Below are 279,989 nucleotides of genomic sequence, written 5' to 3'. Positions count from 1 at the left end.
AGGGGAAGAGGAATTCCAGACCCTCGTCGGCCTCCTTCGGTCCAGCTGCCGAGGGGCTCCCTTGCTCCTCCCCCACGGGCCCACCTTGGGGCTCAGCCTCTGCCTCTTCAGCGAGGGACCAGCTGTTGGGGAGGGAGGGGGAGGGCCCGCCCAGCCCGCCCAGACCCCTCTACTTCCCTGCCCCAGACCCCTCCAGTCCCTCGACCCAGAACCCCCCTCCTCCCGCCCCCAGCCCCTGCAGTTTCCCTAGCCCGGTCCCCAGTAGCCAGTGGCCAGAAAAGAAGCAGAATCGCGGATGAGGGCAGGCCCTCGAACCCCCAGGCTGGGCCTAGCTCTGTTCTTGCTCAAGTTCAGATATGCCAACCGAGGAGTCTCACAGACCGAGACCCCAGGCCCGACAAGGGACCACTCCGCAGCAAGAGACACCCAGTCTCTCCTACGGGGCTCACAGCGTTTTTCTTGTTTTCACGTGGCCTTTTTGGGGATGCTGAGACTTGGCCTCCAAAGAGTTTGTGGGGTGAAGACCTTTTTCTGGGCTGGGCACCGTGGCTCATGCCTGTAATCCATGGCTTTGGGAGTCTGAGGCGGGAGGACGGCTTGAAGCCAGGAGTTGTAGACCAGCCTGGGCAACAAAGGAAGACTCTGTCTCTAAAAAATTCAAAAAATTAGCCAGGTGCAGTAGCTCATGCCTGTAGTCCCAGCTACTCAGGAGGCTGGGGTGGAGGATTGCTTGAGTGCAGGAGTTTGAGGCAGCAGTGAGGGTGATTGCACCTGTGCACTCCAGCTTGGGTGATAGAGAGAGAGAGACCCTGTCATAAATAAATGAATGAATAGATGAATGAATGAATGAATGACTTTCTGCTGGGTCCCTTGTGGAGCTTTCAAAGGCAGCTGACTTGTTATGCCTGTTCCCCTTCCCCTCTGCCCCATGTGTCCCCACAGAAGTTCCAGATGCTTCTCAGTCTACCACCTCCCTTTGTGCAGGGGAGGCTGCCCGTCAGACAAGAGCCCCACAGCCCCATCAAATGAAGCCCAGTTCTTGGGGCATCCCTTTTGCTCTTTCACTCCAGACCTTTGCAGGGGCCATTTTCCCTCCCTGAAATGCTCTCCCTCCTCCTCTCTGTGCAGCCCAAATGCTCCCCAGCTTCAGCGTCACCTCCCTAGGCTTGGTGCCTTTCTTCTCAGGGCCACTGCCCCAGAGGGCCTCCTTAATGAGGTAGGCAGGAGGGGTGCACTGTACCAACAATTCTGGATCCCAAGCCTGCATGGTATCCAATCAGCAATCTCCATAGCCTGCCTCCCAGTGTGCGCCTATGTGTATCCGTCTGTGCATCTGTTGATGTGTCTGTGTCTGTGCTTGAGTGTGTCTTCGTATGTGTAAGACTGTATGCTTGTATGTGTTCATGTGTATTTCCTGAAAAGTCTGTGTCTGTGTGTATCTATGTGTGTCTGTGTGTGTGCTAGTGTGTGACTGTTTGTGTTTTTTGTGTGCTTTTTTTTTTTTTTTTTTTTGACAGAGTCTTGTTCTGTTGCCCAGACTGGAATGCAGTGGCACAATTTTTTGCATTTTTAGTAGAGACAGGGTTTCACCATGTTAGCCAGGATAGTCTCAATTTCCTGACCTCATGATCCACCTGCCTTGGCCTCCCAAAATGCTGGGATTAGAGGCATGAGCCACCATGGCTGGCCAACTGTTTGTGCATTATGTGTTTGTGTGTTGCTGTGTCTTGTGTCTTTGTGTCTGTGTGTGAGAGTGTGTCTGCATTTGTCTGTGTGTAACAGGAGTCCCTGGTCAGGGCCTGCAAGCCTATATCTCGTTTGAGGCTGAGCAGAGCCAGGAGGATGTGAAGTGTGAGAGTCTGCTGTGCATGTCTGGGGCTACAGGGTCTGGCCCTCACACACATGCCCGCCTTGTTTTTCTTTTTCCCTTCACCTGGTTTCCCTCCATCCCCACCTCCAGCTCCAGTGATGGGCTCATCTCTGAGGGCCACAGCAGCAGGTTCTGAGAAGGGGTGAAGACTCATGGAGGGGGGATCCCCAGTCCTCAGTGCCAGCACCCTCCATGCCCTCCTGCTTGGAAGCTCCCTCCTTCCCTCACACCCACATTTCAGACCTCCTTAGTCTGATGAGGGAGTGACAGATCCCACCCTTTGGCTGCATCCGATCTGAATTAAGAGAAGGATAGCAAATAGCCTGAATGAGCCCACATTCCACACTAGAGGAAGCTCAATTCAATCGCCCAGGTGGGCGTGGATGAGGGTCCTCAGAGCCCCTGCCCTCCACCTCTCTGTGCCTGCCCATCTCCCTCCTGCTGCGCTTCAGGACTGTTGCCGGCCCACCCACTGACCTCATTGGCTTCCTGTGTCTCCCTGGGTGGGGGTAGCATGAAGAAGAATCAGCCTCTAAGTATGTCCTCCCCAGGAGTGGCCTCTCCCCAGGCCAGCCGCTTTCCTCTGGACCGTGGCCAGGGTCTTTGCCTCCCATGAGATGCCCTCCCTGTCAGCCATGTCCCCCAGTCCATCTCTATCTGCGACTAGAGGTGATTTTCTTTATTTTCTTTCTTTCTTTATTTTTGAGACAGAGTCTTGCTCTGTCGCCCAGGCTGGAATGCAGTGGTGCTATCTTGGCTCACTGCAACCTCTGCCTCCCAGGCTCAAGCAATTCTTCTGCCTCAGCTTCCCGAGTAGCTGGGATTACAGGCCTGAGCCAACATGCCTGGCTAATTTTTTGTATTTTTAGTTGAGACGGGGTTTTGCCACGTTGGCAGGCTCATCTTGAACTCCTGACCTCAGGTGATCCACCTGCCTCGGCCTCCCAAAGTGCTGGGATTACAGGCATGAGTCACCACGCCCAGCCCAGAAATGACTTTCAAAGGTGCAAATCTGGTGCCATCCTGTCACCACTTCAACACCCTTCATGGCTCCCAAGATCAAGAGAAGAGCCAAGGTGTGGATTACCCTTAGCTGATCTCCCTAACTCTCCTTCCCAACCTTAGCCTCCAACCCCAACTCCTGCCCCTCGGGCACATCCTGCCTTCTGTGCTTCTGAACGTTCCACCTAGGCCAGCTCCAGCCCTGAGCTGCTCATCCACATCCATCCCTACCTCAGGTGGTCAGGGAGAAAGTGGTCCCTTAGACCCTTGTGTGGGTGCTGTGTCTGCTTGGGTAGTCCCCTGGCCCCAGGCCCCCTCTATGGCATTGTCAAGAAGACTTTCTGGGTTTGGAAGGCAGGAGCAGGGCCCTCTTTGCAAGTGCCCACTGCCTGGCCCTATCATCAGAGCAGCAGGCAGTTTTAGGGCAGAGGGTGAAGTTTGTTTCTAAGACATGTCATCCCCGACCTAAGCCTGTTAGCACTGAGGGACTATGGAGAGAATTTTGCATGTCCCCCCTTCCCTCGGGGCTCCTGCCCAAGCCTGGCTGCTTGTTCTCCAGGGCTTGGGGCACATGTGTTGCACATGCACACACACGAACCCATGCACATGTGCACATACACACATGCATGCACACACACACACACACACACACAATGGGGAGGGCAGGTGCCTCTACCACCTGCCTCAGGAGGGAAGGGAGAGTGGGGAGGCTTTCTCCACTAGTGGGCCTTATTGACTGAACCTTAGGTGTGCTGGTGCCCCACTGGGTCCCCTACCCTGATCCCTGATGCTTCAGTTCCCCTCACCACAACCACGGGGGGAAGTACTCTTCACCCTCTTTCTACAAGTGAGAAAGCTGAAGCTTAGAGAGAACAGGTCACTGCCCCACACAGACTCCACGGGCTGCACTGGTGCTCATGCTCTTGTCTGTGTACAGCTCAGGAGGCTGGGGCAGGAGCATGGTACCTGAGCACCCAAGGGTGGCACCCAGCTGGTCACCCAGGCCCACCTGCTTATTCATGGGGATGGGAAGTGGGCAGCTCTTGGACTGCTCTTGTCTCCAGTGCCCTTCTACCCCAGTGCTGAGGGGTGAGCTTCCTTCCAGGAATTCCTCTGCCTGCCCCACCTAGCTGAACTTCCTCCCTGTGGCCAATTGACTCGGGCCACATCATCTTCCACCCTGGAAGCAGGAGTGTTAGAGGCGGAGCTGCTGGCAGGAGCCTGGTGCCCCAGGGTTCAAGGCTCAGCCTTGGTGGCTCCCTCCTGTCGCTCCTCTGTCAACAGCTGGTGCCTTCTCCTTCATAAAAAGAAAGCCTTGGGGTCCCACCTTCCTGCTGAGCCTTCCCAATAGCAAACTCCAAATGACACCCAAAGTCAGGTTAAGCCAGGATTGGACCCACCTCCCAGACCTCTGTATTGACCCACCCCCCCCCCCCCACTTTTGGCCTCTTCTCCCAGTGCGATGTGAGTTTTCCCAGGAGACAGGTGAGACTTCTTGAAGGAGGTGCCTCCGGATCTGAGCCTGAGGTGAGACTGAGAGTTCACCAGGTGGAGGAGCGTGAAGGGCATGCCAGGTGGAGGACATGGTACAGGCAAAGGTGCACAGGGTGGCATGGGCAGGAGGCAGAGTGGAGCTGACGTGCTTGGTGGCCAGTGGGATGGAGGGCTGGGTGACTTTGCCCCTGGTGCTTTCAGTAGAGACCTGCCCTTGTGTCTTGCTCTGCAGGCACTCTGCCTCCTTGGACAAGAACGTTCAGGCCCACCTGCTCCACCTGTACATCTTCTGTTTGGGGTTTTCAGTATTTCCTCCAGACCCCTGGAAAGTCAGCTTCCTTCCACAATTCTCTCTGCTTACCCTCCACTGAGCTTGGGTGAGACCTCCCCTTGCCAATGAGGGCGCCCCACGGAATTGTCCCTCTGCTGGGGTATGGGGTGTGGAAAAGGAGCAAGACTAAGGGAAAGGAAATGTTGATGGGAGGTGCTCTTTCTATTTCAGCCACATCAAGCATAAGGAGGTTGTGGGGCTGCACTGTAGCCAGTGCTAGTTGTCCTCCCCCAACCTAGTCTATTCTCATTTTCCTGAGAACAGAGCACTCTCTTTTTAGTCATGCATACGGCAACCCAGCCTTTTCTAAAATCCCAGCCTTCCATGCTGGGAAACAGTATATTTCCCAGCCTTTCTTGCTTCTAGATGTTGCCACGTGACTAAGTCTGGCTAATGAGATATAAACAAAATCATTATGTAGCATCTTTCAGGAACCTTCCTTGAAAGAGCTGGAGGGCACCCATGGTTCCGCCTTCCTCAGCCTGCTCTTCTCCATTCTGCTGCCTGGAATGTCAGTGGGAGAACTGGTCCTTCAGTCACCACTTTTGAATCGTATGGGTGAGGGACACACCCTGGTGACAGCAGAGGAGCGGCCTGCAAGGAGATGGAGCCCCCAGCAGTATCCTCATTCCAGCCCAGGGCTGCGGACTTGCAGACTTCTCAGCCCAAGAGAAATAAACTTTTGTTTATGACTCTGCATTTTCAGTCTCTGTTAGTCACAGCAGAATATAATCCTATCTGATTCCACCCCACGGGGAAAATGTTGACTAGGCAATTAGTAGATGGGTCTGGAGCTCAGAGTGGAGTCTGGGGTTTCTGGTAGAAATTTGGCAGTCGTCCTCATGGAGGTGGAAATTGAAGACACGAGGACGATGAGCTCACCCAGGCGGAGCATGTGGTGTGAAAGAGAAGGGAAGGAAGAGAGGGGAAGAGAGGAGTCTGCTCTCCTCTGCCACTGCCCCCATCTGCCCACAAAAGAGGATTCTGGCTTTCATTTCATCCACCCCCTTCCAGTATCATATGAGGGGGCTTCTGCCTCCCCAGAACTCTGCTTGGCTTTTATGATGCAGAATCAGGATGGAGCAGGGCTGAGGGAATGACAAGAAGTGGATAGGTAGGTTGGGGGAAGCTTTTTTTTGAGTTAAAAACTCAAGAGAAAATGGTAAGAACAGCTATGGTGTGTGGCAAAGTGGATAGGAGAAGAAAAGGAAGGGGCTTGAGAACATGTTGCTGTTTAGTATAAGTATCCTTTTGACAGTAAGTAAACACAAGCCAGGTGTGGTGGCACACACCTGCAATCCCAGCTAGGAAGGAGGCTGAGATGGACCCAGGAGGTCAAGGCTACAGTGAGCCGTGATTGTGCCACTGGACTCCAGCCTGGGTGACATAGGGAGACTCTGATTCTAAAACAAATTAAACCGGGAAAAAAAAGAAAAGAAAACACACAGAACTTGAAATTTGTTGCAGCTGTCTTTTTTTTTTTTTTTTTTAACTTTCTTTTATTTATTTATTTTTTTGAGATGGAATTTTGCTCTTTCTTCTAGGCTAAAGTGAAATGGCATGATCTCGGCTCACTGCAACCTCCGTTCCCTGGATTCAAGCAATTCTCCTGCCTCAGCCTCCCGAGTAGCTGGGATTATAGGTGCCTGCCACCCCTCTGGTTAGTTTTTGTATTTTTAGTAGAAAAGGGGTTTCGCTATGTTGGCTAGGCTGCTCTCAAACTCCTGACCTCAGGTGATCTGCCCGCCTTAGCCTCCCAAAGCGCTGGGATTACAGGCTGAGCCACTGCGCCTGGCCATTTGTCTTTTGGTTGCTCTCTTCTCATAACACCACTGCGAGACAGGTCCACTTGCTTAATGACTTTAGTTAAAGGTTACACAAGTAACAAAATCTCATTAGAGCACATAAAGGAAAGAAGCTGAGGTCAAGGATCCAGGTTTATTCCAGCCCTCTCCTGAAAAAAAGAAAAATAATTAAAAAAAAAAAAGAGAGAAAGAGAAAAGAAAAGGATCCAAGGTTTGTATGTAGAGGTGGGTGGGGACATCTGGGCTTCCTGGTGGCTGGGAACAGGGAATTGAACATATGCCAGGAGCCCGGGAGCTGCCACCACGGCCACTTTCCTTCCCTATTGTTCACGGACTCTCCTCTGTCCTGCTGTCTATATACCTGCTAACTTCATCTTCTCTTACTGCAGATTGCCTTTTTAAATTTTAAATTTTATTTTATTTTTATTTATTTGTTTTAGAGACAGGATCTCACTCTGTCACCCAGGCTGGAGTGAAGTGGTGCCATCATAACACACTGCAGCCTTGAACTCCTGGGCTCAAGAGATCCTCCCCTGACAGCCTTCTCCCATGGTGCTGGGATTACAGGTGTGAGTCACTGCCTCAGCCAAACTGCCTTTTAAAAATTGACCTTTTAGGCCAGGCATGGTGGCTCACGCCCGTCATCCCAGCACTTTGGGAGGCCAAGGCAGGCAGATCACCTGAGATCAAGAGTTCAAGACCAGCCTGGCCAACATGGTGAAACTCTGTGTCTACTAAAAATACAAAAATTAGCCAGGTGTGGTGGTGCAAGCCTGTAGATCCAGCTACTTGAGAGGCTGAGGTGGGAGAAATACTTGAACCCAGAAGGCTGAGGTAGGAAAATCACTTGAACCCAGAGGCGGAGGTTGCAGTAAGCAGAGATCGTGCCACTGCACTCCAGCCTGGACAACAGAGTGAGACTCACCCTGAAAAAATAATTGACTTTTTATTTTATTGTATTATTTTTATTGTTTTCTAAGCGATAACTTTATTTTTTAAAAAGTTTTAGATTTACAAAATTACTGAGCTGTAGTAGACTTCCCATGTATCTCCTCCCTGGCAGGCACTTTCCCCATTATTAACATATTGGATTAGTGCGGTGCATTGTTATGACAGTTAATGAACTAATATCGATACACTGTTGTCTAAAACACATAGTTTACATTAAGAATCACTCTTTGTGTTGTACTTGTATGGGTTTTGACAAATGCATATCATAGAATAGTGTCACTGACCTAAAATTCCCCTGTGCTCCACCTATTTACCCTTCCCTGTCCCCAGGGCCCCTGGCAACCGTTGATCTTTTTACCATTTGTAATTTTGCCTTTATCCAGAAAGTCAAATAGTTGAAATCATACAGCATGTAGCCTTTTCAGACTGGCTTCTTTCCTTTAGTAATATGCATATTACCTTTTGTGGCTTGACAAGTCTTTTTTGTTGCTTAATGCATATTAATATTATTAAATGCATATTTAGTATGCACATGACTTTTTGTGGTTTGCTAAGTCTTTATTACTTAATGATATTCCATTGCATAGATATACCAAGTTTGTGTATCTGTTTACCCATTGGAGAACATCTTGGTTGCTTCCAGTTTTTTGCAATTATGAGTAAAGCAGCTATAAACATTCACATGCAGGGTTTTGTAAGGTCTTTCTTTCGCTTTTTCTTCCCTTCTCCCTCTCTCCCTCTCCCTCTATTTCTACTTCTACCTCTCTCTCTTTCCTCTCTTTTTCTTTCTGATACGATCTTGCTCTGTTGCCCAAGCTGGAGTACAGTGGCCCAATCGTGGCTCATTGAACCCTCAAACTTCTGGGCTCAAGTGATCCTCAGCCTCAGCCTCCCAAGTAGCTGATTCTACAAGTGTGTATCACCACACGTGACTAATTTAAAAAAATTTTTTAATAGAGACAGTCTCACTGTATTTCCAGGACTGGTCTAGAACTCCTGGCCTTGGCGGGCACCGTGACTCATGCCTGTAATCCCAGCACTTTGGGAGGCCAAGGCAAGTGGATCACTTGAGGTCAGGAGTTCAAGACCAGCCTAGCCAACATGTTAAAATCCCATCTCTACTAAAAATATAAAAATTAGCTAGGCATGATGGCAGGCGCCTGTGATCCCAGCAGCTACTTGGAGGTCAAGACAGGAGAATCGCTTGAACCCAGGAGGCAGAGGTTGCAGTGAGATGACATCACACCACTATACTCCAGTCTGGGGGACAGAGCGAAATTCTGTCTCAAAATAAATAAATAAAGAACTCCTGGCTTCAAGCAATCCGCCCAAAGTGATGTGATTACAGGCATGAGCCACTGCGCCTGGCCCTGGATGTAAGTTTTCAACTCATTTGGGTAACTAGGAGTGTAATTGTTAGATTGTGTGGTAAGACTATGTTTAGTTTTGTAAGAAACTGCCAGACTCTTAAAAGTGGTTTTATATTTCCACCAACAATGAATGAGAGTCCTGTTATTCCATATCCTCACCAGCATTTGGTGTTTTCAGCATTCTGAATTTTGGCCACCATAATAGGGGATTACTGGTATCTTGTTGCTTCAATTTGTAATTCCTTAATGACATCAGGTTAAGCATGGTTTCATATGCTTATCTTCCAGCAGTCTATCTTCTTTGATGAGGTGTCTGTTCACATCTTTTGCATACATTTGTTTTTTTGAGACAAAGTCTATTGCCCAGGCTGGAGTGCAGAGGTACAATCTCAGCTCCTTGCAACCTCCACCTCCCCCGTTCAAGTGATTTTCCTGCCTCAGCCACCCTAGTAGCTAGAACCACAGATGTGCATCACCACGCCGGGCTAAGTTTTGTATTTTTAGTAGAGATGGGGTTTCACTATGTTGGCCAGGCTGGTTTCAAACTCCTGACCTAAGATGATCTGTACTCCTTGGCCTCCCAAAGTGTTGGTATTACAGGTGTGAGCCACTGCCACCATGCCTGGCCCTTTTGCCCATTTTTAAATGGGGTTGTTTGATTTTTTAGTGTTGGGTTTTAAGGGTTCTTTGTGTATTTTGGGTAATCAAATATGTGTTTTGCAAATATATTCTCCCAGTCTGTGGCTTGTCTTTCCATTCTCTTAACGATTGCTTTTCTTGTTGTTGTTGCTCTTTTGCCCAGGCTGGAGTGCAGTGGTGTGATCTTGGCTCATTGCAGCCTCTGTCTCCCAGATTCAAACAATTCTTATGCTTCAGCCTTCTAAGCAACTGGGATTACAGGCGTGCACCACCACACCCGGCTAATTTTTAGTAGAGATGGTGTTTCACCATGTTGGCCAGGTTGGTCTTGAACTCCTGACCTCAGACTTCAAGTCATCTTCCTGCCTTGGCCTCCCAAAGTGCTGGGATTATAGGCATGAGCCAATGCGCTGGACCATCAACTGCTTGCTTATTTATTTATTTATTTCTTCTCCATGCATACAACCATTCCACATGTCCTGAATTTAGTTGCCTAATTCCAGCTACCAGCAGATTTCAACTATAGTTGACCGTTGAACAACTTGGGGGTTGGGGGTGGTGGCTAATCCTCATCATCGAAAATCCGTGTATAACTTTTGACTCAAAAACTTGATTACTAATAGCCTTCTGTTGACTAGAAGCCTTACTGATAATCTAGTCAATTAACATATATATTTATGCACTCATGACATACCTAACTTTGTTTCAATTTTCTTGATATTTCTAGGCTATGTGGTTTGCGAGTTTTTTCAAATGTCACAACTCTCCACAATTTTTTTCAATATGTTATTTTTTAAAAATCTGTGTATGGTGGACTAGCACAGTTCAAATCCACGTTGTTTAAGGGTCTGCTGTAGTGTCTCTTAGTCCCAGTTGCAACGTTTTTAGAAGAGACTATTTATTGAGCAGTTTGGTGAAGTGGAGAATCAACAATGGCTGAATGGGGTGGTGTATTAAGGCAGCTGGCAGGGAATCTGTGTGATATTAATTAGTTTTCTAGCCTCTTTAGTACAGGAAGACGAACTGGAAGGAGGCAGGAATGGGTGCTCAACCCTCCATATAAACACAGCGGGTGAAGCCTGGTGGATGGGTGTGGGCTGTGGATATGATGCACTATATGTAGCTAAAAAAAAAAAAAAAAGGATCAGCTGGGTGAGGTGGTTCACGTCTGTAATCCCAGCACTTTGGTGAAGCTGAGGCAGGTGGATCACAAGGTCAGGAGATCCAGACCATCCTGGCCAACATGGTGAAAACTGTCTCTACTAAAAATACAAAAATTAGCTGGACGTGGTGGTGCATGCCTGTAATCCCAGCTACTCAGGAGGCTGAAGTAGGAGAATTGCTTGAACCCAGGAGGAGGAGGTTGCAGTGAGCCAAGATTGTACCACTGGTCTGGCAATAGAGCAAGACTCCGTCTCAAAAAAAAAAAAAGGAAGAAAGAAAGAAAGAGAAAAGAAGAAAGAAGAAAGAAAGAAAAAGAAAGAAAGAAAGAAAGAAAGAAGAAAGAAAGAAGAAAGAAAGAAAAAGAAAGAAAGAAAGAAAGAAAGAAAGAAAGAAAGAAAGAAAGAAAGAAAGAAGGAAGGAAGGAAGGAAAGATCAACGTATACAGAGGGATGAAACAAAAAGCAACATTTCCTACCCCTCAGCTCCACTCTTCCAGACCTTTTTTGTTTTTACATACTCTGGGGTTTTCTTCTTCTTTGCATTTTTTTCGGGACAGGGTCTCACTCCCGTTACCCAGGCTGTAGTATAGTGGAGAGATACTGAGTAGCTGGGACTACCGGTGTGCACCATCATGCTTTGCTAATTTTTTGTGTTTTTTTAAGTAGAGATGGAGTTTCATCATGTTGCCTAGGCTGGTCTCAAACTCCTGGGCTTAAGTGATCTGCCCCCTCGGCCTCCCAGAGTGTTGGGATTACAGGCATGAGCCACTGCACCCGGCCTTTTCTGGAGTTTGAACATCACACTTCTTTTTTCTTTTTGGAGACAGAGTTTTGCTCTAGTTACCCAGGCTGGAGTGCAATGGCGCGATCTTGGCTCACCGCAACCTCCGCCTCCTGGGTTCAGGCAATTCTCCTGCCTCAGCCTCCTGAGTAGCTGGGATCACAGGCACGCGCCACCATGCCCAGCTAAGTTTTTGTATTTTTAGTAGAGACGGGGTTTCACCATGTTGACCAGGATGGTCTCAATCTGTTGACCTGGTGATCCACCCCCCTCGGCCTCCCAAAGTGCTGGGATTACAGGCTTGAGCCACCGCGCCCGGCCCTGAACATCACATTTCTAAACAATATACTTTATCTTTGTTTCTCAATTTATTAACTTAAGAGAGCATCTACTGTAACCTCAGCGTTAAAGCAGGGAACTTAAATCACCCTCTCTCATCTCCCCCCATGTCTGTTTTCTCAGTTTTGTTTGCTGTGTTATTATTGGAGTCCTATGTTGGTGTTACTTGTAGTTCTCAACAATCTATATTTAAAATTTCATTCCTCATACACCAATTTTAGACAGAATTTCTTGAGCCCTATCACTATGCAAGAAAAATTGCACCCCCCACCCCCGAATCCCCTTGCTACCTACCATCTCCCTGTAATTTCTGCTGTTTTCTTTTTTACATTTTCATGGTCAAAGTTTGTAACATTTACATGCTGTTCTGTATTATAATGAAATCTTCCATGCTTTATCTTCAGGTTGATTCTGAATATTGAAAGAAAACCAACGAATGTTATAATTGTACAAACATTATTTACTACAGAACCAAGTAACGAGATAGCTCCTTTGAGAAGGAAATATAGTATCATTTCCTCTACCCTAAAGCGGCTAGATGGAGAATATTTGCTGTTTCAGATGTCAAGGTCAGATGGATTCGCTTTTCTCACACTCCACTAATTGCTCCAAATCGTGCCTCAGATGTGTTTTCTTTCTATTTCATCCTGGAATAGATTTTGTTGTTTCTGGTTCTTCAATTGTCTTTCTTATTTCTTTCTGAAAAGAAACAGATGTCTCCATTATGTCAACCTGAAAGGCTACTTGCTGTGCCCACCTTCCCGTGCCTGGAATCTTTGCAGGTGCACTGAGATGAAGTACTTGTGTTTATCCAGCATTCCTTCTCTCCTTTCATTCTTTTAGGGAACTGCAGCTCTTCCAGTCCAATGATGTGACTTGGGTTTTCTTCCCCGTTTTCAGTGGGTGGGCTTGTCACCAAGGTCTGGCAATTTCCCTTGATGGTAGCTCATCTGAGGGCTGGACACACAACTGTGACAAGGGTAATGGAGTCCTTCTATGGGATTTGATCCGTGGCTATTAACAGTGAGAAGCACTCATCCTTTTAGCTTTAGGTAAGGCTTGATGAAGGGACTCAATGATGTCCACAAGGACCCAGGGTCAGTATATATCTTGCCTCTGCCCTCAGTGTTGTCTTCACCCCCTGGCTCCTCATAATGGACTGTGAGCAGCAACATGCTTCTCTTGTGCAGTAAATGGAAGAGGTGTCAATTCCACCAACCCACAGGGCTGGAGTATACAGGAGGGAAATCCGTATTTTTACCAAAAGAAGAGTGAACTAATTTTGGAAACCAAAACCACAGATGTTCACACCCCTTTCTATTTAATTTCTTTTTATTTCAGCAATTCTATTTTAAATTTCCAAGAATTATTTTTTGCTTTCTTTTCATAGCTTTTTTTTGTTTTATGAATATAATGGCATTAAAATCTTTCTTTTTATAAGTTCTCCTGTATTCCTTGAATTATCTGTTCCCTCCGGGATTGGTTTGTTCACTTTCTGTTTAGTTTATTAAAAAGGCAGTATTGGCCAGGTGTGATGGCTTACACCTGTAATTCTAATACTTTGGGAAGCCGAGGTGGGTGGGTTGCTTGAGCCCAGGAGTTAGAGACCAGTCTAGGCAACGTAGTGAGCCCCTCATCTCTAAAAAAAGATTTTTTTAAAGTTAGCTGAACATGATAGTGCGTGCCTGTGGTTCCAGCTACTTGGGAGGCTGATGTGGGAGGATCACTTGAGCCTGGGAGGTCGAGGCTGCAGTAAGCCATGATTGCACCATTGCACGCCAGCCTGAGCTACAGAGCCCTGTCTCAGTAAGTAAGTAAATAATTAAATAGGTGATATGGCTGAGTAGTTCAGAGACCAACTCAGGGAATCGGTTGCCTGGATTCAAATTTCATTTCTCTGCCCCTTACCAGCCATGTAAACCTTGGTCAAGGTAATTTTACCATTCTGTGACTCAGTTTCCTGTGAGTGAGATGACAACAGCATCTAGCTCAGAAGGTTGCTAAGTGACTTAATAAGTACAAAATTGTCAGAACACTGGCTGGGTGTGATGGCTCACTCATGTAATCCCAGCACTTTGAGAGGCCAAAGTGGGTGGATCACCTGAGGTCAGGAGTTCAATACCAGCCTAGCCAACATGATGAAACCCCGTCTCTACTAAAAATATCAAAATTAGCTGGGCATAGTGGCATGTGCCTGTAATCCCAGGTACTCAGGAGTCTGAGGCAGGATAATCGCTTTAACCCAAGAGGTGGAGATTGCGGTGAGCCGAGATTGAGGCACTGCACTCCAGTTTCCAGTCTGTCACTCAGGCTGGAGTGCAGTGTCACGATCTCGGCTCACCACACCCTCCACCTCCTGGGTTTAGTCGATTCTCCTGCCTCAGCCTCCCAAGTAGCTAAGATTACAACCATGCATCGCCATACCCAGCTAATTTTTGTATTTTTAGTAGAGATGGGGTTTCACCATGTTGGCCAGGCTGGTCTTGAACTCCTGACCTCAGGTGATCCACCCACCTCGGCCTCCTAGAGGCTGGGATTACAAGCATGAGCCAATGTGCCTGGCCTGTTTGTATTTTGATCCTCTTCTTTTTGCTGGTCTTCCTCACCTACCTGGTAATACCTGGTAACCAATTCATCTTTATGAGCAAAGGGCAGGTTAGTTGATTTTGGCACTCATGTAAGGTGTCTCCCCTGCCCTGCAGTGTTACCTGTCGGGGCGGGGGGAGAGGTACATGTGCCAGCTGCCAACCCTGTGGGGTGTGTTGAGTACCTATAGAGCGTCAACTCCTGCTCCAGCCTCTGGGGCAGCTTCCTCTCAGCATGCTTTGGCTCTGGTTTCCTTTACACCGACCTATTCCTGAGCGTGATCCTCCTCCCTCTTTCTATGTTCTAGAAGCAAATCAAGATCCCTGTGCAGTGGATACTCACCATCTCCCAGCCATTCTGTTCCCAGCCCTTCTATTTCCTTTACCCTTCGCTTACTGTGGTCTCAGTGGTATTGGTTGGGCCAGAGGTGGCAGAGACAAGTTCTCAGTCCACCATCTTGAACCAGATGTTGGTGTAGTGGTTTAAATGTGTATGTGTGTGTGTGTGTGTGTGTGTGTGTGTGTGTCTATGTGTGTGTGTTTTAGATGGAGTCTCTCTGTGTCACCCAGGCTGGAGTGCAATGGTGCAATCTTGGCTCACTGAAACCTCCGCTTCCCGAGTTCAAGTGACTCTCCTGCTTCAGCCTTCCAAGTAGCTGGGACTATAGGCGCCTGCCACCACACCTAGCTAATTTTTGTATTTTTAGTAGAGATGAGGTTTCACCGTGTTGGCCAGTCTGCTCTCAAATTCTGACCTCAGGTGATCCGCCCACCTCAGCCTCCCAAAGCGCCGGGATTACAAATGTGAGCCAGTGCGCCTGGACCAAATGTTCTTAACTCTACCCAGCTCTGCACAGATGGTGTCCCTTGGGACCTGCATATGTTCACACTGGATGCCCAGACCCTGCACAAGGAGGAAAAAGGGAGGACATGTACTTGGCTCTTTTAACTCTCTTATAACAGGCATCCTTGGGCTTGTTGTCTTTCTCTGGGAGTCTCTGGCCTCAGAGCTGGTCCCTTAGTGGGTCATTCCACCTAAATTACTGAAGAGAGGGAAGTCTCTTCAGTGTCCCTCACAACCCCCGAGCCTTCAAACATTCAGGGACGGAAGTGGGTGAGTACAGGATTCGTAAATAAGAGAGGAGAGCTGGAGGGACAGGTGACAGGCGAGGTGAGGTGACTGAATGCGTGAGGGTCCAGGGCATGGCTATGAGAGTAGGGATCATCTCCGGTGGAGGAGAGGGGGCGTATGGCCTTCAGCCACTCATTCAGAGAAGCAACAACAGAGCCAACATTCTCAGAGCTCTTTTGATGTTCCAGGCCCTGGGAACTCTTTGTATAAGCTTTCCAGAGGACCCCAGCCTCGGAATCATTGAGTGACTCCCAGGATCACACAGCAGGTGAAGGTTATGTCTGGAACTGAACCCAGCTCTATGCCGGGCGGAGGCTTTTAGCCACTGGGCTACATGACTCCCATCCGCCCCAAGCTGTCTACAGCATGGGTCTCAAAGATCTTCCTTGGGCCTCTGTAGACTGAGCTGTCCCCACGTGAGACACAAGTGGGTCTGAAGGCTGAGGAAGCAGAAGGCTCCAGCACCCTCTGGGGGAGGCAGGAGGCTCTGCAGAGATACCAGCAAGGAAGTGGGCAGGGGCCTGGGCCTGGAATCTGGGTAGGTCCAAGGGATGAATGACTGAATTAAAGTCCTGGAGGACAGGGCTTCATCTCCCCCTCCTTCTTAGCACTGGGTCCCCAGGATTTACAGGGACACATATCTGTTAGAATAAAGACATGAGACCATGTGACTAACTTCTAGCTAGTAGAATATAAGCAGAAATGAAGTGTGCAATTTAAGGAATTACCTTATTTTTATTTTTATTTGAGGCAGAGTTTTGCTCTTGTTGTCCAGGCTGGAGTGCAGTGGCGTGACCTCATCTCACTGCAACCTCTGCCTCCCTGGTTCAAGTGATTCTCCTGCCTCAGCCTCCCAAGTAGCTGGGACTACAGGCACGTGCCACCACACCTGACTAATTTTTAAATTTTTAGTAGAGACAGGATTTCACCATGTTGGCCAGGCTGGCTCAAACTCCTAATCTGCCCGCCTCGCCTCCTAAAGTGCTGGGATTACAGGCGTGAGCCACCGCGCCCGGCCCTGTCTCATTCTCTTAAACCTTCTCTAGACTCCACTTCCTGTTTAGTGACCTTCCTTTGTTAAAGTCACAGTAAAAATCAGGTCCTCGTCCTGATGAGTAAGGGCCTGTGTGGTCTTACTGCTTGCTCTGCTGCTGCTTTTGGGAACCTGCCTATTTTTGAGGGACTCTATATGAAATGTTTTGTGATGTCCCCTTTTGCATCATGTCTGAAATGTGTGAGACACATGGGGATGGTGTTTGGTTCAGAAATCCCAGAAGTCCCGTAAACAGATGTTGTATGTTTTCTGCTTTATGATTTTGTATCCTACAGAGATTTCAAATGGGAGTCTACAGAAATTTATACTCAGTAATTTTCTCTGAACACGAAGCATCTGCCAAAATGTAAGATAATCCAGTTATTTTACTTCAAATTTGTATTTTTTAAGTGTGAACTGAGGTTGGTCATTTAAACTCTATATTCCCCAACTCCCAACTGTAGTAGTTACGATATTATCATTTCCTCTTTTTTAGTATGAAGCTTACCAGGAATGTGTCATTCATTTGTATGTATATATGTGCATGTGTATATCATATATCATAGGAACATATACATGTGTGTATCATATATCAACATGTCCTGTGGAAATCACAGGATTTCTTTTCTTTTTTTTTCTTTCTTTCTTTCTTTTTTGAGACAGTCTCACTCTGTTTCCAGGCTGGAGTGCAGTGGGACCATCTCAGCTCACTGCAACCTCTACCTCCCGGGTTAAGCGATTCTCCTGCCTCAGCCTCCTCAGTAGCTGGAATTACAGGCACATGCCACCACGCCTGGCTAATTTTTGTATTTTTAGTAGAGACAGGGTTTCACCACGTTGGCCAGGCTGACCTCAGATGACCTGCCCACCTTTGCTTTCCAAAGTGCTGGAATTACAGGCGTGAGCCACCACACACCCAATTTCATTCTTTTGTATGGCTGAGTAATATTCTATCGTCTACTTTTATACCATATTTTCTTTATTCATTCAGCAGCCACAAGCATTTAGCTTGTCTTTATATCTTGACAATTGTGAATATTGTTGCAGCGAACCTGAGGGAGCAGATGATTCTTCAAGATGCTGCTTTTATTTCCTTCAGTTATATTCACAGAAATGTGATTGCTGCATCATAGGGTAGGTTTTTAAAAAAAAATTTAAATAACCTCCCTCCTGGTTTTCATAATGACTCTACAAGTTAGAACTCTCTGAGTGCTCAGAATTGCTTTTTCTTCACATCCTTGTGAACATTGTTATATTACTTTTTCTTTTTTTTTTTTAAGATGGAGTTTTTCACTCTTGTTACCCAGGCTGGAGTGCAATGGCGGGATCTCGGCTCCCCACAACCTCCGCCTCCTGGGTTCAGGCAATTCTCCTGCCTCAGCCTCCTGAGTAGCTGGGATTACAGGCACGCGCCACCATGCCCAGCTAATATTTTGTACTTTTAGTAGAGACGGGGTTTCACCATGTTGACCAGGATGGTCTCGATCTCTTGACCTCGTGATCCACCGGCGTCGGCCTCCCAAAGTGCTGGGATTACAGGCTTGAGCCACTGCACCTGGCCTACATATTTTTTATATTAGCCATTCTAATATCCAAAAGTTTGATTGGAATCGTCTTTGGTGTGCAGAAGCTTTTTAGCTTAATGCACTCCAGCTTGTTTGTATTTACTTTTGCTGCTGTACTTTTGGTGTCATATCTAAAAAATGATTGCCAAGACCAATATCAAAGAGATTTTCTCTTAGAGTTTTTAAGGATGCATGTTTTACATTTAAGGCTTTATTTCAAGTTCATTTTTGAGTATGGTGTAAGAAAATTGTCTGTTTCATTATTTTGATTGCGGGTATCCTGTTTCCCCACAACCAATCGTTGAAGAGACTATACTGCCTGCATTGTATGTTCTGGACGCTCTTGTGAAAGACGAGTTAAGTTGACGTGCGGGAGTTTCATTGTAGGCTCCCCATTCTGTTCCACAGGTGTCTGTGTTTGTTTCTTCTCTGTTCATGTGCCATCTTGTTCTACTACTGTAAGAACAGTTTGCGACAGTCTTCAACTGTGGTTTGAAATCAGAAAGTATTATGCCTCTTGCCTCGTTCTTTTTCCTACAGATTGCTTTGGCTATACCAAATCTATTGTAATTCCATATACATTTTAGAATTGTATTTCCTATTACTGTGAAAAAGACCACTGGAAATTCGATAATTTTTAATGGATCTATAGTCTTGATCTTTAGCAGAATTTTACCTCCCTGGATTGCAAAAGTCTCTGAGAGGCATTTTTTTTTTTTTTTTTTTAATGAGGTCTCTCTCATTTCACCCAGTCTGGTTCTGAACTTCTGGCCTGAAGTGAGCCTCTCACCCCAAGGTCCTGAGTAGTTGGGATTATAGGCATGAGCTGTGGTGCCTGGTTCTCTCGGAAAGGCATTTCTGTACGTGGAAGGCTGACACATTTTTGTGGCCGTGGGGATATAGAAGCTTAGGTTCACCTATTTCACCATCTTTCTATGTCATTCTCCTATACATTTTCTATTTTGTTCAATTTCAAGTATATCTGTAATTTTAAATTCTAGTTGTCAGCACAATATGCTAGAATTAACATGTTCTGTCTAAATTAAATTATTTAGTAAGTACTCCATATTTATTAAATTACTGCAGGCAAAAAGAAATCATAGGATTTCATCCAGCTTCTTCAATCCGTATATAAATGGTAATATGATTTATTCAGAAATGTTTATTTTATGTATCAGTGACCCTCACCGTATCTTACATCATTTATATTCTTCTCTTGATTTAGAAATGTAAGGCTATGCCGGGCTTCTGGAAGTTGGATGGCAGCATTCTTATTTTGTATAAGAATAGCATCAGTATAGTAAACACACAATAAAAATTATCTTTTGTGTCTCCTTCTTAGTCATTAAAATGTTTTCAGTAGAGTCCTTTATTAATGATGGCAGTGTGTTTTTTCTGAAATTTTACTACTGTACACTGCATGCCAATGATTCAAAATACCTGCTTTTTATGATTGCACAGTCACAGTTGAATATTGTAGTTACTTAAGCAAACTCTTTTTTAATGGTACATCAATGTTTCCCAGCAGATTTTCTGACTGACACATCTCTTAGGGTTTTGTAGCTCCATATTACTTTTTTTTAGTGTGTTTTATTTGTCTGATTGTTTTGTTTTTAAGTTTTTAATTATAATTTTAGGTAACAGTTTGCAACTTCGTATGTACACTTGAAATCAAAGTGGGGCTTAATTAAAATAGGAACCAGTTGAGTATCTATCACAATTAAATTATATATGTGTGCATTTGTTTCTACAGATGTGACCCCGACTAGTTATGGCTAATCTGGTGTATCTTTTTCTCGGCTGATTTTCAGTGGTTGTTTTATTCTGTCCAGGTTAGTAGTCATGGAAATAGTCTATTTTCATCATGTGTTTAATTATGAATCTATATTTTCTTTGTCTGAGAGAAACAATTTTCTGATTTGAAGGTGATTTTTGAAAAGTTTTATAATTATGTATCTCTTTTAACTATCTTTTCTAAAAAATTCAATTGTGTTTAAAAACAAATATAACAGGTATAAACTTAAATCTTTTAGGTGCACAATTCAGTAGTGTTAAGCATATTCGCATTGTTGTGCAAAAGGCCTCTTGAATTTTTAGGTCTTGCAAAAGTAAAGCTCAATACCCATTACAACAACTCAATACCACTTATAACAACCGTCCATTGTACCCTCTCTCCAGCCTTGATAAATACCGTTCTCCTTTCTGTTTCTATGAGTTGGACTACTTAAGATATCTCATATAAATGGTGTTTATCATACACTATCTGTCACTTTCCTACTGGCTTATTTCCGTTAACATAATACTCTCAAAGTTTATCCTAAAATATGACAAGATTTTCTTTTTTATGGGTGAATAATATCCCTTGTATGTTTATCCCACGTTTTTTTGTGTGTATTCATCACTTGAGGCTTCCCCCATTTGACTTTTCCGAGTAGTAATAAACATGGGTGTGGAAATATCTCCTCCACATCCAGAGTTGCATTGTATACTTTTGATATAGATCCGGAAGTGGGATTGTTGAATCATATAATTCCATTTATTATTTCAGGAACATTTATGCTATTTTTTTTTTGGTTTGTTTTTTGAGACAGAGTCTCACTCTATCACAGAGGCTGGAGTGCAGTGGCACCATCTCAGCTCACTGCAGCCTCTGCTTCCTGAGCGCACGTGATCCTTCCACTTCAGCCTCCCGAGTACCTGGGACTACAGGTGCACACTACCACACCCAGATAACATTTGTATTTTTAACAGAGACATTTTATCATGTTGCCCAAGGTGGTCTCAAATTCCTGGGCTCAAGTGATCCACCGCCTCAGTCTCCCAAAGTGCTGGGATTCCAGGTGTGAGCCCACACGCCCGGCCTATGCTGCCTTTCATCGTGGCTGCATCCTCCGTTTCCTACCAGCAGTTCACGTGGTTTTCAATGTCTTCACATCCTTGACAGATTTGGATTTTTTTAAATAGTGGCCACTCTAACATGTGTGAGGAAATATCTTCATTGGGATTCTTTTTACATTTCTCTACAAATTAGTCATTTGGGCATTCATTCAAGTGCTTGTTGGCTGTTTGTATATCATTTTTGCAGAGATTTTCAGTGAGTCCATCTATTTTTAAGACAAATTATTTGATTTTTGTTGTTGAGTTGTAAGAGTCACTTATATACTCTGAAGATTAACTCCTAGCAAGTTTGCAATTTGTGAGTATTTTTACCCATTTCTTAGGTGGCATTTTCACTTTGCTCATGGTTTTCTTTGATTTGCAGAAAGTTTAAAATTCGATGTAGTTCAGTTTTTCTGTTCTTTTTTTTGTTGCTTATGCATTTCATCTCCTGTATTTTTTTCCTGCATTTTCTTTTAAGAGTTTGATTCTATTTGTATGTTTAAGTATTTCATTTAAAATGTTTTTGTATATAGTGCAAGGAAAGGATATTGCTTCATTTTTCCATGTAGATGTCTAGTTTTTAACGTCACTTGTTGAAAGGACTCTTTTCTCCATCGTGTGGTCATGGAAACCTTGCGGAAGGTGATTTGATTTTATCCAGAAGGACTGATTTCTGGCTCTGTTCTGTTTCATCATTTGCTGGTCTGTCTTTGTGTCAGTACCACACAGCTTTTGTTTTTGTAGCTTTTTATGTGTTTTGAAATCAGAAAGTTTTAATCTCACAACTTCATGGAATACAAAAGCTGTAACTCTTCACACGCTATTAATGTAACAAATAATTATATATTTTGCTTCTGGTAGCAAAGATTTATTCAGATTTATTTTTGGTCAGATATAATAACCACAGTAAGTTTTTTACACCATGACTATGATGGTAAATAATTATATAGCCACTTACGGATTTTTCTTTAACAGAGACTTTTCTATTTTCACGTGGTTTTAAATGCGTCTAGCCTCATTGTTTTTCAACATAATGGATTATTTTAAGTATTGTTTCTGTATTATGTAGGGATGGGGTCTGGCTATATTGCCTAGGCTAATTCCTAACTCCTGACCTCAAGCAATCCTCTTGCCTTGGCTAACCAAAGCTGGTATTATGGGCATGTGCCGCCATGCCTACGCAAACTTTACCACTTCCTGTAGGACGGTACTAGTGATGGTGACCATCCTCATGCATTTATTCATTTTGGAAAGTCTTTATTTTTCCTTTTTTTTTTTGAAGTAAAATTATTCAAGGTCAAGTGTTCTTGGTTAGTAGTGTTTTTATCACACTAAAAATTGGGGAGTTTTCAGCCTTTTAAATTATTTTGACTATAGAGGGTTTTTTTTGTGGGAACAGAATGAATTGGGATAGTCCTTTTGAATGTGGAGAATGTCACTGGTGGTTTGGTATGGATGCATTAAATATGTAGATCACTTTATGTAAGATAGACATTTTTACAATATTAATTCTACCAATTTGTGAATAAATAATTTCTTTTTATTTGTTCTTACTTAATTTCTTTTCTTTAAAGCAGGGTCTTGCTTTGTGAGGCTGACACAATCCTCCCACCTCAGCCTTTTGAGTAGCTGGGAGCAGGGCTGCGGGCCACCATGCCTGGCTAACTTGTGAAATTGTGTAAAGATGAGGCCCCCATGTTGCCCCGCCCAGGTAGGGGAGGGGCGTTGGCAGAATATGGGCACCGTGGAATGTCCATTGTGAGGCACCAGCCACCGGGGCCAGGGATTGGTGGAGGGGGAGTACAAAGCCCCAGGGTTGCTAAGGCAGTGCCCAGACAGGAGCAGCTTTAGTGGACACCAGAGCCCTGCTCCTGAGCCTCCCGCTGCCTCAACCCACGCGTCCTGCTGCTTCGCTGCTCTTTCACACTGACCTGTAGCTGAACCTCCCACCTACCCTTGAGGACTTCGTTTGAACCCCATCCTTTCCCAGACCCCTTTCCCCTCCTCCTCCTGCTCCAGGTGCCCAACAGCCCCCCTTCCCACCCCTTACCCCACCTCCTCCCCTCTCTTCCTCCGCTCCCCTTTACCTTGCCCTCTCCCCTCCCTCCCTCTCCCGCATCCCCATCCTTTTCCCCTTCTCTCCCCTATCCCCATCCTTTTCCCCTTCCCTCCCACAGCCCTAAGCCACCCCCACCTCTGTCCTGGCAGCCTCATGGTGACCTGAGAGGACCAAGACATGCGACTGCGGTGGCTGCTCTTTTGGCTCCTCGTATTGGGGTTTCCCAGCCATCAGTCCACCCAGGTGAGTAGACACTGCACCCGCGGGGTTCCTTCCTTTTCGTTGGGATGTGTCACGGGCTGAAATGACACAGCTCGCACCTATCATCCAGCACTTTCGGGGGCCGAGGTGGGCAGATCACTTGAGTCCAGGAATTCTAGACCAGCCTGGGACAGAGTGAAATCCTATCTCTACAGAAAAATAAAAATAAAAAAAAATGAGTGAGATCTGGCAGCGTGGGCCTGTAGTCCCAGCTACCGGAGAGGCTGAGGTGGGAGGATCGTTGGGGCCCAGGAGGTGGAGGTGGCAGTCAGCCGAGATTGCCCCACTGCACTCCAGCCTCAGCGACAGAGTGAGACCCTGACTCGAACAAAACAAAGTGAAATGCCTTTTGGGTTCTGTGTCATCTGGTTTGATGACTTTCTAGGAACTTCTGAGCCATCCGTGTCTTCTGCGCTTGGGACCTGCCTCCAGGGAGTCTGCGTCCAATCAGAGTGATGGGAGCCCCAGAAGCCCGTCAGATGGGACAGAAAAGGGTTTCGACCTGCTGGGGTGTTTGCAAGGCGGGAGTCACCAGGAGTGACATGACCAGGGTGTGAGCAAGGACTGTATTGTCCTTTGTTCTGTCAAATGTGTCTTGTGAAGATCATTGATTTACCCAAAGCCCTTTTGATTGTCCAAATGTAAAGAAATCCAGGTTTCTATTTGGAATGGTTTTACCCTCACATTATAATACCTCTCCACTACACTCAGGAGAGGGCACCTTCTAGAGACGAGAGTATTTGTTCTAAGTGGCATGCACAGATTCTCAGAGAGGGATCTGGACAGTCTAGTGATGGGGAGCAACCACTGCATGGAGGCAGAATTGCCCCACAGGAATGCCTCCAATCAAAGAAGAGCCTCTTGATTCTTTTGAGTCTATGAAGGAGGAAATGTCTTGATCGTCTTTGTTGGAATTTATTTCCCTTTACCTGGCTGCATTTTTATAGATCAATTAAACTCTCATTCCCTACCTGACCTTTTAAGACTTGGATACATTTTTCTCATTGCATTTTCCACCTCCACCCTTGCTCATGGCCATCAATTATCAGAACCTAAGCTTTCCCTGGCCCCATGGGACCTAATCTGGGTAGGAGCCCACTGCTGATAACCTGCATCCAGACAATTGTCAGATGTGACAACAGTGCCCAGGACGGGGATGTTTTCCTGGTCAGTGACAAGGTGGCCTTTGTGCTTTTGTGCGTTTGATCCACATCTTTCACCACTGTGCCCAGAGCTCCTGCTTCCTGTCAGAGGGAGGCGCCTTAGGGACAGCGAGTCCCTCACAGGATCCCAGGCTGCAGTCACCTCCACTGTGAGGCTGAAGACAAAAGTGCCACAGAGCTCAGAGGCTGCTTTCTAGAGAGATTTCATTTGCACAAAACTGTCTTGGTATGTGGATTGGTCTGAATTGCATTTTGAGTTTATTTTGTCCTCCAATACTTGTAAATCCAGTGTTTGTAAGTACTATGTGTGCCTAGTGTAATGGTGGCCTACATTCCAGAAAGTTCATATTGCTTTCCATATGGATTTCCAAGCTTGCTCCTGAGTGCTTTATGCACAATGCTCCAAAATACGAAGGTGAACTCTTGCTAGTGGTTACTTAGTTTTGTGTTTTTAACTGACCTCAATTCTTACAGTTTTAATCATAATTCCAGGAAGACTATGTCATGCAAATCTTTCTGGACTTTGAAAATCTGACATGAAGTGCCCCATTTCAGCAGTAGTGAACATTGATTTTCAAAAGTTATTTCTAGAAACGGACTAAATAACAATCTGTGATTATTTTTGTTGGAATATAACCTAGGTGTTCTTATTGTAGCAGCTGTCCACTCTCAGTTTTGTGTATAGATAAACATATATTCAGGTAGTATTTTCATCTATAACTTTAAGACTTTTTTCTTATATTTTTCTCATTTTTCCACACAGTGTTGGCATATTTTTGGATCTATTTCAAAGAATGTAACAAAAATTTCTAATATTTAAAAGAAGGCCTTGGCTTCCCAACCAGTGTAAGTTTGTATTTTCTTATCTGCATTTTAAATTGAATTATAATTTCTAACAGTTCTTATCTGCATTTTAAATTGAATTATAATTTCTAACAGTTCGAGTCTCAAATTTCCTTGCTGCTGTTTAAGTGGTGTGAAGTCCTGTGTAAACAGCCTCTTTGTAAAGAATCCAATTTGCTGACTTTTACATATGGATACAGCAGTCAAAGCATCGCCACATTCCAGATTCGAGATACTAAACACATTCTTCCCCTTCAAAGTTTCCTCCTCCTCCTTTTGAATCCACCTGTCCTTCTCCCTCCATCCTACTGTCCTCCCCCTGCACTGCCATTTCCTGTCATGGTGTCACACAGGAGAGGTATTCTTGCTGTTCTGAATTCTGCGAAGTCAGCAGAATCATGTTCACATGGATTCACATTGTTTTAAATGTTAAGACTTTGCTCTCTGTTTTACTGCTGAGTGACATTCCTTTGTATGGACATATATATGGCAGTGTGTCTATCCTCTCCCTTGGAAAGAGCTAGAAGGCTTGTTTTTCCCATTTGGTCTTTGTCCTGAGAATGAAAACCCAGAAAGCAGCACCTCTGCAAGCTTTCCCTGTGTGTACTTGCATTTTGCAACACCGAGACCAAATGGCAGAAAAAACGTCTGATTGATATTGTGTTGAAATTGCTCAAACATATAGAACATAAATAAGGGAGAAAACCGCTGACATGACACAAGTGATTTTGGCAATGACCATCAACTTCAATTGTCAATATGTTTATAGATGCAGCACTGATTTGTTCACATTTTCATGAACATGACAACACGTATCTACCCATCTTTCCATCCCTCTGTCCATTCCTCAGCCCCTATTATTTTACATGTATTACCATCAGCATACTTCCTGCTGAATAGTTTAGCAAAGCTAACATTAACTGGAATTCAATATTTCTTTATAAAAATTTCTTCTCAAGACTATACTTTCAGGGATCATTTCTATAGTGTGTTACTAGAGAAGTTTCTCTGAATGTGTAGAGCACCAATTTTCGCAGTCTACCCATCTGACAAAGGGCTGATATCCAGAATTTACAAAGAACTCAAACAGATTTACAGGAAAAAAACAAACAAGCCCATTCAAAAGTGGGCAAAGGATATGAACAGATACTTTACGAAAGAAGACATATATGAGGCCAACAATCATATGAAAAAATGCTCATCGTCACTGGTCATCAGAGAGATGCAAATCAAAACCACATTGAGATACCATCTCACGCCAGTTAGAATGGCGATCATTAAAAAATCTGGAGACAACAGATGCTGGAGAGGATGTGGAGAAAAAGGAACACTTTTACACTGTTGGTGGGAGTGTAAATTAGTTCAACCATTGTGGAAGACGGTGTGGCGATTCCTCAAGGCCTTAGAAATAGAAATTCCATTTGACCCAGCAATCCCATTACTGGGTATATATCCAAAAGACTATAAATCGTTCTACTATAAGGACACATGTACACGAATGTTCATTGCAGCACTGTTTACAATAGCAAAGACCTGGAATCAACCCAAATGCCCATTGATAATAGACTGGATTGGAAAAATGTGGCACATATACACCATGGAATATTATGCAGCAATCAGAAATGATGAGTTTGTGTCGTTTGTAGGGACATGGATGAATCTGGAGAACGTCATCCTCAGCAAACTGACACAAGAACAGAAAATGAAACACCGCATATTCTCACTCATAGGCGGGTGATGAAAAATGAGAACACATGGACACAGAAAGGGGAGTACTAAACACTGGGGTCTATTGGGGGGAAAAGGGGAGGGCCAGTGGGAGGGGGAGGTGGGGAGGGATAGCCTGGGGAGAAATGCCAAATGTGGGTGAAGGGGAGAAGAAAAGAAAGCACACTGCCATGTGTGTACCTACGCAACTGTCTTGCATGCTCTGCTCATGTACCCCAAAACCTATAATCCAATAAAAAATTTAAAAAAAAAAAAAATTTCTTCTCAGGAAGAATTACACAGAACAAACTATACAATTCTTTTTTTTTTTTTTTTTTTTTTGAGACCGAGTTTCGCTCTTGTTGCCCAGGCTGGAGTGCAATGGCGCGATCTCGGCTCAAGGCAACCTCCGCCTCCTGGGTTCGGGCAATTCTCCTGCCTCAGCCTCCTGAGTAGCTGGGATTACAGGCACGCGCCACCATGCCCAGCTAATTTTTTGTATTTTTAGTAGAGATGGGGTTTCACCATGTTGACCAGGATGGTCTTGATTTCTTGACCTCGTGATCCACCTGCGTCGGTCTCCCGAAGTGCTGGGATTACAGGCGTGAGCCACCGCGCCCTGCCCAAAACTATACAATTCTTAAACGTAACATTGCTAACTTGGAGAAGTACACACACCGGCATATCGGAACTCCCTTTCAAAATCTGCAATATTACGTCACCCCAGAAAGTGAACTCTCCCTCTTCCCAACCAATCCCTTTCTCATCAGAGGTTGATTTTGCTTCTTCTGGAATTTGACGTCTATAGATGCATGCCATGCCCTAGGTACTCTTTGGTGTCTTTCTGATTCTGCTTAACAACGTTTCTGAAATCATTCCCATTGTTGCACGGATCACTAACTCAGTCCTTTCCACTTTGGACTCTGTATATGCTCAGTCCACCCTGTTGAATACCTATCTCTGTTTAATTACCATCTTGAAAGAAACACTTAAAATTAAGATTTTTTTTTCTTTTTTTTGAGACGGAGTTTCGCTCTTGTTACCCAGGCTGGAGTGCAATGGCACGATCTCGGCTCACTGCAACCTCCGCCTCCTGGGTTCAGGCAATTCTCCTGCCTCAGCCTCCTGAGTAGCTGGGATTACAGGCATGCGCCACCATGCCTTGCTAAGTTTTTGTATTTTTAGTAGAGACGGGGTTTCACCATGTTGACCAGGATGGTCTCCATCTCTTGACCTCGTGATCCACCCGCCTCGGCCTCCCAAAGTGCTGGGATTACAGGCGTGAGCCACCACGCCCAGCCACATAAGAAATTTTCAAGAAAATACAGTTCAATCCTGAGGAATCTATGTAGCAATGTTCTCAGAAGCCATCTGAACTTACTCAGGGGAAGTCTTTGTCTTCATTCACATGAGTTTAATGGAATTAATATCAAGAATCTTAGCTATTCATGCCATGTTCATGATCCCACTTGGGTATTTCTGAATGAAGTCATCTTTTTATTATAGTTTTTTGACTAATGCTGTTTTTTTGTTTGTTTGGTTTTTTTGAGATGGAGTCTTGCTCTGTCACCAGGCTGGAGTGCAGTGGTGCCATCTCAGCTCACTGCAACCTCCGATTCTCTGGTTCCGGTGATTCTCCCGCCTCAGCCGCCTGAGTAGATGAGGCTACAGGCATGTGTTACCACACCCAGCTAATTTGTGTATTTTAAGTAGAAACCAGGGTTTCACCATGTTGGCCAGGATGGTCTTGATCTCCTGACCTTGTTATTCACCCACCTTGGCTTCCCAAAGTGCTAGGATTACAGGCATGAGCCACCACACCTGGCAACTTATGCTGATCTTTAAATGGCAGAGATTCCTGTAATCCAAGAAAGAAATGTGAGTGATTCACAGGGATTCTTTTTATCATGGGTCACGTAACAAATACTTCCAATGTTATATGTCAATTTAAAAAGTAGTAACCTTAAAAAAACGATAATTACTTTACACCTAGCTTGTCCAACCCAGGACAGCTTAGAATGTGGCCCAACATAAATTTGTAAACTTTCTCAAAACATTATGATTTTGTTTTGTAATTTTTTTAAGCTCATCAGCTATTTTTAGTGTTAATGTATTTTATGTGTGGTTCAAGATAATTCTCCTTCTTTTAAGATAGCCTAGGGAAGCCAAAAGATTGGACATATTTGCATTAGAGAAAAGACACCCCACATTCACAATGCCGGGTGTAGTGGCTCACGCCTGTAATCCAAGCACTTTGGAGGCCAAGGTGGGCGGATCATCTGAGGTCGGGAGTTCAAGAGCAGCCTGACCAACATGGTGAAACCCCATCTTTATTTATAAAATTTAAAAAATGTAAAATAAATAAATAATAATTTAAAAAAAACAAACCACTACCAGCCATGCAAGAACCATGAGACTGTTAACTTCCAATCCTTCTTGAAGCAGTGGGATCCCTGGTGATAGATGAGGGGTGTGGTTACCTCTTGGAGGAGGTTGAGGGTTTCTAAGGATGATTCCTTGTGACCGAAACATGGTAAATGTCATTGAGCTTCTCATTATTCCATCTGTTATTATTTCAGGTCATCCATGTCCTGCCTGAAAGTTTGCATCCAGGGCCTGGCTTTTCTGAAATTCCCTGGATGCTTATTATAATTGCTGTTTCCCTGGGAATTCGTTCCCTTGCCATTTTGTTGTGGATAACTAGCCTCGGTGTGAATACATAACTTCTTACAGAGGTCCACTTGTAACCATAAATAAGAAGAAATTATTTAGAACAATTCATGGTTCTGAACTTTATTATGAATATTGAATTTTACAAAAAAAAAATCAGGGAAATGATTTATTACCCTAACAATAATGAAAATATCTACCATTTACAGAATGAAAATTAAGTAGGTTCACGTTTGTTTAATAGGATGTCAACAGCGCTTTTGGTCAAAAATATGTTTTTTACCTTTGTGCTGTTTTATCAGAAATGAAATAAAGGTAAATGCTGGAGTCCTTTTCACTCTGCCTATTACAGGACACTTTAGTCTTTTCCCACAGCGCCCTCTCCTGGCTTGGCCTCTGCTCTTCAGGTTCTGGGTGCCTTTTCTGTCTGGCATTTTTCAAAGCAAAATCTTCCCCATGAGCTTCCAGGCTTCTCCATTCCCAGCTGGTCATCTTTGTTGGCACCGCCAGAAGCCGTGAATGCTTAGGGGCCGAGGACTGAAGGGCTTCCACTGGTCTGTTTGCAGAAATAACACGAGGCGATGCCACTGAGCTCCACTGCTGGAGGTCTCATGGCCCAGGGAATCCTGACTGATCCATTCAACTGATCCATCCCCAAATATTGTGAGGTCCTGTTTCCAAAATATGTAGGGTTTTGTTTTGAGCTGTGATTTTATTTCTCTTCTTTTTAAAAATGTATTTTATTTCTCTTCTTCTATAAGGTAGGCGATTAGCATTCAGAATATCTGCTGTAATCCTGGAAGTGAAAAAAAAGTCAAAACTCCTTAATCCAACATTAATTAGTATGTGCTGTGTGCCACTTTGAATACGCCTGGACAAAGTCAGTGCCATAATTCATCATAGTCCCATCTGTGTTGTGCAGAGTTGCTCCCACTCCCACCCAGTGGCACCCTAGATCTCACATTCTAGGTATAAGAGGTTCCGCATTTGTAATAGAAAATGTGCCCTGGCTGTGAGGTAGTGAAGAGTGAACGTCACTCATTACCTACAAGGACAATTCCCAATGACGACCCTCAATGATGCTCAGTGAAGCTGGTTCTCCTTGGCCTCTACGGTTTTGAAAGCTGCTGAGTCCTCTGATCGCACATGATGGGACTGGTACACCTACAATCAAACACATTTTTAAAACGTCTGTTGTTTAGAATTCCCACCTCATTTTTCGATGGAATTTGGTGGAAAAAATTATTATCTTTTATGTCATAGTGCACTTAAATGTTGGAAGTTAAAATGATCGCTGTGCCAAACTAACATCTGTATGTAGGATTGTTCTGTCAGAAAACCCTCTCCCAATTCCCCTGCAGGTCTTCAGGAATCCAGATCTCCCCAGAGATCTTTGTGCCCACAGGTGGCACCTCCAGAGTGGAGAAGAGCCTTTGTCAAGAAGGGAAGCAGATGGGGGGATGAGAGCGTCCTGCAGGCACAGCTGGAATCGACTTCCACTCCGCCTCTTGCAAGCTGTGTGACCCTGGGTGAACATTCTCCTTCCTTTGGGAGCCTCCATTTTCTTAGATTTGGAGCAGGGTGGTCACATTGACCTTGCAGAGTTCTGAGAATCAGAGATAGAACATGAAAAGCCTGGAGAAGATTCTCATAAGAATAGCTGTGACCTAGCTTTGTGTAGCGGTAGCATTGTAGCCAATGAGGTTTATCCGAGGTACGGTTATGGCTAATTTAAAACTTTTCCAATACTCCGCCATGACAACTTGCAATATAATCGGCATTGGCAATTTTCGACAGTCTCTACGGAGACTGAGTTTTAAATATATACTCAGTCTATTTAAAACTCAGTCTCCGTAGAGACTGTCGAAAATTGCCAATGCCGATTACGTAAGAATGTGGATCCACATAGTCACCCCTGTGTCAGAAACATGCTTCTCTATTACTGCATAGTGACTCTGTCTTCCCTGGGACGTGCCCCCAGCCTGCCTACATTTGCAGACAGACACAGTGGCAGGGGGACAACAGTTTGTCCCCATGGCTTGTTTTCACTCCCCTGCTGTCAGAAGGACTCCATGGAGCAGATGCTATACGGCACTGATGCTGTCATTTAGAAACCCGAAGAAGGGGAAGGGGCAAGGGACTGTCATCTGAAGCATCAGGGGCAGCTTGGGTGCATGTTGGTGTTTTTTCTTTCATGTTAAGAGATTTCCAAACATTTCCTCCTCTGCCTTGTAGGTCAACATGGCTGAACGGGAGCCTCATCCTCTGTCAGAATGGCCCAACCTATCCTACCTCATGGCTGGCCCTTCCAGACCATTGATGGGCTGCCGGGCACCTCCTCCACCTCCCGGTCCTCTGGGACCTCAATCACTCTCTGCAACTGAACCTTCTCTAGAACCTCTGATACCTCCTCCACTGGAACAACCTCTGGAGCCTGAAACACCTTCTCCAGCTGAAGGTTTCCTGAGACGTCAGACACCTCAGCCACGTGAGTTTCCTAAGGGACCTCAGCAACATACTCCAGTCGAGTGTCCCCTGGACCCGCAATCACCTCCTGACCTTGAGTGTTCCCCTGGAAGTTCAACAACCTCCAATACTACAGTGTCCACTGGGAGTCAACCACCTCCTCAACGTGAGTGTCCCCTGGAAGTTCAACAACCTCCTATACTACAGTGTCCACTGGGACCTCAACCACCTTCTGAATGTGAGTGTCCCCTGGAAATTCAACAACCTCCTGAAGCTGTCTCTTTTCTGGGACCTCATCCTCCTCCTGCAGGTGTCTGTCCTGCAGCACTTCCTCAGCCTACTGCCGCTGTCTGTCCCCAGGACCTCATGTTCCACCTGCAGGTGTCTCTCCTCCCAGACCTCATCCACCTCCTGCCGGCATTTGTGTGCCGGGACCTCATGCACCTCCTGCGGGTTTCCGTCCTCTGGGACCTCATTTCCCTCCTGCAGGTGTCTGTCCTGCAACGCCTCATCAACCTACTGCAGCTTCTTGTCCCCAGGGACCTCATCTACCTGCTACAGGTGTCTCTCCTCTGGGACCTCATCTACCTGCTACAGGTGTCTGTCCCCTGGGACCTCATCTACCTGCTACAGGTGTCTGTCCCCTGGGACCTCATCTACCTGCTACAGGTGTCTCTCCTCTGGGATCTCAGTGACTTTTCTCCTGCTCTGTGGCCTGTGGGACCTCAGCCTGCTCCTCCACTCAGCAGTCTGTTTGGCCTCAGCCACCTCCTCTACTGGGTGGCCACTGGCCCCTCAACTACCACCTCTACATGAGTCACCTCGGTTACTTCAATAGTCTCCACTCACGGCCTCCGGGACTTCAGCCAACTTCTCCCCGGGCTCCTCTAGTATATCAGCCATCTCCTCTACTTGGCTGGCCTCTGCGATCTCAACCAAGTCCGTCACCTCAGTGTCCTCTGGGACCTCGGCCACCTCCTATACCCATGTGTCCTCCGGGACCTCGGCCACCACCTCCTATACCCATGTGTCCTCCGGGACCTCGGCCACCTCCTATACCCATGTGTCCTCCGGGACCTCGGCCACCACCTCCTATACCCATGTGTCCTCCGGGACCTCGGCCACCACCTCCTATACCCATGTGTCCTCCGGGACCTCGGCCACCACCTCCTATACCCATGTGTCCTCCGGGACCTCGGCCACCACCTCCTATACCCATGTGTCCTCCGGGACCTCAGCCACCACCTCCTATACCCATGTGTCCTCCGGGACCTCGGCCACCACCTCCTATACCCATGTGTCCTCCGGGACCTCGGCCACCTCCTCCGCATGCACCACTTTTCTTCTGAACAGTATACATTGACTTGTGAAATGAATTTATCTTTCTTTTATTTTTTTGAGTTAATTGAAATATCACAGATGTTACCGCAGGCCTTGCAGTACAATGGTAACACTGGCTGAGGACGTGGTCACTTTTGTCAAGTTTCTGAGGGTGCACAGCTGGTCACATTATTTCTTCATCATGACCTTGGCAGGAGGTATCTCCTGTAGATGAGGAAATAGTGTGTTTTATTTTTGGGGAGGATGGAGTCCCGCTCTGTCACCTAGGCTGGAGTGCAGTGGCGCAATGCTGACTCACTGCAACCCCGCCTCCAGTGCTCGGGTGATCCTTCCATCTAAGCCTCTGGAGTAGCTGGGACTACAGGCATGAACCACCATGCTTGGCTATTTTCTTAACATTTTTTTAAAGACCGTATTTCATTATGTTGCTCAGGCTGGTCTCAAACTCCTGGTATCATGGCATTTGCTCACTTTGCCCCCCGCTTAAAGTGCTGAGATCAGAGGCATGAGCCACTGTGCCCAGCCAGAAATTGTGTATAGAAGCCAGAAATAGCACTTTTGCAGGCGTGTATGGCACCTGGGCCATGTGGCCTGCTCTGTGAGGGATGAGCCCCGTCCCTGACTCGCAGTGTCCTGGGTCCTGCAGCAAAGAGATTCCCACTGAGAGGCCTTGAGCTTCTGACCACCCCTAATAGAAGCGCAGGGCGAAGGGCCCCACATGCAGACAGAGGAGACGGCATCTCCTGGGAATAAACAGGAGGCTGTGGAAGAGAAGGATGAGGCAGGGAGGTGTCACATGGGGGTTTGTTGAACTCAGGTGGAGCTGGAGGACTGCTCTTGGCCAGGCAAGCAGCATGAGCAGGAGTGTGGGGTCTGCATGAGTGCCACACAGAGCCACCGTGGAGAGCTCACACGGCACAGTGTGCACAGGGAATGATGCCCCCAGCACTTCCTAGTTTCCCTACAGCCTTTAGTCCACTATGTGTAGAAAGATGACTCTCCCCGGATGTGTGAAGGCTCTGGATCAGGGTGAATGAATGCTTAGAGGTCTGGGAACTTGAACTTGGTTCTGTCAGGGGACCCTGTCTCCCCGAGTTTTTAGGGGCTGAGGAAACTAACAATGAAAATGGGTCGGGTTCAGTGGAGCTGTGGCCTTGGCCTTCAGAATGAGGCCCATCCTGAGCTGCTCCGGCATCATCTCACCCCAGTGCCCTCTCCTTCCCACTGGGACTCCCAGCTTTGTATCTCCTGAGCTGGGCATGCAGACTCTCCCCTTTCCCTGTGTCCCTGCTGCCTAAGCCCAGACACTGTCTCTCAGTGGGACTCAGAGCCCCAGCTTCCTAATAAATGAGGCGAGAATGATGTGCTTATGGGGTCATTTTGAGGACTAAGAGACGAAGCCTATAAAGAAAGCATCTTGCAAAATAGCTGGCAGGTGTTAGACCTGCCAGAAATATTCCCGTTCAGAAGATCAGCAGAAGATATTCCCCAAAGTTCATTCAATAAACATTAGGGTGTAACAGCTCAGGCCTGGGATTTCCAATCTCTGTTGCAAAAGATAAGGGAAAGTACTTGTCTCCAAGATTAAAATTCAGGTTCTTACGAGATGAAGGAATTAGAGGAATGCATACACAGGTAACCTCTGAGATCTGTATCTGTGATCTGTAGGTAATTATTCTCCACAACATACAGACACACATGCAGCCACTCACAGAAGTATTCAGCAGGGGCATAGTTATTTCATAGCAGAGAAAATGTATTTTCGGGGGGGGGGAAGGATCACATTCATCTATTTTTTTTTGAAATGGAGTTTCACTCTTGTTGCCCAGGCTGGAGTACAATGGCATGATCTCAGCTCATTGCAACCTCTGCCTCCCAGGTTCAAGCAATTCTCCTCCCTCAGCTTCCTGAATAATTGGGATACAGGCGTCCACCATTATGCTCAGCTAATTTTTGTATTTTTAGTATAGATGGGGTTTCACTATGTTGGCCAGGCTTGTCTTGAACTCAAGTGATCTGCCTGCCTCGGCCTCCCAAAGTGTTGGGATTATATGTGTGAGCCACCGTGCCCGGTTATCCACCTGCTTCTAAGATTACTCATTTTTTCCTGCTGTCTACTGCTACTGGGCTCTGGCAGTGGCTTTCTCAGCTGCACTCAATGAAGCCTCTTTCTGGGTTCACCAAGAAGAAGGTGGGTGCTCCCCGCCGCCAGTCCCAATACCCAGTCAGGAGCCAGATCTATGACTGCCTTCTGCTGATCTCGAAAATGTGGTGTCAGCTTTTCTTGATTTAGACCCCAGCGCCAATTTTTTGTTCCTGGAACTCTGGGTTTTAAAAACAACATAGTTTTGGTTTGATGGCACTTTTTAATCAAACAGAGAGAAGACAGACAAATAAATCACAGCCTGTTTCCTGAGAGATTTCATCAGCCCTATGGTTATTCTTCCTCTTCTACCCCGTGGTCTATCAGGGCACACACAAATGCAGGCTTCTACATTACACACTCACGCAAACACCTGCCTTAAACACAAGCACGCACTGCCTTACTCAAATGCACCTACCTCTCACACACACACCTACCTTACACACACACCTGCCTCGCACACACACACACACAGGCACCTACTCTCACACATACATTCACCTGTCCTTACACACATTCACATCCACTCCCTTACACACACAACACCCTGATACACACACCTGGACACACACAGTTCCTCTCTCATAATTCAGAGGAAGATGTCTTTACAACTAAGCTCTTACATTCAAATAAGATTAGTCGTCTTGCCCCTTCATTCCTGTGGAGCTTAACTATATCATGAGAGGGAGAGTCTTTATTAAAATAAGCATATAACACTACAAATGAAAATAAGGAGTGAGCATTTATATTTGCTTAGAATGAACACAAACACATTGCAGGGTGCTCCTCAGGACCTTAGGGCGGGCCCCCAAAGCTCAAGCCTCAGTAACTTTGTGGTACATCTGTCCTTGATGGAAATGTTTTTAGCTAAATTAGAGCAAACACTCCAGTAGATGATTGTTTGTGTTCCCAACCTCAGTGAAATGTGACCATCCACAATGATTTGAAGCGAGATCTCAGGTAGTTAGGCTTTTCTTTGATATCCTTGAATCTGAGTGAAGCACTTTGATCTTCATTGTCAAATCCATGTAGTGACCCCCTCGCATCCCCCTCCTGCTTGGTGAATGCAAGCTCTCTGCGTGAAACTCCCACAGGGACGCTGAGGGGGGGGTTGGTGGAGGCCAGGACAGCTGGCAGAGAGAGCTGGGTGTGTGGTGTGGCATTTTGGAAGCAGAGCATGCTCAGTGTCACTTTGTGGATAATTTCTGCAACAAAGGAGGAAACTTCTGCTGTTCCCACTGAAGTGGAGTCTCCATGGAACCTGCAGCAGCCGGGGCTCCAGCGGGAAAAGTGCACCCACAATAGCACACCCCAGGAAAGGCTGGCAAAAAGCTTCTGCCTTCGAAAAATAGAAATAAATTGCAAGGCAGTTCACAGACTGGAAGAAAATTCTGCAGAACATATATTCAGCAAAGGGTTTGCATTCAGAATATAAAAGGAAGTGTGTAAACACACACACACACAGACATCTTAATGAGGATAAAAAGAACCCAAAGCTCAAAAGTGTTCAAAGATTTGTACACACTTTACCAAAAAAATATATGAATGGCCAAGAGATAGATGAAAAATGCTCTACATCAGGAGTCTCCAGCCCTGTTAGGAACTGGGCAGCACAAAAGGAGGTGAGCAGACCACAAGCAAGCATCGCCACCTGACCCCTGCCTCCCGTCAGATAAGCAGCGGCATTCGATTCTCAGAGGAGCTCAAACCCTATTGTAAACTGCACAGTCGAGGGATCTTGGTTGTGTGCTCCTTATGAAAATCAAATCCCTGATCCTGAAAGCATCCCTCAGCCTTCATCACCAATTCTCTGTGGGAAAATTATCTTCCAGGAAGCCAGTCTCTGATGCCAAAAAAGCTTGGGGCTTACTGCTCTAAATCACTAGCCATCAGACAATGCAAATGAAAACCACAATGGGATAGCATTGTGCCTACTAAAATGGCTAAATGTAAAAAGACTGGCAATACTAAGTGTTGGTGAAGATGTGAGTGTCACTTTCATTCACTGCTGGTGGAAATGAAAAATGCAGCTGCTCTGGAACTAGGAAGCCAGAATGTTGTAAGATTTAACATACACTTACTATTTGACCCAACAAATTCACCCCTAAGTATTTCTCCAAGAGAAATAAAAACACATGTCTGTACAAATATGTACAAAAAATTTATAGCAGCATTATTTGTTATTTTATTTTATTTTATTTTATTTTTAGGGACAAGGTCTTGCTATGTAGCCCAAACTGGTCTCAAACTCCTGGCCTCAAATGATCATCCCATTTTAGCCTCCCAAAGTTCTGGGATTACAGGCATGAGCCACCACACCCGGCAGCGGCATGATTCTCAAAAACCAAATACTGGAAGAAACCCAAACGTGTCTGAGCTTTGATGAGTGGATAAACAGCACAGAATATAGAAGACTACTCAGCAATAGAAAGGCATTCAATTGTAACATGCCACATGATTCCTGGAGGCAGCCGTGCGTGAGTGCTGGTCGGGCTGCAGCTCTATGGCTCGCCCTGCCTCCCCAGCCTGCCTGGGCTCTTGTGTGCTCTTCCCCTAGTCAGGGAAAATCCTTGAACCACCCACTTCTGAGAAACGGTGAAAGAGAGAAGGAAGGAGTAAGAAACAAAAGAAAGAAAGGGGCCAGGCACAGTGGCTCACCCCCATAATCTCAGCACTTTGGGAGGCCAATGTGGGAGGATTGCTCGAGTTTAGGACTTCAGGACCAGCAAGTGGGGATCCCCACCAACACTAGGGCCTGCCTATCTGGATTAAGAGCCACAATTTTGCCCTCTTCCCTGGCTGGTAGGGAGGAGGCTGCACGATGCCTGAAGTTACTGTGACAGATGTGAACCAGCAGGAGTTCGTCAGAGCTTTGGCAGCCTTTCTTGAAAAGTCCAGGAAGCTGAAAGTCCCTGAATGGGTGGACACTGTCAAGCTGGCCAAGCACAAAGAGCTTGCTTCCTACGATGAAAACTGGTTCTACACGTGAGCTGCTTCCATGGTGCGGCACCTGTACCTCCGGGGTGGCACTGGGGTTGGCTCCATGACCAAGATCTACGGGGGACGTCAGAGAAACGGCGTCATGCCCAGCCCCTTCAGCCGAGGCTCTAAGAGTGTGGCCTGCCTGGTACTCCCAGCCCTGGAGGTGCTGAAAATGGCAGAAAAGGACCAAGATGGGGCTGGCAAACTGACACCTCAGGAACAGAGAGATCTGGACAGAATCGCTGGACAAGTGGCAGCTGCCAACAAGAAGCATTTAAACAAACCATGCTGGGTTAATAAATTGCCTCATTCAGAAAAAAAAAAAGCCACAATTCCGGCCGGGCACAATGGCTTACACCTATAATCCTAGCACTTTGAGACGCCAAGGCAGGCAGATCACAAAGTCACGAGTTCGAGACCAGCCTGACCAACATGGTGAAACCATCTCTACTAAAAATATAAAAATTAGCTGGGCGTGATGGTGCACCTGTAATCCCAGCTACTGGGGAGGCTGAGGCAGGAGAATCACTTGAACCTGGGAGGTGGAAGTTGTGGTGAACAGAGATCACACCACTGCACTCCAGCCTGGGAGAGAGAGCAAGAGACTCCATCTCAAAAAAAAAAAAAAAGCCACTCTCCCAAAATGCCTTGCCACTCCCTATGTGATAGATAATAATGTTTTGTGATTCTAAACATATCAAAATAGAGTCACTTATGACAAGTGACTCAGCCTACAGTGAAGCTGCTCACCCCTCAGAGTGTACAGTGGACAGAGGTGATGTCATAACACCTGCTGTGGTCAGACACCCCCAAGACCTGACAAGAAAGAGAAGCCAAAAGGCAGCTGAGATAATGGCCCTGGAGACGCCTGCAGAGGGCTATGAACACCACGGTAAACTGACCATCAGGGGGTGCCATGGCTCATGCCTATAACCCCAACATTTTGGAAGGATGAAGTAAGATTTCTTGAACCCAGCAGTTCAAGATCAGCCTGGCAACTAGGGAGACCTCATCTCTACTAAAAATTTAAAAAGTTGGCTGGTTGCAGTGGCTCACGCCTGTAATCCCAACACTTTGGGAGGCCAAGGCAGGCAGATCACAAGGTCAGGAGTTTGAGACTATCCTGGCCAACACGGTGAAAACCTGTCTCTACTTTAAAAAAAAAAAAAATTATCCAGGCATGGTGGCACGCACCTGTAGTCCCAGCTACCTGGAGACTCAGGCAGGGAATTGCTTGAACCTGGTTTGAGCCGAGATTGAGCTACTGCACTCCAGCCTGGGTGACAGAGAAAGACTCCATCTCAAAAAATATATAAGAATAAATAAATAATTACAATAATAAAATAAGATAAAATTAAAAAATAAAAAGAAGACAGCCTTACCTGCCACTTTCAGTAAACAGAACAGAAGAAAGACACACATGTTCAGAATCAGGAAGCCCAACAAATTCCAAATTCCTGTAGTTCCAGCACTTTGAGAAGCCAAAGCAGGCAGATCACCTGAGGTCAGGAGTTCGAGACAGCCTGGCCAACATGGCAAAACCCGTCTCTATTAGAAATATAAAATTAACTGGGTATGGTGGTGGATGCCTATGATCCCAGCTTCTCAGGAGGCTGAGGCAGGAAAATCACCTGAACCCAGGAGGCAGAGGTTGCAGTGAGCAGAGATCATGCCACTGTACTCCAGCCTGGGCGACAGAGTGAGACTCCATCTCAAAAAAAATAATAATAATAAAATAAATAAATGTGACAGTGCATGCACCAGCAAACGCTTTGCATCACGCCTAGCACATAGTAAGTGCTCAGTAAATTAAAAAATAAAACAGTGTTAGCCTCCCTGGAAGTTCCTTCCCTGGCAGTCCTCACTGCTCATTCCCGTCACCAACCACCCTCTTCAGATCACCAAAGCAGCCTGGTGTCCGAGAAGAGGCGAAAACCCAGCATCTGAAGACTGAAACTGCATCCCAGCTCCACCAGCTGCCAGCTGTATGTCCTTGGCCATTAGCCTCTCTGTTCCTCAGTTTCCTATGTGAAGAATTGGGATCAGCATCGTAGCTGCCTTTTAGGCTTGTTGTGAGGATGAAACAAGAGCACAGAAAGTGCACAATACACGTTCAAGTATTATTACTGTAACTGTTACTACAACTGCTGGGGACATACTGTCTTCCACACCCGCCCTGGTACCAATTCCTACAGATTCAACCTCCTAAAAGCCTCTCAAAGCTGCCTTCAGCCTCCATTTCCCAGGCCTGGACTTTCCTATCATTTCATGCCTCTATTAGGGGCTCCTGAAAACAGATTCTCAGGTTGGATGTAGTGGCCTGAGCCTGTCATCCCAGCTACTCAGGAGGCTGAGGCAGGAGAGTGGCTTGAACCTGGTAGGCAGAGGTTGCAGTGAGCAGAGATCACGCCATTGCACTCCAGCCTGGACAATGGTGTGAGACTGTCTCAAAAACAACGATGATGACAGCAGATCTCCAGTCCTCCCCCCAGAGTTACTGATTCAGTGGCTCTGCAGCAGCCTGAGAATGTGCATTGTTAGCAAGTTCCCAGGCGATGATTGTTACACATAAATTTTCAGAGCTGCAAAAGAAGTAGCTCTTGAATATAAATTTCCTCAGCAAGGCAATTTACTTCTATAGAAGGATACAGCTCACAGATGGAACAATGGCAAGCACACAGTTGGACAAGGAAGGGGAAAGGGTTCTGATTCCTGATGGAGGTCGCCTCTACTGCTGTGTCGGTCCCCTGTCGGCTACGCTTAGACTGCACAGTCTAGGCTAATTCTGACTGGCTATTTTAAAGAGAGCAGGGGTACAAGCCTGAGTGGCAGGGTGTGTAGTTTGGCAGGAAGGATGGTTACAGGACAGGTCAGAGAAGGTAAGCAGGGGTGACTCAGGTCAAAGCAGGTGACCGGGATGAGTTAGGACGGAGCAGGGGACCAGGGGAACAGATGTGATTAGAACTGGTGGAAATGGTTGCTTACTCAAACTACAAGGAAGTCAAACTTTCAAATGAAGGACAAAGAACTGAACATACTGACATCCTGATTCCTTGAAGAGAAATTCAGAACTCATTGTATCCAACATGACCACGCTGCCAGTCCGAGAGTCACACCTTGACAACCTCTGCTTCTGAGCTCTTCCCAGTTTCCCTCACACAGAGAGGTCTTTCCTCATCTAACTCTTCTCGAGGCTGGTGGCCTCAGGGCTGGGAGGATTCTGTGGGTGGAGATCAGTCAAGGACAGTCAGAGGCTGGGATTGTGCAGCGGGGCTGGCCTCTGGCTCCAGGGTGTGTCTTCAGCCTGGAATCTGCTGTTTTGCACCAGCCAAAGTCAAGGTGCTCCTAGGTCCTGAAAATCCTGCCCCCTGGTTACACACACATGCACACACACACCCCACACATGCCCCTCCCCAATTATTCACTCCAAAAGTCCCATGCACACACATGACACTGTCATGGTCCCCTCCAAGCACCCACACTCTGCCCCAGGCAGGCCAGAGCTCACCCACCCTGAGGATTCATCCCTGACAGCCCTGCATCCCTTTCCTCACAGATGCTTCACTTACCCTCTTATCTGCTCTGAAATTCCCTCAAAAGCCGTCACTAGTAATTTTTCTAAATCATAGTAATTACCTCATTACTTTGATATTAATAGACTTCGCTCAGCAGCAAGGAGCCAGCGGAAAGGTGCCCAGGCCCTGTGTGTGGGGAGGGTTCCTGGAGGCAGCCCTGTGTGAGTGCTGGCCGGCTGCAGCCCTGTGGCTGGTCCTGGCCTGCCTGCCTCCCCAGCCAGCCTGGGCTCTCGCGCATTCTTCCCAAGTCAGGGAAAATCCTCGAAACACCCACTTCTGAGAAATGGTGAAAGAGAAGGAAGGAAGGAATCGAGGATGATGAGGTTCAGGACGCACGGGCTGAGTCCTTACTAAGTACCAGCTGCCTTCGCTGCATTATCCTTCCTCATCCTCACAACTGTTCTCTATGATGAGGCCTCAGGGGCTGCATTTCAGCCGGGGAAACCGAGAGCTTAGGTGATCTGCCCAAGGACTCACTCTCAGTAGCAGATCTGCATTAACACAGGCAGGCCTGACTCCCAAGCCTAACCTCCTGACCACGAGGCTTTTCTGCAAACACCGCCCCCTCTAGGCCTCAGTTTCCCCATTCATTGCAGTCACAGAGACTGTTAATAAGGGCTCACTGAGAGCCAGGCACCAGTTTGCCACCTGGCCCATTTCACATAATCCTATTACTGAATTTGAATCTGTGACCTGTTATAACCACAGGGCCACGCTTGCCTTCTCAATCTGATGGTAAGTGATTTTCCAAGTCCAAGGGAACACTGCAGACTTCCTCCACAAACAGGATGGGGAAGAGAAGTTCTCCGCAGAAAGGCACCCCGGGGCAGGACAGACCAGGGCTGAGAGCGACTGGGCAGCCAGAGACCAGACTAGCCAGACTGGTCAGGGTCAGGGTGGGGGTGCAGAATAGAGGGTCCTTTGTCAGGGCAGAAGCTGCAAGCTCCCCCATCCCCACCATCTGGCTCCAGCTCCAGCCTAATGATGCATGATGGGGAGAATGTTGGTGGGGGGGTTGCTGAGGGCTGCCCACCTTCTCTGCCTCCTACGATAAGCCAACCCGAGACCTCCCAGGGCCATCTGGCTAACACATCCCCAGGCCGTAACCACCCTGGGACTCCTCAACAGGCTCAAATTGGGAGTGTGGCCAGCCCCAGTAGCTGGGGTAACAGGCATCTGCCACCACACCTGGCTAATTTTGTATTTTTAATAGAGATGGGATTTCACCATGTTGGTCAGGCTGGTCTTGAACTCCTGACCTCAGGTGATCTGCCCACCTTGGCCTCCTGAAGTGCTGGGATTACAGGCGTGAGCCACGGCGCCTGGCCAGAATTACCTTTTTTTTTCTGTTGTTGTTAAGAGACAAGATCTCACTCTGTAACCCAGGCTGGAATGCAGTGACACAATTATAGTTTACTGCAGCCTTCACGCTCCTGGGTTCAAGTGATCCTTCTGCCTCAGCTTCCTGAGTGGCTGAGATTGCAGGAGTGAGCCACCACACCAGCAATTTAAGGATTTATCTTAAAGTAGAGGGCATGGCCTCCTTTGTCCCTTCCTCCACCCTGCTTTTCGGAGTGCAGATACAGTGGCTGGAGTGCAAGCAGCCACTATGGACCAAGACTGGAAACAGCCCATGGACAATGATGGAGCTAAAAGTAAAAGTGTTTCATGGTGACTGTGGAGCTGCCACATCATCTTGGATGCCAACGCTTCCTTGAGGGAAACAGCGATACACTTCTATTTTATTTAAAACACCGTTACTTGGTGTCTTCTGTACTCATAGCAAAACTTATTTGGATTTTTTTTCAACCAAAAAAATTTGCCTTCTGCAAATTCTCTAACCTCCCTATGCCTTGGTTCTCCTGTCTGGAATGAGAATAATTGTCTGGGTACCATGGCTCATGACTGTAATCCCAGCACTTTGGGAGGCTGAGGTGGGTGGATCACTTGACCAGAACTCTCAGGAGTTTGAGACCAACCTGGGCAACATGATGAAGCCCATCTCTATAAAAAAATACAAAAATTAGCTGGGACTCACCTGTAGTCCCAGCTACTTGAGAGGCTGAGGCAGGAGGATATCTTGAATCTGGGAAGTCGAGGTTGCAGTGAGCAGAGATTGTGCCACTACACTCCAGCCTGGGTGACAGGGCGAGACCCTGTCTCAAAAAAATGAGAGAGAGAGAGAGAGAGAGAGAGAATAATTAGTATTAGATGAATGTATAGCAGCGTGACCTATTAAGAAATTACCTTTTTTTTTGGCAGAGTCTCGCTCTGTCATCCAGGCTGGAGTACAGTGGCACAATCTCTGCTCACTGCAACCTCCATCTCCTGGGTTCAATCGATTCTCATGCCTCAACCTCCTGAGTAGCAGGTACCCACTACCACACCCAGATAATTTTTGTATTTTTGGTAGAGACGGGGTTTTGCCATGTTGGCCAGGCTGATCTTGAACTCCTGGTCTCAAGCGATTCACCCACCTCTGGGAACATAGGGAGACTATGTCTCTACAGAATAATCTAAAAAATTAGCCAGGCATAGTGGCAAGCACCTGTAGCCCCAGCTTCTCAGGAGGCTGAGGCAGGAGGACTGCTTAAGCCTAGAAATTTGAGGCTGCAGTGAGCCAAGATTGCACTGGGACACCCCAGCCAGAGCAAGACACTGCCTCAAAAAAAAAAAAATAATAAAAGTCTTGTTGCTTGTATCTGGGATTGTTTGGAGCAATTAACATCTGCCCCACATGTCAAGTGCCTACACAAAGTAGGCCCTCAATAAGATGGGCTGTAGTATTCTAACATTAACTAGCAGTGGCGGGGTCTTTCCTTTCCTATCCCAGTGTGGGGGTGAAGGCATAGGATAGTGCCCGGGGGCAGTGGCTCATCTCTGTAATCCCAACACTTTGGGAGGCTGAGATAGGTAGATTACTTGAGGTCGGGAGTTCAAGACCAACCTTGCCAACATGATGAAACCCTGTCTCTACCAAAAATACAAAAATTAGCCGGGAGTGGTGGTACCTGCCTATAATTCCAGCTACTTGGGAGGCTGAGGCATGAGGATTGCTTGAACCCGGGAGGCGGAGGTTGCAATGAGCTGAGATTGTGCCACTGCACTCTAGCCTTTGCGACAGAGTGAGACTCCCATCTCAAAAACAAAAAAACCAAAACCAAAAAATGTACAGGAGAGTGATAGGGGGAAGAGAAAGCCTGAGGAGTGTCCTGACTTTGGGGCCCTTGGTCCCCCCAGTAAGGGCCTGCCTCTTGGGAGACTCTTAGAGTGCCCAGTGGTACAGGGAGGCTCCTGACGGCTTGGAGAATAACTGCTTTGGTCTGGGCACTGTGTGTCCCCACCGCAGGCTGGGCTCGCCTCCCTCCTAGGTGTCAGGGAGGAGATGTGTACGGGAAGCAACTTTCCACCCCCCTCAGCCTCCCTAAGGGCGCAGAGAGAGAGGGGTGTGGACTTGGCTGGTGAATGGGAGCCCCCACCCCATTTCTCACTTTGCCCGAGGAAACTCCAGCGTCACCTCGGTCCCACTTCTGCTTGCTTGAGTCCCTAAGTCCCTGGCCTTGCTGAGGGCCTTCCCCTATGGAGGTCTTTCCTGTCTTGGCATTGCGCAAGGCCTGCAGCTGCCTCCCTGACCAGCCTCTGGGCTGGTCAGTAGAGCTGAGGCTTTGGGAAAGAGGAAGCAGCCCCTGAGACGTGATCCTTCTCTCTGGAGCCGGCAGAGCCCTGGGGAGCCAGCTGCACCAGGACCTCCTGGCTGTCCTTCCTGTTCTCTTTTCGCAGGTCCAGCACCCCCGCAACCACTTCCTCCTGTGGAGCAGGTACTCCCCGTCCCTAGTCCCTCAGCCCCGAGGGTGAGTGGAGCATTAGGAGTGGGGCTGGGCTGAAGCTGGCTGAGCGGGGTGCAGGCGGGGGTGGAGGGAGTGCATCTAGGTGTGAGTGCTGGACCCCAAACCAGTCCAAGGCCAAGGCACTAATCAAAGCTGGACTCAACCCTTCCACCACCCCACATCCTTCCAACCTGCATTCCAATCCCAGTCCTGAGCACCGTCCTGCTCTGACCCTGCCTCAGCCCCAGCTCCAACCCCTCTTCCACCCTTACCTCACCCTCACCTCACTTGCTCCCCAACCCTCACCTCATCCAATCCCAACCATCCAAACTGCAGCTCCAACTCTATTACCTTTATCTCAACCCGGCCTTGACGGTATCTTAACCATCACCTGCACTGGCTCCTACCTTCACCCTTACCCTCACCCGTCACTCAACCTCAATGTCCACCCCAATCCCAGCCTTAATTTGCTTCCAGAATTCCGACTTGACCATTGCCCTGACCCCAGCCCCAGCCCAGCCCAGCGATATCTCTCCTTCCTCTAACCTCAGCCCCATTCCACTTCATCCATCGCCACTTGGTCCATTCACAGGAGGGCTCCCAGTGTTGTCCAGCACAGTTCAGGGAGTGGCCAGTCCAGCCAGGAACTTTTAGAGCCAGATTAAGGAATGAAGTGTGAAATTTCTACTGCCCATGGCAAAGCCAATAGACAGTAGTTATGGATTCTATGGCTCTGAGAATTAAAAATTTGGCCTGTGATTGGGGATTTCCACTATTTTGACTGTAATCTGCTCCAGGAATTGCCCGTCTGTACCCTGACTCCCTATCTGTGGGCCAGTGCGCTTCAGCTGGCCATGTCACCTTGTGTCCTTCCTTCTCCAGCACAATGGGGAAGTTGGGGAGAAGCCTTGGTGTCAGGAAACAGAAACTAAATCCTGTGCCTGTGGCTTTCTGTGTACAGGGAAACTGCCTCTGCCCGTTCTCCCCCAGTTCAACTTGGCCTCTGAGATCAGAGGTCAGGGACTTGGGGCCCCAGCTCACCCTCCAAGCCTTCCTAAGGCACTTGGTCTCAAATAGGCAGCAAATGTGAGTGCCCACCATATACCAGGCCAGCCCAAGCCACCCTGATGCAACACATACCAATTCTAGGAGTGGGGATTTAAAATCCTGTCTTCAGAGCACCTAGGACTTGGAAACCCAAGGATGAACCTCAGGAAATTCCTCTCTGAGGGACAATGATGTCCAAAAGAGTCACTGCCCAATGGAGGGATGGTTCAGGGCTACAGAGCTGCTCCCTATTCCTGGTACGCCGCTCCCTTCCCTGGGACCTGCAATCCCTCCTCCACCACCAGGGGGAGCTGGGAGCACCAGGCCACAGCTCCAACCCAAGCTCAGGGGGCACTGTCCCTAACACCAGGCTTTCTTTTTCTTTTCTTTTTTTTTTTTTTGGAGTGCAGTGGTACACTTTCAGCTCATTGCAACCTCCGCCTCCCAGGTTCAAGTGATTCTCCTGCCTCAGTGTCATGAGTAGCTGAGATTACAGGTGTGCGCCACCATGCCTGGCTAATTTTTGTATTTTTCTTAGAGATGGGGTTTCACCATGTTGGTCATGCTGGTCACGAACTCCTGACCTCAGTGATCCTCCCACTTCGGCCTCCCAAAATGCTGGTATTACAGGATTGAGCCACCGTGCCCAGCCTAACACCAGGCTTTCAAACGGGGACAGGTCTTCTTTCTGGAGCTATCCCTGCTCTTTCTCTTTTTATCTGGGCAGACACTGGTTTTTGTGGTAGAACAGGCTGAGCCAATGGGGGGACCGTGGTGGGGCTGACCCCTTAGGGGTTAGGGATGGGCTAAACCTAGGTGGCCTCTGCATGATGTGATTAGTGTGGTCCTGGAAAGGGTCCCCTCCCACCCCCTGTTCTGGGATCAGTGTATCCAGAACCCCACCATTCTTCCATCAGGTTCACAATTGCCCTTTTTAGGACCCCAAATGGAAAGAACAGGAGATCTGGGACAGGATAGCTGCCCTGGCCATAGCGGAGCTGACCCTGACATCCCCCATGGCCAGGGACACATCTGACCCCCAGTGTGCCCAGCAGGCTGCTTTTCTTCATGGTGAGGTGTCCGGGTCCCAGGGCCCCACCTATACCATTTTCCGGTGGCCAAGAACCTGGTATGAGGTTGTGGGTGCATCTTCCTGGAAGAGGAGGAAGCTTAAGACTTCCCAGAGAACTGGAGGCGAGCCCTTGGGCATCCACAAATGGCCAGACTGGCTCACTGCAGCAGCCCTGCAAGAGGGTAGGTCCCCTGGGGAGCAGTGTCCTTCCTGTCCCCATCCAGCCCTGTGCTGTGCTCCCTGCCGGGGCGCCCCTTCTGCATTCTGCATTGGGCTAAGTCCCACCTGGTCAGCCTGGCTGGCCCTGGGCCTCGGCTCAGCCCCTTCCCAGGTGTGGTCCCTGGTAGTCATCGGAATCTGCTGAGCCCAGCCCCTGAGGCAGATGGGCTGGGGGCTGGGAGGTCATGAGTTTCCTGTCCCCACTTCCAGCCTCCTGTTCACTTGGCCAAGTCAGCATTTAGGACCGGGAGGACTGCAAAGTTGGCGACATGGGTGTGTACGTGGTGAAATATATATAATATAAAGTTTACTGTTTTAACTTCTTTACGTGTACAATCCATGGCTATTTGCAGAACTTTTTCACGATCTGAAACAGAGACTCAGCAACCATTAAACATGAACTTCCCCTCCCCCAGCCCCTGGTTATCTCTATTCTACTTTCTGTCTCTACGGATGTGCCTAGTCTAGATATTTCACGTAATTGGAATCCTACGATATTCGCCCTCTTGTGTCTGGCTGATTTCACTGAGCGTCATGTTTTCAAGGTTCACGTGTGTTAGAATCCACTCCTTCTATGGCCGATTGTGTGTACATACCACATTTTGTTTATCCACGCCCATTCATTGATGGACACTTGACCTGTTTCCACCTTGTAGTGCAATAGTGCTGCTGTGAACATTGGTGTACTCTGTTGGAGTACTTTCTTAGAGTTCTCAGTACTCTTGGGCATATACCTAGGATTGGAATTGCTGGATCATATGGTAATTCTGTGTTGCTTTTTGAGGAATGGCCAGATTATTTTCCACAGTGACTGAACCATTTTACATTCCGACCAGCAATACACAAGAATTTCAATTCCTCCACATCCTCACCAACATGTATTATTTTCTGTGTTGATTTTCTTTGTGAGTAGCCATTTAATGAATGTGAAGTGGTATCTCGCCGCGGTTTTGATATGCATTTCCTAAAGCCTGGTGATGCTGAGCATCTTTTCAGGTCCTTATTAGCCAGTTGTATATCTTCTTTGGAGAAATGCTTATTCAAGTGTTTTGCCTATTTTTGGAGTTGGGTTTCTTGTTTTTATTGTTGTTGTCAATTCGAATTCTTTATATATTCTGGATATTACTCCCTTATCAGCTACATGATTTACAAATATTTTCTCCCATTCTGTGGGTTGTCCTTTTATTCACTCTCTAGATAGAGCCCTTTGATGCGTATACATTGTTGTTTGTTTTTTTTGGGACAGGGTCTCACTCTGTCGCCCAGGCTGGAGTGCAGTTGTGTGATCATGGCTCACTGCAGCCTTGACTCTCTGAGCGCAAGCCATCTTTCCACTTAGACCACAGGTCTGTGCCACCATGCCCGGCTAATTTTTAAATTTTTCATAGAGACAGAGTCTTGCAGTGTTGCCCAGTCTGGTCTCAAACTCCTGGGCTAAAGGGATCCTCCTGCCTCAGCCTCTCAAACTGTTGAGTTCACAGGCGTGAGCCACTGTGTCTGGCCAAGTTTTAAATTTTGATGAAGTCCAACTTACCTATTTTTTCCTGCACTTTTAATTTCATACTTAAGAAAGCATTACCTAGTCCAAGGTCATAAAGACTTTCACCTATGTTGTCTTCTAAGAGTTTGATAATTTTAGTTATATGTGTTTCTGGCATCTCTTCCTTTTGGACGCAGGTCTGTGGTACCCCTTAGACACTCCCTGACTGGGGCACTCCATGGTTGAGGGCTGGCCTATTTGGATATGGTACACACGGGCATGGAACTCATGTTTGTGGGGTATGTGTTCCACAGGACTCTCATGCCACCTGTCAAAATTAGACTTGCCCAGCCACCTCCCCACCCCAACTCTGAACCTCAACTCTGAACCCCTAAAGACCTCAGCCCTCTCTTAGTCACTAAGGGGTTTGCTGAATGCCTGATGGGCTCTGCACTGCTATGGGGCATGTATCTTCAGTTCTGGGGCCTGAGAAATGGGCTCTCACAAGCTGTAAAAAACAAGGCAAGGACAGAGATAGCTCTGGGGTGGCTACGGGAACCTCAAAGGGGAAATTCCAGCTGGAAGCCAAATTCATGCTGCACCTTGAAGGTTGAATAACTTTTCAATAGGCAAACATTATTTGAGGCAGAAATAGAGCTGGGCAGCTAGGGAGCCTGTGAGCAGACAGAACTGGCCCCAGAGTGGGTTTGTGGGGAGCAGGAAATGGGAACGGAACTGGGGCAAGAAATGAGGACCTTTCACATCTCACGGGCAATGGGGAGCCACAGAAGGTTTGTGAGCAGAGGAGTGACTGTTAAAGGCAGCACTAGCCAGGCACGATGGCTCATGCCTGTAATTCCAACACTATGGGAGGCTGAGGTGGGTGGATCATGAAGTCAGGAGCTCGAGACCAGCCTGGCCAACATGTTGAAACCCCATCTCTACTAAAGATACAAAATTTAGCCAGGTATGTTGGCACGAGCCTGTAATCCCAGCTACTTAGGAGGCCAAGGCAGGAGAATCGCTTGAACCTGGGAGGCAGAAGTTGCAGCGAGCCAAGATCACACCACTGTACTCCAGCCTGGGCAACAGAGTGAGACTCCATTTCAAAACAAACAAACAAATAAATAAAAGAAAGGCCTATAGCCGGTAAGGCAGGGGGTGAGAGACAAGCTTCAGGAAGGAACCATCATTCTAGCTGAGTGTCTTGGAGTGAGTCACTAGGTGTCTCTGGGCTCCAGTTCTTGTGGGTTTGGGTGGTGGGGAGGGGTGGGCAGGGAAGTAGGGAAGAGGAAGAAACAGCTGTTCATCTGCCCTAGGGTGGTATCCTTGAGGGGTTGGGAAAGCAGAACTTGGGATAGGGCCAAGGGACACACAGGCTTTTCTGGGGCAGGCCACCAAGTGAGGGCACTCCTAGGCACAGCCAAAGCTGGGAACAGGGCCTCCTGCTGGCTGACCCAGAGGTCCTTAAGGGCCCTGCCCTCTTGTTTGGTTGGCCAGCAGAGGAGGTGGGGACACAGGCTTGGACTCCCAGCAGGTGCTGGGGCTAAAGTGCCCAGAGGCCCCTGTGTGCCCAGCAGTGTGGTATGTGCCACCCTCTTAGGCAACAGGAGAAGCACAAGAACCTGCTATGGACTTCCTGCCGGAGCTTCTCCTCCTGGCCTCGTTCTTCTCCGCAGGTGAGCTTTGCAGGCCTACTGCCTATCTTCCAGGCCCCAGCCTGCAAAAGTCCAGCCCTTGGCAGGTTGGACAATGCCTGGGTCACAGATTTGGTTGCTGAGGTCAGGGGAGGGCCCGGGGGGCAGTGGCCAGGAGCTGAGCAGGGAGCTGCCATCTGTCTTGGGGCCACCTTCCCAAACCTCTGAGTGGCCTCAGGCAGCGGACTGTCCCCAGGGCACTGAGAAGGGTGGCTCTAAGCATGCATTTCTTGGGGCAGGGCAGAGTCTGGGAGCCCATCTGAGCACCTTCCCTGGGGGGATTGCAGGGCTCTGCAGCACCCTGAGGCCAGTATCACCCCCGTCTCTGTCCCCTGCCATTATTCCGCCAGGCCAGGCCTCATGGGGCGTTTCCAGCCCCCAAAATGTGCAGGGCGTGAAGGGGTCTTGCCTGCTCATCCCCTGCATCTTCAGCTTCCCTGCCGATGTGGAGGTGCATGACGGCATCACGACCATCTGGTACTATGACTACTCAGGCCGGCAGTGGGTGGTGAGCCACTCGGCAGACCTCACGCGGGTGGAGGCCCACTTCCGCGGCCGCGCCGAGTTCGTGGGGCACCCCGAGCACAGGGTGTGCAGCCTGCTGCTGAAGGACCTCCGGCCCGAGGACTCCGGCTCTTACAACTTCCGCTTCGAAATCAGCGAGGGCAACCGCTGGTCAGATATGAAAGGCACCTTGGTCACAGTGACAGGTGATAAGGGGGGTGGCCTGGCTACGCCCGGGAGGGATTCCCAAGCTGCTTCTGGACGCTTGGGCTCTCAGCCCCAACCCTTGTCCTGACTCGAACCCCAGCCAGTCTCAGCCTCGATTCCAGCCCCAGCCTAGGCCCAGGCCTGGTTCTCTCTGGTATTCACTCGAGTGGGGCTGGGAGTAGAAAGAAGCCTTTCCTTCCCCTAAACGCCCCCTCCCCAGGGCTCTCCTCAGCTGGGGTTTCCAGGGCAAGGGGTCTCAGGGGTGGTGAAAAGGGTCCTGAACACTGCCGTCTCTGCCTGCAGAGGAACCCAGGGCACCCACCATCACCTCCCCGGCCGAGCTTCTTGAGGGCACAGAGGTGGACTTCAACTGCTCCACCCCCTACATGTGCCTGCAGGAGAAGGTCAGCCTGCAGTGGCAAGGCCAGGACCCTGCTCGCTCTGTCACCTCCAGCAGCTATAAGTCTGAGCCCACCGGTGTCAGCCACCTGGAGACCCTCCACATGGCTGTGTCCTGGCAGGATCATGGCCGGGTCCTGCACTGCCAGCTCTCAATGGCCAGTCACAGCGCTCAGGCCAAGATTCACCTCCAAGTGAAGTGTGAGTTGACTGGGGCCACAGCCTTGTGACTGAGCACATCTATGGCTCCCTGATGGAAACCAGCCCCTCTCCAGCCCACAGAAACAGAGCCCTTGCTCCTGAAGCAGAGCGAGGCTGCCCCTGGGCCTCCAGGGGTCCTGAGTCCCAAGAGCTTCATTCAGTGCTTCCCTTCCATCTCCTACTGCTTCAAAGGGACTTGTCCTTGAGGCCAGGCTGGGCAGAGAAAGGGAGACACAAGGGTTGGGGAACAGGCACTCCCATGCAGCCTCAGGGTTGGCAGCAGGTGTCCTGGTATTTCTCCCTCGATGAAGGCTGCTGGGGAGGTGGGGTTTAACTCTTTCCCACCTTAGGACTGCCCATGACCATAGTGATCAGGCTGTCACCCAGGCATAGCTATGAGTCAGTGGGGAGAAAGCCGGGTTTCCATTGGTTATGCACTTTCCATCTCAAACAGGGCAGCCTGTTCTAGAACAAACGCTGCTCACAGGCATCTGGTTGCTGGCTCCACCACCCACCAGATGTGAAAACTTCGGGCAAGTTCCTTGTCTCCCAGAGCCTCTGTTTTTTTCATGTCTATGGTGAAGATAACAACAGATTGTTCTTGTCTCATCGATTTCTGATGAAAATGAAAGGAGATGGGCCAGGCATGGTGGCTCATGCCTGTAATCCCATCATTTTGGGAGGCTGAGGCAGGTGGATCACTGAGGCCAGGGGTTTGAAACCAGCTTGGCCAACATGGTAAAACCCATCTCTACTAAAAATACAAAAATTGCCTGGGTGTGGTGGCACAGGCCTGTAATCCCAGTTACTGGGGAAGCTGAGGCACAAGTATTGCTTGAACCCAGGAGACGAAGTTGCAGTGAGCTGTGATTGTTCCGCTGCACTCCAGCCTGGGTGACGGAGTGAGACTACATCTCAAAAAAAGCAAACAAACAAACAAACAAAAACAAATAAAGTAGAGGTAAGGTATTTAGAAGAGTGCCTGGCACATATTAAACACCTGAGGCTGGATGCAGTGGCTCATGCCTGTAACCCCAGTGCTTTGGGAGGCCAAGGCAGGAGAATTGCTTGAGGCCAGGAGTTCGAGACCAGCCTGGGCAACATAGTGAGACCCTGTCTCTACAAAAAAATTAAAAAACAAAAATTAGCTGGATGTGGTGGCTTACACCTGTAGTCCCAGCTCTTTGGGAGGCTGAGGCAGGAGGATGGCTTGAGCCCAGGAGTTTCAGGCTGTAGTGAGCTATGATCGTGCCTCTGCACTGTAGCCTGGGTGACTGAGCCAGACGCTGTTTCTAAAAAAATAAGAATAAAACACTTGAATACACAGAGAGAGGCTTTGGAACAAGATTTAAGGAAATGCCTTGCATTGTTGGCCTCTTCCTTACAAACCGGTAACTATTTTCAGAACTGGTTTGACACTGCCTTTGGCCCCTCCCACTAGGTGGTTGGTCCCTTACTAACAGCTTCCAGCAGGCCACTAAAGCTAGCAGTGGGGTACCCATGGCCCAGTGTGTGGAGCTCACCCCAAATACAGCAGGGGCAATGGACAGCATTGGGAAGCAGAAAACCACAGCTGGTGGAGTAGGCTGGACACCGGATCAAGCGTCCCATGATCGGCTCTCAGTGGACAAGGGATGCATCAGGCGCAGGGGGTGGTGGGAAAGGGACAGACATGGGCAGTCCAGGTCAAGAAGTATGCCATCCCCTGCCCTCCCTGACACCTTACCCAATGACCCCCACTGTGCCTTGCAGATGCCCCCAAGGGTGTGAAGATCCTCCTCAGCCCCTCAGGGAGGAATATCCTTCCAGGTGAGCTGGTCACACTCACCTGCCAGGTGAACAGCAGCTACCCTGCAGTCAGCTCCATTACCTGGCTCAAGGATGGGGTGCTCCTCCGGGGCAAGACTGGTATGCTGCAGCTGTTCCAGGCAACCTGGAGCGACGCTGGTGTCTACACCTGCCAAGCTTGGAATGGCGTGGGTTCCTCGGTCTCACCCCCCATCAACCTCCACATTTTCAGTGAGTCCTTGGGAAGATTTCCAATTGGCCAGAGGGTAAGGAAGGGCTCAGGCCTCAGGGGCAATGGGGAGACAGGGAAGGGCAGAGCCAGCAGCTGGCATAACTCAGTGCTTCCTGGATGCAGGTGTGGAGTTCCAGCCCTGTCTTACCATGAGACAGGTAATGATACCCCCACAAAGGGCGGGGTGTCAGGGGAATCCTGGTGAGCAGGACGGAGAGAGGCAGGGCACTCCCAGAGGCTCCACTGCAGCAGCGGGTGGTGGAGGATGTGCAGAGATTGAGGCTGATTGACTGAGACCCAGGGACTGTGAGAGGCTGGGGCTGGGAGTCAGCTGGGACCCCCCAGCACCTCTTATGCTGCCCTTTCAGTGGCTGAGGTCCAGGTGAGCCCAGCAGGTGCCATCCTAGAGAACCAGACAGTGACACTAGGCTGCAGTACACCCAACCAGGCACCCAGCGATCTCCGCTACAGCTGGTACAAGAACCACGCCCCACTGGAGGATGCCCACTCCCATACCCTCCAGCTGCACTCGGCCACCAGGGCTGACACTGGCTACTACTTCTGCGAGGTGCAGAATGCCCAAGGCAGCGAGCGTTCAGGTGCTGTCAGCGTGGTAGTCAACCGTAAGTGGCCAGGGTGGGGTGGCACTGGACATGGTCAGAGCAGGGCCACTTACCTGGAGGTGGCCTTGAGCTCAGGTCCCAGCTCTGCACACCTGGGCAAGGCTTTGTCCTCCCTAGTTCCCTCCTATTTTATAAAAACTTTTTATTTTGGAAGTTTAAACTTATGAGCAAGAGGAAGACAAAGAATGATTATATACCTTTAACCTAGGTTTCCCGTGTGTTAACATTTTGGCACATTTGCTTTATCTTTCTTGCTTTCTACACAGACACACACACATGCACATATACACATACACATACATCCATGTACATACATACATATAAATGTAAGGATATAGACTTCCATATATACATATGCACATATATGGCTCTTGTGTGTAAGCACATCTGCTCTATGTGAACATATGCGCATATATATGCACACTCTCTGTTTATACATATGAATATGTTATCTATCTGTGTATCTATTTGTATATTTATATTCCTGAAGCTACAAACCATGAGGCCTCTTTACCCCTAAATTCCTTTTTTTTTTTTTTTTTTTTGGTAGAGACGGGGTTTCACCATGTTGGCCAGGCTGGTCTCAAACTCCTGACCTTGTGATTCACCTGCCTTGGCCTCCCAAAGTGCTGGGATTACAGGCATGAGCCACCATGCCCAGCCTGCTTTACCCCTAAATTCCTAATATCATTCTTTTATGTAACCACAATGCAATGATCATGAGCAGGAAATTTAGCATTAATAGAAGACTGTTTTTGTTTTTTTTTTTTGAGACAGTCTTGTTCTGTCACCCAGGAGGGAGTGCAATGGCATGATCTCAGCTCACTGCAACCTCTGCCTCCTGGGCTCAAGATATTCTCCTGCCTCAGCCACTCGAGTAGCTGGGATTACAGGAACCTGCCGTCATGCCTGGCTAATATTTGTGTTTTTGTAGAAACAGGGTTTCACTGTTTTGGCCAGTCTCGTCTCAAACTCCTGACTTCAGGTGATGTGCCTGGCTCGGCCTCCCAAAGTGCTGGGATTACATTGGTAAAAATGTGAATTATAGATTATAGCTTAGATAATAGTCTTCTATAATGTACCTAATACTGTCTTTTGCAGCCATCCTTTTTCTGGTCAGAATCCAATCCCAGATCACACTTGCATTGGGTCGTCGCACCTCTTCATTCTGTTAGTCTGGGACCGTTCCTCAGTCTTTCCTTGTCGTTCTTGACATTGAAACTTGGAGCGTTCAGGCCTGCTGTTCTGTGGAGGTCCCTCAATCAGCATTTGCCTGACTCCAGTGGTCCGGGACCATGCCCTCTGGGCGGGAAGGTGGAGGACGTGCTGCTATGCCCTGTCAGGAGGCACTCGGTATCAGTCTGTCCCACCGCTGATGATGCTCAGTTTGGTCACCTGGCTAAGGCGCTGTCCCATCAGTTTTCTCATCTTCGAAGTGGGGCTCCTATCCCCATTTGCAGGGTGGCCTTGAGCACTGACTGGGACAACAGAGTGATGTGCCCAGCCCAAGGACAAAAGCGTATTCAGCAGGCACTCAGGTGCTTTGGGATCACCCCCTTCTCCCAGGGCATGGTGGATCAAAGAGGTGCAGAGGTCACGGGCTGTATCAGGGTATCCAGGGAGTGCCCCTGTCAGAGGGTGACAGGCCTGCCTCTCGTCTCCACACAGACCCACCTCTCATCCCGGTCCTAACAGCCTTCCTGGAGACCCAGGCGGGGCTTGTGGGCATCCTTCACTGCTCCGTGGTCAGTGAGCCCCTGGCCACACTGGTGCTGTCACATGGGGGTCATATTTTGGCCTCCACCTCTGGGGATGGAGATCACAGCCCACGCTTCAGCAGCACCTCTGGTCCCAACTCCCTGCACCTGGAGATTCGAGACCTGGAAGAAGCTGACAGTGGGGAATACAAGTGCTCAGCCACCAACTCCCTTGGAAATGCAACCTCCACCCTGGACTTCCATGCCAATGGTAAGACGGGCACCGGCAGCCAGGGAGAGTGGAGGGAGCCTGAGGAGGAGCCTGCTCCAGCCCCTTCCTTCTAGAAGTCTAGTGGACTCGAAGGCAGGGCTGAACTAGCTGCCTAGGTAACATAAAAGACTGGGGATATGCAGTCACCCAACCTCAGAGCTTCCTGAAAGTCAAGGCGGAAAGGGAAACACGGCAGGTCACATCATTCCTTTTGCAGATACCCTGATTCTAAACTTGGAGAGTCCCTCAGAAGTGTTCATTATTTTTTATTTATGAAACTTTGGAGGCAGGTTCTGTGCTAGCAGTCAGATGTGGGAAGACAAATAGTTAAGTGGGGTCTTCTGGCTGGGTGCTGTGGTTCATGCCTATAATCCCAGCACTTTGGGAGGCCAAGGCAGGTGGATCACCAGAGGTGGGGAGTTCGAGATCAGATTGGCTAACACGATAAAACCCCATCTTTACTAAATATACAAAATTAGCTGGGCGTGGTGGCACATGCCCGTAATCCCAACTACTCAGGAGTCTGAGGCAGGAGAATCGCTTGAACTTGGGAGGCAGAGGTTGCAGTGAGCCGGGATCGTGCCACTGCACTCCAGCCTGAGTAAGAGAGTGAGACTTGGTCTCAAAAAAAAAAAAAAATTTTTTTTGAGATGGAGTCTCACTGTGTTGCCCAGGCTGGTCTGGAACTCCTGGCCTCGAATGATGCTTCTGACTCAGTCTCCCAAAGTGCTAAGATTACAGGCTTGAGCTACCACACCCCCACAAGCCAGGTGCTGGACATAAGCCTGGGCTCTGGCTCTGGATCCTTTTTTTCTTTTTTGAAACCATTACATCTGAGACCTCTGAATCCTTAACCAGGCTGCAGCCAGCTCCCACCTATAGATCTGACTTGGCATTCAAAGGCAAACCCTCCTGACCCACCACAAAGCCTGGAGCTACCTACAGTAGTGCAGGGAGAGGAGAACCCTGAGGGCTTTCTGCATAGGGCAGCATGGAGGGTCGGGAGGTGGGACCCCTCCCAGCCTCTCCCTCTCCCTGCAGCCGCCCGCCTCCTCATCAGCCCGGCAGCAGAGGTGGTGGAAGGACAGGCAGTGACACTGAGCTGCAGAAGCGGCCTGCGCCCCACGCCTGATGCCCGCTTCTCCTGGTACCTGAATGGAGCCCTGCTTCACGAAGGCCCCAGCAGCAGCCTCCTGCTCCCCGCGGCCTCCAGCACTGACGCCGGCTCATACCACTGCCGGGCCCAGGACAGCCACAGTACCAGCGGCCCCTCCTCGCCAGCCATCCTCACTGTGCTCTGTGAGCAGCCACAGCCAGCTGCAGCCTCATGCCAGGACCCACCAGCCACCCCACCTCCTCCAGGCCCCCTAACCCTGCCCTGCCCTGCCCTGCCCTGCCCCAGGGTCTGTATCAGGAGGGCTGGGTCACAGGCCTGGCCATGATGGGCCTCTCCCCCTGGGACTGAAGTTTAGGGAATGAGGCTGGGGCCTTCTCTACCTTCCCACATCTTTACCCTCCAATCCCAGCCCTGTGGGCTCCTCTATCCCAGCCTCAAACCCAGCATGGGCACCACGTCCGTGCTTTGTCCTCATGGGTGAGCCCCGGATGTCACACTCTTCTGTTTGCGCACCTGCCCCACAGGTTGTGCTGGGCTCCCTTAGACACCAAGGCAGAGCCCCGCAGCACAGGGACAGATGGCCCTTCTGCATCCACCAAGTGGGGCAGCTCCTATGAGATCAAGGGCCTGATTCCAGAGGCTTCCTCTGATACATGTGTGTTGGAGCCATGTCCTGGGACTGGCAGAGGGCAGCCGCCTCTGCAAGCTTTTCTGGTGTCTGCGTGAAATCACATGGGGGCCTGCCTGGTGCCTCTCTTTTGGCCACCTGTCTCCGGAAGCCTTTAGGAAGAGGCCATTCTATGCATTAGCTAGTATCAAGGGAGCTGGCTTGGAGATCAGAGATAAGATGCAGGGCAGAACTTGAGGAGAGGCTCCATGGTCAGGGATTGGGTACAGGGTGGGAAGAGAGCATGACCCCAGGGGATTGCTAGGTGGACACCCTGCTCAGCAGCAGATGGGACACATGCAAGGTGGCAGCCAGCCCATATAGCACCTCTGTCTGAGCTAGAAAATGGTGCTCCTTCCTCTGGGAAGACTCAGCATCAGGGCACAGCCTAGCTTGAGAAGCATGAGCTGAGTTCCACCTGCCCTGGTCTGGCTGCTCTTGTGCAATGCACAATCTGCACAGCTGTTTGGGGCAGCCCTAGGGACCCATCTTTGTCCAGTGTATTCTGGGAGCCTAGCCAGGCTTGTGGGGCCTGGCAGCAACCAAGGGATGAGTATCCCTGTTCTTCCTCCCTGCAGACCCCCCTCGCCAACCAATATTCACCACCAGGCTGGACTTCGATGCCGCTGGGGCCGGGGCTGGACGGCGAGGCCTCCTTTTGTGCCGTGTGGACAGTGACCCCCCAGCCCGGCTGCAGCTGCTCCACAAGGACCACGTGGTGGCCACTTCTCTGCCATCAGGGGGTGGCTGCAGCACCTGTGGGGGCTGTTCCCCACGAATGAAGGTCACCAAAGCCCCCAACTTGCTGCGCATAGAGATTCACAACCCTTTGCTGGAGGAGGAGGGCTTGTATCTCTGTGAAGCCAGCAATGCCCTGGGCAACACCTCTGCCTCTGCCACCTTCAATGGCCAGGGTGAGTCAGGCAGGGAATGGGTGGCTTGTGGGCAGGGCTGGAGCCCTGGGCTGTCCTGCTCTGAGGAGGATCTAATCAGGTAAAAGCACTCTGTGCAGCAGTGGAGCCCCTCGCTGCCCTCTCTGCATTCAGGAAGGGCAGAGCTGCTCCTTCCTGTGCTCGCTGTTCAGGCCGGGGACAGGCGACACAGCTGGTCTCTGAGGACGGGCTTCCCAGCTGGGACAGTTGGACTGCCTTATCCTCCTTCCCCGTGCTGCATCCCTCTCTGCTCAGGGCCCCCACAGTCCCCAGGACCCACTTCTCCTAGGCTCCCTGTGAGCTGGCTTGCTTGTCTCCCTCAGCCTGTGGGCACCCCAGGGGGCTTCCTTCCTGTTCCTTCCAGGCTGGGTGGTTGGACCTCCGACTCCTCCGGGCCGGGGGTGGTCAGTGAGCTTGTGCTGCCTGCTCTCCAGCCACTGTCCTGGTCATTGCACCATCACACACACTGCAGGAGGGCACAGAGGCCAACTTGACTTGCAATGTGAGCCGGGAAGCCGCCGGCAGCCCTGCCAACTTCTCCTGGTTTCGAAATGGGGTGCTGTGGGCCCAGGGTCCCCTGGAGACCGTGACGCTGCTGCCCGTGGCCAGGACTGATGCTGCCCTTTACACCTGCTGCATCCTCACCGAGGCTGACACCCAACTCTCCACTCCCGTGCACCTGAATGTACTCTGTGGGTGACTGGCAAGGACAACCTGGGGACTTGGAGGATGGAGGGGTGGTCTGGGGAGAAGCAGGGCCTGAGCTGGGATTTGGGAGGAAAGAACATGGCTTGGGCTATGTGTGTGGCAGGGGGTGGGGGACATAGCATGGCAGTGGTAATGTGGTGAGCTGGGCTGGAGTGGCCTCAGCTCCCTCTGTTCCTACAGATCCCCCAGACCCTCCGAAGCTGTCGGCCCTCCTAGACGTGGGCCAGGGCCACATGGCTGTGTTTGTCTGCACTGTGGACAGCCACCCCCTGGCCCTGCTGGCCCTTTTCCACGGGGAGCACCTCCTGACCACCAGCCTGGGTCCTCAGCTCCCATCCCAAGGCCGGCTCCGGGCTAAGGCTGAGGCCAACTCCCTGAAGTTAGAGGTCCGAGAATTGGGCCTTGGGGACTCTGGCAGCTACCGCTGTGAGGCCACAAATGTTCTTGGATCAGCCAACACTTCAGTCTTCTTCCAGGTCCGAGGTAAGTGTCAGTCTTCTGAAGATATGGTAGACTCTGATGCCCTGGGGGTTACTCTGGTCAGACTTTGGGCTGGATACTGTGAATTTTGTGCAGAAATGTGCCTTTTTTTTTTTAGCTCTGGTAAGGGCAGTTTCCAGCCTGCATAGCAGAAGGCCTCCCTTGCCTCCAGCTAGATATTTTCACCTGTAATAACTGCAGCAGCCACTAGGAGGCAATAGCAATTCACAAGGTGGCTTGGTGGGAGCACTTTCTGACTAAACTTATTTTGTGATCATATAATTTTGTTACACAGTAAACATTCTCATACGAAACCTAATACATATGTATATTATGCATATATGTTTATGTGTGAGCATACACACATACAAATATACATTATATATATGCTTACGTATAATATACTCATAGTCTTCATGTATATACGTGTGTGTGTGTGTGTGTGTGTAGTTGCTATAAAAACCCTCCCTCAGGCCGGGCACGTGGCTGACACCTGTAATCTCAGCACTTTGGGAGGCCAAAGCAGGCAGATCACCTGAGGTCAGGAGTTCAAGACCAACCTGGCCAACACTCTACTAAAAATACGAGCATTAGCCAGGTGTAGTGGTGGGCACCTATAATCCCAGCTACTAGGGAGGCTGAGGGAGGAGAATCATTTGGGAGGCAGAGGTTTCCGTGAGCTGAGAGTGCACCACTTCACTCTAGCCTGGATGACAGAGCGAGACTCCGTCTCAAAAAAAAAAAAAAAAAAAAAAATCTCCCTAAACAAACCAGGAAAAAGGAAAGATAATACCCATAATGCAAAAGTGAAAGAAAAAGTGTGCTGCTTCTCCCACAGTGACCAACAGCACCAATTTTGGGACATTTACTGTGAGCCTCAGTTCTGTGTATCTTTTCTTACCACCTCCATTTCACAGGGAGAAATTGAAGGTTAGAGTTTTAGGAGCTTTTCCCCAGCCACATGACCCTGCTAGCTGTGGTCTCAGGCATGGTCTATGCTCTTGCTGGGCATTTCAGCTGCCCCTCCATCTCTCCCAGCACCCTGAGGTTCTCCTGCTTCAGACCCAGGGGCCACTGAGGAGCTGCCCTTTGCCTGATCCCTGGTTCCTGTGCTCTTGCGGCCTGGAGTCGGATGCAGGGCCAGTCGGGCAAGGGTGCTCAAGATCACATAGCTGCTAACATTCCCTTCCGAGCCCTCCATCACCCATGCTGAGTCCAGCTCCTGGTCAGGATGGTGGCCCTGGGGTTATCTAAATCCCTCCCTTTTCAGTGCTTTATGGGTTGAATCAACATTTGTCAGGAGCTAACACATGCAGGCGCAGCGCCTGGAACTGGGGTCACAGGTCATACAAGTACACAAGTCCAGTGCCCATGAGGTTTATGCACTGGTAGGCAACATATGACTGATACAATAAAACCATCCCACCAGGTCGGGGAAGGCAAATGCCAGGATGGAGCCTGTGCAGGAGAGTGGGGAGCAGGAGGGGCCAAGGCATGGGGTTGAGTGGGCCCTGAGGTGGTCTGGAAGGGGGCTGTGGCTACAATACATGGGGCTGGGTGTGTAGTCCTGGGTGGGCATGCAGGTGGTTCTGGAATGTGGGAGGTGTGGTGGAGAGCCCTCACCTGCTCTTGGTTTTCCCCTGCAGGAGCCTGGGTCCAGGTGTCACCATCACCTGAGCTCCAAGAGGGCCAGGCTGTGGTCCTGAGCTGTCAGGTACCCACAGGAGTCCCAGAGGGAACCTCATATCGCTGGTATCGGGATGGCCAGCCCCTCCAGGAGCCGACCTCAGCCATGCTCCGATTTGCAGCCATAACTTTGACACAAGCTGGGGCCTATCATTGCCAAGCCCAGGGCCCAGGCTCAGCCATCACGAGCCTCGCCGCACCCGTCAGCCTCCACGTGTCTTGTAAGGACTTTTATCCCATCCAGGTGTGGGGGAAGGAATGCTATCCCTGGTCCTGGGCTTTGCCACATGACAGAGCCCTGGATGAGGGACCTCTGGCTGGGTGCTGACACTCCCCACCCTGTGTAGACGCCCCACGCCAGGTCACACTCACTACCCTGATGGACACAGGCCCTGGGCGGCTGGGCCTCATCCTGTGCCGTGTGAACAGCGACCCTCCAGCCCAGCTGCGGCTGCTCCATGGGGACCGCCTCGTGGCCTCCACCCTACAAGGCATGGGGGGACCTGCAGGTGGTTCTCCCAGGCTGCAGGTGGCTGCAGCCCCCAACACACTGCGCCTGGAGATCCACGAGGCAATGCTGGAGGATGAGGGTGTCTACACCTGTGAGGCCTCCAACACCCTAGGCCAGGTCTCGGCCTCTGCTGACTTTAATGCTCAGGGTCAGTGTGTGTGTGCGTGTGTGTGCGCGCGCGCGTGCGTGCACATGTGTATGTGTGTGTCTCCTTTAAAAAAGGAGAGTAGGTGGGAGAGGGTTCTAGAAGCCTGGGAGAGTAGGAATAGTCCCCATTCCCACCCTTCCTAAGGGTGGTTGACTCCAGACTTAAGTTTCACACAAGAACCTTTTTTAAACACCAGATTTTACATGCGTGCCCAGTGGATAAAACTAAACAGGGAATTTCAGGGGAAAGTGCAGCAAGGGAGGGGAGATCTGTGGTCTCTCCATTTGCCCCACACCAGGGTCAGGGAGGGGCTTGGGGCTCTCCAGGGATCTGTGGAACTCTACTTGGGACCACTCAGGAGCCAGTGGGCTGTTCCAAGTGCGACTTCTGAGCCTCATTTATAGGTGGGCCACCTGAGGCTCCCAGAGGCCAAGGGGTCCCCAGCAGTAGGGGCAGCTCGCTCACACGGAGACAGGTGGCTTGCTGTATACAGCCTCAAGACCCTGGCTGGTGTCCTGTGCCCTCCCTCTCCCCAGCTGTGAATGTGCAGGTGTGGCCTGGGGCAGCCGTGCAGGAGGGGCAGCTGGTGAACCTGACCTGCCTTGTGTGGACCACTCGCCCGGCCCAGCTCACCTACACGTGGTACCAGGATGGGAAGCAGCGCCTGGGTGCCCGGTCCATCCTCCTGCCCAACGTCACGGTCAGGGATGCTGCCTCCTACCACTGCAGTGTAGATCCCCCTGGTCAGGCACCCCGCCTTTCCAGACCAATCACCTTGGACGTCCTCTGTGAGTCTGGCTGGATGCATGGTAGGGCTGGCAGGAATGGCAGCAACCCAAGGGATCTGAGCAGGGCGGGGACCCTACAAGTGTCCGGTGGGGAACTAGGTACCAGCTAGCTGGTGCAGCACGGGAAAAGGGGCATTAGAGTAGGGGGCACCGGGGTGCCCAGTCCTGTCTGGGCAGAGGAGCAGTACCCCAGACTGGGTGGTCAGGAGCCATTGGGGTGGGGAGCCAGGGACCTTCTGAGTTTGAATGCAACCTGCAAACTGGCCTTCTGCAGGCTGTGACTCTGTGTAAGCCTCTTGTGCCCTGCAGACGCGCCTCGCAATCTGCGCCTGACCTACCTCCTGGAGAGCCGTGGTGGGCAGCTGGCCCTGGTACTGTGCACTGTGGATAGCCGCCCACCTGCCCAGCTGGCCCTCAGCCACGCCGGCCACCTCCTGGCCTCCTCGACAGCAGCCTCTATCCCCAACACCCTGCGCCTGGAGCTGCGGGAGCCACAACCCAGTGACGAGGGTTTCTACAGCTGCTCTGCCCGCAGCCCTTTGGGCCAGGCCAACACATCCCTGGAACTGCGGCTAGAGGGTGAGGCAGGGCCCAGGCCAAGCCCACTGAGATGGAAACCCACTGTGGTGTCTGGTTGGGCCCAGCTGATCATGGCCTCCTTTGTACAGGTGTGCAGGTGATCCTGGCTCCAGAGGCTACTGTGCCCGAGGGTACCCCCATCACAGTGACTTGTGAAGACCCTGCTGCCCTCCCACCCACCCTCTATGCGTGGCACCACAATGGTCGTTGGCTGCAGGAGGGTCCAGATGCTTCGATTTCATTCCCGGTGGCCACGCGGGCTCATGCAGGCGCCTACTCCTGCCAGGCCCAGGATGCCCAGGGCACCCGCAGCTCCCGTCCTGCTGCCCTGCAAGTCCTCTGTGAGCAAGGAGTCCTCGGTCAGGGCTGCCCAGGAGGAGGGTGGTGGAGGGTGCTTCTAGGCTCTTGTGAGAGTGGGCACAGAACTGCAGTGGGCCCAGGAATGGGCAGTTGGGGAAAGGATGTAGGTGCTAGAGAAAGAGACTCAGCTCTACAAACCCTGCCTGGCACTCTGCCCACAGGCCTCCTGGGAAGGTGTCACTTCTAGGAAGTGACCACTGGTTCAGAGGCTTCAGCCTGGCCAACCCCAGGCAGCTGGGCAATAGGCAGTAGCAGGTGCCTAAGCAAGGCCCCTATCTGTGCCCTGCCTGCCCGCAGATGCCCCTCAGGACATCGTGCTGTCTTCCTTCCGGGACTCCAGGACCAGATCCATGGCTGTGATACAGTGCACCGTGGACAGTGAGCCACCTGCTGAGCTGGCCCTATCTCATGATGGCAAGGTGCTGGCCACGAGTGGCAGGGTCCACAGCTTGGCATCGGGGACAGGCCATGTCCAGGTGGCCCGAAACTCCCTACGGCTACAGGTGCAAGATGTGCCCGCAGGTGATGATGACACCTATGTTTGCACAGCTCGAAACTTGCTGGGCTCAGTAAGCACCACCAGGCGGCTGCAGGTGGAAGGTGAGCCGGAGAGAGGGGAGGAAGAGGGGCTCCAATGCTGTAGGGGCCAAGTCCATGGGAGGGGCTGGAGCTCCCATTAGAAGGGGCTGTCTGGCCTGAGAAAGCCCTGCCTTGAGAGGCCTAATATGATGGAGGAGGAACAGCTCCTACTGGTGGGGGCACAGATCCACCTTGGAGACTCCAGATCTCAAGTCAGACTGAGACCTTCCCGCAATGTGCAGAGGCCCCTCAGAGGTCCCATGCAGAGGCTCCACCCTCACAGACCTACAGATCCCAACCATCTCTTTATCCTTCCCCAACAGGGCCAAGCGTGGTGGCAGAGCCTGGCCTGGATGTGCCTGAGGGCACTGCCCTGAACCTCAGCTGCCACCTCCCAGGTGGCCCTGGGCCTGTGGGCAACTCCACCTTTGCATGGTTCTGGAATGGCCGGCGGCTGCACACGGAGCCTGTGCCCACTCTCACCTTCACCCATGTGGCTCGTGCTCAAGCTGGGATGTACCACTGCCTGGCTGAGCTCCCTGCTGGGGCTGCCATCTCCGCTCCGGTCATGCTTCGAGTGCTTTGTGAGTGTGAGCCCCCTCCCCTGCCTTAGTCTCCCTACATCTCACACACTCACCTCAGTTCTTCCTCCTCTTCTGTCTGCAAAGAGTGAGGATTTCACAGATATTGAGTCCTGGGTTAAAATCCTGGCTCTCCCGCTGACTGGTTGTGTGATCTTGTACATCTGTGACAGGATTTCTTTCATCTGTAAAATGGGGAATATGTCATTCACCTCATCTTGCAAGTAGTATAAGAAATAAATGGCTGAGCATGGTGGCTCATGCCTGTAATCCCAGCACTTTGAGAGGTTGAGGTGGGCAGATCACTTGAGGCCAGGAGTTTGAGACTAGCCTGGCCAATGTGGTGAAACCCCATTTCTACTAAAAATACAAAAATTAGCACAGCATGATGGCACATGGCATGATGGCACAGGATTACACATGTAATCCCAGCTATTCAGGAGGCTGAGCCAGGAGATTTGCTTGAATGTGGGAGGTGGAGGTTGCAGTGAGCCAAGATCATGATCACTGCACTCTAGCCAGGGCAACTGACTGAGTGAGACTCCTTCTTTAAAAAAAAGAAAAGAAGTAAAGCATGGTGAGTATCTGGCACACAATAGGCCCTCATCAGTGTTGGTCTCCCACTCCAGTTTTCACCAATGCTTACATTGTATTAGTCAGCTGTTGCTACATAACAAGCCACCCCAAAACTGCTTCAAACAAAAGTCATGTTATTTGCTCAATTCTGTGGGCTGGGCTCAGCTGGGCAGTTCTTCTGTTGTTCACAGCTCATGTGGCTGCAGTTGTCCAGTGGCCTCAGATGACTGCATGCTCATAGCTGGTGGTTGGGCCACATGTGCCCAGCAGGCTGGCCTAGGCTTCCCACATTGTTGTGTTCCAAGGATAGCGAAAGCTACAAGGCCTCTTAAGGTCTGGCTCTGAAGTTATACAACATCACTTCTTTCTTCAGTTGGTCAAATGGATTCACAGATTCAAGGAGTGAGGAAATAGGTTCTACCTCTTAATGGAAGGAGCAGCAAAGTCATTGTGCGTGGATACAGGGAAGGAGAAATTTGTGGTTGTTTTCTGTAATCACCACACTCCTTTCCTCCCCACAGACCCTCCCAAGACGCCCACCATGACAGTCTTCATGGAGCCTGAGGATGGCCTCCAGGGCATCCTGGATTGCCGAGTGGAGAGTGAGCCCCTCGCCAGCCTGACTCTCCACCTTGGCAGTCGACTGGTGGCCTCCAGTCAGCCCCGGGGTATTCCTGCAGAGCCACACATCCATGTCCTGGCCTCCCCCAATGCCCTGAGGGTAGACATCGAGGCTCTGAGGCCCAGCGACCAAGGGGAATATGTGTGTTCTGCTTCAAATGCCCTGGGCTCTGCCTCTACCTCCACCTACTTTGGGGCCAGAGGTGAGGGAAGGGGGCTCCATCTCCCAGGCCACTCCACACAAATGCCCAGTTCTTAGACCCAAGGATTCCTTCTTTGTGTCCCCTCAGTGCAGCACGGCTTGCCTGTCTACTTGAAACTTATTGCTAGGGGCTCCCTTGCATGGATTGAGCTTCAGAGATAAAGAAAAAATTAGAAGGTTTCATCTCGGGTGGGTCCCCTTAGAAGGGAGCATTGGGGGCCTGCAGCTGTGACTGCCCTGAGCCCCACTCTGTGTTCCAGCCCTGCACCACCTGCGTCAGTTCCAGCAGCTGCTCTGGGCCCTGGGAGTACTGGTGGTCCTCCTGCTCCTGCTGTTGGGCCTGTGGGCCTACCACACCTGGAGGTGGGTCTGGAGTTGGGGGTGGGCCAGAAGATCGGGGTGGGGAAGGCCACCTCATCCTGCCCCCAGATTCCCCCAGGTCCTTTAGGAGAACCTCTCTCCTCTCAAGTTCAGCCTGGGAAGGCTGTCTACTTCCCAGCCTGCCCCTCCAAATTGGGAATCTCTTCTAGAATTGCCCCTAAATCCTCCTAGCTGTAGTTTTCTTCTTTTCTCCTCTCTGCCCTGGCTGTGCTGAAGCAAGGGCTGGGGAGGAAGAGAGAGGAAGCACTCACTCTCCATGAGGCTCCCACGTGCTGTGCTGTGGGTGGTCTGGAGCCAGCCTATGGGGAACGGGAGAGGAATGGGGGCAGGCGGTAGGGAGGGGAGAGGCTCTCTGAGTCCACTCTGGGCCTTGCAGAAAGAGGCGTGTTTATAAGCCGAACATGGGTGAGAATTCGGTGGAGATGGCTTCTCAGAAAGAGACCACGCAGGTATCCATTCAACACACATGGATAGTGTAATACCCAGCTAACCCACAGTGCTGGCTGGCATCTGGAGGCTGATGCCATTTATGGGATGGTGCCTGGGACCAAGGGGAGGTTGGGAAGACTGTACAGGGAACCAGGAGCCCTTCAGAAGATAAGAGAGCCCTGCTTGGAGCAGAGAGAACCCCTGTGTCTGCTGGTGGCTGGCATAGAGGACTAGGGGAGACTTTCTGGACTTAGCAGCATCCCCTCCATTTCCAAGACACGTTTTCTGACTCCCCCACCTTTGTTCTGAGACCCCTCTTCCCCACTGCTGAGCCTGCCCATCACCTGGGCAGAAGTGAAAGTCAGTTTCTCCTCCCCTGTGTTGTGTCCTTCTGCAGCTGATTCATCTGGTGGGCCAGGGTTCCAAGTCACACTTCCAGCCACGCACACTCCCACCAATCCTCTTGGGACCCTACCTAAGGGTGGAGGTGTGGGGCCTGCCCTGGCTCCCAGAGGCCTCCTGTGACCAGGGTTTTCTCTGTGGGAAGCTCATTGATCCTGATGCAGCCACATGGGAGACCTCATCCTGTGACCCGCCCCTGGGCTGACTGGTGGTGTCGCCTGCCCTCTGGAGGAGAAGGTTGCCAGTGCCTGTGATGACTCCAGCCCGTGAATGTGAATGAGGCAGCGTTGGGTCCTGCCTGCTTCTGTGAAAACAGAAGCTCTGTGACATCGGACTTTTTATGACCTGGCTCCAAGCCTCTTGCCGCCCTCCCCAGAAATGGGTGCTGAGAGGTGGGGATAAACCTCAGTCTACCCAGGAGGTTGTTGACCCTGGATGATGCTGAGGAGCCCCAAGTCGATCACGTTGACCGCTTCTCTTGCTCTCTCTTCTCTGGATGTCCTCCCTTCTCTCCATTTCTCCCTCAAAGGAAGCCCTGCCCTTTCACATCTTTCTCCTCGAAAGCCACCCTGGACTTTGGTTGGATTAGAGCATCCTGCATCCTCAGAGGTTCGCCAAGGCACTCTGTATTCAGCAGAATATAAGTTAGGCTGCTGTAACGAGAGACCAAATACAGTGACTTCAACATGATCAAATTTCATTTTTCTCTCCGGTGATAGTCTGGCTGTTATGATGGTTTAAGGTGTTGGGGCTCAGGATCCTTCTATCTTCCTTTTCTCTATCCCTAAAATGCTGCCTTTGATTGTGAGGCTCACCATGGCCCCGCTCTGTCCACATGCCCTCCAGCCAGAAGAGGGAAGAATGAAGGCAGAAACACACCCCTGCCCATGGTGGATGCAACCCAGAAGTTGCACATGACTTTTCCACTCACTTCCCATTGGCTGGAGTATCACATGGCCACTCCGAGCTACAAGGGAGGCTGGGAAATGCAGTTTTTCTTTTGAGTCCAGAGGACTCAAAAGACATTTGGAACTGGGTTTCCAAAGGACTCCCAACTGTGGGCTCATCTCTGAGACTTTTGACATTGATGGGAATGCCACCAGCAGGCCATGTTTTGTCTCAGTGACCATCTACTGAGGGCCAAGGTGTGCCCCTGACCATTCTGGTCATGGACTTCCTGGAAGAGGTGATCACTCTCACACTTAAGACTGAGGAAATAAAAAAGGTTTGGTGTTTTCCTAGGGAGAGAGCATGCCAGGCAGTAGAGTTGCCTCAGCAGACATCCTTATGCCAGATTTGGCCTCTGGAAGAAGAGATGCCCTCGTTCCCACCACCACCCCTACCCCCAGGGATGGGTACTGCCTTACTGGCACTTACAAGAGTAAGGACAAACACAGATATCATCAGCATCCTTGTTCCTGCTCCAGATACATCCCTGTCCATGACTGAGTGAGCTCCTGTCCTTTTCACGGAGGACCCTATGTCAGGGGCTGTTAAAGAGGATGAGTTACCAAGAAGGAACGACGTGCCCCTGGGAATCAGGGACCGACAGGAGAGAGCTCTCGAGTGGGCTAGTGACTCCCCTTGCAGCCTGGTGCAGATGGTGGGAGGAGCTAGGAGCCCTCTGCTCTGGGATTTGGGCTGAAAACCAGAGAGAAGTGGGGAGTTGGCACCTAACAGGCTGGGAGGCAGTTGGAGGCCAGGTGAACTTTGTGTAGCAGAGGCTGCATCCTCCCTCATTCCAGCCCCATTCCTTTTCATGCTCCATTGCCAGACTCTTTCTGGGAGCCCGTCCAGAATGTCCTTCCAATAAACCTCTACCCTATGACGCAACTGGAGTGAGTCACTTTCTTGCAACCCAAACAGCTGGGCTAGAGCATAGAGGACTCACATGTTAGTGGGGTTTATTCTCAGACATCGCCTGTAGGATGGAGCTGGGGGTGCAAGTTACATGGCATTTATCACAAATTACCTTGTGCTGAAGTGATTTGTGTCCCTTTCTGTTCCTCGAGGCTCCGTGTGTTGCTCACATCTGCCACCCACAGTGACCAGCACCGTGCATGGCATGCAGTAGGTGGGCACAAACTCAGCACTTGTCTTGTCTACATTACTGACAATGGGGAGGGCAGAGGACGTGGACTACATCCAGAGGTGGGACAGGGAGAGAGCAAGCCAAGTGCAGCCAGATGTTTGGGGGCTGTCTGGGGAAGAGAGGGTGAGGGGAGGACCAAAAGCAGCCGCTGACGGGTGGCTAACAGGGGAATCTGGGAACTTGGGAGTCTTCATCTGCTTCCATGTACTTCCAAGGGGACCTATGTCCATCTTGGAGTGGAGGGTCCTCAGAGGGGTTAGCTGTGTTCACTTCCAGTGGCCTGAGGCCTCTCAAGACTTTTTGTACTTTTAATTGAAGTGTAACATACAGAAAAGTTTGCACATGATAAAAGCAACTCAAGGACTCTGTCTCAAAATAAAATAAGTGCATTTTGTTGTGTGTAAATTACACCTTAAAAAAGTTAATTTGAAAATCCAAAGTAGCAGTAATAAGTAATAATCTCATAAGAACAGGCTTGCCAGGTGTGGTGGCTCACTGCTGTAATTCCATTGATTTGAGAAGCTGAGGCAGGAGGATCACTTAAGACCAGGAGTTCTTTTTTATTTTTATTTTTTGTGATGGAGTCTCGCTCTGTTCAGACTGGAGTACAGTGGTGTGATCTCTGCTTACTGCAACCTCTGCCTCCCAGGTTCAAGCCATTCTCTTTCCTTAGCCTCCTCAGTAGCTGGAACTACAGGCATGCACCATCATGCCTGGCTAATTTTTGTAGTTTTACAAAATCACCTCCTTTACAAAATTGCCTTAGGAGACTGAGGCAGGAGAATCGCTTGACCCGGGAGATGGAGGTTGCAGTGAGCCGAGATTGCACCATTGCACTCCAGCCTGGGTGACGAGAGCGAAACTCTGTCTCAAAAAAAAAAAAGGCGGGGTGGGGGGGGCGCTTAAAAGTTAACATCTCTTGCCATCCAAATTTGTACCAAGTAAGACTATACTTCAGGGATCATTTCTATAGTTTGTTACTAGAGAAGTTTCTCTGAACGTGCAGAGCATTGAACTCTCAATAAACTAGGCATCGATGGATCATATCTCAAAATAATAAGAGCTATTTATGACAAACCTGCAACCAACATCATACTGAATGGGCAAAAACTGGAAGCATTTCCTTTGAAAACTGGCACAAGACAAGGATGCCCTCTCTCACCACTCCTATTCAACAAAGTATTGGAAGTTCTGGTTAGGGCTATCAGGCAAGAGAAAGAAATAAAGGACATTTGAATAGGAAGAGAGGGCATCAAATTGTCCTGTTTGCAGATGACATGACTGTATATTTAGAACACTCCATTGTCTCCGCCCAAAATCTCCTTAAGCTGATAAGCAGCTCCGGCAAAGTCTCTGGATACAAAATCAACGTGCAAAAATCACGAGCATTCCTATATACCAATAGACAAAGAGAGAGCCAAATCGTGAGTGAACTCCCATTCACAGTTGCTACAAAGAGATTAAATACCTGGGAATACAACTAACAAAGAACATAAAGGATCTCTTCAAGGAGAACTACAAACCACTGCTCAAGGAAATAAGAGAGGATATAAACAGATGGAAAAACATTCCATGCCCATGGTTAGGAAGAATCAATATCATGAAAATGGCCATACTGCCCAAAGTAATTTATAGATTCAATGCTATCCCCATCAAGCTACCAATGACTTTCTTCACAGAACTGGGAAAAAACCACCTTAAACCAAAAAAGAGCTCGCATAGCCAAGACAATCCTAAGCAAAAAACAAACAAACAAACAAAAAAACAAGCTGGAGCATCACACTGATGCTCAAACTATTACAAGGCAACTGTATTCAAAACAGCATGGTACTGGTACCAAAACAGAGACATAGACCAATGAAACAGAACAGAGGCCTCAGAAAGGACACCACGCAACTACAACCATCTGACCTTTGACAAATCAGACAAAAACAAGAAATGGGGAAAGGATTCCCTATTTAATAAGTAGTGTTGGGAAAACTGGCTAGCCATATGCAAAAAGCTGAAACTGGATCCCTTCCTTACTCCTTCTACAAAAATTAACTCTAAATGGATTAAAGATCTAAACATGAGGCCTAATACCATAAACACTCTAGAAGAAAACCTAGGCAATATCATTCAGGACATGGGCATGGACAAGGACTTCATGACTGAAACACCAAAAGCATTGTCAACAAAAGCCAAAATTGACAAATGGGATCTAATTAAACTTAAAAGCTTCCACACAGCAAAAGAAACTATCAGTAGAGTGAACCAGCAACCAACAGAATGGGAAAAAAATTTTGCAATCTACCCAACTGACAAAGGGCTAATATCCAGAATCTACAGAAAACTTAAAACAAATTTACAGGAAAAAAGCAACCCCATCACAAAGTGGGCAAAGAATATGAACAGACACGTCTCAAAAGAAGACATTTATGCAGCCAACAAACATGAAAAAATGCTCATTGGCCGGGCGCGGTGGCTCAAGCCTGTAATCCCAGCACTTTGGGAGGCCGAGGCGGGTGGATCACGAGGTCAAGAGATCGAGACCATCCAGGTCAACATGGTGAAACCCCGTCTCTACTAAAAATACAAAAAAAAAAAAAAAATTAGCTGGGCATGGTGGCGCGTGCCTGTAATCCCAGCTACTCAGGAGGCTGAGGCAGGAGAATTGCCTGAACCCAGGAGGAGGAGGTTGCGGTGAGCTGAGATGGCGCCATTGCACTCCAGCCTGGGTAACAAGAGCGAAACTCCGTCTCAAACAAAAAAAAGGAAAAAGAAAAAATGCTCATTATCATTGGTCATTAGAGAAATGCAAATCAAAACCACAATGAGATACCACCTCACACCAGTTAGAATGGCGATCATTAAACAGTCAGGAGACAACAGATGCTGGAGAGGATGTGGAGAAACAGAAACACTTTTACACTATTGGTGGGAGTGTAAATTAGTTCAATCATTTTAGAAGACAGTGTGGCGATTTCTCAAGGATCTAGAAATAAAAACACCATTTGACCCAGCAATTCCATTACTGAGTATATACCCATAGGATTATAAATCATTCTATTAGAAAGACACATGCACACGTATGTTTATTGCACACTGTTCACAATAGCAAAGACTTGGAACCAACCCAAATGCCCATCAATGACAGACTGGATAAAGAAAATGTGGCACATATACACCATGGAATACTATGCTGCCATAAAAAACAATGAGTTCATGTCCTTTGCAGGGACATGGATAAAACTGGAAACCATAATTCTCAGCAAAGTGACACAAGAACAGAAAACCAAACACCGCATGTTCTCACTCATAAGTGGGTGTTGAACGATGAGAACACACCACAGAGAGGGGAACATCTTGCACCAGGGCCTCGGGAGTGGGGGCTAGGGGAGGAATAGCAGGGGATGCAGGGATTGGGGAGGGATAGCATTAGGAGAAATACTTAATGTAGGTGACGGGGCTATGGATGCAGCAAACCACCACCATGGCACCTGTATAGCTATGTAACAAACCTGCACGATCTGCACATGTACCCCAGAACTTAAAGTATAATAAAAAACAACAAATTTGCACCGAGTAGGAAAACAAACCTTTAAAACATGAAACAGTTATTACTGAGGCCAAAAGGGTCTCCCAGGTCTGGCAGTCTATAGCTTTATACAGTTTTGCCCTCTGGCCATCGCCAGGGACAAAGGGTTGTCTCTGTCAGCTGCATCCCCTTTGCCCAGCAATGAAGCCCTCAAGACCTCCGTCTTCACTGGCTCCCTCCTCTTCGCGGGCCTGGGGCCAGCGGCTGGCGGCCGCAGTGGCTCAGAGACAGCAACCCTGACAGCAGCAGCCGGTGATGGCCTGGACCTTCCTACCCCTAGGGGTACCCAGCGCAGGTGCATGACCCGACTCAACCTCCGCCAGGTTCTCAGGGAGCCTCTGGGCAGGACGTGGTTGGTTGGCCCCAGGAGACCACGGAAGAGCGCGCTCCCCGCGCAGACTTCAGCAGCACCTGGCGGCCTTTGCCCTCCGCCTCACCCCAGCACGCCGCGGTCCTCAAGGAACCTTCCCAGCGGTTCCGCTCCGTCTCCACTCTGCCTCCAGGAGTAGAGGCCCTCTGAGACCGACGGGCGGGACGCCTGGGGCGGGTCACCCGAGGGGCCCCGCGGATTCCCCTCTCCGCCCAGCTCCACCCCTCGACGGGAGGCGGCCGGGGAGAGGCGTCCGGGCTCCCCAGGGCGCACTCCGTCGGGGCCCTAGGGCAGGCTACCCGCGGGGTTGGCTGGGAGGAGTGGTAGGGAGCGGGCGCGGGAGGCGGGAAGGTCCGAAGGCCGCGGTCCGGGGCTGCACTGGGCGTGGGTCGGCCGCGATCCAGCCCAGGCGGAGCCGGCAGCTGCGAGCGGCAGCCTAGAGGCCGAGGCGCTCACAGCTCTGGGCTGGAGGCTCCGGAGAGCTCGGGGGTTCCCGATGCTGCTGCTGCTGCTGCTCCTCTGGCCGGTGCCGGGCACCGGGGTGCTTCCAGGTGAGGACGCGGGCGGGGTGCGCCCTGAGGGGCAAGAGAGGCAAGATGGTGAGGGCGGTGGTGGGGACGGAGGTGGGTTCTGCTCAGAGCTGGGGTCAGCGCCTGGACAGTCTCACAGCCCCGGGACCGTACGGACAGGAGGTCAGGGCGTGGGGATGGTTTGGGGGTTGGCTCCTTGGGACCTGCCCAGGGACGCCCAACTGTGCTTGGGGTGGTCTGGGGCCCGGATTTGCCCACACTGCCCGGCTGCCACTTTGCCGGCAAAGCAGAGGGCATGGCCCCCTCCCCCTCGGGGGCAGCCCAGCTTCCGGCCCGCAGGCCCCTCTGCCTTGATCCTCGCTCTCACAACCTCCCATCCCCCACCTTGTGACCCGCTCCTGCACCTCCACCTCTTAGGACTCAGCGGGGCTCCATCCTCCAGGAAGCCCCCATGCCCAAGAGGCCCCCAGAGTCCCTGCTTTGCTCTCAGGCTGCAGAACTAGCTGTGGCCTGCGCCCTGCTCAACCCTGTCCCTCCTCGCAGGGCGGCAGGGCTGCGTGTGTGTTGTTTATAGTGTTGCCTTGTTTGGTGAGATAGAGAAGGGCCTCTGCAGACCGGAGGTCCCTGTTTAGCCTTCCCTGGGAGGACTGCGGCGCTGTCTCCTAGGGGCAACCCCTCCAAACAGAGATGTTAAGATGGGGCTGGTAACAGCCTCTGCAAATAGGTGGGAGGATTAGCCAGTCCTGCACAGCAAGTGCCCGGCCGGGGACAGGGAGGGCAAGCGTGGAGGAGGCGCGCAGGGCAGGGCCTGGCGGTGCAACCTGGGCGGTGGCTTCCACAGCGCTGTGCGCAGACCAAACAAGTACAGGGGCCTGCTCTATTCTGGCCCTAGGAGAAGGTCCTAGGCTGTCCACTGCTCCCTCCCCTCTGAGCCCTAGCCTTGGGCCAGGGGAGGCCAGGGGACCCCTGGGAGAGGGGGCTCTGTGTGCCCAATACCATCTGGCTCTCTCGGCCTCCACCCCCATCCACCTGGTCACCGGATCTCCAGCTCTGCCTCCCTCTCCCTCATAGGGGTCAGGTGCCCATGGCCACCATGTGCGTGCAAGATTATGGGGACAGCACCCGCACCACACCTGTGCCTCGGCCCACCCTACCTCCTTCCCAAACCCTTGGAGGCCTAGGACTAGCAAAGCTTGGTTCTCTACTCTCAGTCAAGTGCTCTCTGGGCTGAGGGACCTCCTCTCCTTCCCCTCCCCCAGGTCCACTCAGAACCCTCACCACACTGTCCCCCCTAAACTTCCTTTCCAAGGTGGTGGGCTCTTGACCCCCATCTGCCTGATGGTAACTCACTCATCCAATCAAAGAGGGCTTCTTGGAGGGTCTTTGATGCTTGGAGTATGGGAGAGAAGATGGAGGAGAAAAAAGGAGTTGGGTTGGCCTAGCAGGAACTGAGTCACTTCCACAGCCCGGCAGGACTGATGCCAGGGCTTCGTGGGGGTGGGGGCTGTCTGTGCCAGGAGCTGGGACTGGGTACCAGGGGGAAGGAGGGCCGCTGCAGGCTCTGGGTGCCTGGGGCCTGGCTCCTGCAGGGCGGTCCTGTGAGAGTGGTTGGGGCTAGTGGGGGGCTGGGAGCATTCCAGGGGAGCATTCCAGGCGCCCTCTGAGTAATGTTTGACTCTGGGATTCCTCCTAGACCCCCCTTACACACACCAGGCCTGGGAGCAGTGAGGCTGTGTCTGGAAGCCTCCCCTCAACTTGAAGAGATGAGGAGGGGCCTTCTGGGCCAGAGTACCAAACCCCTGCCACCAGGTCGGAGTCCCTGAGGGAGCTCTGGGCAAGGTGGACCTCCCAAGGCAACATCTGGTTGTTTTTCTCGGATGGTGGGAGACACAGGCGTCCTCCCTTCATAGAGCTCTCACCCTAAAAGCATCTGCTGCCCATCTAAAAATACCCGCGGCTGCCTCCCTCTTCCCTTCGCCTCTGCACTGGCAGCCTTGGCCTCTTCCTTGTGATCCACAACTCCAAGCCTGACCCTCCCAACAGTCAGGGAACTCCCGTGTCCCCAGCTGAGCTGTTGCTTCCCCAGCCTTCTCTTTTCCTCCTCCTTGGTAGCTCCTCAGATACAAGGATGCCCACGGGTGTCCCTCCTTCTCCAGGCCGAGCCCACGAGTGTTGAAGATGGAGTGTGCTACGAAAGGCCTCCCGTGCCTCCCTGGGGATGTTCTCTAATCCCCTTCCTCTGCTGTGTCCTGTTGAGTCCCCCTCACCCTGTGCTCTGTCTTCACTCCAGGACCTACCCCTGGGAAGCCAGTCACCGCCCGCTGGGTCCTGGATGGACGACCCTGGCACAGCGCCAGCCTGGAGGAGCCGGTCAGTGCTATGTCACCCCATCCTCTGCAGAGGCCCTGAGCCTCCCAGCCCTTTTATCCCTCCCCACATTACAGCTTGGCAGTTTTGCTGGGGTTCCCAGAACCACCGCGTCCCTACTCCTTTAGGCCCCTACCCCCTAAAGGAGTGGGCAGAAGAGGGCATCAGGGTTTGGTATTTAGATCTCATGAGCCCACACAAATGGAAGTCATTTCAGCTTCTTTGGCCCCACCTCCCCTTCCCCGCCTTCCCTGGATGATCCGGCTCACCCCACCCCCGCCAGGCAGAAATGGGTCCAGGGTTTGTGGGGCCTGAAGCTTTTTCCGGAGCCAAAAAAAAACACCAAAAAGAAAACCTTTTGCAAAGTTGACCAGAACATATGACCCTGTGGACACACTGCTGTCCCTCTCAGGGACCTGCCACTGAAGGCCTGAACCTCCAGCCCCACTGGCTGCTGGGGGATCCACTTCTGGCAGGGGGCAGTGGTCACTCTCCTGGTACCCCCAGATGTAAGACCACCACATGTGCTTCTGCAGGACACTCTGCCCCAGCCTCCTCCCAATCCCGGCCTTCACATGCTTTCAGAATAATCACGCCCCATGTCTGTGCTGCACACTAAGAGGCCAGTAGCCTTGATGTGCCCATTTTACAGAGGGGCCAGCAGAAGCCGAGAGGTTGGGGAAATTGCCCATGGTCACACGGCTCTGTAGGCTGGGAGCCTGAGACCCACTAAGCTCTGAAAGATTTTAAACCACTGGCTAAACCCCTGCCCATCCTAGAGAACCCTCTTTGTTTGGAGTTTCCAGCCCTACTGTCCAAACCCAGCAAGAGGAAGAGGGAAGGCAGGGGAGCATTGCCACGAAGGCTAGGAGGCCCCCAGAGACCCAGCAGCTCCCACCCTAGGGCCCTCACTGGGATCGCCTAGGCCCACAGGCCCCCATTCCACGGGCCAAGCAAGACACTGGCCGGAGTTTTGAGACTATCTTCCCCACCCCCGGGAGGGGAAGGCTGGGCACACTGGGTCATTCTGCCTCTGGGCCTCCTTCCCTGTCTGGCCTGGGCTGTGACCAAGAGGGGAACCCCAAAGGGGCCCTGCCTTCCCCCAACTGTGGGCCCTTTCCCCCAGAAAGCCTGCCAAGATGGGACAGGAGACAGAGTAGAGGCTGGGTATCTCCTCCCACAGCCAGAATACACTCACACTTCAAGATAGGGGTTATATATCGAGGCGCAGGGTACCAGGGGGGCAAAGGTAAAGACAGCAGGGGCTGCAGAGGGACAGGACCTCGAGTATGTCCTTCCATCTGGGCCACCGCCCTTCTCCTAGTGCAATGTTTCCCTAGTAAAGCAAGTGGCATTCCAGCCACATGAGCTCATGTTGGAGGCCTTGTGGGGCCTGTGGCCAGTGGGGCAAGGGCCCTCTGCTCCCCACCTGCAAAGGAAGAACTCCCCGAAAAGACTCGGAGACCCTGGACAGTGCCCCAGCCCAGTGCATTTTTTGAGAAAAGGAGTCAGGGGTCAAACATTCCAAAGCACAGCAGCCTCCAAGGAAGCTCCTGGGCCCCCAACCAGGCTAAGTGGACAAGGGGGAAGTGGGGTGTTCCCACAGGGTGGGAGAGGCCAAGAGGGTGCGGGAAGGAGAGAGAGTTGGCAGGCCACGCCAGCCTCCTGACACCTAGCTGAGAGTCTTTGTGCTCTTTGGCTGCAATGGGGTCCATATTTACTTCATGGGTCTGGTGAAGCAGGTGTCAGGGTGGGAGGGATAGGGGCTGCTGGAGGCCCAGGAAAACTTTGGAAGAGGGGCAGTTTGCCAACATTGGAAGCAGAGGAGTAAAGTTTGAATTCTATAGGGAATGAGAGGCAGCATGATCCGGAAGCAAGCCTCGGGTGTCAGAGACTGTGAGGAGGCCCTGCCATGCTGCCCGATGCCCCGACGATGTCCTCAGCACCCCTCTGTCTTTCCCTGCTTTTGATGCCCCTTCTGAGTATGAAAGAAGAGGGTTGGCCAGGGGAAGGGCACCTTTCTGGGGTCTCTGATCTCTAGGGAGGATGTCAGTGAGCCTGGCAGGCTGTGCTCATGCCCTTCCAAGGGGCTGTGTCAGGACAGAAAACATCCTGAGCATGGGAACATCTTTGTATGTTCTCACCTCCTCCCAGCCTTCTATAGTATGTAGGGGGTCCTGCTCCCCCGACAGCCCACATTCTCCCCATGACCTTCCTCCCTAGCCAGTTCCACAGGCCACCTGCTCCCTGGCAGGCAGAAGGCCTGGAGGCCACCATCTCAGCCCTGCACGCCTTCTCGCCCAGGTCTGGAGGCCAGATGTGGGACTGGTGACCCTGGAGGCTGAAGGCCAGGAGCTCCTGCTTGAGCTGGAGAAGAACAAGTGAGTGCCAGGCTGGGGCAGGGCTGGGAGCTGAGAACAGACCCACTGGAAGGGATCAGTGCAGGGAGCAGGGACTGATGTGGATCTGTGTGGGCGGCTGGATGGGCACCCTCAGAGACGGTGCAGGTGACAGGGAGAGTCACTCAGGCCTGTGGCTGGCCCTCTGGAGGCTGGAGAGGACTGTGGAGGCTGTCAGCCTCTCTGTGGGGCACATCGGTCCTCTCAACCCCAGGGGCGGCTTGTCAGCTCCCTGCTGGAGATGAGTGAGCACCATCTGGTGGACATTTGCAAGATGTGCTGAATCAAAAGAAAATCGTAGTTGGATCTCAAAGAGGAGTGGGCACTCCAGGCCAAGGGAACAGCAGGGACAAAGATGCAGTGGCTTTAGGAGGGTGAGGTGGGTGGACCACCTGAGGTCAGGTGTTTGAAACCATCCTGATCCACATGGTGAAAACCCATCTCCACTAAAACTACGAAAAATTAGCCCGGCATGGTGGCGCGCACCTGTAATCCCAGCTACTCAGGGCTGAGACAGGAGAATCACTTGAATCCAGGAGGCGGAGTGGTGAGTTGAGATCCCACCATTGCACCACTCCGGCCTGGGCTGCAGTGGCTACACTCAGGGGCAGCAGTTTGTCTGACCTGCCTGGAAGGTCTCTACCTGCAGGGAGGGGAGCAGGGGGATGAATTTGGGGAGCCCCAGGAAGGACAGATCACAGAAGGCCATTTTAGTGCTCAGTGTCCAGAGCCAAAGATTTTGAGCCGGGAAGGAGCAGTCAGGGCTGTGCTCAGGATGGTGCCTCAGCTGGGTGGAGTCGGTGTCGGAGATGGAGCACAGGCTCTTGAAACCATCCAGACTGTGTTATCAATAGGTATCACCTACTGAGTGTTTGTTTGACCTCAGGGGCTATTCTGAGCACTCAACATGTATTTTATTCTCCCTCGTGGAGTCGGATGGACCGGGAACAAACTCTAGTTCCACTGTGCCCAACCATATTTTCCCTGGAGCCAACGTCCCTGCCCTTTCAATGGGGGAGTCACATCACCTACCTCCTAGGGTGGTGAGTGTGTGACGGGGAGGGGTGGGGAGCAGAGCTGGGGCAGGTGGGAGAATTCCTAGAAGGTGGAAGCAACCATCATTTGGGGGTGGTCTGGAGGTAATGAGGCCAAGGTGAGGTTGGGGTAAAGGATTTTCTTTAAAGAAGAGAGACTGACTTATGATTGATCCATCCACGTAGGAGGGATACTGTTGAGATGAAGCCTGAAAATGGAATCATGACCTGAGTGGGGTCTGGAGAAGGTGGGGAGGGCAGGAGCAGGCATGGGCAGTTGGAGCTTCTGTTTTCTCTGGAGGCAGGGGGTACACATCAATCACTGAAGGACAGGTGGGAGGCATGTGGGGTCTAGAAGTCTGAGGAAAATATTTCAAGGATCTAGAGCAAGTTAGGGCAAGAGGGTCGACAAAGGAGGGCAGCAGGCAGGGGGACCTGGGGAGTTCGCGGTGTTTTCCTGACTCCAAGTCCCATTCCTTGGCAGTCTCCTGACTCCTCCCCTCCCAACCTGTGGATCCAGCAGTTTGCTGCAGGTCCCCTGGGAACCACAAACTCTTCCCCTATTCCAGCTCCTCCCGGTGTCCTCCCTGACACTTCCCATACTCACAGCTCCCACAGCTAAGCCATCACCAAGTCTTCTGCCTCTGGCCTCGAGTGTTTCTGACCTGAGCAAGCCACCATTGCTCCTGTGCCTTCCCTAAGACACACTGAGTGCCTCACTCATAAAGCTGCTCCATTAGCATTTAGGGAGGAAGGCTGGGAGACATCCTGGAGGAGGCAGGCGGAAGCAGAATTCAATGCTCCCTGTAATACCCCTCCCAGCAGGCTGCTGGCCCCAGGATACACAGAAACTCACTACCGCCCAGATGGGCAGCCAGTGGTACTGGCCCCCAACCACACGGTGAGATGCTTCCATGGACTCTGGGATGTACCCCAGAGGCACCCCCCACCATTCCTGCCCTGCTCCTCTTTGCACTCCTAAGGGGAGGTTGGAGCCAGCCCCCACCCTGCCCTCCCTCTTCCCCTCTTGCTCCAGCCCTGGCTGAGATTTGGGGCTGGTTCCTTTCTCCCTAGGATCATTGCCACTACCAAGGGCGAGTGAGGGGCTTCCCCAACTCCTGGGTAGTCCTCTGCACATGCTCTGGGATGAGGTGAGTTCCGGAGAGGGAGCTGGGCCTGGGATGGGGAAAGAGCTCCCTCACACCTGCTCCTACCCCTTTGCACCCTAGAGGCCTGATCACCCTCAGCAGCAATGCCAGCTATTACTTGCATCCCTGGCCGCCTCAGAGCTCCAAGGACTTCTCAACCCACAGGATCTTCTGGATGGAGCAGCTACTGACCTGGAAAGGAGCCTGTGGCCACAGGGATCCCACGGACAAAGCGGGCATGGCCAGCCTTCCTGGTGCTCCCCAGAGCAGGGTCAGGGCGTGGAGGGGATGGGAATGGGAATTCGATTTGGAGGACTGTGGATACAGCCATAGCCCTCCAAATCAAAAGAGACAGGAATTCACAGGCCTCAAGCCAGGGCCTCCTGTCCCAGTTTTTTGTTTTTGAGACAGTTTTACTTTTGTTGCCCAGGCTGGAGTGCAATGGCCCGATCTCAGCTCACCATAACCTCTGCCTGCCCAGTTCAAGCGATTCTCCTGACAGAGTAGCTGGGATTACAGGCATGCACCACCATGCCTGGCTAATTTTTTGTATTTTTAGTAGAAGGGTTTCTTCATCTTGGTCAGGCTGGTCTTGAACTCCCGACCGCCTCAGCCTCCCAAAGTATTGGGATTACTGGTGTGAGCCTCCGTGTCCAGCATGTCCCAATATTTTTATTGGAGTCTGAGGAAACATCTTCTAGGACACATGTTAAACTGTTCTTTCTGGGAGCTGGGGTTGGTGGTCAGGGCTCAAGCCCAGCAGCTTCCATTCAGGGTTCCCATTCGCCTCTCTGCAGGACAGGCGAGAAGCACGCAAGACCCCGAGATACCTGGAACTGTACATAGTGGCAGACCACACCCTGGTGAGGGGAGACCCCAGGGGTTGATGGAGTCTGGGATGGGGTCAGCTCAGCCCCTCAAGCCACTGGGATTTCTGCCTTCCCAGTTCGTGACCCAGCACCGGAACTTGAACCACACCAAACAGCGTCTCCTAGAAGTCGCCAACTACGTGGACCAGGTTGGGGGCGGCAGGGAGAGAGCAGTGATGGGGATGGCGGCGGCAGGACCGGCAGGTGCTAGTGGGGTGCGGGGACGAGGAGGGGTGCCCCCACGGAGGAGCAGCGGCGAGGTGGGACACCTGGTCCCGGCTTCAGCCCGCCCTATCCCGCCCCGCCCTCAGCTTCTCAGGACTCTGGACATTCAGGTGGTGCTGACTGGCCTGGAAGTGTGGACCGAGCGGGACCGCAGCCGCGTCACGCAGGACGCCAACGCCACGCTCTGGGCTTTTCTGCAGTGGCGCCGGGGCCTGTGGGCGCAGCGGCCCCACGACTCCGCACAGCTGCTCACGTGGGTGCCTCTGAGCCCGACGCGGGTCCCGGGCGGGGCGGCCTCACCTCCCGGCCCCGCCCGGTCACGCCGCACTCCATCCCCAGGGGCCGCGCCTTCCAGGGCTCCACAGTGGGCCTGGCACCCGTCGAGGGCATGTGCCGCGCAGAGAGCTCGGGAGGCGTGAGCATGGTGAGCCCCGCAGAGCGGGGCGAGGGGAGGGAAGGGAGGCCCCGCGGCCCGCACTGACCGCCCCACTGCACGGAACCCTAGGACCACTCGGAGCTCCCCATAGGCACCGCAGCCACCATGGCCCATGAGATCGGCCACAGTCTGGGCCTTAGCCACGACACCGACGGCTGCTGCGTGGAGGCCTCGGCCGAGCCCGGAGGCTGCGTCATGGCCGCGGCCACCGGGTACGTGCGTGGGGGGTCGGGGCTGCGGAGAGGCGGCTAGTCCTGGGGACTCCCTCCGCCGCGTTTCTTTGGTCGTCCCTCAGTTTCCTCTTCTGTAAAATGGGATGATGATCATAGCGTCCGCTTCAGGGTGGTTTATGAGGCTTAAAGGGAAGAAACGCAGGCAACGTGGATTCTCAACGGTTTGAAGATTGTTTTCCAAGTAACCTGGCGAGGTTACTCCCACACCGGGAGGAGCACCGCCGGGTAGCGATTCCACCTTGGGTCCCGGGCTGCCCACTCTTGGGGCCACACCGTCCCCCGTCCCGCTCGCTGTGTGACTTTGCGGGGGGTCAATTCCCTCTCTGGGTTCTGCCTCTAGAGGATTTGAGCCTCCCATCGCTCAGGCTTGTCTGCGCATCTGGCGCCTGTAGCCAAGCCCAGGGGTGGGGATCAGAGAAGCGCGGGGGTTGTGGGGCTGTCCCTCCACGCCCAACGCCCTTCCCACGCCGGTAGGCACCCGTTCCCACGCGTGTTCAGCGCCTGCAGCCGCCGCCAGCTGCGCGCCTTCTTCCGCAAGGGGGGTGGCGCGTGCCTCTCCAATGCCCCGGACTCCGGGATCCCGGTGCCACCAGCGCGCTGCGGGAACGGTTTCGTGGAGGCGGGCGAGGAGTGTGACTGCGGCTCTGGCCAGGTTAAGTCGGCTCGCCCGTCCCCCAACTCGGCTTCTCTGCCCAGGTCTGGGGCGCTGCTCCCTCACTTGGTCCCCCCTTGCTTTTCTGGTCCCAGGAATGCCGCGACCTCTGCTGCTTCGCTCACAACTGCTCGCTGCGTGCGGGGGCCCAGTGTGCCCACGGGGACTGCTGCACGCACTGCCTGGTGAGGGCACGGAAGGTTCAGGGTGAGGGTTTTGGGACGCTTAGGAGCCTGCCTGTTGCCCTTAGCTAATTGGAGCCCTCAGGTTCCCCCGTTGGGTGCTGGCGTGGGTCCGCCTGGCCCTCTGGACCAGCTCCTCCAGCTCCAAGCAGGCTCTGGGCGTGGACCTCTCATTGCCCGTGGCCTCTCTCTGCCCTCCCACCACCTGTCACCTGCGCAGCTGAAGCCGGCTGGAGCACTGTGCCGCCAGGCCATGGGCGACTGTGACCTCCCTGAGTTCTGCACGGGTACCTCCCCCTACTGTCCCCCAGACATTTACCTACTGGACGGCTCGCCCTGCGCCAGGGGCAGCGGCTACTGCTGGGATGGCACATGTCCCACACTGGAGCAGCAGTGCCAGCGGCTCTGGGGGCCTGGTGAGAGGACACTAGCACCCTTACACCCTGCCCCTCATCCTCTGGTCGGCCCAGTTTTCCACTGAGGGGAAGATAGGCAGGGGAAACGGAGGCCCACTGAGTGTGGCACCTATCCCAGCTGCACCCAGCCTAGCTCATACTTCCTCAGGCTCCCATCCAGCCCCCGAGGCCTGTTTCCAGGTTGTGAACTCTGTGGGAGATACCCATGGGAACTGCGGCCAGGACAGCGAGGGCCACTTCCTGCCCTGTGCTGAGAGGTAGGGAGCGGAGCTGAGTGGAGGGAACAGAAGCTATGGAGTAGGCTTGGGAAAGGGGGTACTGCTGCTGTTGACCCCCCTCTTGCTTCCTCCCCAGGGATGCCCTGTGTGGGAAGCTGCAGTGCCAGGGCGGAAAGCCCAGCCCACTCGCACCACACATGGTGCCAGTGAACTCCACCGTTCACCTAGATGGCCACGAAGTAACCTGTCGGGGAGCCTTGGCACTCCCTGGTGCCAGGTTGGACCTGCTTGGCCTGGGCCTGGTAGAGTCAGGCACCCAGTGTGGACCTAGAATGGTGAGCTTTGTCCACCGACCCCTCCTTGCCAGTGACTCTCACAGGCAGTGTCCCCCTCACTGCCTGATGCACTGCCCATAGGTGTGCCAGAGCGGGCGCTGCGAGAACACTGCCTTCCAGGAGCTGCAGCGTTGCCTGACTGCCTGTCACAGACATGGGGTGAGAGCCCAAGGGGCGGGGATGACCTTGGGGTTCCTAATCTCATGTGACCCTCTTTCCGTCCTCTCCCCTTTCTGCAGGTTTGCAATAGCAACCATAACTGCCACTGTGCTCCAGGCTGGGCTCCACCCTTCTGTGACAAGCCAGGCTTCGGTGGCAGCATGGATAGTGGCCCTGTGCAGCCTGAAAGTATGCCAGTGGGGGGCAGGTGGGCAGGAGCAGGGGGGCTGCGCCCACTCAGGACTCAGCCTCCCCACTACTCTGTCCTTGCAGGCCGTGACACCTTCCTGTTGGCCATGCTCCTCAGCGCCCTGCTGCCTCTGCTCCCAGGGGCCGGCCTGGCCTGGTGTTACTACCGGCTCCCAAGAGCCCATCTGCAGCGATGCAGCCGGTGCTGCAGGAGAGACTCTGCGTGCAGTGGGTAGGCTCCAAGCGTCTGCTTCCTGAGCCCACTCCGGGGTTCCCCTCCTCAGATCTCTGCTGGGGCTGCGCGAGCTGGGACAGCCCTCAGCCTTACCCACAGGTGCAGAGAGCAGCCCCAGAGGCCTTGGAAAGAAGCAGCTTTGAACAGGAAGTTCCAGTGGCCTCCCAGTCAAGGCAGGGGGTGGATCCCAGCCCCCCACCAGCACCGCCAGGCTTGGCCCCCTACCTCCCATTACAGCCTTTTTCGTCCTCTGTCCTGCTTCTCCCACCAGGTGGCTGCCTCACCCTTGACTTCGCCCTGATTTCCCCGCTCAGACTGCAGCCCCTGCACCATGCTGCCCCTAGAGGCCTCTCCAGCCTCTGTCTCAGGAGTTTTCAGCCCTTTGCCACTTCCTCTGTCCAAATCACCTCTGTCACCCGCTTCAAGTTCCCAAATGCTGAGCCCAGCAGATCTTTTCACTCCATACCACTGGCCAGCTATGGCACTGGCTGTCTCCTATGCCAGGGCCCTGCCCTAACCCAGTTCTCTGTGACCTGCGGGGGGAGAGTCACATAATACTAAGCACGGCTGTCCAGGCACTCTGTGGCCATGTCTGTCATAGCCAGGTCTTGGGAGGGCTCTGGGTAAGCCTAGGGAGATGGCAGTGTTTGGGCTGGAGATGGGGCAGAGGGCATAACAGACAGGGGCAGAGTGCCACCTGGGCCCCGGGTGGCAGCTAAGAGGATCCTGACACAGTGAGTAGTGATTGAGGGTCTGTGGGCAGAGGAGGAGGTAGCCAGAGCCTGGCATGTCAGCATGAAGGGGACTCTGCAGAGGGCAGAGGCTGCTTCTCATCCCCAGGCAGGAGTTTTAGGGTAGGAGAGAATGCTTTGAATGAACATCACAGGAATTGGCAAGGCCCTGGGAGATGGGATGGGGACAGTCAAAGATGGCTTGTAATCATCAAGGGCAGTAGGGTACCCAGTGGCAAGGTGAGCAGACACAGCTGTTGCAGCAGGGGACGTCCAGGTTTCTTTGGAAGCTGAGTGATGCCAGCATCTGGAAAGTGCCAGGCTGCTAGGTGGTGCCAGAGCCTGGAGGAAATGTTAGGACTGGAGAGAGGAGGTGCCAGCCGTCCTGCGAGGCATGAGGCTCAAATGGAGCCTGGGTCCCAGGGATCCCCTGAAGAGGGAGCTGGAAGGGAGCTGAGAGGGTGACTTGGAGCAGATGGGTGCCCCAAGAAACTCAGTAAATGCAGAACTCCCCAGGCTGGACACCATGCTTCGGGGAGGCAGTAACCTACTCAGGCAATGTGCCAACCTCCTGGACTCTTACCCACTGCTCAGGCCCAAGGATGGCCCACACAGGGACCACCCCCTGTGCAGCATTCACCCCATGGAGTTGGGCCCCACAGCCACTGGAGAGCTCTGGCCCCTAGGTGAGTGAGGCACTAGGGAGAGACAGAGAGGGAAGGGGAGGAAAGGAAGGGCAGGGGAGGGGAGGAGAAGGGAAGGGCTCAGTGCCTCCTGCCTCCTTCCAGATGGGCAGCACCCAGTCACCTGGAATCCTCTGTGCCCCACCCCAGCCCCCAGGATTCCTACTGACCATATTCACAGCACTCACCCTCCACCATTGCTCCCAGGCCCTGAGAACCCTCCTGAGCCCAGCAGCCACCCCAGAAGCCTGTGGCCCACAGCCCCGCCTGATGCAAAGGTAGGCGGGGACCCGGATTCAAAGCCTCCCCTCCCATTGCCCACTCTCCCACCTCTCCCATCCCTCAGCTCGATGCCCCCAATCGGGTTTCTGGGCAAGAGTTATTATGGAAATGAGTTTATGACCTCTTGAAGAAGCTGTTATCATGGAGACCAGAATGCTGGAAGCCCCTGGGCTGGGGAGGGAGAAGCTGTGAAAAGCCTGAGGATGGACTCCCTGCCACACAACTTGTAGGCTGGAGCCCCCATCCTTAAGGGACAACATATCCTCCTCATTCTCAGTAGATCGAGTCCAGATGCCAAGATCCTGCCTCTGGTGAGAGGTAGCTCCTGAAATGAACAGATTTAAAGATAGCTGGCCACTGACAGCCACTCCAGGAACTTGAACTCCAGGGGCAGAGCCAGTGAATCACCGGACCTCTGGCGCCTTCAGGCAGCTTGGAAGTTTCTTCCCGACTGGAGCTCCAACCCACCCACTCCAGGACCCCAGAGCCGCCTTAGAAGCTGCCCAGTGGAGACCCCGCTCCTGAGGGGTTGGGCACACCCTCCAGCTCAATAATCCATCAGTCCCAGAGGCAAAGGTCACACAGCCCCTGACCTTCCTCACCAGTGGAGGCTGGGTAGTGCTGGCCACCCGAAAAGGCCTCTGTCCAGCGAGGCTGGTGTGTCTCCTACATGCAATTTCCACAGACCCAGCTCTGTGGAGGGCATGACTGCTAGCCAGAAGCTGGGACTCCAGGGGCCCTATGGTTCCACTGAGTACACACTCCCTTGGAGCCTGGCCCCTGCAAAAAAACCCAATTTGGGGGACTTTCCTTCCTGTTTCTTCCCACCCTGTCTTCTCCCCTAGATGGTTCCTCAGCCCCCACCCCCAGTCCCAGTGCTGCACCTGAAGTTCTGGGGGAAACTGGAGTCCGACAGCCTCTCCCCCATTCTGTGTGTGGGAGGGGACAGAGGGAACCATTTAACAAAAGATACCAACATAGAAGTCAGAAGAAACACACGTTGGGTACGTGTGGTGGCTCATGCCTTAATTCCAGCATTTTGGGAGGCAGGGCTGGGAGGATCACTAGAGGCCAGGAGGTCAACACCAGTCTAGACAACATAGCAAGACCCCGTATCTATAAAAAAAATTTAAAACTTAGCTGGGCATGGCGGTGTGTGCCTGTAGGCCTAGCTGCTCAGGAGGCTGAAGCAGGAGGATCACTTGAGTGCAAGAGTTCAACACTGCAGTGAGCTCTGATGGCACCACTGAACTCGGGCCTGGGTGACAGAGGGAAAAGAAAAATTAGGCCAGGCGAGGTGGCTCACACCTGTAATCCCAGCACTTTGGAAGGCTGACGAGGGCAGATCATGAGGTCAGGAGTTTGAGGTCACGATGATCAACAAACAGCCTGGCCAACATGATGAAACACCATTTCTACCGAAAATATAAAACATTAGTGGGTGTGGTGGCACGCGCCTGTAATCTCAGCTGCTTGGAAGGTTGAGGCAGGAGAATTGCTTGAACCCAGGAGGCAGAGGGTGCAGGGAGCTGAGATCGGGCCATTGCACTCCAGCCTGGGCCACAGAGCAAGACCGTCTCAAAGAAAAAAAAAAAAAGAAAATTTAAAAAGACATGTTGCACTTGGACCTCAGTTTTTTTTCTGTATGTAAATTCAACCCTACCAGGTGCCCTGAGGACTACAAGGGGTGGTGGCTGGTAGGCCGAGCCTAGATGGCAGCCAGGGCCCCAGCTGTGTGTTTGGGCACAGGACAGTGCTGCCTACCTTGAACACCCTCTTTGCCCTGTCACTCCAGCCTCCGTTGGGTGTTCACATTCTCCCTTTGCTTCATGCAAGAGCTGCCAAGTGGCCTGTATCAGCCAGCTGTTGCCACATAACAAAACCATCCCCAAACTGATTTCGCAGAGGCAGCCTCAGTGCAGGCTCCACTCCACAAGCCCAAGGGCCCAGGTGAGAGTGCTCTCTAAAGCTCCCCCCCCCACCTCAGTTGTAGCTGCAACATTTTAATGTATGAAGGCGACTGAATGATGACACAGAGGGTCCAATGCCACCGAAAGATGTTATTACAGTTTCCCACCATGCGGGGCCACAGTGGGGCAGGAGGCACCAGGTTTGGTCCAGGGACAGAATCAGGAGCGAGGGGAAGGCACAGGCACAGCCGTCAGTGATGTCTCCACTGGAAAGGCAAGTCAGGCCGGGGAACAGGGTAGGACTGGTGGGCTCTGGGTGTGGGGTTGGGCTCTAGCTGTCTGGGTCAGTGCCCGGCCCTGGGCTGGTTTAGGGCAGGGAAACACTGGCTTGGGACCTGAGAGTTCCTTAAAGGGGTGGTTGGTGTATGGAGTTAAGACTGGTTGGTTTGCATATGAAAGGCGTGAGTTGTTTCTGATCTCCAGGAATCAGCAGTTTCTCCGCAGCCAACAAGCCCCTACCCTGAGATGTTAAACCATCATAAAATAGAGAATCTAAGGCCAGGCGGTGGGAGGATCACCTGAGGTCAGGAGTTCAAGACCAGCCTGGCCAACATCGTGAAACCCTGTCTTTACTAAAAATACAAAAATCAGCTGGGCATGGTGGTGAGCACCTGTAATCCCAGCTACTCAGGAGGGTGAGGCAGGAGAATTACTTGAACCCAGGATGTGGAGGTTGCAGTGAGCTGAGATTGCGACATTGCAGTCCAGCCTGGGTGACAAGAGCAAGACTTTGTCTTAAAAAAAAAAAAAAAGAATCTAAAGAAACATTTAATATACCTCCCCCTCTCTTACCCTTCAGGAGGGGGTGTCTGGACCTTGCGGGACTCCAGCTACAAGGGACCCTTGGGAAGGCCAACTCTGCCCTACTGGCTATTCCCTAAGACTGCCCAGCACCTGCTCCACCCCTTCCCCATTCAGTGTGGAGCCCCGAGAAGGCCACATGGGAAGGAAAGATGGTGTGGGGGGGGAGCCCCAGTCTTGGGGAGAGGCTTCTCTGGAGCCGGGGATCACCTGGCTGTGCTGGAGAACTGAAGAGAAGCTCAGCAGAACAGAGCTGGCAAGGGGCCAACAGCAGAAGCAGGAGGGAGACAGAAGTGACTGGAATGCAGGAGGACAGTCATGGACCCTGAGGCTAAGCAGGGGATGCTGAGGGGCAGAGTGGACATCCGGCTGGGAGCAGTGAGCAAGCCTAGCTCAGCTGTGATGCCCTCTCTTTGACCATCCAACAACAGCTGCTTGGGCTGCCCTGACACTCTGCGACCCAGGGCCATCTGTCATGCCTTCTCCTCTCCCTCCCCCTCCCTTGAGCTGTGGCACCCACAGACAGGTGCGAGAGTGTTCCTGCCCTGCATGGTCAGAGTTGGTTTTGAGTTTCCTTCCCTCATCCCTCTTTCCTCCCACATGCCAGAACTCAGGAGGATGTGTCAGAGGCATGTGAACCAGAGCAACTCCATCTTGCAGAGGGGCTGGGTAAAATAAGGTTGAGACCTACTGGGCTGTGTTTGCAGACAGTTAAGGCATTCTAAGTCACAGGATGAGACAGGAGGTCAGCACAAGACACAGGTCACAAACACCTTGCTGATAAAACAGGTTGCAATAGGCTGAGTGAGGTCGCTCACACTTGTAATCCCAGCACTTTGGGAGGCCAGGATGGGTAGATCACCTGATCATCAGGAGTTTGACATGAGTCTGGCCGACAAGGTGAAACCTCATCTCTACTAAAAATACAAACACTGGCCAGGCATGGTGGCCTGTGCCTGTAATCCCAGCTACTCCGGAGGCTGAGGCAGGATAATCCCTTGAATCTGGGAGATGGAGGTTGCATTGAGCTTTAGCCTGGGTGACAGAGCAAGACTCTGTCTCAGAAAAAAAAAAAAGAAAAAAAGAAAGTCAAGACAAATCATGGTAGGGCTTTTTTGGTCACTTTTTAACTCTAAGTGTTGAGACTTTATTTGAGACAGGGTCTTACTCTGTTGCCCAGGTTGGATGAGATTTTTAGCCTTAATATTTACTTACAGAGTCACTTTTTGGTTAGTCAAAACAAGGCTGTATCTCATTCTGATCAGAAGAAACATCAGCTAACTCAAGAGAAACAAACATTTCACAAAATAACTAGCCAGAATTATTCAAAAGTGTCAAAGATAAAGATAAGGAACTACCCAGACTGAGGAGACGAAGGAGTCGGCTGTGCTGTGGGGTTCTAGAATGGATCTTGGAAATGAAAAAGGAAATTAGTGAAAAAAACAGGAAATGCAAAATGGTCTACAGTTTCATTAATAGGATTGTACCAAGGTTCGTTTCCTAGCTGTAATGACTGGGCCACGATTAATAAGACGTACCATTAGGGAAAGCTGGGTGAAGGGTATAAGGAAAATGCTTACATTTTCCAACTTTTTTGCTAGTCTAAAATTAGTCAACAATAAAATGTTTAAAATAGGCCGGGCATGGTGGCTCACACCTGTCATCCTAGCACTTTGAGAGACTGAGGTGGGAGGATCGTTTGAGCCCAGGAGTTCAAGACCAGCCTGGGCAACAGAGCGAGACCTCATCTCTATTCAAAAAAAATGTTTTTAAGTTTAAAATAAAATTCTATATAAAAGGAAAAGAGCAATGCTGTTTCATAGCGTTCCTAGTTTAGCATGGCAGAGACCAGGTCTCCCAGGGGGCTGTGTGTTGCTGGGTGTGCATGGCGGGGCTAGGGCATTGGGTCCATCTAGGCACATGCAGGTGCCGAATCCCACAGCTCCCAGGCTTACCTGAAGGTGCAGTGTGGGGTGGAGACTTAATGAGGGTGGGGAGTTGTCGAAACAAAGGCTCCTCCCAGGGGCGTCAGCACAGACCTCCGTGTTTTCACCGTGCTCCTGCTCCAGAGGCGCTAGGAAGGTGGCGCCTATCAGACCAGGGCTCTGCCAGCCATCCTTCTCTGTTCAGGGTCCACCATGGTCCGCTGCCTGGGGCCTGTGCTGCTGCTCCTGCTGCTGCTACTGGGTGAGCACCCCTCTCCTCCCCCGGACTCCGAACTCTGGCTTCTCTGTCCCTGCTCCTCAGTGACAAGGTGAGAGGGCAACAGATTTCCAGGAAAAGCTGAACCACAGGAAGGGTTGGCATGAGAGGCCTGTGCGCAGGGCTCGGGGACACCTGGCAATCGACCCCACTATGTGCTGAGCAGCTCGTCTCCCAGCCCAGCCAAGCCACCACCCCCTCCTGAGTCCAGTCTCAGTACCCCTACCCCAGGAACTTTTGCCTGTTATCCATCTCCCAACTCTCTCACCCTCCCCTCGGCCCCAGCCCTCCAACCCTTCGCACAGATTCTTGCTGCGAATCTTCAGTGTCTTGTATCTGTTGTTCCACCTTCTTGGACTGTTCCTTCCCTGCACGGCCGTCTCGGAGGGAGGGGTCACTTTACCGGGTGTGGTGTGGAAAGTGGAATCTGGTAAAGGTTTAAGGCGGAGGAGATGAGCTGCTGTGAGAGTGGAGATGGGGTAAGGGTGTTCTGGGCAAGGGTGGCAGGTAAGCAACAGGCAGAGGTGGGTTCAAGCCCTTAGATGACACCAGGTGCTGCTGTGTGCGGCTGAGGCCTGGGGATGTGACTGGCAAGGCTGTGAGAGGACAGCCAAGTGTGCCCTTTGGGGAGGGGGGGGAGGACTCGCCCTGCTGCCATCTAGCCCCTCTACTCAGGGACCATTCTAAGCCCTCGACCTATGTTCATCCTCCCTGCAGAGGCCGGTGCTGAAGTCACAGCAGGAATCACTCTCCCCACGCGGTCCAATCCACAGCCTGAAAGACACGGCCATTGTCAGAGAGGCACCCTGTTCTCAGCCTGGGGCAGGAGGCTACCCCCTGTGCACACACACAGGGAGAGGCATGAGAGGCCAGGCTGCGCACCGTCACTCAGGCTGGACACCAGAAAGGCTTCTAGTCTCAAGGAGGTGCTCCAGACTGGAGGACTTGTGGGGCTGGGGGGATTCGGTCAGCCTGGTTTTGGTGACTCAGGTCCTAGAAAGGGGCTACCAAGCCCCAACTTCGAGTTGCCCTGGCTCGATTTAGACATAGCCTGTGGGGCATCTGAGCAGAGCTCACCCTTTGTCTACCCAACTCCTGGTGTGTGACTCTGTGGTGCCAGACACCTTATCTGTCCCCAGCAGGGTGCCACTTATCATGGGGCCCAGTCACTAAAACCACTGATGAACCCTTGGGTCCTGTGGCTCAGGATAAAGCTCTGCGATGTGTCATCAGGGACCTCTCTGAATCCTCACCCTGGCAGCCAGGACTCAGCTCTTCAGTGAATCCTCTCTCTCGCTGCCGGTGGAGGGTGGAGGGGCTGGAGGAAGCCAGTCCAGATGGGTCAGGATGACCTCGACTCAAGGGAGCATCGGGAAGGGCTAGGGAGGGAGGACACCGATGCAGGAGGACGAGCAGGAGGTCAGGAAAGAGGGAGAAACAGAAACCGATAGACCCACCCAAAGGGTCACCGTGGTGGGGGATAAGGGGCAAGGGGAGTCAGTAGAGGAGAAAAGGTATGGCGTCCCAGCCTGTCATTAAGAGACTAGGAGCAGCCACTGTCTTCAATGCCATCTGTTTTTGCTGTTGTTTTTTGGACATGGACTTTTGCTCTGTCACCCAGGCTGAAGTACAGTGGCCTGATCTTGGCTCACTGCAACCTCTGCCTCCCGAGTTCAAGCAATTCTGCTGCCTCAGCCTCCTGAGCAGCTGGGATTACAGGCGCCTGTCGCCACACTTGGCTAATTTTTGTATTTTTAGTAGAGAGGGGTTTCACCATATTGGCCATGCTGGTCTCGAACTCCTGACCTCAGGTGATCCACCTCGGCCTCCCAAAGTGCTGGGATTACAGGCCTGAGCCACCACGCCCGGCTCATCTCTGGTTTTCAAGTCTCCATTGGCCAGATCCCCAGAAAGCCTCATTGTTCCCCTGTCAGACAGGGCCGGTAAGGCTGGGAGGAGCCCCTGGACCTGTCTTTGGACTTGTGTGGCCGTTCTAGGAATGGTAGTGATGCCTAGGAAGGAGGGGCCTCAGCTCCTGGGGAAGGCCTGGCTCAGCCTCAAAGCGCCCTCTCCGTCCCTGACGTATTGCAAGGCCCTCCAGAGCCCGCCGCTGCCCATCCCCACGACAGAGCGCCGGTCTGTGCCAGTCGGCCCCGTCTTTGGGCTACACTCTGTGTTTCCTCGGGTTTTCAGTGTTCCCCACCTTCCGGGGGCATGGACGGGCTGGGTGAAGTTTGCAGGCAGGGCGCCGCAACGAGACCTGCAACTGGCCCTTCCCTTTCCCAGGGTCCGTGAGCTCGGCCGGAGGAAACCGATGTGTGGACGCGGCCGAAGCCTGCACGGCGAACGCGCTGTGCCAGCGGCTGCGCTCCGAGTACGTGGCGCAGTGCCTGGGCCGGGCCGCGCAGAGGAGCTGTCCCCGCGCCCGCTGCCGCCGCGCCCTGCGCCGCTTCTTCGCCCGCGGGCCACCCGCGCTCACCTACGCGCTGCTCTTCTGCCCGTGCGGGGGCTCCGCGTGCGCCGAGCGCCGGCGCCAGACCTTCGTGCCCTCCTGCGCCTTCTCCGGGCCCGGCCCCGCGCCTCCCTCCTGCCTAGAGCCCTTAGAGGTTTGCGAGCGCAGCCCGGTCTGCAGGTGCGCGTGGGCGGGGGCGGGGCAGGGAGCGGGGAGCAAGGACCTGGCCGCGGCTTGGGTAGAGCGGAGGCGAGGAGCGGGGGCGCGGCCGCGGCGAAGGTGGGGTGAGGGTGGAGTGGGGGCGGGGCCTCTCGGCTCACCGCCCTCCCTCCGCGCAGGCCCCGCCTCCTGGCCTTTCAGGCCTCCTGCGCGCCGGCGCCCAGCGCCCCCGACGGTTGCCTGTGGGACCAGCGCACCCACTGCGTGCGCGCCTACGCGGGCCTCGTGGGTAAGCGCGGCTGGGATCTGGGGGCGAGCGGGGTCTCTCCAGGGGATGCCTCCGCCTGGGTGGGCCGATGACCTGGCCCTCGGTGTCCCCGTAGGCACTGCTGTCACTCCCAACTACGTGGACAATGCGAGCGCGCGCGTAGCGCCTTGGTGCCACTGCGGAGCCAGCGGGAACCGGCGTGAGGACTGCGAAGCCTTCCGGGGTCTCTTTACCAGGAACCCCTGCTTGGGTGAGGGGCCCGGGCGGAGGTGAAGGCGGAAGGTTGGGTCGGCTTACTGCCCCCTTCCAAGCCACCTTGGCCAGAAGCCATTTAAGAGGGGAGAGTGGAGACTGTACCGTTGAGTCACTCTGTCGCGGCTATCCTTATGCTTTGATTATTCCTCACCACGCACCTTCCCTCCCAAGGAGCCAGTCTTTGCAGCAGGGGATCTCTCACTTTGTCCCCACGGAGCTGGGCCCTGGGTGAGCATTTCCCAGCCAAGCGCACCCTGAACCCCTCCCTCCATAGATGGTGCCATTCAGGCCTTTGCCAGCGGGTGGCCCCCAGTCTTGCTGGACCAGCCGAACCCCCAAGGGCACCCTGAGCACAGCCTCCTGCAGGTAGGTGCAGGGAGGGGAGGGTAAGCTGGCACCTCCCTCACCATCCCCTTCACACCCTTCCGTGCCGGGTGGGCCTGGGTGGAGGCATGAGGGGACTGGGGTGGGGGTGTAGGCAGAGGGCAGAACCAGTCTTCTGCCTCAAGTGTGCACTTGGCTCCCACCCCCAAGGTGTCTTCCACAGGCGGGACCCTGGAAGGGTGCTCCCTGCTCTCCATACTCCCAGTCCTGGCTCTCCCGGCCCTGCTCTGACTAGGACAGCGATCTCGGACAGCACAGCCAGCTACCCCACCCTGCCTACCTGGGCCACCTCTGTGGCCTGCTGGCCCCTTGAAAAGGGACTGGCTTACCTCCCACACCAGCCCTGGTGCTCTCACCCCGCTGCCCTTTATAGGTCTGGACATCCTGTGTGCCATCCCCTGGAGCGAGGAATGTAGGCTGGACCTGACTGCAAAGCCCCCGCTCTCCGTGTCAGGAGGCATCTTAGTTATAGGTCCCTTTATCCATAGACCTTGAGACAATTGGGGTCTCTCAGAAGGTGAATCAGGAGAGGGTCACTTTTGTAGCTGAAGCCTCGCTGGAGCCCCAGATCACCTAGGGAAGGTCAGAGACCTTCCAGACTCCCAGAATTCTAGGAAATGGTATCAGCCTGCCAAGTGGATAATTCTCTAGGAATGCATTGGGCAGACTTAACAGGCAAGACCCCTTCTAACACTGCATCCTCCTGCTGGGCATTACCCACCATTGCCACCTGTGCACCATGAGCATGCTGGCAGTCCTTCCTGTTCTCCATATGCTGCTGCATGGGCCCCAAGCTGTGCTCTGCCTGGCACTGGCCTTATGGCCATCTTCACCCTGGTTTTCCACAGCCATAGGAATGGCATACAGTGCTTATTAAACCCATGTGCACTGAGACTGACCTTGCTTTTATGTGATCTGTGTCCTGGGAGCCTGGAGACCAAGGTCTGCTGTGATGTGTGCCCCTGCTGGCCTGCGTAACCTCAGATGGCCTCAGAACCTGTCTGGGCCCCATCACCTTACCTAAGGAAGCTGAGATCAATCAGCTGTCAGCTCCTCATGCCAGGGATTGCCATTGCTTTCATCTCCTTTCCTTCTCTACTAGTACTCAGATAATGAAACTGCATTTCCTAGCCTCCCTTGCAGCTAGGGGTGGTCATGTCACACACACTGCCCGATGTGGACTCGGCAGATGCCAAGGACCTTGGGTTGTCTGTGTTTTCAAGATAGGTCCTCACTCTGTCACCAGGTGGGGGTGCAGTGGCATGATCATAGTCCACTGCAGCCTTGAACACCTGGGGTGAAGCTATCTTCCTGCCTCCTGCCTGCCTCCTTCTTCCTCCAAAACTTGAAAACTCCTGATAAGAAAAGGGTTCCTGTGTCTCTGGCTGCTCCTTCTCAGTCTGCTTGAGGTGTGGCAGGAGGTTGAAGTGGAGGTTGTCAGGGCCTTGCTCAGGGACCTCTCTGGGCCAGTACAGCGCATCCCCCAGCCACTGGGAATGGTGACTGGTAACAGCTCAGAGCTGTCCCTTCTCTAGGGAACTGCACTCCCAGAAATGCCTGTTGGGTTTTACTCTGCTCCCAGAGGCAACTGCAGCTGATGACTGACCCTCACGGAACATGGCATTGTTGTGTGCTGTTCCTGGTCCAGAACCCCTTTGGGGTCAAGCTGAGGCTAGGCTCCAGCTGGGACCCCTGCCTGGCTCAGCTTCTGCCCTGCCTGCCTCCTCCTGCTCTCCTCACTGGCAGGCTCCCCTGAAGGCATTCCCTCCATAAATCATGGCATTTGAGAATTCCTGTCTTGGGCTTGGCTTCTAGAAATCCTGACCTAAGTCACAGGGGTTAGGTACAGACCACATGAAAACTCAGGCCTGGAACTGTCCTGTTGGGGAAAAGAGCCACCAGCTCTGAGATCCAAGTGTGGACTTAGCAGGTCACACCAAACCTGCAAACACTGCTTGCTAGCAGCTGTCCACCAGCCTCTCAGCTTCAGTCAGGGCTCTTTTTTTTTTGAGACAGAGCCTTGCTCTGTCACCCAGCCTGGAGTGCAGTCGGCTCACTGCAACCTCCACTTCCCAGGTTCAAGCAATTCTCCCACCTCAGCTTCACAATAGCTGGGATTATAGGCAAACGCCACCATGCCTGGCTAATTTTTGTATTTTTAGTAGAAACGGGGTTTCACCATGTTAGCCAGACTGGTCTTGAACTCCTAACCTCAGGTGATCCACCCGCTTCAGCCTCCTAAAGTGCTGGGATTACAAGTGTGAGCCACTGTGCCCAGCCAAGGACTCTCTTGAGTATAACAAACAAATCAGAGTGGCTTGAGCATGTGCCTGAGCCATGCAGGCTTCAGGCACAGCTGTCTCCAGTGGTTCAAATGATGTTGCCTGTGCTGATCTGTGTGTTGGCTTCCCCTGCAGCCAGGCAGGCTCTCACCAAGAGGGTAAGACTTCCACCAGCAGCCCAGCTTTACAGTGTCTCCTTTTAGCAGCCTCAGTAGGGAAAGGTACCTCTCTCTTCCAGCATTCGTGGACTGTCCCAGGCAGAACTCTGATAGGCCCAGCATGGGTAATGGGCCTCCTCTGTAGAACGCTGAGTGATCTCAGCCCACCATGGTGACATGGAACGGGAAGGACAGTTTCCCAAAGGAAAAAGAGTTGCTGGGCAGTGAAGCTGAGTCTAGCCCATTCTCACTTTACAAAGAAGAGGGAATACTGTCAGGCACCCACACCTGCGTGAGAATGGACATCTGTAGGTGGGTTGGGGAGAGGCGGGGTATGTGCATTGAGTGAGGGCTCATCACCTTGTCCCGATCACCACAATGGCATCGTAGCCCAAATGCAGAATTAAATAGCTGCTAAATGATTTGCCCTACATCAAAGTGTGTTCAACTCTTCTCCATTTTTGACTCAGTTAATTATTGTAAAATATATGCATAAAAAAAAAACTGGAGGAAGCTGGGTGCAGTGGCTCATGCACTTTGGGAGGCCGAATTGGGTGGATCACTTGAGGCTGGGAGCTTGAGTACAGCCTGGCCAACACGGTGAAACCCCATCTCTACTAAAAATACAAAAATTTCATCAGGTGTGGTGGTGCATGCCTGTAATCCCAGCTACTCAGGAGGCTGAGGCAGGAGAATTGCTTGAACCCAAGAGGTGGAGGTTGCGATAAGCCAAGATCATGCCACTGCACTGCAGCCTGGGAGACAGAGGACTAATCTGTCTCAAAAACAAACTAGAGGCTGGACAAGGTGGCTTACTCCTGTAATCCCAGCACGCTGGGAGGCTGAGGCTGGAGGTTTGCTTGGGGCCAGGAGTTTGAGACCAGCCTGGGCAACATAGAGCCTGCCTCTAGAAAAAGTTAAAAAATAAATTAGCCTGGCATGGTGATATGTGTCTGTAGTTCCAGCTACTCAGGAGGCTGAGGCTGAAGGATCACTTGAGCCCAGGAGTTGCCTGCAGTGAGCCATGATTGTGCTAGTGTATTCCAGCCTGAGTGACAGAGTGAGACCCTGTCTCAATAAAAAATAAATAAAAACCAGAAATGAAATGACTTCAAATAAAAATAGAATTGTGGATTAAAAATATAGGCATATGCTTCCAAAAGATTGGAAAAATAAAAAGGACAGAACCTATTTGAAAATTACAAGATTGCTTCATGGCTGCCGGTGGTCCCAAAGATACATCCATGTCTTGATCCCTGGAACCCGGAAATATTACCTTATATGTAGGCAAGAGAATTGCCTTCTGTGGCAAAAGATGCGATTAAGTTGTGGTTTGTTTTTTTTTTGAGACAGTCTCACTGTCACCCAAGCTGGAGTTCAGTGGTGCACGCATAGCCCACTGAAGCCTCAAAGTCACAGGCTCAAGCAGTTCTCCCACCTCAGCCTCCTGAGTAGCTGGGACCACAGGTGTGTGCCACCACACCTGGCTATTTCTAGTAGAGACAGGGTCTCACCATGTTGCCCAGGCTGGTCTCCAACTCCTCACCCAAGTGAATCTCCGACCTTGACCTCCAAAAGTGCTGGGATTACAGGCATGAGCCACTGCACCCAGCCAAGTTACAGATCTTGAGAGGAGCTTATCCTGGATTATCCAAGTGGGCTGTCAACACCTGTATGTTTCACCTCTGCATCTTATAAGAGTGAGGTAGAGGTGTCTAGAGGGAAATTAAACACAGACACATTGAGCAAAAGGCCACGGGAAGACAGAGATAGGGATTGGGGTGATGCAGCCACAAGCCACCAGAAGCTGGAGGAGGCAGGCGCAGATTCCCCTGGAGCCTCCAGAGAGACTACAGCCCTGCCAACACCTGCATTTCAGACTTCTGGTCTCCAGAACTGTGAGAATCAGTTTCTCTTGTTTCCAGATACTGAAGCTGTGGTTATTCTGGCAGCCCCAGGTGACTAACAGCACTAAGATCGTTAGAGTTTGGCTTCTGTTACCTCTACCTAAAAAGGTCCTGGTTTATACAGTGTTAAGTCTGCCCACTCCTCAAGGCTGAGTCCAGCTGTGGCCCCCACAACCAGGAATGAGTCATGCCTTGTTCCTCCACATCTGAATGTCAGCCTCCTTGTCCTGCCAGGGAGCTGTCACTTGCGTGCAGGGGCTTTGGGAGACTGCAGCCAGACTACCCTCCTGTGACTGGCTGGCTGTTACCTGTTGCCTGGCAGGTGGCTGGGAGTGGGGGGTGATGCAAAAAGGCAGGTGCTGGAAACATCCATTAATTTATTGCTGGAAACTTCACGGCTCATGAATGCCCATCCTGGTGTGGAGCCCAGTGATTAGGTGCAGGGTTGAAGTGGAAACCACTCACCGCCCACCAAGTGAGTCAGGCCGGCCCAGGCTCACAGAACCAGCGCATTTTGTTTGAAATGTGGACACAGGTCGGTGAAATTTCCAGAGAGCCAGAAGGACAGGGGCTGTGCAGAGCTTTAGAAGCAGTCCTTCGACTGGACAGCAGCTTGCCTTTGAGTCTGGCATGCTTATGAGCTGAAGCAGAAGTGCACAGCCCTGCCTCGCCAGGCTGCAGGCCTGGGAAGGCCTAGGTTGGAGGATGTTTGGGGAAGCTGCTCTGCTGGGGGCGAGTGTCCCCATACCCAAGTGAACCTTCAGTTCAAGGCAGAAGAGAAAGAGAGAAATTAAGAAGATGAGGACACACACTAACACACACTAGAAAATAAAACACACACAAACTCAGAAATAGAGTCTTCAAGGGACAGAAACCAAATGTGGAAGGAAAGGCTTACAGGGCATGCCATGGGCCCTGACAACTCCGTCCAGCACATTCGGGACAGCCATTGGGATCTTCCGGGCTCACCACTTTCTTGTTTCAGGGACACAGGATGGAAAGGAATTCTTGCTGGGGGGCTGCCGGGCATGTCTGTTCAAACGCGACCCATATGGATGCCAGGCATGACACTGCTGTTGTTGACAGAATTTGCCAAAATGATGACCAGCTGGTGATAAGTGTTAAGGAAAACTAAGTTCAGTTTTCCCTTGATTACACAGTAGTTGCATTGCTGGAAAACTGGCTGTATATTAAACAAGCTCTCAAATCCTGTGTTTATAACTAGGTTAGGTTCTGCAGGCAAACAACTGGGAACAGACTTTTTCATGCTCACAAATATCCAGCAGGCCCAGCAGGCATGCTGCCCACTCAGGGCCTCTGCACTGGCCACCCCTTTGGAATGCTCTTCTCCCAGACCTCCACATTTCTTCCTGCTCCCTCCACCCATCCTTCTTCTAAGCTGTCAGCAGAACAGCTTTCCCAGCCACACCACATTAAGCAGCAATCCCTCCAGGACTTTACCCCCAGCCCTACTTTTACCTTCCTTCATAGCGCTCATCTGACATTTTATTATCATCTCCCCTGCTAGGTTGTGAACTCCTGGAGGACATAGCTTTTTGTCTGTTTTGTTCACTGCAGAATCTCTGGTCCTGATGCAGTGCCTGGCCCTGATGTGCTCAATAAAATTTTGTTGAAGAACTAGGTGAATAAATCTAGAGAATAATTAATTCACTTAAGCAGGGTAAGAAAAGATACCTAATTCTACTACCTTTGGCCTATCGTGCTCTGTTTCACAAGTAATTCAGGGACCCAGGATCCTTCAGTCCTGTTGTGTTACCACCTTCAACATAAGCCTTCAAGGTTGATGGAGAGTGGAAGAGATACTCACGCTGAATGGCCTTGAAATGACACATCATTGGTAAGGGCTGGTCCCACGGCTCTCCCCAGACGCCAGTCGCCCAGGCCATGCAGTTGAAGCTGTGGACTCAGGAAGAGGAAATTGAATGGTAAGCATCTAGCCAGTCTCTGGCCCAGCTTGCTATTCTGATCACCAAAACCAGTTTTGTGCTTCCTCTCTCTCCTACAAGGGTCACAGGCACCCTCTCCTAGGGGGACAATACAAGGTCACATCCCCACCCAGACCTCTAGGTGATGCAGTCTCCCACAGGTGGCTCTTTGAAGTCCCACGAGCCTGAATTAACAAGACAACTTAATCCACCTCACACCCAGCAGGTAGTGATGAGAATGGGTAGAACACCCTCCTAAGCCCTCCTGCCCAGGAAGGAGCGAGTGCAGATGCAGCAATCGCTGCTCTGTGGCGTTTTTTGCAGTCCTGCTGGGCCCTGCCCTGGGCTGGGGGGGAGTCCTCGCTCAGGCCCAGTTCTGCTCTTGGGCCACATCTGAGCTTGTCAGCCCTCAGTGGACGCAGCTTTCACAACCGTCTTCCTGCCTGAGGGTGGATTTAAGACTTCCTCAATTGCTGCTGGTTTTTTTTTAAGGCCTTGCTAATGGTTTCTTAAATTTAACTACATCCTTATTTATTTCCAGGCATGTCCAGGATCAGTGACTACACTCATGGTTTGTTCCTGGAAACAGTTCTCACATCAGCTTTTTCTTTGCTTCCTTAACCAGGTGCCCCTCCCTCAAGCTGGTGGCTTTGCAGTTTCCAGGCACCAGTGGGAAGACCACACCCTTCACTGGATGGTCACCACGAGGCCCAGTCACTGTGTTCAGCTGAGTCTCACGGGGCCTTTTTTGCTCACCTGCACCTCTTACTGCTTGGAGGCTAGAAGCAGTTGGCTTTTCCAGAATTGCAAGGCCCTGACTGACGTCTTTCCACCCCTTTTCCCTTCTGCATGTAAACTGGCTAATTCTTTCTTGAAGTGAACTTTTTCTCGTGATGCGTCGCCAAAAGCAGCCAAAAACAATGAACACATAGGACAATGTTTTTTCATTTCTTCCCCTCAAGCCAAAAAGTCAGCAGGCATGGAGTTTGCTTTCTGAATTACCAAGTAAAACAGCCTTACCAGATGTTTTGCTCCGCCTGGCAGAGACCTCAGTTGTCCGGCCAGCTGCATCTGTCTCCTCACTGCTCGCCACCTGGCCACACGCTGGGCCAGTGCCACATACTTTAGGTTTTGGTTACAGGTGCACTGCACTTCAAAGTGCCAATTTGTTTATTAGCGAGAATAAGAAAAGCTAACTGGTGTAACAAAGCCCCAGATCTCAGTGGATCAGGAGAGTGCAAGTTTGCTTTCCAGTGACGCAAGGGCCAACGCAGCTCTGACTGATCAGGCAGCCTGCCTCTAAGGGGTGACTCAGGAACCCATAGTCCCTCCAGTGTCTTTGACATGTGGCCCCCAGGAGAGTCCGCCGTGGGAGCATTTGTGTGCCAAGTTTGGGATTGGTGCTCATCACTTCTTCCAACCTTTTCTTGGCCATGGCTTAGCTTGGTCCCAACCTGACTACAGGGAGGCTAGGAAATGATGAGCTGTGGGCCCAGTAGGTTTGGTAAATACAGCGTTATCTCTGACACAGTACCACCAAATCACAGGTTTCCATCCTGTTAGAAACTGTTGCTGGCTTCCACAGCCCTCCCTGGAAGTTTCAAGGTCCTTCTCAACTTGTTTGCAGCTACTAGTCCGGCCATTTCCCTCCCTAAGTCAGACCCGAGCTCTGGTGGGCAGGCCTCCTCCAGGCTTCTGCCCTAACTTCAGGTCCTGGCCCTAGGACCCTGCCACCCTCACTATAGGAGTGACTGTCTTCTGTGTGTTTCCTCCATCTGTAAATGACCTCATTCATCTGGAAGGAAGCCCTTGCACTGGGAATCTGCTCTCTGCTCTGAGGCCCTGAAATGCATGACTCTGACCCATTCTGAGGCAGGAGCCAAATAAAGTGGGGGCAGGACGCACAGGAGCCCCCTAAACAAGGCCTTGCCAATGGGAGTATCTTCATGAAAAAGTCAAGGCCAAGGACAGCTCTGTGACCATGGTTGAGACCTGTCAGCACATCTGAGATTTAGCAGTTTGGAGAGAACCTAGAGGCACATTCAAGGACCCATGAGGAGAGCACGAAGCAGGATAATGGCACCACTGGAGATGGTGGCGTGGTTAGTGGAGGAGTGAGACAGCTGTCCACACCCCACTGCTCAGAGCTGTCCCTGCCCCCACAGGCAGGGTCCCCACAGCAGGGCACAGCTGCCCTGCAGGCACACAAAGGCTGTCATGGAAAGTCTGTGGCTCACAAGCTGCTTGGAGGGGTGTCTGAGGTGCCTGCCCTGCTTTTAGCTTTCACCTCCATAACTGTCAAGTGCTCCCTCAGAGGCAGTCTGAAAACGGGTAAAAGCTTTTTTTTCCCTTAAGGGTCTAATGACCAAAATGTAAATATAGGCAAAACAAAGCAAAATCAAAATGAACACTCAGAACAAAAGCCACATTTTTACCAGATCTACTTTTATTTCAGAAGGAAGTTTGTATTGTACTATTTACTTTTGTTTATATACAAGTTCTTCACATTTGTGTTTAAAATGCACAGACCTCCCTTGGTTCTCTTGTTCCTGCTTAAATTAGCTGTTATTTTACAATACAAAAAATACCAAAAAATCGCAGTCCTAAATGTATGTATAACACCCACAATCCCCAGCAATGAAATAGTTTACAAACTTACTCCATATTTACATGTGTAATAGATGCTAAATTATACATATTAACAAACTAAGCTTGAATCCAAACAAAACTGTAAATAACTAAACAAAAACATTTCCAGAGCCAGAATTAGTTCAACGAAACAGGCTTCACTAGTGTTTAGAACGTTTTGTGCACAAATTCAGTTACTGAAAGTTGATTCCATTATTGCCTTTAAAAGAGAAGGCGCCAATTTTCCTTTCCACTCCAAAGCACCTCCCTGTAGGCAGGGTGTCTGACTTCCCTCAAGGGGCAATGTCTCTTGGTGGGCTGGCTATCTAGAAGCCACTGTAGTGGCTGCAGCCAAGTTTGGTCATGGGGTAAACATTTCAGAAGGTAGGCAGGGCACTCCCTGAGGACAGGAGGCCTCTGCCACCCCGGCTCTGTCCTCATGATGGCCAATTCTCAAAAAAACCACCATAAGGAAAGATCTCCAGGGATGACAGGGGTGTGAGTGTGAGGAGTTGGATTTTGTTTTAATTCTAAAATCTATTTTTATATCTCAGTCACTACCCTAGCATTAGCTTAGGTTAGTGTTTTGCAAATACTTATTGAATGGATGGGTGAATAAATGAAATGGAAGGATCAAAGACATTCATGAAACCACCACCAGCTCCCAAGGAAGCAAATCAGCCCCTGGCCCCAATACCCACAATTAAAGGAGCAAGATTTACACCGGAAGGTAAAATGCCTCTTCCTGCCGGCAGTGCCCCGCCTTGTCTTTTTATTTCCTGGTGTGTCTCCAGTCTTGAATGGCCGGCCTTACCCACAGGTATTCCAGTACTTTCCTTCTTCTGACAGGCTTCTCTCCATGGCTGCCTTTCCTCCGGGTTACCTCAGGGGATCTGAGGTTGCCTTCTCTCCACACAGGGAGGTGCAGGCTCCTCCCCAGGCTGTGTGCAGGGGTGGCAGGGGGCACACAGGAGTCCAGGGTGTGTCGAATTCTCCATGAGGAAATGGGAGCTATTTATTAACAAACTAGCTCCCTACTGCCACCCCCAGTTTTCAGTATAATAAACTGATTCCAGGAAATGGTCATTAAAAATTTAGACAAAACTACAAAAAATGGAGAACCCCCTTTTAGAAAGTCTGATTGCCACAGGTTATAGTCTTTGATCTTAAAGACTAAGAGAAACATTTCTCAGGACAAGACTGGTCATCCCTCACTACCCAGAGTACCAAGGGGCTGCCAGAAAGGGTCATGATGTGCTTGCAGGGCCAATGGCAGCGGCAGAGATGCCTCTGTTTCCTGAGTCCCCTCAAGGCTGCCATTTGGATTCCTTGCCTGGTTTTTCTTTCTTTGAGACGTAGTTTGGCTCGTTTCTCAGGCTGGAGTGCAATAGTGCAATCTTGGCTCACCACAACCTCCACCTCTCAGGTTCAAGCGATTCTCCTGCCTCAGCCTCCCAAGTAGCTGAGATTACAGGCATGCATCACCACGCCCAGATGGGGTTTCACCATGCTGGTCAGGCTAGTCTCGAACTCCTGACCTCAGGTGATCCGCCCACCTCAGCCTCCCAAAGTGCTGGGATTATAGGCATGAGGCACTGTGCCCAGCCCCCTGCCTGATTTTTCATATACACTCTAACAGATGAGTCCTCTTTTAAGAATTACCTAATTGGTGCCAGATGCATGCGAACACATCAACATGATGGGGATGCATTTCTTGGCTTTGTTATTCACGTATCAGGGCCTGGCGAGAGGAACTCTCAGAACCTGGATATCCAGCATATGGCACAAAAACAACTTAGGTGAAACTCAGACATTGTTATATTTAATAAAAATACATTAAGATTTTTTTCTTTTTTATGTACACTCCAAATGTCTGAACATTCTGGACACTACTGTATAGTTATGTACAAGTGCAAGGTCAGTGTTTTCTTGACTATTTTAATTTATATACAGGCTCTCTTGTGACACGCAACATTGCCAGATGACAACCCATTCCCTCTTGGTAACAGGCTCTCAGCCCAGAGCCTCTTACTCCCTGCCATTCCCTTTTTCTGCCCTGAGGCTGGAGGAAGTTATTTGCTGTTGGTTGCAAAGGAGAAGCAGGTGGATTTAGCAGTTTCCCCACTGCTGGAGCAGAATGAAACTTCACTTGCTCCTTCCTTCCTTTTTAAAAATAAACATTATCTTTTAGGAAAAAATTAAGACACAACCAGATGGCTGCAGGTCATGGTGCATGATATTTCAAGGCATAGGACTAACACAGGGAAAGAGACTTCTTTGGCCAAGGAAAACTGGTCCTCTGAACAAATGAAGAGGATCTTCCTTGCAGGAAGACAATGCCCAGGGCCTCCCTTTTGCCTCACCCAGGGGACTGTGGGAATCGAGGGCCAGTCCACAGCAGGCTCCATGGGTGCTGTGTTCTGTAGTAGGGATAGGGAGCTTGTGAGAGGAGGGGTCTTTTTTAGAACATCTGCTCTTTAACAATAATGTGAAAAAGAAGCTTTATGAGAGGTGAGTCTTGAAGTAGAGGTGTTTTGTGCATCAGATAGTGTTTTATGGTTCAACTTCCTTGAAAACATCTTTCCAGGCAAATCTTCATGGGAGTGGGGTTAGTGTTGGGGAAGAGATAATACTGTCTCTCTAGGCACTGCATTTAAAGGTGAAATGTCGCAGTTTTAGCTCTTTTGAGTATTTCTCCAAATTCACAAACTTGAGTATTGCTGTCCAGAGGTCCATCCCAATAGGGTAATGCCAGCAATCCCAGGTTTTGAAGCAGAAGAGAGCTTTCTGGGATGCTGCTGCATAATGCCAGAATACAGAGCACCATAAATGGGGAAAACACAATTTCCAGGCAGTGCCCTCTGGGGAGAGGAGCAGGGGACTGTCCCACCCTCTTAAATCTGGTCATTTTCCATTTGGCATAGAGTTTTCCCTCCTTGTCCATTTTTTCCATGTGCTTTTCATCCTTGTCACCATTTACTGCCCCCCTCACAGCCACCTCCTCTGTCTGAGAGGGAGGGTAGGTGGGTTGAGCCCTTCCTAAGGAAAAAAGGGCAAACAGGTCGTTCTCCAGGTTTTGGGCAGCTTCTGCCTGACAGTGGGAGGCTGTCCCTCTCCTGGCATCTGAGTTCACCCAGCCTGAGAATGAACCGCAAGTTCAGAACAGGCTGCAGGACACACAGCTGCTCTCCGATCCAGGGGTCCCAAGTGTTCTCAGTGTTCTTTTCTGCTCAAGGAAACGTGACATGAATGAGTCCTTTCCTCTGTGCCCTGGCAGGAGGTGGCCAGAGGGCTGATAACTTATCAGGCGTAGGGTGACACTAGGGTGGGGGCAGGGGGCACCTTCTTGACAGTGTCCTTTTTGACAGTAAAAACAGGAGCTTTCACAGTTCATTCATTTCTGCTTTCCTCTCATCCCTGCTGCTAGGTCAAACGTCCCTTGGGGTGAGAAAATTCTTTCCTGGCTGCAAATCAGATTTTAGAAAAAAAGCAGATTGCCAATGGTAGCTATTTAAATTTTACAAGAATGTAGGAATGCAATTATGTAAAAACTTAGGCTTACTAACTTTCCAATTGCTAGATCTATTTAAAGTCTAGGCACTTAGTGTTGTGTGTATGTGAGTGTGTATGTGAGAGAGGGAGGGTGAGATGGAGACGGAAAAGGAGAGGGACAGGCAGAGAGAAAGGAAAGAGTTTCAAATGGATTAAGACTAAATTAATCAAGTTGCTATAGAAAACTGCCTATTACACCAGTTTACATTCAAAGTAACACTGCTGACCTTGACATTTAAAATAGCCCCCTTCTATCCTAGCTTGATATGATCAAAAGAGATGGACCATTATTAATTCTCAACTAGAAAAAAAGGTACTCCCTGGAGGAGAGAGAACTGCCTAAATCGTGCAAGAATAAATAGCACATCTTTTAAAAAAAAGATAGCAGGCTTCAGATGAAAACAAGTTAATTCATCTGACTAGTTTTTAAAAGATCATGTTCAAGGACAACTGATGACAAAGTCTACTTGTAAACACTCCATCTTTTGTTTTTTGCACAGTTGAGACAGTCCCAAGAACAGTTTTCCACAGTGAACCTGAGTGTCTTTCCTAGTTCTCTCACTGGCTCTCCACTGGCCTCCTGCAGCAACAATCAGCTCATCCCTGGACCTGTAATTAAATCAAGTATTTCCTATGCAAAAGTAAAAGGTTAGATGCCGGAACACGGATGGGAGAAACCGTCAAAGAAAGCTTGTGATCATGCAGGTGAGTCAGATGCTTCGAGAGTTTCCAGTCTTCTGCCCCGCACCGCACAGCCATTTCCCTGCTGCGCCCTTCCCTGCAGATGGCTCTGGTGTGCCACTCACTTGCTTGTGCGCGGGAGATCCCTGGCCCCAGCATCAGATGCAGGTCCCAGGCTGTGCAGGCGGCTGCTGCTTCCGGTTTCTCACGGCGCCCGACTTTTCTTTGTATACTATCGGCATCTGCTGAGAAATGTCCACCAGGGCACTGGCCACAGCAAGACCTTGGGAGAACCCACAGAGAGAACTTATGTTGGGAGCAGCTGTTTTATTTTGTTTTAAAAAATAACTTAAACATTTATTTTTCAATCCCATGATGCAAAAAAAGAAACACAACAAAAAACCCCCCAAAAGGTCCACATACACAGGAAAAGTATTCCTTCCACCCTGTCCCTCCCTCTACCTGCTCCTCCATCTGCGTAAATGCTTTCACTAGTTTTTATGTTTTCTTTCAGGGTTTACTTATGCAAATACACATACGTATTCTTCTCCCTCACCCATTTTTTACACAAAAGGCGTAGTTTGCTTTTCAGCACATCAACCAAGTGCAGTGCTCTGCCTGGTGGTGGGAACACATAAATGAGACTACAGACATGTGCTAAGTGCCCAGTTTCTCCCGCCTGCCTCCAGAAGAAGCCAAGAAAAAGCAGCATGCTTTATTATAAGATTCAGATTCATCCCACATCACTCAGTCAGCATTAGTTGCTTCCATTCTATACCATGATACAGAGCAGGGCAGGCTCTGGGGCAAGGCTTTTGAATAAGCAAGGTCCTTTAACCTCCCCGTGCCTCAGTTTCCTCATTTGTAAAATGGGGATAATAGCACAGGGCTAGTGTGAAGAGTTAATGAGTGAACTGACATAAAGTCTTCGCACCTGGCAGGCAGCAACGATCAGCAGCAATTCCCCTTTATGCTCATCACTGCCCCCCACCCCCTTTGCTTTGGGGACTTGCAATCCCATTTTCCTTCCTGTATTGGTAACAGATTAATCTGGCATCCATTAGGGAAGGCACAGTTCTTGGGGAGCTGGATTCTTAACACATGTGGGAAATGGCTACCGCAGGCTTGGAGCCCTGCTTAGACCGCCAGGAGCTGTGTTAGCAGAGCGTGTTACTCACTTTGTTGAGCCTGTGAAGGGGAGCAGGGGTGGGGGAAGACAGCTGTAAGTGCTTGGCACACACTGGGAAAACCATTCCAGTGATCTGTTATGGCAAAGTCAGAGCTGAATGCTCTGGGAGTCCAGAAAAGTGTGGCTCTCAAGCAGTGAGCAGATCTTTATCAGGTGTTCTGGATGGCTGGGGCACATCAAGCAAAGGCTGGAGCGGAAAGGCTACAGGGCTACACAACTGTCACCTCGCCACCCCAGCCAGCACTCTGCTCTCAGGAGCACCAGCCAATGTTAGCTGTGCTGGGCAGTGGCAGGAGACACACACTGTACTTGAGTGACAGATCACAGAGTTGCCCTGTCCTCAACACCAGCCAAAGGCGAGTTAGGGGCTCAACTGAATGAATCCTGGCCGAGCCATGTCGAAAGACCTCCCTTGTGAAAATACCACAGATCCCAAAGGTTCTAAAGCTGGGCTGGAGGCTCTTCCGGGTCTGAGGGTGCACCAAAGGGACAGTGGAGCTCAGGGCCTGGACCCATATACTGGGGCAACCTTTCAATCAGACACAAGGTTCTCTGTGGCTAAGGTAACCCTGACCCCAGAATCATCTCAACTGAAAGTTGTCTAAAATGGTCACATTGAGGCACCCTCCAAAGCACTCTGTGATTAAGCAAGATACTTTCAAAACTGTATTCTACATTTTGTCTTCAAAGTAAGCGTTTACATACATTATGATTCATATATTTGAGAAGTCACACGCTTTGCTAAAATATTACGTAGTAGGCTGTAAAAATATTTAAGTTAGTTATATGAAAAAAGCAGAATAAAAATTAGATCTATATAATTATTTCAACTAAATTGCTGGCCAGGGAGGGAAAGAAAACAGAACAATAAAAACTGGTGGGTTATGGCATAGCAAACTGTGTGTGGATTTTCAGATGTTTCCTTTATGTTATCATTGTGTTTGTGCCTTATATTAAAACAGTAAAAAAGCAAAAGAAATGCACGAAGGCTAGAAATACAAGAAATGCCAGTCGCGGGGAGATGGCTGGAAGCTGTAGAGTGGAGAAGGTGGCTGAGGGAGAGCATGCAGAGTGAAGGGGAGCACACCCAGATTCGGGGCAGAATGAGAAAAAAGGGACAGGAAAAGAGAGCAGAGGCAAAGGGGGACCAGAAACTTTAGCAACAAAGGAAGGTGTGATCGGAGGCATCTGCGAGCACTGAGAGGCTGGGGAGGCAGGAATGGTGAGGAGGTCCTGGGACATCCCCTCAGGAAAGGACAGTGACCTCGGGAAAACAGTTTTGGGAATATAAGTGACAATGGGATTATCTCACTGAATCCTTGCCATGGCATGGGTGGCATTGTTGGTTAGCACCTTTATAAAGTGTTCTCTAGGAAAGGGAAGTATCCCATGCGTAGCTCCCTCTCATGCTTAGCAAGTGTCTGTTGCTGGCCCCCATCTACTCACCTGACTGCCCGGGAGGAGGGATGCCACCTAGGCCTCGAGGGAGCCTCACAAACACAGAGAGGACAGCGGCTTTGTTGCCAAAACATGGCTCCAGTGCAATGGGTTTGGGAACAGTCTGGTGGAATAAAAGAAAATTACCTAAAGTGATACTCAAGCTTTAACATACACAGACAACTTAACAGTCATTGGTGCTTATAAGAACCATCAATTTCAGTATATAGAAAAAGGTACACTGCAGTTTTTAAGATAACAAGAAAGGACAGGTGAGAGCTAACAGCACTCTCTGAGCACCAATGACAGGGGTGGTACTGCTTCCTGCCTTCCACTGAGGTCTTACAACCCCCTTCCAAAGGGTGGCTTGAACCGCAGGGAAGGGGCCACATCAAGTGAGTTTCTTCCGGATGCTGTTCTTTCGCTCGATTTGAAACTCTAACTCATAATTGTAGGTCACAGGAATAGCAGTGGTGAGTGCTTAGTAGATTTGTCAGATAGTTCTGCATACCTGGCTCAAACACAGATGCAGATATTATGGAGACTTAAAAAAATTCTAACTATTTTGTCTGTCCTTCAGATACTAAGTAGACAAGCCTGCTGGATGTAAACGCTTGTAAAAGCTGTTGGCTGACCGAGTGGATTCTTTGTCTACTCTCTGGATGCATTTGGCTCTGGAAAATATGTCTTCATTTTCTGTTGCAGCCTTTAGATTGGATTTGTCTCCTATATTAGTTTCTTCTCTTTTTCTTTTTTTTTTTTTTTTTTTTTGAGACGGAGTTTCGCTCTTGTTACCCAGGCTGGAGTGCAATGGCGCAATCTCAGCTCACCGCAACCTCCGCCCCCTGGGTTCAGGCAATTCTCCTGCCTCAGCCTCCTGAGTAGCTGGGATTACAGGCACGCACCACCGTGCCCAGCTAATTTTTTTTGTAATTTTTAGTAGAGACGGGGTTTCACCATGTTGACCAGGATGGTCTCGATCTGTTGACCTCGTGATCCACCCGCCTCGGCCTCCCAAAGTGCTGGGATTACAGGCTTGAGCCACCGCGCCCGGCCCCTCTTTTTCTTTTTTTAAGAATAGAAATGGTGTCTCACTATGTTGTCTAGGCAGGTCTTGAACTCCTGGTCTCAAGCAATCCTCCCACCTCAGCTTCCCAAAGCATTGGGGTTAAAGGTGTGGCCCACTGCACCCAGCCTACATTAGTATGACAAACTCCTGCAAACTTAGTTGCTTAAAAGAACATCCTCTTATTTCATAGCTTTATAGGTTAGAAGTCCCAGCAAGCTCTGTAGGGTTCTCTGCTGAGAGAGACAGGTCTGTTCATGTGTTCCGTAAGTTCTGGGGAATTATCAGCTATCTCATGAGGTCTCCCAGGCTAAAATCAAGTTGTCAGCTTGATGGGGCACTTATCTGGAGACTCTGGGGAAGACTCTGCTCTGAAACATATTCAGGGCTTACGCAGTGGCTCACACCTGTAATTCCAGCACTTTGGGAGACCCAGGAGGGAGGATCCCTTGAGCCCAAGAGTTTGAGGCTGCAGTGAGCCATGATCACACCACTGCACTCCAGTGTGGGTGACACAGCCACTCTGTCTCACAAAAACAAAAAACCACAATTCCTTCTACGGCCTCCTCCATCTCCAAACCAGGGATGGTGTGTCAAGTCCTGCTCATGCTTCCAATCTCTCTGGCTTCTTCTGCTACCAGCCAGAGAAACTCTCTCTGTATCTTAAAGTCAACTGCCTTGTTTCATTACATCTGCAAAATCCCTCTAGCAGTACCCTGAGTAGTGTGTGACTGAATAAACATGGGATGGAAATCTTGGGGGCCACCTTTAGAATTCTGCGTACTATACCCAAAAATATGTCATCAATTTCTTCAATTTGGTTGAAGAAGGTAATTTCCAGTACCACCCTGCTGTGACACAAGGAAATGACTAGACGGGTGAATGGCAGAGGCAGGGAGGTCAGTTATGAAGTAACTGCAAGAATCCAGGTGAGAGACAGAGGTGGCCTAGATCAAGTGGCAACGGTGGCAGACATGGTACACAGTGGCTGGGAAACGTTTTTGAAGACGGGGTCAAGATTTGCTGATAGACTGCATGTCCAATGAGAACATGACATCAAGAACGAATCAAGGACAACTCCATGATTTTGGTCTGAGCAACTAGGGTGACGGAGGTATGCTGAGTGGCGGAAGATATGTCAGAGGAGCAGGGCTGAGAAATAAACATCCAGAGCTGTTTAGCCATGGCCAAGTTAAATTTGAGACTCCCGTTAAGATATCCAATTGGGAACACTGAGTAGGCAACTGGATGTTTGGGTTGGAGGCTCATGGAAGCAGTCTGGGTGAGAGGATTATTGTGCTTAAACCTGTGATAGTGAAGATCGCTGAAAGAGTGGGTGTAAAAGACACAAGAAGGGGACAAAGACAGTGCCTGATGCACACCACTGTCAAAAGATGAAGAGGGCTGAGCAAAGACCACTGAGCAAGAACAGACAGAAGGCAAGTGTGTGGTGTCCTGGAATAAAATCAAGTAAGTGTTCTAAGGAGCAACTAACTATGTCATATGCTGCTGACATACCATGTTGTTCAGTACTTTACACTTGCCTATTTTTCAATCCTACAAATATTATCTTACCAGGACAATGTTTGTTAAGATTTACACACATGATTATACTTTTATTTACTCACAACTCTTTCTTACCCCTTAGTCTATCCTCCTGTGGGTAATTTTCCTTCATTTTAGCACATCCTTTAGACACTTCTTTTGTGCAGGTCTGTTGGTGGCAAATTATCAATTTTTCTTCTAATTTGAAGATAGCTTTATTTCATCTTTGTTCTTGGAAGGTACTTACTGGACACACTATTCTAGGTTGATGGCTCTCTTTTCAGTACTTTGAAGACATTCTCCCACTCCCTTCTGACTTCTGAGAAGTCAGCGGTCAGCCTGTCATTCCTTTGTAGGTGATCTTTTCTCTCTTTTTTTTGAGATAGAGTCTTGCTCTGTCACCCAGGTTGGAGTCAGTCGTGCAATCTCAGCTCACTGCGACCACTGCCTTCCAGGTTCAAATGATTCTCATGCCTCAGCCTCCCTAGTAGCTGGAATTACAAGCGCATGCTACCACACCCAGCTAATTTTTGTATTTTTAGTAGAGATGGGGTTTCGCCATGTTGACCAGGCTGATCTTGAACTCCTGATCTCAGGTGATCTGCCCAGCTCGGCCTCCCAAAGTGCTGGGATTACAGGCATGAGCCACCACACCTGGCCTCTTCTCCCATTTTTAACAAAAATTATGGTAAAATACACATAAAATTTACCATCTTGACCATTTAAATATTTTTAAATGTACAGTTCAATGGTATTAAGCACATTCATAGTGTTGTGCAACCATCACTACCATCCATCTCCAGAACTCTTTTCATCTTGCAAAACTCAAACTTTGTACCCATTAAACAAACTCCCCATTTCCGCACTTTCCCAGCTCCTGGCAACCACTCTTCTACTTTCTGTCTTTATGAATTTGACTACAAGTGTATCTCTTAAAAGTGTAATCATACATATATTTATTTTTTGTCATTGGCTTACTTCACTTAGCACGTCTTCAAGGTTCATCCGTATTGTAGCGTGGGTCAGAATTTGCTTCATTTGGAAGGCTGGATAACATTCCATTGGATGTATAGACCATGCTTTGCTTATCTATTCATCCATTCACGGACACTTGGGCTGGTGCTACTTTTTGGCTACTGGGAATAATGCTGCTAAGAACACTGATGTTCAAATATGTCTTTGAGACTCTGCTTTCAGTTCTTTTAGGTATAAACCCAGAAGTGGAATTGCCAGATCCACCAGTTCTGGAAAGCTATCATCTCTGAATATTGTCTCTCCTTCATTCATTTGTTCTGGGATTCTGGAAATACATGAGTTGAATCTTCTCATTCTATCCTCCATATTCTTAATATCTATTGCATTTTCTATCTCCTTGTCTCTCTGAGCTGCATTCTGTATACTTTTTTCAGATTCATCTTCCACTTTGTAAATTCTCTCTTATGTCTGATAATGCTGTTTAACATGTAAATTAAGTTTATTATTTATTTAAAAAATTTCAGTGAGTATATTTTTCATTTCTAGAAGTTCCATTTGGTTCTTCAGATCTGCTTGGTCATATTTGACTCTCATCTTTATGATTTCATCTTTTATTTCTTTAAACATTTCATACACAGTTATATTATATTCTTTAGATTTCAATTCTAACATCTGGAGTCCTGTCCACATCAATCATCTGTTGTTTCTGCTACTCTTATTTATGGTGGCTTGCCTCTTCTTGTCCCTGGTGATCCTTAATTACTTCATCTTGTTCTGTGGGACTCCAACAGCGCTGAATTGGAGACGCTTTTCTACAGAGAGAATTTCCATCTATTCAGGTGAGCCTCGTGGTATTTACCATCTGGAACCACTGAGGACAAATCATGTTCTGGTTTTGGTTTGTATTTTTTAGGGTAGGGAAGGAGAGTATTCCCTGGAGATTTTACCTACTTCCTGTGAACTCAGTAACATTTTAAGTAAGTATGTTTTATTCAAGATACATAGCTATTTCTCTAGTGTATCTCAAGTATTCCATCATTTTGCCCAAGGAGAAAGTCCTACCATTTTCTTCATCATTTTGGGGTGGGGTTGATAAATATTTTCCATAGAGTATTAGTACATAGTGAATTATCATTTTGCTGCTTAAAAAATTCCCCAAAATATAAAGAACAACATGACAGATGCAGTGGCTCACACCTGTAATCCCAGCACTTTGAGAGGCCGAGGCGAGCGGATTGCTTGAAGTCAGGAGTTCGAGACCAGCCTGGCCAACATGGTTAAACCCTGTCTCTACTAAAAATACAAAAATCAGCCAGGCATGGTTGTGCACGAAACTGGTAGGTGGAGGTTGCAGTGAGCCAAGATCATGCCACCGTACTCCAGCCTGGGTGACGGAGCAGAGCGAGACTCTGTCTCAAAAAATATTCAGTGTAGCTATTTTCAATGTTCAAAGTAGCTATTTTCAAATAAAAGTTTTGAAGTATTATGCCACAGAATACTTAAAAGAAAATCAGACAAATCATTTATATCTTGAAATCTCCTGAACATAAGACTGGTCAGCAATATGAAACAAACAATGAAAAACCAAAGCAAAAGAATACCCAACAACTTCAGTGTTTTAGCTTATTGTTAAAAAGAAAGAGAGGAAAAAAAGGAGGTAATGGAATAAGGCTTTTGCTCTCTCTGGTTTCCCAAACATGGGAGCCTAAGTTTTTAAAAGTCAAGTTATAGGGACTTCTGAGTCACATTCTCACCTTTATACTCCCCCCAATAAGATCAGGAGGCTCCTCATCTGTTTCCAAGGCGACGTTTACGGAGGCAAAGGGACGGCTGGCCATCTGTTGCATCTCTCGAAGAAGTTGCTGATAAATAATATGGCAAAGCCATTAATGCAATGAGTACTGAGGGGTTTTTACTAGTGAATGCTACATGTTAAAAACACTTCATCCTCCCTGATTCAAACAAATCAAGTCCAAAACAATACTTTTTAGACTGGATATTAGGTAACATTAGGGATTATTAAATTTTTTTGGATGTGATAACACTATTGTCCTTATATTTTTAAAAAGCCCCTATTAGAGATATATAAGTACTGTGCTATGTTTATTGCAGCACTATTTACAATAGCAAAGACTTAGAACCAACCCAAATGCCCATCAATCATAGACTGGATAAAGAAAGTGGCATATACACACCAAGGAATACTATGCAGCCATAAAAAAGAATGAGTTCATGTCCTTTGCAGGAACATGGATGAAACTGGAAGCCATCATTCTCAGCAAACTAACATGGGAACAGAAAACCAAACACTTCATGTTCTCACTCTTAAGTGGGAGTTGAACAATGAAAACACGTGGACACAGGTAGGGGAACATCACACATTGGGGCCTGTCAGGAGGTGGGGGGCAGGGGAGGGAGGGCATTAGGACAAATACCAAATGCATGCAGGGCTTAAAACCTAGAAGGTTGATAGGCGTAGCAAACCACCATGACACATGTCTACCTATGTAACAAACCTGCATGTTCTGTACATGTACCCCAGAACTTAAAGAAAAATTAAAAAATAAAGTACTGTGGATGTAATGCTATGATGTTGACTTGTCAAATACATAAAGTGATGTGGCCCTATCTCTTCATATTTCTATTACTAGATTCAGGCTTGCTTTCTTCCTACTGAAACTTGCACCCAGGATTCACACAGCAACAAAAACCTATGCCTCATTAGATGGCAGATGACAGATGACAACTGAGAGAACCCTTCCTCCAGAGAGCTGGTATAAGCTAAAAACAAACACGTGAAATTTTGCAGAGTAGAGGGACAAACAGGGGCTCTGGATTTAGGGAGGCTTGATGTCAACTCCTGCTCTAATACTCTCCGGCTGTGTGACCTTAAGAAAGGTGTTTAAAGTCTTTGGGCTTCCATTACCTCCCTCTGAAATGTGTTCCTATCCCATAAGGTTGTCACTGGGATCAAATGAGATACTACAGCACAGCACCTAGCACATGGTGAATGGCCGTTCACATATCATTAAGGATACTAGAGATCTTTTGGGCTTGCTGCTGAAGCTTTGAGATTATGCCATGGGAGACAAGTAGGCCTTAAGCCTCCTTGGAACTACTGTAGGAGACAAAGTCTTGGCCTGGAAAGATATGGCTCTGTTCTAGAAGGGCATTTTTATGTTAAACATTTTTGTGAAATACCAATAATAACATTCCTATATTTTCTAAAACTATAGGTCCATTTACACAACTAATGTATGCAGCAATGCTCCTCTGGAGTCTGCTATTCTAAGTTTTGGGGTCGCAATAAGAGAGTTCAGGAGACAACATGCGTCAAAGCACTTAAAACTGTGCCTGGTAAGTACCAAGGACTAAACAGTGTTAACTGCTACCATTATTGTTGTTAAAAATAACATCAAATCATTGCTTCTACAATTCTGAGAGGGAATAAATAATGACTGACATTTTAGAAATGATGAAATATATTCTGGTCAGTCTCACAGTTAAAAAGAAATTCCAAATCACATGCATAAAAGTATAGTTTATTAGATGACCAACTGCATACTAAACATATATATTTTTTAACCTTTTTCCTATAGGCTGTGCATCTTATTTTCTCTCACATATGTTGCAAACAATTTCCAGTTGATTATTTAGCTTCTGTGTTATTCATTTATTTTTTATATACTTAAGCCTACATTCTTATGCTGGCAAATCTCTAATATACTGTTTCAATAACTTTATACGAAAATAATAATTTTGTTTCCTTTCCAAAAGTAGCAACACTTCTTAGTGCCCTTTCACTTAGTGCACATCCAGCACAAAGCTGAGTGACTATGGGGATTACATGAAGATTAGAAACTTGGGCTGTGAAGACAGAAGTCCCTAGTAAAAGCCTAGTTCTGCCTCTTAGTTAACTATGTGGTGTAAGTTACTACACCTTTCTGAGCCTCAGTTCCCCCATCTATAAAACATAGCTAGTGGTAATACCTATTTCATAGGGTTGGGATGAAGATTAATCTATGTAAAACCACTTAGAACAGTGCCTGGTATTTTAATATGCTCCAATGTCAGCTCTTGATAAAACTAACTTGGCTGGATACAGCCTGTGGTGTTTGTTTTATCATGAGTGATGCTGGTTTTGATGATATTCTTCATAGTGTTAAAAAGGTATTTTTGATTTTACTGTTAGTTTTGTTTTCAAATTAGGAATGGGTATTGTGTTTCAATAAATGACGAAATAATTACTTGGCCTCAAGGAGAATTCAGGTGTTTTTTTCCCCATTGACATGATATATTCTAGTAGTTTTCTGACATTAAGTGACTCTTTTATTACACTGCTGCATATACATTCACTATGCAGCTGGCCTTTATATTTTGGTTCTACTTTTGTCAGATTTTGGTACCAAGGTTTCTGTATATAAAATCAATTCGGACTCTTTCAAGCTTTCCATTTGTTCCTTTGCTTTACAGATTTTAGAAATAATTAGAATAATTAATTAATTAGAATAATTAGAAATAATTAATTCTCTTAAGTGCGCAGGGAGGAACAGGCTACCATTATCTCCATAAGCTCATCTCAATTCTCAAACTCCCTGGTCTAATGTCCTTGGAGACAGCAGCACTTAGACAATTTTCAACTCCCTTCCTGTTTACTGGTTTACTGTGGCTTCTTAAGTCTTTCTTACTCCGTTGTGAATGAATACACATTTAAATTAAATTGAAAAATGACTTTTTCAGAACATCACATAATTCATTAGGATTTTAAAATATATGAGAAATACAGCTATCTAAAGAATCATTTGAATATGTTATCCCTGAATTTAAAAACTAATAATAAAGAGTATGCAACATTCCCTCTAGGATAACATTATCTTTATGTGGGTCAGAAAAGGTGGTACTGTGGCCCATAAGAAGAGGCCCATATCCTGGAGCCTGTCTTAACCCTATTCAGTTACGAATGTCCTGTCAACAGTGCTAAATGTTTGTGAATTGTGATTTTAGATACTTCTCTTCTAAATCTTATCTGTAAATTTTTATATAGAAAAAGGCATGAGTAGATACAAAAAAACCCCAGAGAGCTTCCTTGTCTAGATCTTACATACACATGAGCACTTCCATTAGCAACAATGCAATGGGCATGACTACATGAAAGGCAAAGTAGTGATGCAAGTGAAAGTTGCAATAAACAACATTTTTATGTTGTAATTGTTTTAATGGTGATTGTTCTTTTTAAAGAACATTTATTTATTCATTTATTTACTATTTCAATAGGTTTTTGGGGAACAGGTGGTATTTGTTTACATGAATAAGTTCCTTAGTGGTAATTTCTGAGATTCTGATGCACCTATCATCCCAGCAGTGTACACTGTACCCAATGTGTAGTCTTTTACCCCGCATCCCCCTCCCATTCTTTCCCCCCAAATCCCCAAAGTCCACTGTATCATTCTTATGCCTTTGCGACCTCAGGGCTTACTTCCCATTTAGAAATGAGAATATATGATGTTTGGTTTTCCATTCCTGAATTGCTTCACTTAGAATAATGGTCTCCAATTCCGTTCAGGTTGCTGTGAATGCCACTATTTCATTCCTTTTCATGATTGAGTAGTATTGTATGGTGCATGTGTGTATGTATATATATACACATACACACACATTTTCTTTATCCACTCACTGAATGATGGGCATGTGATATGTTATAATTTTCAACCATGTTTATTTAAATTTGTCAACTGTAAATATTTGCTTGACATTATTTTTGGAATGAAGCTCTGGAAACAAATCAAGACATTAAAAAATAAAACTCAAGTTAAAAACTTAATTAGACAGACATTTATCTTTCCTTGAATAATAGGAAAATGTTTGAGATGCTTAAATGTCTGATTTCCCTCTCCCAAGAAAGGTTCTTGTAAAGGTCATGCCTAATCACACAGTGGCTGGGCCACTCTAACAAGCCCTTGGAACTCAGGCCTCAGTCAGGACTCGGGTTCTGGTCAGAAGGATAAAACTGGCATTTCTAAGTCAATACCAGAGTTTTCTTTTAGTAAGGTAAGACCCTGGGGTGCAGAACGAATTCCCCTTTATGTAGCACTCTCTAAGTCTACTGACCATACGCTGCCGAACTACAGACTGCAGAAAGGACCACATTATTCCTACTGTGGAGATGTCTGTCTACCCATTATCACTAAATCACTGGCTTGAGAGAAAAAGAAAGGCAAAGGCTCTTCCAGGGACTCTTCAGTCTCACCACGGAGGCTTACCTCTCTACGCCTGGAGGCCCAACAACTTTGTTTGATCTTCCAAACCACAGCAGCCACCAGGAGCAAAGAGAGGAAACAACTGTGAGAAAGGAAAGTACTGAGTTATTATCCCAGCCCCCAGAATCAGCACCCACCGTCGCCCACACCTCAGGCCAGGCAGTGAAAACGGCTCCCAAATGCCACCTCCGGGCTCCCTTCTGATGCGCTTCATCACAACCATGTGCCAGCTCAGGAAGCAATGAGTGAGACGAGATTGGTAAGCCAGGCTTCTCAACCAGGTCTCTAGACTGTACTGTTCCTACATGGTACTCAGAGTCCTGACCTTCCATCAGCCTTTATCAGAATGGCCCCTAGTGGCTTATCCCAAATAAGAAAAATAATTCTAGGATAATTATAAGAAGTATTAGGCACGCTGTTGATCCAAGTTAGCAAACAGTTACAGGTAAAACTACAAAAGTGAAAATGTTAATTATTAAAGTAACAATCAACTTTTCATAAGGAAGAGGTAAACAGAAGAAATTTGTGTGTAACTATTAGTGTATATTCAATATTTTTACAAATAAATATTTTTTAAAAACACATTTAAAATGATCAAACCCAAGCCAACACCTTTCTTAAAAATACTAAGAGAAAATAACTCCCAGTGGCCTTAATAGCTGTGGAGGATTTCGAGGTTTTCTCATGTATAAACCAGGTGTGGAATGGTTTGAAAAGCTACAGTGATGGCAAAGAGAACAGTTGACTTGAGGTTAAGAGGAAGAACAAGCTTAACACTAAAAAAAAAAAAAACAAAAAGATAACTGCTATAACTGCATTTTTACTCATTAACTTGTAAAAGGGATTAGCTACAGGGTATTTTTCCAGTGGGCTACATGCAGACCTAAGGCTCTCTGCCAATGTCATTAAGGTCAGGATGGGGTCAGCTTCATGAATGGCACCTCAGTGCACCCAAGTGCTGACACCAACACAGTCCTCCCAGGCTGGCTGGAGAAAGGCACTCTAAGATGGTAGGATGACTGAACTGCCCTGAACTCAAGCCTCCCTCCTCAAGGCTCACTGCCTCCTAAGGTGTACAAGGGTGCAGACCCCTCCCATGGCTGCCCTGACAAAAGGCAATTCTATACAATTGCCTTCCAGTCCCCCTAGCATGGTCACTTGGTGGAAAGCCTTCAGCTCTGGGTCTCTCTACTATAGGACACTGCCAACTTTTCTCCTCTCTGACAGTCTACATTGTCTTTTTTTTTTTTTTTTTTTTGAGATGGAGTCTCACTTTGTCGCCTAGGCTGGGGTGCAGTGTGCGGCGCAATCTCAGCTCACTGTAACCTCTGCCTCCCAGGTTCAAGCGATTCTATCCTCCTGCTTTAGCCTTCTGAGTAGCTTGGACTACAGGTGTGCACCATCACGTCCAGCTAATTTTTGTATTTTTAGTGGAGACAGGGTTTCACCACATTGGCCAGTCTGGTCTCAAACTCCTGACCTCAAGTGATCCGCCTGCCTTGGCAAAGACTACAGGCCTCATGCGACTGACCTCCATTGTCTTTTTAATCAGTATTTTAATTGGGACAGGTCCTGTTCTAGGCTCATGGAATACACCAATAAACAGAGCAAAGATCACTGTCCCATGGGGTTTACATTCCAGCAGGTGGAGATAAACAGTAAGTAAAGTAAATAAGCAAATTACTGAGCACACCAAAGGTAGGTAAGTGCTACAGAAATAAAAAGATGGCACGAGCAAGGGGTTCAGGCGTACCACTCCAGAGCAGGATGGTCAGAGTGGGTGGGCCTTTCTTTCTCAGAAGGTGACATTTGAGCAAAGACCTGGAGAAGGTATGGGAGGTGGCTCATGGATGCCTGCAAAGTGCATCTGGAAAATGGGGCAGTCAGTGCAAAGCGTGCCTGGGATGGCGTGGGGAACCTCAGGAGGCCAGGATGTTTGGAGTGGGGTGTGTAAGGCCAGAGATACAGGGAGAGAAGGATGAGGGTGAAGGGCAGATCCTGTGGGTCACTGTAGGCATTATGAGGGCAATGGTAGAGAGAGAGACCCAGTGCAGGTTTTTAAACAGAAGTGTTGTGATTTAACATTTGCTGAGAAGATCATTAGGGGTACAATGGCATTATCAGGGAGACCAGCAGTCTAGGTGAGATGATGAAGGGTGTGAAAAGGACTTTGGAATTTGAATATATCAGGAGATCCATTTTAGATATGCAGAACCCTGAGATACCTACCAAACAGCCCAGGGGAGATGTCCTGGGCAGATATTCTAACCTGGAGGCTGGCTGCCAGGTCTGGGCTGGGTATGGCATTTGGAAGGCATCAGGATACACATAGTATTTCAAGCAATAAACCTGGCCATGGTCACTAAGAGAGTGAATACAGATAGAGGAGAATGTCCTGGGGCCACCCTAACAATGAGAAGTTGGGGAGAACAGGAAGAACCAGTAAAGAGGTCTGAGAATAACCTTCTCAGTCTTTCTCATCTTCCATGCATAATCCTGCTTTTTGTTATTTTTATTCTAATAGATAAACGTAGGAAGCAGCAAATCCACAAGGAAGAACATGAAGCCAACAGGAATAGCTTCTAAGTTTGTCTGCTGCTGAGAGGTTGAGGACCCTGGTGTCACTCAGAAGTCTCTCTTGGGTCCACCCGTAATACATGTGCCCGCTTCCTTCAAGGCCTCGGGGAGGGTGAGAGGGCCCTTCTGTCTTCAAGGGAGATCTGTTGAGAACACCAATTACCCAGTTCCTTCTACTTGCTTCAGCTACAAGAAGTGACAGAAGCAAGCCGGAGAGAGTCTCATTATTTCCCTCTTTATAGAGGCTCCTTTGTGAGGCTGGAAAAGCAACTCATTAGGACACAAAGAGGTCTCCACAGACTGTGTCAGGACCTAGAGTTTACTTTTCTGTGCCCTGAGTCTGAAAATACTTTTTCTAAGTCATCTTACATTGATTTTTCTCATTTGAATCATTGAATTTTCCCCCAACTTTTCTTCTGTTTTCCATATATTATATGAGCTGGTCTTCAGAGTGCTTAGGATTATCTGGATACCTCTGCCCTTTTCCTTATATGCTCCATTTTAAGTTCTTTTGGACCAGACTGGGAACAGTGGCTCATGCTGGTAATCCCAGCACCTTGGGAGGCTGAGATTGAGAGGACTGCTTGAAGCCAGAAGTTTAAGACCAGCCTGGGCAATACAGTGAGAACCCATCTCTACAAAAAAGAAAAAATTAGCTGGGCATGATGGTGCATGCCTGCACTCCCAGCTTTACTTGGGAGACTGAGGTGGGGAGGATTGCTTGAGACCAGCCCAGGAGTTTGAGGCTGCAGTGAGCTATGACAGCACCACTGTTTTCCAGCCTGGGCAACAGAGACCCTGTTTCCAAAACAAACAAACAAACAAACAAACAAACAAAAAAGCTAAATAAATTCTTTTAGACATGGTTAACTTGCTCTGGGAAAATATTTTTCTTCCCTATGCTCATGAAAATAACTCTATTCTTAGCTAAAAGTTTATCACTACTAGATAGTAAACATCATCAAGAAAAACCAAAGTTCCAGATTCTTTCCCAAAAGCTCAACCCCCACAAGGGAGAAGTTAAGAAAACGTCATCTATCCTTGTTTACTACACAAGAGGCCATGGACCTGAAAGATACTTCCCCTATCTATTCTGATAGTGTCATTCAGTTGTCCAGGGACTGAATGTCTATTAGAAGTGGCCAGTCCTCACTGGGCTGGTACTTGGCAGGAGGGCCATCTTATTTCATACACATGCTCCAAGAATTTAGGATGTCTACTAAGTGGAGCTAGAATCAGCCACTATATCCCTTTAAAGCAAGCCATCAACGCAAGCTTTTTTCCCTGAGAGGTTGGTGCCTATGGTTGCTCCTTACTCTGCACTCTTCCTGAAGAGTCTAAGTTTACTTCTCACAAATATCTGAGCAGATTATGTACTAGATGCTGAAGATGTATTTGTATAGGAGTGAACGAGAGACAGTGACCCTGCTCTCCTGAAGCTTGGTCTACCGACTCAGATATTAAGCAAGTAAACATATGAATACCACGATGAAAAATACAGTTCTACCAGAGAGGAACAAGGAGAGACAAATTTGCTTAGCCTTTAGAATTTTCAGAGACAGGAGTGTCTTTGCGTGCTAATGAATGACATGCGGAGAGCGGCCTAAAGAGCCTCCGAGGGGCTAGTCACCGGAAAACCCAACTAGGTGGTTAGAGGATTAGAACTTGCAGCCCCAACCTCCAGAAAAGGGAAAGGGGCTGGAGAAGAATTCAGTCACAATAGAAAGTGATTTCATCTATCATGCCTATGTAATGAAACCTCAATAAAAAACTCAGAATGATGAGGCTTGGGGAGCTTCTGGGATGGTGAACACAGCCATGTGCAGGGAAGAGCCTTGTCCAGAGAGGGCATGAAAGAGCTGTGCTCACCTACCCCAGGCCTTGTCCTACCCATGGCTTCCATTCGGCGGTTCCTGAGTTGCACCCTGTATAATAAAACTGTAATTCTACATGTAGTGCTCTCCTGAGTTCTGTGAGCTATTCTAACAAATTGTCAGATCTTGGAGTGAGCAGTCATTGGAAGCGCTAAATTTGTAGTTGGCCCAGCAGCAGTGAGGTAGCCTGGGAACCCATTTGTGCTTGGTGTCTGAAGTGGGAACAGTCTTGTGGGACTGAGCCCCTAACCTGTAGGATTTGCTCCAACTATGGGTAGTGCTGGAATGGAACTGAATTGTGGGACACTGAGTTGGTGTCGGAGAATTGGAGATTTTGTTGTCTGGAAAAATCAAGTAAGGCGTGAAAGTATACAGAATGAGGGGTAGTGAGAAGAGTGTTCCAGAAAATGGGATAAGCATGTACAAATGCTCAGTGTAGGGAAAGAGCTTGTGCTTTTGAGGACACAGGAAATGGCCCTGGTAGCAGAAATGTGGAAGAGAAGAGTGCAAGCTTAATGTGAAGAAATACGAAGAGGCCAGTTCACCCAGGACGCTTAATTTTATTTTAGATATAATAGGAAGCCAGAGGACATGAGGTGAAGGGCTAGACACATGATCTTAAAGGTGTTCTCTGGACTTTCTGTGGATTCTGGAGGGGCCAAAGTCAACTGAAAAGGTCCAGGTGAGACTGTGATGCCAGGGTTGGTGGGCTAGGGAGTGGAGGTGGAGCGTGCACTAATGGCTGTAGCTCTAGGGCACGGTAAGGGAGTTCTGCTGAGTGAAAGCGAGAGAAGTGGTTTAGAACCGGCAGTGCCATGTTGCCACTTAGTGAGGTGGGGAACACTGGTAAGGAAGGATGGAACTGTTCACTTCTGGGCATGTCATGCTGCAGATGGGGAAGGCAGAGACCAACCAGAGAATACAAAGTGAGAAGATGGCCATGGTCAAGCTCTGGGAAAAAAATCAACAGTGACAGGCTGAATAGATAAGGTTGCTCAGTAGGGAGGCTGCTTAGCAGTAGGGCAGCATGGGTCACAGACAGCTGAAAGAGTCTTATTCATGAGGTGGCCAGTTGGTTGATACCACTGAGAAGTCAAGGGGAGAACCAAAAAGTATCCTTTGGATTTGGCAATACAGTGTCCTGCTTAATCTGTGGAGTTACATTCCCAGCCCCCCAGTGGATGCCTGAAATCATGGATAGTACTGAACCCTACGTATACTATGATTTTTAGATTTGATAACCAAGACACTAGTGGGCGGGTAGCATACGGGTGTGGATACACTGGACCAAGGGATGATTCCTATTCCAGGTGGGATGAAGTGGGATGGCACAACATTTCATCACACTACTCAGAATGCAGTGCAATCAGAATAACTTATCAATTATTTCTGGAATTTTCCGCTTAATGTTTTCGGACTGTCATTGATCCCGAGTAACTGAAACTGTGGAAAGTGAAACCATAGATAAGGGAGTTACATATGCTAGTCACTCTCAACAAAAAAACTTAGATGGGGTATAGAGATGGCAGTCTGACTAGAGAGGGTTGAAAAGGAAAAGAGATGTTCCAAGGGGAGAAAGGGAGAGGGTGGGTTCTGGAAACTGCCAGAGTGTTCACAGGGAGCTGCATTCTGAGTGGTCATGCCAGACAGTGTCTTCCCCTCCTCTGCCTGAGCAGAGTGGTGGAGGCCAGGAGCTAAGTCAGTGAGCGCTGGCCCTGGGCCGAGGAGGCCAAGCAGGATCAGGGCTCTCATTCAGCACACCCCACCTGGCAGCACACACTGCCCCTGCTCCACACTCACTGCAGGTTGAGGCAAACAGAAACAGTACACACGAGCAAACATGGAATCCTCAACACAACCAAACATCAGACATTTTGACATTTTGAGAAAAACCAACATCATGCAAGAGAGGCGCCAAGCAACAACAAATATGAAAAACAGTTACTCATAGCAAAAAATAAGACTCCAAAAGCAAATAAAATTACTAATCTTACAAAGGAACATGAAAGGAAATTTCAATCATAAAAACAAAACAGGTTGTTAGAAAAAAGATATTAGAACTAAAATGTAACATAAAACGACTCATTGCATGGGCTTCAAGAAATGGATCTAACTTTGGAGTAAATTAATGAGCCTGAAAGTATTGCTGAGGAGCTCACCTAGAGGGCAGAGCAAAAGGAAAATGAGAAAGTAAGTGAAAGTCCAGTTAAGAAATACGGAGGATAGATGCAGAATCTCCCTCATTCATCTAACAGGAAATTCTAGAACAAGCAAATAGAATTAAAGGAGAGGAAACAATCAAAAGAAATACAAGGTAATGAGGTTGCAAAACTGCCCAAAGACTCCAGTCTTCACACTGAAGGGCTCTCCACGAGTATTAAATTCTTTCTAAGAACTTCTCTAAGAGAATTACTCCAGGACATAGTTCTGCACAACAAAAACACCAAAAGAGGAAGACATGAAACACATAAAAGTTGTGCAAAAATAAAAACAAAATGGTAAAACTTATAAAAACTCTCCCTGCATGATGTAAAATACTGTAATTATAATGCAGGATTTAAATGCCAGGTAACTCCTATTTAGGTGGTCACAGGTGATTGTGGGGGAATAAAGATGGAGATCTCTCAGAGCCCTAAAGCAGCCAGCCCTAGTAGGAACTGGGATCATGGAGCTGCCAAGAGCGGGGGCCAGGCTCGCATCCCCTCAGCAGCCTCAGGATATCTGTCTTCCTTCTCACCTGGCCACCTATGCTCTAGTCAGAACATAGATGGATATGCTACTATCCCAGTCCCTGACTCCATATAACTTTCAACTGACTCAGGGTTTCTCAATGCCAGCTGAACATAAGAACCACTGGAAAGCCTGTAAAATATCAGATTAACCAGGGCCTATACCAGAACAATTAGACCAGAATCTCTGAGGGATAAGGCCCAGGCTGCTGTTCCTTTTAAGCTTCTCCAGTGGTTCCAATGTGTAGCCAGGGCTGAGTCATGAGTAATTGCTCCAAGCTCTCAGAATCCAGTTTAAATTTCTAGGAGACCTCTAATTGGTCCTGTTCATCTCTACATGTCATACCGTAGGTTAGTCTATGCATCAACTGCCCTTAAGATGTAGACTGTTAAATAATTGCATTACACGGCAATTTGTGCTATAATACAAACATGAGTAGAGTTAAAGAGGGATGGTCTCTGGGGTAAATGTGCCAGAAGACTTCACAGAGTAGACAATTGCGTTGGGCTGTGAAGGACTAATATGACAGGCCAGTGGGTCAGGAGGTGCCTATATCCACTTTTCCTCTCCATTTGCCTCAAAGGCCTTGCCGTTCACATAGCCAAAAAGGGAGGAAATCACAACTTCAAAGGAACTCATACTTTGGTGGAAGCCCCAGTACATAGCTTCATAAAATACTGAATTTGCAAGAATGTAAAATGATTCTTTGGCCCTGGAAGAACCATAGGAGATGGCTGGTGTCAGTGAGTCTGTGCTGCTTAGCACTAAGCAGAAGAAAAACGTGGTGGGGGGAGATTTTAATATTTTAATTTTTCTATGATAACATGATAGATAGACAACAGTTTCCTTTTGGAATCTACATTTCTGTGGAAAGAACAGTCTTCCTTGTGAACAGGAGGAGTTTCACCAAGTTTCCAGCATTCCACATTACTGGCACTGTGTCAGCCGGGGTAGGTTCTGTAGTACCCTCAAAGTGCCAATGAACTGAGCTGGACATACTCTGAAAAAGGTTACAACAGAGGGTGAGTTCCTGGCTCAGTGGATGGTGCGAGCTTGGAGCTGGGGGAGTGATACCCTGCCTTGACACACCACAAGTTTCTGGAAGACTATCCATTTCGAAAATGGAGAGACTCCCTTTGCCTCAAATGGAAAGGCAAATAGACTGAATTTGCCTCAAATGTATAAAACAGTTAAACTATACCCAGATAAATTAAAGATGGATAAAAGAGGAGCTAAACATTAAAAAAAAAAAAAGTAGCAGATAAAAGACCTGTGAAGAAAATATAGGGAAAGACTGAGAGATATGCCTGGTAAAAAATACCATAAATGGGATTAAAAGACAAACAACTGATTAGAAGAACAAGCAGACACACAAACACATGCCCACGCATGCACACACAGCCATGCACAAAATAAAGAGTTCCACAATTTCAGTAAGAAAAAAGGCAAACATCCCAACAGAAATACAAGCAAAGGATATGAACAAGAACTATACCAGTAAATATCACTAATAATTAAATAAATAAAATTAAAACAAGGTATCATTGATACCTTCCAGATTGGCAAAATTAAAAACTATGACAACTTCCAGTGTTGCTAAGAGTAAGAGAAACAGGCAGGCTTATTCTTGCCATTGGAATGAAAATTCATGCAACTGTTATGAGGGGCGATTTGGCAGTGCTTAAGTATGTTGATACACCTGTTATAGGATAAAAAAGTATCCCAGAAAGATATTCACGGAACAATGCAAAGACATATGCAATTAAAAAAAAAAACCTGAGGACAACGTAAGAGTCAGATGAAAGAGGAATGGTTAAATAAATATGGTACATTATACTATCGAAAAGTTGCTTTAAAAAAAAAACAAGATGAATCTCCACATGGGAAAAGTAAAACGTGTAACATGAGTTAAAAAGGCAAGTTACAGAACTACATGTAAGGAGGTAGCCCACTTTATAAATCAAAGAGTGAGAAAAAACACAATTTATGTGCAGTGTATACACATAGAAAAAAAATTTTGAAATAGAAACACCAAAATATTAACAGTGGTAATTTCTAGAGAGTGGCTTGGGAAAAGTTTGAATTTTTACTTTATGTTTATATTACTTGAAGTTGTACAATGAACATTAATTACTCTTGGTAGTATGTAATATCAGAATTCTTGTCTTCATGATGGTTTTCTACTTCAAAAAGTCTTTTTTTTTTTGAAAAGAGAAAACAAAGAAAGAGAAAGAAAAGAATTTAAAAAAAAAGAATGAAAGAGAGAAAGAAAGAAAGAGAAAGAGGGAGAGAGAACGGAGTCTTGCTTTATTGCCCAGGCTAGAATGCAGTCTAAAAACGGGTATTGAAAACCTCTTTTATGCCAATAATTGTGCTTAACAATAGAGACAGGAAGGAATAAGGGAGGAAAATAATAAACAAGCAGCCAACCAATATTTCATTTAAACCTGTGAAATGCTATGCAATTACTGAGGAGTGATTTACTTCCAATTATGTAGTCACTTTTAGAGTAGGTGTGATGTGGTACTGATAAGAATGTATGTTTTGTGTATTTGGGGTGGAGAGTTCTATAAACGTTTATTAGGTTTACTTGCTCCGGGTCTGAGTTCAAGTCCTGGATATCCTTGTTAATTTTCTGTCTCGTTGATCTGCCTAATATTGACAATATGATGTTAAAGTCTCCCACTATTATTGTGTGGGAGTCTAAGTCTCTTTATAAGTCACTGAGAACTTGTCTTATGTATCTGGGAGCTCCTGTATTAGGTGCGTAATATTTAGGATCGTTAGCTCTTCTTGTTGCATTGATCCTTTTACCATTATGTAATGTCCTTCTTTGTCTCTTTTGATCTTTGCTGTTTTAAAGTCTATTTTATCAGAGGCGAGAATTGCAACTCCTGCTTTTTATTTATTTATTTATTTTTGCTCTCCATTTGGTTGGTAAATCTTCCTCCGTCCCTTTGTTTTGAGTCTTTTTGTGTATCCTTGCATGTGAGATGGGTCTGGATGCAGCATACCGATGGGTTTTGGCTTTTTTTTTTTTTTTTTTTTTTTTGAGACAGAGCTTCGCTCTTGTTACCCAGGCTGGACTGCAATGGCGCAATCTCGGCTCAAGGCAACCTCCACCTCCTGGGTTCAGGCAATTCTCCTGCCTCAGCCTCCTGAGTAGCTGGGATTACAGGCTTTTTATCCAATTTGCCTGCCTGTGTCTTTTGATTGGGGGATTTAGTCGATTTAAATTTAGGATTAATAATAATATATGTGAGTTTAATACTGCCATTTGATGCTAGCTGGCTGTTTTGCCCATTAGTTGATATAGATTTTTCATTATGTTGATGCTCTTAACTTTTTGGTATATTTTTGGAAAGGCTGATACTGGTTGTTCCTTTCTATGTGTAGTGCTTCTTTCAGAAGCTCTTGTAAAGCAGGCCTGGTGGTGATGAAATCTCTAAGTACTTGCTTGTTCACATAATATTTTATTTTTCCTTCACTTGTGAAGCTTAGTTTGGCTGGATATGAAATTCTGGGTTGAAAGGTCTTTTCTTTAAGGATGTTGAATATTGGCCCCCACTCTCTTCTGGCTTGTAGGGTTTCTACTGAGAGATCTGCTGTGACTCTGATAGGCTTCCCTTTGTGGGTAACCTGACCCTTCTCTCTGGCTGCCATTAGCATTTTCTCCTTCATTTCAACCCTGGTGAATCTGACGATTATGTGCCTTGGGGTTGCTCTCCTTGGGGAATATCTTTGTGGTGTTCTCTGTATTACCTGGAGTTGAATGTTGTCCTGCCTTGCTAGGTTGGGAAAGTTTTCCTGAGAATCCTGAAGAGTATTTTCCAGCTTCGATTCATTTTTTTTGTCACATTCAGGTACACCTATCAAACGTAGATTAGGTCTTTTCACAAAGTCCCATATTTCTTGGAGACTTTGCGCATTCCTTTTTATCCTTTTTTCTCTAATCTTGTCTTCTTGTTTTATTTCATTGAGTTGGTCTTTGACCTCTAATATCCTTTCTTCTACTTGATCAATTTGACTATTAAAACTTGTGCATACTTTGTGAAGTTCTCGTGTTGTGTTTTCAACTCCATTAATTCACTTATATTCCTCTCTAAATTGTCTATTCTCATTAGCATTTTGTCAAACCTTTTTCCAAGGTTCTTAGTTTCTTTGCATTGGGTTAGAACATGTTCTTTTAGCTCACAGAAGTTTCTTATTATCTACCTTCTCAAGCCTGATTCTGACAATTCATCACACTCATTTTCCATCAGGCCTTGTTCCCTTGCTGATGAGGAGCTATGATCCCCTAAAGGAGGAGAGGCATTCTGATTTTGGATGTTTTCAGCCTTTTTGTGCTGGTTTCTTCCCATCTTTGTGGATTTATCCACCTGTCATCTTCGTAATTGCTGACTTTCAGATTGGGTCTCTGAGTGGACATCCAGTTTGTTGGTGATTATGTTATTTCTGTTTCTTTGTTTTCCTTCGGCAGACACCCCTCGCCCACAGAGCTGGACCTTCCCGGGTTCAGTTGCGCTTGCTGTGAAACTCTCAACCATCAGCGTTTCCAATTGCTGTTTTTTTGTAGGGGTGGGACCAGCCAAGCTGAATCACCTGGCTCCCCACCTCGGAGCCCTCTTTATTTCTTTTCCTAATTGGACGGTCAATTCTCTCCCAGGTGCCCCAGTTGCCCACTGAAAAGGCGATGGGATATATGCAATTTCCTGTGTGGCAACCGCACCGGCTGAAACAGTGGCACTGAGATCCGTGGCGCTTTTCTGCCCGGGAATCTCCTGGTCTGGCTCCTGGCTTCACTCCCCCTCCCAATCAGCTGAATGGGTGACTCTGCCTTCTCGGAGCTCCAAACGCCAACTAAAAGGGCAACCAGTCCCGCATACTCCGCACTGAGAACCACCACACCGGGATGCCAGCAAAACAGCTGCACCGGCCAAAAGAGTCGCGCTGGCGACCCGTGGGGCTCCTCCGCTGGGAATCTCCTGGTCCGTAAGCAACAAAAATTAATCTGGAAGTCTGGCGTCCACTCACTCCCTGCACCTTCACTGGGAGCTGCAACCCTGAGCTGCTGCTAGATGGACATCTTGGATCTCTCTCCCTAAAAAGTCTTAAGATTTAATCTTTTTGCTTTAAAATATTTGGATTAGTGTAGCATATTTATTATACCTTTTTATGTTGTCCTTATAAATTCTTTCCCTGTGTATTCTCTACATAATTGCTATCCAATATAAATTTAATGTGAGCCACATATGTAATTTTATTTTATTTTGAGAAACAGCTTTTTCTGAACATGACATTAAAACATTATGAAATTAATTTTAATGATATATCTTTATTTAACCCAAGACAGGTAAAACATCATTTCAACATGTGACCAATTTTATAAATTATTGAGTCATTTCATACTCTTATTTTCTACTAAGTCTTCAAAATCTAGTATTTTATATTTCTAAGCCATCTTAGTTTGAACACTAAATTTTCATCAAAAATATTTGCTGTTTTTCAATTTTATAAAACATTTGAAGTAGATTCATATATCCAAGTTGTGTTGATCATACTTACAAGTGTTTCAATGAACTGAATGTCAGTTTAATTGTATTTAAATTAATTAAAATTAAGTAGGATTAAAATTCAGTTGCTTAGTCAAGAGTCACAAGCCACATGTGACTACTGACTTTCAAGTCTGTTCTGACCTTGTAGCTTCTTGTTTATTACTATATACTTTGTATTTTCATTTAATTTTTCCTCACTTAAGGCACATTTGAGTCTTTTAAACTTTGATCCTTAGTTATGTATTATATTCTACTGGTCAATCTCATTTTGTGCCAGTGACACAGTGATCACTGTAACTTGACAAAATGTTCACTATCTGGGAGGGATAGTGAGCTGTCTCACTCTGGGACCCAAATTTTTCTTGGTCATTCTTTTTTGATATGATTATACTATAAGTTTGAACAATTTTTTTGATCGAATGAATACAAATGTGAATTTCTTTTTTGGGGGGTGAAATACAGAAACAGATTTCATTTTTTTTCCTTAGACATCCTTATCTTTATTTAAATTTTAAAAATTTTTGATTAATTTATAATACTTGTACATATTTTGTGTGTATAGGTGATATTTGATTCCTGTATACAATGTGTAATGATCCAGTCAGGGTAACTGGGATATCTATCACCTCAAAAATTTATCTTTTTTTTTTTATTAAGTTATTTTATCTCCCTCCAAGATTGGATGAACACAACTAGTTGCCTCTTAGTGGAGAGGTCATCACCCAGAAAATAATTAAAGACAATATAGGAAGGGATCTCTCATGCTCTGGAGAACAAAATGCATAAGCAACTGAAATTTTAAAAAAAATTATAAGTGAACTTCATATTGAAAACAGCAAGTTAAGAACTTGTCAATAACTCTCTTCAACCCACAGGAGGCAAACATGCACCCATCAGAATGTCGATGGAGGCCATGTGCTTCCAGCATAACTCGGGAAAGAATTTCTTCTTTCACGAAATTCTTTTCCGGTAAAGAGGGGAGACCAGGCCACCTAATGGCTTCCTATAGGAAATACAATCCCATGATTTTCATGCCGGCATCTGCCTTTACTAATGAGAGCTGCAAGAATGTCTCTGAACTACATAGTTAATTTTTTATATTTCTCTTGAGTCGAACAACTTGGTATTTATTATTTCTAATACTTTATCTTTAGATACTTTTGAATTTCTATAAATACAATTATGTCACAAGTAATAATTGTTTTTTCCTTTCCAATTCTCATATATTTCATTTTTCTTGTGTTACTGTACTGGTTAGAGCTTTGAGCACAATGCAGAGTAGAAGTGATAGTGCGTATCTCTGTCTTGTTCCCAAACTTAAACTTATAACATTCTACCATTAAGAAAGTGGTTTGCTGTTGACATTAATGTTGTTCCATTATCAATGTTCAGGAAGTTTCTCTTTCTAGTTTTCTAAGAAGTTGTTTTTTAAATGAATGGATATTAAATTTTATCAAATGCTTTATCCCCTCCATTGATTAAGATGATCACGGTATTTTCTTTAATGCAATTAAAGTGAATTATACTGATTGCTTTTCTGACAGTATATCAATCTTGCAATTTCTAAAATAAATCCAACTGGGTCATGACACAGCAGCCTTTTAATATTATTGACAGATAATATTGGTTATTGATTGCTTCCCCATTAATGAGTGATACTGGCTTATAAATTCTTTTCTCATAATGTTCTTGTCAGGTTGTGCTAGGTTAAAAAAAAGGAACAAGGAGTATTCCTTCTTTATCTGTTCTCCACATTTGGTTAAGATTGGTATTATTTCTCTCTTAAAAAGGTTATGTTACCAATTAAGCTACCTGGGCCCTAGAGTTTTCACTATGACAAAACTTAAATTAGTATTGTTTTAAAAATGGATATAGAACTATTCAGGCTTCTTACTACTTCTGTGTTGGTTTTGGCAAGTTGTATGTGGTTTTCTTCTAATGGTCTCATTCCATCTGTTTCATTTTCAAATTCATTCACATAAAGTTGTTCATAAAATACCCTTCTGGAGGAAAAAAACATCTGTGAGATTTGAAAGAATGCCCTCCTTTTCATACCTTCTCTTTTTTCCTTGGTTAATCTTGCCAGGAGTTTGTCAATATTATTCGTACTCTTTTCAAAGATCCAATTCACAATTTTTAAGATATTTTCTGGCCGGGCATCGTGGCTCATGCCTGTAATCGCAGCACTTTGCGAGGCTGAGACGGATGGATCACAAGGTTAGGAGTTTGAGACCAGCCTGACCAACATGGTGAATCCCGGTCTCTACTAAAAATACGAAAATTAGCCAGGCATGGTGGCAAGTGCCTGTAATCCCAGCTACTTGGGAGGATGAGGCAGGAGAATTGCTTGAACCCGGGAGGCAATCCAGTAATCCAAGATCACATTACTGCACTTCAGCCTGGGCCACCGACAGAGACTCAGTCTCAAAATAATAATAATAATAATAATTTATATGCATTTCAAAAATAGCAAATGCAATGTATGCTTTGAGAAGTCAGGTAAATGGTATGTTTGGAGAAGAGGCAGGGTTGTGAGTGAGGGAAAACACAAGACTAAAGAGTACTGGTAATATTAACTCTTGTTCTAAGTGAACTAGAGAATGGAACAGATGGAAAAGGACTATTAGAAGAAAACTATACACACCTTGCCAAAACTGATACAAAAGAAATAAGAAACCTGAGATGCTCTGGGTGAACAAGAGATAATATTACCAATACTCTAGAAGTGTTCAATTTGTGATAATTCACTGGGCTACACACTTAGGATTTGCAAACGTTTCCGTAACTTTATATTACATTTAAATATACTTTTCTTTTTAAGAGAGAAAACAGATCTGATATTAAGAGTGGAAACTGTGACAGTACTAGTCTTCTCAATATTATAGTAGCTGTCAGAAGAAATAGTACAATGCCTTTTCAATTCTAATGGAAAATGATTTGGAACCTAGAATTCTCTAGTCAGATTTTTTTTTTTTTTTTGAGACAGGGTCTCACTCTGCCACCCAGGATGGAGTGCAGTGATGCAATCTCTGCTCACTGCAACCTCCGCCTCCCAGGCTCAAGGCATTCTCCTGCCTCAGCCTGCTGATTAGCTGGGACTACAGGCATGCGCCACCACATCGAGCTACTTTGTTTTTTTTTGTTGTTGAGACAAGATTTTGCCATGTTACCCAGGCTGGCTCAAACTCCTGAGCTCAAGTGATCCACCCACTTCGGCCTCCCAAAGTGCTAGAAACATAGGTGTGAGCCACAGCACCTGGCCCCAGACATTCAATCAAATTATAAAGATAAACATATTTTCAGTCAGGAGAGCTCATAGAAAAGTTACCTCCCAGGTACCTTTTCTCATAAATCTGGAGAACGTGCTCCAGTAAAAAGAGGGAATAGATAGGAAGATGAAGACATGGAATCTGGAAACAGAGACTTCAACATAGGAGGAAGACAAAGGCCTCAGAACAACAAGTGTGCCTGGGTGGCAGGAGGCGGGAGGGTTCTAGGGTGGACAACTCCAAGAGAAACTCAACAAGAGAGCACCTGCTTGTGTGTGACCATAGTGAGATTTCTCAGTTCGGTCACAGTACAGTGGTATTTTATTTTATTTTATTTTTTACTGTTCTAAAGGTACATCAGCAAGAGTATAGGGATAAATCAAACAATTAAATTTTTCAGGATAGAAAAATCAAACAATTAAAAAACCAAACATGGCAAATACTATATATACGATAAGCAAATAATGATCCTTCTACCCAAAAAATCTGGTAGTGTAGTCACTGTTCAACGCAGCTGTGAATAAGAATTTTATGGCCGGCCAGTCGTGGTGGCTCTCACCTGTAATCCCAGCACTTTGGGAGGCTGAGGCAGACAGATCATGAGGTCAGAAGTTTGAGACCAGCCTGGCCAATATGGTGAAACCCCATCTCTACTAAAAATACAAAAACTAGCTGGACATGGTGGTGGGCACCTGTAATCCCAGCTACTTGGGAGGCTGAGGCAGAAGAATTGCTTGAAACTGGAAGGCAGAGGTTGCAGTGAGCCAAGATCATGCCACTGCACTCCAGCCTGGGTGAAAGACTAAAACTCCATCTCAAAAAACAAAGAGAAACAGAAAGTTTTATAGTTATAACATAAATAGTAAATAGGGATCACTGATTTAGCCCTATATTGTGATATAACGGTATTAAATGAAAGAGAAGAAGGGGCTTTTGTATGTTTTTGTGGTGTGAGGGCAGATGCTAGGGGAGGCCATGTAACACGGTATATCCTCATCTTCTACAGTAGGACTTCAAAAGAGAACTCGAGAACAAAAGAAAAACCAAGTGTAAACACAGAGAAGTAAAAAACTAAAACAATTTAAACTGGGGGGGTTGTGGGGGTGGGAAGGTGCAAGGCAGGCTATTGCTGGCTTTAAAAACTGCAGCACTTTTTTGTCTTTTTCAATTATTTGTATATAGTATTTTCATAAAGATAAAAAATTAAACTAAGAAAACAACTATGGAAATAAAAGAGAAAATCCCAGGGAACTAACAAATCAATTTCAGCTTTAAAACTCAGGATAATCACCAGGCTCATCTCTTGAACAAGAATAAGCATATATGTAGCTCACATCAGTAAGCATTATTAACTAAATGTTGTTTTAGTCCCCAATTCTCCCCATATGAAGAGCCAAATTATCTATAGGATACATGCAAAAACTAATACAGGATACATGCAAAGCCCCAACCACCCCCTACAAGCCAGAACATACAAACCAGATGTTTTCACTTTATCATGCTAGAGTGAGTTTATATTATTGTAACTGAGTTTATATTATTGTTCCTAACTTTTGAGGAATACATATAAAATAAATTTGATCTGTGGTGGAAAAACAGGATTATTCTTTATCTTTTAGGAGCTGATACTGTATTAATGGATCTAGCTCCTAAATCAAAAGAACAGAAGAGTCTGTATAAGCAAAATTACCTGAAGAAAGTCACGAAGAACTGCACCAGGTCCATAAAATTGCTGTGCTGGGAGAAAGCAATCTGTGACAGAAAAACAGGTAGTGTGATTATGCAGGTTATGAAACCACCACAGATTAAGGCTTCTCATTTCAAGACTTAAGCTGAAAACAGAGTTTCCATTTTAAAGAAGTTAATGAAACCCCTTCAGTTTTCTTGTTTAGTTGCCAGCCCCATGGCAATACTCTGAGGTTTAGCACAGTGTCCTGCAGCCCACTCTGAACTTCACATTAGCTCTGAGGTTCTCTCCATCTGACCCCGGAGACCCTCGCAGGCCTCCATGAAGCCTGGCGCTCCCTCCCTGCACCTCCACCCACACACAAAGCTCTTCTTGTCTGCCTCAGTACTGATTCATGGCTCTGCCTCCAGGTGGGCAGCCCCATTTTGTGCTCTTCATTCTGTCAACATTTATGCACTCAGTGCGTACTGACTGCAAGATACTGTCCTTTTAACAAAAAATTGTGCCTCATGTTTTGCCACATTGACCATCATCAGTTAGAACTTAAATAATTTTATTATCAATTAATAGTTTTCATACCAAGAATATAAAAACACAACATATTTCATCAACTCTACATTAACATTGAGTGAAAGAGGCATTATTCTGTGTATTATTTAGGAAAAACACTTTAACTACAACAAAATGCTTTTTAAGTCACTAACCATAAGATGCATCATGATTTCAGGGATATTAGCACATGAAAAAACACATACCTCCGAATTGATGAAATATGATAACTGTGTCCTTACACCACCTACAATATACGTGGTACTAGCCAGATGCTGTGGTGCATTGCCTGCTATTTTTTTTTCTTGAGACAGAGTCTCGCTCTGTCACCAGGCGCCAGGCTGAAGTGCAGTGGCGCAATTACGGCTCACGGCAGCCTCCACCTCCCAGGTTCAAGCAATTCTCCTGCCACAGCCTCCCGAGTAGCTGGGACTACAGGTGTGCGCCACCACACCCAGCTAATTTTTGTATTTTAGTAGAGACATGGTTTCATTATGTTGGCCAGGATGGTCTCGATCTCTTGACCTTGTGATCAGCCTGCCTTGGCCTCCCAAAGTGCTGAGATTAGCCACCATGCCTGGCCATTGCCTACTTTTTTAAGGGAACTCATTCCTCTTTGGAGAGACAATCGTATTATAAATGAAACAATTACTGACCAAGTGACAATGCCAGTATAGACAATTCACATGACAAGCACAGAAGGTAAATGACCAGCATCTGCTTTATTAGTCCCACTCAACCCCAACCCCTTGCACTGCTTTTTAGAGCCAGACTCACAGGGGCCAGAAAAGAGACTTCTACTGTTTGCTTTTTGTTGGCCCTATTTTCTTTTTGACATTCCATAAATAAATAAAGTTCCAACACTATTCAGGTCATAAAATATTATGGGGCTTAGAATCTGAATTTTTTGTGTCCTCCCTCTGGCCACCATTTATAATCAGAAATACAAAGTCACATTGATTTCATATAGTAAACAGAAACCCACTTTCTTTTCTTTTCCTTCTTTTATCACAATAACCAGTCCCACCTCCTTGAGAGAAGGAAAGCTGCAGAATATGACCCACGGTCCTCACATAAAAGTTTAAAGTAAGATTGGAGGACAATTATATAAACAAAGTCATCTTGGGGAATGAAGAATCCAAGTTATAACACATAAAGAGAGAGAAGGAAACAGATCAGAGTCCACTCCAACCCTGTCTGGATTTCAATTTTTTAAAACATAAGTGTGCCCTCAGTGTTTACACTTAAAGAATCTATAAGATACTTTTATTCACTGCTAGATGCCAAAAATCATTGGATGCTAAGGGCACTGTCTGAGGACCTATCTGGTGTTCATGTGCTCTGTGCCACACAGCACTCCTCAGGGCAGCCCCCGCCTTCCCCCACACTGGATGCCAACCATTAGCCTGACCTCTTGCTGAAGCAGGATCACTCTATGTTCATGTCCAAATTATAATCATAAAGAACCTCATATAAAACAGCTGCCAGTATGGCTGGTACCCAAGTCTCTAAAGAGGTCCTCTTATGTTGAATCTTTATCATCTAATTTTCCATAGTTACAAGACTGTCTAAGGAAGCCAAAGTCCTAACATGAAAATGTTTATGAATGCACTGACCACTTAGAAATATCTAACCCTGCTGAACACCCCATGCACTGTTGTCAGTCTTTGTTGGTCAATCTTTGACTGATAAGGTGCCAAACTTACTGTTCAAACTGAACACTTCTGAAAATGAAGGGGAGTACTGTTAAAAATTACCCAGTAATTTTAATTACTGGGTAATTAAAAGTTACTCAATGTAAAAAGCATAACCTTGATAAGAAGCATAAATTGAGCTGTCCCTACTCCCAGACAATGCAAACCAACTGTAAAATTAGTCTTGCAAAAGATAAGATTTTAGTGGAAGTGCTGTTAGAGAACTGCTCATACAAAACCACTGACAAAGGAAGACTTGGCAGATTTAGCCCTTCAGTTATCTACTGAAGAAGGGATTAAGGATGAAGGCATAGGAAGTGCTTCGTAATACTCTGAATGGGATTAAGACAGGACCTGGGGGATACTGAGGCATTTCCTGAGACTGTTAATTTTTAAATTCTGCTGTGAAGTCAAGTCTCAAGTGACGGACTCTAAGATGGAGTCCATGATGGAGCTATCAGGCCTCTGGGCACCATGTGCATGAGGGAAGCCATACCCCCATCTCTTTATCTTGCTCTATTTAATTCATAGCCCGTATCTGTACACCTTCCGGAAATAAGATCTGTGAGTACTGAGGACAGAGATTTCTCCTATTCCCACTGACTATACATCTCCAGTGCCTAAAGGAGCGACTAATATATTAATAGGCACTTAATAAAGATCTGCTGAATAAATGAATATGTTAATACAAAAAATAATGATCTTTTTCACAGAACTCAGTAAGATCTGATTGACTTTCTTTTTTCTTTTATGAACTTGGCTCATGAAGCAGGACCATACCTGCTTCATGATTGTAACTATAATTTAAATTTTGTTAACTCTGAAAGTATTTTCCCATCCTTTCTGGTTTCATTTTTAAAGATAATATCCCAATCAAATCTTTCTTCCATGATTTATTCTGAAAATGGTGAAATGGATTTGGGGGACTTTCTGATACTGAAGATAAGGAAGATTTCCTATATAAAAACATATGTTAATACAAAGAAGAAATTCTAATTATATTTTATAAATAAAACTCATAATACCATTCTTCTCTATTTCCAAACAGTAGACACCATACTCTACTCCAAGAAACCTAGAATTCAGATTCTGCTACTTCCACAACCTAATCCAACTCCACTTTCATCAGTATGTCTAAGGTGTATCTACCCCATGGGCCCTCTGGATCTGTTCATAAATTCTGAAAAACTCTAACTCAGAAGCTCAGTGAGGCCCAGGGTCTGGTAAGATATTACGGACCTGCACTTCCCCAACCACTAATGTTGCGCTTCAGCCAAAAGTGCTTCTGCTCACTATACTACTGTACCACTGTACCCGACAGGAGATGGTCACCAGAGAGCCTCCCTGCCTGTGTGCATAGGGGTCCTCCCTGTCCTTCCTAGCTTAGCACAGCACTGTCTCCCTTTTTCAGCACCCCCAACCCCACTGGAAACTGGCAGGCTCTCCTCTACGCTCTCTCAGCACTGATCTGCTTCCCTCTCAGGGTGTGTGATAATCACAGTCTACATAGGGGTGGCCAATCTTTTGGCTTCCCTAGGCCACATGGAAGAATTGTCTTCGGCCACACATAGAATACGCTAACACAAACAGTAGTGCTGATGAACTGGAAAAAAATGCAAAAAAAAAATCTCATGTTTTAAGAAACTTTATGAATTGTCCTGGGCTGTATTCAAAGCTGTCCCGGGCTGCATGTGGCCCATGGGCTGTGGGTTGGACAAACCTGGTCTACCATATACCATGGCTATCTACAAACAGACATCCTGGAGAAGAGGATTCTTCATTCCTCTATGAAGATACCAATTCCTAACTTAAATTACTGTTGTACCTCCCATACAAGAGCAGATATACTTTTGTATTCTAAGAACTAGGCCATGGCTCTCAAACTCACAGCTTACAACAAAGTCAGAATCCCAGGCCCTATCCTTATCTCTGTATCTTTAAGCTCCTCAAGTGATTCGATGCTAGTCTCTACAAGCCAAACTTCAGGAAACTCTGAAGTAAGAAATTATTTAAAATTCAGGCTGGACACAGTGGCTTACACCTGTAATCCCACAACTTTGGGAGGCTGAGGTGGGTAGATCACTTGAGGCCAGGAGTTTGAGACCATCCTGGCCAACATGGCAAACCCCGTTTTTACTAAAAATACAAAAATTAGTTGGGTGTGGTGGTATGCGCCTGTAATCCCAGCTACCTGGGAGGCTGAGGCACAAAAATTGCTCAAACCCAGGAGGCGGAGAGGTTGCAGTAAGCCAAGATCGCACCACTGGACTCCAGCCTTGGCGACAGAGCAAGACTGTCGCAAAACAACAACAACAACAACAAAAACTCCTCCTCTGTTCCTTTCCCTAGATAATTTCTTTAGCATTTCAGGTACTGCATTGAAAAAAAAAATCCTCACCTTTACTTGAAAGGTTAAAGCCCCATAATTAGTTTGGCTCTTCTGGGGGAGTGAGAGGGAGATGGGGAAGGATAAGGGTAGAGGAAGAGAGGACAGTGCTTTGAAACAAAAGGAGAGGCAGGCAAAGGGACGGAATGGAGGGGAAGTTTCACATTCTGAAAGTGCCTGGGAATGTGGGGTGTCCTGGTGGCAGGTTAGGGAGGCTTTGGAGCTTCATGTCCAAGCCTGTGCCACATGAAAGTGAGGATGCTGCCCTCAAGAGTGAGGAGCCAGGGAATCGGACGCAGCAGTCAGCGACTAAAGATCAGACCAGGGGGTCTTCCCCAATCTCTGAGCTCAGTTCAGCCCTAAGGTTTCTATACGTCCCTGAGAGAAGGGACTGGGACCCTGCGAAAACAGAGGCTGAGAATAAATTTCTAATCAAGTACGGTGGGTAGAACCTGAGTCCAAGATTACTATAAAAATAAAGAAGTATTGCATTTCTTATATTCCACTACCACAGAACAAATACTGTTCTGTTTTTAAAATAATTGTATTTTTGCATCTATGTGCCATCCACAAAGCAGGTACTGAAAAGCTTGAATAAATGGATGGATGAATATTGGATGACTAGGAAAAGACCACTGTTTGATAAAGAAGACTTGAAAAGAGAGAAGAATAGACTGGATTGGAAAAATGTGGCACATATACACCATGGAATATTATGCAGCAATCAGAAATGATGAGTTCGTGTCGTTTGTAGGGACATGGATGAATCTGGAAAACATCATCCTCAGCAAACTGACACAAGAACAGAAAATGAAACACCGCATATTCTCACTCATAGGTGAGTGATGAAAAATGAGAACACATGGACACAGAAAGGGGAGTACTAAACACTGGGGTCTATTGGGGGGAAAAGGGGAGGGCCAGTGGGAGGGGGAGGTGGGGAGGGATAGCCTGGGGAGAAATGCCAAATGTGGGTGAAGGGGAGAAGAAAAGCAAAGCACACTGCCATGTATGTACCTACGCAACTGTCTTGCATGCTCTGCTCATGTACCCCAAAACCTATAATCCAATAAAAAATTAAAAAAAAAAAAAAAAAAAAAAAGAAAAGAGAGAAGAAAGGACCTCTCATTTGCCTTTTATCTTCTGCACCAAGAACTTCATTGTTATGAGCATGCAAGACAGAGAGAAGAAGAGAAAAGACGGCTGGCCACCCTGTGAGGGGAAGTCTTATAGGCTCTGAGAAAACCCAAGGTATGTATGTACTGGGTAGAATCTCTGCAGGTTCCCATGGCTCCCTGGGACCAGTGACTCCATCAAGGCTGGGAGCCCAGCCCAGAACGGGCTCATTTGCTCCTCCACTCTCCCTGAGGCCAGGGTCTGCAGACACTACCTCCAGGTTTAAGCCTTGCCTCTCCTTTTGTTTCAAAGCACTGTCCTCTCTTCCTCTACCCTTATCCTTCCCCATCTCCTTCTCACTCCCCCAGAAGAGCCAAACTAATTATGGGGCTTTAACCTTTTGTTAAACCAGAGAGAACCAGAGACAGCCTAGGTGCCCGTGGCTGCCACTGGGCTCCTAGTCTGACTATGCCAATCTTTCCTTTCTGGACACTGCAAGGCCGGAAGCCAGAAGAGGACTGATTCCTCCCATAAGAGCTTAGGCCTATAAGCCAACAGCCCTTCCACTCAGGCCTTGGCTTTGCTGAGGACAGAAGATTCTGTGAGCCCTGGCTGAGTATATTCTATCCTGGGTCTTGTGCTGTCACCTCCTTGAGTTTTGCTGTGACATAAAACAATTCTTTTTTCTTTAAAAAAAAAAAAAACACACCAAAGTTCATATATGGAACTCAATGTCAAGACCATAGCTCTGGACCAGATCCCGTGACCATTACCTGGCCTCACACACCACCCACCTAATGGTTTGTACTGGCACAGAAACTGTATAGCCAAGCTCTGGTCAGACCCCCATGGCCAGTTAATACCATCAAGCCACTCATTCCTGCCATGCAAATGAACACTCACCATCTGTCTGCTCCCAACCTCCCACCTCAATACGGCTCTGTGCTTTCTTTCCCTAATTTTCTCCTAGTAATTCCTTTTTGCCATTCTCCAGAATTCCTATTCTATTATATCACACTCATTAACAATTTTGAATTCATTAGAGAACTACATACTTAGCTCAAATATCAAAAGGTACCAAAAGGCTAGTTATGAAAAGCAATGTTCCCTGCTCCTCCTCTGCTCTTCTGAAGGCTTCTCTCCAGGGCCCCCACCTTTAACTAGGTTACTTTTCAGTTCTTCTGGGAGCTGCCTTTTTATCATTAACGTTTTTATTGTAATTTCCTGATCTATCCATTTCAGACATCACTTTAACCAACTTCTTACTGAAACAGAAGGTGATTTTCGTCATCAGACCCACCCCTCCGTCCAGTAAATGTATCACCGGTCTTAGTGCCTCTGTTAGTTCCTCTGCCATCATACTGAGGATGACAGTGATGGAAAGATAACACCACAGACAGGAAATGGACATAACTCTCTGGGATATGGGGACACGAGGTGCCTATGACCCACACATAGCTGCAGGATCAGGAGGCAGTGCAGCCATAGCCCACTCAAGAGCAGCTTCCCAGGCCCCACAGGGAGGAGCCTTCAGACCCTGATGCGCCTGTGCATTGGAGTGAAGGCAGGAGGCTGCTGGGAAGCTCTGTTTTCCATTTTCACCAAGTAGGTGGGTGGGTGAGCTGAGCTGAGGGAGAGGCAGTTTTGCCACTGACCCCTGAGTGTTTTAGAGACTGCCCACCAGTAACTCGTAAAACCCCTGTACAATGCTTCCCGTAAAGGCAAACAGAACTTCAGCTCCAGGGTGCACTATGCTGCAGGCCTGCCCAGCAGAGGCATGCTCTTGTAGCTGTCTTTAGGAGGCCTAATCATGTACTCATACCTTTATTTCTTCTTCTACCACCTGTATTATTTTTTTCATAGTGTAATTTTTTCTTTTTTAGTAGAGATGGAGTCTCACTATATTGCCCAGGCTGATCTCTGGGTTCAAGTGATCCTTGTGTCACAGGCTCTCAAAGTGCTGGGATTGCAGGCATGAGCTACCACGTCTGGCCTCTTTTTCATTTTGGAAAATCTTAAATTTTTTAAAAAAGTAGAAACAGCACTATAATGAACCTCATGTACTCATCATCCTGCTTTAGTAAATTGACAAGCTCATAGTCAACCTTGTTTCATCTGCACTCCACTTACTTTTCCCATGACCATATTATTGTGAAGCAAATCCCAGATCTCTAATCATTTCCCTCTTCACTATTTCAAGATAGACAGGTGCTCTGAACTTTCTTCTTTGTAAAATTTGGATGTTATGTCCTCAGCCCTCTCTTTTTTTCTACCTACTGGACAAAATTCCAACCGAGAACAATCCACTCTTCTAACCCCACACTGTGTAGACTGAGATAACAAATTCTTGATTGCCAACCTCAGCCAGCCCACGGCACCGGTCAGCAATTGTTCTGACAATATCAGAAAAAGGTGTCGGCTCCTTTTTCTGTTGAAAGTTGCTATGGGATGTGTGTCTTCAGATGGTCCCCTTCCCTGGGTTTCTACACAATTAATTCCACCTGGACTCCCCAACAGGCCTGGCTCCTTCCAATCCAGACTCCCAACTGCTGCCAGCGGGGTCTTTCTAAACATTGATCTTTGGTTACTTCTCAGCTTAAAAAACCTCAACGACTCCCAGTCACATCAGGACTCCAGGCCCTCCCAGCTCTCCAGCTCCTTGCTCACAGCACTGTCACCAGCTCTACTAAACTCCTGGAAGTTCCTGGAAGGGCTGCTCATTCCCTTTCCCCACCACAAACATCCCTTTCCCCCTCTCTATGCTCCGTTGGACTCAGCTCTGGTGTGGTCTCTCCTCACTTGGACTCAAGTGACACAGGGCACTCCCCTCCCCTCTCGTGGCTCCCAAGAATTCATGGGCACACTTCCGACACCAAGCTTCTGACGAAGGCGCCTGCTGACCACTCACAGCTGCTGCTCTGGGCCAGAAAGTCTGCTGGCTGAGTGAGTTTTAAGGAAGTCTAGTGGGTTCCTGGCTCTGGAGATCCAGGAGAGAGGTCTGCTAAAAACGAAGATTTATCCATCCCGCCACAGGCAGTGTTCCCAGATGGTGTGGATGAGATTACCCAGGGAAGAAAAGTCCAGATGAAACCCAAGGGTACAATAGCATGAAAGTGCTGAGACGAGACAACCAAAGCCAAAGCTGAAAAGCAGGAATAATACATTTTTCTTTATGATGAAACCTACAAGGCTATACAAAAACTATAGTTTGAAATGAAGAAAGACACGTACAGTGCTTTAAGTACAGTTTAATTCTCTCTCCCTCTTTTTTTTTTTTTTTTTGAAGACAGAGTTTTGCTCTGTTGCCCAGGCTGGAGTACAGTGGTGCAATCCTGGCTCACTGCAACATCTGCCACCTGGGTTCAAGTAATTCTCATGTCTCAGCCTTGTGAGTAGCTGGGACTACAGGAACACACTACGACACCCAACTAATTTTTTGTATTTTAGTGGAGACAGGGTTTTATCACGTTGCCCAGGCTGGTCTCAAACTCCTGAGCTAAAGCGATCTGCCTGCCTCGGCCTCCCTAAGTCCTAGAATTACAGCATGACTTCATAATTCTTAAAACTCTTAAGATACAGATAACTAACACCAGCAGCTATGGATATACACTGTAATTATACAATAAATATAAACATTAAAAGTATATCTGACACTATTCATAACAGCCAAAGAGTGAAAACCATCCAAGTATCCATCAATAGAAAAATGGATAAATAAAATGGGGTATACACATCTAAGGAATATTATTCACTATAACAGGGAATAAGTACTGAAACATACTAAACTTGGGTGAACCTTGAAAACACTATGCTAAGTGATAGCATAGCATGTGACTCAATTTATATAAAATATCCAGAATACACAAATCCATAGAGACAGGAAATACAGACTGTGGGTTGCCAGAAGAGGGAGGAATGGGGAGTGACTGCTAAAGGGCTTCTTCTGGAAGTGATGAAAATATTCCAAAATTGACTGTGGTGATGATGGGTGGCTGCACAATCCTGTGAATATACTGAAAACTAATGAACTGTGTACTTTAAATGCATGAACTGTATGGTGTGTAAATTATGTCTCAATAAAGCTGTTATAAGAAAAATAGCATATCCAAGTGAACAAAAGTTTCACACATCCTTCGCTCAGTACAGCAATCCTGTTAGCACCCATAAACAGAACTCTAAAATCTAAATGAATGCCCAGTTCTCCATACCAATTCTGTGTTGCCTCTACTTGTGAACACTGGCCTCTTATGTAGAACAGTAGATGAAACACTTAGCATGCAGACAACTTCTATATTAGTTCCACATTACAGTAACAACCTCTGTTGCAGAGTCAGGAACAAGCCAGAGCCTCACCACCCCACCTGCCCACCTCACAATACACACCATCTGCTCATCCATCTTCTATCTTGAACACCTACCCCCGCTAAACTAAACTATGGACACAGCTGAAGCTGGCTGAGCCCCCGCTTACTGGGGAGAACAATTAGGACAGCGTTCAGAAAGCAGGGGCAGAGGGAAGGGTGCTCACCCACAGGAACAACCGACCAGAAAAGAGGCACAACCAGCCCCAACACACCCGCCACCCTCCTAGAAACAGGACTTTTCAGTCTGTGGGTTTTGTTTGTTTGTTCTCTCTTTTTTAAGTTAACATTCTTGGAGCATATTATTTGTTTTTTAACTGCCTCTACAAAGGTTTTTATAGTCAGTTTCAAATTCCCTCAGCAGTTATAGGTTGTGATCTGTTCCTAATTATGGAAAAGAATCCTGGGATTGGGTCGGAGTGAAGAAACTTGAGTTTAGTATTACCATGTTTAAAGCCCCAATGCTTACACAAATGTCCGAGCAGAGAATTAGATTTCCTCAGTTATTTTGCTTTAAAAAATGAGAATCAAAGGCAAAACGGCTTTGCCTGCACTGAACGCCATACTGAAATTTAACTGAATGGCCTACACTGCACTATTTGGACACTTCCCTACTCTAAATAAGTCTCTCCATTTTTACTGAATTTGCACAGTTGCTAAATGTGTGTATTTAAGAGCCATGCTACACACCTAGAAAAGCTAAGGCTCTGGGGCAAAAAGAGCCAAGAAAGAAACATGCAGCCCTTGTTGAGAACACCATGAATCTATGCAGAAAGACACCAGCTCAGCCCTCCACATAGCGCACAGCCAGAAACAGTTCCCAGCTCAGAGAGAACCAGTGTCAACCAGGCTCTCATGGGAGGACAATGAGAACACATGATGACATAGGTTTAGTCACAGTGAATAGTGCAGTCATTTGCACCAAACAGCAATAAGACATGTTTGCAACAGAACTTACCTGTGTTTTCAAGGAGAGCTTGGCAAATTAAATTGTGAGCATGCCATCATTTATTTTCACAAGTGCTCCTAAATGCAGTGTTCATAAGTGGATCTTAATTTAAGTTAGTGATCCAGCTCAGATAAGGAGCACCAAAAAAACAGGAAGAAAAATCAACATCTCCTTGATTCTAAAACTTAAAATTATTACTTCTTAGAAGTAAGTGTGGGGAAGTGCTCCCTCTAGAAGGAAAGCTCTAAAACCATTTCAGTGACTGATTTCAGAGGGTGGAGCAATAGAGAACTAGGAAGAAAAAAACTAGCTCTGGCAACAAGCACAGCTATCTCCAGCACAAAAGCCTGCTTATATGCACAGATTGGGAAGTGTCCGCAGTGTAAGTCAAGATTTTCACTACGAATCTTAAAAGTACTAATCATTTGTCAGCTATAAGCAACGAAGCATGATGTTCAGTAGATTCAGAATATGGAGAGGTATGGCAGTACAAAAACAATCTCAACCTAAAATGAGTCAATAAATTTAATTTAGTAAAACCCTAATCGAGTGTTTTACATGAAGATAACCTAACAAATATATATCACCTACATCTTAATAGTGTCAGGAGATGTTGCCAAACTGAAATTATACTGACTAGAGCCTAGAGTTCAACCTCTTTCGGATTGGAGAAACAACAGAAACCCCTGCAAGCCCCACTCCAAATGCAGCCTATGGCAGGGAGAATTCTAAACCCCCCAAGATTTCCTCCTCCTGTATCTTCCCTCCTCCTGTGTGTGGGTGGGCCTGGCCTAATCAGATCAACTCCTTTAAAAGAGGGTCTAGAGATCAGAGTCCTAACAAGTCAGAGAAATTTGAAGCTTCAGAATACATATTCAGTATGTGTATAGGTATACAAGATCTAAAATTTTCAAGTGCTATATAAATGCAATCATGCAGCATATAAATTTCTAAGATTTTCTTTTTCAATCAGCAAAATTTGCTTGAGATTTATCAAAACTGTTGTGTTTCTATATGTTTCTTTTTGTTGCTGGGTGTTATGCCATGGTGTGTATGTAGCATCATTTATTTAACCATTCATTTGTTGAGGAATATTTGGCTTATTTCCAGTTTGGGGCTATTAAAAATAAAGCTGTTAAATATTACTGTTAAGGGCCATAAACACGGTTGTACAGATATTTGTGACAAAACACTGGTTTTCCTATCTCTAGGATAAATGGCCAGGAATGCAATTGCTGGGTTATACCGTAAGTATAACATTAGTTTTTTAAGAATCAAACAATTTTCCAGAGTGCCTATACCATCTTGTATTCCCACCAACAATGTATGAGTGATCCAATCTTTCCCCATTCTCTCCAACATTTGGTGTTATTACTATTTTTAATTTTAGTCATTTTGATAGGTGTGCAGTGATATCTTATTGTGCTTTCAATGTGCATTTCTCTAATGGTTATTTTATTTTTTTTTGAGATGGAATCTTGTTCTGTTGCCCAGGCTGGAGTGCAATGATACAACCTCGGCTCACTGCAACCTCTGCCTCCTAGGTTCAAGCAGTTCTCCTGCCTCAGCCTCCTGAGTAGCTGGGACTACAGGCATGTGCCACCATGCCTGGCTAATTTTTGTATTTTTAGTAGAGATGGAGTTTTGCCACGTTGGCCAGGCTGGTCTCGAACTCCTGACCTCAAGTGGTGATCCACCTGCCTTGGCCTTCCAAAGTGCTGTGATTATAGGCATGAGCCACTGTGCCTGACCTCTCTAATAGTTGTGGATGCCGACCATCTTTTATGTCATTATTTGCCATATGCATATCCTCTTTGGTTAAATGTCTCTTCATGTCTTTTGCCCATTTTCTAATTGAATTGTTTATTTTCTATTGAGTTTTGAGAGTAGTTATATTCTAGATTCAAGTGCTTTCCCAGAAATATGGTTTGCAAATATTTTCTCCCAGTCCATAGCTTGCCTTTTCATCTTTATAACAAGGTTTTTCACAGAGCAAAAACTTCTGGTTTTTAAGTGGTCTAACTTATCAATTTTTCCTTTCATGAATCATGTTTTTAGTATCAAGTCTAAAAATCTTTTTCTTAGTTCTGGGATTCCAATATTTTCTCCTATATTTTTTTCTAAAAGTTTTGTAGTTTTACATTTTACATTTAAATCTATGATCAATATTGAGTTAGTTTTTGTATAAGATGTGAGGTTTAGAGATTCCTTTGTTTGCCTATAGCTGTCCAACTTATCTAGCACTATTTGTTAAAAGGCTGTCCTTTCCTCACTGAATTGTCTTTGCAGTGCCTTTGTCAAAAATCAGCTGGAGGCTGGGCACAATGGCTCATGTCTGTAATCTTAGCACTCTGGGAAGCAAAGGTGGGAGGATCACTTGAGCCCGGGAGTTTGAGACCAGTCTAGGCAACATAGGGAGACTCCATCTCTAACAAATAAAATAAAATGAAAGAATTAGCCAGGTATGGTGACATGTGCCTATTGTCGCAGCTACTTGGGAGGCTGAGGCAGGAGGATCACTTGAGCCAGAAAGATTGAGGCTGCAGTGTACTGTGATCACAGCACTGCACTCTGGCCTGGGCGACAAAGTGAGACCCTGTCTCCAGAATTAAAAAAAAAAAAAAAAGAATCAGCTGGAACTGGTGTGGTGGTGTAAGTCTAGCTACTCAGGAGGCTAAGGTGAGAGGGTTACTTGAGCCCAGGAGTTCAAGACCAGCCAGGACATCATAGTGAGACCTTGTCTCGAAAAAAAAAAAAAAAAAAAAAAACACCAAAACAAAATCAAATCCTAATCAGTTGGACATATTTATGTAGTTCTATTTCTGATATCTATAGATCAACCTATCCCATTGATCTATATGCCTACCCCTCTACCTAAATAGTAAGCCTTAAAATTGGGTAGAGTGATTCTTCCCATTTTATTCTTCTTCTTCTAAATTGTTATAGCTATTCTATAACATTTGCATTTTCATATAAGTTTTAGAGTAAGCTTGTTTATATCTACAAAAACATCTTGCTATGATTTTAAAATACTTATAGTAAGATATAACATAAAATTTATTACTTTAACCATTTTTAAGTGTACAAATCAGTGGCAATAATTACATTCACAATTTTGTGCAACAAGTATCACTACCTACTTCCAAAGCTTTTTCATCACCCCAAAGGGAAACTCTGTAAGAACCACGAAGCAGTAATTCTCCATTTCCTGCTCCCCTTAGCTGCTGGTAACCTCCAATCCACTTTCTGTGTCTAAGAATTTGTGTACTCTAGATATTGCATGTAAGTGCAATCATTCAATTTGTCCTTTTGCAGCTAGCTCATTTCACTTAGCATGTTTTCAAGGTTCACTTGTGTTGTGGCATGTATCAGAATTTCATTTATTTTTAAGGCTGAATAAAATTTTATTTTAGACACACACACACACACACACACACACACACACACACACACACACACCATATTTTGTTTAACTATTCATCCACTAATAGGTATTTGGGTTTCCACATTTTGGCTTTGTGAATAATGCTGTTATCAATACTGGAATACAAAAAAGGGTTGCATAAGCACAGACGCTGCGAAGATTAGTGGACAGCATCAACAAGTTATCAACACATCTGACCAGGACAACTAGGCAAAAGAAAGAAATAAAGGGCATCCAAATTGAAAAAAGAGGAAGTCAAATTGTCCCTATTTGCAGATGATATAATCTTATACATAGAAAACCCTAAAAGCTCCACCAAAAAATTTAGAACTGATAAACTCAGTAAATAAAAAAAATTTGCGGAATACAAAATCAACACACAAAAATCAGAAGCATTTCTATACAACAACAACGAACTAGCAGAAGAAATCAAGAAAGCAATCCCATTCATGATAGATTTTTTTAAAAAAACCTCTAAAAACAACCCTAGGAATAAATTTAACCAAGGAAGTGAAAGCCCTCTCTACAAGGAAAACCATAAAACACTGATGTAAGAAATTGAAGCAGTCACAAAAAAAATAGGAAGAGACACCATGTTTGTGGACTGAAAGAATTAATCTTGTGAAAACAATATACTACCAAAAGCTATCTACAGATTCAATGTAATCTCTACACCAATGACATCTTCACAGAAATAGAAAAAACAATCCTAAAATTTGTATGGAACTATAGAAGACCCCAAATAGCCAAAGCATTTTTTTTTCCTTTTTTGAGACAGAGTCTCGCTGTTTGCCCAGGGTGGAGTGCAGTGGTGCAATCTTAGCTCATTGCAACCTCTGCCTCCCAGGTTCAAGAGATTCTCCTGCCTCAGCCTCCCAAGTAGCTGGGATTATAGGAACCCACCACTCCACCCAGCTAATTTTTGTATTTTTATTAGAGACGGGGTTTCGTCATGTTGGCCAGGCTGGTCTCGAACTCCTGACCTCAGGTGATCCACCTGCCTTGGCCTCCCAAAGTACTGAGATTATAGGTGTGAGCCAATATGCTTGGCCCACCAAAGCATTTCAGAGCAAAAAGAACAAAACTGGAGGCATCATATCACCTTACTTCAAAATATACTATAAAGCTATAGTACCCACAACAACATGATACTGGCATAAATACAGATACACAGACCAGTGGAACAAAATTAAGAACCCAGAAATAAACCCACATATTCATAGCCAACTGGTTTTTAATAATGGAGTCAAGAATGTTCAGTGGGGGAAAGGATAGGTTCTTCAATAAATGGTGCTGGGAAAACTGGATATCCATGTGCAGAAAAATAAAACTAGACCCCTCCCTCTCACCATAATAAAAAAATCAAATTTATTTATTTTTATTTTATTTTATTATTTTTGAGATGGAGTATCACTCTTGTTACCCAGGCTGGAGTGCAATGGCATGATCTCAGCTCACCGCAACCTCCGCCTCCTGGGTTCAGGCAATTCTCCTGCCTCAGCCTCCTGAGTAGCTGGGATTACAGGCACGCGCCACCATGCCCAGCTAATTTCTTGTATTTTTAGTAGAGACGGGGTTTCACCATGTTGACCAGGATGGTCTCAATCTCTTGACCTCGTGATCCACCCGCCTCGGCCTCCCAAAGTGCTGGGATTACAGGCATGAGCCACCGCACCCGGCCCCAAAAATCAAATTTAAATGGATTAAAGACTTACACATGTAAGATCTAAAACCATAAAACTACTAGAAGAAAACACCAGAAAAATCCTTCATGACATTGGTCTGAGCAAAGATTTTTTTGTGTAAGCTTTCAAAAGCATAGGCAACAAAAGCAAAAATAGACAAATGGGATTGTATCAAGCCAAAAAGCTCTATGAAGCAAAGGAAACAAGAAAGTGAAGAGACAGTTTATAGAATGGGAGGAAATATTTGGAAACTATTCATCCAACAAGGGATTAATAACCAGAATACATCAGGAATTCAAACAACTCAACAGAAAAAAATCAGATTTAAAAATGGGCAAATGATCTGAATAGACATTTCTCAAAAGAAGACATACAAATGGCCAACAGGCATATGAAAAAAATCTCAACTTCAGTAATCATCAGGCACATGCAAATCAGAACCATAATGAGAAATCATCTCATCCCAGTTAAAATGACTATTATTAAACAGACACAATAACACATGCTGGTGAGGACATGGAGAAAGAAGATGCTAGTTCACTGCTAGTGGGAATGTAAATTAGCATGGCCACTATGGAAGACAGTATGAAGGTTCCTCAAAATAGATCCACCACGGTGATCCAGCAATCCCACTGCTGCGTATATATTCAAAAGAATAAAAATCAGTACACTGAAGATGCATGCTCTGAATGTTTATTGCAGCACTATTCACAACAGTGAAGACACGTAATCAACCTACGTGTCCATCAACAAATGAATGGACAAATGAAATGTGGTATACATTATATAATGAAATATTATTCAGCCATAAAAATAATAAAATCCTGTCATTTGCAGCAATATGAATGGAACTGGAGGTCATTATGTTAAGTGAAACAAGCCAGGCACAGAAAGACATATATGTTTTCTTACTCATATGTGAGAGCTAAAAAAACTGATCTCATAGGGGAAGAGCATATAAGGTGGTTACCAGCAGCTGGGGAGTAGGGGAGATAGAGAGAGATTAATTAATGGGTATAAAACTATAGTTAGAAGGAATATGTTCTAGTGTTCAATGGCACAATAGTCATCATAACTATAGTTAGCAATAATTTATTCACTATTGCAAAATAGTAGAAGATGTGAAATGTATTCAACACAAAGAAATGGTAAATGTTTGATGTGATGGATATCCTAATTATCCTTATTTGATCATTATACCTTTTATACATGTATCAAAATATCTCATGTACCTCATAAACATGCACAATTATGTATCAATTTTAAAAATAAAATTAATATATTAAAAACATGATATAAATACCTAGAAAAATATTAAAAAGTGACTCAAACAGAGGAAATTCAAAATATTTTATAACTATTAAAGAAGCTGAATTAGCAGGTAAAAATATCTCCACAAATAAGACACTAGGATCAAATGATTTTACAGAAGAGAACTACCAAGTACTTGAGGTTCGGTTAACTATAATCTTACATCTTCTCCAGAGATGAGAAAGATAAAAAGCTCTTTAAACTATAATTATTAAAGGTTAGTTTAACATGACATCGAAACCATAACAAGGAAAGGGAAAATTATCAGACATTCTTACTCATTAAACAGATACAAAATTCTAACCAAAATATTAGCAAACTGAATCCAACAATGTGTAAAGTAAGGAAATAATATGTCATGCCCAAGTTGGGTTTATCCCAGGAATGCAAATGATCTTCAGGTCCCGGATTGTGTGACAGGGTGAATGGTGGTGGTGTTCACAGAAAGAGGAAGCATGGAAGTCTGGGGCTAAGGTCACAAAAAGAAATATGCACCGAGTGCAGGGAGCTTTGACTATCCAGGTGTAGGGCTGTCCAGGCAGCAACTGCCAGTGCTGGTCTGGAGGCAACACTGAGAATCAATAGAATAGACGTGGTACCACAAGTCCCACATGCAGAAAACTGTGGAGTGAAGAGAGAAAAGGACCAGGTCTAAATCCTAGACAAGTCCAGTGTTTAAGGAAGAGGATTCCCTAAAAAGACTGGCCAGAGAACAAGGGAAAGAAAAATCCAGAAGACAAGAAAGATGATAACTCAAAGCCATGCAATGAGAGAAGGGGACTGAAGAATTCCATCTCTGGGGCCCACTATGACAGGATGGTGTCAGGATGTGGTGAGGGAAGAGGCCAGAACATTGTGAGGAGATGTGTAATAGACAAGAGGAAACAGGAATAGGAAGTGTGGCTAATGCTTACAAGACTGACTGAGGAGGGATGCAGGAATTATGGAAGGGCAAAGGGAGATGCTGATAAGAGGATTAACAAATTTTAGACCATGGAGACAGGAAAAGAAGAGGGGATATTGAGAAAAAGTACAACATATTTTTTGTCCTCCATATTTCCAGAATGGAAAGATAAACTCTTCCAAGTGCTCACTGAAGAAGTGACTATGTTTATAATGACCAAAGCTGTTACACGGTAACCTGCTTTCAAAAGTGCTTTTGTAAATGTCCTTCATGACTTGATACAGTCCATCCTCACTCCAATCTTCTGTGCAGCATGCATGCGCTCAGCACTCCTCTGCCATAGACATTACAAAGGCAAAGCCACATTGCACACCTCATTTACCACAAGCTCTAAATTAGCAAATTTAGTCTTTAGAGATTTCAGCATCTTTGCAGGTATGAAACCGAAAGGCTCTTCTTACCTGAATTTTGATGGGCCAGGTGAAATTACTGACATAAACAAAGAAAGTGATATTTGGGTGGTTGCGAAAATCAAACTTCTCATTAGAGAAACTATCTTTGTACTCCTTAATGTTGGTTTTTGAAACAACAGGCATCTCTTCTCCAGCCTGGGTTCCAGCTGTTAGAAGAAAATAAATGAAACAGAAGAGACATTTTTTGGGAGTGTTTTCAGGGAGAACAGAATCTGGCCTCATTAACAATAAGGATAATAGCATTTACCACGCACTTCCTGTGTTCCAGTAATGGCCTGTAAGAGCTCAATCTCATTTAATCCTCACACCTGCCCTACTATTATCTTCACTTACAGATTAGAAATTGAGATTCAGAGAAATTAAGTTACTTCCCTCAAGTCACACAGCCAGCAAGAAATGGAGACAAGATTTAGAGCTGGTCAGGCTAATAATACATAAGCCTATGTCCCTAACCAAAATGGTTTTACCAGAAACCCATGTAACTCCCTTCTACGCTTGCCCCACCCCCAAAGAGGCAACACACACAGTCATGGAAATACAGATACCACTAGAATCCTATTAACAGGCACTGGCATTTACTTTGCCCACAGCACTCAATTCCTTTGCATTTCCCCTTTACACCTCTTGGGCAATGAGCCAGGTACTCATGCCAGGAATGCTGATGTGCCGCTCACTGCCTAACCTGCAGCAGCAGGGAGGAGGGGCTCAAGGGGTCACTCAGTCCTTCTACTGCCAGCTACCACGGTATTTAAGTTCCTCTAATCTGGTGTAACTCTATCCTATTCCCAGTACTTCAACATTCCATAGTCTCCCACAGCCAGGGATTCAAGTACTGATAAAGATTAATAAAACGAACTTTTTTCCATGTCTGACATTAGACCCTGTGACTAGAGCCCAGATTATCATGTCTTCATTGAGATACTCATTGCAATTTTTTTTTTTTTTTTTTTTTTGAGACGGAGTTTCGTGCTTGTCACCCAGGCTGGAGTGCAATGGCACAATCTCGGCTCACCTCAACCTCCGCCTCCTAGGTTCAGGCAATTCTCCTGCCTCAGCCTCCTGAGTAGCTGGGATTACAGACACGTGCCACCATGCCCAGCTAATTTTTTGTATTTTTAGTAGAGACGGGGTTTCACCATGTTGACCAGGATGGTCTCGATCTCTTGACCTCGTGATCCACCTTCCTCGGCCTCCCAAAGTGCTGGGATTACAGGCGTGAGCCACCGCACCTGGCCCACAATTTTTTTTTTTTAAAGATAGAGTTTCATTCTTGTTGCCCAGGCTAGAGTACAATGGTGCAATCTCAGTTTGCTGCAACCTCTGTCTCCCAGGTTCAAGTAATCCTCCTGCCTCTGCCTCCCAGGTACCTGGGATTACAGGCATGAGCCACCACACCCAACTAATTTTGTATTTTTAGTAGAGACGGGGTTTCACCATATTGGTTAGGCTGGTCTTGAACTTCTAACCTCAGGTAATCCACCCGCCTCAGCCTTCCAAAGTGCTGGGATTATAGGCATAAGCCACTGTCCAGCTCATTGCAAATCTTTCACATGCTCGGAGATGTCACCTTTCTCTAGAAAAATACTCTGCTAATTCAGACTTTTTCTTTTTCTTTCATTTTTTTTAAAGACAGGGTTTCACCATGTCGGTCAGGCTGGTCTTGAATTCCTAACCTCAGGTGATCCGCCCACCTCGGCCTCCCAAAGTACTGAGATTACAGGCATGAGCCACAGCATTGGCCCTCTCATCCTTTATTTTGTTAGTAGATTTCCTGTACAGCAGATCTTCAGTGAATCATAGTAAGACAGACAGCAAAAGCTGTGCTTTTAGAGTTTGATTTAATTCTCAAAGTACATTTCTCTGCAGCTACTAAAATCTCATTTTATTTAAAATGTTTTCATTTATTGAAACTATGAGTCATTTGAATTTTTCAGTTCCGAAGCATGGATGTAGACAATGATGGTAGTGCCAGCAGCCACAGCAAGAACAGAAATGGTGGTGGTGGCCTAGGGTAGTAACCACACATGGAGCCTGACACCACAGCAAGCTCTGGCAGGTACAACCTAATTTAATCTATACAACAATTCTAAGAGGTAAGTATCATTATCCTCACTTTACAGTGAATAAAATAATCCTAAGGTTATTTAGACACTTGCTCAAGGTCTCATAGCTAGTAAGTAGCAAGGGTAGGTTTCAAACCAATCTGTCTCCTGAGCTCTCTTTCTCAGTTCCAATTTTACATTTCTTAATCTATCACACCTCCATTTGGGGAGGGGGGTCTTGTCTAGGTGTGTCTTTACCTGAGAAGCTGGCAGCCCAGGTGATGTTGAGGTTGAAATTTTTGGAGGCATTGATGAACATGTCCAAATCCCTGTTTTGCTGATGGGAGGTACAAATTATTAGAAAATTAATCATAAACAGTTTATAGATTTTAAAATAAAGCAATAATTAAATTTTACTACTCTAAAAGTTCTTAATCATAAATATTTTATGTCTTTAGAGAAACTCACAGCAAAATTTTTAACCAATTTTCCTTAATACAAGCAATATATCCCAATAAAACTTCATCCACTCCCATAAAAGTATATGTAACTTAATGCTTTCTCAAATACCTAACTGCATGAGAAAGTGCCTTTTTAAAAGGCCCTTATCAGAACACAGTGATATGCATCTTCTGACCTGTGTTGGGGAATCAGCCTCCTAAGAATTCTCTGGGTAGCTGTTTTCAAATGTCTGAAGTTCACGCCTATCAGTAAAACACTTGATCAAGTGCCCTAAATTATATTCATTTACAACCAAAACCCCTGTAATTCTGAACTCATAGATTAGATACAGTGCAAAACCTCTCAAAAACTGGAAACAGCCTTTAAAAAAGCATATAAAGCTGAAATTTACTAAATTAAAAAAATAATTTTATTATATTCATGATTCTTTGGTAAGAGAAGAAAAATATTCTTCTCTTACTAAAAATGTTATTTCAAGAGAAATATGATTGAATATGGTTTCTTAGTTTTGAAAACCTTGTCTACCACTTAGAGATACAGCAGTTCACAGGGCTAATCTAACTTAATTTATTTTGATTCTTGTTTTTTTTTTTTTTTTGAGACGGAGTCTTGCTCTATCGCCAGGCTAGAGTACAGTGGCGCAATCTTGGCTCACTGCAACCTCTGCTTCCTGAGTTCAAGAGATACTTTCACCTCAGTCTCCTGAGTAGCTGTGATTATAAGCACATGCCACCACATCCAGCTAAGTTTTATATTTTTAGTAGAAACGGGGTTTCACCATGTTGGTTAGGATGGTCTCCATCTCCTGACTCGTGATCTACCTGCCTTGGCCTCCCAAAGTGCTGGGATTACAGGTGTTAGCCACCATGCCCGGGCTGATTCTTGGTTTTAATGCTTAATAAAGATATCGCTGAGGAATCTGTTAAGCCAATGGAGGAAGTGAACTGTTGGTGATGTTAGGTAAACTATAACATTAATTTTTAGTTTTCACTGAAATTTCACTAGTAAATCTCTTAACTAGAGTCTATTATTTTTGCAAACTAATTGATGTTATGTTTTTATCTCTGACAGATGAATCCAATTGTGCTGAAATTATTCTTGTTTGTTTGTTTGTTTTGAGACGAAGTCTCGCTTTTGCCCCCAGGCTGGTTGCAACGGCGCAATCTTAGCTCCCTGCAACCACCGCCTCCTGGGTTCAAGTGATTCTCCTGCCTCAGCCTGCTGGGATTACAGGCGCCTGCAACCATGCCTGACTAAGTTTTGTATTTTTAGTAGAGAAGGGGTTTCACTATGTTTGCCAGGCTGGTCTCAAACTCCTGACTCAGGTGATCCGCTCACCTTGGCTTCCCAAAGTGCTGGGATTACAGGTATGAGCCACTGCCCCAGCCCCGAAATTTTTAAAAGATCTTAAGAGAGGTTAGAATAAGATTTTTAAGAGTGTTGTTTTGATCATTTTAATAGCCACAAAATCACAATAATGGAAACATTTCCAAAGAGCTATTTTTAAAATGTGATCATTAAACTAGAAGTTTCTCTCACAAAGCATTTACCTTCTCATTTACTGATAAGACCTCACCTTCATCTTGAAAGGACAGCTCAAATGTTTACTTATTTGTATTTAGTATTTGCTGGTAGCACGTAAGTAACAATTACAGTCATCCCTCGGTATACGTGGGTCATTGGTTCCAGGACCCCCAAGCATGCCCAAGTCCACACATACTCCAGTCTGCAGTCTGCCCATAGAACCCTTGCATATGAAAAGTCCACCCTCCATATACTCAGGTTTCACATCTCGCAAATACTTTATTTTCGTTCCACGTTTGGTTGAAAAAGTCTGCGTATAAGTGGATCCTCACAGTTTTAACCTGTGTTGCTCAGGGAGGGGTCAACTATATACATCTTTCCACAGAAAGAATCAACAAACTTGAAATCCTTGTGCTTTCATAAAAGAACATATGCATGTGGCTAACTACTAAGTATTCTGTCATAAAATAAACAGCAAAATCCAGAACGGTCCAAATATTTTCCTGGTTGCTTCCCGCCTGGTTAAGAAGTATTACAAAGATTCTACTATATTTATTTATTTTTTAATCAAATTAATAGCATCAATTACATCATGAAAGATTTTGAGCACTTCAAACACTTGCTTATGAGGCAGTGGTACTTCTGTTATAATCTTATTCTAAAATCTTTAAGAAAAAAATTCCAGTCAATACAGCCACTCAAATGATATATTAATACCTACAGTTTTTTCATAAAATATTTTCACTTAATTTATTATTTTTACTTAAAAGGAATTTACTCTTGAGAATTTATCTTTTCTAGTATACTTTTTCTTAATTTTACCATTGAAATAGAATATTAAAAACAAATCCTACTTTCATTTAATTGTACAGTAAACATGCCACACTATAGACTTTGTTCCACTTTTAAAATTAAATTTAGCAATGTTTACAGATAACACTTGTTAACAAAGCAATACACTTTGGCTTACTGCCCTGTAGTTTTCCATGTATTATTTGCCACATTTATTGTTAATAGAATTTTGTAATAGTAAATGGCTTTGCGTATGTTCATGAGAAGTAAGAAATCTCCAAGAAGTTCCTAAATAATTTACCATCAAGTTTAGCAAAATTTCTTTAAGTACCGAAGTGGGTATTGCATGGCTTTATATTTCATTGAAGAAGCTGTACTGATGCATCTTCGTGCTCCGTATGCTTCAGTTTTAAATGTCACATGGTATAGGCTTCCTTCTACCCCTAGGTAATACCTTAAGGCATGTTGGGCGTCATCGTTAATGACAGCAGATAAAAATCCACATTAAACATACATATTTTAATAATTTAAATTATTCCTCGCTAAATTCTTGCTGGACGCAACTAAGCCTTTGCTGTTTTGCCACCTAATGAAGCTAAGAACTCACTCTAGGAGGAGTGTCCTCTCCTTTGCTGTCTGCTTGGGCCTGCATCACTGCCATTTCAATCAGCGGTGTCTTTAAGCCTCTCATCACTCTTGAGAGAGTAAATCCAGGCTCTGGTGTCTGTCCTCTGATGGTGGAGTCCCCTTTCTGTATGAGGCCATGATGGGCTGACAGGCAGAGTAAGTATGTGTGGATTCAACATCAGTCTGTGTCTAAGATCCTGGTAAATCTTATTAACACCACTCTTCCCTTTTACATGGAAAAGAAATAATGAAGATTCTAATATTTCTTTGCTATACCTCTAGAGATATTCTCATGTACTCCAGTCTAGAGAGCACTGCTAACGCAGTACTTCTAACCATAATGACCAAGAAAAAGACCCAAACAAATTCAAAATAAAATAGGAAGACTTAAAAAAAATCTTACTTCATCAGGAGTAGCCACAAAATTAATAGCTGTGTAATAGCGGTCATCTTCCTGGGATAGACTAAAGGTGAACTGATAGTCAATAAGAAGAGTATCTATGGAAAGAAAAAAATGCACATTTAAAAACTAAAAACATACACACACAAAACAGAACAGGTCTTTAGAGATACAGACTGCTGTCCTTATAAATTAAGCAACAAGGAAAGCACTTTAACTCACCTATACCCAGGTTCCTCAAAGAAAATCAAGTCTGTGGGCAGTATCATTTTATTTGGGTTAACCCATCAAACCGTTTTAAAGAAATGATCAGTTGTCCAGCTTCAGCATAATATCAAATAACATCCATAATTATCTGCAAAGGCTATTAAAAGGGTATTCCTATACTCTTTTCCAACTGCAGGTCTGGTAAGGCCAGGTTTTTTCACGTGTTTAACCAGAAAGATGTATTGCAACAGACTGAATGCAGAAGCAGACACGAGATGATTGTCTTCTATGAAACATTGGATTCTCATCATTCTAGGGCTGTATCTGACTGTAGTTTTAATATCTCCATTCCAAATAACTGATAATGTAGTTTTTAATGTGCTTGTTGGCCATTGTAATATCTTCTTTCATGAAATGTCTTTTCAAATTTTGCCTGTTTTTAATTGGAATTGTCTTCTTATTCAGTTGTAAGAGTTCTTTCTGTATTCTGGATACAAGCTCTTTAACAAATATATGATGATTTGTCAATATTTTCTCTAGTATCGGCTTTTTGTTTTTTGGATGGTTTTTTTCTATAAGTTTTAAATTTTTATAAAGTTTCATTAATCTACTTTTTTGTTTATGAATTATGCTTTTAGAATCATATCTAACAACTTTTCCTTACCCAAGGTCAAGATGTTTTTCTCTTGTTTTCCTTTAGAAGTTTTATATATATAATATATATATATTTATTATTTATTAAAGTCACCTGTAAATGTGACTTTATATATACATTTACATATTTATATATAAATAATATATTTAAAATAAATATATATAAAAACATACACACACACACACACACACACACACACACACACACACACACATATATATATATATATATAAAAAGTCACATTCACAGGTTCCAAGTGGACATGAATTTTGAAGGGATGTTATTCAACCAGTACAGCAGGTATATAATTACAATGGATATGCCATAACATTAACTCCTTTTTTCTGGTCTCATACTCTGGTCTACCATGTGGATTCTCCCACAAGAGAAAACACATTTACTCATAAAAACCTGGTCACCTTGCCAGGCTCACCTTTCACTCCAAGGTGGTTAACGCAAATCGGTTCCAGATAGAAGGATGAAAACTTCAACTATATTGTAAGAATTCAATTTTTTATCCATATCCTAAAATATGAATATGATGACACATAAACATGGAAAGGCAGAGATGCATGCCTCTCTGCTCTCTTCTGCTATCTGCTATGAACACATTAACATGAACCCCAACCACAATCAAAACAGCTTAAAACAGTTCTCCTATATGTAGTCAACTTAACAGAATGTAAACATATCAAATCAGGGAACACTTCATGGTCGTTACTAGTCTTATAGCACTTACCATTCTCAAGGTGGTTTTACCATGTTAAAGTCAACAATGAAGTTTTACTGAACTACTTTGCTTCCAGAAATAAGAATTGCAAAACCACTTACAATAACATGTTCCTTTGAGAGGGTTTCCCTGATACCGATTTTCTACTTCACATCTGGGGGAAAAAAACAAAGACTATTTTTTACTGCTATGTAAAACAGAAACTGAACTCATTTTAAAACCAAGCAGATCCTTTTAAAGTACAGATAGTCTGGAGTCATTATAATTGCATCCTTACCATAACTCAGCTCAAGTAGTCTCGGAAGAGCATGCATGAATTTTCAATACTGACTGCTCAGCATTTCACATGCCAACTATATGAAGACAATTGACAAGCATTTGCCAAAGCAATGAGAGAAATCTGAATGTAATAAACCTATTTATTATAATGAAAAACTCATTTTCAATTTTGTGTGAACTACGTATTCTTCTAAAAGTGCAGTCAAAACATTCTTCAAGAACTCATTTCTCAGTTCTTTCCTATGTTCCATGGATAAACTAATTCTGTTCTTTAACACAAGTGAGAGCAGACTCAATACCAAGAATCACTGTTTTTTTAAACCCTGGAACAAGTGTTCACTAGTCTGTAGAAAAAAATATTTTCTACTCAGTAAACAGTTTCCCCATAGATATCATCTATAAACATCAGCAAAACCCAGTCTCCCACTTCATGAAGCCATTTAGGTAAACACAACAGCTATGCACCAAGAGGAAAGTGGGGAAGCTGGTGATGGCCTTTCCCAGGCAGGCTAAGACAGGCATGCTGTGTCCCTTCAGCCAGGGTGATGATAAGCACTTGCCTACATCTGTGATCTTGAAGGAACTTGAAAGTCTTACTTGATGTCCCCTCATGTCTTTGTTGTATCAGCTAACTGAGGGAAAGAGTGATTAATTTTTCTCTAACACATATTTCTGTTTAAAGGAATGTGGACCTAAGGGTTAAATTTAATCTTGGATTAGACTTTTCCTCACATATTGGCTTTAGGGCAACATGAAACTAGTAAACATATATGTAAACTGTAAAGGTAGACAGACCAATCCCTGCTGAATAGCACTATCTGTGATGTCTCAATCACTGGTAGCATTATGACTATTGTTCTTTAAGAAATAATGATGTTTGCAATGATTAACCAGCTCAGTGTTTTGATGCTAAACACTTTCAATCTTTTCTTGAGAATGAGTAAATGTGGATGCAAGCGTTTTATTAGGTTTCCCAGTGAGACAGCCAGGTTTCGCGTGAGTCAGCCAGGTTTCCCAGTGAGACATTGATTGAGGAACTATCCTTCCTGTTTCAACTTGCGAGGACACCAAAAACAGTTATTGCTCATCCCACTACTGACAGATGGGGAGAACAGTGATTTGCCTTAAGAGCACCTTGCTCAGTGGAGGCAGCAGCCGGTCTGAAACCTCAAACATGCCTGATGCTGCTACACCTGCATTCTAACGGATGGGGACTCCAAACTCTCTCCAGGAAGATGCCTGACACGTCACCAAGGAAAATGCTAGAGTAATGGGAGATGTTAAAGGCAAGAGGATCGTTTCCACAACCAGACAACCAAATGCCAAATAAATGCCATCACCGAAACACTAGCTCTTCCAACTCTTTGGGAAAGGGTATAATGTCTTGACATGACAAAAATCAAGTAGTTGCTGAAGTTAAAATGACTAATCCAAATGAACAACCCAGGAAATGTCAGTATCGCTCAAACAAAAATGTGAATTTAAAAGCTATTAAGGAATTGCTGCTAACCCAATGACCTCCTCAGTATGGGGGTTGACCTGTCTGAAGTAGAATGGGTAGGATTTCAAACTAATCAACCCAGGGATCCCTCAGAAACCACAGCAACAAGATACATGGAAGTGGTGGCTCTCAGGCAGCTGCACAGCCTTTTGGTCCTCCCTGGTGGTATAGGGAGTGTGGTACTCACAGCTGGCACTCGTCCCCCTTGACGCCCTTGGTGGTGCAGAAGCACTTGCCCGTGTTGGTGTTGCACAGCGATGCGTGACCATTGCATTTGCATGCTGCAGAGAAGGAAAAGGAATGGAGGTCACAACTGCCTTAAAGGATTCCGACTATTGGAGACTGTTTCCAAAACAAGCAATGTTTTCTGAAGTGAGTTCAGCAGGAAGGACGGGTTGAAGTATGAGCATTCAATGGGTAAGATTCATGACTTTTAGTTAATGATAATAAAGTACAGGTAACATTAAAGGAACCAAAGTCAAAGGACAGGAGGAAAGTGAATGCTGGTTCCCACTGCCTTCTGAAGCAATCACTATTTTGATCTCTTCAATAGACTTTTTCACAGCTATGATTCTTTCATTTATTCAATAATATTCGTGAAGCATCTCTAGAGTGCCAGGTGCTGGGTGTGGGGACACAGATAGAGCCACTGCCCCCAGGAAGGTGCTCTGGAGGTGACTGTCCTCTGAGGGAGGGCTGGTCTTGGCTGAGGTGCCTTCTCCACAATGTTCCCATTTGGAATCACCGCAGGGCTCAGAACCAGGATCTAATGCCAAGGTTGGCGCTTTAGGGGCCCTCAGGATGTGCCACCTTTGCTTCACCTTCTCCTTTGCCTTTACAGAAAACAGCTCTTACCATCTCCCTCCTCCAGCCATCTCACTATCTCTCCTTTCATCATCCAACATAATAGAAGCTGTGATAAATATTATACTCCAGTTGAAAACAGTGAAAGCCTTTTTGCTCAACACTTTTCACTTTATACCCTATTTGGCTGGTGAATAAATTAAAGGCATTCAGCTGGAGAGAAGTACACTTTAAAAATAAATCCTTTGGGGGCAAAATCACCCAAATAAAACTCTGAAACAGAATAGTGTAGAGATTAACAGAATGGATGCTGAAGGCAGAATCATGAGTGTTTGACTCTTGGCTCTGTTGAGTCTGGGGGAAGGTGTGTAGTGTATTAGTGAAAAGCAAAGACCTTAAGTCCAACTGCCTGGGTTTGAATCCAGTACCCTCTACTTGGCTCTTCTGTCAATCTGGGCATGCTACTTAACCTTTCTGAGTTTCAGCTTCCTTGTTTATATGATAAGGATAACAACAGTACCTATCTCATAGGGGTTTTGTGATGATATGTGTATGATGCCTCAAACACAGTAAGCATTTAAGTAATCATGGCTACTAACTTACCTAAAGACTAGAGAATTTTAAGAAGAAAACATCAAAGACTTGGTGCCATTTACAGTATTCTAAATACCACACTTTCTATTGTAGATTAGGACTCTGAAAAATAAGGCAGACTTTAAGTTCTATACAATTGTACTCAGGCCCTGTAGATCTCACAGAGGAAAACGTGATGCTTCCAGTTGGCAGCTGCAGATGTGGAGATAATGGCATCTGGAAGTACAAGTAGCCCAGTAGCTGAGGTCAGCATGGACTGGACATGGTACTCAGCTTGTCCATATCTCACTGGGCAGTTTACTTAATCTTGGGGATAATAAAAGCACCTGTATCTTTAGAAGGCCCCTAAAGCACTGACCTTGGCACTGGATCCTGGTTCTGAGCCCTGCAGTGATTCCAAATGTGGCCATCGTGGACAAGGCACCTCAGCCAAGACCAGCCCTCCCTCAGAGGACAGTCACTTCCAGAGTGCCTCTCTGGGGGCAGCAGCTCTGTCTGTGTCCCCACACCCAGCACTTGGCACTCTAGAGATGCTTCACAAATATTTCATGATACAACTGTACAATGTCTTGTACACTCTTACCACTCTGTTAGGTACTCTGTTTACTAATGGATAAAGTCTATTCACAAAGAGTGGGGAGAGTATTTTTACAGAGTACCTTTTAATTTGAGCAAGAACTTTTACTTAGGAGTAGTGGGAATGGCATTAGCAGGGTAACAAGAATTGCCCACATCTACCGAGTATTGACTAGTGTCCTGCAGAACATGTGTCAGGTACTGCTCTGACTGCTTTCATCTCAACAACCACCCCATTATTATGAGGAAGCTGAACCGCAGGGAGAGTAAGAGACATCAGCTAGAATACTGCCTCTTTCCTGGCTGGTCCTGGATCAGATTCTGAAGGACCATACCAAAGAGTCTGGAGTTGGGATCTGGGGAGTAGGTAGAGAGTTCCCTATGTTATTTATTTTTCTTGCTCAGAACTCTGAACAGTCTTTTGACTACAGGACTCATTATACTTTTTAGTTGGAAACTATAATAAAAAAAAAAGCAGTTCATTGGTATCACCTGTCAAAATTTTTGTTCTCATAATAAAATGTTCTATTGCTTACAGGCTTCTATGTGACATAATTAGGGAAACACATGACTATTTTTTTTTGAGACTGAGTCTCAGTCTGTTGCCCAAACTGGAGTGCAGTGGTGTGATCTAGGCTCACTGCAACCTCCACCTCCCAGGTTCAAGCAATTCTCGTGTCTCAGCCTCCTGAGTATCTGGGATTATAGGCACCTGCCACCATGTCTAGCTACCTTTTGTATTTTTAATAGAGATGGAGTTTCACCATATAGGCTGGTCTCAAACTCCTGACCTGAAGTGATCCACCCACTTTGGCCTCCCAAAGTGCTGGGATTACAGGCGTGAGTCCCTATGCCCAACCAACAAGGGACTATTTTCTTTTTTTGAGACAGAGTCTCACCATGTTACCCAGGCTGGAGTGCAATGGCGCTATCTCGGCTCACTGCAACCTCCTCCTTGAACATGGGACTACTTAAATCTTTAAAATACACCAGAAGTATTGAGGAGTCTGGCTCCTGGTTAAAAATCCTGTGTGTGGTTTTTTAGGCCTGACCATAGGCAATGACACAGGCTTTACCTGGCTGCCCTCCCCATAGCATACCTGGGGTAGGGCCTGAGTGTGGGGCTCTAACAGAGTTGCAGTCAAGGACTCAGGCCCACATCATGGGTCACGCTTCTTCACGTATTTATATTCCTAGCCCTGGAGCCTTTATTTCTAGGCTTCTTAGCTGAGGCCTTGGGCTGAGGTCTTCTTCAGGCCCCAAGGCCTCTTTATGGAGGGAGGAGGGGGAATTCAGAAGACACTTTCCCAACTCTGACTCTACTCCAGGACTTTCCCACTCCTAGCCCTTATGCCTTGCCCTCCCCACAACCTTAGGCTCCATATACTGCTGGAACCTTTTGTCCGGGCTCTCTCCTCAGTGAGATGAGCTCCAAGACCCCCATGTCTGAGCTGATCCCCAATTATTGACCTGTCCCTGTCCGAAAAGAGAACAGGGGAAGTTGGCACTTTCTCTGGCTTTGGCCCCTTACTTATACCACTGCAGAATTATATAATACCACTGCTTAACTCTAATATTTTTGGCTTGTTGCTTTAACCAGCTACTCTGAAACCTTGGTTCTTTCTTCCAGCTCAGCTGAGCTTCTGACCAGTATGACTTAATAAGAAATGTGGTATCCAAAACAAAGTGGCTTTTCCCTCGTAGCCATTCAAGTCAAATAGAAGTTTCGCGTTCTACACCAATTTGCCATGAGTAAACCTTTTTGACTTACGCTGACATTTCCCTCCGTTGGTAGGATCACCATAGAAGCCAGATATGCAGGTCTCACAGTGCTTGCCTGTGGTCAGGTTCTCACACTTCTCACAGATGCTCTGATTGATGCATTTACTGTGGCCATTGCATTGGCAAGCTGGAAGAAAAAGAGTTTCCAGGGGTCTGTCCCACAGAACTGCACGGAGTAAGTTCACTAAGATTTATCTGCAACTATCTCTGTAGTTATCTTTGATAAATCACCAAAACTGGCCCATTAAAAACTAATGTGAGAAATAAGATACAAATATCAAAAATGAGCTAGTCCAGGAAAACTGAAATGTATCACAGCAAGGTGAAAGCCCATAGTGATATTAAAAAATGTTTGTTGTTATTTATTGTAAAAAATAATGTATGCTCATGATAATATATTTAAAAAACAGAAGAATGGGGAAAGGTCGTATACAATCCAACCACCTAGAGACCACCGTTCACATTTGATATCTTTTCTTCTGGTATTTTTCTATACAGTATTACACAATTATATGCATATTAATATTCACTTTTCTCTTTTAACTTAGATGACAATTATTTTACATTAATTATAAACAAAACTTTAAATGGCAGAATGATTTTGATGAATCTTAACAGTTATTTGACCATTCCCTTATATTATAACGTTTAGTTTGCTTTACATTTTTCATTATTAGAAAAATAACCATCTTTACAGTAAACATTTCCACAAGTGGGATTACTAAGACTCCTAATGGACATAGGACTTTACAACTAGAAAGGTATGTGAAGCTCGGACCTCTGAGGACTGCTCAGGACAGCTGCACAGGCTGTGCACTATAGAACTCTAGAGGGGAATGGGATGGGGGAGACATTTACATAGTGCACAACCTGTACCACTGTAAGCAAAATCTGATTCTTCAGATATGCCTTGCTTGATCAATGTGATGTAGTTTTTCACCATCTTGGAAACCTTCCATAGCCTTGTACTTGTTCTGTTTATACACCTGTTAGTATTTAAGTGTTTGAAAGAAGAAAACTTGGCTGGGTGCAGTGGCTCACGCCTGTAATCCCAGCACTTTGGGAGGTCAAGGTGGATGAATCACCTGAGGTCAGGAGTCCAAGAGCAACCTGACCAACATGGTGAAACCCCATCATTACTAAAAACACAAAAAATTAGCCAGGGGTGGTGGCAGGTGCCTGTAATCCCAGCAGCTCGGGAGGCTGAGACAGGAGAACCCCCTGAACCCAGGAGGCAGAGGTTGCAGTGAGCCGAGAAAGCGCCATGCACTCTAGCCTGGGCAACAAGAATGAAACTCCATCTCAAAAAAAGAAAAAGGAAGAAAGAAAAAAAGAAAAGAGAAATAAAGAAAACTCAAGGCAATGTGCCAGCTATCTTTAGGTGGCCCTACCACCTAAGGCTGGGAGGCACTTAGCACACCCAGGAACATGTAAATGCACCCAGGCACCCGGGTCCATTGCTCCATCCTTCTTCCAATAAGGGAGGAGCACAAACCAGTCAACAACAGTCCGAGTGGACCAGAGCTCGAGTGTCCTGAGGTGGCATGCTAGTCTTCCAGGACATCATACCATACTTTCACAACAGCTCAGCACACCCAACCACTGGCCAATATTGACAGATCTACGCATTTAGTTATTAATACAAATTAATCTTGAGGATTAATCAGTACAAGAAAATTCTCAATCTCCAAATACCACCAGGATAAATACACACAGCAACAAATCCTGAAGGAAGGGTTAATGCAAGAAATATGAGAATGAAAAATATGAATTTTTTTCTTTTTTTTTTTTTTTTGAGATGGAGTTTCACTCGTTACCCAGGCTGGAGTGCAATGGCACGATCTCGGCTCACCGCAACCTCCGCCTCCTGGGTTCAGGCAATCTCCTGCGTCAGCCTCCTGAGTAGCTGGGATTACAGGCATGCGCCACCATGCCCAGCTAAATTTTTTGTATTTTTAGTAGAGACGGGGTTTCACCATGTTGACCAGGATGGTCTCGGTCTCTTGACCTTGTGATCCACCCGCCTCGGCCTCCCAAAAGTGCTGGGATTACAGGCAAAAAATATGAGTTTTAGTACATTCAACAAGGCTTAAATTATTGCATACACAATATAAGAGAGCAAGCAAAAAAAAAAAAAAAACTCACAATATTTAGAGCCCTTGCAAAATGTAAAAGAATAAATAAAACCAAATAAGACAGAAAAAAAATCTTTAGCAGGTTAAATAGGAGACTACATATTGCTTAAGAGCGACCTGCAAGAAAATACTATGAACTGTATGTTAACAAATTTGACTGCCGAGATGAAATAGACAAATTCTAGAAAAACACAGATTAATAAAACTGACTCACTCCGAAAAAGAAAATCTAAATACATCTATAATGACTTATTAATCATTAAAAAATTTCCCACAAAAAAAAAGCCCAGGCCCATTTGATTTCACTGGTGAATTCCATCAACATCTAAAGAAGAATTAATGATAATCCTCGACAAACTCCCAGTAAACAGAGGAGGAGGAATATTTTCCAACTTACTCTAGCAGGCCAGTACTACCCTGCTATGAAAGTCAGATAGTAATTACAAAAGAAGAAAACCACAAACTTATATCCCCCTCATGAATATAGACACAAAATCCCCAACTAGCAAATGGAATCCAACAGCAGCTTAAAAAGGAGTACACATCATGACCAAATGGGCTTTATCTGAGGAATGCAAAACTGGTTTAACATTCTTAATTAATGCAATACATAGTATTAATAGAATAAAGAAAAAAAATTGCATGATCCTCTAAATAGACACAGAAAAAGTGTTTGACAAAATCCAGTATTCATTCATTATACAAACCCTCAAAAAACTACAATAGAAGGAAACCTTCTCAACCCAATAAAGGGCATGTATTAAAACAAATCTAAACCAGTATCATATTTAATAAAGACTGAATTATTTTCCCCTAAAAGAGGAACAAAACAATGATGTACACTGAAAACTATAAAATAATGCTAAAAGAAAGTAAAGAGGTAAATAGAAATCCCAGGTTCATAGGCTGGAAGATTTAACTTGTTAAGATGGCAAGGGCCAGGCATGGTGGCTCACACCTATAATCCCAGAACTTTGGGAGGTGGAGGTGGGAGGATTGCTTTGAGCTCAGGAGTTCAAGAGTAGCCTGGGCAACATGATGAAACCCTGTCTCTAAAAAAATACAAAAATTAGCTGTGTTGGCTACGTCTATATTCCCAGCTACTAGAGAGGCCAAGGCTGGGGAATCATTTGAACCTGGGAAAGTGGAGTTGCAGTGAGCCAAGACAGCACCACTGCATTCCAGCCTGGGTGACAGAATGAGACCCTGTCTCAATAAACAAACAAACAAACAAACAGGCAATACATCCCAAATTGGTCAACTGACTCAATGCAAACCTTTTCAAACCAGTTGACTTTTTGTTGTTACGGAAAATGGCAAGCTCAACCTAAAATTAATATGGACATGCAAGAAACCCAGAATAGCTATTACAGTCTTGTAAAATAAGAAGAAAGGTGAAGGACTTAGACTTCACAATTTCAAAACTTACATGAAACCACAGTTATCAAAACAGTGTAATACAGGCAAAAGGAGAAACAGAGGACAACAGTACAGAAATGAAAACTTGGAAATAAGTTCTCAGATTCACAGTCAACTGATTTGCAACAAATGTTCCAAGAAAATTCAATAATTAAAAAGAAGTATTTTCAACAAATGGTGCAGGGACCACATCCACAAGCAAAAAGAGAGTTTGGATCCCTACCTCACATCATACAGAAAAATTAACTCAAAATGGATCTATGAAACTTTTCAAAGAAAACTTAGAAGCAAATCTATGTGATCTTGATTTACTTGGGCACTTATTTTCTAGATACAATACTGAAAAGCACATGGGATAAAATAAAACACTGATACATGAAACTTAATCAAAACCAAAAACTTTTGATTTCAAAAGGTGTATTAAGAAAGTGAAAAGAAACCCATATAACAAGAGAAAACATTTGCAAATAAGATATCCAATAAGGGACTTCAGAATTCATAAGGAATTCTTACAACTCAATAACAAAAAGACAATACAACTGAAAAATGGGCAAAGAATTTGAATAAATATTTCTCCAAAGAAGATATACAAAAGGCTAACGAATGAAGTTGATATTCGGTTTCATTAGTTATCAGGAAAATACAAATCAAAACAATGAGATGTCATTTCTTATCCACTAGAACAGTTTTAATTAAAAAGATGGTCAATAACAAGTGTTGCCAAGAACATGGAAAAATCTGAACCTTCATACGATGTTGGTGAGAATATAAAATGGTGCAGCTACTCTGGAAAACGTTTTATTCTTCATTTCCACAGGCAGCCCTAGGAAACCACTAAACATCCACCTTCTGTCTTTGGAAATTTCATATAAATGGCATCATGCAATGCATAATCTTTTGCACCTGGCTTCTTTTACATAGCATGTTTTTCTAGGGTAATCTATGTCAGAAAATATGTCAGTACTTCATTCCTTTTTTTGCCAAATAATACTACGTTGTATGAACGGACAACATTTTGTTCATCCACTAGCCAGCTAATAGGTATTTGGGTTGTTTTCGCTTTTGCTTATTATGAATAATGCTGCTTTCAGCATGATGCCATGAGAATGATGCTATGAGCATGAGCATTTATATACAAGTTTTTGGGTGACATATGTTTTCAATTTTCTTGGGTATGTACCTAGAAGTAAAATTGCTAGGCATATGATAACTCTATATTTAACTTTTTGAGGACCTGCCAACTTGCAGCAATGCATGAGAGTTCCAATTTCTACATATCCTTGCCAATAATTGTTATGACCTGTTTTTTTTTATTATAGCCATCTCAGTGGGTGTAAAATGGTAACTCATTGTGGCTTTGGCTTGCATTTCTCTAATGATGAATGACAGTGAATATCTTTTCATGTGCTTATTGGCCATTTGTATTTCTTCTCTGGACATATGTCTATTTAAATCCTTTATCCATTTCTTAATTGGGTTGTCTTTTTATTGTTGAGTTTTAAGAGTTATGTGTTCTGGACATTAGATTCTGACTAGAGATATAATTTGTAAATATTTGTTCCCATTGTCTATGCTGTTATTTTACAAGATATATTCTTGATATTAACGGAAAAGCACAGATTTAAATATTTCATTAAAAGTTAACTCTTAGTAGATTAAAAACAGAATTGTAGATCCCCTAAATCTTAGTATGGAAAAAAGGGAACATGGAAAATTTGATCCAGTTTAGTAGACAAAAAAACTGGTTTCTGGTGTTATTTTACATTTTCCTGTTCTATTTCCTTTTCTGAGAAAGGCTTCGTTATCCCCAGTAACCACTTTTTCTGTTGGGTAGACATTTAGCTTTTTATTTTTTCCCTGGACAGTGGGAATTTATATATTTTGGATGATCATCAGTTGTTACATACACTGCAGGTATTTTCTCCCAGTCTGTCTCTTGCCTTTTACCTTTGTTTACAGTGGCCTTTCCCTTACAAAGTCCTCAAGAGCCCTGTTGTCAATGGCTCTGTCTGACAGGCTCTTAGAGAAGTTCTTGCCCACTTATCTCTGAGGAGTCTTCGCACCTTCCCAGCCTCTCCCAATTGTTCTAGACGTCCACAAATACATTGCTGAGTGGTCACTTAAGTCCAAATCAAAGGTAATTTCTCAGAATTGGTTTCTTAGGAACCCACCACCACGCCCAGCAGGTCCAGGTCAGGCCTTGGACCAGCTTCTGGTCAATTCCTTCCTATACCAACCGTTAAGAGGAAGAGGAAGGGCAAAGGGGAGGGAGCCACATATACACAACACAGCTTTCAAGGTTTTATTCTTCATAAATAAGTAGCGAAACACTTGAATTTGGATATGCAAGGCATCTTACCTGGACAGTGAATGAAAGACCAGTTGTATCTGCTGTCCTCCAGACACATGCTGGAATTGAGCAGGGGCTGTGGATAGAAATTTCCTGTAGGAGCTTGCGAAGGCATCTTCACTGGTCCTTTATAGGAACCTTCTATGCATTTTCCTTTGCCAGTATTGCTAGGATCAGTACACCAGCCACAGCCTGGTTGCTCCAAGCAATGACTACAGGTACAGTAGCCTGAACAATTTTCAGCTATTAAAAAAAAAGTTGCAATTGACTATCACAGGTAGATCTGAATTCACTGTATTTAAATTACATTTTTCTTTAACAGACTATTCAACTGGCATGAGTCAAAAAACCTATTCTGTCTTGATCACTTAAAAGAGATAATGAATGAATTTAAAGAGCCCAGTACTTTGCCCAGTACATAACAGAGACTACCCCTCCTCTTCCCTCAATCCCAGGAAGCTGAAGGCAAAAGAAACCTTAGAGGTTATCTACTGGAAAACATTTACTTTACAATAATTAGGAAACTCAGATATGGAGATATTACATGGACTGAGCAATATGGCACTGAAGTTAGGCAAGTTATTTCTGTACTTTGTGATCTACCCTACATTTATTTACTGTGTCAATGTACCCGATTCTGTATGAAGGGTCTTGTCAGGCAGCAATGTCTTGATGGCAATCTCTGGACAGGTTTGAGCAGAGGTCATGTCCAGTTTTATTTTTAAAACATTCAGAGGCTGAGAGCATTGCCCCATGGCAGAGTTGTTGCCTACAAAGAGGGCATGTATGAGTGCCGAGGGCTCCCTTTTTCACTTACGGGGGCAGCTGCTCATCGTATACCACTCCATACACTGGCCGAAAGGGAAGGAGGCCACGTAGGCATTGGAGTCCACACACTGCTTCATGTTGCTGCACCACATGCACTCAGAGCTGCCACTGGTGCACTCTCCACACGCTGTCCTCAAGGCACACGGAGTCCGGCACTGCTTGGCACTGTGGTTTGCTGGGAATGAAACCCAAGAGAGACACTTAGAGCTCCCAACATGTCTGCTAAGGTCAAAGACTTTTCTTTTTTTGAGACAGAGTGTTGCTCTGTCACCCAGGCTAGAGTGCAGTGGTGTGATCTCAGCTCACTGTAACCTCCACCTCCCAGGTTCAAGTGATTCTCCTGCCTCAGCCTCTTGAGTAGCTGAGACTACAGGCACATGCTACCATGCCTGGCTACTTTTTTGTATTTTTAGTAGAGACAGGGTTTCACCGTGTTAGCCAGGACAGTCTCGATCTCCTGACCCTGTGATCTGCCCGCCTTAGCCTCCCAAAGCGCTAGGATTACAGGTGTGAGCCAATGCACCCAGCCAAGACTTTTCAAATGTGGGTGACGATCCATTAGTATGCCATGAAATCAATTAAGTGAAAGAAAATAGAAAACAGTAAAAGTCATCCGGTGCTGTTTAGTCAAGTGCATTTATACACTTGCAGAAAAAATGAATTTTCTTAAAGCATTAAAGACAAAGATGAGGAAACAGTGAATCTTTCCATAAAAGTAGGGTTGTAAGCCCCTTAGAATTTGGGGACACAGGATGAACTTTAGGGGTTTTACAATCCACTTGAATATGTAAAATATTACATTTGCAATTTTGGAGGGAAGAAGGATCCCAGCATTCATTAAATTCACCACAGTATTCAGAATTCTGATAGCCTGCTGGGCAGCTCCCCTAGAGAAGTTTAGAAATCATATTTTAAGGTGACTTCTATGATGGTATGAATTCTCTTCTACAGGTCTGTATTCCTCAGACAAATAAGAGTACTTCCCCAAAACTGGACACAATGCAAATGGAGTCGAGCCTCTCAAAATAACCCACAATTCCACCAACTGCTTGTGAGTCCCTCTGCAGGAGGAGGAGGCTCATTTTGGGTTGTTTACATGCTGCAGTGGTTACCCGGCCTGCCTCTAGTTAGCTGAAATGCAGCCCAGAGACTGAATGCTGTGAAACTATTCCAAGTGTCTGTCTGCTCAGTACTCTCCCACAGCTCCCACACAGTTCTGGGTTGCTTCCACCCTCGGTCACAGAACTGCTCTCATCATTTTTCTCCCTGTTGACACTATCTTTCTAAACACTGTCCCTGTAGTGAATTGCTTGCTTTACTAATCTTTTCTTTTTATTTTCCTTTTTTTTGTTTTTTCTTCCACAGCATTTTTCTGCCAACACCAATAAATTTGCCTTTCAGAGCAATTCTCAATACTTTTTCTGGTCAATAAACCTATCAATCTCATTGTTAATTAGAATATTAGTTTCTTTGAGTAGTGTTAGTTATTTTTGGTTTTGCTTATAATTAAAACTATTCAGAGTCCCAGATTATTTCTTTCTGCTTCTGAAATCTGGGTTATACTCTGTTTTGCATGACTGAAACGAATACTTCATCTGTTATCTGACTACTTTCACACATCTCATCAATGACCTATGCCTCCTATGGTTTCTCTCACGATAAACTCTGAATAGCACCTAATTCACCCATGAACTTACCAGGCCTTTCACAGACGCTACCATTGAGTGGGTTGATGCAGGTTGCAGCCTTCAATCCCCGAATACTGGGTTCTGATAAAATTCCACAGAATCCAGCATCACTGGGCTCAGATGGCATCCACTGTAGTAAACTATTTGTAAATGGAGACATATCTTCCCAGCACCAGTAGGACACATTGATCTTCCGAAGGCCAACCCATGGGGTTAAGGTAAGCTTGGACTAAAGGCAAAAGAGACACAACCATGAATACAACTGACATCTTATTTATTTATTTATTTTAAATCTGGAGATGGAGTCTTGCCATGTTTCCCTGGCTGGTCTCAAACTCCTGAGTTCAAGCAATCCTCCCACCTCGGCCTCCCAAAGTGTTGAGAATATAGGCATGAGTCACCATGCATGGCCTGAATACCAACATCTTGACCAAAACAAGCTTCTAATAATCACCAAGTATACCCCACAGACACAGGAAAACCTCTCTAACCCTTGACTCAGCCGTGGTAGATTAGGATAGATCATCACTTCAATATGGCCATACTATAAAGGATAAAAATGTAGCTCAGAGAAGATAATACATCAAAAAATTCCCAGAAATTATAGCAGAGCAATGATCAAGTTCCAAAATGTCGATATCCTATGACAAATGCTATGAGGCTATCCCCAAACACAGGCTGAGGATCCCTAATCCAAAATCCGAAACCCTCCAAAATCTAAAACTTTTTGAGTGCCAACGATGCTGAAGGACAATGTTCATCAGAACACTTTGGATTTCCAGATAAGGGATGCTGAACTGGTTAGTATAATGAAAATATTTGAAAATTCAAACCACTCCTTGTCCCAAGCATTTTAGATAAGGGATATTCAACTTATACCACATTTGCTTTATCCATTCAACCGCACTGGATTTTACAGGGAATAATAAGACAGTGACACCTGGGATAGTCTGCCTTCTGCTTTTCTGAAATTTCCTTCTCATTGCAATTTTTAAAAAGTTTTAAAAATCAAAATATAAAGTTTAGCCCAGAAATGGTAAGTATTCCTAATTTTGGTAGTTATAAAACAAAAGATATACTGTATCTCCCCCACTCTTTGTTTTCTTTTGAGACAGGGTCTTGCTCTGTTGCCTATGCTGGAGTTCAATGACATGATCATGGCTCACTGCAGCCTCAAACCCCTGGACTCAAGCAACCCTCTTGCCTCAGCCTCCCAAGTAGCTGGAACTACAGGCAAGTGCCACCATGCCCGGCTAATTTTTTTAAAAAGCTTTTTGTAGAGATGGGGTCTCCCTATGTTGCCCAGGCTAGTCTTGAACTCCTGGGCTCAAACAATCCTCCTGCCTTGGCCTCCCAAAGTGCTGGCATTATAGGCATAAGCCACCACACCTGGCCTATTTCCATTTTTGAGAGGAAAACATATACATGCCTAATTGAAGACCTAAAATAAAAAAATAGTTCCAAAAGAAAGAAAGAAAATTAAAAATACTTTTTAAAGGCCCTTCAATAATTTTTTTGCCTTCATGATAAAATCCAATTCCATTTCTTTTGTAGCCACAGCCTCTCAGGGTCTGGCCTTGGTCCCTTCTTGAGGCCCACCTATAACAATCCCATCCCATCCAGCCTGCAGCCAGCCATGCAAACTTACCTGCAGCTCATTCAAAGAGCCATTCCCTTAATCATCTCCCTCTACATCTCACACATTGGGGCAAAAATTAATGCACAGGAAGTCGTTCCCTCTTTGACATCCTAATTCACTCCTTCTTACCTTCAGGGGTCACCTTCTTACAGCTTCCTACCAGCCAGTAACTGTACTAAAGGCTAGGCTGGGTACCCTTGCTTTTCCATAAAAATCTGGGCTGTACTGACTGGGTACATCTAGTGGTATAGCTGTGGAAGGACATTACACTTCAGTTCTCTCTCGTCTGTCAGTCTTGTCATTAAGACTGTGAATTTCTGTTTCACAAATGTGGCCACCGCAGATTAGAATACCCGGAAACATTTAGAGTTAGAAAAACCTAAGGAAGAGAGAAAAAGGTACTAGAAGTATATCTGTGGCCACCTGGTTGAACCTTTCTAGCTTCTGTGGACTCAAGAGTCATTGTTAGAGATGCCAGGGTAATGAGCAAAGCTGGACGCCAAACATTTTTTGTGAGAGTGAATGACTATAGGAAAGGTCAGCTGCCAGACAAGGATGGAATGCTGAAAGAGACCCACATTTGGAGGTGGGAAGATAAACAACAGCAACAGTCTCCAATGGAGATTCTGAAATCTGAAAAAGCTATCAAAATATTATGAAATATCAAGTGTGTTCACGGTAGCCTGAGGTAAACACACTAAGAATCCATCATCAATGTTTAAATGTCCATACCCTATCAAAGTCACACTGAAAAAAGGGACTAATTGGAGAAAAGTAAATCCAGGGCACCTCCTACCAGTCTCAGAATGGCCCTATAGGCAGCACACAGAGGCTAACACAGCGAAGACCCAGGCCACATTTCCAAACCTTCACATGAAGAAGGCTGTACCCAAGGAAGTGTGTCCTCAACTCCTCCCTGCTTGACAAGAACATTTACACTAAACATTTCTGTACCACAGCTGACACTGCTAAAGGAGCTTTGTTCTATGAGTCTACTTAACTGAGGGCAGAATCACAGTTTATGACTCCAGACAAAAAATGACAAAATGTGATCATGCAATAATGACTGTAAGCCGCCTGAGAGCACCAGGTGGACAGGAAGAGAACCTGAGCCTTTCTGAGCTCAGAAACTCTTGACATGAAGGTGCTCTCTTGTTCTGAGATGGCTGAGCTATTAAAAACCCAAGGAGATGCACATTTATTAGTGGTAATTATACAGTATTATGCACTATTACAATACCTTAACTCCAAGGAACTCAGGTGGCTTAATCCAACCTAGCTAATTAGCAGTGACCTCTCCCTACTCCCCTAGCAGAATCGAGGTAAAACAGGTATGAAGTCATCTACTGACGTTACCAGAGTATGTGCACATATACATGTTAGAATTCATCCCCCATATAATTATTCACAGATCTTATATATACAAAGTATTAAAAACTTCCAGATAAACAAGGCATTAGAGGAAGAGACTCTGACAGCGCAGCCCCACAGTCCCTCAGGCTGCATTTGCCAACATTCTTCCTCTTGCCGAGCACATCACACATGTCCACAGCCTTCCACATGCAAGCTGCAGTCATGCCCTTGGTAGAAAGGTGAATATTGGAAACTTCAATTTGAGAATTTTAACTCACCATGCTCTGAGATGACTGCATTATTCGCAGCTGTTTCAGAACAAATTCTACCTTCTTCTGGGTTGTAAGAGAAGCCAAAAAGGCATTGTGGTTCCTACAGAACAATTTAGCATTGTCATAATTCTCCTTGGCAGTAGTAATTTTCAAACACGAGTTTCCAACCAAATGCCAGCCAATGCCACAGATATTTTCTTTCATTAAGGGGAGAAGAGAAAAAAAGAAAGTTTTAGAAATCAGACAAAACTACTAAGTTCAAATTACTGAATACCAAAATGGCCTTTCTAATTTAAATTTCAGGTACTTCATTAGGATGTGGGAGCCTCTGACACATTATTAAGGACCAAATGCAGAATAAAAGAATTTAAAATGTTTACTAGTCATATCTCCTGGATTCTAAAAAGCACTGAGGTCACTTCTCCGGTATCTTAGAGGAAAACACCAATTTGGTGCCAGTATTAGACTGGTATACCTCCTTCTGAAGAAAAATTAGAAAACTAAAATCCTAAGTGAAGAGCAGACAAATGAATATGCATACTGAAAGGCTCAGGTAAAAACTGCAAGAATGGAAATGAATTGAGGAATTAATAAATCTTAGTCTCCAAAAGCTGCACTGTTTTCATCTGATCAGGTGGAAGGTACAATCAAGTGTACAAAGCATCCCAAAAGCAAGGTAACATGGCCCTTTTTGGGACACAACCTAAGTAATATGGCTATAGCATACAAGGCAGGCTTGTAATCTGCCACCTGTGATCATCCTGAACCCACACAAGGTACTGCACAGAAGTTATGAATGCTTCCTGGAAGACAGTGAAAGAACAAAGCAACTTCACCAGAACCAAAGTACCTTGGAGACATCAACAACGCTCATTAATAGAAACAGGCACTGAGATAAATGAAAGGTGGCATGGGAAAGAGATTATTATTTTTTTCTTTTTTTAAATGTTTTTCTTTACTTTTTTTTTTAATTAAATCATTCTTCTTTTATTAGAAAAAAATTTTTTTTTCTAAAGACAGGGTTTCACCATGTTGGTCAGGCTGGTCTTGAACTCCTGACCTCAGGTGATCTGCCCACCTTGGCCTCCAAAGTGCTTGGATTACAGGCGTGAGCCACTATGCCTGGCCGGGAAAGAGATTATTTAGGAACAGACAAAGACTTGCTCCTTACAGTGTAGCACTGTCGACTAGATAAAATGCACACTCTGGGCCCCACCCCACGCTTGCACCAGAATATGCCTTTTAGCAAGATTCCCAGGTGTTTTCCTACACATTAAAGTTTAAGACACACTGAGATAAAGAAAAAGTCCCACTCTACAAGCTGAATCAAAAACTTCCAAGGGACATTAAAAAAGGGCATAGTCCAAGCCAACTTCCCTGAACATGCTCAGATGTTGTGCAGAGTCAAGGGAATGCCCCTTCCTGGATCATCCCGGTTGAACAAATATATCACAGTGGTTTGGTCACGGCTGGCTGGTCTCAGGCCCTGAACTCATTATCCTGAACCTCAGAAGTAGCATGTGTTGAGGTTTTCAGGGCTGGAGATACCCCAAGAAGGTGCTGCTGATGGAAGTATCTATTCTGTCCTTCTGAGAGGAGGCCCATGAGCAGGTGCCAACAACCAAATCCAAGTGGTTAATAAGAAGTACTCTCCATAAAGTGCTCAGCAGACTGGCTGCTGAGACATTGTGTTCTAGTCCCAGGTTATCAAAGGTGGATGAGGAAGAGGAAAGGAGCCAGCTCAGTGATACAAAACCAAGCTGTCACTCAATTCTCCAGAGCAGTGAAGGATGTTTCACTTTATTTCAAAGGACAATAGGAGCAAATACTTAAGAAGTGCATTTTAGTTAAAAACAAAAAACCTCATCGTACTGGTGTGGGGGATGAATGCACAGAACTAGCTTTTCCCCTTTGCTAGGTTCAACCTAGGCTGCATAGTGTTGGGGGAAGTGGGGTGAAGTCTTGGACCCACACACACCAAGATGACCCTGCAAGGCCTACCAGGCAGGGCAATGCACTCCTGATTCCGGGGCTCCCACTGGCAGTTCTGGTCCAGGGCACAGCTCCTGCAGCTGGTCTTCTTGTTACAGTAGTACATGGGGTTATCCTTGGGGCAATTCTCATACCTGGAAATGGAGATCTAAAACACAGTGGACAAAAGCTTTTCTCTTGTATCCACGGAGAGAACTTACAGTGAGGACCAACAGGATACTATAGACAACAAAATCTAATTGAGGAAGCAAACCGCAAATAAATAGAGAGATAGATAAATAAATAAGTAAGCAAATAAGATGCAGCAGCTCTGCAGTAGGAATAGTGCAATGGAATGTTCTGCTCAAGGACATGTTTTTAACTGGCAAGGACGCAGCTCACTCTTTTAAATACCATACCTCAACCTGGTCATCTGTAAAATGGGAATGTTGAACTTGCTATTTTCAAATGCTCCCTTCAAAAGTCTGAAAGTTTTCTATTTTAAGAACTGCAGGAGATTGACAGAAAAAGTCTTGAAAGCTGTCAAAAACTATAAAAGCCTGGGTCATCTTATAACTTCAATTAAAAAATCTATATAGGATAGGCAGTGAAGTTATGCCAAACCAAGATATGACAAGGAGATTCTGCAGTCTGTCATTTCCACAGTTCAATATGGGCCGCTATATCTCTGACTCACTCTCAGTCTCAAGCCCACACTTGCTACCAAAACCTAGCACTGATAAAGTGAGGTCACTATTAGATGCCTCGAATCAAGGATCCAGTACTTAATCACGGCCATGCCCAGGGACAACAGTCTTACCTTCTTCTAAAACACACAAATCCCCAGGGCTAGTAGGACCCTTGGAATTAAGATGTATAGAGCATCTCTTCCTAAAGGAAAAACTCAGGGATAATAAAATCCAAATCTAAACCTGTTTGAAAAATAACTCTGAGCCATTATTTATATCACATACACTATAAAAGCTGAACCTATGACACATTAGGATTTCTCTGAAATCTTTAAGAAACAGTCTCTGACCTGGCCTTCTGTGCAGCTGTGGTTCCTTGGGACACAATGGTCATTGCACCAGTGGCAGTCATTGGTGTTGGCTGTGCAGCTGTAACAATCTGTGTGCTGGTCACATCTGTCATGGTCAAGAGCTATAAAGAAAAGAAAACCTCATCAACGTGGACAGCTTCAGTTGAGCACAACCAGAGACTGGAAGTTAAAAAAAATTGTAACAATCATTAAGAAGTAAAATGAAGAGTGAAATTAGCAGAAAAATATATTTGGTATGTTCTGGTTAAAAATAATATTTAGAAATAGACGATCTAAAGAAATAGTTTTGACCCAAAAAAAAAGAAGTACACAGAAAGTAAAAACAAGAATAGGTTGATTTAACAACTATAAGATATAATAAAAGTAAATTCTGGTTCTTTGAATACTTTTCGTTCCAAAAAAAAAAAAAAAAAATCAACTAGTAATATAATGAACATCAAAACCGCCCAGGAGCCAAAATATTGTAGGAGACCTAGTTATAAATGCAAGGCTAATTTGGGCACAGGAATGAAAGCTGCTTCTACGCATCATAACTCTCAAGTTAACTGCAACACCAATTCTACTAATAAGAAATTCAGCCAACATATTTTAAATTAATTGGTGTAAATAAATATCTTACAGAGAAAACATTCTTACTTTTAAAGAATTTTCTGGCCATGCACAATAGCTCACACCTGTAATCTCAACACTTTGGGAGGCCGAGGTGGGCGGATCACCTGAGGTCATGAGTTCAAGACCAGCCTGGCCAACATGGTGAAACTCCCGTCTCTATTAAAAATACAAAAATTAGCTGGGTTTGGTGGCAGGTGACTGTAATCTCAGCTATTCAGGGATTACAGGCTGAGGCATGAGAATCACTTGAATCTGGGAGGCAGAGGTTGTAGTGAGCTGAGATTGTACTGCTGTACTCCAGCCTGAGCGACAGAGTGAGATTCTGTCTCAAAATAAAATAAAATAGAACTTTTTTATACATCACTTCACTGTATTGTATTGTTCTCTATGTGTCAGCAATATAGGACAGGAAACAAAGCAGGCAGAAGGAAGAAACCAGCTTGGAAACCATGAGGGGAGGTTCTAGAAGAGAGATCACTGCCCATCCTCAGTAACTGTCTGTCTTGATATGTATCCAACTAGAGAAGCTAGACAAAAATACTCTGCAAGGACAGCAGCTCTCCTTCTCTCTACCAAAACAATTTACTTCAACATGGCTTTTCTGGGCTGACTCTCCTGATTTCATCCTTAATGATAGATCTGTATCCAAGATAGTAGCCAGTAGTCACAAATGTTTTTTAAATTAAAATTAAATTAAAAATTCAGTTATTCAGTCACACTAGCTACATTTCGAGTATTTGATACCCCATGTGGATAGCGGCTACAATATTGGGATAGTCCAGACACAGAACATTTCCATCATCAAAAACAAAGTTCTGCCAGATGGCACTGCCTCAGAGCAACTGCAGCCAGGATCTGGAGTCAGTAGGCAAAGCCTATGCAATGCCAAGAAGGTTATGTCTTCATCATTCACAGACCTTCTAGGAGCCATATGGCATGTTCCCATCCGAGATGTTTACAAACCAATTTTCAAATATCCAGCAATGCTTTGTACAAGTTATCACTGAATAATTTTGGATAATAAGGAGAACACAAAAAGTGTACAAATGCTAAGTTCCTTCATAATTCAGATAAAATGAGGTCTCAAATTAATTAAAATCTAAATAGAGGAAAAAAACATACTTCTTTTGTTAAAACATTCTGATTTTAACTTTTCCTCTTGTTCATCAGTTGCCAGCTCCCATGAGATACACTGAGACGACCCTGTGTCCCACACACACCGGATACCAGGTCCTGCTGCTAAACAAGCGGCTTCACTCCGGTGTGCATCACACTGTTCCAAGGTGAATACCAGGATGTCACTGAGGAGGAGACTATTGAAACCACCAAACACAAACATGGTGCTAAGAGGAAAAAGGGAGAGAAGAAATTTACCAGAGACTTAGATAACAATTGCAAGCTATACTTTTTTGTTTTTTTAAGAGACAGGGTCTTACTCTGTTGCCCAGGCTGGTCTCAAACTCTAGGGCTCAAGAGATCCTCTCGCCTCAGCCTCCCAAGTAGCTGGAACTACAGGAACACGCCACCACATCCAGCTACCGTAATCCACTTTTTACAGACAATTTTCAAACAAATCTTACATAAATTATCTTTCAAGGTCTTAAAAACCATTCTTATTCCCTTCCTTTCTAAATTCCATCTTTTCATCCTGGCCTATAATCACCCAGAATAGTTCCAATAAGCTGCCTACTCTTCACAGTTACTGTATTAAAAAGTTCTCATGATAGCCTGGTGACTTTTAACCATGAGTTCCTGGAAAATTTTAGTTGTCAGAATATGCTAACATCTTTTAATGCTAAACAGCAATTCTGTATCTTCATTTAATATTAAAAATAAAAATGTACCAAATACTGGTTCATGAATGAGCCCAATCATTAACAGATAAAAGCACACACAATGTACATTTGGGTACACAGTAAAAGCGGCATCTTAAATGACTGGGAAAAGACGGTCTTTTCACTATACAGTATCAAGATTATTAAACATATGGAAAAAGATAAAACTGAATCTATTCCTCTATATGCCAAGATAAAGTCCCCATGGATCAGAGCACCTTCTGAAAAAAAGAAACCACACGAGCACTAGAAGAATGGGTGAATTTCTCTATAACCTGAGGGTGGAAAAAAAAAATGACTTAAAATCCAAAAGGTAGAGAAAAAAAGATTGAACAATCTGGTTATATGAACTAAAAAGACTTTTTACATGAAAATAATGCTATATGTAAAGTAAAAAAAAAAATGATATGCTCTCAACAAAAGATTTACCAACTTATATCACAGGAAAAGAACTATCCCTAACATAAAGGGGGGCTTTAGCCAGTTTGCAGGGAAAAAATGCAAATGACTTTAAACATATAAGATGTTCTAATTTCAGTGTAAGAAAAATGCAAATTAAAAATATACTAAAGTAGCATTTCTCACCTATAAGACTAGCAAATTTAAAAAAAAAGCACAAAAATTTTACAATGTCGAGAGAACGATCCAAGATGGCTGATCGCTAATATCTCAGGATTGCAGCTCCCAGTGAAAAGCGCAGAGAATGAGAGGACGCCACACTTTCAGACAAATTTTTGTCACTCACGGAGCAGAAGATTCCCAGTGGAGGAGCCCCACGAGTCGCCAGCGCGACTCTTGTGGCTGGCACAGCGGTTGTGCCGGCACCTCGGCGCGACAGCTCTTGGTGCAGAGTAAACGGGACTGGTTCCCCTTCTGACCAAGGTTTGGAGCTCCGGGAAGGCAGAGTCGTCTATTAGGACTCAAGAAGGAAGCCAGACTGGAGATTCCTGGGCAGAAAAGTCAGCCCATCAGTCTTAACGCCGCTGTTTTGGCCAGCGCAGTGGGTTGCTCATATTTCGGCCCTGGGAATTAACAACTTGGACGTCCACTCAGAGACCTAATTTGAAAGTCAGTAATTACAAAGACGACAGCTGGATAAATTTACAATGATGAGAAGAAACCAGCGTAAAAAGGCTGAGAATACTCAAAATCAGAATGCCTCTCCCTCTAAAGAGGATCACAGTTCCTCATCAACAAGGGAACAAGGCTTGATGGAGAACGAGTGCATCCCATTAACAGAATCAGGCTTCAGAAGATGGATAATAAGAAACTTCTGTGAGTTAAAAGAACATGTTGCAGCCCAATGTAAAGAAACTAAGAGCTTTGAAAAAAGGTTTGACGAAATCCTAATGAGAATAGACAATTTAGAGAGGAATATAAGTGAATTAATGGAACTGAAGAATACAGTATGGGAACTCCGAGAAGTATGCACAGGTTTAAACACTCAAATTGATCAAGCAGAAGAAAGGATATCAGAGGTTGAAGACCAACTTAATGAAATAAAACGAGAAGACAAGATTAGAGAAAAAAGGATAAAAAGGAATGAGCAAAGTCTCCAAGAAATGTGGGACTATGTGAAAAGACCTAATTTACGTTTGATAGGTGTACCTGAATGCGACGGAGAGAATGAATCCAAGCTGGAAAATATTCTTCAGGATATTATTCAGGAAAATTTTCCTAAACTAGCAAAGCAGGTCAGTAGTCAACCCCAAGTAATACAGAGAACACCACAAAGATATTCCTCAAGAAGAGCAACCCCAAGGCACATAATCATTAGATTCACCAGGGTTGAAATGAAGGAGAAAATACTAAGGGCAGCCAGAGAGAAAGGTCAGGTTACAAAGGCAAGCCTATCAGACTTAAAGCAGATCTTTCAGCAGAAACTCTACTAGCCAGAAGAGAGTGGGGGCCAATATTCAACATCCTTAAAGAACAGAACTTTCAGCCCAGAATTTCATATCCAGCCAAATTAAGCTTCACAACTGAAGGAAAAATAAAATCTTTTATGAACAAGCAAGTACTCAGAGATTTTATTACCACCAGGCCTACTTTACAAGAGCTTCTGAAAGAAGCATTACACATAGAAAGAAACAACCAATATTAGCCTTTCTAAAAATATACCAAAAAGTAAAGAGCATCAACATAAAGAAGAATTTACATCAACGAATGGATAAAACAGCCAGTTAACATCAAATGGCAGTAATCCTAAATTTAAATCGACTAAATCCCTCAATCAAAAGATACAGCCAAAACCCAACTGTATGCTACATCCAGACCCATTTCACATGCAAGGATATACAAAGACTCAAAACAAAGGGATGGAGAAATATTTACCAATCAAATGGAGAGCAAAAATAAATAAATAAATAAAAAGCAGGAGTTGCAATTCTCACGTCTGATAAAATAGATTTTAAAGCAACAAAGATATAGTGGTAAAAGGATCAGTGCAACAATAGGAGCTAACAATTCTAACACCCAGATACATAGAGACTTAGACTCCATGAGACAGAAAATTAATAAGGATATCCAGGACTTGAACTCAGATCCGGAACAAGTAAACTTAATAACTATTTATAGAGCTCTCCACTTTAAATACACAAAATATACATTCTTGTCAATACCACATCACACCTACTCATAGGTTTAAATGAAATATTGATTGGCCATTATTAATACCCATTTTTTAGAATAAAGCAACATTTCCATTCTCTCTCCCTCTTTTTCTTCCTCTTTCTTCCTCTCCTTCACTCCTTTTTTTCTTTCCTTCTCTAAAAAACAAACAAACAAAAAAAAGAATCGTCTACAGTTGTGCAACAAAAAAAAAAGAGCAAAAATCTGGCAATATATGGATTGGTGGGGAACAGGTACTCTCAGATACTATGGCTGGGCATGTCAAATGGTGCAGCCTACGGCGGGACTTGGCAAGCTCTAACAAAACTATGCACTTGCTTTTTGAACCTGAAATCACATTTCTAGAGGTCTACTATCACAAAGAATACCAAAACTATAAAAAGAAGTACACATGAGGCTATTCACTACAGCATTAACCCATTTATGCTGGAGGGTAAATTTTTTTGTGAAAACTCAGATCTTGGTGGTGACCTTGAGCAGTAAAATATAAATAACTCCCACAAGCTTAGTGTTCCAATAATGGAACACTAGTCATAAATGGGTTAATGACAATAGCGAAAGACTCAAACAGCCCCAAATGTCCATCAATTGGGGATATGATAAACTACAGTACATCCACATAATGAAATATTAGGCAGATGTTAAAAGGAATGAGGAAAATTTCTACATACTTCTATGAAGTGATCTTCAGTATATACTGTTACATGTGGGGAAAAATGGAATGCAGAGAAAAGTATTCAAAGACTGTAGCTGCTTATCTATTGAGGGAACAAGAACGTCAAACACACAAATGTGCATATATAATTCATTTTCCTTTTTAAAAACAAGAACGCTACAGTTTCTCTTTAACCTGTCTTCTTAAAAGACCTAGAAACAAATGGCCCACCCAGTAGCAATGAATACAACTAGTGCTTAGAGTGTGGGTATCTAAATACCATTCTTTCCCCCTCCTTTCACCCCTTAAAAACTAGAACTTTTTAGAGAAAAAACAAATTTCATGTCTGGATGAAGAAATGTTCACAATGAGTCTAGCAGATCTTGTTATAGTGAAAAGAAAGGAAGACTGCGGTAGCAGCAGATCAACTCAAAAGCTAACTAACATAAAGATGCCCTCACTGGCTAAAGATGGAAAATGTTTGAAATGTAATAAAAAGACAAACTATAATAGATCGAAACACATGAAATATTTTTAAATCCATGAGTTCATAATGATATATGTCTCCCACCCCCTGAAAAGACACCTAATTTGTCACCTTTGGACAATGCTAAGAAATCAGTCCATTATTTTTGAAAATTGGTAAATAAAGGAAAAGAAACAACCCTATGAAGTGATCTTGCCAAAACAGTGAAGTGAATCTGATCAAGCTAATTTGTAGGAAGTTTAGGAGAGAGACCAGTATGTTATATGAAAGCCCAGGATACAATAATCAAAATCTGGGTCGGGCACAGTGGCTCACACCTGTAATCCCAGCACTCTGGGAGGCCGAGGCAGGCGGATCACCTGAGGTCAGGGGTTTGAGACAAGACTTGCCAATGTGGTGAAACCCCATCTCTACTAAAAACACAAAAATTAGCTGGGTATAGTGGTGGGTGCCTGTAATCCCAGCTACTCGGGAGGCTGAGGCAGAAGAATCACTTGAACTCAGGAAGGGGAGGTTGCAGTGAGCTGAGATTGAGCTACTGCACTCCCGCCTGGGTGACAGAACGAGACTCCGTTTCACAAAAAAAGAAAAAAGGAAAAAAAAGGCAAAATCTGGACTACAGTGAGCTCTACAGGACAAACAACCCAGTTTCTTTAACAAATAAGAGGGAAAATGATTGATGGGGACCCTACAGATCAAGAGAAACTTCAGAGACATTTTAATCAGTTGTAACACATGGATCCTATTTGGATTCTGAGTTGAACAAATTAAAATTGTTTTAAAAAAATGAGACAATTAGGAGATGTAAACACTGAATGGACACTGAGAGATACTAAAGAATAACTTTTTTTTTTTTTTTTTTTTTGAGATGGAGTCTTGCTCTGTCACCCAGGCTGGAGTGCAACAACACCATCATAGTTCACTGCAACCTCAAATTCCTGGGCTCAAGCAATTCTCCCACCTCAACCTCCTGAGTAGTTGGGACAACAGGCACGCAGGCACGCGCTGCCATGCTAATTTTTGTATTTCTAGTAGAGACGAGGTCTTGCTGTGTGGCCCAGGCTGGTGTTGAACTCCTGCAATCAGCAGGGCTCAAGCAATCCTCCTGCCTTGGCCCTCGCAAAGTGCTGGGATTACAGGCATGAGCCACCACCCCTTGGTTTAAAGAATTATTAACTTTAAACGTGTGATAACTGCATAGGGGTTGTGTTTTAAAAATTAAGTCTTAATCTTTAAAAGACAGCCAATCCTCAATCTATTTATGTGGTGCCACTAACAATGTTTCTGTCAATGATGAACGGCACACATGATGGTTGTCATCTAGTAAGCTAAGGTTAATTTATTACTGAAGCAAAGTTTTAAATAAATTTAGTGTAGCTTAAGTGAATAGTGTAGCTTAAGTGTTCAGACTTTACAAAGTCTACAGCAGTGTATAGTAATATCCTAGGCCTTCACATGCACTTACCACTTCCTCACTGACCTCCCCAGAACAACTTCCAGTCCTGCATACTCCCTCCCTTCATGGTAAGTGGCCTGTACAGGTGTATAATTTTTTTATCTTTCATACTGTATTTTTACTGTACCTTCTCTACATTTAGATATGTTTGGACACACAAATACTTACCATTGCATCATCATGACCTACAGTATTCAGTACAGTAACATGCTGCACAGGCTTGCAGCTAGGAGCAACAAGCCATACCATATTGCCTAGATGCGTAGCCTAGGTTTGTGTAAGTACACTCTGTGATGTTTGTACAATGATGAAATTACCTAAGGATGCATTTCTCAGAACATATACTTATCATTCAGTGACACATGACCATATTTATAGATTCCATATTTGCAAATTCACCTACTTATAAAATCCATTTCTAACTCCAAAATCAATACTTGCAGTAGTTTCATGGTCATTTACTAGCATGTGTGCACAAAACAGCAAAAAATTTGAGCTGACAAACATGCATATTCCCAGCTAAGGTCAAAGAAGGAGAAGCTCTCCCTTCTTGTTTCAACTGTCATACTACAAACATGTCCCTTCCATGACGTATCTAGTGCCATGTTGTTTGCATTTTGTGCCTTATGTTAGTGCTTTTACTGTTGAAAATGGCCCCCCCATGCAGTGGTGAAGTGCTGTCTAGTGTAAGAAGTGTATAAAGAAGTGCCTAGTGTAAGAAGGCTGTGAAGAGCCTTACTGAGAAAATACATGTGTTACATAAGCTTTGTTCAGGCATGAGTTAAAGTGCTGTTGGCTGTGAGCTCAATGTTAATAAATCAAGAATATATATTAAATAAAATGTTTTTAAATAGAAACACACATCAAAGAAAGTTATATATACTGACTGGTTGATGAAAATGTTGTCATCAGAGGTTTACAGAAACATAACCCTGTATTTCCCCTAGGAGCAATAATTCAATATTCACAAATTCAGTGTTTATAGTTACTTTATAGAGTTGTGAATAATGAAAATAAATTATAATCTGAAATATATATTTTTTTGAGTTAGGGTCTCACTCTGTCACCCAGGCTGGAGTGCAATGGTTCCATCATAGCTCACTGCAGCCTCAAACTCCTGGGCTCAAGCAATCCTCCTGCCTTGGACTCCTAAAGTGCTGGGATAACATGCATAAGCCACCATGCCTGGCCTAATCTGAAATATCTACTGTAGATTTCAAAAACTAAAAAATTAATATCAGTTTTCATTTTTAACCTTGCTATCAGCTTACTCACTACCACATTAAGCAGGCTGGATTCAACTAGTTAATTTGTTGCTTAAACCAAATAAGTAACCTCCTCTTCCCAGTACAGTTGGTGTTCTCAGAAATTTTAAATACATCTGGTTGCACAGGGGCTCTGAAAAGCTGGGGAGAGTCCCTCAGAGACCCATGCAGCAGGCAACGGAGAGGCACAGCTGCATCTCCTGCCATACTGCCAGCCATCTCTCCACCTTCTTCCTGCCTCCCTCAAAACCTGAGACAACCAAGGAAGGCACAACTTACCCAATGCTGTTGATTGACTTAAAACATGAAGAAACAATGTGAATTAAAGTTTATTTTCAGTAAATTATTTCATAACATTAAACCGAAACTATGGCCTTTTAGTACATGGCCTCCCTCAGGGTCCCCTGCTGCCTACCCAATCCTGCCTCACACATACAGATACTCACATATCAGGGTTCAAACACACCATTGGAATCACATAAAAATAAAAACATTACAACTCGGGCAAGGCATTCCCAATTTTGACTCGCGGATAAACTACATTTCATGGTAAAGTCTCAATTTCTCTCTTCTCTGAGTTCGAATAAAACTTGAGAATGTCTTATAAAAGATTCATTGGTTTGCTAGTTATTACTGCACTAATAATACCTCCCATTTAGCAAATGTTTATTATGTGCCAAATCCTGTGCTAGGAGAACACTAGGAACACAAAAATGAAGACAGCTGATGCCAGGCTCCAACAGGCAAGACAATGACAAAATGGTCCCACTGCATTTCAGATGAAAATCTCAAGAGGCACTTGCTAGAAAGCTTTAAGAGACTTCCGTATTGAGGAAATTCCAGATTATGATTTACAATAATACTTCAAAAGATCAAGGTGGCCAAATATCCCTCTATTTTAGTCTCTGTCAAATGTTCTCATAGTAAAACCATATACATTGCTAAAAAACTAAATAATTACCTTATAAAGATAGCACTTTTTCCTAGTAGCTAGTTCCTAAATTATGTCAACTCTTCCTTCACAACATCTCCAAAATATGTCACTTTCTCACCTTTGCTTTTTTTTTTTGAAATGGAGTCTTGCTCTGTCACCCAGGCTGGGATGCAGTGGCACAATCTCGGCTCACTGCAATCTCTGCCTCCTGAGTTCAAGTGATTCTTCTGCTTCAGCCTCCTGAGTAGCTGGGACTACAGGCGCCTGCCACCATGCCCAGCTAATTTTTTTGTATTTTTAGTAGACATGGGGGTTTTGCCATGTTGGCCAGGCTGGTCTCCAACTCCTGGGCTCAAGTGATTTGCCAGCCTGGGCCTCCCAAAATGCTAGGATTACAGGCGTGAGCCACCATGCCCAGGCTTTCATCTTTCCTAATGTAAGTTAAATTACCTCATCTGTCCTTCATCATTACAACAGAAATCTCAAAAGCCGAAAGAATTCTAACATGATACAGGCATTATAACACTTAAACATCCTTAGGATTTATATGGCTTAGAATTTTAAAAAGGAAAGTAGACAGCAGTAATAATAACAGAAACTGAATGAGAAAAATTAATAACGTGATTACACTGCTTAACTTCTTAAAAATCTTTAAAGCACACTGTAAGGAACAAATAGAGTGGCCACTCTGATACTCCCTTATTTAACTGAGACTTCTCCAAGCACCGATTTTTTGATGAGCTCTGGTAGTTTGGGCCAGGGCATTTTCCAGCAATACAATGCAATGAACTGCAGACTTCTGATTATCCAGACACTAAGGGCTTGATTTATAGTAAGCTTCACAATCTCTCCACCTCTGTTCTCCCACCTTATTCCCCATCTGAAGTGCCCTCTCTCCTTTTTTCCAAACTTCTTATGATTCAGATACAACTATTAGAAACTTGACAACCTAAGTACCACAAACAATAACAGAGGGCATAAGACAATGACATGCACGTAAATTTTGTTGCCCCAGGCACTCAGACCACATCAAACAGCACACTCACACTCTTGTGTGCTAACAAAACCGGATCAATAAACATGCCATTCAAGGTCATTCATATCCATATCAAATATTTTAAACATAAATCAGAAAATTTATACCCACATAATCTTGTAAAAAATCTACTGGGATGAAGGAATCTTGGGAATAATATGTAACTCCAATTCACTTTACTTCATTTTCATTTTAAACACAAAAGAAAAGGAGCAAGCACTTCTCCAATTACCTGTTGTGTAAGACTGCTGAATGGCCAAATCTGTTGACATCATGGTGAAGATCAGGTCTGGGAAGCACTGACCAGCGATCACAGGCTAGGAGAAAGAAAAACATATTTCAGAAGGGACTACCATTTCTAATCAACAGGACCTGACATTTTCTTTGGGAAGAAGATTACAATAAAGGGAACTTCATAAAACATGCCTCTCAATTTTCTCAGTTACAGCAATATTTCTGGGTTAAAATGCTGCAGCAGCAGAGCAACAGGGCATGGAAGACAGGTGGGATCATACTGCAATTCTAACTACCAAACACACCCAAAATCCATGACATCTGGATCACTCACCCGACTGCCTATCCCCAGTTTGATCCACCAAACAGTTTGATCCACCAAAATGTTTTTTAAAGCAAGCAAATTTTACATTCTACAAAGCTTATGTCAACAAAACATATGGGTTTCATAATTATTTTCCACTTTTTTCTATATTGATTTGCTCAAATGTAGTAGCTAAAATGGAAAAATACAGGTAGAAAATAGAACAGCAAAAAATTTAAATGTTATCTAATTTTTAAAAAGTCTTCCTAGATCCCCTAGATTGATTAATTTTCCTTTGTCATGACTCATACTAGCAATTTCTCTTCTGGATCTAATACCAACTGGGTGCTGCTATACTATGCCAACCTCACACTCAGTGTCTCACTCTCTGAGCCCTAAATATGTGCCAGACTCTTCCACCTATATGTCTCTGCAAAATGGGTTTCCTCTGCCTGGAGAGTCCTGCCTAAGTTCACCTACCTGACACCTAGTGTCCCCAGGGATCCAGAGGGGATGGCTCCTCCTCAAGAAGGTGTACCCTCCATGACTTAACGGGTACTCAGAGGTACTCTCATACATTCTTTGCAGCAAGAAACACCCTGAAATACAATTCTATTGTCTGCTCATTTCTCTACCTCTTCCACTTTGAGGCAAAGGGCTTTAAGTTATTCCTCTGATCTTCTCAGTGTACAAACTCAGTGGCTGGCACACAAATGTCTGTTAAAAACGAATGTCTGACTTGGAATAGTCAAAATCATAGAGACAGACAATAGAATAGTGGTTGCCAGGCATTGTGAGAAGGAAGAAATAGGATTACTGTTCAGTGGGTATAGAGTTTCAGTCTTAAAAGATGAAGCTCAAGTTCTGAAGATGGATGGTGGTAATAGATGTATAACATTATGAATGTGTTTAATTTCACCAAACTAGACATATAAATATAGTTAGGATGGTAAAGTTTATGTGTATTTTACCAAGACCAAAAAAATAATAATTTGTTTAAAATGAACATCTGATGATTTTTATGAAAGAGACCATCTGGTATGCATCGGCTTTGCATGAACAAATATTGCCCTCTCCTGGTCTGGTGTATTACCACACCAAGACCATGTCTGAAACCAATTTTCTAGGGAATGAGATAAAGCTAATACATGAACCAATTTAACACAGTGCTGATGGTTACAACTGTGTAACACTACCAGGTAGGCATAACATTACAAAAGAGAAACTAGACACCTCAACTCAGCCTCAAAAATTCGCATTCAAGCAATTAACAGGAGTGATTTCAAAAAGAATTTAATGTAGAAATAATTTTTATCAGATGTGTAACATTAGTCAAATGAATATAAAAAATATCATTTGGACCTCTTTCAAATGGCCTGACCATTTTGAACTGGCAATATTTTCAGTCTCCTTTTAAACGCTGCTTATATACAAAATGATGCCTGAAGCTAAAATGGCTTTGGGAAACTTACCAATGTCATAGGCCATGAAATCTGAAGAGAAGCATTTGGCGCCATGGCTCATAGATGTGTCATTGTGTGTGTTTCCTCCAAACACCAGCATGGTTCCACTCACTATCACAGCTGTGTGCAAGTAACGGAAAAATCGGCTGTCCTTAAGAATGGTCCTTTTGAGTTTATTTAGAAATAATAAATACAAGGTTAGTTTTTAAAGACTATTTATCTATCTGCTAATGCAAGTACAACCATTTTATTAACCTCAGACCCAAATGTACAAATCCTTCCAGATGTTTCCCTACATATAAGTAATTTTTTCAACAATAAATTTTAAAGACCATTAAGAATTTTGGCAAAATATATTAAGAACCTTAAATTCTTCATATCCTGTGGCTATATAATACCCAGTTTCTGGGCAGAAATCATGTGAAATATAAACAAAAGCTTAATGCATAATGCTTTCTTAATAAGATAAAAACTAGAAAGAAACCAAAACTTTCACCTGTATAATCTCAGCATACCCACAAAATGGAGTACTGCATAGCTACTAAAAATGATTATTTTTATGACAGAATGTAAAACCGTATCCATGGCAGGGTATCAAATATGTGAGGAAAAAGAAGAAAAACTATTGCTTTATAATTACATTATTTCATAACTCATCTTAGCTTTACATTTGTTAAAAAACTCCAAGCATTTTCTAAACAACCTACTACACATTACAGAATAATGCAACAAAATAAATACTAGCTACTTAGCTACTTTATTATCCTCTATTTATTTCCCAATTTCTCTATATACAATGCTGAACAGAATTATCTGCCAGGCATGAAAACAAAAAGCACAATATTTTCTCGACAATTGCCACTACAGAATTTATACCTTAAAGTGAAAGCTGAAGAAAAGGTACCCACCACATCTGGGTATCCACATCATATCTGTAGAGATCATCTGCAAGCCGGTACTTATTGGCACTGAAAGCCTTGTAGCCACCATGAACGTATAGGGCCCTGGTCCTGTGGTCATAAATACTGCTGTGGCCATAGCCCCCCTGCACAAGGGCACCCTGGGTGTGTAATATACTCCATGTATTCTTATCTGAAAAAAGAAAAACAGTTAAGGGCAAGCATGGCAGGCTCCTCCTCTCTACTACTGAAAATGCCCAAAGAGCTTAGGGCATGAAAAGGGATTCCAGGAGACCTGATACATACAACTTTTTTATCTCTATATTTAAAAGAAAGCCACCTAAAACTTGTAACAAAGCCATGTGGCCTAATTCCAGTCTGTTCTATGTTCTGATGTTCTAATATGCCATGTAGGAAAAGAATTAACTAAATTTAAAGACTTATAGGGCCAGGTGAGATGGCTCACATGTGTAATCCCAGCACTCTGGGAGGCTGAGGTAGGAGGATCACTTGAAGCCTGCTATGTTGGCCAGGCTGGGCAACATAGCAAGATCTAGTCTCTACTAAAACTAAAAATTAGCCAGGAGTGGTGGCACGTGCCTGTAGTCCCAGCTACTAGGGAGGCTAAGGTGACAGCATCACTTAAGGGCATCAAGGCTGTAGTGAGCTATGACTGTGCTACTGTACTCCAACCTGGGTGACAGAGCAAGATCCTGTCTCAATAGATAAAGTAAAGACTCAGATTCCACTCAAATGAACACTGAATTTCCTATAACCTTTGGTGACCAATATATAGATATACTTTATAGGCCTACTTTCACAAAATGTTAATTATAGCTGGTATTCTTACTGCATGCCAACAGATACAATGAAATTTAACCAAAGAAAAGATTATATATTAAAGGGTAAATCATATTCCACTAAACCAATCTCTGAAGGGCTAGGCAAATATTTCTTTTCTTCGATATTTGTTGTTTTGAATCATTTTTATTTATTTATTCATTTTAAACACCCAAAGCATTTTGTGTCATCTTTGGCTCCTTACCAAATTGACAGTGACAAATACATATTACATAGGAGCATCAATAATCTGCATTTCACTGGCAATATATTAAGGTTAACTATGTTTGTTTGGTTTTTTATTTGTTAGTTTGTTTTGAGATGTTGGTTTTGATGATACCACCGTGGTCGGGCTAATTTTTGTATTTTTAGTAGAGACGGGGTTTTGCCATGTTGGCCAGGCTGGTCTTGAACTCCTGACCTCAGGTAATCCACCCACCTCGGCCTCCCAAAGTGCTAGGATTACAGGCATGAGCCACCACACCCAGCCCAACTTTAACTACATTTCAAGATAAAGTGCTGAATCAAGATTAGGTTGAATCTTTCTAAAGAGTCAAAATAATAAGCTTAGAGGTTTTAAATCTGATGTTCAAAAGACATCTACTAGAAAAGATATACCTACCCAAGTCATATTCCTGCACATTGCTTATATATCCATAGAGAGGGCAGTGACCAAAGATGACCAGCATGACCACTCGGCCATTCTTCAGTGTAACAATGTGTGCAGAGTGCCCAACCACTGCATACTGCTCCTTTGCCTTAGGGGTCAACAACACCCATGACTCATTATGAATGTGAAAAACTCTCAACTCATTGGTCACATTCCCTGTTGAATCAATTTTTCCTCCATACATGTAAATTTTATCCTAGGAAAAAAATGCAAACAAAATTCTTTAAAACATTTAAAAGATTAAATCTGAAAACAGAAGCATCAGTTCAAAAGCTCAATTATTCTCAGCTTAAAAAAGGTTAGTCAAGAAACTAAAAATAGAACTACCGTATGATTCAACAATTTCACTAGTGGGTATATATCCAAAAGAATGAAAATGAACACAACAAAGAGATATCTGCACTCCCATGTTAACTGCAGCACAATTCACGAGAGCCAAAACATGGAATCAACTTAAGTGTCCACCAATGGATAATTAAAGAAAACGTGGTGTTGTGTGTGTATATATATATACTATACACACACACACACACACACACACACACACACGCACACACAATGGAGTATTCAGCTGTTAAAAAGAATGATACTTGGTCATTTTGTAGCAACATGGTCTGAACTGGAGGTCATTATGTTAAGTGAAATAAGCCAAGCACAGAGAGACATGTTATCAATCATATGTGGGAGCTAAAAAAGTGGATCTCATGAAGATGGACAGTAGATTGGTGGTTACCAGAGGCTGGCAGGCTGGCGGGGTAGAATAAAGGAGGAGAAAAAGAATATAACTGCATTTATTACCACCAAACTGTACACTTAAAAATGGCAAAGATGGTACCATTATATATATATATTTTACCTCAATAAAAAATAAATTTAAAAAATTTTAAGGGTTAGCAAAGGGCGTCTTTCAGTGAATTACTAGGAAACAGATGAAAAAAGGAAAAAGGGAAATAAAACTAATCATATTCTACATCTGTAGTACTTCACCACTTTTCTTGGACTTCCTCACATGAATCTCAATCTTTTACAGTATAAAATGACTTAGAAAAATAAAGTTGCCTCTTCTTACCATCTATCTACAAAAATGAGGAAATCAAAATGATTAGTCACATTACAATGTGGCTATTCTTAGCTAAACTCACTTATGAGAATAAAAGATAATCTACACTTTTTAATCTATATCTTTAACCATTTAGTGCCATAATTATAATACCCATTACAATTTAAAGCCATTAAAATCTCGAGTTAAAAAAGTTTCCATTTTAATTTTCTACTTATAACGTAGCCAATTATATAATGCCCACAATAAAAAGTTTTCCCCAATTAAAAAACCAATACTTATGTAGCTTTTCAACTTCATAATACATGAAGCAACTGAGGAAAAGTTGAGTTTCTTGCTTAGTACAGAGTGGAGATGTTTTACCTTGTACAATGCCAAAGAATGACCATATCTAACAACCACATTGTTCACAGAATGGTTTAGTGGAAGCCACTCCCTAGAAGCAAGGTCATACCTACAAAACAAACAGATATTTTCACCCAACTAATAAAACAGAACATCTCATATTATTTCATTTGTGACACAATCCAGTTTGGAGATGCTCACTAAACCTGCCATGGATGTAAGGGGGCACTTGTCACCTTCGCAAACAAACCTGACACTTGGGCCCACTGGGCAAGTGGAACTCAGAAAGAGGAGATGGACTACAGAATCCTGGGAAAATAAAGGACTACAAATCTACTGGAAGGTTCTAACACTTCCTGAAAACCTCTTGGATACACAGTCTAAATCATTTAAAGGTTACATTGCACTCAAGGGACTTAAAATTGTATTACAATAACTTTTGTTTCATTTTATCATGAGAAAAGCAAGATGGGTACCAAAAAAGGGATGATAATTAAGCAAAAGAAAATCACTAATATTTCCTTTTCTTTATCTAATTGGCTAAAAATATATTTCCAAATGCCAGAATACCATTATAGCACTTCACTTGTACTATGAATATAAAGACCTTAAAATACAAAAATGCTGAAAAGAAAATAATTTATAATCCTGTCATGCAATTTATACTTACTCAAGCATTACTGAATAATCACATTCAGTATCTTAAAATACTCACTTTGAGTTTTTGCTTGTAAGAAAAACTATACCGTTTTTATAAAAATCATACATGCCCATTATAAACAATGTAACCAATACAAAGAATAAAGAGTTAAGTTTTTTTAAAAACGATCCCCCATTCCATGATCTAGAAATCAGTATCATTAAGTAAACATCATTCCAGACATCTTTCTATGCATGTAAGAGGATACTGTTAATAGAGTTAATTTTAATTTTCACAAAATAGAAAAAAAAAACAAATGATATTTATATTTATATTTACCTTAAGTAAATATTTACTGCTCTTCTATAAAAGTTTACCTGTATATTTCAAGTATTTTAAAAATTTTTAAAAATATTATCATATACAAGCAAAAAAATAAGAAAGTTTATCACAATAGCAAAAAAGGAAACAAATGTCCATCCATTGAAAATCAGTGAATAATATGGTAATATATCCAGATAGATATAGAATAAGTACACAGAATGAAAAATATACTCCAGCAACATATGTCAACATAAAGCTCAAAATAATGTTAAGCTAAAATAGAACACTGCAAAATATTGTTTCTATAGACTAAAAACAGAAATTCATTCTATTACACTTTCATATATATGTAAAATATAATATATATATGTAAAGTATAACATCTATATGAAAGTATGAACAACTGACACCAAAATCAGGATACAGGTTATCTCTGGGACTTTGGAGAAACATGGACGGGACTTCAACTGTTGTTAGCAGTGTTTTATTTTCTAACCCGGTGGTGAATGCATCGGTATTCATTAATTTTCTCTAAGCCTTTCCTTTGATCTTAAATATTTTATACACAATCTGAAGTAAATATTTTGTTATATTTTTGTCACAATTTGTTTGGTGACAATTATTAAATATGAATAGCATATAAATTGACATTGACTATTATTTTACATATTTTTTTAATATTCTACACTTAAAAATACATGACAAATTATTTGAATTTAAAATTATATGCAATTTATTTTTGTAAAGAATTCACTAACTTCTTGCTTTAAAAGTTGAAAAATCTTAGCACTCACATTTCCTCTCATTTCTTCTTCCAATTTTTGTTATAAAAATTAGACTACATTTGGTAATAGTAATTCCATAGTTATTTAGTCCTGAATTATAGCTGAATCAATCTCCTCATAATCCTTTTACCACTTCTCTTTCCTGAGCTCTTCAATTCTCCCCTAGATTTCACCGTCGAGTGGGTTTTTGTTTTGTTTTGTTTAAGTAGAGTTCATAGTACTCTTTCCCTGAGTTCACTCCTGTTTGAGAATATCTGCCTGCTAGCTTTACAGCAAAATGACACCTTAGCTGGGTATACTATTCTTGGACCATCCTTTCTTTCCTCCAGAACCTTGCGGATGTTGCTCCCTTGAACATTGCTGGTACTGAAAATGTTACAGAGAAGTCTGTGGCCAGCTTATTTCTCTCTTTTTTCATGGTTTGCTTTTCTGCCTGGAAGACTGAAGAATTCTGAATCATTCTCATTCTCTCTTCCTCTCTCCCTACCTGCAACCTCTATTTTTTAATGACATGATACTATATTTTACTTCAAATAGAAATAAATCCATCCAGGAATATTATTTTATAAAATGGACTGCATGCAACTGCACAAAGCTTTTGTGGAATTCTGGCTATGAAAGGTGTTTTCTGAGGACTCACATAGCTTCCGACCACACATATACATATATCTTACATTCAATCCAGAGGTTTGTTTCTGTATGTTTAAAAGAGAAGAAAGAAACAGAGGAAGCACAGAAACAGGTCTCCACATTTCTGTCAAAGGATACGGAGGGAGCCCAATCTGTCTCTTAATGTATTTTGCTCCTCTTCTGTCAGTAAGTCAGACCAAGAGCTTGTCAGAGACACTTAGGTGCTGGCAGGTCCCCATAATCTGGCTAAGGTGAACTACCAAAAGACACTTAAACAACATGCTGTTAATTATCTCTCAACATAAATACTGATAGAATAAAACATAAATTCTAAGTACCAAATAAACACTCCTTCTGGGAGCTGAATCCAAGATAAAAGAATAGTAACAACTGATTCTAAGACTTAAGCAAGAAAATAAGCAAAGACAGATTTCGGGAATTCAGAAAAAAATATCTTCTATAGAGTGATAGCACCTCCCTTGACCTGTACCACAGGGTACAGGCTTCAAACTCTACTAATAGCCTGGTAACCAACCCAATCTGGCCACCTGAAGACCAAGGCAAAGGCTCCATGGAGACTAGACATGACCCCAGCCAGTAGGTAGCAGAACTACCAAAGCTTCTCAAATAATTTGTCCTTTATCACAAAAGTTTAATGACTTTATTTTTCTTGGATAGACTCCAAGTACAAAAAAATTCAATAACTTGAAATCAGGTTTTGTCATTGAGAAACTATAATATTTTTCTGAAACACCTTGTGCTGTTTCAATCCATCTGTTACATGTGCTGGGTTATTTTGTGACAGCAATTATATTCATATTTGATCACCTTCTGTCCTTCATGTGTTTTTCAAAAATTTTCTGTTTTTTTCCACTACACTACAATTAACTCAATTAACCTGTCAGTAATTCAATTTTCTAATTTTTGCTATCTAATTTATTCATATTTCTTTAGGACTACAACCTCCCAATTCTTCTCACTGTTATTATCATCTTCTTGTCTTGTAGCTTTTTCTGAATTCAAATTCTCATTAAGTTGATCTGTAGCACGAAGCAGTTGGAAGGAATCTCCTTCTACTCCTTTAAGCTGCTTTTCTTCCATGACGGGTTCTTGTTAGATTTTACAGGCTGCAGTCTTTCTTCCTCTTTATTTTTTCATCATAGAATATTTGCACTAGCTACAATGCCACCTCTTTCATTTTGTTTGAGGTTAGACATAGCTCTCCAGACATTTTATTTACAAAGTGTGGGTAATTTCTTAATTCTGTTCCCACTGTATCTAAGACACGTTTATCAAATTTCCATCCTTTCCATAGCTTTAGTGTGAGGGCTGGTATTTTATGTTCTATCTATTCCTCTGAAATCTAAGGAAATGTGGCTCAAATAAGAGGGTGTATAGTCTATTAGGATAAAATACCCAGACTCTCCTCTCCTCTGAGATCTTGCTTGTGGTCTACAACAGTGCTCAGATCCTATTTTAATTTAAATAGAAGCCCTGAGTTCTGTAGGGAATCAGCCACTTGGTCAATTTCTCCCCTTTTTACCTGATCCTCCCCCATAATTATGTCTCCTGTTCTTCAATTACCATCGAAAATAGTAATGCTCACTCAGTTTGCTTCCTTCTAGATTTTGGGCTATCACCAAGAATTATTAGAATCTCCCCTAGTGTGGTTTCTGTGGCGTGTGTAACAGGTCAGGTCACCTTGGTGTTCCCTGAGTCTGGTTTAACATTTATTGGATTTGCAGGGCACAGTGACTCATGCCTGTAATCCTAGCACTTCAGGAGGCCAAGGCTGGAGGATCACTTAAGGTCAGGAGTTCGAGGCTGGCCTGACCAACATGGAGAAACTCCATTTCTACTAAAAATACAAAATTAGCCAGGTGTGGTGACTATAATCCCAGCTACCTGGGAAGCTGAGGCAGGAGAAGGTGGAGGCAGAGGTTGCAGGGAGCCGAGTTTGTGCCATTGCACTCCAGCCTGGGCAACAAGAATGATATTCTGTCTCAAACAACAACAACAACCACAACAACAAAAACACATTTTTTGGATTTGGTGATGCTACTTTCCTTATTTGGTTGACTGCTGATCGATTTCTTACTATTTTTCTTTTAAACTTAAAAAAAAATAAAAGCTCTTTTTTGCTCAAGAGAAGGAAATTTGGTAATCAAGTTTTAACTAGAAATCTTAACCCAGGGGATCAAGACCACTTATTTCACAAGAGGACCATTGGGTAACAAAATGGGAAATGCTTTTTAATGCAACTAAAAAGTTTTAGGTTAAGAGGACTATGAGGAAAACAGACAGAAAGAGCAATTCCTAAAATACTTTTATGGAAGAGTATAAATGACTATAAAATATGTAATCTAAGTTCCAGAAACACTATTTCTAAAAAGAATCACTAAATTAACTTTTCATGAAAGTTCGTTACTTGGAACTATGCTAATATTTACATGAAACAAATAAAGCTACAGAAATTTGTGTTTTGATCAAGTAGAAAAAAAAGTTATGATCTAAAAAATAATGTGACTCATGAAGTATATCAGTCAAAAAAAAGTAATAGGTGACATTAATATTTCCAGTAACAGATGTTTGTGAAGAAAATAAACCATTCATTTACTCCCCCATTTATTTGATAAATACTTATCTGAGTACCTTTCATGAGCTAAGCTCTGAGTGCAGTGAGTAAACATGGTCCCTAACCATGCAGAACTTGGCAAAGGCAGATAAGGAGCAAGTACAACAGTATGCACAGATATAACCAAAAATCACAAACACTGCCATAAAGAAAACAAAGACTACAGAAAAGAACAACAGGGAGAAATGTCTGAATTGGATGCTCCCTCTGTGGGACAACCACACTGAAATCTAAAGGGTGAGAAGACACCAGCCCTAAGGCCCAATAGCAGGAACAGTCTAGACCAAGGGAACAGCAAGTGCACATGCCCTTAAGGTAATGATGTACACTGTATGTTTTGGGTAAGAAAGCAGGCTGGTGGGGCAGGAGTGCTGTGAATGACGGCAGGCGAGGAAAAACTGACTCTGGGAAGGTAAAGAGTGGTCATATCATGCAGGGCCACTAAATCCAAAGGGAAGACACTGATGGGTTTTAAGTTGGAAATAATATTATTTATATTGTTTAAAGGCACCCCAATTCATGTTTAGCAATCTGATTAATGGGAATAAATGAAAATGAACAGATTTGATAGAAATCTACTGCTGAAGAAGAGATAACAGCAGGCTGTACATAAAGATAAAAGAAAAAATATGTCAAATATTTGGTGACAGAGTTGAGAGCTTAATATGAAATTATGGTATGAGGAGGAAAAGATGGGGAAATATTAAAAGACTCCCAGATTTCTTGCTTCAAGAGAGAGTGAGGATGTTAGGGTAAAATCACATAATGGTAAATATGTATGTACCTTTCATAATATCTACTAGTATAATAGGAGGAAGGCACAATCACTTTCATGCTTTTAATTTTACCTTCTCTTCTCATGGTGGCAACACTAGAGATCAGATTTGGGACAGATTCTAAAAGTAGAGCTAACAAGATTTGACATATTGTGTCAGACAGACACTGGGGTAGTCCTCATGATCTTCACCTCCTGGTGTTCACACCCATGTACAATCCTCTCCCCTAGGAGGTAAGCAGGATCTATGACTTCCTTTTAACCAATAGAATATGGCAAAGATGATAGGATATCATTTCTGTGACATCCATCCTGCTAGCAGACTCAGTCTAGAGTCTCTCCTTGTAGCCTGTTGAAGTAAGCAGCTATACTGGTGAAGACCAAGTGACAAGAAACTGGGTGGCGTCTAGGAACTGAGGTAAGCTCTAGGAGCTGAAGGCAGCCTCTGGAAGTTGAGGACAGCCTCCAGTCAATAGCCAGCAAGAAGCTGGGACTCTCAGTTCTATACCACAAATTGATTCTGCCAGCAACCTGATTGAGCTTGGAAATAAATTCTTCCTCACTCAGGCCTGTAGACGAGAATGCAGGCCAGTTGACACCTTGACTACAGAGGACTCCTGACCAACAGAAATGGTGATAATAAATGCAAACTGTTTTAAACTGCTACGTTTATGTAATTTGTTACGTAGAGAGAGATAATTAATAAATATACCAATACAGGGTGTGAAGAAACAAGAAGTCACAGATGACCCAAGATTTCTGCCTTAAATAAATAGAAGGATAAAGTGGCCATTAACTGAGATAGGGACATGTGGGGGGAAGAGCAGCCTTGAAAAAAAGATGAGTGTGGGACATGCTGAGCATAAGATGCCTAGTACAGCCAGAAGGTTGAGATGTCAATTAAAGAGCTGGAGATAGGGGCTCAGGTAAAAAGTATAGGCTGCAAATACAAATTTGGGAGTCACCAATTATAAAGGCCAAGATATTACATGAGATCACTAAAAGAGTACATAAACAGACAGGGTGACCAAGGGCTAAGCCCTAGTCTGACATCATGCAGAAGTCAGTCAGCTGAAGAGGAACGAGCTAAAGAGGCAAAGAAGGAATACAGAGTTAAAAATGTATATACACACATACACATATGTATGTATCTCAAGGGATGTGGCATCCTGGAAACCAACTAAAGAAAGTGTTTAAAAGAGAAGGGAAGGATTAACTGTATCAACTGCTGGTGCCAGATCAAGTAAGTTGAGAACTAAGAATGCAAAATTAAAAATTCAGCTCCTACATCACACTAGCCATATTTCAGGTGTGAAATAACCACACATGACCAGTGACACAACAGAGTAAACACAGAACATCTGCATCATGCCTGTAACTTCTATGAGACAGCAGTGAGCTACAGAAAAGAAGACAATAAGGGGGCACAGTTGTAGGTGAAGGGGAAATGTGGTGGCAGGAGTTTGTGAAAGCTTTATCGTTCAAAAGAGAAGCAGGAAGCAAGGCCACTACGTGAGAACGAAAACAGAAGAAAAGGTGGTAGGAATTTGAAAAATAAAAGATGATATGAGAGTTAAGAAGGAGAACAGGAGAGGGAGTGACAAAGAATCAATGGATTATGGACCCCTGAGGGGTCAAAGACTGTTAGGGTATTAGAAAGATCTGAAAAAACTGGAAAGTGGCTCAGGTAAGATCCCCTGCAAGCAGAGTTAGAGATGGGGATTCCTATACAAGTGACTTACTGAGGGAATGCTCTCTTGACAAACATCAGGAAGTGAGACAAGCAAGGTACTCAAAAGAAGGAAGGAATAAGCAAAAAGGTGGTCTCAGCTGACGTGTAGCTTTGGCCTGATCCCAAGGGAAGCTCTGGAACATGAGTTTCCCATGTAGAAGCAGGGTCAGACTCACGTACCTCCATTTAGCCAGTCAGTGGCTGGGGACCAGGGTGACCAACCATCCCATTTCATCCAGTACTGAGAGGTTTCTTGGGATACAAGACTCAGTGCTAAAACTGGGAGAGTTTCAGGCAAACTGGTTGGTCTCTATACTAGGAGCTATCCTGGGGATAGAGCATAGTATTATAGGTATTCCTGGGTAAGACAGCTCCAATCTGCTGAGAGAATTTTTCAGAGAAGGGTCAGCTATGAATTGACAACAGCCAATCTGCACAGCAGATTGGGTGTACCAGTCAGTCAAAGATAAAGAGATTTGGGCAAGGCACCAACAGTGTCCACCACAGAAGAAGGTGGTTGGAATGTGGAACGTTTAGAAATGAGATTACGGAGGGGCTGCACTTATTGATAATGACACAGTCTAGGAGGTGTCCACACAAATGACTTGCTGGGTAGAGTCTGGAAAGACAGCATGAGCCCCTGAACAACTCTGGGGCTTTCTCTGGGTTGTCCAGCCAAGAAAGAATAGAGACTGACAACAGCTCTCTTTGCCCCAGAGGAAAGGGGGATATGTAAGAAAAGCTCTGTAGAGACCCAATCTCCTAAGAGATCTCTGGGTACCACCTGTGCCACCCTCAGTACTGGCAAACAGCTCTTCTGATAAAAAACATGAAAATGCCTAAAATCTGTGTAACTAAAAACTGAAATAAGATATGACTTTAAATTCATATTCAGGAAAGCATTTGTGTTACAAGCAAAGAAAATAGTTGGGGGAAAAAAAAAAAAAAAGAAAGAAAATAGTTTGAATCTATGTATGGGGAAAGAGAAGAACCCGGAGGAACACTAACCTGACTTGACCACTGCTGCAGACTATTGCTTATAGGGCTTGAACTAAGGCAGCAGCAGTGGGAATAGAGATTGGGCCAGTTCAATTCTAAGCAAAAAAGAACAAAGCTGGAGTCATCAGGTTAACCTACTTAAAACTGTTACTACAGGGCTACAGTAACAATAACAGCATGGCGCTAGTACAAAAACAGACACAGACCAATGGAACAGAAGAGAGAGCCCAGAAATAAGACCTCACACCTACAACCATCTGATCTTCAACAAGCAATGGGGAAAGGACTCTCTAGTCTATGTATGGTGTTGGATAGCTGGCTAGCCATATGCAGAAGACCAAAACTGGACCCCTTTGTTATGTCATATATACAAAAAACAACTTAAGATGGATTAAAGACTTAAATGTAAAACTCAAAACTATTAAACCTCTGGAGGATAACCTCGGCAATACCATCCTGAACACAGGAATGGGCAAAGATTTAATAACAAAGACACCAAAAGCAATCCCAACAAAAGCAAAAATTAACAAGTGGGCTCTAACTAAACTTAAGAGCTTCTGCACAGCAAAAGAAACTATCAACAGAGTAAACAGACAACCTACAGAATGGGAGAAAATTTCTGCAATCTATCCATCTGACAAAGGTCTAATATCTAGCATCTATATGGAACTTAAACAAATTTACAACAGAAAAATTAAACATTAAAAAGTGGGCAATGGACATGAACAGACACTTCTCAAAGAAGACATATATGTGGCCAAGAAACATATGAAAAAAAGCTCAATATTATTAGAGAAACGCAAATCAAAATCACAATGAAAGGCCATTTTATGCAAGTCAGAATGGCTATTATTAAAATGTTAAAAAAAAATAACAGATGCTGGCAAAGTTGCAGAGAAAAGGAAACATACACTGTTGATGAAAGTGTAAATTAGTTCAATCATTGCGTTAATACATGTGGCGATTCCTCAAAGAGCTAAAAGCAGAACTACTATTCAAACCAGCAATCCCATTATTGGGTATATACCTAGAGGAATATAAATCATTCTACCATAAAGACACATGCACACAAATGTTTACTGCAGCACTATATGTAACACCAAAGATGTGGAATCAACCTTAATGCCCATCAATGACAGATGGGTACAGAAAATGTGGTGCACATACACCACGGAATACTATGCAGCCATAAAAAGAATAAGATCATGTCTTTTGTGGGAACACAGATAGAACTGGAGGCTACTATCCTTAGCAAACTAATGCAGGAACAGAAAACCAAATACCGCATTTTTTCACTTACAAGTGGGAGCTAAATGATAAGAACTCATGGACACAAAGAAGGGAACAACACACACTGGGGCCTATTGGAGGGTAGAGGGTGGAAGGAGGGAGAGGAGTCGAAAAAATAACTATTGGGTACTAGGCTTAGTACCTCGGTGATGAAATAACTATACAACAAACCTTTCTTGCATGAGTTTACCTACATAACAAACCTGCACATGTATCACTGAACCTAAAATAAAAGTTTAAAAAAATTAATTTTTTTAAAAAGGGACTGTGCCAGTTTTACTTGAGAGACATTTTGAACGTGAATCTACTGATTTTGATGACCTACTGACTAAACAAAATAGAAGGAAAAAGGAAATTGAAAAAGGACTTCACAATCTCAGCTTGAGCACCTGGGGAAAACAAATCAGGATTAAGAGCAGGAAAACAAATATAAGGTAATTTCAGATCATCCAGTTTAGAGATATAGGATTATTAGTATTAAAAATGATAATCTACACATGGATACTAGGAGGGGAACAACAGACACTGGGGCCTACTCGAGGGTGGAGGGTGGGAGGAGGAAGAGGATTAGAAAAAATACCTATCAGGTAAAAATACTATGCTTAATACCCAGGCAACGAAATTATCTGTACACAAAACTGCCATGACACAGTTTACCTACATAACAAACCTGCACATGCACCCCTGAATCTAAAAGTTAAAAAATAAACAAAAAATTTTAAAATGATGGTCTTCCAGAGGGAGTTTGTTTTCCTCTAACCTGTGAATTTTGAGAGAGGTTGTATGGATATATCAAGAACATATACAGAAAACCTGAAGTATGCTTTCAAATCCTTTTCAAATGGAGAATATTAAAGAGATGTAATACATGTTACATCTAATTTTCTTTTTAGATCATACTTTTGGTACAAGGTTTCTAAAATTGTGCCAGAAAAGAAACCTTAGGCATTATGAAGCCCACTCCCCATCTCAGCATCCCTCATTTCATGGGTAGGAAAGAATCCACAAGACTTGCCCGGTAGTAGAACAAATTAAAAAACAGAGACAGGTAAGTGCATTTTGCACATTTTACTCACAAATTTTGGTGTGTTCTTCTAATTTTCCAAGTTATTTTATGTTACTTGTTTCAACCATTAAATCTAATTTTAAAAACTCAAGAGAAGGACAGAAAATCCATTGTATTTACCAGTAGTTTTGATATTTTCATTCATTCTTCCTAATGTTCCAAGATTCCTTCTTTTATCATTTGCTTTCTGTTTAGAGAACTTCCTTCATTATTCTTTTAGGAAAAGTATGCTGGCAACAAATTGTCTTAGTTTTTCTTCATCTGAGAATGTCCCAATCTTCTCTTCTTTCCTGAACGATATATTCACTGAATATAGAATTCTACACTGACAATCCTTTTCTTTCAGCACTTCAACAATGTTGTCCCACTTCCTTCTGACATCCATGGTTTTGGACAAGAAATTCATTGTCATTTGAATTCATTTGTTCCTGTAAGTGTTAAGTTCTCTCTCACTTATGTTTTGGAGTTTTTCTTTCTCTTTAGTTTTCAGAAGTTGGACTCTGATAGGTCTTGGTGTCTATTTCTTTGGGTTTATACTATTTGGAGTTCACAAGAATTCCTGATTCTGTCGGTTCAGGTCTTTTGTCATATTTGGAAATTTTTCAGCCATTATTTCTTGAAGTGCTTTTTCAGATACATCCTCTCTCTCCTCTCTTTCCAGGAGTCCTTCAGGGACAGAAATGTTGGGGTTGTGACAGTCCCACAGGTCTCTGAGGTTCTGTTAATTTTTTTAAAAATCTATTTTCTGTCTGTTCCTGAGACTGAGGAATTCCTAATGTTCTGTCCTCAAGTTAACTGTTTGTTTTCTCTGTCCTCTCCATTCTGCTGTAGAGCCCATCCACGGAGATTTGTCTTGGTTTTTATCTTATATTTTTCAGTTTTAAAACTTTCACTTCAAAAGTAAAAAATTAAAAAAAAAGTTCCACTTGATTCTTATCTTCTATTTCTTTGGTGAGACATTTTCTATTTTTCATTTGTTTCCAGTGTGTCCAGAACTGCTCATCAAGGCATTTTTCTGATGGTGACTTTTAAATCTCTGTCAAGACAATCCTGACATCTATGTCATCTCCATGTCAGTGGCTCTTCTGATTGTCTTGTCTCACTCAAGTTGCAATTTTCCTAGCTGTTGGCATTATCAATGATTTTCCGTTGAAACCCAAACATTCTGGGTCTCATGTCATGAGACTCTGGATCTTATTTAAATCTTCTGTTACAGCAGTTCTCCTCTGACACCACCCCAGTGGGCATGGGGAAGACTGACTCCTTACTGCGGTTACTGCCAGGTGGGAAAAGTCCAGGCTCCCCATGTGGTCTCCGCTGATGTTATAAAGGTGAGGGACGGCTCAGTATGGCCTGGTCTCCACCAGTAAGAAAAGTCCCAGCCCCTAACTTGGTCTTCTCTGACACTGCCTTGGGAGGGGTGTTGGAATCCCTTACTACATTCTGGCAAGGGTGGAAACTTAGGCTCTCTCCTCAGACTGTGCTGGTGTGTATGGAGGTGGGACCATATTTCTGTGGTATGTGGGTGAAGTACAGGAGTTATTGTCCAAAAGTTTTCTGTCTTTCTATGCTGCCCCTTTCCTGGCACTCAAGCTAGAGAAAACATGCTTTTCTTGGGGCTTTTTCAACTTGTGTCTTGTGGCATTTCCAGACTGCCAGCCTCCCCCAAATCACATGTAGGACATATGAGGCAAAAAGAAAATCCCTGGAACTCACTGCTGTTCATTCCTTGCACTCTAAAGTCCCTAGCTGGACTGCCATCTTCTCTCTAACTTTCAGAGCTCTCGCTTGTTTTATATATAGTGTCCAGGATTTTTAACTATACTTACCACAAAAAGTGGGAAAACTGACCCTCAATCCTTTTTATTTTTGAGACAGGGTTTCACTCTGTTGCCTTGGCTGGAGTGCAGTGGTACAATCATGGCTCACTGGAGCCTTAACGTCTCAAGCTAAATAGATCCTCCCATCTCAGCCTCCCTAGTAGCAGAGACTATAGGCACACATCACCACACCTGGCTAATTTTTGTATGTTTTGTAGAGATGGGGTTTCATCATATAGCCCAGGTCTCAAATTCCAAGACTCAAGTGATCAACCTACCTCAGATTCTCAAAAGTGCTGGGATTACAGGCATAAGCCATGGAGCCCTGCCTTCATTTATAATTTTAAATAATTTCCTCCTTTCATATTCTATTTCTAAAGTAGTAACTACTGTGTTTATTTACTCTGTGTCCTTCTAAGTTTCTCTTTAATTCTGAATTTCTAAAATTTTTATATTCTGTCAGAACTTCAATCACCTCACTTGTAAATTTTAAGTTCTGATTATATTTTTCTTTCATACGCCATTTTCTTTTTTAAAAATATTTATTTATTTATTTATTTATATTTAAGACCCAGTTATGAGACTGGCTAATTTTTGTATTTTTGGTAGAGATAGGATTTTACCATGCTGCCCAGGCTGGTCTCAAACTCCTGGCTCAAGCAATCCACCTGTGTGGCTTCCCAAAGTGCTAGGATTACAGGCATGAGCCATGGCACCCTGTCTCTTGTATCATTTTCTTGTTTTGGAATACTGAGTTAAAATTTTCATCAGTTTTGTGAGGATATTTTCTACTGTTAATGCTTTCATGTATGAAGAGGTTTGTTCTACTGTGTGTTCCCTTTTTTAAAATAATAACTTTCTATGAGATTTGATCTTGATATTCTTCTGTTGCTCAATTTGAAATGAAAGTATTTTTCTCTGAGCTTTTATAAGGAGGCCAGGTGTAGTACAGGTTTTCTAACTTCTCAGCTCTCAAACTCACTCTTCCATTGTTTTAATATACTGTTCAAATACAGGGCAGTATACTTGAGACTGCCTGGTTCTGTTCCCTCTGACTGTTATTTCAACTTTTACTTTGTCTCTACTATCCCTGTCATGTTCAATTTGAATTCTACTTCCAGCAGTTCTTCCTCAGTGTGAAACTTTCTCCTTCAAAGATACTTTGGCTGGTTTATTCTGAGAAGAAGTAAGGTATAAACTGCTCCAGCCCCTTCAGATACTACTATGGAAACCTTGAGTTATTGAGTTACCCACCTTGTTACTAGAATATACAAAACTCTTTCCAATTCCAGCTGTTTTCAATCAGTTTGTTGAGCTTTTGAGTGAGAATCTTCTGGATCCCATTGGTGTTCCCATTGCTCCCCTCTGCTCACTCCTGCACAGATGCTGATACCACACAAGTCTATGGCTATCAATGATTTAGCCTCACCCATTCATAGTTACCTTCTGACCAAGTTTTTTTTGTTTTTGAGACAGAGTCTCACTGTTGCCCAGGCTGGAGTGCAGTAGCATGATCTTGGCTTACTGTAACCTCTGTCTCCCAGGTTCAAGCAATTCTCCTGCCTCAGCCTCCCAAGCAGCTGGGACTACAGATGCCCACCACCACACCTGGCTAATTTTTGTATTTTTAGTAGAGAAGGGGTTTCACCATGTTGGCCAGGCTGGTCTCAAACTCCTGACCTCAAGTGATCTGCCCACCTTGGCCTCCCAAAGTGCTGAGATTACAGACATGAGCCACTGGGCCTCGCCTGACCAAGTTTTCTTATAGATGCTGCTCATGTTTCTATAAATTTCCTAGACTAGTCATGCGATGTGTTTTAATGACTATGTTTGGAGAGATGCAGAAACTAGGCCAACACTGCCATATATTTCCAGAATCCATTAATTAACAGATGCTAATTTTTTGACAACCTTCATTAACAGAAAATACCTAGAAAAAAGTTTCAAGTCATAAAATCAGCAAGATTAAGTGTTTATAAATTTTTGTCTACCAGTCCATCTCCAAAGCTAATTCCACCACAACAACATATATTCTCCCTTCCAAATGAGCAGCATGGGATCAGCAAATAGATCTGGAACCCTGGGACATAGTAGACAATGGTGTAATTTCCACTAGCAATCTATAAATTAAAACCATTTCACCTTTGGAACTATTAATTAAATTAAAAGATAAAATAATCCCCTACTTATATAGAAACTACTACTACATATCCTTAAAGCAAAACAGCAGAGACAGTATTTGAAAAAGACGAATTATTGCTTATCATGACAATGAATTTTTTGTAGCACTCAATTTTAAAAACTCAACATATGTCAAAATAATTTGAAAGACTACTACCAAAATATTAACAGGGATTATCCTTAGGTAGCAGAATTACTAGTGATTTATTTTTGCTTATCTGTGCTTTATAAATTTTCAAAATAAAAAACTAAGCTTCTTGCATAAATGTTTAAAACAACTTACGCTAGAACCATGTTATAATCTGAGTGGTTGAACATATATCCTCCAACAACCCACATAATGTTTCCATTGACCACAGCTTTATGAGATGCTCTGGGGAGCTTTAAGTTAGAATATTCCTCTCGAGTCCAAAATGACTGGTTAGCTGGTACAGGAATTGAACATCCAGGACCTAATAAAAACATAATGAATTAGCTTCACAAAAAACAGATTTAAAGCTTACTGCATTTTAAGTTTTAATCATCTAAATGTAACAAATAGTTAAATAATATTTAGTCTTTCATTTAGCATTTAAATGTCAGACAAATCCCTTTAATTTTTATTTTAATTTATTCGGGGTATTGACCAAGGGCAAATCACATACTTTCTAATGATAACTTGACTATATCAAGGTTAGGTTTTTTTTTTTTTTTTGGTAATGAAATCCTTGCTTAAGCAACTCTCAGGAGAAAGCCCTGATAAATAAATTATTAATTCACATGAAAAATCTTAAGGATAAAATATACAGTTGTTCCTCAATACCCACAGGGGATTGGCTCTAGGACCCCCTCAGTACCAAAATCCACAGATGCTCAAAGTCCCTAATACAAACTAGTGGTGAAGTACTTGCATATAACCTACACACATCCCGTCATATACTTTAACTCACCTCTAGATTACTTATAATACTTAACACAATGTAAATGCTATGTAAATGATTATTTTCATATGTATATCTTTTACTTGTATTATCTTTTTTTTATTTTTTTGAGACAGAGTGGCCCAGGCTGGAGTGCACTGGTATGATCTCAGCTCACTGCAACCTCCACCTCCAGTGTTCAAAGACATTCTCCTGCCTCAGCCTCCTGAGTAGCTGGGGTTACAGGCACCTGCCACCATGCCCAGCTAATTTTTGTATTTTTAGTAGGGACGGGGTTTCACCATGTTGGCCAGGCTGGTCTTGAATTCCTGACCTCAGGTGAGCTGCCTGCCTTGGCTTCCAAGTGCTGGGATTATAGGCGTGAGCCACCACGCCCAGCCTGTATCATATTTTATTGTGTTTTTTCTGAATATTTTCTACATGTGGTTGTTTGAATCTGCAGGTGCAGAACCTGCGGAGATGGAGGAATAAGTGTGATAATTAGACCTCGGAGTAATCACACAAAATATTCATCTTCTGGTAAATCAAGAAACTTAAACAAATTGAAGAGACAGACTCCATTCTTGGGAGGTTTAGAGCTTCTGCTGCAATATTTGCATAATGATAGATACTGAAATGCTTCAATTATTAATTCTACAATGTCAGCCAAACCCAACACTAAGGTATGTAAACAAGCATATTTCCTTTCAAAATAAACAGGTTCTGAGGAAGGAGTAAGTTTACAAAGAAAATCACTAAATAAAATCACTAACAGTTACTATCACCCACCCCTTAAAAAATTCCCCAAAGCTTCTTTAATTATTAATGTAGATAATGCTATTAGCTAACTTGTTTAAGATTCCAATATATAACTGACTACAATTCTCTCTGAACTTAGAGTGTGTTTCTGAGGCAATATCATTATTGTCAGCTCTTGTCCCATCTTCCAGCTTGGCTCTCTGCTACATCCTTTCATGGGTAAGACCAACTTCTTCAACTTTCACAAACAGGTTGCAAAAAATGTCCTACCCTCCGTAACTCTAAAGAGACCACAACCACACATGTATGAAATTGAAATTCAGGCTAACACCCTTTTGGGCCTTAGCCCACCTGTACCCAGGTGAATACATTAATAAAAAAAAAAAGAAATTGAAATTCATAAGCAGCTGGATAGAGGGATGTTTCAAATTTAAATGCTACCTGGTATTTGATTAACATAAATTATATGGGTGCTAAGAATAAAGTCAATCTATAATTTATTTAACTGGGAATGTTCTATAAATTTAAAGAAAAATAAAAATGAAAGAGTCTCCTACCCTGCCAGTCTAAGAAGCAGGAGCATCCTCTGACGTCACTTGAATTGCAGATGCCTCGATGAGGAAAACCACAGTTGTCTGTACAGTGAGGAACGTCACATGCTTCACCTTTCCAGTTTTCAGAACATTCACATTCAACACTGTTGCTGCTATTATTGATCTTACACTCTCCTCGGCCTGAGCAATTATTTGGACACATGTCATAACTGTAAAAATAGGAGGGAAAATTACATTAACACAAGGCAGATTAACTTAGCAGAACTTCCTCCCACACAGGTTTAAGAATCTCACTGTCTCAGTTCATTCACAAGCATAACTGCAGTACTTAAGGATTTAGCCCAAATGGGTTTGCTCAACACTATACAGCTATAGCCTCAGGTACAAGTAATGAAATCAAATCAACTCTGCTGGATTCTCATAAGAGGATAACAACAAATAAGTCAAAGAAATTACAAGGAGGAAGGAGATTTGTGCAGAACTGTTAGCTCCTCAAGTGTGGGATGACTATCCTATTCTCGGTAGCCTGCTAATGATAAGCTTTATAGAATTGCTGAATTCATGCTTGGAAGTTTGGGAAGGAAAAGAGTAAAACAAACTGCCAACAACAAACTACCATCCTCATGGTACATATTCCTCTGTATAGTCTCTGAAAATTTGTATTTAATAAAATGTGAGGTTACTGCCAAGATTGGTATATTTAAAACTCCTTAGTAATTTTATCTACTCATTTCAAATGGAAGAAGGAGGGTTAGTTTAACTTAATGGAAGAAATTAACTACGGCCAGGCGCAGTGGCTGATGCCGTAATCCCACCACTTTGGGAAGCCAAGGTGGGCAAATCACAAGGTCAGGAGTTTGAGATCAGCCCTGACAACATGGTGAAACCCCATCTCTATTAAAAATATGGAAAATTAGCTGGGCATAGTGGTTAGCGCCTGTAATCCCAGCTACTGAAGAGGCCGAGGCTAGGAGAATCACTTGACCTCAGGAGGCGGAGGTTGCAGTGAACCAAAATCAGGCCACTGCACTCCAGCCCAGGTGACAGAGTGAGACTCGATTTCAAACAAACAAACAAAAAGAATTGAACTGTAATACATCTCATAATAACATAACTTAAGATAACTACTGACAGTGCTTTGAAACAATGTAATTCAGAATTTAAAAGGGGGTGATAATGGACTATCAAGGTACTTTAATGAGTATAGATTTCTTCTACTATTCAATACATGACAACTACTATTATTTGTTGAGCTATACTTTGTAAAATTCCAATGTTTTTATCCATTAGCAGAAAAGTCCCTGTCCTCTAGGAGAAGTTCAACAGCAGCAACACCTGGGTTAAAATTGTGGTCCCACCACTTATTGTGACAATCTACCTAACCTTTTCTTGCCAGTTTCCTCAATTATAAATGAGTAAAAAAACAGAGCCCAGACCCTCACTGAATTTATAGAAGAACTTTAAATGAGAAAATTCATGTAAACTGCCTGATGCTATGCCTGGCACATTGTAAGCCCTCGATCTATGTTAGCCATTATGGTTGTTAAAACACAGTGGATAGTCTTCTGAATGGAATCACAAATACTAGACTTAAGCATCTTACCTGTAAGTAATATTAAATCCAGTCAAATTATAAGCAGCATCACTAAAAAAATGCAGCAGGGCATAGCCTGATGTGGCAACAACCTCAGGGACAGTCTCATTGCCATCTCTCTCAGGAACAATGAGGCCACTGAAATGAAAGCACACTTACAGAGTAAAGCACAAGCACAGATATGTCAAATTGTAGCAGACACAAATTAAAAACAAATCCAACCTTTTAATTTAAAAACCACATCCAGGAAGAGTGGCAAATTCCTGTGATAAATATATAGTGCTACCCTATTAGTTCTGGATCCTCTGAGGAACAGATCTGAATCTTTTGCTAGGCTTCCTTTATTCTGAGTCATATTTCTAATAACATCTGAAATCAATGGTCCTATTCTTATGCAACTTTTATAGGGCCCCTTTGAAAAATAAACCTCTACAATCACATAAGGTAACAAATTTTATGAGTAATGAATACCACATATATATTGCTGAAAGACATGAGTTTTTTTTAAGGTATGCACTTTAATTCAACTGGTCTCAAGTTACTGTACAGGTAAGCCCTGGCTGCCTCCATCTACTCTCAGGGAGACCAAAAGCCTTCATACATCTCAAGTTGGGAGACAAGAAAAGGGGAGCCACAGAGGCTAATCTTTCAAAATAAAACAAAACAAAAAAGTATTAAGGCAAAGATTAAAAATCTTTTGCATTACATAATTTACCTGAAAGTGAGACAGTTTCACACTTGTTGCCCAAACTGGAGTGCAGTGATGTGATCTCAGCTCACTGCAGCCTCTGACTCACGGGTTCAAGGGATTCTCCTGCCTTAGTCTTCTGAGTAGCTGGGATAACAGGCACCTGCCACCACACCAGGCTAATTTTTTTGTATTTTTAGTAGAAACAGGGTTTCATCATGTAGGCCAGGCTGGTCTCAAACTCCTGACCTCAGGTGATCCACCTGCCTCGGCCTCCCAAAGTATAGGGATTACAGGCATAAGCCATCGCGCCTGAGATATTTTATATAAAATATTCATATAAAAATATGAAGAAGCTAGATAACAAACACCCATAACCCCAACACTGTTAGCATTCTGATGAATTTCCTTGCCTAATTGATATTATTTACATTGTATATTCTATTTTACAAATAAAATATATGCATTTTCTATGTCATTAAAAGCTCCCTAGGTTCTCCTTAGGGCCTCACTCACAACCCAGCACATAATAGATTCTAAATAAGTGTTCATTGAGTGACTGGTTTAAAAAAAAAAAAAAAGACACTTATTGAGTAAAAGGATCTAAATTATGCCTTTAAGACTCTAGAGCCATAATATCAACTTGCTTTCCAGAAGAGATATGTGACTTGAAATCCTATCAATACAGAATGAACAGTCCATCCCACTTCACTCTGCCAACAACAAGAACTACTAGTTCTATTTGAATTTTGCTAATTTAATAAGTAAAAGGCAATTTTTTAAATTGTGGTTCTGAGTTCTTTTTACTCCTGAGATTAATCATGTTTCTTTTGCCTACCTGCTTCATTTCTTCATGTGTCCACGACTTTAGCCCCATTATTGATTCACCACCACCATCCCATTCAGTAAAAGCCTAGATCCTTGTCAGGCCCTACACGATCTTGCCAGGCCCTACCCAATGAACAAACCATCTCCTATTACTCTTCCCTTCACTCACCCAACCTCTGTGCTTTCACAGAGCACACTACCAACTTAAGTCTATGACAACTTAAATGCTCATTCACTCTGACCTAGTAATTCTGTTTCTTTGTACAAGAAATACTTGCTCAGGTACACAATGACCAATATACAAGAATCATCCTAAACGCAGCACCTTTCAGATGGCAACATGTTGAAAACCATCTAAATGCTCATCCCCAGAAAGCTAATTGCATGAGTCACTGCACATTACATAGGTCTGCAATATGTTTAAATTTAGAAATCAAATAATGATGAAAAAATGTTTAGATGACTGAGCTTACCTAAATGCAGCAACTAGCGGTGCATAAATTGAGTCCCCATCATAAACATATAAATGGTCCCAACTACACTCTGTAGCAAAATGATTGAAACGAAGTCTCATTATTCTATTTGGCCTGAAAAGAAGAAAAAAAAGTAATTTATAATAAAGTTATCGTCACAACTATCAGACATTTGAGAATATAAAAATACAGATTTTTAAATTAATAATATGTAACTCATATTCCTTCATTTGTTAACGATTTATTTAGTACTATGTGCAAGAGACTACTAAACATGCAATGGGAAGCAAAATTGATGTGGTCCATGACTCTGGGCCTTACAGTCCATTCACTGGCTATTCTTTAACAGCTTCTGAACCAATCCATCAGCCCCCCGATTTCTGCACTTTCTTACTCAAATTCAGATTCCACACTACATCATTCATAAACACGCCTGCTAATCCACTAAATTTGCCAGCCCCTCTGATTTTTCATGACACTGGCTGGCAAGAGCTCTGTTCTACAGGAAACCAGTTATCTGCTGTAAGATTGAATCAGAGGGGGAAAAAAAAACTAAGCTCTCCTGGAGAAAGCCATACCTCTACACCACACCACTGGGTAGACTAGTTCTGGCGTTGGTCTCTGCTCACCAACTGCAAATGGAACTTAGATTCTGCCAGCAGTCCTACCAATTCTTTCTCCCTCTCTACAACTGCTACTCTCAATGACTATTTCATACCACCCAGTCCCAACCCCCTGCTTATGCTCAGCACCCAGACTGAAAAAAAACCCTAAAATTACAATTTCCAAAATTCTATACCTATCTGCTTCTCCTTCTGTTTCTCAAATATTTGGCATTTCCCTCATCTGGAAGGTTTGCATTCACAATTAAATCTGCTTAAGTATCACATATTTTACAAAAATAAAAACAAAAAGCCTCAAATGCCGACTCTCCCTCTACCAAATACCTGCCATACCCTTTCTCCTCCTAGTAAGGTAAAACTTCACAGAAGACTTTGCTTTCTCCAGTGCCTCTAAGTCATTCACCCCTTTACTCTCTAGCCTGGCTTCAGCCCAACACTCCATTCAGAAAGCTCTGAGAATAACAACGTTATTATATTCTGCTCATGCCTAACTCTATTTCTCCAGTTTAGACCTTTCCTCTACCTCATACTTAGCTAATATCTCTAGGTTAATAACTAAGAAAGTACATCAACAAGTAAACTCAGATAGTGATGAGTACTGTGAAGAAATTAAAAGAAGGTGATGCGGCAGCACAAAAAGTAGTAGAGAGATAGCCCGGTAAGCTTTGGACATAAGAGAACGACAAGAAACAAGCCATGTGAAAAGCCCCAGGAAAAACATTTCAGATGGAGGGAACAGCACGGTCTTAAGGGAGAAAGAGGTTGATGTGCCCAAGCAACATGGAGAAAATCGGCATGCCTGAAACACAGCAAACAGAGAAAATCATAAAAGATGAGAAGTGAGAGGTGGGGCAAGGGGCAAAAGCAGAAATCGGGAGTCCAATTTCAAGGCTACTACGTGGCCCAGGAGGAAAGGATGGTGGGTCTCCCAGTTGTAGAGATGGAGGTGAAAAGGGGTCTGGTGATGGATTGGGGAGACGCTCTGGAGGGAAAACTGACAGAACTTACCGACAGGCTAAATGTGGGGAATAAGGAAAAGGAGGAATGAATGTTTTTTGCTTAGTTTTTCGCTGACACTGAGGAAGAACAACCACTGAGAGCACATTCAGAAAAACAGTGGAGGGGGGTGTTAAGTGGCAGTGAACTGACAGGACAGAGCAGAGTTCCTTAGAGCAGCAGTTCTCAAAATGAGGTCCACAAAATGCTACAGGCCCTGAGAGCCTTATGGGGGGGGTCTCAGGAGGTCAAAACTATCTTCGCAGTAAAACTAAGATATCATGTCTTTTATCGCTATGCTGGCATTTACTAACGGTGCAAGAAGCAATGGTGAGTGAAACTGTGGGCATCTTAGAACAAATTAAGACAGCAGCAGCAAATGGTGCTAGTGATCACTGCTATTCTTCACCACCAACCACTTACAAAAAGAGAAAAACTGCCAGTTTCACTTGAGTATATCTTGATTAAGCAGTTAAAAACTGCTAATTTTATTAAATCCTGACCAATTTGTAGACATCTCTTTAATATTCTATGTGACAAGATGGAAAGCAAGTATAAAACACTTCTCTTTCCTAATAGAAGCACAGTGATCTTCTCAACGAAAACCGCTTTTGCAATTGTTTAAGCTGCAAGCTGAACTAGCTACTTTTTTCTCAGAACATCATTTACCATGTTTACTTAAAAGAACAATCAACAAACCATTGTTATTCAGAGTTGGATACCTGGCAGACATTTTCTTAAAAATGAGCAAAGCAAGCCTGTTACTTCAAAGAAAACAACTGACAGAATTCACTGACAAAGATAAAATACAAGCTTTCAAGCAGAGGAGACTTTTTGATGTTAACCAATGTGATTTTTAAAATACTATGTAATGGAACAAATATATCAACATATCAACATATGAAAGATCGGCATAATTCAATGAACTGTTCTTTTCCAAATGCCCTATATATCATGTTACCAAATCATGGATGGGCAAAAAATCCATTCAGTGCAAGAAAACCAATGGATTTTAATTTAACAAGTACCAAAAGTTCCTTCACACAGTTTCAGATTCCACACTACAATTTACTTTTAAGAAATAACTACTTTGTTTTGGGAAAGTTTGATATCAACAATTCTTAAAAAAAAAAAGAAATTACTATTTGTCAAGTTTTGGTATGGTATCAAAGAAGACTATACAGAATTATTTTAAAACACTGTACTATTAAAATCCCTTTTTTCCTACTTCATATTCAAGTGAGGCCTCATTTTCCTGACACACTTCAACCACAATAACATACTGCAACAAAGTAAATGCAGAAGATATGATAATGCAGCTGTTTTTTATTAAGCTAGACATTAAAGATATTTGCGAAAATGTAAAACAATGCCGTTCTTTCCACTACAATTTTTCTAATATAGGGTTTTTTTCATTCATATATCATTTTTACTAACATGTAGTGGGCTTATAATTGTTGCTTTTAAAGAAATAAATAATAGTTCATGGTTGTAAGTTCCAATATGGTGAATAGAGATAGTTAAACATAAACTTATTTGGGGCTGGACAGTGGCTCAAGCCTGCAATTCCAGCACTTTGGGAAGCTGAGGCAGGCGAATCACTCGAGTTCAGAAGTTCAAGACCAGCCTGTCCAACATGGTTAAACTCTGTCTCTACTACAAAACACAAAAGTTAGCTGGGCATGGCGGCACATGCCTGTAATTCCAACTACTCTGGAGACTGAGGCAGGAGGATTGCTTGAACCCAAGAGGCAGAGGTTGCAGTGAGCCTAGATCACGCCACTGCACTTCAGCCTGGGTCACAAAGTGAGACTCCATTTCAGAAAAAATAAATAAATAAACTTATTTGGAATCCTCACAGTTTAAGAGTGTAAAGAGGTCCTGAGACCAAAAAAAAATTGAGAAATACGGCTTTAAAAGTCTGCCATAAAGACAAGGAGAAAAAAAGAGAACAGCTAGAGGGACAGTGGGTCCAGAGAAGGGATCACTTAGGCAGTAACAGTTATTACAATTTTCTTATCCACAATAAAAATAGTTAGAAAAGTAACACAATATTTTAATTTTCTAATGCTTTAAGCAAACCATTAAAAATATGTAACCATTTCTAAACTATTACAGTTGGAAATACACAAATTTCTGGTGTGTTCAATTCATTTACAGCATTAAATCAACGTTAAACTTTTAAATTAATGAAGACTAAGAAAATAAAATTCACTTGTCAAATGAAAAAATATCAAATAAATGTTTTAAGTACTTTATGTTACAGATTATTAATTTGACTTGTAGGAAAAGTAATGTCACACTGACCTCTAATCTAAAAAACAAAAATTAAGTCAGCTATTACTACTTACTGTCCTTCAATGAGCCATGTGCACTTCGTTTTATATTTATAATTTCCAGGTCCATCTGTTACAAACCCAGAAGATCCAGTTAGTCTGTAATTTAAATTAAAAAAGAAAACTTAGGTCTACAATATCAATTCCATATATCTTTATATATGTTATATATTTTCATATATTAATATTTCTTAATTCTTAATACAATACAAATTAAACATAATGGGTACATTAACCCAGACTATAACCAGTGGAAAATGACTAGATAGTTATATTCAGTTTGCATAAATTTAGATGAAATGAACTTATCACACATATACAAAAAGAAGATAGAAAAATATTAAAACCAACAGGAATGAACAAAACATACCTAAATCTTTCTAGCTGAGAAGGGAAAATCACACTTTTGATGAAAATGGCCACAAGAACTTATTTATAAATATAAATTTGTTTTTAAAAAATAAGATCAAATGGTTATAAGTCAAGTGCAGTTAAAACTGTAATGATGAGGACAGCATAACCGTGCGGGCAAGCAAGCATATGAAGCCACAACAGAGTACAAACCCATCATGGCTATCTCATTGCTGCTTCTGAAGTGTTATCTACCACCCCCTCCATGAGCTTCCCATACTTGTGCCAAGAGTGAAGTTTACTAATACTTTTAGGTCTTGACAATATAATAGGAATATCCTGATATCCCACTAATGTTTCAAATGCTATAACACTAACCCTGATGTTTGAAGATCTTCTCATATATTTTAACCATCTGTGCTACTTCCTCCTTTGTGAATTAAGATACCATATTCTTTTCTTACTTTGCTACTAAGTCATCTTTTTCAAATTAATGTTTAGGAGCTCTTTTTATATTAAAGATACCTCCCACATCTATGTTAAACATGCTATAAATATATCTTCTCAGTTTACTTTTCTTCTTTGTATTTTATGTCATCTTTTTTTCTTTTGGAAAAGATGGGGTATCACTATGCTGTCCAGGCTGGTCTCGAGTTCCTGGCCTCAAGAGATGCTCCCACCTCAGCTTCCCAAAACACTAGAATTACAGGCTTGAGCCTTCACAACCAGCCATAAATTTCTTAAATTTATGGGTTTTGTTTTGTTTTTTTTATTTTTTGTAGAGACAGAGTCTCACAGTGTTACCTAGGCTTGAACTTCTGGCCTCAAGCAATCCTCCTGTCTTGGCCTCCCAAAATGCTGGGATTGCAGGCATGAGCCATTGTAATCTGCAAGTATCTGCTGCTGTACAAAATTGTTTTATTTAAGAAGGATGCTATTTCCTTCCTCATGGCTGTTTCCAGGTCATTCTTCTTCCCTTTTTCATCAACAACACCAGCCTCTCTGAACACATGCTCGCTTCTGGATCTGTCTCTCTTACTTTCTGAGTCATCTCCCAGCTTCTCCCTCTAACGCATTGAAGATATTAGCGAATTGTTCACTGTCTTCTACTCATCTGCATCAACATCAAAGATGTTCCATCCAAACCCAGCCTTTCCATTCTTAACTGCACCATTAATAATCCTTCCTCCACACCTATTTAGCCACCCCTTCTCTGGTTCCTGTTATTATCAGTAACAACATTACCACAAAAACAAAGCACCCTAACCGCTGACTACTGTCTCATCTCTCCAGTTCATTTAGACTATTTCCCCCTTTCCAATGAGTCGTCGGCCCCATGGGGACCACCGATCGACTGAACTATTCATTTCTTCACTGTTCACCACCTAGCATCCGCACATTTCACTTTCTCACTTACCTAGTTAAGACTCCATAGTCCATCACAAGAATCATATCCTGCAAACCTTTTGATTTTCTTGCCTTTCTCTCCCTCTGCTGTACTTGCCTGATAAGAGATGTATCCATGTCTTACTCCCCAAAATCCATTCCACCCCAAAATGTTAGTCTAAGCCAATCATATTTTCCTATGCCCCTTGCCACTGTCTGATTAGAAATGTGTATCAATTGGAGTTGGGCGGAGCGGGGAAAACAAAAATAGAAATGTTTATTAATTAAAATTAACTGTGAGACAGGTGTGGTGGCTCATGCCTGTAATCACAGCAGTTTGGGTGGCTGAGACAGGAGGACTGCTTGAGGCCAGGAGTTCAAGATCAACCTGGCCAGCATAGCAACACCCTCATCTCTATTTTAAAATATATATATATTTATGTAAATATATATCGTGTGTGTGTGTGTGTATATATATATATGTGTGTGTGTATATATATATATATATATATGTGTGTGTGTATATATATGATGAGGCTCTAATACAACTGACAGAAAAACCTAAACAGTAATGGGTTAACCACCAAAATAACAAAACCCAAAGGTAAGCAATCCAGAGCATGTAAGGCATTTCCATGATCATCAGGGACCTAATGCTGCTCTATACTATTGCTCAGTCATCCCCGACATGTGGCTTCTACCTCATAATCCAAGATAGCGGCTCAAGCTCCAGCTATTATACCCAAATTCTACTCAACAGGAAGAAGGAAAAGAAAACAAGGGGTACACCCTCTCTCTCCCTGTTAGGTCAAACATGAAAATTCAACTTACATTCAATTAGCCAGAAGTTACTGACATGTCTACAGGTAGAGGGAGGCTGAAAAATGTAGCCATTATCCCAGATGACCATGTACTCACCAAAACATCAGAATTCTCTTTACTAAAGAAGTAGAAAAAGACCACGATGCGTAACCATGACTCTCTGATACAGCATGTAATCTAATACTTAGATGTGAGGGCACATCTGATGGATGACTTCCAGGAAATATTTTCTTATTCTTAAGACAGTGTGTGGACAGGGAGACATGCCACCTAGATCTCCTCTTCAAGGAAGAACTTGTGCAAGCAGTAGCAGCAGGGAACATGGTCAGCAGAACACCAATTCCTTCAGGAGCTGACTTGCCACAGGTCATGCCCTGCCAATGGCAGCCCATACCATAAAGAGAATAAAGGCCCAGGCATTTCAATCCAACGTGGGACAACTCAAATAAGCAATCCTGCCCTAGAGTTCCCCTTCATCAGGCCTGTATTGGAGCTCAACTTCTTCTAATTCTGCTTCTGCTTCCAATAACATCTTCCTCTACAATATTATAATCAACTTGTAACCCAAACTCAGTCTTAGCAAATGCTTTTTAAAAAACAGCCTATGATAAACCTCTAAGAAGAGATCACCCTTCTCTCTCTGGACTTTGCTATGGTTGGATTTTATAGCTGGAAGTACTACAGCCTGAACACAAAGCCTGTGTTATGCCTGAACACAAAGGCAACACCAAGAATAGTAAATCAAAGGAATGTAAAGTCCCTGAAAAACAGTATCAATCACCCACAAAAACCACCTTACTCTAGCCTTCTAGTTTCTTAGGTAAATTTCCCACTGCTTGTTTAATTGCATGTGTATATGTACACACTTCCTTGATTCTTTGTTTTAGAGTCTAACACAAAAGTTTTTATGGCTCTCCACTAGGCTTCTTCTGCTCCTAAGAGTTTCAGTGGACTTTACATGAAGACTTAGGTTTGTAAATCAGCATCATTTTCAGAAAAGAAATACTTGTTTGTTTGTTTGTTTCAGACAGAATCTCACTCTGACATCCAGGTTGGAGTGCAGTGGCAAGCTCATTGGCTCACTGCAGCCTCAAACTCCTGGGCTCAGGTGATCCTCCTACCTCAGCCTCTGGGGTAGCTCGAACTATAGGCACACACCATTATGCCTAGCTAATTTATTTTAATTAATTTTTTTTTTTTTAGAGATGGGGTCTTGCTATGTTGCCCAGGCTGGGAAATAGGTTAGTTTTATTTTAAATGTTTACTTAGTATCTTTAAACATACATATTTATATAATTTTATAGATAATGCATAGATGTGATGACAAATTTTGTTTTTAATAAAAAACAATTCTCCTTTTATTTTTTTTAACCTACCTCCCTAGGTGCATTTAACCTACCTCCCTAGTTACTCTGACCCACCCTTGACCAAAGTAAACATTTAATCACCTAGCAGGCATTCTTAAATACTTTTCTTCATACTCATGAGCCTATGATATAGACAGAATTCTCTTAAATCATTTTTTGGTTATACAAATTATTATATACTTTTCTGCATCTCTCTTTGCTCACTCAACAAAACCTTGGGAAATTTCTCAAACTAATCAGGTATTAGTCTAATTATTTTTTCTTTATGTAGCATAATATCCCACTTACGGACTTATCGTTTTTCCTGCCTTTCCCTACTAATGTTCATTTTGTCGTCAGTTGGTTGACAATATGCACATTGCTGCAATAAATATCCCTATACATATGGCCTTACTTGTGGTTTTATTTCTAAGAAAAGAAATCTTAGGAGGAGGTATGCTAGGCCAAATGGAATCTGAATTTTAATTGTTAACCAAGCTGCCAAATTATTTTCCAAAAGGCTGTAACAATTCACATTTGCACCAGCAATGTATGAGAATATGCTATTCTCTCCATCCTCTCAGCATTAGGTGTTCCTGTTTCTTTTAAATTATATGAGTTTTTATTTTATTTTATTTTACTTTATTTTTTGAGTCTCGCTCTGTCACCAGGCAAGAGGCTGGAGTACAGTGGTGCCATCTCGGCTCACTGCAACCTCCGCCTCCTGGGATCCAGCAATTCTCCTGCCTCAGCCTCCCACTTAGCTGGGACTACAGGTGCACACCACCACACCCAGCTAATTTTTGTATTTTAGTAGAGATGGGGTTTCACTACGTTGGCCAGGATGGTCTTGATCTCTTGACCTCGTGATTCCCCCGCCTCAGCCTCCCAAAGTGCTAGGATTACATAAATTATGTGAGTTTTTAATTCAAAATATCCTGTGTTCTAATAAATGGCCAACAAGCAATTGCTGAAAGCTTAAAGGAAGTTGAGAGAGAAAGGCCAGGAATATCAACCTAAAATTTCAGGTCAAGTTTTACAGTATTGTTGATAATCTAGGTGTGGGCATGGGCACCACCTGTACACTAGAAAAAACCTGGTTCACCAAAAGTCACACAAAGGCATCAAACTGAAGGGCATTTCGATAATGCAAGGCTAGAAATATAAAGAATAATATATTCTACCACTACCAATTTCTCAGTTCAAGAATACTGAGGTAATTCTGCAGTGGAAACAAATACAGGGAGAACAGGGAACAGGGGACCAGAAGGCAGGTTTCAGAGGCATCATCTCATAGTTACCTCCTTCTACTTTACTTGTATTATTACCAGATAATGCAGTCTATAAAATCTCAACTTTTCTCATCTGTTAAGATTTTCTTTAGGGTCAAGTACCTTGGACATTAATAAACTGACCACAGTTCCTTGGACATTAAAAAAAGATCTATTGCAGGAATTTAAAACACTATTTCTAAACATATATAATTAAGTTTATTGAATGTACTATTCAATTACTTATATTCATATTGTCATCTACTAGATCTAAACATATTGAAATCCTGGCTGGGCGCAGTGGCTCACACCTGTAATCCTAGCACTTTGGGAGGCCGAGGCAAGTGGATCACAAGGTCAGGAGTTCAAGACCACCCTGGCCAGCAAGTCAAAACCTCGTCTCTACTTAAAAAAAAAAAAAAAAAAATAGCCAGGCATGGTGGCAAGCTCCTATAATCCCAGCTACTCAGGAGGCTAAGGCAGAAGAATAGCTTGAACCCGGTGGGGCAGAGGTTGCAGTGAGCCAAGATCATGCCACTTTACTCTAGCCTGGGCAAGAGAACAAAACTCTGTCTCCAATAAAATATGTTAAAATCCCATACCATGACTGCTCTACCATACTACTCACATTATTTTTATCTGTTAAGCTTTTGAGCCATACAAAATTACGGCAATTCGATTTTCATAAAATCTGCCTTTTACAATGGTAACAATCCACTTACCTAGTTTGATATTTAAATTTCACCTTGTCTAATATTGTTATAATTACTAATCTTTTGGTTATTTTCTTGTATCTCAGATCTTTATTCAACTCTTCTATTTTCAGCTTTACTTATCAAGTTTTCAACACTTTGTTTCTTCTAAACAAGACTTGGTAAGGTTTTGTTTCTTAAACGAATCTAACAGTATTTTACCGGTACAATATAATCTACTTGCATTTAGTTTAATGACTGCTATACCGATTTGATTCCTTCTAACCAAGCTTTTAATCAACCTTAGTGAAAATTTACATATAATAAAATGCAGCTTACTTAAGTGTACAATTTGACAAGTTTTGACAAATGTATACACAACATATAATCTCCTCAAACAGGATATAAAACAGTTCCCTCACCCCCAAAAGCTCTCTTATATCCCTCTTCAGGTAATCCCTCCCAACCTCTACCTCAAACATTGATCTTATCTTTCCCAATATGGATCAGTTTTACAGAATCTGGTTTAATGGAATCAGAGACAATTTTGTGTCTTGCTTCTTTTGAGCAACACGACTTTTCTAAGTATTGTATCAATAGTTTGCTCCTTCACACTGCTGAGTAGTATTCGCTTGTACGAAAATACACAACTTGTTTATTGGTGGACACTTGGATTATGTAATTACAGGGTCTTATAAATGAAGCTAAGACATGTAATAAATATACAAAATGAAATCACTGGATCAAATTATAGATATGCACTTAAATTTTTAAAAAGCTGCCAAACTGTTTCCTCAGTGGCTATTCCATCTCACAACCACATCTTCAAGATATGAGTTCTACTTATTCCACATCAGTTCCCACATTTGGTATAATCAGGCCTTTTATTGGTTATTCCAGTGAATATATGTTATTCTATCTCATTATGATTTAAATTTGTATTTTTTTTATATTTAAAGATTTTCAGAGGCTGGGCACGGTGGCTCATGTCTATAATCTTAGCATTTTAGGAGGCCAAGGCAGGTGGATCATTTAAGCCCAGGAGTTCGAGATCAGCCTAAGCAACATAGTGAAACCCTGTCGCTACAAAAAAATACAAAAAAACTCAGCTGAGTGTTGTGGTACATCCCTGTAGTCCCAACTACTTGGGAGGCTAAGGTGGAAGGATCATTTGAGCCCAGGAAGCAGAGGATGCAGTGAGCTTGGACGACAGAGGGAGAAACTGTCCCAAAAGAATAAAATAAAAAAGATTTATTTCTGGTGTTTACTGTTAATTTACACATATTATTTTGTGATGGGTTTGTTCTTATGTTTACCCTTTTTTTTTCTTTCCAACTTTTATTTTAGCTTCCAGGGGAATATGTGCAGGTTTTGCAGGGGTTTGATGTACAGATAATTTAATCACCCAAGTAATCAGCAAAATACCTGAAAGGTAATTTTTCAATCCTCACTCTCCTCATATCCTCCACTCTCAAGCAGATCCCGGGTCTCTTGTTCCCTTTCTTTGTGCCCATGTGTACGCAATGGTTAGCTCCCACTTGTAAGTGAGAGTATGCAGTATTTGGTGTTTTCTGTTCCTGCATTAATTCACTTAGGTTAACCTGCCTCCAGCTGCATCCAGATTGCTGCAAAGGACATGACTGCCTTCATTTTTATAGGTGGTAGTATTCCATGGTATACATGTACCACATTTTCTTTTTTTTTTTAATCGGAGTTTCACTCTGCCGCCCAGGCTGGAGTGCAGTGGCGCAATCTCGGCTCACAGCAACCTCTGGACCCCAGGTTCAAGCGATTGTCCTGCCTCAGCCTCCCAAGTGGCTGGGATTATAGGCACCCGCCACCACTGCCAGTTAACTTTTGTATTTTTATTAGGGAGAGAGTTTCACCCTGTTAGCCAGGCTGGTCTCAAACTCTTGACTTCAGGTGATCCACCCGCCTCAGCCTCCCAAAGTGCTGGGATTACAGGCACGAGCCACCATCCGTGTACCATATTTTCTTCAGTTCACTATTGATGGGGCATCCAGGCTGATTCCATGTCACTGCTATAGTAAACAGCCCAACAACGAAAATACACATGCATGTGTCTTTATTGTAGAAAAATTTATATTCCTTTGGGTATATACCCAGTAATGGGACTGCTAGGTTGAATGAAGTTTTATTTTAGGTTATCTGAGAAACCTCCAGACTGCTTTCTGCACTGCTGAAACTCCCAGACTGTTAAACTAATTTACACTCCCACCAGCAGTGTAAAGTGTTCCCTTTTCTCCACAACCTTGCCAGCATCTGTTATTTTTGACTTTTTAATAGTAGCCAATCTGAGTGGTATGAGATAGTATCTCACCATGGTTTTCATTTGCATTTCCCTAATGATTAGTGATACTGAGCATTGTTTCATATGCTTGTTGGTCACATGTGTCTTCTTTTCAGAAGTATCTGTTCATGTCTTTGGCCCATTTTTTAATGAAGTTGTCTAGGTTTTTGCTTCTTGATATGCTTAAGTTCCTTATAGAGTCTGGATATTAGACCTTTGTTAGATGCATAGTTTGCAAATATTTTCTGCCACTCTGTAGGTTGTGTGTTTACTCTGTTGATAATTTTTTTGTTGTTGTTTCTGTTGCTGTGCAGAAGCTCTAATTAGGTCTCATTTTTCGATTTCTGTTTTTCTTATAATTGCTTTTGGAGTCTCTATTATGAAGTGTTTGCCAGGGCCGATGTCCAGAATGGTATTTCCTAAGTTTTCTTCTGGGGTTTTCATAGTTTTAGGTTTTACATTTGTTAATATACCTTGAGCTCATTTTTTTTATATGATAAAAGGTAGAGGTCCAGCTTCAATCTTCTTCATATAGCTAGCTAACTAGCCCAGCACGATTTATTGAATAGGAAGTAATTTCCCCATTCCTTGTTTTGTTAACTTTGTTGAAGATCAGATGGTTGTAGTTGTATGGGTTTATTTCTCAGTTCTCTAATCTGTTCCCTCGGTCTATGTGTCTGTTTTTATACCAGCACCATGCCATTGTAGTTACTGTAGCCTTGTAATATAGTATGAAGCTGGGTTGTGTGATGTCTCCAGCTTTGTTCTTTTTGCTTAGGACTGCTTTGACTATTTGGGCTTTTTGATTCCAAATGAATTTTAGAACAGTTTTTTTTTTTTCTAATTCTGTGAAAAATGTCATTGGTAGTTTGATACAAACAGCACTGAATCTGTAAACTGCTTTGGGCAGTACGTACATGTTAACAATATTGATTCTTCCTATCCATGAGCATGAATGTTTTTGCATTTGTTTCTGTTGTCTCTGTTTTCATTCAGCAGTGTTTTGTAATTCTAGTTGCAGAGATCTTTCACCTCCCAGTTAGCTGTATTCCTGGGTATTTTATTATTTTCCTGTACTTCTACCAATTTTTATGTGGGTTTTTTGTTTCTATTATTGAGTTATAAGGATTCTTCCTATATTCTGGTTACAAGCCCTTTATCAGATATATGTTTTGAAAATATTTTCTGCTAGTCTATGGCTTATCTTTTTGTTTCCTAACAATGTCTTTTGAAGAAGAGAGGTTTTAATTTTTCTCCTTTATGATTGATGCTTTAAAAAAACCTGCCTATGCCAAGGATGGAAAGATTTTCTCTCACTTTTTGTCTAAAAGTTCTATAGCTTCAGGTTTTATGTTTAAGTCTTTAGTTCAGTCTGTACTAGTTTTTGTGTGTGGTATAAGCCAAGAGTCAATATTCACTTCTTTCAGGAAGGAAGGCAGGAAGGCAGGAAGGAGAGAAGGAAGGAAAGACAGAAGGAAAGAAGGAAGGAAAGAAGGGAGGAAGAAGGAAGGGGAAAGAGAAAAGAAAAAGAAATCAAATAATCATGAATGTGTAGGTCTCTTTCTGGTCTCTCTATTCTCTTCTATCAATATCTATGTCTATCTTTATAATACCATAGCATCTTGATTGCTCTAGTTTTACAGAAAGTCTTGGCTGGGCGCGGTGGCTCACACCTGGAATACCAGCACTACAGGAGGCCGAGGCAGGCAGATCACTTGAGGTCAGGAGTTCGAGACCAGCCTGGCCAACACAGTGGAAGCCCACCTCTACTAAAAATACAAAAATCAGCCAGGCATGGTGGCATGTACCTGTAATCCCAGCTACTCAGGAGGCTGAGGCACGAGGATCACTTGAACCCAGGAGGTAGAGGCTGCAGTGAGCCAAGACTGCACTACCACACTCCAGCCTGGGTGACAGAGCAAGACCCTGTCTCAAAACCAGAAAGTCTTAAAGTAGTGCAATTCGTGATCCACCCACCTCAGCCTCCAAAGTACTGGGATTACAGGTGTAAGCAACCACTAAATCTGTTCTTCTTATTCAAGGTTATTTAGGTTAATTTGGTAATCTAGGCTCTTGGCAATTCCATATACATTTTAGAATCAGTTTCCCAAAAATTACCAGGGATTTTGACTGGGATTACATCTAATTTACAGATAAATTTGGGGAGAATAAACATCCTTCCAATCCATAAATATGGTATATCCCCCATTTATATAGGACGTTAGTATCTCTCAACAATGTTTTATAGTTTTCAGTGTACAAGACAGCGTATCTTTTGTCAGATTTATCCCTAAGTATTTTAGGTTTTTTAAATGCTATTTGAATGATGGTGCTTTGATTTTATTTTCCAACTATTTCTTGCTAATAACAGATATACAACTGATTACAGACTACCTTGTACCCTGCAACCTTGCCAAACAGGTTTAATGCTTCTAGCAGGTGTTTTTTATACTCATTATTCTCCTTTTGAACATGTAATCTTTTTGTTGTTGTTGTAACACTCTGCTGAGGTCTCATACAAATCATGTCATCTACAAAGAGTTTTACTTCTTTTCTCCTCCCAATCTGTATGACTTTATTTTTCTTCCCTTATTGCACTTGCTAGGGCCTCTACATAATGTTTAACAGAAGTCATGAGAGTGGGCATCCTTGCCTTGCTCTCAATGGTGAAAAGAAAGAGTTCAAATTTTTCACCATTAAGTATGATGTTAGCTGTAGAATTTTTTGTAGATGTTTTTTATCAGATTGAAGATGCTCCCTTCTAGGTAAGGCATGGTGGCTCATGCCTGTAATCCCAGCGCTTTGAAAGGGCAAAGCAGGAAGATCTTGAGGCCAGGAGTTTAGACCAGCCTGTTGCCCAGGCTGGTCTGTCTCTACAAAAAGAAAAAAAAAAAACTTTCTAATGAGCCGGGTGTGGTGGTATGTGGCTGTACTCCTAGCTACTCAGGAAGCTGAGGTATGGGAATTTCTTGAGCTTAGGAGTTCGAGGCTGCAGTAAACCATGATCACGCCACTGTACTCCAGCCTGTGTGATGGAGCAAGATCCTCTGTCTTACCAAAAAAATTAAAAAACCTTCCTTCTTCTACTACTGGTTTACTGAGCCTTATCATGTATGCCTGTTAACATTTTGTCAGATGCTTTTTCCACATCATTTAAATGATCACATAACTTCTCTTCTTTATTCTGTTAATGTAGTCAGTTACATGGATTGATAAAGTGACTGGCTGGCTTTTTTCTTTTTCCTTTTTTTTTTTTGAGATGGAGTCTTGCTCTGAGCCCAGGCTGGAGTACAGTGGCACAATCTTGGCTCACTGCAACCTCCGCCTCCTGGTCTGTTCAAGTAATTCTCTGCCTCCCGAGTAGCTGGGATTACAGGAGTCCGCCACCATGCCTGGCTAATTTTTGTATTTTTAGTAGAGACAGGGTTTCACCATCCTGGCCAGGCTGGTCTTGAACTCCTGACCTTGTGATTCACCGGCCTCAGCCTCCCAAAGTGCTGGGATTACAGGTGTGAGCGACCATGCCTGGCCTGGCTTTTTTTTAAAATACTTTAAGTTCTGGGATACATGTGCAGAACGTGCAGGTTTGTTACATAGGTATACATCTGCCATGGTGATTTGCTGCACCTATCAACCCTTCATCTACATTAGGTATTTCTCCTAACGCTATCCCTCGCCTAGCCCCCCATTCCCTGACAGGCCCCAGTGTCTGATGTTCCCCTCCCTGGGTCTATGTGTTCTCATTGTTCAACTTCCACTTATGAGTGAGAATATGCAGTAGTTGGTTTTCTGTTCCTGTGTTAGTTTCTTAAGAATTATGGTTTCCAGATTCATCCATGCCCTTGCAAAGGACATTAACTCATCCTTTTTATGGGTGCATAGTATTCCATGGTATATATGTGCCACATTTTCTTTATCTAGTCTATCAATGAAGGGCATTTGGGTTGGTTCCAAGTCTTTGCAATTGTGAATAGTGCCACAATAAATATACATGTGCATGTGTCTTTATAGTAGAATGATTTATAATCCTTTAGTTATATACCCAGTAATAGGATTGCTGGGTCAAATGTTATTTCTGGTTCTAGATCCTTGAAGAATCGCCACACTATCTCCCCACAATGGTTGAACTAATTTATACTCCTGCCAACAGTGTAAAAGCAGTTCCTATTTCTCCACATCCTCTCCAGCATCTTTTGTTTCCTGACTTTTTAATGATCACCAATCTAACTGGAATGAGATGGTATCTCATTGTGGTTTTGATTTGCATTTCTCTAATGACCAGTGATGATGAGCTTTTTTTCATATGTTTGTTGGCCACATAAATGTCTTCTTCTGTGAAGTGTCTGTTCATATCCTTTGCCCACTTTTTGATGGGGTTGTTTGTTTTCTCTTAAGTTCTTTGTAAATCCTGGATATTAGCCCTTTGTCAGATGGACAGATTGCAAAACTTTTCCTCCATTTTGTAGGTTGCCTGTTCACTCTGGTGACAGTATTTTTTTTTTTTTTTTTTTTTTTTGGTGTGCAGAAGCTCTTTATTTCAATTAAATCCCATTTATCAACTTTGGCTTTTGTTGCCATTGCTTTTGGTGTTTTAGTCATGAAATCTTTGCCCATGTCTATGTCCTGAATGATACTGCCTAGGTTTTCTTCTAGGGTTTTTATGGTTTTGGTTTTACATTCAAGTCTTCAATCCATCTTGAGTTAATTTTTGTATAAGGAAGAGGGTCCAGTTTCAGTTTTCTGCATATGGCTAGCCAGTTTTTCCAACACCATTTATTAAATAGGGAATCCTTTCCCCATTGCTTGTTTTTGTCGGTTTTGTCAAAGATCAGATGGTTGTAGTTGTGTGGCATTATTTCTGAGGCCTCTGTGCTGTTCCATTGGTCTATATATCTGTACCAGTACCATGCTGTTTTGGTAACTGTAGCCTTGTATAGTTTGAAGTCAGGTAGTATGATGCCTCCAGCTTTGTTCTTTTTGTTTAGGATTATCTTAGCTATATGGGCTCTTTTTTGGTTCCATATGAAATTTAAAGTCATTTTTTTTCTAATTCTGTGAAAAAAGTCATTGGTAGCTTGATGGGGACAGCACTGAATCTATAAATTACTTTGGGTAGTATGGCCATTTTCATGATATTGATTCTTCCTACCCATGAGCATGGAATGTTTTCCATTTGTTCATGTCCTCTCTTATTTCCTTGAGCAGTGGTTTATAGTTCTCCTTGAAGAGGTTCTACACATCCCTTGTAAGTTGTATTCCTAGGTATTTTATTCTGGTATGTATTTTAATTTTATATTCTAAATCCCACAGGATATTATTATTGCTTACAATTAATATTCAATTAAGTTTACCCACACTTTATTCTTTCCACTGCTCCTCATTCCTGTTACAATCTCTATATTTCCTTCTGTAATCATTCTCCTCTGCTTATGGAACTCCCTTTACTGTAAGGCTGCTGATGATTAATCCCCTCTGTTTTTGTTCATCTGAAAATATCTTTAGTTCTTCATTTTTGAAGTATATTTTCTACTGGATATAGAAGGGTAGGGAGCTATAGCCTGTGGACTAACAGACTGTTTCTGTAAGTAAGGTTTTACTGGAACACAGCCATGCCCATTCGCTTAGGACTGTTTATGACTGCTTTCACGCAACAATGGCAGAATAGTTGTGGCAGAGAGCTTACATGGCTCAAGAGTCTAATATATGAACTACCTGGCCCTTTAATAAAGAAAGTCTGTCAACTCTTAGCATACAATTCTATGTTGGCATTTATTTTCTCTTCAGCACTAAAAATGTCATTCCATTGTTTTGGTTTCCATTGTTTATACTAAGAAGGTAGCTTTCAGTATTGTCCTTTTTTTTTTTTAAATAAGAAAATAAATTTTTTAAACAGAGACAGGGTCTCACTATGTTACCCAGGCTGGTCTCAAAATCCTGGGCTCAAACAATCATCCCACCTCAGCCTCCGAAAGTACTGGGATTACAGGTCTGAAGCATCATGCCAGTCTTGTTCTTGCTCCTGTAAAAATGTGTCTCAATCCACTGGTTGCTTTAAGATTTTAAACTTTGTCTTTGGTTGTTAGCAAAAATGCTGAATCTACTTTTCTTTCCTTACCCTGCTTGGTGTTTGCTGCATTTCCTGAATTGGCGGCTTTAAGCATATTATCACTCTGTGAACATTCTAGAACATTATCTCCTTGAGTGTTGCTTCTGCTCCACTCTTTTTCTCTCCTTCTGGAGTTCTAATTACAACTGTGTCCCACATCCTTCACATTCCTTTTGGTATGTGCAAAAGTAACTGTAGTTTTTGCCATTTTTGAATGCCAATGTTTAAATATTAGGTTGGTGCAAAAGTAATTGTGGTTTTGTCGTTAAAAAAAACCACAATTACTTTTGCACCAACCTAATATTTTTCATTCCTTTGTCTTTGTGCTTCTATACAGGTATTTTTCCCTAACATACCTTACTTATCTTAATTCTCTTTTCATCTAAGGCTCTTAAAATCAAACCAGTTTCCAGTGATTCTTTTTATACTAATTCTCTACTAAAATTATGGAATTTGTTAATTCTTAAAGATATTAATCATTTAAAGTGCATTTTTGATCATTTTAAAAACTGACTCCTGTGTGTGTGTGTGTGTGTGTGTGTGTGTGCGTGTGTGTGTGTGTGTGTGTGTTTCTGCTAATGGCCTTTTTTGGTCTGTCCCAAAATCCAACACAGAACTCCACAGTGCATTTACTCTTTTTTTTGATACGTAGTCTCACTTTGTCACCCAGGCTGGAGTGCAGTGGTGCCATCTCGGCTCACTGCAACCTCCACCTCCCGGATTCAAACTAGTGTTACAAACTATTCTCCTGTCTTGGCCTCCTAATTAGCTGGGAATATAGGTAGCTACCACCACGCCCAGCTAATTTTTCTATTTTTAATAGAGACGGGGTTTCACCATGTTGGCCAGGCTGGTATCGAACTCCTGACCTCAGGTGATCCACTTGCCTTGGCCTCCCAAAGTGCTGAGACTACAGGCATGAGCCACCACACAGGGGCAGCACATTTACTTTTAATGTCTTCTTAACTCCATTTTTTAAATAACTGAAATTTTAATTGAGATAACAGTAGATTAACATGTAGTAAGAAGAAATATAGAGAGATTCCTTGTACACTTTGACGAGTTTCCCCGAATGCCAACGTTTTTTAAAACTACAGTATAGTATCACAACCAGAATATTGACATTGATAAGTCGATCACATTCCAGTTTCTACTGTTTTACTTGTACTCATTTGTGTGTGTGCCAGTGTGTGTGTATGTGTGAGTGTGTCAAGTCTATACACTTCTGTCACCTGATAGATTCAGGGATCTACCTCCACAGTCAAGACACTGAACAGTTCCAACACCATATAAGGATTCTTCATATTGCCCTTTTATAATCAGCATACCTCCTATCTCTATGCCCTGGTAACCCTTAACATAGCATTTTATCATTATGCCCTTCTTTGTCTCTGGTAATTATCTTTGCTCTGAAGCCTAATTTATCAAATATTAATAGAGCCATTTCTGATTTTTATTAAATCAATATTTGCATGGTATAATTTTTCCATCCTTTTCTATTTACCTACATTATTCAATTTGAAGTAACTTTCCTATAAGCAGTATATAGTTGGGTCACGTTTCTTCATCCACTCTGTCAGTCTCTGTCTTTTGATTGGTTTATTTAGACCATTTACATTTAAGGTAATTATTAATACACTCAGGCTTAAGTTCTTATTCTTTTGTTCTTCTCTTCTTGCCTTCCTATAAGTCACTTGAACATTTTTTAGAGTCCTACATTAGGGTTCTCCAGAGAAACAGAACAAACTGGATACATGAGGGAGGATTTATTAGGCAAACTGGCTCACACAATTACAGGAGCTGAGAAGTCCCATGATAGGCTATCTGCAAGCTGGAGAGGCAGGGACAGTGCAGGACAAGTCCAAAGCCTGAGAACCAAGGGAACTGGTGGTACAACTCAGTCTGAGGCCAAAGGCCCAAGAACCTGGGAGCCTGCTTGTGCTAGACCTGAAGTCTGAGGGCCAGAGAGCCTAGAGTTCTGATGTCCAAGGAAAGGAGAAGACATGTTTTCCAGCTCCAGAAGAGAATTGAGATTTGCCTTTTTGTTCTATCTACACCCTAAACCAACTGGATGGTGGCCACCCATAGTAGGCAGGTGTAATCTTCTTCACTCAGTTCACTGATTCAGGTGCCAACCTCTTCTGGAAACATCCTCACAGACACACACAGAAAGAATACTTTACCAGCTACCTAGGTCCTCCTTAACCCAGTCAAGTTGATACCTAAAATTAACCATCAGGGATTTCAGTTGGATTTGTTTATATTGTTTTTGACTTTATCTTTTTGTATAGCTTTTAAGTGATTACTCCAATTATTTACAATATGAACATGTGACTTATAATAATCTGCTTATTAGTAACAACATTTTGCTACTTTGAACGAAGCGTGGAAACCTCACTTCCATTTAAGTCCTTTATCTTGATTTAAATGTCATCATCTTTAGTATCAGATGGTTTTATATGTTTGATTCTATCATCCAACAGGACTTATGAGACTTGAGAGGAAAAGGACAGTCTATTATTACGATTTTTTCTTTTTAAGACAGAGTTTCACTCGTTGCCCAGCTGGAGTGCAATGGTGCAATCTTGGCTCACTGCATGCCTCCTCCCAGCTTCAAGTGATTCTTCTGCCTCAGCCTCCCAAGAAGCTGGGATTACAGGTATATGACACCACACCCAACTAATTTTTTCTTTTTTTTTGTATTTAGTAGAGATGAGGTTTCACCATGTTCGTCAGGCTGGTCTCAAACTCCTGACCTCAGGTGATCCACCTGCCTCAGCAGCCCCAAAGTGCTGGGATTACAGGTATGAGCCACCATGCCCAGCCTGGGACAGTCTATTATTTTATGTACCCATATTTCTGTCTTTCCATTGTTCCCTCTTCCTTCCTAAGGCTCCAAGATTCCTTCTACTATCATTTCCTTTCTGCTTAGAGAACTTTCTTTAGCCAATTTTCAAGGGTTGTTCTGCTAGCAACAAATTCTTTAGGTATCCATTATCTGAGAATGTTTCTATTTTCCTCTAGTTCCTGAGGCACAATTTCACCAGATACAGAATTCATAACTGACAGTCCTTTGATTTCAGCACTTGAAAAATATCATGTCATGTCCTTCTCTGTGTTTTCATGACAGAAATCTACTGTCATTTGAACTGGTGTTCCCTATAGGTACTGAAAACATTTTAGATAGCCTCCATGTTTTCAGATGAGAAATCTACTGCCATTTGAATTGGTGTTCCCTATAGGTAATGCATCATTTCTCTCTGAGTGCTTTTAAGACTCTCTCTTGCCTTTAGGTTTCAAGAGTCTAATTATAATAGGCCTTGGTGTTTCACTGGGTTTATCCTACATAGAGTTTGCATAGCTTCTAGGGTCCTTAGGCTTGTTTCTTTTGCCAAATGTGGTAAGATTTCCACTATTATTTCTTTCAAACACTCTTTTAGTCCTACTCACTTTCCTTCCTCTGGAAATCCAATTACGTGAATGTTAAGTCTTTTGTTATTGAACTACAAGTCATTTTCTTTTCTTTTTTTTTGCAGTTTGCTTTCTTCCTGTTAAGTAAATTCTACACTTCCTTCCTCAAGTTTACTGATTCTGTCATTGCCACTCTAATGAGCCTGTCCAGTAGGTGGGTTTTCTTTCCTGTTGTTTTTCAGTCCTAAAATTTCCACTTTAGTGCTTTTTTTATTTCATTTATTTAGTTTCAATTAATTTTACATGGCTTTTTGCTGAGATTTTTATATTTTTTTCAGGATAATTTTTAATTGATTTTGAAGCATTTTTATGATGAATGCTTTAAAATTCTTGTCAGAAAATTCCAACATCGATTTGTCTTACATTAATGTCTGCTGATTGTCTTTTCTGATTCAAGTTGCGGTTTCCTTTGTTGATGGTGTGACAAGTGATTAATTATATCATGAACATTTTGCCTATTATGTTAAAAGTCTCTAATATAGGCTTCTATTAAATCTTTTATTTTGACAAGTAGCCACCCTACTTAGTTTTAGCACAGTTATCTTGGTCTACTCTCCTAGGCTATTATTCCAACGGCAGATTAATTTTCAGAGCCTCTGCAGTATTATTTAGCCTGCTTTGTTTATCTAGTGCCAATGAGCTCCCACTGGTCCCTGCTGGCACTGCCTGAGAGGATAAAGAAGTTTCCCCAGGCCAGGCTGCCAGGTGCCTCTTAGTCAAAGAGGGTGTGGTAGTCCCTAGGTTACTCCTAACTTCCCCAGTATTGCTGAAGTAAAAGAGGCAACCTTTGAACCCACAGAGACAAAAAGGTCTTCTGTAATGGACCACTTTCCTCAGACCAGGCCATCTGTTGTGGCTGTGTCCTTTTTGCAGGTAGTACCCACCCTGGTGTCTTCAAGCTGAAAAGGAAAATCTCAAATCCAGAGGGAAGAAGAGTCTTCCCAAACTGGATTGTTTGCTATAGCTGGGTCTCTCTTACCGGTTCTGCCAACCTGCCTCAGTGGAAAAGGGATGACATCTCAGGACAGGCAAGAAAGGAATGTGCTTCCTCTCACCACTTATGTACATGGGAATAGGGTTAGGATTAGGACTAGAGCTCCTAATTGATCCCCTTTGCCAATGCTGTCAGGCTTGCCAGATGCTTTTAGGGGGGACTTCCATTTGATTCAGGGGAGAAATGAGCCTACCTACCTAGCCTGCATCCTGTTGCTAGGTCAGAGGGTCAGGAAACACCACGTCTAGGTGGCCTTGTAATAGATGGGAAGACGCAACATGCTGTATGACTATGTTGTTCTTCCAGTCCTGTGATCCCAAATCAGTTCACTTTCTTCTTATAAACTTCAAGAATTCTTCTTTGGGTGTCTTTTATGCCAATTCCAAGATTTAGAGTTGTACTTAGCAAGGAAAAGCAGGGAAAAAAGAGTCTATATCATCTGATTTGTAATGAAAGCCTCCCTATGAGTCTGTTTCAATTATCTGTTTTCTCTCTTTTCAATTTTTAAATTTTCACATCTTATTTTTTATTGAATGCCAGGCTAAGTTTTATAAATACGTAAATATTTATTACATATTATAATATAAAATATTATACGTAGTAATTATAATACTAACTTAAGGCAATGCTTAATGCTGTCTTACTCCACAGATTTACAATTGCTTCTAGCAAGCAATAAAGCTAGAAGCAGGCTCTTTAATCCAATCAGGGATTGAGGCAATGTGAAAGCTGGGCTTCAGCCTTTGTAAGAGCTGATCTATTTTGAGTTCACCCTTAAGTACAGGGTGTAGCCCATCCTTCAGGGTTCCCAACTAAAAGCCTGAGGTATTTTCCAATGCCCCTTCTTTCTTTGCAGCCCCTGAAATCCAACTGTGTCCCCAGATGCTGCATGACCACCAAAACTCTACTTAGAATCTCAGTCTCTCTGCCATCACTTTGTGCTCAATCTCTTAGCTGCACATCTCAAATTGACCAATCACCGGAAGGGAAAAGCTATGCCAAAAGTTGGCCCTCATCCCTGAGTTTACCTTCTCTCCAAAATTTTGGTCTCTCTAGTCCTTTCTTTGCCTTGCTCACTCTCCAAAGCATTCAAGCAGATTTTTAAAACAATATTTCCCAGCTTCTCTAGTTGTTCTCCGTTGGAGCATTGGCTTAGAAAAGGCTATTCTACCACTAATAGAAATGAAAATCTACCTAATAACCTGTTTTGTGATATAAAAAGATGTTCTAGGATCATCTTATAGCATTCTTGACCCCAACATGAAATAAGCCATTTTTCTAAGGTACCCTAAGTTCCTTGTAGTGGGAATTAGTATTTACAGAACAGAGTCTGGCATTAGAAGTGCTCAATGCTACCTAGGTTGGTTTCTGGGATTTTCCAGTAAAGAAAAGCAAAAAATACATTTTCAAAATAGAAAAAATACCGTGAGTTCACACTGACATCTTCAACTCAAATTTATAATCCCAAGATTCCTACTCAACAACTTTTCTGTTTCTACCTTCATATCTCTTTTCCACACAAAACCAGGGCCCCAATCCAATATAATATTCCACTTGTTTTACCTCACCACACACTTCCAGAACAATACCAATAATACCAGCTATATGATTACTAAAAACAGTTTACATCTTTGCAGTTCTTTGTCCTTGAGGATATATCCCTCCAGAAATATATCATCAAATTACTATATTTCAAATTCATCTTAAATACCATGTGCTTCAGCCTCAAACTTAATAAACATTTAGGTTCACTTATTTCATTTTGCACTTGATTTGTAAAGACTGTCTTTTTCTCTCACTTTATTTTTATTTTATAATATGGTGAAGCATTGGCATGGTTCTAAGTATAATCCACAAAATCAAGTACATCCAGAAGTCCAGCCTCCAGCCCTGTTTCATCCACCCCATTCCCTCTCTCTCCTTAATCATTTTTATTAGTTTCTGATTTATCACTCCATTGATGTGTTTATATATATGCACAACAATATATATTTATAGATTTATAGGTCCCCTTTCTTTAAAAAATGATAGCATACAATACCATTGTTCTGCTACAATGGGTTTTGTTTTGTTTTGTTGCATTTAACAATACATTATCCCCCACAGCAGTATACACCTATTCCTCCTTCCCCTTTAGAGCTACCTAGTACTCTGCTCTGTGAACATGTCATACTTTATTTAACCAGTCCTCTAATGATACAAGCTTAGACTAAACTGCTATTGAATTTTATTTTATTTTATAATTTAAATTCACACAAAAATTCAAATGGTCTCACTGTGATGACCAAATCAACTAATGTGCTGGTATTTTGGCCTTTGCTGTTAGAGTTTTAAACAAAAAAGTTAACTATGTAAGCAAGACACAAAATAAGCTAACAAAGCCCCTACCCAAATCCCTGATACAGGGTTCTCAGTTTAACATCAAAACACCCACAGAGCTTTAAAAAACCAGATGATGTGGCCCTAACACAAACCCCTCTTGGGTGGAACCCAGCACTGCATTGGTATTTTTAAAAGCTCCACAAATGATTCTAATACACCAAATCAAGAACAAACTTTCCATACATAATCTTGTAATTTCTAAGTGTTAAAGTAAGTGGCTTAAATTTTTGGCACCAATACTAAAAAGATTTCTGCATTCCAAAGTTTCATCTCTAATCAGAAAATTTTGATTTAATTTCTTAAATTCAAAAGAAATACAAAGATTCATCATGAATATTTACTCATACCAGTGATCTAAAATATAAAACATTAAGCATTTGTCCTAATTATTAAAAATAATAATAAAGCTACAACCATTATAAATGATATAACATTGCAAGTGAATGCTATATGTTTTAATATTTAGGACTTTCTACTATACCCATCCACAACGATAATTAAAAGTCAAACTACCATATAATAATATGGTATCCTCGTATTTTTAAATAATAATAAATCATCAACCTTGAAAGACTCAATAAAAGCAGTGGACAAGTCCTTTGCTCAAATCTTGGGCTGTCCCTGGCATTGTCTAGGCTGGATCATAGTCTCCATGATACTCCTACAGGTAATCCCATCTGCATCCATGGCTTCCATCTACCACCTCTATGCTGCTAACTGCCCAAGCTGTATTTCCAGTTCAAGTCTAGACCCATGTTTCAGACTTATATTCCCTGCATCAAAAATTTAAGTCATTAAGTCCCTTTCTTTTGTTTCCTTTAAACAACTCTGTCATCTACCCTACCTTCCAAAAATTGACTTTCTCACCTTCACCTCCATTTATTCAGCCTACAAACCAATCTCATCTTTTTCCCTCTTCAATCCCCCTGCCTCCTCCTAGTCTAGTCTACTGCAACAGTCTCTCTCTCTCTTTTTTTTTTTTTTTTTTTTTTGTGATGGAGTCTTGCACTGTCACCAGGCTGGAGTGCTGTGGTGCAATCTTGGCTCACTGCAGCCTCCGACTCCCTGGTTCAAGCAATTCTCCTGCCTCAGCCTCCCTAGTAGCTGAGATTACCAGCACACACCACCACACCCAGCTAATTTTTGTATTTTTAGTACAGGCAGAATTTTACCATGTTGACCAGGATGGTCTCCACTTCCTGACCTCATGATCCACCCACCTCGAAATCCCAAAGTGCTGGGATTATAGGCATGAGCCACCACAACCAGCCTGCAACAGTCTCTCACTGTGGCTCAGCCCAGCTCCCCAGTATGGACAGTTCTTGGCAGAGCCACCTGTCATCTTCTTTATAATGTTTAAAGGGCCATCTGATCATGTTAAAACCTGCCTGGAAATCTTTGCATGCGCACAACATGCAAGGTCTATGGCAATACAACCCCAACTTACCTCTCCTGCTCCATCACTAGTCACTGCTCCCAAAACTGAGCAGACCATATTGTGGCAATATTCACTATGTAATTCTTCTTCAATTCACCTGCATTGTCTTCATGGCTTACCACAGCCTGACTTCTCTGTCTAGAATAACTTTTTTTCTCCTAACTAACCTTTCAAATCTCAGTTCAAATGTCCCTTGGAGCTCTGGGAACCTGTGCCCCAAGTTTTCTGTGCTGAGCTGATTAATGCCTTCCCCATGGTAACTTATGTGGTTTGATTATTGCTGTTATAGAGAATAATCTCTGCCCACTAGACTACCAAGATTTTTCTCAAGAACATATCTCATTCACCTCTTATTCGTCAGTGCCTAAAACATCACAGATATTCATGTAAAACTTCTTGCCTAGTGAATAACAATACCAACTCTAACAAAGTTTTGCAACAAGAAAAATTTTCAAGCTCTTATTAAGAGCAAAATTTACTATAAAGTCCGGAACAAACTCTCATGAATATCCATGACAGTATGGGAAGGAAAGCATTTCAGAAGCTAGAGAACTGCAGGTGGACCTATTCTTTCAAAGACATCTGAACACTGATTCTACTCTATCCCCTCAGATGAATAGGTGCCATGTGGATGCCTAGTTTGGTTCAAGAACAAAGAAAATCCAATGGTTTACAGTAGCCATACAAAGGTTGTTTATGTTTTTCTAAATAGAAATAAAAACTCAGACTGGCCAGACTGGCTCATGCTTGTAGTCCCAGCACTTTGGGAGGCTGAGCTGGAAGGATCGCTTGAGGCCAGGAGTTTGAGACCTGCTGGGCGACACAGTGAGAACCTATTCTCTACAAAAAAATTAAAATAGGTCAGGCGCAGTGACTCACACCTGTAATCCCAACACTTTGGGAGGCTGTGGCAGATGAGTCACTTGAGCCTAGTAGTTAAAGACCAGCCTAGGCAACATCATGAGACCTGATCTCTACCAAAAAAAAAAAAAAAATCTATCCAGGTGTGGTTGCACATACCTGCAGTCCTAGCTACTCAGGAGGCTGAGGTGGAAGGATCACCTGAGTCCAGGAAGTTAAGGCTGCAGTGAGCTATGATCATGCCACTGCATTCTAGCCTGGTGGCAGAGTGAGACCTTGTCTCTAAAAAAAAATTGTTTGTAATTATACACACACACACACACACACCCCAAATATGTGTATGTATTATTATATACATTATATTCAATCATATATATTATATTCTTATATATTATATAAAAATGTATGTTTTATTTATACATACATATATACATATGTATATATTATATATTATTAAATATAATGTAATATATAATTATTACATATTTAAAATTCTATTATGTACTATAAATTTATACATCATATATTAATGTCATATGTTGACTATTATATTTATAATATAATTATATAATTTTGATTATATTATATGAGATAAAATACATACATATGCAGGTATAGTTTTTTAATTTATATATTTTTATTATTTTATTATTTATAATATACTTTATATATAATACATATAAGTCATTAAATCATATATAATACATATTTCCTTTAACCAGCAGCAAACAACTAATTATAAAATTTTTAAAGATACTATTTACAAAACTATAAAAAACATCAAATATCTGTGGCTCACACCTGTAATCCCAGCACTTTGGGAGGCTGAGGCAAGCAGATCACTTGAGGTCAGGAGTTCAAGACCAACTTGGCCAACATGGTGAAACCCCACCTCGACTAAAAATACAAAAATTAGCCAGGCATGGTGGCACACACCTGTAATCTCAACTATGCGGGTGGCTGAGGCAGGAGAATTGCTTGAACCCAGGAGGCAGAGGTTGCAGTGAGCCAGTATCATGCCACTGCACTCCAGCCTGGGCAACAGAGCAAGACTCCATCTCAAAAAAAAAAAATCTAATATCTTAGAAAGAGATATACAAGATCTCTGCATAGAAAATTACAAAGCATTGGACGGGCGCGGTGGCTCACACCTTGGGAGGCCGAGGTGGGTGGATCACGAGGTCAAGAGATCGAGACCATCCTGGTCAACATGATGAAAACCCGTCTCTACTAAAAATACAAAAATTAGCTGGGCATGGTGGTGCATGCCTGTAGTCCCAGCTACTCAGGAGGCTGAGGCAGGAGAATTGACTGAACCCAAGAGGTGGAGGTTGCGGTGAGCCGAAATCGCGCCATTGCACTCCAGCCTGAGTAACAAGAGCGAAACTCCGTCTCAAGAAAAAAAAAGAAAAAAGAAAATTACAAAGCATTAAGACAAACTAGAGAATATTTAAATAAATAAAGGTATACAACATGTTTGTGGTTTGGAAGACTCAACATTATAAAAGCTGTCAATTCACTTCAAACTGAGTTATAGGTTCAGTACCACCTTAATCATATTCTCAAGATATTCTTCTTGTCAAAAATGAACAAAATGATTCTAAAATCTACATGAAAATGCCATGGACCAAGAATAGCCAAAACGAACTTGAAAAAGAACAAGAAGAATAAAGTGAGGAGACCTAACATAAATCTACACTAATTAAGATAGTGCAGTATTATTGGCGTAAGGATAGACAAACAGATCAAAGGAATAGAACAGAAAGTCCAGAAACAGAACATATATACATGAACACCTGATTTATAACAAAGGCAATACCACAGAGCACTGGGAAAAGAAAGGTCTTCTCAAAAAATGGGACTGGAAAGATAAATACGCATAAAGAAAATAAATGTGAACCTAACCTCACAACACACACACACACACACACACACACCCCAACCCCTCTTTCTCTCCAGGTAGACTAGATTTAAGTGTGAAAGACAAAACAATGAAATGTCCAGAAGACAATATAGAATAGTATCTCCATGATCTTGGGGTAAGGAAAGATCTCAATAAGAGCCAAAAAGCATTCTCCAAAGGGGAAAAAAAAATCAATACATTTCACTACATCAAGCAGTAAACGCAATCTGCAACGTAACATCATTTTAAGTGCAAGTGGAACCTGACAAAAAGAGAAATCACTAAAGGCCAAAAATAGAGACCTGAAAATCAGAGCAGGGAACATGTTAGCCAACTCCATACTGTCCTGTGAGAGGCTGTCATTCCCCATGATACAAGAGCATACCATCTTCTATAAAAGAAATCTGGATCTAAATGCTCAAAAGGAAGTCACTGAGGCCTAGGTCCATTTAAGGCAGGGAGTTGGAACTGAGATCCCTCAAGAAGGGTGGAACCCTTAAAGAGCTTTTAAAAACCTAACTCTTAGGCACAGAAAATAAACAAGAAAGCAATTTCAGCACGGGTCAAGATAGAGGAAAATCCCTCCCAATAACTTCATAGCCACAAGTCTCACACCCATTTGAATTCTAATATATACTACCCTCATGTGGGTTCTAGGTACCTGAAAGAAAATAAAATGAACATAGAAAGTAGCCCAGGTCAGAATACCTCCAAACTTTTCTAGTAGAAGTAATTACAAACTCTCTCTAGAGACATAAGTCCATTGATTAAGTCTCACTGAAGAGAGATTCAAATTTTAGACATAATTGAAGCAATGCACCATGAACAAAAGTCAGCAAACTAAAAACAGGATTAGACCCTATAAAGTTCAGTTACTAGAACAATCCAATAAAGAACATAAAGTAAATTTAAATTGCTTAAAGGCACAATAGGATCAAAAGTATCAAAAAATAACACTATGCAAATGAGCAGCCAGTTTTATTAACAAAAGACAAAACCTCTAGAAATTAAAAATATAATCAATGAAAATGAAAATTTAACAAGTTACACTGCAAATTAGATACAGTCAAAGTGAGAATTTGTGAACTAGAGAACAGATCTGAGGAAATTAACCTGAATGCAACAGAGGGAAATAAAGAGATAAAAATTATGAGAAGCAAAAAGTTAAGAGAATAAAAAGAATAGGCAACACGTGTCTAAAAGTCATACTGAGAGAAAATAACGAATAAAATGTAAAGGAAACTTTAAAAAGACAGTAACTGAGAATTTCTCAGAAATGTTGACAGTCTTGAATCCTCAGATAAAGAATGCACAGCTCTTCCGCTGCCATTTTAAATCCGGCTCCATGCAACGCTCCGCCGCTGCTGCCGCCGCGACCCGGACTGTGCGCCAGCACCTCCCTGCCGACAGCTTCGCCGCTATGGAGGACATGAACAAGTACGGCAACATAGAGGAATTTGCAGAGGGATCCAAGATCAACGCGAGCAAGAATCAGCGGGATGACAGTAAAATGTTTATTGGAGGCTTGAGCTGGGATACAAGCAAAAAAGATCTGACTGAATATTTGTCTCGATTTGGGGAAGTTGTAGACTGCACAATTAAAACAGATCCAGTCACTGGGAGATCAAGAGGATTTGGATTTGTGCTTTTCAAAGATGCTGCTAGTGTTGATAAGGTTTTGGAACTGAAAGAACACAAACTGGATGGCAAATTGATAGATCCCAAAAGGGCCAAAGCTTTAAAAGGGAAAGAACCTCCCAAAAAGGTTTTTGTGGGTGGATTAAGCCCGGATACTTCTGAAGAACAAATTAAAGAATATTTTGGAGCCTTTGGAGAGACTGAAAACATTGAACTTCCCATGGATACAAAAACAAATGAGAGAAGAGGATATTGTTTTATCACATATACCGACGAAGAGCCAGTAAAAAAATTGTTAGAAAGCAGATACCATCAGATTGGTTCTGGGAAGTGTGAAATAAAACTTGCACAACCCAAAGAGGTATATAGGCAGCAACAGCAACAACAAAAAGGTGGAAGAGGTGCTGCAGCTGGTGTACGAGGTGGTACGAGGGGTCGTGGCCGAGGTCAGGGCCAAAACTGGAACCAAGGATTTAATAACTATTATGATCAAGGATATGGAAATTACAATAGTGCCTATGGTGGTGATCAAAACTATAGTGGCTATGGCGGATATGATTATACTGGGTATAACTATGGGAACTATGGATATGGACAGGGATATGCAGACTACAGTGGCCAACAGAGCACTTATGGCAAGGCATCTTGAGGGGGTGGCAATCACCAAAATAATTACCAGCCATACTAAAGGAGAACATTGAAAAAAACAGGAGGAGTTGTTAAAGTAACCCATCTTGCAGGACAGCATTGAAGATTGGCCTTCTGTTGATCTAAGATGATTATTTTGTAAAGACTTTCTAGTGTACAAGACACAATTGTGTCCAACTGTATATAGCTGCCAATTAGTTTTCTTTGTTTTTACTTTGTCCTTTGCTATTTGTGTTATGACTCAATGTGGATTTGTTTATACACATTTTATTTGTATGATTTCATGTTAAACTTCAAATAAATGCTTCCTTATGTGGAAAAAAAAAAGAATGCACATACACTGAACAAAATAGATAAAAAAAATAATTCACATTTGGGAACATCATAGTAATACTACATTAATACAATCAACCGAAATAGAAAGGGAAAGCAAAAAATGACAGAGAGACTATGAGTAAAAGCAAGAACACTTAAAAGAAACCAGAATGGTTAGGTGCAATGGCTCATGCCTGTAATCCCAGCACTCTGGAAGGCTAATGTGGGCAGATCACTTGAGACCAGGAGTTCAAGACCACCCTGGCCAACACAGTAAAACCCTGTATCTGCTAAAAAAAAAAAAAAAATGTTTTAAAGTGGCTGGTCATGGTGGTACACACCTGTAATCCCAACTACTCAGGAAGCTGAGGGGCCAGAATCCCTTGAACCTGAGAAGAGGAGGTTGCGGTGAGCAGGTGAAAGAGCAAGATTCTCTTTCCAAAAAAAGATAAAAGGAAAAGAAAACAAAAACAATCAGAAGAAAACAAAATGGCATCTGAGATTTGCTTCAAAATAATCTATGCTAGCTGGTGGGAGGAGGGAAGGGCATGGGAATGAGGCAGCCATAAAAGTAAAGAAGACTGGCTATGAGTTGCAAATGTTGAAGCTGGTGACAGACATGTCAGACTTGTTATATTTTCCATTTTTGTTTATTTGAAATTTTGCAGAAGAAGCTAAGAGAGAAAGGAAAAAAATTACCTATGAATGAATAAGTTAGACTGACTTTGAAACATCAGTAATAAAAATTAGAAGTCTATGTAGGTTTTACTAAAAATTTGCTAAAAGCTCAAAAAAAATTAGAAGACATTGAAAAAATATTAAAATTGCTCAAAGAAAACAATGCTCAATCTTAAATTCCAGCCCCAACTATACAAGCATTCAAGGGCGAAGACAAAATGAAACAACACACAAAATCTCATATGCTTGTCAAAACAAAAGCTCATGAGCCTAGTTCCAAAATCCAAAATAAGGTATTAGCAGATCAAATCTAAAAATCTGTATTAAAAAACATATCATGGCCAAAATGGGTTCAACTCAGGAATACAAAGATAGCCTAACAATTAAAAAGTGTATCAGTGCAATTTACCACATTAACAGATGAAAGGACAAAAATCAATCTGATCCAGGCCACCTACTATGTGCAGGGAACTATTCCGTAAGATTCCTTTTAAAGTCAGGATCAAAAAACTAAAAATAAAGTCAGGATCAAGACTATTCAACAATGCCCTAGTCAACAATGATAATATTCAACATCAATTAGCTCAGTAATTAGACAAGAAAAGGAAAGAAGGTATATACTGATTAGAAATAAACTGTCACAACTTTTTGCAGCAGACTATCAACATGGGAAACAGGAGAATACAAACACAAGCTATTAGTACTATAAGAGCTTAGGAAGAATTCATAGATACACATTCAAAATACAAGGAAATCAATTCTGCCTTTGCACTTCTGCCATCACCATGATGGTGAGGCTCCGTCAGCCTCTGGTCCAAAGAGGATGTAACAGCTGTGACATCCCCATCCCCACCAGCTGAGCCCAGTCAACCTCCTGCCTAGATCTGACAGGTGAATAAGTTTACTAGACCTCAGAGAGGTGCCCAGACAAATACAGATACTTATGAGCTAAATATACTTAGTGCAATAGTAATAATAATAATTTTGAAATCCATTCCTAGGTACTACAGTAATCAGTGAGGTTCTAGTAATAATAAAATTCTCTATCTAGAAGTAAATATAATAAAAGTATGTCAGATCATTTGAAAAAAGCTGTAAGAATTTACTGAAAGATATGGAAGAGACCTAAATAAATGGAAATATAAAGCATCTTTCCAGAAAGAAGGGAAGGATGGAAAGACACTCTGTTATACAAATGACAGATTTCCCCAGGCTTATCTTAACATCAGGTGAAATTCCAAACAAAATATCAACAGGGATTTTTGTTGAAATTAGAGGAGTCAAGAGATAAGAACAATCAAAATAAATCTGAAGTTTTAAATGACTATAGTACAATTCAATTCAAATGGGGAACAGGGACAAAACTGTTCTATAAATGGAACTGCAACAACTGCTTACCATATAAAGATAATTAAATTAGGTCAATATAACAAATCCTTCACAGAAATAAGTTACAGGTATATAAAAGATCAGAATGAAATAAAGCAAAATTTTAAAATTTTGAGGAAGTAAAATATAGAAGAATATCTTCACAAGGTCAGTACAGGAAAGGAATTTTAAAATATAACACAAAAAGGACAAGCCATAAAGGAAAAAGAATAATAATATTTACTACAAATGGGTTTTGGTTTTTTGGGTTTTTTTTTTTTTAAGTGACAAGGTCTTTCTCTGTCATCCAGGCTAGAGTACAGTAGTGTGATCTTAGCTCACTGCAGCTCAAACTGCTGGGCTCAAGTGATCCTCCCACCTCAGCTTCCCAAGTAGCTAAGACTACAGTTTATGCGTTATCATGCCCTGCTAATTTTTAAAACTTTTTATAGAGATGGGGTCGCACTACGTTGCCCAGACTGGTCTCAAACTCCTGGGCTCAAGCAATCCTCTCACCTGAGCCTCCCAAAGTGCTGGGATTACAGTGTGAGTCATCATGCCTGGCCTCATTCATTTTTTTTTTTTAATGAATAAGAATGGTTATTAGGCTGGGCGCAGTGGCTCAAGCCTGTAATCTCAGCACTTTGGGAGGCCGAGGCGGGTGGATCACGAGGTCAAGAGATGGAGACCATCCTGGTCAACATGGTGAAACCCTGTCTCTACAAAAATACAAAAAAATTAGCTGGGCATTGTGGCGCGTGCCTGTAATCCCAGCTACTCAGGAGGCTGAGGCAGGAGAATTGCCTGAACCCAGGAGGCGGAGGTTATGGTGAGCCGAGATGGCGCCATTGCACTCCAGCCTGGGTAACGAGTGAAACTCCGTCTCAAAAAAAAAAAAAGAATGGTTATTAAACTGCTATGGAATCTGTGGATTCTACTCAATACATATTTTTAAAGTAATACCATATAATGGGGATTTTGTTCAGCAGCTCCATTTATGATATACCAGAAATCCTATCTCTACAACTCTGTAAATTCCTTTTTTTTTTTTTTTTGAAAAATAGTATGTGTCAACTGCATGTCAACCTAAAAGTAAACAAGGAAGTAAAAAGAATTTCAGTTATTTTAGAGGTGCTTCAAAAGAATGAAGATCATCACCTTAGAGAAAAATCACACACATGCATAAAGACACAGGTAAAGAATGTTAATTAGGCAGGGCATGGTGGCTTACACCTATAATCCCACAACTTTGAGAGGCCCAGGCAGGCAAATTGCTTGAGGCCAGGAGTTAAAGACCAACCTGGGCAACAAGGTAAAAGCCTGGCCTCTACTAAAAATACAAAAAATTAGCTGGGTGTGGTGGTGCATGCCTGTAGTCTCAGACAGTCCAGAGGCTGAGGTGGGAGGATCATCTAAGCCTGAAGGTCAGGGCTGCAGTGAGCCGTGATTACACCACTGCACTCTAGCCTGGGCGAAAGAGTAAGACCCTGTCACTTTAAAAAAAAAAGGGGGGGGGGGAACAAGAAAAAGAAAAAAATGCTAATTGTAGCACTATTTGTAACAGCAAAAATTGGAAAACTCTAAACGCCCATCAGCAGGAAAATGGGAAAGTGGAATCTTTCTGTAATGAATATTAACTATGAATCCACTAGAACTACATTTATCAACAGATAAATCTCCAGCATATCTCATCTCAAGATTAAAAAATGCTACATATTTTTGAAAAAAGACATTGTTTGCAGAAACATGCAAAAGAAATAATAAACGCCAATGTCACCATACTAGTTACCTCTGGGGAAAGGGTAGGGTGAACAGGATTAAGACAGGGTAACATGGGGACCTTGGTCAGTATCTGTAACATTTTATTACTTACAATAACATTAATATGAAGAAAATTCAGAAAAACCAGATTGCAGTTACAAAGATATACCTTGCATCTCTTCCATTGGCTTGAAATATTTCATATTAATAGGAAGTTAAAGTTAGTTCAAAGACTGAACCAGCACCAAACATATGATTACTTTAAAGCAATGAGTTGGCCGGGCGCGGTGGCTCACCCCTGTAATCCCAGCACTTTGGGAGGCCAAGGCGGGTGGATCATGAGGTCAAGAGATTGAGACCATCTTGGTCAACATGGTGAGACCCCGTCTCTACCAAAGATACAAAAAATTAGCTGGGCATGGCGGCGCGTGCCTGTAATCCCAGCTACTCGGGAGGCTGAGGCAGGAGAATTGCCTGAACCCAGGAGGCGGAGGTTGCGGTGAGCCAAGATCGCGCCATTGCACTCCAGCCTGGGTCACAAGAGCGAAACTCCGTCTCAAAAAAAAAAAGCAATGAGTTATACATTTTGTCAGTACTGGTCAGTGTTTCTCAAAGAGTTGTCCAAATACTGTTCTAATTAAAAGACAGTCATGGCAACCATTATAAGAGAAACATAAGACACAATTATATTTAAATATAAGTTATGGAAAGGAATGAAATGAATCTAATTCTGCAGAGCTGTCTCCAGATCATCTTCGCCAAACCTTCTGATCAAAATCCTTATATGGATTGATAGGATATCTCCAGTACTTCAAAAACAGTGTTCAAAAGGGAAAATTAAATGACAATTATAGCCAGTTTAACCTTTTCATTCAATTTAGAGAAAAACTATCCAAACAAGAAATGTGCAATTTGCAGAGAAATGCTTATAAATAGCTGAAAATCGTTATCATTTTATCATTCAGAATCAAAACACACAAAAAAATTCTAAAAAATAATTGTGAAAGCACAAATTCATGAATATCAAACATTAGGAGGAGAAAACCGATTTTAATAGCACAAAACACAGTCAAATTCAATCTCTATTTTAATATACATTTTACCCCAAAATTTAATGTCTTTTTTTGTCTACAATTCATGATTTCTTTACATAATTAAAGTACATAAAACAATATGCACCACATTTTAGAGTAAGGTCAAATTTTCCTTTTTATATTGTGAATATCATTATAAATTATATTTTAAGTATACATTATAATCTTTATTAACAAATTACTTCTTTATTTAAAATTATCTTATCAAAAACTGGATATATTTTTTAAAAGATTATTTTTTAATTCCTAAGAGAGTCCACAAGATTATACATTTTTGTGAAAGGATCTGTGAATTTAAAAATTTAGAAAACACAGGTCAGGAGAGGTTACCTCTGTGAACCTTAACAGCAACTAACAGAGTTCTAGCCCCTAATGTTTACTGGCATATAAGCAAACAAGTCAGAAAATTCTTAGAATACAGAAAGGACCGAGAGAAATTAACTGGAAAATTCATTCATTTAGTAATTGTATACTTTTATTTTTATTTTTTTTATTTTTTCTGAGACGGAGTTTCGCTGTTGTTACCCAGACTGCAGTGCAATGGCACAATCTCGGCTCACCGCAACCTCTGCCTTCTGGGTTCAAGCAATTCTCCTGCCTCAGCCTCCCAAGTAGCTGGGACTACAGGCACGCACCACCATGCCCAGCTAATTTTTGTATTTTTAGTAGAGGCAGGGTTTCACCTTGTTGACCAGATGGTCTCAATCTCTTGACCTCGTGATCTACCCGCCTCAGCCTCCCAAAGTGCTGGGATTATAGGCGTGAGCCACCGCGCCCAGCCACTTTTATTTTTATTTATTTATTTATTTATTTATTTTTGTATTTTTAGCAGAGACAGGGTCAGGCTGGTCTCAAACTCCCGACCTGAGGTGATCCACCCACCTTGGCCTCTCAAAGTGCTGGGATTACAGGCATGAGCCACCGCAACCAGTCAATAATTGTATACTTTTAATGTCAAATTCTAAAAAAAAAAAAAAGAAAAGAAAGAAAGAAATTAACCCATTACTAAAACTGACTTCTCTAAGTGACAAATGGAAAATATCTAAATAGGTAAGCATGCAAATAAACAGCTAGAACTGAAGTCCACCCAAAATGTAAACTGAAAAAACAGAAAACTTAAGAATTAAAAATGTAAAGGGTCCAAACATGGTGGCTCTCATCTGTAATCCCAGTACTTTGGCAGGCCAAGATGGGAGGATTGCTTGAGCCAAGGAGTTTGAGATCAGCCTGGGCAACATAGTGAGACCTCGTCTCTACAAAATTTAAAAAATTAGTTAGGCATGGTGACGCACACCTGTAATTCTAGCTACTCAGGAGGCTGAGGTGGGAAGATCACTTGAGCCCAGAGGCTCAAGGTGGTTGAGGCTGCACTGAGCAGTGACTGCACCACTGTACTTAGCATGGGTGACAGCGTAAGACCCTGTCTCAAACACTAGAAGATCAATGCACCAGCAGAAAAATAAAAAAAAATTAGTATTTTAATTGGAAGGATAATATCAAACCATGGGCCGGGCGCAGTGGCTCACGCCTATAATCCCAGCACTTTGGGAGGCTGAAGTGGGTGGATCACGAGGTCAAGAGATCGAGACCGTCCTGGTCAACATGGTGAAACCCCATCTCTACTAAAAATACAAAAATGAGCTGGGCATGGTGGCACGTGCCTGTAATCCCAGCTACTCAGGAGGCTGAGGCAGGAGAATTGCCTGAACCCAGGAGGCGGAGGTTGCGGTGAGCTGAGATCGTGCCATTGCACTCCAGCCTGGGTAACAAGCACGAAACTCCGTCTCAAAAAAAAATCCAACCATGGTCTCAATGATAAAAGAAAAGCAGTTAAAGAGATAGGACATAAAGAAAATGAAAAGTGGAAAAAAAGCAAGACAAATATAAGAAAGCCATCATAAGAAGGAAGTCATGTTAATAATAACGGACCAGTTTGAAAGAATAGAAAGAAAAGGGAAAATGGAAGGAACAAAGTTACAAAATGAAGGATGAGTATAGTATATACTATATAGATGGAAGTCACTTGCCAAAATGCTTTTGGGAATTCACAGAAAACAGTAGAGTATTATTTAAGTGGGAACCAAGTTTCATAATAGGTTAATGGTTGATAAATTTCCAAACACAAGTATTTCAAAAAGTACAACTACAGTTTCATTTCTGCTTTGGAAATATGATTGTGTTAAAAAGAAAAAGCAATGTAAAATTTATGTTCAATCATAACAGTAGGTATTCACTTGTATACTTTTTTTTTTTTTTTTTTAGGGAGGGAAGGAGGAAGGAAGGAAAAGAGGAGGGGGGGAGGGAGGGAGGGAGGGAAGGGAGGGAGGGAGGGAAGGGAAGGGAAGGAAGGAATTCAAGCAATGAGAGAGACATTGCCGACCTGGATCTAGAGGTTTACACGTTGATTTCTTTTTTTGAGAGAAGGAAAGAAAAAAAAAATGAGTAAAGGAGAGAAAGAAAGAGGAAGAGAGAGAGGGAGGGTGAACGGAAATATTGCTTTATTCTGAAAAAAAAATGGGTATTAATAATGGCCAATAAATGTTTCATTTAAACCTATGAGTAGGTGTGATGTGGTATTGACAAGAATGTATATTTTATGTATTTGAAGTGGAGAGCTCTATAAATATTTATTAAGTTTACTTGTTCCGGATCTGAGTTCGAGTCCTTGATATCCTTATTAATTTTCTGTCTCATTGAATCTAAGTCTCTATGCATATGGGTGTTAGAATCATTAGCTCTTATTGTTGCATTGATCCTTTTACCACTATATCTTTGTTGCTTTAAAATCTATTTTATCTGATACAAGAATCGCAACTCCTGCTTTTTATTTATTTATTTATTTATTTTTGCTCTCCATTTGGTTGGTAAATCTTTCTCCATCCCTTTGTTTTGAGTCTTTGTGTATCCTTGCATGTGAAACAGGTCTGGATGTAACATGCCGTTGGGTTTTGGCTGTGTCTTTTGATTGGGGGATTTAGTCAATTTAAATTTAGGGTTACTGCCATTTGATGTTAACTGGCTGTTTGATCCATTCATTGATGAAAATTCTTCTATATGTTGGTGCTCTTTACTTTTTGGTATATTTTTAGTAAGGCTAATACTGGTTGTTTCTTTCTGTGTGTAATGCCTCTTTCAGAAGCTCTTGTAAAGCAGGCCTGGTGGTAATAAAATCTCTGAGTACTTGCTTGTTCATAAAAGGTTTTATTTTTCCTTCAGTTGTGAAGCTTAGTTTGGCTGGATATGAAATTCTGGGCTGAAGGTTCTGTTCTTTGAGGATGTTGAATATTGGCCCCCACTCTCTTCTGGCTTGTAGAGTTTCTGCTGAGAGATCTGCTGTAAGTCTGATAGGCTTGCCTTTGTGGGCAACCTGACCTTTCTCTCTGGCTGCCCTTAGTATTTTCTCCTTCATTTCAACCCTGGTGAATCTAATGATTATGTGCCTTGGGGTTGCTCTTCTTAAGGAATATCTTTGTGGTGTTCTCTGTATTACCTGGGGTTGACTACTGACCTGCTTTGCTAGTTCAGGAAAATTTTCCTGAATAATATCCTGAAGGGTATTTTCCAGCTTGGATTCATTCTCTCCGTCGCATTCAGGTACACCTATCAAACGTAAATTTGGTCTTTTCACATAGTCCCATATTTCTTGGAGACTTTGCTCATTTCTTTTTATCCTTTTATCTCTAATCTTGTCTTCTTGTTTTCTTTCATTAAGTTGGACTTTGACCTCTGTTATCCTTTCTTCTGCTTGAACAATTAGAGTGTTTAAACCTGTGCATACTTCTCGGAGTTCCTGTATTGTATTCTTCAGTTCCATTAATTCACTTATATTCCTCTCTAAGTTGTCTATTCTCAATAGGATTTCGTCAAACCTTTTTTCAAAGTTCCTAGTTTCTTTACGTTGGGCTACAACATGTTCTTTTAACTCACAGAAGTTTCTTATTATCCATTCCTCGAAGAGTGATTCTGTCACTGGGATGCGCTCGTTCTCCATCAAGCCTTGTTCCATTGTTGATGTGGAACTGTGATCATCTTTAGAGAGAGAGGCATTCTGATTTTGAGTATTCTCAGCCTTTTTACGCTGGTTTCTTCCCATCATTGTAAATTTATCCTCCTGTCATCTTTGAAATTACCAACTTTCAGATTAGGTCTCTTGATTGGACGTCTAAGTTGTTAGTTCCCAGGGCCAGAACGGTGGCGTTAAGACTGATGGTGCTTTTCTGCCCAGGGTTCTCCTGTCTGGCTTCCTTCTTGTGTCCGTAATGGGCGACTCTGCCTTCCCCGGGCTCCAAACCTCGGTCAGAAGGGGAGCCGGCCCTGTTTACTCTGCTCCGCAAGCTGCCGCACCAAGGTGCCGGCGAAGCCGCTGCGCTGGCCACCAAGAGTCACGCTGGCAGCCCATGGGGGTCCTCCAAGCCTCAGTCAGAAGGGGAGCCAGCCCTGTTTACTCTGCTCCAAGAGCTGCCGTGCCGAGGTGCCGGCGAAACCACTGCGCCGGCCACAAGAGTCACGCTGGCGACCCGTGTGATTCCTCCACTGGGGATCTTCTGCTCCGTGAGCGACCAGAATTTGTCTGAAAGTGTGGCGTCCTCTAGTTCTCTGCGCTTTGACTGAGAGCTGCAATCCCGAGCTGTTATCGATCGGCCATCTTGGATCGTTCCCCTCACTTGTATACTTCTTAAGATTAAAATATCCTACAAATACATTAAATCATTTAATCATATTTATATGATCAAACTGTTTTGATTATAAACATACTCTCCTTTTTCTCCTATGTATACACCTGTCCTCTATACTGTGGTAAATAAAAAGCATCTGTCTACCTTGGGAACCTTCCATACAGGTAAAGTCTATGGTAATTTGTTACAGAAGCCCTAGCTGACTAACGCTTGTCAGCTGGCCCTACTTCCCTCTCTCTGTATGTTAGGAATTTTTCTACTATAAGTGGCAGGAAATCCAACTCTAACTGGCTTAAGAAAAACATGGATTGCAGTACTTCATGAACCAAAAATTACACCTTCAGGCGAATCCTGATCCAGAGATTCAGAAAGTTATCAAGTCTCCAGCTCCATTTCTCTGCCATCCTCCATCTTCTGGGAGTTGCTCCGACATGAGGTGAATTTCTCTTACAACAGCAATGCTAACTATAACAGTTCTAGGCCTTATGGCCTCGCCACATGAAAAAGACGGCAACATATGTCCTTCTAAACTCCCACAGAAGAAAGGGATCTCCAACAAAAGTCCTGAGATTCACTCTTACTAAGTCCATTTAAATCACATTCCCATTTCAAAACAATTGCACAACCAGAAACTGGAATGCCCTGAGGGCTAAGTCAAGGAAGCACCCTGAAACTGGAGTTTGTTGGGAAGGGAAGAAAAAAGGCCATTATAACTTTACAATCTCACCCCCGTTCCTTCCATTACACCCCTTCCAAGTTATGTTCCAACAACATGCATATACATTCAGTTCTCCAGGTGCTGTGGGTTGGGCTATGTCCCCCAAGAAGATATGTGGAATTCCTAACCCTGTGACCACAGGTCCCTGTGAATGTGAATGTCATCTTATTTGGTAACAGGGCCTTGGCAGATGCAATAGAGTTATGATGATGTCATACTCGTACATCCAATATGACTGGTATCCTTAAGGGAAAAGACAGAGACACACAGGGATGGAGAGTATCACGTGAGATTGAAGGGAGGAGGCGGAGACTAAAGTGATGCATCTACAAGCCAAAATGCCAAGGACTGCTGGCAACTCCAGAAGCAAAGGGAAAGACATGGAACAGACTCTCTGAGAGTCTTCAGAGAGATCGTGGCCCTGCTAATACCTTGATTTTAGGCTTCTAGCCTCCAGAACTATGAGAGAATAAATTTCTGTGGTTTTATGTCATGAGTTTGTGGTACTTCATGGCAATAGCCCTAGGAAAAATTAATACTTTTTTTTTTTTTTTAGAAACTCGATGTTTATTTTCCATGAATCTTATATGTTGTTTAAGAGGCCACACAAGAACAGCTTAAGACCATTCAGTGGTTGCTCCTACCCATTCAGTGGCCTGAGCAGTGGGAGCTGCAGACCAGTCTTCCATGGTAGGCTGGGCGCGCCAGTCTTCAGTAGAGAACTGCTGGATAGGCACAGAGGGCACCTGCACACCTTCAGACCAGTTGGCAACCTCAGGCTGAGTAGCAGTGAACTCACGAGCTGGAGCAGTCCATTCGCCCTGAAATTCCTCCTTGGTCATGACCTTTTCAGCAGCAGCCTGCTCTTCTTTTTCAATCTCTTCAGGATCTCTGTAGAAATAGAGATCAGGCATGACCTCCCATGGGTGTTCACGGGAAATGGTGCCACGCATGCGCAAAACTTCCCGAGCCAGCATCCACAACATCAAACCCACTGAGTGAGCTCCCTTGTTGTTGCATGGGATGGCAATGTCCACAGAGCACAGAGGAGAATCTGTGTTACACAAAGCAATTGTAGGTACGTTAACATAAGACGCCTCCGTGAGAGGCTGGTGGTCAGCCCTTGGGTCAGTGACCACAAGCAGCCATGGCTCCCGGAAGGCTGCCTGGATCTAGTTGGTGAAGGTTCCAGGATTAAAGCGGCCAGCAATTGGAGTTGCTCCAGTGGCAGCAGCAAACTTCAGCACAGCCCTCTGGCCAGTATTCCTGGAGAATATAACACTGACATTAGCAGGGTTTTCAATGGCAACAATGGCACGAGCTGCCAGGAGAAGCTTCTCCCAGGTCCTCTTCAGATTTATAATGTAGATGCCATCACTTTTCCTTTTATAGATATACTCTTCCCTCTGGAAGTCAAGGTTGGTGTCACCTAAATGGGTTCCTGCTGCCAGGAACTTAAGGACATCCTCCTCCTTCATTTGCAGGGCATCACGGGCTCCAGACATTGTGAAAGTTTCCCTTTAAGTTACGATGGGAATCCAGAACAACGCCGTTTGGAGCCCTCAGCAAGTAGCGCAGAAAGTCAGGAAATTAATATATTAAGTATGATAATCCATGATTATTTGCCTTTGCACATCAACTCTTCATTCCTTCCGGAATGTCTTTCTTCCCCCAGATTGTCTACTCACACTAAACCTCTCAGATCTGCCCAAATGTCCTCTCTTCTATGATGTCTTCCACCAGAACCCCCAAAGAAATTAATCTATCACATCTTAGTCCAGCACCATATATTTCCCGTATTTTTGTTATGAAATTCTAATTGCTAGGCACATAGCTGTCTTCCTTTCATAGCTGTAAGTTCTCTGATAGCTAAACCAAATAAGGAAGTACAAAGAAAAAGACTATTTTTTTCAATAACGATAAGAAGGTTGGTGTTATACATGGCTCAATATGAAGTGACAATAAAACTTCCCAGCAAAGATGCCCACCAATCAGCATAAGACAGAGAAGTTCAGGAGTAATACAAGAACAGATGACATACATGGTAGTCATGTGGGTAAAGATGACTTTTTTTTTTTTTTGAGACGGGGTTTCACCATGTTGGCCAGGCTGATCTCAAACTCCTGACCTCAGGTGATCCGCCCACCACTTTGGCATCCCTAAGTGCTGGGATTACAGGTGTGAGTCACCATTCCCAGCGGGTAAAGGTGACTTTTTAAAAAGTCATAAGAAGTAAATTACAGAATTTCATTCCTTCATTCAACAGATATTTACTACTCACTATGCTCCAGACCCCTGCCCTCAGGGAACTTATATTGTACCGGGGAAAACAGACAAGATTAAACTGGACTCGTGAACATAAACTTGAGGTTAACATCACTTAGTAATCACTATAAGAAAACAAAATTTTTTTTCTGGGACAGAGTCTCAGTCGGTTGCCAGGCTGGAGTACAGTAGTACAATCTTGGCTCACTGCAATCTTCACCTCCCGGAATCAAGCTATTCTCCTGCCACGGCCTCCTGATTAGCTGGGATTACAAGTGCCCACCACCTTGTCCAGCTAATTTTTATATTTGTAGTAGAGACAGTGTTTCACCATCTTGGCCAGGATGGTCTCGATCTCTTGACCTCGTGATCCCCACACCTCACCCTCTCAAAGTGCTGGGATTACAGGCGTGAGCCACAGTGCCCAACCAAGAAAAAAGAATTGACCTTTTATTTCTTCACATTTTATTTCCGAGGACTTTCTTTCTTTCTTTCTTTCTTTTATTTATTTTTTTGAGAGGGAGTTTCGTTCTTGTTGCCCAGGCCAGAGTGCAATGGTGCGATCTCGGCTCACTGCAACCTCCACCTCCCAGATTCCAGCGATTCTCCTGCCTCAGCCTCCTAAGTAGCTGGGATTACAGGTGCGGCCGCCACCACATCTGGATAATTTTTTGAATTTTTAGTAGAGACGGGGTTTCACTATGCTGGCCAGGCTAGTCTCAAATTCCTGATCTCAGGTGATCCACCTGCCTCAGCCTCCCACAGTGCTGGGATACAGGCATGAACTACCCCGCCCAGGCAAGAATTTTTATTTCACTAGCTAAAAAGGTATTTATGTCCTCAGATTGGCAGCCAGAGAGATTCAAGCAAATTTAAGATTTTTTTAATGTTACCTTTCCTATTGTAAAAATCTATTTTCCTTCCTTTGTTTCTCAAAGTGTTTGTTGGAATTAGGTCAGTCCTTCCGAAGAATATCCATAAAGAGTGTCTGGGCTCAGAAAAAATGAGAGGCCAAACGGTACAATAAAAAGAACACAAGTGGCCGGGCGCGGTGGCTCATGCCTGTGATCCCAGCACTTTGGGAGGCCAAGGCAGATGGATCACGAGGTCAAAAGATCAAGATCATCCTGGTCAACATGGTGAAACCCCATCTCTACTAAAAATACAAATATTAGCTGGGCGTGGTGGCGTGTGCCTGTAGTCCCAGCTACTCGGGAGGCTAAGGCAGGAGAACTGCTTGAACCCAGGAGTCGGAGGATGCAGTGAGTGGAGATCTTGCCACTGCACTCTAGCCTGGCAACTGACCACAAAGTGAGACACTGTCTCAAAAAAAAAAAAAAAAGCCCACAGGTTTGGGCATTAGACAAGCTTGAGTTCAGATCCCAATTTTGTACAACTTTTGTGACATTGGACAAATTATTCAGTACCTCCAAGTTTACTCATAGTGAAATGGTAATAATTTCACTCTAAGGACTAAAAAGAAGTTATTTCCTTTTTTGTTTGTTTGTTTTTTTGTTTTTCTTTTTAGAGAGGAGGTTTCACCATGTTGGCCAGGCTGGTCTCAAACTCCTGATCGGCCCACCTCGGCCTCCCAAAGTGCTAGGATTACAGGTGTGAGCCACTGCACCCAGCAAGAAGTTATTTCTAATAGGCGGTTGGCACAATGCCTGGGGAAAAAAATGGAGAAATGGTGGATAGTGGTGGATGCTGCTGTGACCACTACTATATATATACATACACATACACATACACACACACACTTTTTTTGGGAGATGGGGTCTCACTCAGTTGCTCAGGCTGGAATGCAGTGGCTTGATTATGGCTCACTGCAGCCTCAACCTCCTGGGCTCAAGCAATCCTCCTGCCTCAGCCTCCCATGTAGTATCTGGGACCACAGGCACATGCCAATACACCCAGCTAAGTTTTTCTTTTCTTTTTTTTTTTTTCCTTTTGAGACAGAGTTTCTCTCTTGTCACCCATGCTGGAGAGCAATGGTGCAATCTTGGCTCATTGCAACCTCCGCCTCCCAGGTTCAAGCAATTCTCCTGTTTCAGCCTCCCAAAGTAGCTGGGATTACAGGTACCCCCCACCATGCTCGGCTATTTTTTTTGTATTTTTAGTAGAGACAGGGTTTCACTATGTTGGCCAGGCTGGTCTTGAACTCCTGACTTCAGGTGATCTACCCACCTCTGCCTCCCAAAGTGCTGGGATTATAGGCATGAGTCACCACACCCAGCCACTACTATTATTACTGTATGTGCTAGGTACAAAATAGATGCTCAATAAATGCTTATTTCCTTTCTTTTTTTACTATAGACAGTACATCTTAACATTATTGGGCTCCATCCAATTCACCAGATTATTCTATTCAATTCTCCCAAACATTTTCTATAGCAGGAACTTAAAACAGTTGAATGCATATTAATTTCAAAACTAAGCTTAACTTATCCTATGGGCATATTTATCCTTCACAGAAAAATTACAGTGGTGACATCATAAGTAGAAAAAAATATATCACTGAGCCAGGCACACACAGTGGCTCACTCCTGTAATCCAGCACTTTGGGAGGCTGAGGTGGGTGAACCACGAGGTCAGGAGTTCGAGACCAGCCTGGCCAACATGGTGAAACCCCGACTCCACAAAAAAAAAAAAAAATTAGCTGGGCTTAGTGGCGGGTGCCTGTAATCCCAGCTACTTGGGAGGCTGAGGCAGGAGGATCACTTGAACCTGGGAAGTGGAGGCTGCAGTGAGCCAATACTGCACCACTGCACTCTAGCCCACACAACAGAGTGAGACTTCATCTCAAAAAAAGAAAAAAGATCACTGAATTATAAAGATTCACATAAAAATGAATGAAAGTGGTACTGCCTAATTAATCACACACCAAAGATTCTATAGCTATTTTTATTAAACTGCCATCCTTTAACTTATCCTTTATAATTAATCATTTCTATGGCATCTTTTATTTAGAAAAAAAACATTATTTTATAATGTTATATAAAATTTACATTATTATATTATTGTAGTTAGTAATATTTATTACTAACTACAATATTTTTTAGTAATATTTATTACTAACTACAATAATACAATAATGTAAATTTCATATTACACCCTCAGAGTTGTCCTGAAGATTAAATAGTACAATGTACCTGAAAATGCTCTGTGGGACACAGTATGCACTCAGTGATAACCTTAGGGAAATCCAATCCTTGTTAGCCTATGTTCCCTTCAATTAATGAAAAAACCCTATAATGGCAATTATAACACAGGATTTACAGGACTAAAAAGATTAAAAGGCACTCCAACTTGAGGCCATTCTAAATCAGAAAAGTATTCATTTAATGTCATTTAATAACAGAGAGATTTGTAAATTAAATCAAGAAACAAATCACTGCAATTAAAACCAACATTGCACTCTTCCCCCCAAAAGAATCCTTTAACTAAAAAAAAAAAAGTTTTTTTGAGACTTAGTCTTGCACTGTCTCCAGTGCTGAAGTATGATGGCACAATCTTGACTCACTGCAACCTCTACCTCCTGGGTTCAAACGATTTTCCTGATTCAGCCTCCCAAGTAGCTGGGATTACAAGTATCCACCACCATGCCTGACTAATTTTTTTTGTATTTTTAGTAGAGACGGGATTGCACTATGTTGGCCAGGCTGTTTTTGAACTCCTGATCTCCTGATCTGCCCTCCTCGGCCTCCCAAAGTGCTGGGATTACAGGCATAAGCCACCACACCCAGGCACAACTAAAATTTTACTGAGTTTTTTTAAAGACCAGAGTCATAAGTTCCTCCTACTTTCATTTTTAAAAATGCAAAATTCCAAAGCCCACAAAATACAATGCTATCATCAGGACCAAAGTCATAATTGTCTACCCAGGAAACAGCACTGATATCACCTAGAATCAGCTCAAAGGGAATATCCACAATAAGCAGGGGAGTCCCTTCACTTACCCGTGACACTATTTTAGACAACCAGTGTCAGGACTGCCTGTTCCTGCAGCAAGTAGCTCCTCTCCAATCCTCTGGGCTTTCCACGTGGAGTCTCAAAGAGAGCTCCCTGGCAATCTCCCTCATACGTAGATGACTCCAAACTTACATCTGCCAGGTGTGTACTCAGAGCACACAAGCTCAGCATGTGTGCAATTAAATGTCTAACACCTGCTCCTGTGTCCCTGTGTCTGTTTATGGTATCACTGTCCTCTCGGTCACCCAAGATATGATCTTGTTTTCTTTCCCTCACCGTCCCCCACTTTCCAAGAGCAAACCAGTTTACACGAAAGACTTGTTCATTTCACCTCTACACACCACAGGCTCTCATTACCACTGGCCTGACCCATGCTAACAGATCCCACCTAGCTGCCCACTATCTCTCATGCCCAAAGTGAGTCTACCTACTCTGAACATTACAGATTGATCTTGCTATAGTCTCCTTCCCACACTGTAGGTCCCCACTGCCTACCACAGTGTACCAGATTTTCAGAACCTGAAGGAACCTCATCTGACCCAACCATCCAGTCACCTGATCTTGGAAGCTTCTCAAATTCAAAATGCCCTGGCCTCACCTTCAAGGCCATTTGTATTCTGGCTCCAGTCTAAAAGCCTATAATATCATGAAAACAAGAGTGAACTACGCCATTTCACTGCTCTTGGGCTAAAGGTCAAAATTCTCAATCCAACCCACACATCTCCACTTGGCCTGGCTTCTGCCTTTCTCTCCAGTCTTGCCAAGCTCCCCTTTGCTCTCTCTGCTCCTGTCACCTAGTCTTCCATCCAGCTTGCCATCATTCCCTTCATCCCCAAGCCTCTATACCTGCTGGCCCCTCAGCACCTCACCCCTCCTGTAGGTAATACCATCTCACCCCTCAGACTTCACATCGCTTCCTCAGTGATTAACCTTACCCCCAAACTAAGTCAAGTCCTCTGTCTCCTGTTCTTTACCTCCACAGCCTTAAACAAAATTACAATAAAATTTTAATTGGATTTTTTTACTCCCAAGGTAGAATGTGAGCTCCATAAGAATAGGACTGTACCTGTGTTGTATACCACTGTATCTCACAACCTAAAACAGAGCAGCCCCCAAACAAATATACGTAGATTTCATAAATCAGAATGGAATTCATAAATCAGAACACTCTAAGTTACAAAGGCAGCTTCATTGCATAGTGATCCTGAAGTCACCTGGTTTCTCCATCCACAAAACTAAAAGCTCATCTGCTCAAGGTTCTCTGAGCTCCTTAGAAGACCTAACATCACCTAGCCTACAATTTTGCTACTCCAAACTCCTCTCTCACAACTCTCTTCCACATAGGCAGCAACAAAACTTTACTTTCCAGCCTCCACAACTTTGTTTGCACCCTTCTTTCCATCTGTATTTTTCCCAGCTCCACAATTCCAAATCCTGCTTAATCTTAAATACTTAAATCCAGTGTTGGCCTCCTCAAAGTCCTCCTTGAATCCCTCCAGGTAGCCACAACCTCTCCACCCCTGAATCCCCAAAGGTTCCCCATTGCCTCTTTCAGGTCTCAGATCAGATGTCATTTCAAATGAGAACCTTCTCCAAAAGTCACCACTGGTTACGATTCTCTATCACACCACCCTGTTTTTATTTTCTTGATAGCATTTACCATTACCTGCAATTACCATGTTCATTTCTCTCATTTATTTACTTGTTAAGTGCCTGTTGCTCCCACTAGAATGTTAAGACCGATGACAGCAGGGACCCTGCCTGTCTTGTTCACATTGCCCTACTCCCTGACATCAGACATGTGTTCAGTAAACTAAACACCTGCCAAAGGCATGACTGACTCTGTAACCCTTATGTCTAGGGTTATGTGTGCACATTATCTTTCTCTTGCTATATTCCAAACTCCTTGTGGACCAGGCCAAAGTCTGACTAATCTATTCGTTTGTATTACCTGGAAAATCCTTGCACGCTGAAGCAAATAACAGATAACTACTAATTAATTTATTAATGATTTCTCCAAGAGGAACTGCCCCAAACCAGGCCAATTCAGAACTTCGTGTTGTCCAGAAACCAAGGCAAACAGGAATCTCCTTCCATCCCCTCTTCACCACAGACCCTGTTCGAATCTGCCACCTCCAGTAAGCTTTTGCCAAAAAATTAAGCTTCCTCACTTTCCTTTAGAAGGACCAGTGGTCCTTCTATCCCTAAAATCTTACAATGCTACCCTTTCCCTTTTATCTCCAGACAACAAAGCATTTCCAGGGCCCTGTTTCTTCAGAGCATCCCACATCTCCAGTCCATAGAGGAACTTGTCGGGCCCTAGGGCACGTGTGGATGTTAAAGGAAGTGCTTAAGCAAACCTGGCTAGCTCACCTTTCCGTGGATATCTCGTTTAGCTGAAACAGCCCGAGTTTTAGAGCGACTGGCTTTGATGCTCTTTGGGTCCCTCCGCATTTTTCCAATCTAACCCAAGCACCCAAATACCGTCGGGGTGCCCCCACCCTTGTCCCACACCTTTTCACCTTCCAACAGAAGAAGACCCCAGGCCAGAGACGATGATCTCCCCGGAACCAAATGGCCCTCAAACACCATGGGGCGGCCCTACCCTCTCCACTTTCTGTCCAGCATCTGCCTCTAGGTCCGGAGCCGTCTCGAACGCCCCTCAGCCCCAGTTTCTGGCTGGGCCCGACCCTCCGACACCACCCCCCACTCACCTGAAGCGTCCCCCGCAGTGCTGGCATTGCTCGCCCACCCAGCCGGCGGGGCAGACGCACTGGCCGGTGCCAGGGTTGCAGCGGCCGCCGTTGACACAGGGCCGGTCACATTCCTTGGCCTCGGCTGCGGCTGAGCCCGACACTGCCGCCGCCGCCGCCGCGGCCTCTGCTTCACAGGGCAGCAGCAGCAGCAGAGGCGGCGGGAGCAACAGCAGCAGCAGCAGCAGCCGCGGCCGCAGCGGCGGCGACAGCAGTCGCGGGAGGCGCAGCCCGGCCCCCAGCCCCGGCCTCCCAGCCCTGGTCACGTCCCAGTCCCGGTGCGGCCCGCCGCTCCTGCCCGCGAGCGCTGCCGTCGCCGCCGTCCTCCTCCTCAGCCTTGCCTCAGTCGCCGCCGCTGCAGCCACCATCTTCCCGGGGCTGAGACGGCGCCCCGCGAACACATACACACACACCGCACGGCCGGCTCCGCTACGCCTGGCCGTGCGGGGCGGGGCTGTGCGGACGGTGGCTCGTGCGGTCAATCCTGAGGGCGGGACCACAGAGGGGCGGTGGGCGTGGTTGGCGCGCGCGTGTGCGTGAGCGCGTGCGTGCGGGGGCGCAGACTGTGGTCTCTAGCGCGCGCGGCCTCGGGGACGGCTTTCTGACGTGGATCCTAGAGCAAGCTGGACCCTGGCTGCGCCGTCAAAGCCCTAGCTTTCCCCCTTCGCCTTTCGCCCCCGGCGGCGGGGTTGCAGCCCCACTAGATGCCTAGGAGCCGACCGCGTTAAATGTTGCCTTCCTAGAGACCCCGCGCTCTGCCCCAACTCCAGCTGCAGGGCGGAAAGGGCGCAGGAGGCTGCGTCGCGGCGTGGTGCTGGGTGCGGTACTGTAGAAGCAAGGCCTCATTCGAGCCTCTGTAACACAGGAGTAAAGAAAGAACACATGTAGAACCTGGCATATGCCGGGCTCCAACGCTCACGCTTGTAATCCCAACACTTTAGGAGACAGAGGCGGGCAGATCACTTGAGCTCTGGAATCCGAGACCAGGCTGGCCAACAGGGTGAGACCTGGTCCCTACTAATACAAAAATTAGCGGAGCATGGTGGTGCGCGCCTATAGCCCCAGCTACTCCAGAAGCTGAAGCAGGAGGATCTCTTGAGCCTGAGGAGGTCGAGGCTGCAGTGAACCGCGATCGCTGCACTGCACTCCAGCCTGGGCAACGGAGCAAGATCCTGCGTCAAAAAATGAAAAATCTGGCGTGTAGGCTGTGCTCAACAAACGCCTGATAGACTGAATAAAGACACACACAGCTAGTCCTCTTGATAACAGACAAACTGGCTAACCAGACCCTCTACCTTTAATTCTGTAAAAGTTTGAGGTTACCTTGCTCCCCACAATTTGCCCTCCAACCATCTTCTCTGAAGAGAGGGATACCTAGAATTAGGAACTGGTGCACACTCAGGCCTGCTCCTTCTTGTCTGGTAGTTGTTACTCTGGTGTCCCCCAGTGAGACATGTCTTCCATCAGTGTAGCCCTTTATGGTCCTTGACCCTGGAATCTGGACAGAGCCATGACTCCATTTCACCAATAGAAGAAGGTGGTAGGAGCGGTAATGTCTCCATTCCAGCTCTGAGCTTGAAAACGTCCTAGCAACCTTGATTTTGAGCTGTCGGGGGTCATGAGCTGCTCCCCTTTAGCCATCCTGATGGAGAGAAACCACGTGCAGAGACCACTTGGAGAGGGAGAGCTGGACCATTGGGCTGGTGGAGCTGTCCTAGCTAAGGGGTCAGTCACTGAGTGAGGAAGCTACCTAGGTTGGGTTGTTCCAACCATCTGGGCTGTTCCATGTTACTCACAACAATAACAGGTCTTTCTTAACTGTGTCTTATCCAAAGTCCTCAGAAATAATCAACTCATTTATCATTTAACCCTTAAATGAATTATTTGTGATTTTTCATAAACTATGATTTATGTTATTTTAAGCCTCTAAGTTCTTTTTTTTTGAGACAGAGTTTTGCTGTTGTTACCCAGACTGGAGTGCATTGGCACAATCTCAGCTCACCGCAACCTCCGCCTTCTGGGTTCAAGCAATTCTCCTGCCTCAGCCTCCCGAGTAGCTGGGACTACAGGTGCACACCACCATGCCTAGCTAATTTTTGTACTTTTAGTAGAGACGGGGTTTCACCTTGTTGACCAGGATGGTCTCGATCTCTTGACCTCATGATCCACCCACCTCGGCCTCCCAAAGTGCTGGGATTATAGGCATGAGCCACCATGCCCGGCCTAAGCCTCTAAGTTTTAAAGAGGTTTATTACTCAGTAATAGATAAGCAGAACATTGTCCAACATAACACTTGTGCTATGAGGAGTATTCCTATGGCACCTACCTCAGAATTTGGGCACCTTACACTCCCTGGGAAACAAAGAAAAACCCTCATACACCTGTGGAGCCTCTCAGCTTTACCTCAGAGCACAGAATTCTAAGGTTCTAAGATGGACTCCCACACTTACACTCATGTCTCACTCTCATACTCAGGCCCTGACTATCCTCACTGCATCTTCTTCAAGCATGGTGAAGCTGAATTGCACAAAAGCCTCACCCCCAGCTCAACATCCACACATCCTCCCCATTCCTGCAGGAAAACTATTGTTTGGCCTAGACCCTAGCACTGACACTCTGGTTTGCAGGTTATGTTTTTTGCTGTGTAGGATGAGGCAGAGAAATTGAAGACATGGCCCTACCCTCTGGCAGACCTCCATCAGATGGGGGAAGCTGGCATAGGTCATGCCCTAGCTGTAGGAGACCTTGCTCCCCCTACTCTTCCAGGCCAGAAGTGAACCAGCCCTTTCCTCCCCTTCCCTCCCCACAGCAAGACTGAACCAGACTGTGAAGTTTCACATGACTTTACCAACATATAACAGAAAAGATGTGCATCTAAAGAACAGCAATCTCTAAACTAGACATTGCTACTCTCTGAAGCCTTAGAATCTTGATGCAGCAAACATTCTTTCTTACTTCCTTGATCTGCTCCCTTCTCTGGTTCTTTTTCCTTAGCTTTCAAACGTGCTAAAATTATTTTGTTCTTAAAAAACAAACACGCTGGGTGCAGTGGCTCATGCCTGTAATCCCAGTGCTTTGGAAGGCCAAGGTGGGAGGATCACCTGAGGCCAGGAGTTTAAGACCAGTTGGGCAAACAGAGTGAGACCTTATCTCTACAGAAACTTTTCTAAAAAATTAGCCAGCTGTGGTGGTGTGTACATGTAGTCCTAGCTACTTGGGAGGCTGAGGCAGGAGGATAACTTGAGTTCTGAAGTTTGAGGCTGCAGTAAGCTATGTTTGGACCACTGCACTCCAGCTTGGGCAACAGAGCAAGACCCTGTCTCTAAAAACAAAGAAACAAAATATTTTGGTTTGTTTGTTTGTTTTTTGAGACAGGGTTTCACCATGTTGGTCAGGCTGGTCTCAAACTCCCAACCTCAAGTGATCTGCCCGCCTCAGCTTCCCAAAGGTCTGGGATTATAGGCATGAGCCACCACGCCCAGCCATGAAACAAAATCTTAACTGGGAAGGGTAGTATTGCTATCTTCTTTTTCCTTTACTGCATTTATCAAAGAGTCCCCTACATGTTCTACGTCTGTGTGATAGATTAAAGATGTCTGCAAATTCTCTTACACTCCTTCCTTGGAGAGATTAGACCTAATCCTTGCCCTCCCTCACCCCCATCCCTACCCCACTCTTTGAATCTAGCCTGGCCTTGGTGATTTGCTTGACTGATACACTATGGTGGATGTGATGTACTGGGATTTCTGAGATCTTGCAGCTTCCTCCTGAAGTGTCTTGGACACTTGCTCTGGGAAAGCCAGCTACCAGAAAAGATGTCCAGCTACTCTGAGACCACCGTGCTATGAGGAAGCCAGCCCCCAGCCACTCAAGTCTTCCCGGTTGGGGCCCCAGACAATCATGAAGCAGCGAGGGTGTTGTTCCTGCTGAACCCACCCCAAACTGCAGACACATTAGCAAAATAAATGGGTGTACTTTTTTAAGCCATGAGCCAACTGGGGACAGTTTGTTACATAACAATAAATTGCCTGAATACTCTATAACCTGCTTCCTCCAAGGACAAGAATAAATCTGGTAATGTGGAGTTAATTAAGAATTAAGAATGACAGTATAATTGTATGTAAATATATAATCTACAACTAGTCATCCATACATAATACACTAATATCATTATCCAGTTGCTGCTCCTCATGGAGGAGGTCACTGTAGTCACCGTAGCTCCAGAAGTGCCACTGTCGGACTCCATGTGCCTTGTCACCAAGATTCTGCAGCTGTTGTGCCTGAAATCCCTTTTTCTCCACTGGTCCCTATCACAGCAGTCATTTCCAGGTCCCAGAAACTTTAATGCCAGTGGCAAAGAATACCCAGGCTTTGACACAAAGTGCTCTAAGTCCAGACTCTAAAATAACGTGAGTTCTCACCGACTGCATGACCGAAAGTGTTTGTATCCACTTGGTTAATGCAGGATGGTTTAAAGGTGCCTGTCGCTGTTCCTTTCACTCAAGTAAAGCATCTTACTCACCTTGGCCCTTTCTCTGATTTTAT

General features: G+C 44.3%; 5 protein-coding genes, 2 long non-coding RNA genes, 1 other non-coding gene and 5 pseudogenes across 53 annotated transcripts; 11 read left to right on the top strand and 2 right to left on the bottom strand.

Annotated features, from left to right (window-relative positions):
• The first annotated feature begins 22,773 nt into the window (after window positions 1-22,773).
• Window positions 22,774-27,225, top strand: LOC118153547 (uncharacterized). Of its 2 annotated transcripts, none has more exons than XR_013535106.1 (4): window positions 22,774-22,959; window positions 23,149-23,242; window positions 23,646-25,269; window positions 26,913-27,225. It is a non-coding gene; the product is annotated as an uncharacterized LOC118153547 (long non-coding RNA). The 2 variants fall into 2 exon arrangements; XR_013535107.1 differs by having other exon boundaries at window positions 25,187-25,269; window positions 26,913-27,053.
• On the top strand, window positions 26,223-26,296 carry LOC118154127 (small nucleolar RNA U3; annotated as a pseudogene).
• Window positions 27,226-31,034: 3,809 nt separating the features above from the next.
• On the top strand, window positions 31,035-33,069 carry LOC144576382 (uncharacterized). Of its 3 annotated transcripts, XM_078371299.1 has the most exons (4): window positions 31,035-31,172; window positions 31,879-32,131; window positions 32,246-32,275; window positions 32,420-33,069. In XM_078371299.1, exons 2-4 carry the CDS (start codon window positions 31,885-31,887, stop codon window positions 32,923-32,925), a joined length of 783 nt encoding a protein of 260 aa, XP_078227425.1. In that variant the 5' UTR covers window positions 31,035-31,172; window positions 31,879-31,884; the 3' UTR covers window positions 32,926-33,069. The 3 variants fall into 3 exon arrangements, with proteins under 3 accessions (XP_078227425.1, XP_078227423.1, XP_078227424.1); XM_078371297.1 differs by having other exon boundaries at window positions 32,246-33,069; XM_078371298.1 differs by having other exon boundaries at window positions 31,879-32,275.
• On the top strand, window positions 31,313-31,452 carry LOC118154160 (U4 spliceosomal RNA). Its single transcript, XR_004744058.1, has one exon. It is a non-coding gene; the product is annotated as a U4 spliceosomal RNA (small nuclear RNA).
• Window positions 33,070-38,281: 5,212 nt separating the features above from the next.
• Window positions 38,282-39,055, top strand: LOC144582450 (small ribosomal subunit protein eS19 pseudogene; annotated as a pseudogene).
• A 6,748-nt stretch (window positions 39,056-45,803) lies between these two features.
• SIGLEC1 (sialic acid binding Ig like lectin 1) lies at window positions 45,804-69,851 on the top strand. Of its 3 annotated transcripts, none has more exons than XM_035298266.3 (22): window positions 45,804-45,968; window positions 51,399-51,474; window positions 51,925-52,202; window positions 52,507-52,803; window positions 54,556-54,822; window positions 55,192-55,446; window positions 57,115-57,414; window positions 58,456-58,713; window positions 59,777-60,112; window positions 60,565-60,822; window positions 61,019-61,321; window positions 62,965-63,225; window positions 63,352-63,663; window positions 64,200-64,451; window positions 64,761-65,030; window positions 65,120-65,371; window positions 65,688-65,990; window positions 66,293-66,553; window positions 67,648-67,950; window positions 68,210-68,312; window positions 68,707-68,779; window positions 69,307-69,851. In XM_035298266.3, exons 3-22 carry the CDS (start codon window positions 52,175-52,177, stop codon window positions 69,364-69,366), a joined length of 4,752 nt encoding a protein of 1,583 aa, XP_035154157.3. In that variant the 5' UTR covers window positions 45,804-45,968; window positions 51,399-51,474; window positions 51,925-52,174; the 3' UTR covers window positions 69,367-69,851. The 3 variants fall into 3 exon arrangements, with proteins under 3 accessions (XP_035154157.3, XP_035154156.3, XP_078227422.1); XM_035298265.3 differs by having other exon boundaries at window positions 51,843-52,202; XM_078371296.1 differs by lacking the exon at window positions 68,707-68,779 and having other exon boundaries at window positions 51,843-52,202.
• Window positions 69,852-72,196: 2,345 nt separating this feature from the next.
• On the top strand, window positions 72,197-72,284 carry LOC118154132 (small nucleolar RNA U3; annotated as a pseudogene).
• Window positions 72,285-75,471: 3,187 nt separating this feature from the next.
• ADAM33 (ADAM metallopeptidase domain 33) lies at window positions 75,472-90,135 on the top strand. 39 transcript variants are annotated; one of them, XR_013535098.1, is made up of 23 exons: window positions 75,472-75,751; window positions 78,021-78,100; window positions 80,402-80,478; window positions 82,353-82,431; window positions 82,605-82,681; window positions 82,760-82,949; window positions 83,476-83,541; window positions 83,625-83,751; window positions 83,833-84,025; window positions 84,112-84,196; window positions 84,278-84,420; window positions 84,916-85,093; window positions 85,189-85,278; window positions 85,496-85,691; window positions 85,840-85,948; window positions 86,046-86,244; window positions 86,326-86,403; window positions 86,484-86,592; window positions 86,677-86,824; window positions 86,927-87,098; window positions 88,153-88,244; window positions 88,449-88,519; window positions 88,804-90,135. XR_013535098.1 is itself a non-coding variant. In XM_078371294.1 (22 exons), exons 5-22 carry the CDS (start codon window positions 82,667-82,669, stop codon window positions 88,843-88,845), a joined length of 2,211 nt encoding a protein of 736 aa, XP_078227420.1. In that variant the 5' UTR covers window positions 75,472-75,751; window positions 78,021-78,100; window positions 80,402-80,478; window positions 82,356-82,431; window positions 82,605-82,666; the 3' UTR covers window positions 88,846-90,135. The 39 variants fall into 39 exon arrangements, 28 of the variants coding, with proteins under 28 accessions (XP_078227420.1, XP_078227407.1, XP_078227413.1 ...); XR_013535097.1 differs by having other exon boundaries at window positions 88,801-90,135; XR_013535096.1 differs by having other exon boundaries at window positions 88,392-88,519; window positions 88,801-90,135.
• A 4,698-nt stretch (window positions 90,136-94,833) lies between these two features.
• On the top strand, window positions 94,834-104,238 carry GFRA4 (GDNF family receptor alpha 4). The gene is made up of 7 exons (XM_035297886.3): window positions 94,834-94,915; window positions 95,494-95,632; window positions 95,730-96,128; window positions 96,287-96,396; window positions 96,491-96,625; window positions 96,905-96,996; window positions 103,933-104,238. The coding sequence occupies exons 1-7, from the start codon at window positions 94,834-94,836 to the stop codon at window positions 104,185-104,187; spliced, it is 1,212 nt and encodes a 403-aa protein (XP_035153777.2). The 3' UTR covers window positions 104,188-104,238.
• Window positions 104,239-105,735: 1,497 nt separating this feature from the next.
• On the bottom strand, window positions 105,736-275,881 carry ATRN (attractin). The gene is made up of 29 exons (XM_002747312.6): window positions 275,406-275,881; window positions 228,240-228,323; window positions 224,270-224,383; window positions 222,290-222,418; window positions 220,690-220,895; window positions 218,758-218,926; window positions 203,616-203,706; window positions 202,145-202,388; window positions 200,692-200,875; window positions 199,793-199,947; window positions 198,015-198,099; window positions 188,606-188,826; window positions 186,851-186,972; window positions 185,842-185,980; window positions 183,847-184,037; window positions 180,586-180,805; window positions 178,878-179,063; window positions 178,070-178,303; window positions 172,146-172,283; window positions 168,588-168,681; window positions 166,722-166,774; window positions 165,032-165,126; window positions 161,482-161,560; window positions 159,170-159,327; window positions 140,333-140,394; window positions 122,641-122,719; window positions 118,135-118,242; window positions 112,804-112,918; window positions 105,736-110,451 (listed from the first exon to the last, which is right to left on the bottom strand). Exons 1-29 carry the CDS (start codon window positions 275,810-275,812, stop codon window positions 110,327-110,329), a joined length of 4,287 nt encoding a protein of 1,428 aa, XP_002747358.2. The 5' UTR covers window positions 275,813-275,881; the 3' UTR covers window positions 105,736-110,326.
• On the top strand, window positions 118,621-119,738 carry LOC118153546 (uncharacterized). Its single transcript, XR_004742758.3, has 3 exons — window positions 118,621-118,743; window positions 119,032-119,154; window positions 119,617-119,738. It is a non-coding gene; the product is annotated as an uncharacterized LOC118153546 (long non-coding RNA).
• On the top strand, window positions 254,873-256,171 carry LOC103792811 (heterogeneous nuclear ribonucleoprotein D-like pseudogene; annotated as a pseudogene). Its single transcript, XR_619693.6, has one exon. The product of XR_619693.6 is annotated as a heterogeneous nuclear ribonucleoprotein D-like pseudogene (transcript).
• On the bottom strand, window positions 266,994-268,098 carry LOC144582449 (small ribosomal subunit protein uS2 pseudogene; annotated as a pseudogene). Its single transcript, XR_013535105.1, has one exon. The product of XR_013535105.1 is annotated as a small ribosomal subunit protein uS2 pseudogene (transcript).
• Window positions 275,882-279,989: the final 4,108 nt, after the last annotated feature.

The sequence above is a fragment of the Callithrix jacchus genome, chromosome 5 (genome assembly GCF_049354715.1).
Source record: "Callithrix jacchus isolate 240 chromosome 5, calJac240_pri, whole genome shotgun sequence".
Classification (NCBI taxonomy): Eukaryota; Metazoa; Chordata; class Mammalia; order Primates; family Cebidae; genus Callithrix; species Callithrix jacchus.
This window is presented reverse-complemented; position numbering and strand designations above follow the sequence as displayed.

What these genes read in the sequence shown, in the direction of transcription:
- LOC144576382 (XM_078371297.1), top strand. Translation starts at nt 31,885, where the DNA reads ATGGCTGAACGGGAGCCTCATCCTCTGTCAGAATGGCCCAACCTATCC. An exon ending in ACGTCAGACACCTCAGCCAC is followed by an intron (nt 32,132 to 32,245) that starts GTGAGTTTCCTA and finishes CCAATACTACAG; the next exon opens with TGTCCACTGGGAGTCAACCA.
- SIGLEC1 (XM_035298265.3), top strand. Translation starts at nt 51,426, where the DNA reads ATGGACTTCCTGCCGGAGCTTCTCCTCCTGGCCTCGTTCTTCTCCGCA. An exon ending in CCTGGAACTGCGGCTAGAGG is followed by an intron (nt 65,031 to 65,119) that starts GTGAGGCAGGGC and finishes TCCTTTGTACAG; the next exon opens with GTGTGCAGGTGATCCTGGCT. An exon ending in CAGGCGGCTGCAGGTGGAAG is followed by an intron (nt 65,991 to 66,292) that starts GTGAGCCGGAGA and finishes CTTCCCCAACAG; the next exon opens with GGCCAAGCGTGGTGGCAGAG.
- ADAM33 (XM_054255181.2), top strand. Translation starts at nt 75,697, where the DNA reads ATGCTGCTGCTGCTGCTGCTCCTCTGGCCGGTGCCGGGCACCGGGGTG. An exon ending in ACTGCTGCACGCACTGCCTG is followed by an intron (nt 85,279 to 85,495) that starts GTGAGGGCACGG and finishes TCACCTGCGCAG; the next exon opens with CTGAAGCCGGCTGGAGCACT. An exon ending in CAGCCCCGCCTGATGCAAAG is followed by an intron (nt 88,520 to 88,803) that starts GTAGGCGGGGAC and finishes CATTCTCAGTAG; the next exon opens with ATCGAGTCCAGATGCCAAGA.
- GFRA4 (XM_035297886.3), top strand. Translation starts at nt 94,834, where the DNA reads ATGGGTCAGGATGACCTCGACTCAAGGGAGCATCGGGAAGGGCTAGGG. An exon ending in CGCCTACGCGGGCCTCGTGG is followed by an intron (nt 96,397 to 96,490) that starts GTAAGCGCGGCT and finishes GTGTCCCCGTAG; the next exon opens with GCACTGCTGTCACTCCCAAC. An exon ending in TACCAGGAACCCCTGCTTGG is followed by an intron (nt 96,626 to 96,904) that starts GTGAGGGGCCCG and finishes CTCCCTCCATAG; the next exon opens with ATGGTGCCATTCAGGCCTTT.
- ATRN (XM_002747312.6), bottom strand. Translation starts at nt 275,812, where the DNA reads ATGGTGGCTGCAGCGGCGGCGACTGAGGCAAGGCTGAGGAGGAGGACG. An exon ending in TGCAGTCATCTCAGAGCATG is followed by an intron (nt 180,806 to 183,846) that starts GTGAGTTAAAAT and finishes TTTTGCCTTTAG; the next exon opens with TCCAAGCTTACCTTAACCCC. An exon ending in TACGATGAGCAGCTGCCCCC is followed by an intron (nt 178,304 to 178,877) that starts GTAAGTGAAAAA and finishes TTTTTTTAATAG; the next exon opens with CTGAAAATTGTTCAGGCTAC.